This window comes from Aricia agestis, chromosome 3, assembly GCF_905147365.1.
Source record: "Aricia agestis chromosome 3, ilAriAges1.1, whole genome shotgun sequence".
NCBI lineage: Eukaryota > Metazoa > Arthropoda > Insecta > Lepidoptera > Lycaenidae > Aricia > Aricia agestis.
Window position 1 is genome coordinate 8,496,095 of NC_056408.1, and position 239,556 is coordinate 8,735,650.

The 239,556-nt window shown below is 36.8% G+C and overlaps 10 protein-coding genes, 1 long non-coding RNA gene and 1 other non-coding gene across 15 annotated transcripts; 5 read left to right on the forward strand and 7 right to left on the reverse strand.

The window, feature by feature from the left end:
• Positions 1 to 23,723: 23,723 nt before the first annotated feature.
• On the reverse strand, positions 23,724 to 23,795 carry Trnae-uuc. The gene has a single exon. It is a non-coding gene; the product is annotated as a tRNA-Glu (tRNA).
• Positions 23,796 to 32,369: 8,574 nt separating this feature from the next.
• LOC121725702 (myosin light chain alkali) lies at positions 32,370 to 37,901 on the reverse strand. Of its 2 annotated transcripts, XM_042112763.1 has the most exons (7): positions 37,747 to 37,900; positions 37,449 to 37,476; positions 36,111 to 36,268; positions 35,595 to 35,745; positions 34,284 to 34,370; positions 33,459 to 33,519; positions 32,370 to 32,678 (listed from the first exon to the last, which is right to left on the reverse strand). In XM_042112763.1, exons 1-6 carry the CDS (start codon positions 37,747 to 37,749, stop codon positions 33,494 to 33,496), a joined length of 453 nt encoding a protein of 150 aa, XP_041968697.1. In that variant the 5' UTR covers positions 37,750 to 37,900; the 3' UTR covers positions 32,370 to 32,678; positions 33,459 to 33,493. The 2 variants fall into 2 exon arrangements, with proteins under 2 accessions (XP_041968697.1, XP_041968696.1); XM_042112762.1 differs by lacking the exon at positions 33,459 to 33,519 and having other exon boundaries at positions 37,747 to 37,901.
• A 1,147-nt stretch (positions 37,902 to 39,048) lies between these two features.
• LOC121725701 lies at positions 39,049 to 43,346 on the reverse strand. Of its 2 annotated transcripts, none has more exons than XM_042112761.1 (8): positions 43,280 to 43,346; positions 42,854 to 42,958; positions 42,377 to 42,523; positions 41,896 to 42,299; positions 41,723 to 41,777; positions 41,323 to 41,435; positions 40,289 to 40,441; positions 39,049 to 39,295 (listed from the first exon to the last, which is right to left on the reverse strand). In XM_042112761.1, the coding sequence occupies exons 1-8, from the start codon at positions 43,293 to 43,295 to the stop codon at positions 39,089 to 39,091; spliced, it is 1,200 nt and encodes a 399-aa protein (XP_041968695.1). In that variant the 5' UTR covers positions 43,296 to 43,346; the 3' UTR covers positions 39,049 to 39,088. The 2 variants fall into 2 exon arrangements, with proteins under 2 accessions (XP_041968695.1, XP_041968694.1); XM_042112760.1 differs by having other exon boundaries at positions 41,314 to 41,435.
• Positions 43,347 to 45,245: 1,899 nt separating this feature from the next.
• LOC121725700 (protein unc-80 homolog) lies at positions 45,246 to 118,375 on the forward strand. Its single transcript, XM_042112759.1, has 68 exons — positions 45,246 to 45,362; positions 45,429 to 45,589; positions 48,451 to 48,477; positions 55,002 to 55,022; positions 55,195 to 55,340; positions 55,454 to 55,619; positions 55,857 to 56,073; positions 56,172 to 56,359; positions 56,608 to 56,765; positions 57,044 to 57,146; positions 57,706 to 57,809; positions 58,028 to 58,385; positions 58,513 to 58,652; positions 58,980 to 59,009; positions 59,660 to 59,804; positions 60,057 to 60,254; positions 61,592 to 61,777; positions 62,127 to 62,257; positions 62,738 to 62,976; positions 63,457 to 63,650; positions 64,110 to 64,264; positions 64,559 to 64,688; positions 65,088 to 65,268; positions 69,669 to 69,843; positions 70,042 to 70,136; positions 75,734 to 75,924; positions 76,074 to 76,191; positions 76,270 to 76,337; positions 76,407 to 76,542; positions 76,844 to 77,018; positions 77,111 to 77,149; positions 77,225 to 77,260; positions 78,090 to 78,246; positions 78,655 to 78,808; positions 79,024 to 79,116; positions 80,656 to 80,804; positions 81,084 to 81,203; positions 81,326 to 81,438; positions 81,915 to 82,071; positions 82,284 to 82,513; positions 82,641 to 82,866; positions 82,949 to 83,135; positions 87,036 to 87,205; positions 87,567 to 87,815; positions 88,539 to 88,668; positions 88,967 to 89,107; positions 91,906 to 92,099; positions 92,348 to 92,493; positions 92,772 to 92,966; positions 93,515 to 93,710; positions 94,512 to 94,730; positions 95,683 to 95,828; positions 96,188 to 96,362; positions 96,852 to 97,013; positions 97,237 to 97,440; positions 97,897 to 98,013; positions 99,661 to 99,795; positions 100,024 to 100,147; positions 102,017 to 102,199; positions 104,327 to 104,511; positions 107,163 to 107,328; positions 107,800 to 107,955; positions 108,468 to 108,569; positions 112,727 to 112,837; positions 114,393 to 114,541; positions 115,747 to 115,901; positions 117,721 to 117,800; positions 118,107 to 118,375. Exons 2-68 carry the CDS (start codon positions 45,452 to 45,454, stop codon positions 118,223 to 118,225), a joined length of 10,083 nt encoding a protein of 3,360 aa, XP_041968693.1. The 5' UTR covers positions 45,246 to 45,362; positions 45,429 to 45,451; the 3' UTR covers positions 118,226 to 118,375.
• A 752-nt stretch (positions 118,376 to 119,127) lies between these two features.
• LOC121725433 (nucleoporin NDC1) lies at positions 119,128 to 121,306 on the reverse strand. Its single transcript, XM_042112412.1, has one exon. The coding sequence runs from the start codon at positions 121,091 to 121,093 to the stop codon at positions 119,402 to 119,404; it is 1,692 nt and encodes a 563-aa protein (XP_041968346.1). The 5' UTR covers positions 121,094 to 121,306; the 3' UTR covers positions 119,128 to 119,401.
• Positions 121,307 to 130,453: 9,147 nt separating this feature from the next.
• On the forward strand, positions 130,454 to 148,409 carry LOC121725644 (ran-binding proteins 9/10 homolog). 2 transcript variants are annotated; one of them, XM_042112673.1, is made up of 11 exons: positions 130,454 to 130,869; positions 131,144 to 131,236; positions 132,041 to 132,153; positions 136,037 to 136,118; positions 138,561 to 138,640; positions 143,784 to 143,921; positions 144,220 to 144,321; positions 144,941 to 145,082; positions 145,469 to 145,527; positions 145,648 to 145,956; positions 146,349 to 148,409. In XM_042112673.1, the coding sequence occupies exons 1-11, from the start codon at positions 130,769 to 130,771 to the stop codon at positions 147,590 to 147,592; spliced, it is 2,463 nt and encodes an 820-aa protein (XP_041968607.1). In that variant the 5' UTR covers positions 130,454 to 130,768; the 3' UTR covers positions 147,593 to 148,409. The 2 variants fall into 2 exon arrangements, with proteins under 2 accessions (XP_041968607.1, XP_041968608.1); XM_042112674.1 differs by lacking the exon at positions 131,144 to 131,236.
• A 4,290-nt stretch (positions 148,410 to 152,699) lies between these two features.
• Positions 152,700 to 153,989, forward strand: LOC121725648 (protein YIPF5). Its single transcript, XM_042112677.1, has 2 exons — positions 152,700 to 152,961; positions 153,100 to 153,989. The coding sequence occupies exons 1-2, from the start codon at positions 152,853 to 152,855 to the stop codon at positions 153,786 to 153,788; spliced, it is 798 nt and encodes a 265-aa protein (XP_041968611.1). The 5' UTR covers positions 152,700 to 152,852; the 3' UTR covers positions 153,789 to 153,989.
• A 2,144-nt stretch (positions 153,990 to 156,133) lies between these two features.
• LOC121725649 (transmembrane emp24 domain-containing protein 3) lies at positions 156,134 to 157,362 on the reverse strand. The gene is made up of 4 exons (XM_042112678.1): positions 157,106 to 157,362; positions 156,827 to 156,944; positions 156,519 to 156,646; positions 156,134 to 156,407 (listed from the first exon to the last, which is right to left on the reverse strand). The coding sequence occupies exons 1-4, from the start codon at positions 157,259 to 157,261 to the stop codon at positions 156,177 to 156,179; spliced, it is 633 nt and encodes a 210-aa protein (XP_041968612.1). The 5' UTR covers positions 157,262 to 157,362; the 3' UTR covers positions 156,134 to 156,176.
• Positions 157,363 to 163,074: 5,712 nt separating this feature from the next.
• On the reverse strand, positions 163,075 to 195,985 carry LOC121725645 (glutamate dehydrogenase, mitochondrial). The gene is made up of 9 exons (XM_042112675.1): positions 195,390 to 195,985; positions 186,657 to 186,857; positions 183,040 to 183,179; positions 182,717 to 182,810; positions 179,401 to 179,558; positions 170,478 to 170,639; positions 169,297 to 169,501; positions 168,897 to 169,051; positions 163,075 to 163,415 (listed from the first exon to the last, which is right to left on the reverse strand). The coding sequence occupies exons 1-9, from the start codon at positions 195,820 to 195,822 to the stop codon at positions 163,299 to 163,301; spliced, it is 1,665 nt and encodes a 554-aa protein (XP_041968609.1). The 5' UTR covers positions 195,823 to 195,985; the 3' UTR covers positions 163,075 to 163,298.
• Positions 195,986 to 199,004: 3,019 nt separating this feature from the next.
• On the forward strand, positions 199,005 to 200,867 carry LOC121725647 (F-box/LRR-repeat protein 7-like). Its single transcript, XM_042112676.1, has one exon. The coding sequence runs from the start codon at positions 199,255 to 199,257 to the stop codon at positions 200,302 to 200,304; it is 1,050 nt and encodes a 349-aa protein (XP_041968610.1). The 5' UTR covers positions 199,005 to 199,254; the 3' UTR covers positions 200,305 to 200,867.
• A 2,269-nt stretch (positions 200,868 to 203,136) lies between these two features.
• On the reverse strand, positions 203,137 to 209,132 carry LOC121725297 (transcription elongation factor B polypeptide 3-like). Its single transcript, XM_042112187.1, has 10 exons — positions 208,965 to 209,132; positions 208,630 to 208,822; positions 207,381 to 207,556; positions 205,998 to 207,234; positions 205,433 to 205,536; positions 205,167 to 205,342; positions 204,986 to 205,074; positions 204,636 to 204,835; positions 203,955 to 204,104; positions 203,137 to 203,467 (listed from the first exon to the last, which is right to left on the reverse strand). Exons 1-10 carry the CDS (start codon positions 209,034 to 209,036, stop codon positions 203,276 to 203,278), a joined length of 2,589 nt encoding a protein of 862 aa, XP_041968121.1. The 5' UTR covers positions 209,037 to 209,132; the 3' UTR covers positions 203,137 to 203,275.
• Positions 209,133 to 210,638: 1,506 nt separating this feature from the next.
• On the forward strand, positions 210,639 to 211,017 carry LOC121725703. Its single transcript, XR_006035427.1, has 2 exons — positions 210,639 to 210,730; positions 210,984 to 211,017. It is a non-coding gene; the product is annotated as an uncharacterized LOC121725703 (long non-coding RNA).
• Positions 211,018 to 239,556: the final 28,539 nt, after the last annotated feature.

Genomic DNA, 239,556 nt, shown 5'->3' on the forward strand with positions numbered 1-239,556 from the left:
TAAATAATTTTGAAATTCAGTGACTAGTTTTTTCTCAATAATTTTTTAAAGTTTTGCTCGGACGTCATCATCGGCCGCCAATTGACCTCTGCATATGTTTTAAATTTCCTTTCAATCTTATTTATAATGGATGGTTCGTCAAATACAAGTTCTCATTATGTGAAAGCTGATACGAGAAGCTTACCAAAAGTTCGAAACGTAATGTTGGTCGAATTTATTGCTAATTTAACGCCATTGAAGGTCAAACAAAGGTTAAACGTATTTGTTCAAAAATATAAGTAACTAATGGGTATTTTTTTCGTTTATATACAGAAAAACGATCACTGACCTTATTCCTCGAAATGTTTTTGTAATGAGCAAAATAAAAAAAAATTGACAATCCCCAGAGACGGTGCAGTTGCTTAGTAAAGTTAGTAAAAGTAAAAATATTTTTAAATTATGATTTATTATAATTATATACTATACCAGAGGATAGTACGGTACCCTAAAAAAAGAGAAAGATAAATGTGAGAAACGTTCGTTTCATATTCTATTTGATGCATCGTCGGTACCAATCGAGCCATTGTAAACAGATTTACGTGTTTAAAAATCGACACAAGCATCGAACTTCGCCAAGCATAAACGAAATATTCATTCGAACATAAATTCAATATTATTTGACGATTCGTTTATATTACATAGCATGTTTCTTTCGTCGACCTTTAGCTGGCGGATAGCCAAATTCAGAAGTCAATATTCTAATGGAGCAACTACATGCAAAAACTATATATTTGTTTTGTTAGGGAAAATTTTGAGACTGACAAGGAAATTGTTAGAAAACAAAAATATTTTAACTCCCACTTACTTGTCGATAGGCTCTAATGGTCGTACCAATAAACCTATAATGTAAAAATTATTTATTACATACCGACGATATAATTTAAATGAAAAACATTATCTAAATACTTTTTCATAGTTATATACCGCTTTAAAATAGGTATCCTCAGTTGTAAGGACTAAGGGCAAATATTTTATACCTTTGTTATGTTCCAAAAACTTTTTACAATACAAAAACGTACCTAAGGTGGCTACAATAATAATTTATTTTTAACAAATTAATTGTATGTTCTTACTTTTTAGCAACACGCTACAAAATAATTAAATCAACTTTTCATAGCGCTCAATAATGTGAAACAGCTACCCACTTAAAAACTAATTTGTAACATGATATTAGTTTTACACTGTTACTATTATCTAGGCCCAAGTATTATTATTAACTAGCTGTTGCCCGCGACTTTGTCCGCGTTAGTATAGTAGATCACGTGCCAAGTATTATTTATTGTACAAAAATATTCAATGTACAGCATTGACTTTCCTACGATTTTATTATATACAAGCTGTTACCCGCGACTTCGTCCGCGTCAACAAAATGTAAAATACATAGGTAAAAAATAAAAAAGTAAAAATATGGTCTCCTCCTTTTCGGAAGTCGGTTAAAAAGTAGCCTAGGTTACTCCTTATTACATCAGCTATCTGCCAATAAAAGTCCCGTCAAAATCGGTCCAGCCATTTCGGAGATTAGCCGGAAGAAACAGACAGACATACAGACAGACAAAAATTCTAAAAATTTATATTTTGGTGTAGTACCGTCTTAATATTAATATGCATGTAGTTAAAAACGGTTATTTTAATATTACAAACAGACACTCCAATTTTATTTATATGTATAGATGTATAGATTAATTATTTAATAATTTATAAGTTTACTCTAGACTTATATTTTGAACGAGCTTTTGCCCGCGGCTTCGCTCGCGTTAAGAAGTATTATTATATACAAACTTTCATCCCCTATTTGAACCCCTTGGGGTTGGAATTTATCAAAATTTCTTTCTTAGCGGCCGCTACGTCATAACATCTACCTGCATGCCAAATTTCAGCCCAATCCGTCCAGTGGTTTGGGCTGTGCGTTGATAGATAACTATGTCAATCAGTCAGTCACCTTTGAGTTTTATATATATAGATATAATAGGTTGGGGAAAAAGACTTTTCGCATTTTCAAAAAATCGCAAAATTTGTACTAATTTGACATTCACAGACAAATTAAACAGTTTTGACAATTCATTTTCTGAATTGATTTGAAGGGAATTGCAAAATGTGACCATTTTAGGTCCGCAGGTTTAAATCTTTATGTTGTCAAATATGATATAAATGTAATTTAAGTAAAAATCAATTTTACTTAACCCCAAATTTCAGTCTAGCGCTTCTACAGTCTATGAAATGTTAAAAAGAATTCTTGTTATGAAAAGTTTGAGAGCAATATTTTATACGGAGCAGTAAAAGTACCAACATGGCGTGACTCCACGACGACTAGACGACAAATTCATGATTTTCCGACGAATGCCGTGATAGAAAAAGTATTAAAACAAATAAAATAAATACAATATTTATAATAAAAGTATTTTAAAACACGCTCGATTCGACCTTTGACTAGTAGTTTTTCGGGAGCGATATAATAACAAGTAACAAAGAAAGTACGAACTAGGTAAGAAAGCATTCTTTGTATCTACGTACGGGTGTGAATGTGAATAATAATTCTAAAAAGGTACACTAAATAATCAGCCAAGTGCGAGTCGCACTCGCGCACGAAGGTTCCCGTTAGTTCCGTACCGATATAGAGCGAAAGTTGGCAAAAAATTGAATTTTTGTGCGGCAGCCTCCCCCTCTAATGTTAATTTTATTTTGTTTTTAGTATTTGTTGTTATAGCGGCAACAGAAATACACAATCTGTGAAAATTTCAGAAGTCTAGCTATAGCGATTCTTGAGATACATCCTGGAGACAGACGAAAAGACATCGAAGTCTCAGTAATAGGATCCCGTTTTTACCCTTTGGGTACGGAACCTTAAAAAGGAGCAAATCCTACTTAGTGTACTAGTTATAGAATGAAATATTCCTGAGGGCTGAAGGCTTGTAACTCGTTTTATGTTTTTTTTAAATAAGTCGTTATGTTCTTAAAAAAACAATTTTTACTCTACAGTAAGAGCAGAGTAATGTTATTGTTCGAGGCTTCGAGTTCTATTCTTATTTGTATGAAATAAATATTTGTACATAAGGTATTTCCTGAACGTATGTGTTCTACGTCATGCGTGTCACTTTTTCAACATTTCTTTTGGTAAATGTTTAACGACTGCCAACATAAACAGACGCTGACTTTCATCCTCTCAACAAAATTCTTTACACGTGTTGATTAGATATCGTCAGCTCGAAATGTACGTAGTCTTCTTTATTATTAAAAATAGATAATAACTATTATTTTCAAATTAATAAAGAAGCCGAAAAGCGTCGATAAAATAGCCTTTTTTTATGAAATAAGGGGGCAAACGAGCAAACGGGTCACCTGATAGAAAGCAACTTTCGTCGCCCATGGACACTTGCAGCATCAGAAGAGCTGCAAGTGCGTTGCCGGCCTTTTAAGAGGAAATAGAACAGGAAATAGGGGAGGGTAGGGAAGGGAAGGGAATAGGATAGGGTATTGGGCCTCCGGTAAACTCACTTACTCGGCGAAACACAGCGCAAGCGCTGTTTCACGCCGGTTTTCTGTGAGAACGTGGTATTTCTCCGGTCGAGCCGGCCCATTCGTGCCGAAGCTTGGCTCTCCCACGTATAAATTTTCGTGTTTCGAAAGTTCGCATAAATTGTCTATAGACTCTATTATATATCTCTCTAGACTCTAGCCTATAGGCTCTACTAAAGCAGAGACCACGTAAAAGCAAGCGCGATTTTCATTAGCTCTTTACCCACTATAAATGAAAAGCCTGTGAGTGTGAGTGTTTCACTGCTTAAATTCTACTTTTTCTCGGATTTGTAAGAAACTGGGCATGGTTCTTCGGTTCTCGAAATCGAGTCAAATTATTTTTTAATGCGAACCACGCGATCCCATCTGCTTAACATAAACCACGCATAACCGAGTTCAATAAGCTTTACCTAGCTATATTCGTTATACGTCAGTAAACGGTTGCTATTTACTTTGGCTAGTACGCCATACGTCATAGCAAATCAATGACTTTGAAACTTTAATGAAAGATGTGCCATCGGCTAATACAGAGTCAATTAATTGGTCAAACCGAGACAACATTATTTGACCTTAATCATGCCTTGGGGTATACAATTATACATCTATAATTAACATTATAAAGATGGTTTATTTGAACACCTTAATCTCACGAACCACCAATTTTTGTATAATTTATCCTTCCCTACGTCAAACACAGTTGACCGTAGGGAAGGATAAAAGGTAAGGACATACTTCTTTGCGGAAAAAGGTTCCTGAGAAATTCCTTATTCATGCGGGCGGAGCCGTGGAAGGTCTAGTCGCGTATATAATATAGCCTTTTGGTTACGTGGTATGCCAATGTCCTTTTAGGGTCAAGGTTACAAAACCCATTATGTTATTTTGTGAGTTATAATGCTTAGTAAAAGTAAGTGTTAGTGAAAAAGTAATTAATTAGTCGCTCTACCATGCTCTACAACATTTATGCAAGTGACATCATCGTATTTTTTAAAAACCACGCCACTGAGATTGTCCTAACAAACAGTAAAGAAAAATATCGTGATGAAATCTGCGACTCTGATGTGCAAGAACTTTACCACTTTTGATCGAGAAAAAACCCAAGCCCTGGCAAGACGGCAAGACGTGCTATGCGTTACAGCTTGCGTAATTTTTCCTCATCTTTCCAAGTACCAATACACACATATTATTAAAACAGTGAAAAGACCGGCAATGCACTTGCAACTCGTCTGTTATTGCGAGTTTCCATGTGCGACGATTGGTGCTTTCCATCTGCAGGCTTAGCATGGTCACCATAGAAACGGTTTCTTTCTACGGAATAATTGACAAAGTGACAGATTAACAAAGGCAATCCGCCATTTTGTCGCTAAAATCTGTCAGTATGTCCATTCTTTAGATTCTCGTTTCTAATGTTATACTAAGCCTGCAAGTGACCCCTTTGCTCGTTTGCCCCCTAACTTTTAACAAACGTCGTTTTCAAAGTTAATTTGTCATTTTCGACAAAAACTAATTACCTATTATAGAAAACTATTAGGAGGATGGTCTTGAATCTTGCTGTACATTACTGTTGCCTAATGATAATGATGATTAGGCTCACACATAGCCATAAGTATATTGCGTGTTGCGGCAAGTTTCCGCGATGCAAACTGGAAAGTCCTTGAACGTTATGAGGTTTCGTCAGGTTCAGTTCCGGGACGGGGACATTCGCGTGTCATGTATAGGATGGGGCTGCGTGAGGCCTAGGGCTGACACTGTAAGGAGTTGCCCTAATTGTAGCCCATCCCTGTTGGCTAGAATTGATAAGTAAGAAGTACTGAGTAAAACAGTGTACTCAGGAGTATAGTGTAATACGGTCAGTATTACACTATACTCCTGAGTACAAAACATATTTTTTTCTTTATATTTAGAAGTTGACGAAAAATTCATTATTTTCTTCAGCAGATTCACGATGTAAATTATGCTTATAAACAGAGATGTAGACTTGCAATTAATTTATATGCACTTTATTAATGACACGACGTTTGCCGAAAAGCTCTCTATAATTACTCGAAGTTTGTGTTAAATTTATAAATACAAATATTTTAAGATTTTACAGAGCTTTGTCGGTACAATAGTCGTGTTGCATATTAAAATATACAAGACGTTATATAAATAAATATGGTTTGACAACCCTATTTTATTACAGTGCGTGTCGTTACCGAGGGGATTATTTCCAAATATTTTAATAATGCCCAAGAAAATTATATATTATTATCATAGTGACATAAAATTAGTCATTATTTACAAATATATTTCCTACTACTTCTACCGCTGATAACTATAAAAATACATATTACCTATATATTACTTTATAGTATATTATATAGTACTTAATATACTACTTTATATTAAGTACTATATCTACGAATAAATACTAGTTATTATTATTATTTGTAGGACGCGTCGTGTTGTAACTTTTGTCATTCTAATAATCTTATTAAAAAGATTATGGATCACCTTAAATCAGGTTTCCTTGGGATTGTCCTCAGGAGTTTTACGTCTATAAAACATTGTACGGGGAAAAACGCGCTTATCTTTTGCCATCATAGAAAGCAGTGTCGCATTCTGATAGCGCGTAGCCTGTAGCACATACTAATCCCGGTTCACTTTTGATTTTTAAGTTAACAGCCGAAGTAACAAGCTCTTCAATTTTATTTCCAGTGTTGGCAATACAAATTGTAAGTACATAGTAAAATCGTTCTTAGTAAGCATAAAAATATCGGCCAAGTGCGAGTCGAACTCGCCCATGAAGGGTTCCGTACCTTTATAGAGAATGAAAAAATGTGTTTTTGTATGGGAATTAAATATATATTTTATTTTAATTTTAGTATTAATATTCTTAAAGTACAAACATAATTAAGGATATTCTCCAAATTTCAAGTGCCTTGCTATTGCCATTATTGATTACGAGGAAAATCCAATAAGGAACATAATTGTTGTATAGGAGCTCTCCTAAATATTTATTTTATTTTATTTTTAGTATTTGTTGTAATAACGGCAACAGAAATACATAATTTGTGAAAATTTCAGAAGTCTAGCTATAGTGGTTCCGCAGATACAGCCTGGAGACTGACAGACATCGAAGTCTCAGTAATAGGGTCCCGTTTTCACCCTTTGGGTAAGGAAATCTAAAAATTATGCACTCTAGAGACTCTCAGGAGAATTATAAAATTTTGTGTAAGTTGCTGTTAGTCGCTGACCGTAATAGAGGTTGGAACTAGGGGTCCCCAAAGCTGTTCTAAGTTAATCCGGCCCTGATTGGAGACCTTGCATGATGTGCATGTCATTCGCAGATATGGGTGTATGGCGTTATTGCCTATTTACACGTACAATCATAGCGAACAGTTACCATGATTACTTCATTTGAAACGACATTTTCACGTCAATTGTAAACTTATTATTTTGGTAGTTTGGTGGGATATTCATGGCAATTTGAGACTACGAGAATTATTGTTCAAATAAATTCAAGCTTTCGTCATAACACAATAAAATAAGTATTTTTTTTAATATTATATAAGTAATAAAACTATATGTAAATTAAATAAGGGTTCCGTTTTTTTGCCATTAGGCTACGGAGCCCTAAAGAGCAAGCTTCAAAAAATTATACAGCCGAATCTAGGTTATATAATTTATATACTAAATTTAAAACAATTAGAATTATTAGTTTAATAAGTACAAAAGAATGTTATGATTTTTGAATTTCACCCCGACGTAGCACGGAGCTACGTGGGCTCTACGCGCGTAGCGGATGCTACAGCGCCTACGAACACGGGTGCGTAGAAAGTTTTTCGAATTTTTTTTGCAAAATAGTTCAGCTGCGATATTGACTTTTTAAGCTTCAATAATTAATTTATTTTAATTATAAAAGTAATGTCTATGTAGGCTCAAAAATAGTTATTGTATAAACGAAACAAATTGTGTATGTAATTCTAGAAAGATAGATCTCCAAAGTTAGCTCTATTATTGTTATAGTCAAAGACAGTAAATAAAGAACTTTCGGCGAAACCAAACATTATGAAATATTATAGTCACTAGCGCCATCTGTGACCAGTTGCTTACATCGCAAGACTTGTGATTTGTAAAACAAGATCAGGCGGCGGCGCCCTCTACTGGTTACGTTCGAAAACAGTTGTCGAATGCTGCCATCTATAACAGAGACTGGTAGTTGTGTTGCTGCACTGCTAAACACAAACTTCAAGTGGTCGCCGACAGGTGGCGCGTATAATTTTTGTATTTCTTTTAATATTTGAAAGTCTAATCGAAAAGGTCTGGACAAGAGTCTAGAAAATATTTCTGAAAACAAATATTTAAAAATCGTATTTTTTTAAGATTAATCATTATTGCCTGTTAATAGTTTTAGAATTATGATCAACATACTTAATAATAAAGTGTTTCATTAAACATTCTGAAAAAATTAGGTATGTTTGGAAGTAGAATACCTACTACTTTTGGGAGTTGAAAAATTGGTAACCAAAATACTTTAACTTGGAGAGACATAAAGGCGAGACCCATAAAAACTGCTTTGTTCTTTAGCATGTAACGTTAAGCCGAGGGGTGGTAATGTAAGGGGGTGCGAACTGGTTTTAACTGTCCCCCTACCACCCACTTTTGTTCTACGTTTTAAGCTTACAGTAATCTTTGGAGCGAATTCACAATCTGGAATAATTAAAATACAGTATTTTCGCTTCACTTTTAAAACAAGGTCAACAAATACTTAAAGTTACATTCCAAATAACTTGTACCACTTTATATAATATTTAGAAGACATCCTTTTGCCTTGTTTTGACCTTCAATGTTGCAACAACTAGTGTGACCTGCGGTTGCGTCACCAATAGAATTACCTAAACGAAGCTGACTTGATACACAACCAAAACACACCATGACACACCTTATCCATTTACAAATCATTAGAACTCACTGCTATGGTCAAAATCGTGAGAAGTGGCATCAAACTTCATTTGTAGTTTATAGGTATCTGGTATACCTTAAACGTAATGAAAAGTTTAAAAAATATATATTATGTACTTATAATAATCGATTTAATTTGGAGCGTATCTGTCTGTCTGTCTTTTACCTCTTCATGCCCGAACCGTTGAACCAATTTTGCTGGGTATGAAGATACTTGGAGGCCCGGGAAAGGACAAAGGAAAATTTCATCGCGGATGTACGGTTCCCGCAAGACTAACGAATAATTTTGGCACAACGGAGTAACGGGCGTCATCTAGTAGTTATTATACAAACAAAGTAATAAAAATATGAATATAAATAAATACTCGGATATCGCTATGGAGTAAGAAACTAAAGAAGATACAACATACAACTTTAACGTGTCACCCAGCTCTTCTTGAACGTGAAGAAGATATTATATTATCATAAAGTATCATTTTGACAGTCTTAAAACTTTAACAACTTCCTACAAGTGATAATATTACAAAACTTTGTTATTTTTACCTCCAATATCTCTGGATATTCATTTTAGTGAGTGAATTTTAACGAGTTAAAAAGAAAACTAATAAAAGCTTTTTGAAATGAGATTCACACTGTGTGAATCTCATTTCTGTCTTTAATGTAACTATACTGTACTCGGCGAAGCATGGCGGTAGCGGTCATTGACTCCCTGTCAAAACTTGGCATTTTCTATATAAACCGCGATTGACAGTGAAGTGTCAGATGTTGTCAATCGCGGCTTTGTATAGAAAATGACAAGTTTTTGACAGGAAGTCAATGACCGCTACCGCCATGTTTCGCTTAGTACAGCTGTATAGTTCACCAACTAGTTCCCCGGCGGCAACTCCGTTGCGCCAAATTTGTTTATCGCGCGGGAACCGCACATTTTTCCGGGATAAAAAGTATCCTATGTCCTTCCCCGAGAGCGGGATTATCAAAGTATGTCCATACCGAGTTTCAGCTAAATCGGTTCAGCGGTTTGGGCGTAAAGGGGTAACTGGCAGACAGACACACACCTTTGCATTTAATATATTAGCATGGATGTAAAATACAATACTGAATGTAAAAGACAAAACATTATATAGTTATATAATGTTTTGTCTTAGTCTGATACTTAGGAGAAGTGGCTTAAAAGACGAAGACAGGCGGTAGTATAGCAAGTAGCAACAACGTTAGAGGGAAAAGTTAATTATTAGTACCTTATTATGAGTTTTAAATCTCAGTCACGATTTATGTATTCAAAATAATCTCGAGCTTGATACTCTTTGTGTTGTGAGAGGAGCTGGGCGCTTAAATAAATAATTTCGGTTAGCATTAGCGGGTGAGATGATATTCACTGACCCTTTTATGTACTTTAGGATCGATGAGAAGGGTGAACACCCTTTGCGCTGAAAATTTTCTAACGCAAATATTCCAGAATGACCTAGAATTGGAAAATGAAAAGAAAGTGATATATATATATAACGATGATCTAATGAATATGATATGATAATGTTAATAATGATTTGATATCTTTTATGCAATAATAATGATGTATAACTTAGATACGACAAAATATGTTAATATTGAGCAGGGTATACAATTCTGATTATGTCATGGTATCCAAGTAATAATGTTATTTGTATGTTTATACCAAATAGATAATAATTGGAACAAGTTTTTCCACATAGCGAACGAGATTTTTTACAAATAAGTAACTATGAATAGTTATTGCAGCTCATCATTTAAAATTCAGAATACTTTGTCCTTTGACACCCAAAAATAATTTGCACCAAGAAATCCATGTAGATCTTCGTACAACATACTGTATTTTCTATACATATTATAAAACAAAGTCGCTTTTTTTCCCTCATGTCCCTTTGTTCCCTTTAATCTTTAAAACTACGCAACGGATTTTGATGATTCTTTCAGTGTTAGAAAGCTCATTTATCGAGGAAGGCTATAGGCTATATTTTATCACGCTAAACCTAATAGGAGCAAAGAAATAGAGGAAAATGTGGAAAAAAAAACGGGGGAAATTATTTGAAAGGGCTAACTTGAACGCGCTAATCTCAGTAACTACTGGTCCGATTTGAAAAATTCTTTCAGTGTTAGATAGCCCATTTATTGAGGAAGGCTATAGGCTATATTTTATCAAGCTAAGACTAATATGGGAAGGAGAATGTGGGAAAAAACGGAAGAAATTATTTGAAATATCTTATCTCGCGAACTACTTGAGCAATTTTAATGTTATTTGGCACAGATAAGAAGTAGACCACGTGAAGGATCATAGGCTATAGATTTTAATCATTATTTCAGTGGCTATATATTTTATACCCGTGCGATGCCGGGGCGGGTCGCTAGTAAAAAGATAAACCCGACTTCAAAATTGTACGTAATTTTTTTTTTTTTTAAATAAGGGGGCAAACGGGTCACCTAATGGAAAGCAACTTCCGTCGCCCATGGACACTCGCAGCATCAGAAGAGCTGCAAGTGCGTTGCCGGCCTTTTAAGAGGGAATAGGGTAATAGGAGAGGGTAGGGAAGGGAATAGGGTAGGCGATTGGGCCTCCGGTAAACTCACTAACTCGGCGAAACACAGCGCAAGCGCTGTTTCACGCCGGTCTTCTGTGAGAACGTGGTTTTTCTCTGGTCGAGCCGGCCCATTCGTGCCGAAGCATGCTCTCCCACGTATATAATATAAATGAGATTTAAAACTACCTGTCTCCAAAACTACTGAACCGATTTTGATGAAACTTGCACTATTCCACAAGTTGAATAATACCTAGTACAACAAAAAAATAATTACTGAAATCGGAATGGTTGTTCCAGAGATATGCGAACACAAACATAAAAACTTACATACACCCATACACACATACTTACATATCTATTATCTACACTTTTGAAATTTGGCACATTTGTTCAGACGCTGATATAGATTAACAAATACGTAAAGACAGTTCTGGAAATATTACATACATACGCGTCGAATTGATAACCTTCTTTTTTTGAGTCGGTTAAAAATACAAGTGCAGTAGGTGCAAGCAACAGTTAGCATAGACATAGTAATATCTAACAGTACCTATACTATGTTATAGGTACGTAGAACTCTCACAGAGCGTCTATCAATGTTAAAACAATTTGTATGCGCCCTCACACGCTTTGATTGTGTAACGCCGTATGTTGTGTGCATGTATACATGTGCTTATGCATGTGCTAAAACATAGACTGTGTCACCGGCTTTGAGATTCAAATTAATGTTCTGAATCTGTAACTCTAATACGGCCTTTTCACGTTAACCGCTGATTGCGATTACGACTGTAGAGCAGCCTTTCCCAAAGTGGGCGATAACTCTCCCTTGTGGGCGCTGAAGGCCCTTTAGGCCTAGCCCTAGAGGCTTTGGGGGTAATTTGTAATTTTATTTAATCTGGATGCATTTTAAATTAAATGCATCTATCCCCTTAGCTTTTATTTTTGGCTAGCAAGTTTTGGATGCGAATTCTATATAATTGGAGAAATATCGAGAATGCAAAATAAGTGGAAGGTAATGGAAAAAAATATAGGTTGAAAACGACTAATTTAGCATTTTGTTATTATTTTTCGGCGAAAAGCCCCTTAATTTAAATGAAGATAACCGCGACCCCCGGCTTGAGCTACCAACACGCTCACCACTGAGCCACAGAGGTCACACACGCTTAAAATTGAAAGAAATAATATCTATAATAAATTTAATATCTATGGATGCTTCACACCACGCCAGTCTGGCCCCGTGCTAACTACCTGAAGGACTTGTGTAATGTGTTACGGGTACCAGACAGTGCAAATATATTTAATACTTTCATACTATACATATATTTAAGATTTTATTATGTGATACATATATTTAATACACATCCATGACCGAGGAACTTTGAAAACTTTTTCTTCCGTCGGTGGGATTAGAAACCCGCAACCCCCGGCTTAAGCTACCAACAGCCCACCAACTGAGCCACAGAGATCGTCTTACATTATTTTATTCAATAATAATTCAATAATATAATTAATTTTATCCAGCATTGATGTAAATGAACTATTTCTGCTTAAAAAGATTATTAATGTTATTTCGATAAACCTAGCTATAATTGTTATAATTATGCTGTTAAGAGGATTCCACACCGCCATTTTTCCCATACAAACGCTGTCCCCTGTTTCCTCCCTGGATAATGCTAGTAGAGTTATAATTTTTTTCCTGAATATCTACGGCCACTAATACAATGTCCCTATGTTTTCCTTTTTTTCATAATTTAATTATTAAATAAGATATGAACGTTCAAAAACCCAAAAAAATGGCCAGATTTTCCACTGTGTTCAAACGTCCAGAAAACAGATTTGGATAGATTATACAAAAAAAGCAAAACATAGGAACACAGCTCAAGCCTTTTTTTAATCTTTAATGAAAAAAGTACTTAAATCGGTTAAGTTTTGGAGAAGGAATCAGGGGACAACGAATCGTTGATTTTCTGGATTTTCTGCAGTTGTCTCTATCGCGTTCTGCGGTATAGGCTTGAGGTAAGGGAGACAGCTATAGATATTACACGTACTTTTTTTTCATTTCTCTAGCTGCTGTGGTATCCTCTTAAACTGACAAGCTGACATAAATATAAAAAAATGAAATAGTTATCTAAAATAACATATCACATTTAACATAATTAAGTAATGGGCTGGGTAGGTATAATGAGTCTAGGTCTATTAATATATGGCCAGCAGCACCACAAAACATGACCAGCTATCATTATATATTATTATTACAATTTACAGTCTAGCTAAATGATTTGCTACAGTTTAGTAAGCGATGACAAACTTTAATGAAAACAGTTTAAAAATACACAGCTAATTGAGAAAGTCACGCTATAATAGCAATAAATTTATTTGTTTTTTTTTTTATTATGAGACAAACACGAAGGCGTCCCCAGAAACATACAAAGAAATCACAGTTAAAATAATATTAACTTGTGTATCTAGAAAAAACGTATTTAGACCATTTCATCAGCATTTTACCTTTTCTGGTAAAAATGCTGCTGTATTCGTGCGGAAGCCGAGTATACCGTTAAGAGGATTCCACACCGCCCTTTTTTCCATACAAACGTTGTCCCCTGTTTCCTCCCTGGATAATGCTAGTAGAGTTATAATTTTTTTCCTGAATATCTACGGCCACTAATACAATGTCCCTATGTTTTCTTTTTTTTCATAATTTAATTATTAAATAAGATATGAACGTTCAAAAACCCAAAAAAATGGCCAGATTTTCCGCTGTGTTCAAACGTCCAGAAAACAGATTTGGCTAGATTATACAAAAAAAGCAAAACATAGGAACACAGCTCAAGCCTTTTTTTAATCTTTAATGAAAAAAGTACTTAAATCGGTTAAGTTTTGGAGAAGGAATCAGGGGACAACGAATCGTTGATTTTCTGGATTTTCTGCAGTTGTCTCTATCGCGTTCTGCGGTATAGGCTTGAGGTAAGGGAGACAGCTATAGATATTACACGTACGTTTTTTTTCATTTCTCTAGCCCCTGTTGTATCCTCTTAACCTTACAAATATGAGTAAATATCTACAATAGATTTAGTTATTCTAGTTAAGAAATCGTAAAAAAAACTATTGTAAGAAAGTTGCGTTTACAAAACCGCTGTGTCCGATTTTTATGGTGAAACCCGTGTTAAAATTCTAAACATGGTCTAATGATATCTAATTATGTTAATGTTTGACTCGTAATAGTAAACTACAACCTAATGAAGAGAATAAAATAACAATAAACTTTACGTTTGAAACATACTCTACTGTAGACTGTAGAGCCCTATATGGAAATAGGTTTCGAGGGTTGAAGTGAAATTTAGTTTATAGGTCAAAGTTTTACATAATATAAAAAACTTGGTAGGTAACAAGTAACCCTCATAAATCATATTATTAATTCATAACCACTGAAAAGTGTTATAAAATATTATAACTCTACTTCTTCTATTTTAATAAGATCTTCGGATAGTTAAATATTATTTATACAAATAGAGTTTATTGCAATAAAATAAGTATGATATATAAAGAGAAGTCAGATAACAATAATAAACACAATAGCCACCATTATTGCAACCTTCAACTTATATCTGGTGTAGCAAAATGAAACAATTTGATTACTAGTATCAATCACGGCTTGATCACTTTATGTACAAAAGCCAATAAATTCTAATAAACAGATAGACAGACAGACATGTCTGTCTTTTAACAATTCCATTGACCAAACGACCGACGTTTAATAAGGCCATTTTATTGGACTATTAATAGCTACAGTTTGTATGACTTAATCAAGGTTTTCATTAACAAGGCTAGGCTAAAAGGATTTTATGTTTTAATTATAGTAATTAAAATTTAAATTAAGTACTTACGTATCATAACTACGATGTTTCATAAAACATTAGACGCACCCAAAATAATATAATTTAAAAAATCCATACCATAAATGACTACTTAGTCAGTAGATCAAAGCTCTACATATAAATAGTACCTACTAAAGTAGGTACTATTTATTTTAGGTAACGCAATAGAAGAAAAAAAACTATGTTTTAAAAAATATTATTTTGCAATTTTGTGTCTTCTTTCTCAAATCCTTAAGAGGATACCACAGCAGCTAGAGAAATGAAAAAAAAGTACGTGTAATATCTATAGCTGTCTCCCTTACCTCAAGCCTATACCGCAGAACGCGATAGAGACAACTGCAGAAAATCCAGAAAATCAACGATTCGTTGTCCCCTGATTCCTTCTCCAAAACTTAACCGATTTAAGTACTTTTTTCATTAAAGATTAAAAAAGGCTTGAGCTGTGTTCCTATGTTTTGCTTTTTTTGTATAATCTATCCAAATCTGTTTTCTGGACGTTTGAACACAGTGGAAAATCTGGCCATTTTTTTGGGTTTTTGAACGTTCATATCTTATTTAATAATTAAATTATGAAAAAAAGGAAAACATAGGGACATTGTATTAGTGGCCGTAGATATTCAGGAAAAAAATTATAACTCTACTAGCATTATCCAGGGAGGAAACAGGGGACAGCGTTTGTATGGGAAAAATGGCGGTGTGGAATCCTCTTAATGGGCCTCCGACCGAAATCCACGACGTGGGTGGGGTCCAAGATCTTAACAATACCTGATTAATGATCTGTGTAACAATGGTCCTATATTTAGTAATAAGTCAGAAGTTGTGATGACTGAAATGAGTTCAAAATGTTTTTGCAATTATTTTTTTTGCTTTCTAACATAAAATATTATTGTGATTTGTGTGTAAACTTTTTTGTACCCTAATTAATTAAATGATGCATAATAAAAGCCGTGAAAAATAGATTGCAGATAGCATACGCTTACAATTTTGTATCAAAAAATATTATGAAATCGAAAGCTAAATTACTTTTAACCGAAGACCTAGTCTTTGAAATTAGCCTCTATAATCTAGTTGTTAAGAATCTAGATTTAAAACATGGGTCATTTTTTATTTCGAAATAGTGGCGGTAGTAATTTAGGTGGGCGAAATCGGGTGCAAATGTATTATGTAATAAGTTAACAAATAGAGGTGCTTAATTATTTAAGGTTAAATTGAAAGTTAAAACTTTTAACTTATTTTTCTCTTAAGTGTTTGATGAAAGGTGCCTTATGTGCTATTACATATTGCAATACAGCGTATGTAAATAGTGTTAAACCAATGAGGCATATAATTACACTAATTATTTCGCTACGCTTGGATTGACGCCATTTTTTGCCACACATATAAAACTATCTCTCAATGAGTTTAAATATAAAAGTAATAAGACTGTTCAAGCATGCTATGTTACCTTAAGCAGTGAAGAACTAATCATAGAATGTATTACCCCTTACCGGGCCTACGCTCTACATGGTAGAGTTCTACACCAATTATTATTGCATCTGACTTTTGGCCTCGTGATAAAAATTGGCTTTAACCGCCAGTAATGTCTGGAATCAACTAGGTTGTAGAGTCTTGCTAGTATGTAGGTAGTATGCATTACTTTTCTAGACGGTTTCTTTAAGCTCAGAAAGAGCGTGACATCAGCGATCATTCTATTGCGAGATCTGATTAACACAGGCCTTCAGCAATTTCGTCGAATTACGAAATCATTTAGACTATAGAGTATATGATACTTAGTCAAGTTTTCTATACTTTGGTCAACGAACTTAGAAATAAAACATGCATACGTCACTTCGCGTTCTGTCAAAAAAACCTCCCTGTCGAAATAATCGAATGTAACTTGACAAATACCCTGATCATGCAGTTGGGTCTCCTGATATCTTCCTAAGCGTGGCATCAGCAATTATTCTTCGTTGATTCTAGCTACTATCAGCAATTCGACAATCTGTCGCGATTGTAAAATTGGCGGACGAGAGCCACCTACGAGTGTCACTCAACTTCGTTAATGGGCCTGGATAGAGCTGCTCTTAAAATTTTAATAGCACAGGATGCCAGCGCGGTAGCAAACGAGGAAATATTGTTCTAGCTGACATTTTATGGCATCGTTTCATAGTACTTTTAATAGAGGATGATGAAAGGACAAAATGCTTTTAAAGTTGCTCATTTTTTTAAATATGATGCGCAAAACTTAACCTGAGTTTCTTATAATTTCTTTGGAATTAGATGCTTAGATAACTTCTGTGTGCTATAATATAGGTTGGGTGGATTGGTTTTATTAGGAGACTTTTGTTGTCGTCAGAGGAATGACCTTCAATTCGTTGTTGCTTAAGCTCATTTTGATATTTAATGTAGGTTCGTAATTTTTTCTTATTGGAAGATTGTTGTTTTCGTGCAAAATCCTCAGTTTTGTATATTTCTATTTATCAGTACCGTTACCGCAGCTCTTGCATAATATTTTTTTAATATAACGACTAAATCCATTCATCACAATTTTCATAAACATTTTTTAAATAAGATTGATGTGTGACGTGCTCTTGTGCAGGTCACCGGCAGGAGATGTGTTCGTCCCTACTAGGTCAAACATTAACGACCGTGGGCTGCCTTTATTCTAACACGCTTTCAACTATATGATAACTTCCTAATTTCAACTATATGCGGTCGTTAGTTAATAATAACAGCGAATACCTGAAACATTTATTGAAGTCAAAGAAACAGATTAAGATTTTGATCAGAAGCACGTGTATCGAATTTTAGAGCTCTATACCCAGGTAACATCTAATACACTATCTCTAATTCGATCTTAGACAAACCTAGATAGCCTACATAGGTTACCTATGACATAATCCACATTCCTGATCTCGCTACTCGTTTCGACCTACATATTTATCACTACATCCTTGTTTGCTATTTCGTAGTACACTTTTGTTGGGAAATTGACTGCCATAAAAAGCAACCGCGGCCCTTTTTACCAGATGTTGTGAAATCATTCTCTACTTAAGGCTTATAAAAGTTGCTCTTGGTGATTAAGGTAGTTATGGTTTCTTCTATTAAATTTTTACTGGCTAGTATTTGTTACGTGTGATTACTTAAATATTATTTTTATCCCACAGATAATTTTCAATATTTCTGGTGTCCATAATTTCGAAAGATTACGGCTTCGATTATTCTTAAAATTATATTCACAGATTGATGTAGGTAGTCTCATTCATTTACAAAATAATTTTTCTCAAATATACTTTGAAGGCTTTGAATTTGAATGTTGACAATAAATCAAAGTGCTCAATAAATATTTAATTGTGAGAATTAGTGTTCACTTTTCTCAGTCAGCACAAGTGGAGACAATGGGACATCAACTCCAGGAACATGAGGGCAAAGACACCGTATATTATCACTTAACGAGAACAAGTGACTTTAATTAATACTGTTATCTGCACTGTATATGACCAAAGATACAGCCGCATTCAATGAGGTTTAACGATTAGTTAACTTTTATTTAATGAAGATTATAACACAAATTCGATAATTTTCTGTCAAAATCTTCATTTAAGTAAACTTATAACATAAGTCTTTGAGTTTGGCCTTTCAGCGTGTTTATTTGAAACTACTTAGTTGTAAATAGTTAGACTTTTAGATACTTCCCAAAGTACGACTATTTGGCAATTGAATGCGGAAAAATATCGACATTAATATTATATTATGTACATTGTGAAGTTGCATTCTATAATCATTTAAACTAGTTTAAGGTATAGCAAGCCCCATAACACTTGGCAATGCGGATCAAATCCCATTTTTGATTCGTTTTCCCTTAGCTATCGGAATTATTTACGCAACCTCACTAGAGAGCCTCCTATTCATTCTGTAGAAGTCAATATCGTTAATTACATATTTTTTTCATAATGACGAGTCATTGTCCGCTATTCACGATCAATTATGTTTTTACTATAATAGAATGCTTCAGCGCATTCATGCATAGCAAAACTTTGCTACAATTTTTTGCACAGCTATCTTAATGGGTGAGCATAAGTCTTTGCACATGTATTTATTGTGTAATGCAATGTTATTGTAAGAGTAACAGAGGATGTCGTGAGAAACGGTTAATTCGCAAATGCTTACGCATTTTATCCACTTTGAATAGGTTTCATATTCGAGATAATTAAATTGATTTATAACGCTATTTTATTTTGTTGTTTTTGTATGTTTATCTCCAAGGCCAAATAGGCTTAGTACTTCGATCACAGTTTCCAGGAAATGCTATTGTATTCTATTGTTGTCGCGATCACCGGTGTTCCTATGGAGCTTGAAGAATTAAGCAGACTCTATAACAACAGATATTATGTGTTCTGCATTCAAAGACATAGAGTGTTTAATTATCTACTCTATCATGCCAAATTTTATCAAAATTTTGACTACCAATCGAACCATATCCTCACAACATGCACTTTTATAACGATAGCAGAATAATATTAAGAGGTATGTAGAGAGTAGACTTGTGTAGGTACTAAAAAGGCAATAGTCAATATTATGCTCTTTCAACAATAAAAATAAACAAAAAAAATCATAGCTACCTTTCAACCGACGATACTCTTCAACCATTTTCAAAAAGACCAACGTTCTTTGTTTAACAATAGACAGAATGTACACCACGAGGGTATTTACATCCATATCGATACAGCAATGAATACTAATGAAGATAGTATAATTAGTACGCGCTGGTCGGCGGCTGGTACCGGCTCTGAGAAAGTGGTTGTCGTCACCTCACCACCACTATACCACCACTATACCACCCTACCACTACCACTTTGTCGCGGCTGATACCTTTTGTTACCAATTAGGTATGCTAATTACTTGGTTTATCCTTGCTAGTAAATTGTTAGTCTGTTTTAATACACAGTTATTTATGTTTTATTTATTGTCTAAATAATATGTGTTTCATCTTATAGTTCTATGCAGTGATTATTCGGGAATTACTTTAACTTTTTGTTATTCGAGGAAATAGCTAACTAAAAGTCTAGTTGTTACCTATAACTATATAACTAGTCTATACATTTACTTCGGTATTTACTGTCGCAGTTATTTAATGATTAAAACATTTAATGATAATTTAACTTCAATTTAATGAAGAGTTTGACTGATAATCTATGGAGCTATGTCATTATCTTCATTAAATAACAGTTAAATATTAAGATTCATCTCTGAGTGCTGCAGTTACAGCTGATCTAAGAACATAATGAAAATAAATAAAGAAAAGTCAATAATTCCGATATAACATGAAGGAGAAGAATCTTATCTAATCTACCAGTGTCATGAAAGTGTGTATCTGAAATGCATTTACAAATTCTTTATCAGGTTGTAAAGATATCGTTGTTTAAATATTTCTAGAATGGTTTTAGACTAACCTAGTTTTGTATTAATTAGGTAAGAACCTAAACGCAATGAATTACCAGTAATTAACTTTTCCTGGCATAAATATTCTGAAAACACTTGCCAAGTCCCTATTTTTTGAGTAAAAGTGTTACTGAACTCTTACGAAAAAATATTTAAGAATGTTAAAATAGATCATGAACTCTACTACACAGCATTATTAATTATTTTTTAGAACCACAAGCGTCCGTTTCAAAACCATTTTTTTTTCTCGTGCCAACACATGTGTTTATTTTTAAAATCTACTCAACATAAAAATAAACATTGATTAAGAATGTCATTGCCGCTTTGGCTCTTTGGATTTCTAAAAGTTTACTCGCAATGCGCTAACTTTACTGAAATTTATAAAAATTTTGAAGTGTTTTTTTCCAACCATAACTTTCGTGTACCGTTAGATTCCTTCCGAACTCCAAGGCTATAAGTTACACATCTCATAGTACGTTGCGCGGTATTGCTAAACTTTTCCTTTTTTCCGAAAAACAACATTTGCCGGGTCAGGTACTAGCTAGATAGCTTTTCAAAATAACTCTCGTTTGTCGTTCGACATAAACTGATGTTATTGTCCTTAATTATCACCAACTCTTTTAAAATTAATCATCTTGTTTGTTTGGTTGTTGACTATTATTTTTCGGTGTTTTTTTTTTTGTGAAACCTATTAAATATTTGGGACACTTTGTTCCCATTAGATTTAGCAATAGCACCGTTGATCGTGCTCGAGCGCAAATAGATCTCTTGTAGGTGGCAATCTAATTATATCCCACCTAGATCTACTTGACAAAATACTAGGTATTGATGAGTTGAGTGTTTTTTTAACCCTCAGGGGAGAGAAAGTACCTAATTAAATAAATAGGGCTGTAGGTGAAAAAATAATTTAATCAACCGTAATACTTTTACCCAATATAACTAACTAACTAACTAACTCCGCTGGCTCAGCAACCCAAAGTGGATCTTGGCCTCCGAAATGAGCTTCCGCCATTGAGCCCTGTCCTGCGCTACCTCCTGCCAGTTACTGACTTGAAGGTCACGCAGGTCAGCCTCAACAGCATCTCTCCAGCGATACCTGGGGCGTCCAACAGGACGACGGCCTGTTGGACGGCCCTTATACGCTCTTTTTACCCCGCGATCCTTTCCCATTCTTCCTACGTGGCCCAGCCAACGGAGTCGGTGAGCCTTTGTTTCTCCGATTATATTGGGTTGGGTTCTTCAATTTCGGCATTCTTCCGCATTTGCCAACAGCCGTCATTTGTTTTGCCTGGGCCCAGGATTTTTCTGAGGACTTTCCTTTCAGCGACTAGAAGTTTGTTCTCCTCCTTTTGTGTCAGCGTCCAAGCCTCACAGCCATACATTAGTATAGGCCGAATAATCGTATTATAGATTCGGATTTTTGTATTTTTGCTGAGAAGCTTGGACACGAGCACCTTGTGAAGAGCTGCGCTGCATCTCAGGGCATTTTTAACGCGAATGTCAATTTCGTCCTCTCCACTGTTGGTATCAGTCACAGACCACAGTACACCCGAGGTACTTAAATTTGTGTACACCTTTATACGTTGTATCTCCAACATGTAGGTCTTCGCAAGGTGTACGCGTGTTTTTGTAGCGTCTCATGTGGAGATATTTCGTTTTATCGTGGCTGATCCTGAGCCCTACCTTTTTCGCTTCAGTCTCCAAAGTTGTGATGGCCTCTATGACTTCTCCACGAGTTTCACCTAACAGGGCTAAGTCGTCTGCATACCCTATCACTTTATGCCTTCCATCCAGCTCCACGCCAAGTTCTAGGTTTAAAACCTTTCTCAGAACATATTCTAGCACCAGATTAAAGAGCATAGGTGACAAGGCATCCCCCTGTTTTAGATCAGTTGCGACTGCGAAGTCGTCCGTCAGCTCACCTCCAACCTTTACGCGCAGGCTACACTCCGATGTCGCAACTCTAATCATCGTGACTATTTTGTCCGGGATATTGAAATATCTCAAAATGGAATACAGGGCATTTCTGTCAATACTATCATAGGCTTTGGTGAAGTCCACAAACAATGAGTGGGCCCCTTGGGCGTACTCCCATCTCTTTTCCATCACCTGCTTCAGTAAGAAGATTTGGTCAATTGTACTTCCGTTTCGGCGGAATCCACACTGATAATCACTAAGGATTTTTTCCGCGTAAGGTTCCAGCCTTTTAAGAAGCACATAAGACAAGATCTTGTAAGCGGTTGGAACCAGAGTAATCCCCCGGTAGTTCGTGCACTTCTTTTTGCAGCCTTTCTTATGGATTGGACAAATGATGCCTGTATTCCATTCCAAGGGCTGACGTTCTTTCTCCCATATCTTAACAAGCAGTTCATATAACTTCGACTGTACCACCCCTCCACTATATTTCCATATCTCTCCAGGTATGCCATCGATTCCAGGAGATTTGTTGTTTTTTAGTCTCATGATGGCCTCCTGCACTTGCTTAAAAGACAGGGCCTCTGTTGTGTCAGGACTCTCTTCTGAGGTATGACAAATGATAGATTCTTGTGAAGGGTCAATATTACTTACACATTTTTAAAACAACTTCAACTTTAACATAATGTTTAATCCAGGATTAACTTTTTTTTATGAAATAAGGGGGCAAGCGAGCAAACGGGTCACCTGATGGAAAGCAACTTCCGTCGCCCATGGACACTCGCAGCATCAGAAGAGCTGCAAGTGCGTTGCCGGCCTTTTAAGTGGGAATAGGGTAATAGCGGAGGGTAGGGATGGGAAGGGAAGGGAATAGGGGAGGGTAGGGAAGGGAATAGGGTTGGGGATTGGGCCTCCGGTAAACTCACTCACTCGGCGAAACTCAGCGTAAGCGCTGTTTCACGCCGGTTTTCTGTGAGAACGTGGTATTTCTCCGGTCGAGCCGGCCCATTCGTGCCGAAGCATGGCTCTCCCACGTATAAACTTCCTCACAAACTGGCACAAGGGCTAAAAAGTGCATTCACCTATATATTTTAAATATATATTTTAAGTAGTGCATTAAGACTGAATGCCTGTAAATTACCTAGTAGGGAAAACTGCGTCTATTATTCTACACGCTCTCAATCCCTTTCGAGAGGGAACTGAGGGCCCTTGGTTCAGCGAAACTCGGTCACAGAGAAGCTATATTATGTAAATTCTTGTTACTTTTTTATGAAAAATTTGATATATTGAATTTTGTACAGTAGGTAAATATTGCAGATATTGCAAACAATATCTGAAAGCTGTATTTCGTCTGTGACGACATTTTGCTAGAAATCACGTTTCCCAAATTTTAGGTGTCGACGTTTAGGTGTCTGAAAAATCTTCATAATAACTGTTTTGTTTTTAAACCGTATAGCAAGTCAAAAAATTCCCGTACCGGGAATCGAACCCGAGCCTCCTGGGTGAAAGCCAGGTATCCTAGCCACTAGACCATACGGGATACAATCTGTAGTGATCAAATTAATCTTAACTTAAAATTCCTTCAAATATTTTCATAAACAGACACAAATAAAACTTTGATAAAAAATTGCAAACGGAGTTGCAAACACTAAAAAACTTAATAACGATCATATAAAATACTAGTTGACTCCCGCAACTTCGTTGCGCCAATATCCGTTTACCGCGGCGGAACCGTACATTTTTCCGGGATAAAAAGTATCCTATGTCCTTTCACGGGTCTCAAAGTATCCCTATACCTAATTTCATCAAAATCGGTTCAGCTGTTTGGGCGAAAAGAAGTAACAGACAGACACAGACGGACAGATAGACAGACAGACACACTTTTGCATTTATAATAATATATGTATGAATACACTAGTAAATAAAACGTATCGCGGCTGCAAAACATGTTCTAGAATCTAGTCTAGACCTCAAAAACCGGATTTAGACGCACTTACGAGTACATAATAATGATCTCAGTGTGGCATTGCACTTTATGATAATAATTGATAACCTTACCTGGAAACCTTTTTTGTCTCTATTAATACTTCTTATAAACGCAAAAATGGTATATTTATTCAGTGCATACATTTTTGTTTAAAAAAATCCACTATTAATTGCCTCTTATAAGTTAAATATAAAAATAGCCATTTAAGTATAAAACAAGCTAACTAAAATCTTAACCTGTGTGGGACTCAATTGATTGCAATCGGCGCGCCTAAAAAGGGAAAATTGAGATAAACAATTGCTTGCATACGTGCAATTATTTGCCATTTGTTGATCGCCGATATAATTACGTAATCGTCTTAGAGCAAGCTGTGAGTCAATAATCAAGGTAATTTTTGTTGTTAGCGAATATGACGTCAGATTTTAAGAAACATCCAATTATTTTTGGAAGACTTAATTAATTGCTGCTTTGGCGGTAAAGCTACTTGTTAGATATAATATGAGATCATCGAAATATAATCTATTATAGAACCGTTGTAATTCTCATACATTTGATCGCTGAAATATGTCTCCAGTAACTACGAGTAGTAAAAAACGTAACGAAACTAACCTAACCTAACCTTGGTTTACATTTCGTGAAACCATTCTTGAGTCAGATACGAGTACTCTTTTATAGTTTCATAGGTTTACATTTCGAGAACCTTTTTAGGGTTCCGTTCCGTACCTAAAGGATAAAAACGGGACCCTATTACTAAGATTTCATTGTCTGTCCGTCTGTCTGTCTTCAGGCTGTATCTCAAGAATCGCTATTGACTAGACTTCTGAAATTTTCACAGTTTGTATACCTATATCTGTTTCCGCTATAACAACAAATAAGTACTAAAAACAAAATTAATTAAATATTTAAAGGGGGCTCCCATACAACAAACGTGATTTGTTTGTTATTTTTTGCTCAATAATATCAATAATGACAACAGATAGGCACTTGAAATGTTAACAAAATACTCAGTTGTAGGTATTTGTTCTTTAATAATTGATAGGTAAAATTAAAATAAACTTAATCAAAAAGGGGGGCTCCCATACAAAAAACATAATTTTTTTGGTTATTTTTCTCTATAATAGTAAAGATAACAGAAACCTTCGTGCGCGAGTCCAACTCGCACTTGGCCGATTTTTTTACTAAGTTAGGGTAACTTAGTTTTAAGGGTAACTTCAGTCTTCAGTGTTTATTATTCGTAGCATGAAATAATGTCATTGAGGATTTGTGTTGTTTGGCCATAAAGCCAAATTTGACTAGAGATAATTGAACGATTTTAATGGTGTTTTAGCATAATATAATATGATTTTGCTACGTGACAATCAAAATGACCTTATAGAATTAAATTTTTCGTAGCTATCTTTAACTCGGCTCTTGTTTGCCACACTCTGAAATAATAGAGCTAACCTTGAATAATAAACATTGGTAATAAATGTACGACTGTAAAAATGTTGCCTACCACAATCTGGTGATAAGTTTTTTTACTAAATGTTGTCTAAAATCAGCAAAATGTTTGATATGATACGTATAAAATACAGAGCCTAGCAATTGTCGAAAAACCTGACTATATAATAGTTTCGTGGTTTGCTGCCAAACTACGACCGTTATGGAGACAAAATGACTGGATCGTTTTTGTTGAAAATTTTTGTGCTGATCCAGTTATTGTTTACTATCTAAAATGATCAATACAATCATAAGTACCAATATGATCTATTTTTATATCTGAAACAACGTTGTATTGGACTAAATAGCGCACAATATCCTACCTAATTCCTCAATCGCGCTATAGAAGTTCGTAAAAGTTGGAAATTCTGAAAGAAGTTTTAATTACGTCAACTCAACTCCACGCTCGGAGGATTTTACATTAATTTCAAGTATTTTCAAGTATATTCCCACAACGTTTATGGCAAAACAACGTCTGCCGGATATCTATACCGTATATAAAACTTCCTTAGCTGGTGGCAGGTCTTTATACCCATGAGAATGTCCACAATCTCCTGGCGGTGAAACTCATAAGAAGTCACGTACGAGAACACTTAAACAGACGTAACAGGCCCTCGCTGCTTCGAAGGGTATTGAAGGAACCCTAATGACGTGTGCATCGACTTAGAAATAAAACAAAAAGATGTAGCACTTTTACCTGGGTTTACATTGTGTATTATTTATAAGGTGTTTTCCGCGACCGCACATGCAAAATAGAATCCTTTTAGTAATTTTTCCCGCGATAATATATATTTCTCTAGTCTATTCTATTATCTGAGGCCTGAGCCTAAAGGCATCGTACCTATAACCTAAGCCATCAACCGTTTTAGTCTAGAAGCCAGTTGTCCAGTTTCAAAGCATAATATTATTCTTTGCAAACAACCAACGTACATCACTTTTTTTTCAGATATTAGCGTATAGAATATTATGTCCGATGTGGTGATATTGCTATTAAAATCTGTTATAACGTCTGTTCTATGCTCGAAGGACCATGTTTTGTATTCGGGTCTTAGGGGTTGAATACTTTTTTACACCTTAAAGTCGAAAATAAAACTCAAATTATTATCTATGTTAAAGTTTACGGTTTAAAAACTCGATATGCCAAAAAAAACTCAGCTACCCAATGATTTGATTGATTACATTTTGAGGGTAAGAACCGGTTTATTATATTATTTCAATTTGAATGAATAAGTATCCATAGTTTCCTCGTGCAGACTGGTTCTCCTGGTTAGTATAAAGGTAAGTTGATTTACAACTTACACGAGTAGGAGTACCAAGTACCGAAAAATCTAGACAGACTGCTCCTAAAACTGCAGCCTTAATAAACTAAAATTATTTTTGAAGGCTATAGTTTCTGAAATCCTAGCTAATGTAGATATGGGTCCTTTTAGAAAATGCAAGAAGCTTCAATACTAGAATATGCTAGAATCTTCTACACATAATCCTCTGATAGCACAGGATACTTCCATAATATGATCATAATAATTATTATTATCAACAAGCGTTCGCCCTCCCTCTACTAGTCCATGTACTAGGAAAGTTTTTACATACGCATACGAATTAAAATTAACCAAACTAACCTGTGTTATGTTTATCCTCTTTGTTTTGGAGGTTTGCCGGCGAATCCTTTATTTCTGCCATTTTTGTTCACAAACACACACCTGTAAATAAATAACATGGATTATTTCACCTTTATCTTTCGCTTATCAGTCTTTCGCTTTTAATTTAAACACATTTCTCGACGATTCCCTGTGTCACCAGGATCGACAGCTGTATCCAAATACGAAATCCCTTTGACATCAATTAGTAGCCCGAGGGACATACTTCTCTTGGGACCCGCACAAAATCAGATGAAAATCGCACCTAATTTAGCGAATCTAATGTTTTCTCTTTATTAAGTCCGTCTAATACATTTTATACCTCTAATAATATGTTACCTGCTTGTAATGCAACACACCGGTACACTTTATCACTATAATCACAAGGTAAACACAGAGCGCGATAACACAGCGGATTTGAACTGCGCCGCCAGTCGCTGGTAGCACAACCGCGTACAAACACGGAGTAAACTCGACTGGTGATACCAGCGCGACATTTTTATCTCCCCACATGTAACATGACATAATGTCCTTATTGTAACCGGATTTATACAGCTCTTAATGGCTATAATAGTATCTTGCTTGTTTAGGTTTTTGATTCGTAAGCTGATTATGGCTACTGTCTTACGAGTTTATGTTATTTTATGAGTAGGATATTTCCTTTTCAATAGAGAAAAACATGACTCACTTTAAAATAAAATTAAGAAAAGTATTGTGTGGTTACGAAACCTTTTTATTAATTACTAGGTGACAGCCGCAACTCCGATGCGCCAAAATTCATTTATCGCGTGAAACCGTACATTTTTTCGGAATAAAAGGTATCCTATGTCCTTTCCCGGGACTCAAAGTATCTCCATACCAGATTTCATGCAACCGCTTAGGCGTAAAGAGGTAACAGACAGACAGACACACTTTCGCATTTATAATATTAGTATTGAAGTATGGATTTAATTACCTTCCTACTCCAGGCGCGTTTTGAATGTGGAAGACCCAGGATCCTTACAGGGGACGCCAAAGTAATTGTTATTATGTACCATCGAGGAAGTTGCTTCCTATGCAATTGACAGATCAACGTTATTTGGTCGAATATGTCAATTCAATGTTAATTGTGATCTGTCAGCTGGGTTTGACGTAACGCAACCAAACTACTTAGGTCCCCGATTTGCATAGGAATCGACTTCTCTGATAGTACAATAGGTACAGCTATGGTATTTATTTATTCATAATAATTAATTCTGATCCCCGAAAACTCATGACTACTATAACTATAAACTATAATATAGTATATAGTCATGGCTATCCTGAAAGTACGGCTTTGACCACGCTTGTAAGTAACATGTAAAAATATCATATTTCATTAATTATCAAATCATCAGAATATGCTTAATCAGGGCGAGCGAAGCGAGTCCTAGTATATCCCATAACCTGAACATTTTGTGACGGAAAAACTATCATGCCTATTGATTTGTGCTTTAACATAGTAATAATTAAATGTAGATGTGTTATCATCAGTCAGTAAATATGTGTGACGACGCGAGCCCTCATAAATCTCGGCTATTAGCTAGTACTTATGCGCTTTAAAGTATGAAACATTTTTGACAGCAAATTAATTGATTCTGATGATATTACGGGAAGTCCCATAAACATGGCAACACTAAATTACAGCATCACAAGCGAGGACCCGACAGGAGCCGAGTTGAGCCGAAACTCTGTTATTGATGCCGTGCGCCGGCAAGTTTTCCGCGCCATTTTCTTTGGCGTTCAAGCCAAGTACTATTTGGCAGTCCCTTTTCCAATTCATATCATACAAACTTCTTTGTTTCATGCTTCTTAATTAAAAGGTCGTAGAATTCGGTAGTTGCGCATGTTATGTTTTAATTTATCATTATTATACAAGGCGTTACAAAACTAAGTGGTATAATAATAATTAACCCTGAGTGTAAAGCATTACATGTATCCATCGTATGTGTAACAAAACAATGATAATACTGTAGGGTTCGTATTTTTGTCCCTTGTGTAGAAAAACTCTAAATTCATAAATTTGCCAATAACATAATTAAACACTGTGTAACAAAATAAAGATTAGTGATAGTACTTTAGATTTTGTATGTAGATTTTATATAATTACTAGCTGTCCCGGCAAACGTTGTTTTGCCATAATAAACTATTTCACCCATATAATTTTATTGAAGTGACTAAATAAGTATGTCACCATGACAACGTCCATCGCTATCCCGTCGTCGCTCAAACAATGGTCGCCGTCGGTCTCGAGTAGAAATAATTTGCTATTATTTATTCAACAAATGCACTTATATACCGTAGCCAGTAGCCGATTCTCAGACCTACTGAATATGCATATAAAATTTGGGGAAAATCAGTAATTCGGTTTCGGAGGAGTACGATAACTAACATTGTGACACGACAATTTTATATTATAATATGTATTTTAGAGTTAATTGATGTGGTAGTTGCAGTGCTGAAGGACTTACTTTTTCAACTTTTGTATGGGCAAATTTATGACTCTGGAGCGCTTGTCCATACAAATAAAAAAAATCTCCATTTCATCGCTGCTTCTTTCACATCAATTAAGTCTATACAAGGGACACATACAAAATCTAAAGTATTATCACTTTGTTTTGTTACACTGTGTTTAATTATTTTATTGGAAAATTAATAAAGTTAGAGTTTTTCTCATAATTATAATAAACATAGTAGTCAGGGTTCCCTAGAACTATTTTTTTGATTACTAAAGCAAATTTTTTGTGAGTAGCTTCATTTTGATAAGACGAACAACATTTTTATCTGCGAAAAATCTTGAAAGTGGTAGCTAACACAGAGATAGAAAAGATTTCATACTTTGATTTGATGGTCCTAAAATATGGATTGTTCCATGGGCGTACCGAGGGAAGGGCAGGGGGGGGGGGGGCAGCTGCCCCGCCCTGGATCATGTTGACGTTCCTACTAAGTATATTATCTAGTACTTTTATCTATAAAAATTAAAAATTAAGAACGAATTTTTGCCATTTGTTTGCAATACAATATTTTTACAACTAAAAATTATAATTTTTTAATTCTTTATAAACACCTAGCTTATGAAAAATCTGATTTGCCCCCCCCCTGGCCCAGAACCTGGGTGATTTGCCCCCCCCCCCCCCCCCCCCCCCCCCCCACCCCGGCACCAGAACCTGGGTAATTTGCCCCCCCCCCCCCCCCCCCCCCTGGCCAAGAACCTAGGTACGCCCATGGATTGTTCTATGTAGGACAATGTTACTCTTAAAATAACTATTATCCTATCAATAAACAAACAATCAGCTGGTTAAGGTTCCGTTTTAGCGTTCCGTAGTCAACCAAGTTTTTTTGATTTTGTTTTAGGGAACCCTGACTATAGAACTTTCAGACTTTTACAGTGAACTCTATAATATATGGATGGATCTGTAGAGTAAATCAACTTGTAGCTTACTACGAGCGTCGAGTGTGTCCTTAAATACTTTTTGTAGTAAGCAAAAAATAATCACCCAAGCTCGGGATTGGACCAAGTTGATGAAAAGCCGATATTGCTAATTAGTATTTTATCTGCCTTTTTATTATGAGCCTTTTGTATCATTTTCTCTGTATATAAACTTGGAGATCGTTATTTGTATAATGATTCGTGTATAATTAATTCGACGTCTTAAAATAAATTACAGATATTTTGATATTACCTATTTTTCATGTAAAGAATTTTGGAGAGAAAACAACTATTTAATATACCCTGCGCTTTAAAGGGCTGAGATCATTAACCTCGAGTATTGTTTTAAAAGCTAATTCAATTACTTTTCACCTTAAAAATATTATCCTATCAGCTTACCTTAAGAGGATACACCAGGGGCTAGAGAAATGAAAAAAAAGTACGTGTAATATCTATAGCTGTCTCCCTTACCTCAAGCCTATACCGCAGAACGCGATAGAGACAACTGCAGAAAATCCAGAAAATCAACGATTCGTTGTCCCCGGATTCCTTCTCCAAAACTTAACCGATTTAAGTACTTTTTTCATTAAAGATTAAAAAAAGGCTTGAGCTGTGTTCCTATGTTTTGCTTTTTTTTGTATAATCTAACCAAATCTGTTTTCTGGACGTTTGAACACAGCGGAAAATCTGGCCATTTTTTTAGGTTTTTGAACGTTCATATCTTATTTAATAATTAAATTATGAAAAAAAAGAAAACATAGGGACATTGTATTAGTGGCCGTAGATATTCAGGAAAAAAATTATAACTCTACTAGCATTATCCAGGGAGGAAACAGGGGACAACGTTTGTATGGAAAAAATGGCGGTGTGGAATCCTCTTAAAAGTCTACGACGGACTTTAAAAGTATTTATTTTAGATCCTTTAAAAGCGTAAAGTAATTTTATTTATTTATCCTAAATATGTGTATTTATTATAAGGTACTTTAAGGTACTTTTGTTTCGTATAAAGAAATTAAAATTACTTTAGGCTCCACTCAAAAATATAAGTACCTATAATAAGGTATCTACTTATATTTCGGATAAAGAAATTAAAATTTCTTTACACTTTTAAAGGATCTAAAATAAAGACTTTTAAAGTCCTTCTTAGTCCTTCGTAAACTTTTAAGGTAAGCTGATAAGATTAATGTTTTTAAGGTATCAGAAATTAATTGACTGCCTAAACGTCTATCATAAGCGATAATCATATTAAACAGAGCAGTAATATCCGTATTCGTATCGTTATTCAAACTCATAAGTCTATAACCCTACATACTACTCTAGCCAAAACTAAAGTAAGATATGGGTATTTTTCATTAATCATCAATCAATCAATTAAAATTGAGATTTGTTAGCCAATGTTTGATAGCTAAAGAACCTATACTTTTCACAAAATAATATCGATTGATAAACATAATAACAAGGTTCGGGAACGTTTTAATAGTTTATTAAAAATAATTACGGCTTTGTGGTTTTTCTCAATATAAATGTACTTAATAAATAATAATAAATTTAAACGACACGTACAACGTGCATTACAGTTCTTTTAATATTAGTTATGTACAGTCAGCAGTAGAAAATTGTACAAAAATTTAAAAAGTTGTTTCGTATAAAAAGGGGTAATCCGCAGATGGTATACAACTCTCGATGTTGCTGGGGTTGGCTCAGCGATGTTGTTGCTGGGGTTGGCTCAGCGGTGTTGCTGGGGTTGGCTCAGCCGTTGCTGCGCAGCGGGCAACGCTTATTCCGCGGCGGGCGCCGCCTCCTCCGCCGCTGGCGCTTCGCCCTCTGCCGTTTGTTTAGGAGGCCAACCATCGCACATTTTTCGCAGGAAAGCTGTGGAGCATAGAGAATATTATAGCGTCTCATAATAAATAAATTGGTAAGTTATTACAAGAAACTGACGTTACATTATGATGCGATTGGGTAGTTGATGATTTGTAAGCAGAATATTGTGATTTGAATAAAGACATCATTATTTGAAACTTAATTTTAGTAAACGGTGCTTATTCCACCGTCATATATTCAAAAACAGATAAAATTTAAATTGTTAACAATATAATAGTGACGTTATGAGATTGTTTATGCTATCTCTATAATTTAATCATTAACAACATAATTGTAAAAAAATATTTTGAATTATGAAATAGAAGCCAATGTTAAATACAAAGAAGCATTTTATTAATTTAGAAAAATCAAGAACCCAATTGACGAATTAATATCAATAATAAATTTAATGAATAAAGTTAACACAGTAAAGTATAAAAATGTAGAGTCACATGTTTTCAAATATCATAATGTAACGAATTTAGTAAAAAGACTGAAATATATTGCAAATCGAAGCATTAGACACATAAATTGAGAATTTATCCTCGATAGAAATGCGAGTAGAGTTTTTAAAAGCTTTTCAATTTCACCAACACTTGTAAATGTTACTTTTCCGTCTACACATCTTTCTCTTTCATTAAAACGAATAACGAGAGAGATAGAATGATATAAATATTATTTAACAGGTGTTGACAAAATTGTAACGAATCCTAGAACATAGAATCGCTAGGCGTTTTGAAGACAAAGCGAAAACGGACGTCGACAGACGACACCACTACTTTCACTTACGATCTTATAACTAATTTTGAAGACATTGTATTGCTCTACGCCATGACCTTCTTCAGGAATGCTGAAAATGGATAAAAGGGAAACACACACACAATCAGCAAGTTTTGTATTGGTTTACTTAGCGGTGTATGTCTCAGCGACACCGCTGCAGGTGCAGTCAAATTAATAATATATTTAAAAGTATATTTATAATATGTAAAGAAAAACTTCATGGTTTATTTAAAGTGCACACACAAAGTGGGTGTGATTTGAAAATATTTAAAGCTTTTGTGCAAAATGTATGAAAGAATGCTTTTTTGACGAACTTGGCATGGCTTATGAATAGATTTTTTGACGTTCGTCAAAAATTATTTCTCATCATTGTTTAAATTGTTTCTGTCACAAATTTATTTTTTCGAATAGTTATTGATGTGGAAATATTACAACTTTGTTTCAGGGGGAATAATGGTAGAGCTTATAACTATCAGTATCAGAAAGTAAGTTTGTGAGAGAAACAAAGATTTTAATTTTAAAATTTCCATTTTATGATGGGGATTGGTGAAGTTTAATATTGAAAAAATAAATAAAATTTATATAATTTTTAAAGGGATTATGCAAAGTTCAAAAGGAAGTTTATATATTTGAAAAGTCAAAACATTATAGTCTCAGTGCTGCCAGATTATAGACGCCAGATACCAGATGTGGCAGTCTGAGTGTTAGGAAACAACATGATTTACGAATTTAAGATTATTTTTTACGGATCTTTCTTAGTCTTAAGAGAATATTATAATTCAATGATCTGGCAACACTGCTAAAACCGGGAAGTATAAGTAGTATAATACTCACAAGCATATGGAATCATGCCGTCATCGTCTTCGGGGTCCATGCAGTCCTTGCATACTTCCGCGACCTCTGCGTCATCAAGTTTCTCACCTGAAGATAACAAAATAAATAAGTTTAAATTTCGAAAAAACTTTACATCATAATTTCAACATTCAGAATGTAATACTACCCGTTATGGCCAATATAAGACGCAGGCTTAAGATCCTTAAAGTTTACGCTTTTAATGAAAACTGTTTACGGTTTGCTCTACTGTCTTTTTTATTTTTTTTAAGACATGAGGTTAAATTGAATGTAGTATTTCCAAAGTAAGCACACGCACATAACAATGTTTAAATTTAGAGAAAAAAAAAGAATCAATAATCAATAATCTATTTTGTAATCTCTATGTCGCTGGTTCTAAATCAGTGTTGGCAGATGATCGGAGTCTAAATAAAAGTTTTCTACCTAGCGCTGAATCAGATGTGTCTTCAGATCTACCTGCGATCGAAATAACATGGCTGCTAGCCAAATGCTCAAACAAGTAAAAGTTAATCTTTATTTATTAGCTATCGTTGTTTTCGTTGGAACAGATAGCTTACGAGTGAACCTAGGAAAACCGTTTATTCGATTAGAACAAAAACAAGCTAAAGTTGTTTACGAATCTAATAACAACATTAAATTTCTCCAGAACTTGTTTCAGGTCCTACTATTGCTAGGCAAAAAAATGTATGGCTGAACTTTAAAAAATGTAAGTTCACTAACAAGAGCCATGGTTGGCCTTGACTGATAGGGAAGGAGGCTGACAAGTGCATACAGCATAGCACACTCTTTGATATGGTGAAGCCTTTGGTCGAATCAAGATCTAGAAGACGAATGCCAATAGAGTCCCTTGACTGACCCAACCTTATCCGTAATCGCATTAATATTTACTAGGTAAAAGCCGAGCTTTGTGAGGGCTCGCGTCGTCAGTCGTCACACCTTGACTGACTTATGATAACACATCTACCTATAAATAAAAATTACTATGTTAAAGCACAATATCCGATATAGGCGAGATAGTTTTTCCGTAAAGTGTATCACAAAATGTTTAGGTTGTGGGATATTACTAGGGCTCGCTTCGCTCGCCCTGATTATGTATCATTACTTAGTATTGATATGTTACTCTTACATTAAAAGGATCGTAATGCGTTGATACCTTGTAAATAAACGGTTAAACACTTATTTTTTTATTTCGTATTGCCCCATAAACCTTATTTAATCCATTCAGTTTCAAGTTCAAAATTGTTTTGAGGCTCACGTGTGGTAAAATAATTATTGTAAGTAAAATATTCTTACCTAAAGCTAAGAGTGTGTGTGTAAGTTCAGCGCCAAGCATCAGACCATTTTCGTTCTTGTCATACAGTTTCAAACATTCCAAGAAATCTTCATAGACTCCCTGGTCCTTGTCTTTTTTGCATTGGCTGTAAATGGGAAGGAACTCCTCAAGCTAGAAAGAAACAATAACGATCAATAAAAATCATAGCGGAACACAAAAGTATTTTGAAATTATTCATCACAGGAATGTTATAACTTGTTATGAAGAATGTGTAAAGCAAAGTCAAATATAAAGTTTATAACTTTAATTGGTTGGTTAAATTCATTGATCAACCCATAGATCTGTCAAATAATTCAAATTAAAATTTTTTCGTCAATCGTTATAATTTGTGTTGTCCATGATTGCTATTATAACATAACTGCTACTAATAAGATGAGTGCTTTGCTAAATTAATACATCATCATCATCGTCTATTTCATCCATAGCATTCAAGGTTTCTTCACCTATGCTGCTGCTGGTTCAATGTTACTACTTACTGATAGCATCTTCTCGCCCTTCTTCTTTGTACCACCGAGCTTTTCGATGGTTGCCATTGTGGGGTTTGAGTTGAGTGCCCTCAGCACATCGCCTAGGTTGAAGGCGTCGATCTTGCCGCTGCCATCGAAGTCGTAGATAGAGAAGGCGAAGGATGCCCCTGAAGAAGAGATAGAAGTTAATTAACGTTTTGTTGTTCCGTTCCTTTTTAAATGCTATTTAGTATTTGTTTTGTTGGTAGGCTCAATCATTGTAGGTTAAGTTGAAAAAACTTGAACTGTTTATTTGCCATTGACTCACATTTTTCATCAACAGTCCTTGCTAGTGTTTCTACATACGAGTATTTATCTTCATCTATTAATTTTTAAATTTCAGTATTATTTGTAAAAAAAAAAGCCTATTCAATTTTCTTTTAACATTATTATGTTAAAAGGTACATTGTTAACATTATTATGTATCAGGTGTTTGTACGTGGGTAGGCGTAGGCGATTCCGTAATAGTATCTTTCCCTCTACTTCTCGATTTGTTCGTTTCGCATTCGTTGAGTCACAATCTAATTATATCTCGATTGTGACTGTCCCAATTTCAATACTTCCACCTATTTGTTGCTAAATAATCGTTAAACTGATGTCTAATTATATTTAATTTAGCGTCTGTTTATTATCGATGACCTCGATAAATATTTTGAATTAGCGAAATTAATATTCAATTAACGTCTCTATTAAAATTATTGTTCCTCCTTCCGAATGTTTCGGTCGCCTTGGATGCAAATGTCAAGAGCGAATTTGTGGTCTTGAATAAAACGAGGCCTGCATTTCCGTATTTATGAAATAATTTCTTCGGCCCCAGCACGCCGATAATTGGCAATGCGTCGTCGGTGAAATCCGAGCGGAGTTTCTCTGTTTGGGCGGGCGGGCTGGTCACGTGACGCAATGAGTTAATTTGGGAACGGCGCTCGCGCAACCACGGAGCCCCATTGCGACCGACATCTCATAGCAACCGGTGTGCTCGGACACATAAGATTCAACACGATGATTACTAAATAAGATTCCAACTATCGATAACGAAAGTATAAGAATCTTTAAAGAATTTGAACTGTTCAACCTTCAAACACACATTTTATCACAGGTTTTTTCTTCAATAGACATTTGCAAAGATATAAGAGAATAAGTAATGATTAACCTATACAATGTTAGAAATTCAAAATGTAAAACACTGGACATTTAAAGTTATTTAGTTTAGTTTAAGAAATCGTTTGTCTCATCTTCATCTTTATTAACCTAAATTCTTTGGACACTATGCAATCACTACTTAGTTTTGAATAACAGTTCAATACTCACTTTCAACGTCGTTCTTGCTGAGGTCGCTCTGAAAAATGACCAAAAATATTTCGTTACATTGTGTTACAACTTAGTGTGGAGTTATGTGGTGCACGGTGGGTCTGTGTTTCACGCACTGTATGTACTCGCTCTGGAGTCCGAGGGACATTTTATTTCACTTTCGCGAAATCACGGCACTTTGGACTATCAGCGAATCTCGCGAGCTCCGGTCTGCGGAATCTGTATCACGAGGTTTTATCACTGGTTAGATCCGAGTTTTCACTGATCCGTGGCACAATTTCACTGGTTAGTGACTCACCATTTTGTGTGGTGTCGGTTCCTTCCCGGTCTTCACTGGCAGACGTTCAGACAAGAAGTGGGGCTCGGGAACTTTTCGCCGGACTGTTTTAACCGATTGAGATGGCGCTCTCGCGTGGATATTCGAGATTTAGCCCAGGAATCCACGACTGTTCTATTTTCAGCGGAGTTGAACCGTGCCGACGCCGCCGCAGACTCGCAACTGGGACGTGTGCGCGAAAGAGACCAGGAGTATTTTCAATTTTCCCATAATAAACGCCGATTTATACATAGTACGTATGTACTATAAACTAAGTCTATCCGATACACGTATATATTCTTGGAATCCGAGGTGCGTGTAGGAAAATATATTGTTCGAGCGGAGCTATTGTCATTATGTCATATGTGGGAGAGCCATGCTTCGGCACGAATGGGCCGGCTCGACCGGAGAAATACCACGTTCTCACAGAAAACCGCCGTGAAACAGCGCTTGCACTGTGTTTCGCTGAGTGAGTGAGTTTACCGGAGGCCCAATTCCCTTCTTTATCCTCCCCTATTCCCTTCCCTTACCATCCCTACCCTCCCCTATTACCCTATTCCCTCTTAAAAGGCCGGCAACGCACCTGCAGCTCTTCTGATGCTGTGAGTGTCCATGGGCGACGGAAGTTGCTTTCCATCAGGTCACCCGTTTGCTCGTTTGCCCCCTTCTTTCATTAAAAAAAAAAATGTGCGCCGGAGTGACTGTACACTCAAAAATATTACGCACCTACTTATTTGTACAAAAATGCGTGGGAAGAGTATTTTGGGCAATCGATTAAGCCAAGACAATTAAGTAACGTAATAAAATGTGAACTACACTCGCATTTAAATATTTTGCGCAAAAACATAAAAAAGCTTCTAATATAGACATCTTAATATGTATTTAGTGATCTTTAATTACATAGATGCAGACCTTGATAATTTAAATTAATCAAAACTAAAAGACATATGAATGGTAAATTCATAGAACTGTGCATTTAAACAACCTACGTGATATAACTTATCGCTTTTATTGTATCTGATAAACTTAAATATCTAAGCTCTTTACTTGAATCAGGTCAAGCTGTAAGCTATCGACGACACTTGAACTCGCCGTGGCAGCTTTTTATTTTTATGCTCTGACTTTTTCAATAGCAAAAGGTTCAAGTAAGAAATAACTTTGTATTTAAAATAATTTAAATGCTTTAATAAATACTACATTGGCCAGGTTTAATACATAGTATTCCTGACCAGCCAACTTTAGGGAGTAAAACTATAAAACATAATTAACCAAAAAGCTCTGGAATAAAAATTTATTGTTTGTTCAGCAAAAACTAAAAAAAAAATTAAGAATTTCTGAATTGCACTTTAGAGCCAAGTTCCTTCCAAAGAGCTGAATTGACAAATGTTCCGCTAATGGTGTTGAACTTCCATGTACTACGTGAAAAGGTGGCACGAGATGGCCAGTGGTCAAATACACTGCTAGCCCGTCTCTTCACCCTTGGAGACAAAGGGCTCATGCCTCGCTCTGCACCAGTCCATCCACGACTTATCTAAAAGAATTAAAGCATGAGTCGAAATGCGATACATTTCAAAGTTTAGATTTAAAAAAACTTTGATGACATATATATATAAAACTCAAAGGTGACTGACTGACATGGTGATCTATCAACGCACAGCCCAAACCACTGGACCGATCAGGTAGACAGACAGGTAGATATTATGACGTAGGCATCCGCTAAGAAAGGATTTTGATCAATTCCACCTCCAAGGGGTTAACATAGGGAATAAAAGTTTGTATATAATAATACTTCTTATCGCGAGCGAAGCCGCGGGCAAAAGCTCGTCACAGATAAAATCGTAGGGTATTTAAACGTCTAACAACGTAAGTAGTAAGGCATTATTGTTATACTATACTATAGTACTATACTATATTATAGTATATCGGCATCTATACTATAGTATATCAGCATCAGTTATAGGTATAAGTCCATATTAAACAAATTCATTTGCAATAAAAGGATTTGTAAAGCAACTTTTATACAAACGTTAACGTTGCGATTGGCGAATAGTTTTTCGCTAAGGGCCAACGCACACCACAACCACACCACATCGCAACGACAAAATGTCGTCGAGCAGTGGTTACGTGTGAATGGTGTCGCTGCAGCTTTTTGTAGTTGCGTTGTGGTACCGACAAAATGCCGATGTGCTTGCGATGCGGTTACGTACGAATGTCAATGAAACGGAGGGGGGGAGAGCGCGGGCGGTGTGCGCGTCATTGCATCGACGCAACGTTGTGGTTGCGATGTGGTCGGCCACGGTTGTGATGTGGTCGGCCGTGGTTGCGATGTGGTCGGTATCCCTCAAGTAGTCGACAATGGCTGCAAAATGTGGTACGTGTGAATAGTCCAGTTCATATACAATACGAAATATACGCCCGACCACGTGGTGTGGTTGTGGTGTGGTTGTCGTGTGATTATGGTACGTGTGGGTTAGGGCCACCTAAGTGTATCTGCTTGGGCAACAGATACAAATACTACCTGTACCTTGTATTTTCTCATTGACTTCCTCCACAACCAACTGCGCAAACGAGCCAGGATTTTTCTACTCTGCAGCCGACATCGGTAAATCAATGTGCGTTTACGAGAATCTGTCAATAGATCTGCATTTTTGGATGATGTGGGCATTCCAAAATTTTCCTGAAAATGTTTGCACACCGATATAGGCACTCCAGTAAAATGGTGTTTGGAATCAATCCAAAAAACTATTTGTCATTAGGTGCTTTCTTAGTTTCGGATTATCAAAAATAAACATATATAATTCCCGTGGTGACACCCGTCCAGGCTTTTTTATAGATTAGTTAATAACATTCAGGTTTTGAAAATTTCTCAACTGCACTGCAATGTATTCTGCGTCCTATCATGTATTTACCTACTTTACAGGATGGAACAAAACTAAGTTACTTTAGGGTGTGTCTTTGTCCTTATAGAGAGTTCACTATGAAAGTAGCAGCGCTGAAAGTCCAATTTTTTTCACTTTTGTATAGGCAAGCGCCCCATCGTCACGAGTTTCCCCATACAAAAGTGAAAAGAAAAATGATATTTCAGCACTGCTACTTTCACAGTGAACTCTCTACGAGTAACACGTACCCACCCCGAAGTTTTGATACACCCTGTATACAGTGTGAAACAAAAATAAGTGATAATATTTTACGGTGTGTACGTGCTCCTTGTAAAGAGTTCACTGTGAAAGTAGCAGCTCTGAACAGCGATTTTTTTTTCAATTTTGTATGGGGAAAGGCCCGAGCGTCACGAGTTCCCCATACAAAAGTGAAAAAAAATGTTGGTCTTTCAGCGCTGCTACTTTCACAGTGAACTCTTTACAAGGAGCACGTACACACCGTAAAATATTATCACTTATTTTTCTTACACCCTGTATACATTAAAATGTTTAGTACTTTTCAACCGCTCGAATTTTCGTATTGAACGTACCGTGTATTTTAACGTACCAAAACTTTATAATAACGTATAATGGCATACTTGAATTCTGCAAACAAGAATATCGTTATAACCTGTCCTACTTTTTTAACGACGTCTTGTTCCGGTGTCAGGTCGACTTCTTGCAATCTGATCTTTCTTGGATCTTTTGATTGGAGCTTAAGTTCCGATGTATCAAAATCTTGCTCATCGTCACCTGCCAAATCAATTTCTTATTTGAATATCTATATATATAAAAATGGATTTTCAATTGTGTTAGTAACGCTAAAACTCGAAAACGGCCAACCGGATTGGGCTAATTTTAGTCTTAAAATTTCCGTAGAAGTCCAGGGAAGGTTTTGAAGTGACACAAAGTTCACCGGGACAGCTAGTTACCTATATTTTGAAGCAGAATGGTATGTATGCTAACTCTTCACTGATAATGTCGTGGTACTTTAGCCCCCTTCAGCAGAAAATGTAGGAAAATCGTTATATTTTACTTACGGTTTAATGACAGATATGCATTTTCATATGAGCATAAATCTTCCAAGCAGATTTTCTGTAAGCAAACATGTTTTTCCCACATTATTTGAATTAAAAAAAATTCAAGGGACGTCAATATCGTACATAATAAATATTCGCTTAAATTGGACGCTACAATAAATGAACAGCCAAACCTCATTCATCTTCTTGTCTTCTGCTGCAGAAGCTTCATTGCAGGTTTTTGTTACATTTATTTTTATATTAACATCAATATAATCATTGTTCTGAATGTCTTCACTAACATCTTCAAGAACAAATTGGCTTAATTGATTAGAATTTTCTTTCACAAAATCTTCACAGTCACTTGCGTTTCTTTCGGTAGTTAAAAGTTTAGAAACCGATATATCTAGACAATGATCAATAAATTTAACAATGTCTTTATGGATCGATCCGTCAGATTCTTTTATTTCTTCAATATCTTTTTCTTCTTCAGCTGCCTCTAGATCAGCAATATCAAACAATTGGCTAATGTAAATGGAAGTAGAATTACTCGTATTATTATTATCATTTACTAACTTGATTTCTTCATCGCCTTGACCTTAAAACGGTGGTTTTTAAATTAAAGTTTTTTGCATACTTTTCATTTAATAATTAAGTTGTTGAAGATTGAGATACCTTTTTGTGGCGTGGAGGTGATAATGGAATGATCCAGTTCAAGATTCTTTATACAATCTTTGTTAATTACAAACGTTAAATTATGATCGTAAGCGTCATCCTGGTTTTTGTAATTTTTCAAACATGAAATGTATTTCCAAGGATCATCTAAAATTGTAACATGACACTATTATTTAAAATATACAGTGTGTGACAAAAATAAGTGATAATACATTAGGGTGTGTACGTGTTCCTTGTAAAGAGCTGTGAAAGTAGCAGCTCTGAAAGACGAATTTTTTTTCACGTTTGTATGGGCAAGGGCCCGAGCGTCACGAGTGTCCCCAACAAAAGTGAAAAACATTTTTGGTTTTTCAGCGCTGCTACTTTCACAGTGAACTCTTTACAAGGAACACATACACATCCTAAAGTATTATCACTTATTTTTGTTACACCCTGTATAGTTTACGTTGAACAAAGGTTAGTTAGTATAACTCTTACTAGATTCATTTGCTGTATTTACAATAATACATGCTTCTTCTAAAACTTCATTTACCAGATGCATAGCTTCCACGGAAACATGATCATAACCACTTTCTTGGTTATCTATAAGCATAATAAAAGTCACTTGTAGAAAACTTTCATGGGGAATAGAGTCGAAAAACAGTTTTTTCGAATACCTACATATTGATAAACCCGGGTGAAAAATCGTAAACAATCTTTTCATAACGATATTATATCAACGGCCAAAATATAAATATTTAACGATCGTAAAAATATGATGCAAGTATGATAATAATATTTGATAATGTATACTAGCTATTTGTCATATATATATATATATATATATATATATATATATATATATATATATATATATATACAAGAATTGCTCGTTTAAAGAAATAAGATTTTATATTTAGGTACCTGTTTTCTTCGTCATAATTACTGTTGACTTTATTATTTTGGCCTTTTCTGAGGTCCTTACTTTTCTGCTGCGCTTATGAAGTTCCTCATTGAATTTGTCAAGAATCGATCAAATTATGACATTGTTAACATTTTTAAACAACCAGTTTAATTATTGTTGAAAAATAAGGTTTTATTTATTTCATTGCGAAAATTTTAAATTTAATCTACAAGACGTCTTTTATATAACTAATCTTTAGTCTGTCAAGAAAGTGAAGAAATTAAAAAGTGGCAACATCGTAGTGTCATCCCTTTCAAATCAATCTAAGAAAAAAGGGATGACACCAAGACGTCTTTGAGTCTTTTTCATCTTCCATTGTTTCTATTAAACTAAATTACTGAGAGTTTACTTAAAAATTAAAATAAGACGTATAAAAATACTCGTAGCTTTTTATATGCCTTATTTTGTATGTTATCATACAAGCACTACTAGATGTACACAGATTGTGGAATACGTTCAAGGAGATCGTTATTCATACAAAAATTTGTGTCTATTTCTGTAACGCCCCGCCAATCGCTTCAGTATTGTTTAACCTCGAACTATTTTAGCTGATTTCTAGATCTTACTGGAAGATATTTCACTCAATAAAACATGGTATTAAAACATAGTTACAAGGTATTGTTAAGATTTAAGAATAGTGCGCGTACATAATTAATTTCGAATTTACTTCGGCATACAAATCATGGGATAATTATTTCAAAATAATGTTAAACTGGAGCATAATACTTTAGATTTCAAAGTGGTTATCACCTTCTCTCTGTCCCTCAAGAAAGTTTCGTTGAAGCTACATCCGAATGTGATAACTTAATCGCTTTAAATAATAAATTCAATTTGCTCGTCAATGTTATAAAATAAAAAGTCAGTAACCGACCAAGATTGGGCCAAACTCTCGCACGAAAGGTTCCGTTAAAGAAAAATACGTTTCTGTATTGAATACTTAAATACTTAAAATATTTTCATTTTACTAACTTACAATAAATAAAAATAATTATTCAGAGAATAGGCCTGGATAATAATATGATGGTTATCAATTATTTTAAGTATTAGCTTATAAGCTTAAGCTAGAGAGTCCTCCCAGTTCGCGAGATGAAACCTGCTGTAAGACAGACAGACAAGCAGACAGGGAGTCTCATTTTTAATTTTTTACCCTTTAGGAAAAAACCAATTATACTTTTAACCCTATATTTCTGAGTTCCGCGGGTAGAAATGACAACAGTGTATACCGGTAAAACAATCTGTAAAGTGGGAAATGTTATTGCAGCCGCTCCCTCCTACTCTATTTATAAAGTAAATTGCCTGCCTTTATGTGACTATTGATAACCATAAACGACGCTCGTTAGAGCTTTATAAATATCGTTATTTCCGTAACGATGTTTTCTGCTAAATAAATATAAGTAGTGGAAGGTTTGACACACTTGTGTCAGCTGATCTGGTTACTATAGCAACGGGAGGCTGCTCCGAAGACTCGTTCCGAACCTCTGCGCACAGATCAATGGATCTCCCATAGGGTTGTCGATTTTTTTTTGTAATATCACTTGATTGTAATTAAATGACTCGGGGTATTAATTACGTGGCTATGATGGTACGTCAGCTAATGAGTTGGTATTCTCGGAAAATGAAAAAGCGTCAAGGGTAATAGGGCTTGTTTGTTATCATATTTGCTTTCCATACCACAATATAGTATATTATAGCCTATATAGAGACACTGATAATACGAGTATTATTATATTAATACCTTATTTCATACTATCATTTTTGTATTACAATTAAAAATCTTTAAATCGATATAAAATATATTCTTGCCATCATGGAAAATATGGCAATTTTAGATAAAGATAGCTTAATATAAAAATAACTTGAGTAACTAAAACATGCCCATAAGTTTTTGTCAACCCTAGCACTTGCTCTCGTAGCGAATGCGCAAAACCTCACTTTCAGTTGTCCCTCTACGGAGCTACGCGCTTTCGTAGCACTTCGTAGAGCTCGCGTAGCTAAGAAATTAATGCGCACAATTTTTAGTATTCTTTTCTAATCACTGCTCAGGTTTTTTTATTATTTGTTGAACAAAATAATTAAATTATTATAATAATTTAACTCGTTTTTATAAAGTACGGATGGAATAAAAAAATACGATGAAAAATAAAGACTCTTCGGAGGATGAGTCCTATAATGAAGACATCATACCGATTGCGGTGCAGCTGTTCTTGTGGAAACAAACGACCCCCTTCGTTCGACCGAAGTTTGGAAAAGTCCACGATTCTGCTTGCACGGTCAGTGTATGATTAGTATTTGATTTACTGTTAATTATTGTGAATATTGTTATGTTTTTATACGGTTGGGTGAAATGCGTACAAATTATTAATATTGAAATCATAAAAAAAAATGCAACACTACAAAATATTACGGAATACTTTTAGTGCAAAAATTCATGAGAAAAACTGCATTTTGCTTTTGTTCACATAACAGAAATAATTTGCGTCATTACCGATGAACACAATATGGGTATATGCGCTATATCAAAAGATCGAATCTAACAAACTCATCTAAAAAGTTATTTAAAGTAAAATATGATTAAATAAAACAGTTCCACCTATCTAAAGTGCTTTGCAATGTTCATATTTTATGATCTAAATTAGCCCAAATACCCTTGTGCCTGTTCCCAGCTTTACACTATCACAAGCCAAAAAAATCGGCCAAGTGCGAGTTGGACTCGAGGACGAAGGGTTCCGTACCATTATAGAACAAAAATAGGAAAAAGTTGTTTTTTTTTTGTGTGGGAGCCCCCCTTAATTATTTATTTTATTTAAATTTTATTATTAAATATTAAAGTATAAGCACAATTAAGTATTTCGTGAATATTTCAGGTGCCTATCTATGCATATCGAGCAAAAAATGACAATAAAAATCACATGTGTTGTCTATTAAATTAAATTTGTTTTTAGTAAGTATTTGTTGTTATAGCGGCAACAGAAATAAATAATCTGTGCAAATTTCATCTCTCTAGCTATTACAGTTCTACAGTTACAGCCTGGAGACAGACAGACGGACAGACAGACAGGCGGACAGACAGACATCGAAATCTTAGTAATAGGGTCCCGTTTGTACCCTTTGGATACGGAACCCTAAAAAAGGTGTAAAGTGTAAAAAATAAATACTATGTTTTAAATGGGTTAAGAAGCGAGCATATTGATCACCATTTCACATGATGATTTCGACACAGCACGTCCAAGCGGTATCTAATTTATAGTATCAACTTGTCGTGGAATTCATGGTGATAGTCAGTGATGGATTAGCCCTTAATCAAATTAAGCAATTACCTAGGGCATCACGTCTGAGGGGGCACCAAAAGAGTAAAGGTTCAAAGACCGATTCTAGTTGAGATAAGGATAGGGGGGCCCACAGGCATGGATTGCTTAGGGCATCAAGTAGTCTTAATCCGTCACTGGTGATAGTGTAAAGTTGTCATTAGTTGTGGCTGCAAAGAGGAGCACGATACCAATTGCTGTAAATATGACTTGTTTCCTGCGTTGTACTATGTACCTACTGGCTACTACCTACTGCCCAAGCAGCAAAACAGTCGAATAAGGATTTTTTTACTCAGCCTTTAATCGTATAAGAGCCGGGTAACCGTTCATAAAACACCCATTTATCGTATAATAGCGGTTATCTCGACTATTTGGCAATATTTGCTAATGTGTGCTTTAAGGACGTCGAATAAACGTTTACAGCACTATGTTTTAGCCCTTTTACTCCACTTTTTAGCAGATGCTGAATTAATATGGCTAAAATACTCGTTATTCGATTGTTTGATCTATAACAGTCGTATAATAGCTGTAGAATTGATGATTCGCTGAATTGGGTGCTTTTATACAGCCGTTACTCAGCTATCTTTTATGTTTCTATAAATGCTCTATAAACGCAATCGTATTGCTTATGGCAATATTGCTGCTGTTACTGCGCGCTTATAGACTAACTCTTATAGTAGAATTAAAAACGTTCGTATAGGTGTTGTAGTGTAATTAAGAGCTGTCATACGATATTTACGAAGCGAACCCTAAATTCTGTTATCATGGCGACACCTTGTGCTATAAATGTGGTGACCAGCACTCTTACTCGACTTTTAATGGAATAAGTTAGCTGTAACTGCAACTAGATTATCAATATGGACAATGGCAGTAAAAAAATATATTTTAAGTATGTTTAATTATATAAATTAGTCTTCAAATTTAAGAAAATAGGCAGCGCCTATAAATTTAAGAAAACATTCATGTTTATGTAAAAATGCCTTTGGGTTTATCAATAAAGCTTGTTGCGCATGATGTTTTGGAGTAACTACATGAACAGTAAAAATAATCACATATTGATTTCTCAAAAACTTGATAATATAGATAAGGATTGAGATGTAGTTTAATAACTTAAATTGTTTTACATTAAATTTATGTAGCACACAAGCTCGCACTCTTTACAGCACTAATTTGTCGAGTAAAATCATTCTATTCGCTGTTATAGAACTAAAAAGGAGAATAAAAGCAATTCGTCTGCTATAATAGCACACTTTATCTGTCTAATAGCAAATCAATTGCGTTTATTGAACTAAATATCCTATATACGCATTTTGGTTGTTCTTAAAACACACTTAGTGTTTTCTACCACTTTTACTCAAATCTTACAGCATCTTTTTGTTGCTTACTCAGCGCTTATTCCACTTCAATAGGACTTTAGTCTGAATAAAATGCGCCTTTTTCGCGTTGAGTAAACGTTTACAGCACTTTTACTCGACTGTTTTAAGAACTTTTATAGAACTTAAAGCGAAAACAAAAACGTGCTCTCGACCATTATAGCACGTCCATTTGCTGCTTGGGTGTATACTCTACGTGTTAGCTCCAAGGAATTTAAGACTAGTGAATCGTTACCTACTTAAGCGTCTCCCAGACAGACGCGGCCTGCGATGGCGCGGGCGGTGGCGATGGCGGTCAGTTGGATGACTTGAGAGTTCTAGGAACGACACAGACACACGCAGGCCGCGTCTGTCTGTGAGACGCTTTATTCTGTTATGTGCGTGTACACTGTGAGTAAGTATATAATATTATGTGTTGATTGTTGTATTGTAATAAATATTTATTGTGAACAGTTCTGTCAACGAGCACCTGGACATCACGTAAGTTGGTAAATATAGTGCCTGCTTTAAGATTTGTTATTTTTATAATTATCATGGTTGTATTTTAAACTTATTTTACCATTACACTATTATTATCATAGCATTTTACTCAGTACCATTGTGTTGATCATTGTACTAAATACTAATAGTAACGCCGTATATAATAATACTTAGGTAAAGATAACAATATAAATTATAATATTAACAATTAAATATGTGGTACTTCTGGGTTATCAGCTACTATGTAGAATGTATAGGTATTGGCACTGAATTCTTTTTCACTAAAATAATATAATCAACGAAACGAAACCGATGCTAAATAAGTTTTAACGGAAAATTACGTAAAGGTGCTCTCTCAAGTCTCACCGGGTCGGTTTTAGCACTACCAGCGCCCTAGGCGAGATTCCTTCGGCGCCCGGGGTAGCCGGTAGGTAGGGTAGGGGGCTGATAGTGCTGAAAAAAATTGGCGCCCTTTTGTTTGCCCTCAGCGCCCCTTTTCATCCGGCGCCCTAGGCCCCTGCCCGTAACTCGCTACGCTCGTCACTCATGTTACTCGGGCATACATCAGTGAAGAACCGAGAACCGAGCATTAAAATACGCACCTTGTAATGATACAATGTGTATTGTGTACCTATAATCTAATACGTGATAGAAAAACTTTGTAACCCTTTTTACGAAAAATGGGGAAACGTAGGTGCATGAAATTTCGCACAGTTATAGTTTATACTGTGAAGGAGTGCATCGAGCTAATATTATTTTAAACTTATGTTTTTATCATAGACATAATATATACTGTCGTAAAGACCACCTGACAACTCGAAAATGCGTGACCATTTTTGATCTGTCAATGTGTGCGTGTGCTAGTGATGTATATTTTACTATCGATAGTATAGTATTTTGCTATCGATAGTTTAGTCCGTTCGAGTTATTTTACCTGAGTTTCTATAAGAAATAAATAATATGCAACTTTGATAGATTTGTATTTCAAATTAGGTATCATAAATTTTAATTGGCAAAAAAAGGTGACGATTGAAAAGTAGATACACATATTCTTTTGGAATGATTTTTCAATCGTCGGATATGTTATGACATGAGGTTCTTATAGGGGTAAATAATTTACACTTAACACATTATAAAGTTACTTATTTATTACTCAGGTAAAATCTATCTGGTAAATCAGTCCTTACATTGAAAGTAAACGTTGAAAGTAAACAACACACATAGTATATTATATTTTATTATTAAATTAAATACATATTATAAAATATCATAATATTTTATTACAATTATTTTGAACCGACTTCCAAACAGGAGGAGTCTAGACGTTCGCCTGTGGATATATTTTTATGTATGTTCAACGATTACTCCGCCGTTTATGAACCGATTTTCAAATTTTTTCTTTTGCTGTACATTGTATTGTTCCGAGTAGGTATCATGTTCACAAAAGTGGTGGTCTGGTAATGGAAACAATGAGAAATCGAAGTGACTCCTTGATATTCAAATGGGAACACATGGTCCCAGAAAACGTTCAAAATCTTTCGATTAATAAATTTAAAAAAGTAGTCAAAGAACGTTTTGTGCCAAAGCCAAAATGATTTCATAATTGATGGCACATCTTGGGAGTAGAATGCTGAATGACTGCTTGCAAGGCTACTTCTACATGACTTACAATTATTATGTATCTATCTATGTTTACATTGTTTAATTTTTAGTTACAGCATTGTAAATTTTGTTTTAAAAGATATATTTTTTTCTCACTTTTTTTGGTAAAAAGTGGGCGTGCGAGTTTCTTACGCCGGTTCTTCTCGTCGGCTTAGTTACCGAACCGGTGGTAGGCACCATGTATTCTGAAAATATATTTTATTTTAGATTTGTTCAGAAATAAAGCAATTTTGATTTTGATTTTTTAAAACACCAACTGTAAGTATAGAAAACGTTAAGGACAGCTAAAATGAGTAAAATTATTATTTTTAAACAAAAAATTAAAACCGACTTCCAAGGCAATGACAATAGTAATATTATACTTAAATGAACTAAAAAGTATTAAATAATTCTTATTCTGTACTCAGTATAATTCTGTTCTCAATCTTCATTATTTTGCAATCGGTACCAGCTAACCTAATCGCCAGTTCTCTGACAGAATAGGTATAACAGCAACTTATATACTTAGGACTGGTACCGACTTCAAAATTATGAAGATTGAGTACAGAATAAGGATTATTTAATACTTTTTAGTTCATATAAGTATAATCTTAAATGAACTAAAAAGCATTATTTGCTTATAATTGCTTATTTTTAATAATTGCTTCAGTAACAAGTGCAACAGTATGTCAAACTTACTGGCACAAATAAAGTTGGCATAGCTCCTTTAACCAAAATAGTATTTATTCTAATTTTTCTTTAAAAATTTTTAATGAAATGTTTGCTACATATTGTTGAATTTTTCTTGGGATTCCAACCAACACGCCCAATTAATTTCAGCCATTTTCCTCTTATTAGAGGATCTTGAGGGAATCTGTAAAACAAATGATTATGATATATAAATATAAACCTTCATATTCATATTTTCATATTCATATCCTTTATTTCCAAGAAATTGTCATTTACAATGATGTTCTTAGGTCTATAACGCGTTTACAATTTCTACCTCAATGAGGTGTGGAAATGTTAGATTTATGTCCCTTCTGGTAACGTAAACTTAAGAAAATAAAATAATTATTTACTACATATTTAGGACTTACTACTAAAATTTAAAGTTTAAATTTAATCATTTTAACCAATCAATAATACAATTACTTAAAATAAACACTCAACATCCTTAAAATTATTATAGTCATTTAGTCAATTTACTTAATTAAATATCAATTACTAATGTCCAATTTTAATACAATATAATATGTCACTTAATTATTCATTCCATTGTTATGATTAATAAAATTATCACTCGGCTTATTGCAGATAAATTCTGTCAATTATTAGTCAATTACATTTGAAATAACAATTACAATTTTACGATAATTAATACACAAATGTCAGTAAGTATGATTAAATTTAATTCAGGTATAATTATTGACTATTTATTAGTTATTACAAAATTATTACATATTAAATTATCTAATACATTTATCTAATTATTTTAAGTTAAATTTTCTTACATTATTAAAATGTTCAAAATATTCCTTATTGCTATAGAAGCATTTGTCCAGCAACCAATCAAATAATATTTTTTTGAATTTATTTGTTACGGAGATATTTTTTATGTCTTTAGGCAATCGATTAAAAATTGTTACCGACATACAGTAGCTATTCTCACTATACAATTGTTTTTTGTGTCGAGGTATATAGTATTTATTGCAATCCCTACTTACATACTTATTTACTTTTAGATTTTTGTTTGTCTCAAATAGATGGCTGTGTTTTTTAACGAATATGCATGTATCAAGTATATATTGACAAGCTAGTGGCAGTATCTTATATTCCTTAAAAAGCGGCCTACAGGGAGCCAGGTATTCCGCTTTTGCCATCGCCCGAATACATTTTTTTTGTGCTAGGAATGCATTATTTATATCTGGTGAGTTCCCCCATAAAACAAGACCGTACTTAAGAACAGACGCTACATATCCGTGATATGCTGTAAGTGCAGCCTCTTGTGATACAGTATGACTTATTCTCCTTAAAGCAAAGACATAGCTATTTAATTTATCACACACCTTTTTTATATGGTCTTTCCATTTTAACTTTTTATCAAGTGTGATCCCTAAGAATGACGCCGAGGGCACGCATTTGATTGAATTATAAGAATTATTATTATTTATATTATGTATGTCATCAGTATCAATTGAATTGTGAAATTTAATTATAGTAGTTTTATCAATATTAATATGTAAATAATTTTGATTGAGCCATTTAGTAATTTTGTCCAGTTCACGTTTAATTTCAAATTTGATTTTATCTTTGGTAGACTTAATTAATAAGGTTGTGTCGTCTGCAAACATATAACAACTGTGATCAGTGACATCTTCCTCTAGTTTTAGAGTCACTCTATATTATAGTAGTTATATTATATTAGCTATATTATAATATACTATTAGTTAAAATAAGATAATATGTCCTTTTAGTCCGGCCGCACATTATCCGAATTTGTGATCACTAAAATTCAGACGCCCCGCCCCGCTCATACATTTTGACACGTCAGAAATTCTTTTAGTATGATGGGTCTACAACAAAATGTATGAACAGAGTGCGTTCCGAAATTTCGGATAATGTGCGGCCGGGCTTAAGGTGATAAAATGTATAAAGGTAAATGATTTTTATTTTAGATTTATGTTATTGTAAAATATCGATAAGCATATCGATAAATTTGATTCAAGCACTAGCGTATACCTATGTAAGAAATTTTGATGAAAAATTTTTCTTCAAAATTTGTGTAATATAGGAACAATAGTACCTTTAGTTACGCAAAATATGAAAGTAAAAGGGAGGATTCACAATATTTTATTTGAAATAGAGAACTAAAGACCAGAATATAGCAAAAATAAACACATCGTAGCAATTAGGACATGAAGATTAATTACGGGTGAAATGTATATTTTTCAGGATTATTCCTATGATTTACACTGCAATCACTCACAGCACAAGTTATTATTGTTATATATAATAGTATTTGTTGAAAATAACATACGATTTAAATAATAAATTGCAAATACCGAAAGGGCATAAAAACGATTGACGACTTTTGACGACCTGTCAAATAAAAGTTGTTACAATTTTCATTAGACTGCCTCTCTCTTTTCATCTTGTTATAATTCCATAAAGGATTTTCTTCTCTCTCGCACTCTTTGTTGGTCTTTAGGTATATATTATGTCTATGGTTTTTATCATAGACATAATATATGGTTTTTATCATATGTCTATGGTTTTTATCATATTTTTAACAAATAAAACGTTACACACACTACGACACTACTACTAGGAAAAATGACAGATTTTTGAGTGACAAGCCTATACATACGAATTACTCTTATTTAAGGTTGAAGTCTGTTGACAACAAGTTGACAAATTGAAAATGGATTATTGTTTTTTTTTTTAGATACTATTAGGCAATGCTTAAACGGCCAGTCTGAGATCAGCTGAATCCCAGAGACAAGAATTGAAAAAACTATGAAGAAGTCAATATTTTTTACAAAATATAGGTTGTAGTCCTAATGTCGTTGCCAGTAAGGTCGAATTTCGACCATTGGGCGATCTCTAGTTATCTTGAATCTTGTTATAACTGCTGAACCGATGATGAAGTCAACTTGCTATGGAATGCTCAAAGTCAAATCTTTATTATAAATCTATAATATTAGGTACATTACACGCGAAAGATCGTCAGTCAGGGATACGAATCTATATAATTACAGTTTACAATTGAATGCTGCCGGTGAGCAAGCACCCCAATAATATATAAAATTCTCGTGTCACAATGTTAGGCCGCGTACTCCTCCGAAACAGCTTTACTAATTTTAACCAAATTTTATATGCATATTCAGTGGGTCTGAGAATTAGCTACTGGGTACTTATTATACTGATAAGTGCATTTGTTGAATAAATAATAGTACTTAAATTATTACAACTCGAGACTGACGGCGACCATTGTTTGTGCGACGGGATAGCGATGGACGTTGCCATGGTGACATACTTATTAATTAGTCACTTCAATAAAAAATTAAAAATATTTTATATAAATATATTGTAATTTTTGAAGTTTTGGATACGGTCAGAGGGCATGCGTCGCGGGCATGCCTCACGTTCGCTGTTGACTGCGCTATAACGCATGCCCTTGACGAACAGAAAAAGGCACAGTGTGGACAAAGTTGACTAGACTTTGAACCTGACGATCGCGATATAGAAAAACGATGCTGAAAATTATGAAAAGTACTGACTACCCTTGTATAGTGCGTCAAGAAAATCATGGAAAATTTTCTAAACGTAATCACGCACTGAGGTGTATTTTTTTTTTTTTGTATTTTCACAGAGAACGCTTATTACATTGTCACCTTGCACATTTTTATCTCTATGAATGATATGAAATAAAAGCGAATGAATAAAGTTTTCTTATTTTTTATTTTATTTTAAAAAATTCCCGCCTGTCATCAGTCATGAACTCATGACCTTCTTGACAGACTTGTGGCAAAGTACACCCCCGGTGTCAGTGTGAAAAACCAACAAAAAAAAGTTGTAATAAATTGACATTGACATGTTTATGTTTTGCTTTTGTATGAGTTTTGTTTTCAATGTTTTGCTAAAAAGAGAAGTTTTGCTGGTTTTGCATTGCATCTGTGTTTTGTTACCTACTTTGTCGATTTATAGTAGATTTGAAATAAAAAGTACATTCCCTTCTTAAAACATATTTAGTACCTACCTTGTGTAATGTGTTTCTGCATTTTATAGTAATATCTTTCTCAATTTCTTCGGTGCATGCTAATTTCATAGACAGAAAAAATTCAATAATTTTATATTTGGTTTTATCCCTACGCTTCAAGGAATTAAAAGAAGCTTGCAAGGTAAGCAGCTAATTCTACAATCTAAAATTATAAAATATTTTATCTTTGAAAAATCCTAAATCTTTATTTCTCAAAAAGTACATTTTAGTGAAAAAGTATATTTTTGTATAAATTTTATATGTATTATTTGGACGAGTTTGTGATACTTAATCACTTTAAATATAATCTGCAGTTATTTGAAAAAGTACTTGTACAAAATCTCCGGTTTGGTTTGGCCTCAAACCTTTCTGATGCTATTGAAGCTATACCGAGATGGAGGCTCATACAAGCTGCGTTACCCCATGTCATGCATTCCCTGGCGGGTCTATTACACAACAGGTAAATAATTCTATTCTATGTCAAAAGTTAAAATGTTAACTTACATTTACACTACATTTACATATAATAAGAGATATATTTTCTTTATTGTAATGTCAATTTATACATTTTAGGGTAAAAGACAACATGCAAAATTTAGGAAATGTGGAGACCAAGCTTCTGTACACCTTGCATTGGCTGTTACTTGATGCCAGTGATGAGTGCGCTGATAGCGACTATGAAAATGGGAAGTTCTATACAAATCCATTCCACTATTTGTTCTCTATACCTACTATGACTGTAAGTATACAAATGTCATTAATTTTCAGCAGTATATTTCCAAGTATGTTTTTGTTTTTTGTTAAAAATAAATTAAACAAAATATAATTGTATCATAATATTTGTTTTTGCAAATTCAAATTCTTTACTAAGCATACAATAATATACTTACGGCCCTCTTTCGCACCCCTCGCCTTTGCCCGCGGGGGCGGTGCGGAATCAATCAATCAATATACTAATTAATGTTATTATTTTCAGCTCTTTGTGTATCTCTTTGCTCCTATATCACAACATTTGAAAGAGTCAGATTTCACCAACAACTATCGCCTGGAAAACGGCCTTAAATTGTGGCATGCCATGTGGGAGTTCAGACATCCAGATGCACCATGTTTTACCACTCTGGTCAAGCCTATCCGAAGACCGCTAGGTGGAAAATTTTCTAAGAAACACCAGAATAGTGATGTGTTTTTGGGACGTTAGTAGTTCAGACAACACAATAATATTATTATGATTAAAATTATGATTTTTAATTACATATGTAATAATAAATAATATATAATATTTGTATTTCAGGCAAATTCTCTAAAGAAGATAATGCAGTGAATGGAAGTCCTCCGAGTCAAAATGTTTCAATTTCCCAGTCTGAAGCACCCTCCAAGCAGGCCAGCACTGAGGAAGAGCCCTGGCTTTCGTCACCCAAAGACACAATATTCCCTGAAACTATACCTGAAGAAAGTTCCAGCACTGAGGAAGAGCATGTGGTAAGCAATCACAAACATTGCTTCAAACTTTCGAGTCTTTTTAATTCCGGTATAATATTCCCCACACTGATTTCGGTGACGGTGGCCAGTTTCATTGGAACCAGGCCAGGTACGCAGGAGTAATTTTATAGTGCTCAAGTGTGTGCACAGAACACCCTCTATTCCTTCACTCTCATAACCCAGTGGGACGAAAGACCGACACGACTGGCGAGAGATCAGTTACTGATTAATTTTAAAAAATATTTCAGTTTATCTACCGCCTGCCTACCGAGCAAAGTTACGGCGGCGGCAATAGAGGCGCGTACACAATATACGCAGCCGACCCGAGCCTGTTCCAGACACGAAAATCCGACCCCAAGCCGAGCCTACCTGGCATCAAACCCCTGCCTCAGATCACCAAAATGAGGTAACAACTTTCTTAAAAATGATATGAACTCTAGGCACAGCACATTAACAACGACACAGATGACGATACAACACTACAACAACCCTAGCTATGTTGCTTTCTAATGTCTGATATGTTGGAAAATCCATTTTACAGAGAATGACAGCCACATTGATTAGCGTAAGCATAGAGTAAATATTTTGATTAACCCTATTTACCTCTTCCTTTCATACACGACAACGATGCTATCATGCTTCTGTACCGTTCCTGTGGAAAATATGTAATAAGTTTTTTTTTAGTTCCTCTGATAAGGAGTCGTTGACAGACAGCGGCGGCGGCCCAGGACTGAAGAGTACGCCAACGGCTACAGAAAAAGCACCACCTGCTAAACATTGCCACCATGTAAGTTTAACAACTATGTAATAGACAACACTTTTATAAAAGTATTACACTATTAACATGATCTATATAATATTATGTAACAGAAAGTCAACCAGTGTCACGCTGTTTCATAATAGTAATATGAAATAGCGTGACACTGGTTGACTTTCAATTTTGAACTGCCCAGGGATCCTTTTCGCAATGTTTCGGTGTAAAGTGGCCTTATACCATGAAACTGTTTTGAGACTCAAATAATCGGACGAGAATGCTGCGTCCTACTCTAACAAACGTGAAATGACGTTTTTAGAGCAGAACGTGAACGAAAAACAGTTTCTTAGTAGGCCTACTGACTCTTATTCCAATAACAAGAATCATATAGTCTGTCAAGAAAGTGAAGAAATTAAAAAGTGGCAACATCGTAGTGTCATCCCTTTCAAATCCATCTATGAAAAAAGGAATGACACTACGATGTTGCCACTTTTTAATTTCTTCACTTTCTTGACGGACTATACATCAAGAAACTGCTATTAAAAACAACCTAAAATAACTATGGTTGATGCATCATTTTAACATTTCTCAGGCGGCTGCGGCAACGTTTTTGGACGTGGCTACGATGCGGTGTCTGTTCTCAGTGCAGTGGCAGGAGGAGGGTGTGTACTGGGCCTTGCATTATCTTTACAACAGGTAAGAACTTCTCACTTGAATGTGTGAACTACGCTGGCCGTTAATTACATCATGCAACTTTTAAAACTTCAGATAATATAATATTCTTTAAAACCCTTTTTGTGTTATTTGATGATCATTTTTCGGAGCAGCACAAAGGAGTAGGTCCTTTTAGCCTGACGTGATTAATAGATGGCATCATAAAATTATAACAAAACAATTTCACACATTTATTTTAGACTTCGCGACATAAGTGACGATATGTCAAAACAAGTCCAGCCGAGGAAACGCAGCAACTCCCTGCCTATACCGAAAATCGAAGTCTCCATATACGATAGCACAGACAACAAAGATATGCGAAATTATATGGAGGTACCAGACTCCAAAGACTTTCCCGTCGCTGCTGAAATGCCCTGCACTTCCATACCCAAAGCCGACGAGGAAGGAGGCATGACAAGGAGGGCGAGCGAAAAAGTGAAACGCAAGATGAAAATGGCCGACCTCAAGGCGTTCGTTGAGACAAAACTACTCTCGAAATCCGAGAAAGCTCTGGAAAAGATCGGGCAAGACGAGCACAAATTTAGTTTTCATACCGCAGTAAGAATGATATCTGTACGTTTTCTTTTTTAAATTTTACAGAAACCACGATTGGCTGTAATGGACAGACTATGAGTTTATTCAAATGTCGAACATTAAGGATTATTTTTAATTAATTTTCTTTTAGGAGTACCATAGGAGCTTAGATCATACTGAGGACCGGCCTAATTCGGCGTTAGGAGCAAACTATTCTTCGTACGGACCGAAACTAACTGGAGATTTTTTACAATGCAACCTTGTCAAAGGCAAAAGTATGCCTAGTCTAAGGTAAGGTTTAATATTTTATCAACTAAATTGTAAAAATACGTAAATAGGATCTAGATTTTATAAATTTTCGGACAGTTTCTTATTAAGTAGGTCCGTAGGCTTTTTACAAGGGAGGTTCATTTACTCCAAATTTTTCAAAATTTTAATGATTTCCAGCTTCTTTCAATTTTTCGATTCATTTTTATTTTATCTTAGACTTTTTCTGATTACCGGATAGCATGTCGAATATTTTTTCTATAAATTCTTACTTAACTGGTTTTTGTCTTTCTCACGTGTTTCTACGCTTAATCTACTTTCATCACTTTGTAATGGATGAACGATGCATAGCTGTCTGATTGACGAGCTAGCATCCAATGGGTAAGTTGTATTAGAACGTGTGGACTTAGGCGCTTCGTTAGATAGTTCAAGTTGAGGTAGCTATCGATAGAGAGTACAAGTTCGCTTGGTATCGCCTAGCTAGCTTATTTAAAACACCATTTTACAAAAATCAAGTATGTATTGCTAAGTTTTGTATCCAATGTATTTAAGGAGTTGATTTTCAGCGATGGCGGAATTACATTTTTTTAATTCTATTATCTCTTTATTTTTGGTTTGAACCTAATTCATAACAAAGCAATAAGGTTATTGGGTATATTATTTATTTGCATTCAAATAGTGTCATGCAAGTACTTGCGCCATAGCTGACTGTTTTTAATTATTGTATATCATAGTTTTATATTTTAATAAGGTGTGGATTTTACCAGTTATCGAGCAATATCTAAATAAAAATGTTAAACAAGTTATGAATAGTACTATGCCATAATATATCCTAAAGCGAAACAATATAATCATTGAAAAGCACAATACCAAATCATGAAATGCTGATCCTGCATGAGTCACTATAGCTGAATCGTTATGCTTCAACAGTCATTCAAACAATAAAAAGTGTACAATATCACCATAACATAGCATTGCTTAGTTCAGTCGAGTAGAAAAGGCTCTATGAGTAACAAAGAGGATAATTTTAGGTATATCGGTGAGATGAAAACGGAGCGCGCGCAGGGCTCTACAACAGCCAAGCCGTCATATTTACAGAAGAAGAAGAACCCGATTATAACTGTCACTGAGCACACGCCAACGCCATCTCCCGACTACTTGTCGAAAACTCGCCAGGTACACTCAAGTTCAAATTGTGTAAAAATTTGTTCCTTTTCGAGTTTACAGAATAAACTCTTGAATATAAGCAAATTTTTGCACTTGATCAACTTTCCCACTTGAAAAAAAAAACATTCTGCAAAGTCGCAAAACAAATCAACTAGCTTTTAAAACTTAAAAGAAATTTACTAATCTAATTCATATTGTAGGTTATTCTAAGAAATTAAATTAAACGTTACCCAATTTCTTTCTCTATGAAACTTTTTTCAGGGTTCCATAGAATCTCAAATGGATTCCGTCAGTATACAAGGCTCACAGCACATACCCAGCCCAGAACGTAAGCCGAGTCTGACTCGTTCTCAGACGGATTCCAACATCACATACATAGTAGAGGATATACAGGAGGCGCCGGGCTCTGTACATTATATTACTAAGGACGGCGATATTAATTTCCAAGTCGTTTTGAAGGTAAGCTTACTTGCCGTCATTTTTGGGCTAGGTTCCGAAATAAAACCCAGTGCTGGCCAGTGCTCAAGACGTCATGTACCCGACGCCATATTGGACTGATGTTCCACTGATGAGACAAGTGTGACGTACTTAAATGACATCCCAATAAAGTCATATTATACGTCTATCTATAGCACTGACCTACTGGGCTATATTAGTTCGGAGCAAACCCATGGTAAAGAGTAAATAGATGTAATAATAATTAATTAAGATTTCTGTTAACAATAATCACATGAAATTAGTTAACACTGTTTGCCACTAGGGGCGCTGTATGCCATTTAAATTGTAGTCTACTTCTTTTCTGCGAGTAGTAACAAAACTGATACTAAAACTTACTAAAAGAATTATATTAGAAATCATGATTTTGATGTATTTATTAAATTTGTGGCGAGTCGTCGTGCAAGTTGCAAGGCAAGTTGCAACTTGCATGTAAACGAAGCATAATAATCACGCCACCTGACGTCACGATCACCTGACTTCAGGGGATGTCAATACGCAACGTGTTAGCTCCGCCCACTTCAATATGGTCGCATGCGTATCGATTGCCTATTTGTCTACGCGTAGGGCCGCCATGTCTTTGCACCCCCGCTCCGACACAGGAACGGCCAAGTGGGAGTCGAAATTATTTTATTTTTTACTATAAATAGCTGAATTTTGTAATGTATTTCGACATTCGCTATTTTAGGGTTTACTAATTAACTTTGTGTCCGTACCGTGATTATTTAATAGCGAATAAATCGAGTGTTTGTTTTTTGGCATCTTTTATTTATTTTCTTTTTTATCTAAATTAGTAATTTTGAGTTTTGGCAGATTTTCTAAAAGTTAATTAATTTAAAGTCAATTGTAAATTTCTAGTAAGTAAATCTTATCTTATATCTTTAAACGAGCAATTCTTGTATATATATAATTGGAATCTCGGAATCGGCTCCAACGATTTTCATGAAATTTAGTATATATACGTATAGGGGGTTTCGGGGGCGATAAATCGATCTAGCTAGATATAATTTTTAGAAAATGTATTTTTATTCGTGTTTTATCGATAATCGATAATTTGAAAAATATGACTCTTCCTGACATCTTTTAGCGAATAATAATACTATTTTGTGAGCAACTAATTGCTTTAACGACACAACAACAGCTAAAGCTATTCCAGCAGATGGCGTTGTCAAGTAACACGAAGTCAATGAGTGTAACTTGCTATAATACCGAGCAAGGCTCGGTGATCCAGGTACTTAATATAATTGCAAGTAGCTAGGCAGCTCCTAGCTGCTTCAAATTTATTTCCTTCTCTTTACCAGGCGGTATACAAAGTGTCAACGATGGACAGCGTGTACATAACTCTACGTGTGATGGAGGTGGTACTCAACTTGGTGGACGCTCTCATGGAGATCGGCGTCCACAAGAACTGGCTGCCGGACCACAAGGACTCGCGACCCGAAACCGTTGATCCGCTGTGCGAGTTCCAAAAAGATAAGGATAGTAAGGTAAGATACACTTACCCCACTCATAACTTTGGTTGGAATATATCGTGGTATCTCTGTCGGCTTGAGACATTAATTAATGGACATTCCTAATTATAAGCAACTCTTTCTGTGGCAGTAACTCTCCTAGTATAAAAACCGCCGCTTAATTTAAAAAAGGTTAGCATTTTTGTATGTGAAACAATCTATGTATGTAACTATTTTGTCTCTAAGTATTGAAATGAAGTTTATGTTTTTATTTATTTACTTACTCAGATTGGCGCAAGTGGGGCTTTCCGCTTTACCTTTCGTCCGTCATTTTACGTCAAAATAAATGAAAAATGAATGGTACAATATTGGATTTTGTTTGTAGGAGAGAGATTCTGGTATCCCTTGTGCGCCAAGTCAGGAGTCAACCAATGTCGACTGCGGTGATAAAGACAAATCAGCTGACGATGAAAATATCGATTGTCCATATTACATGATTATGCACATTACACTCAGGTAAAAAATATATTTTAAATATTTCATAATTTTAAAATATTTTCATTTATTTTTGTAAATATGTAGGTTCTGAATGTTTACGACATCCTTTACAAAAATATCCGCTGATTTCATTTTTACTTCTCTTTACTTCCGCTGCAAAAATACATAATGACGAAAACGTTGGCAAAATTTGGTACTTAAATCAAGATCCTTATAATAAACTTAAAAATATTGTACCTCGAGTATTCAATGTTAGCTGTGATCGGTCTGATGGGTTTGACCACAGAAATATCTTGATATATATCTGTGGGTTTGACGTAACGCAACAAAATTACTTAGGTCCGCCGTCCGTCGTCAAACCCAGCCGTCAGATCACAATAATTAACATTGAATTGACATGATTCGACCAAATGACGTTGGTCTGTCAACTGCCTAGGAATCAATTTCCTCGATGGTTCATACATACCTACAAAAATCGACTCAGCACAATATTTCCAGGCTACTCCGTCAGTTAGGCTGCTCTCACGGCTGCTCGACAGCGCTGCGCGGGCCGCAAGCGGAGAGTCTGCGTATACAGGCCCGCTCGGCGCTCCGCTGTCTGCGCGCGACGGATACGACACGATTCACGACACGACTCATCGAGATAACTAAATTCGCGCCGATCAGGGAGGTGCTCGATAATCTGCATTCGACCGTCGGGTTCTGTGCGGAACCGCCGACTACTGTGTCGCCAATGAGTAAGTCTTTTTACTTTTTTTTTCAATGAAAATTTTGGTACGATCTGTCTTTGAATAAAACCGACAACAATCGATTAACAACATAAAGGCAAGTGTTTGATCCCTCTTTGAACTTATTTTTTCAAATGATCGTTGCTAAGGGTCGAAGTCGAAGCGCATCGAAGCGAATTATTAAAACTGAACATAATAAATTCAACCTTAACTCTAAAGCATTAACGCACTTTATTACATCTGAGAATTTAAAAAGGCGCGCGCATCCGCGTGAATTCGCGTGAATGCGCCCGACCAACGCTGGTTGGCCTCACAGAAGTAATGTATGCGTTACGCTCTGAAGTTAAGGTTGAATTTTCTGTGTTCAGTTTTTGGAAATTCGCTTCGACTCTGCGCTATTATAAATTGACCCTAAGAAGAAAAAATTCTTAATAATAAAAGTTTACATTTATAGGCCCTTTCTTTTAACCAGAGGTATATTCATTTCAGATCAGCAAAAACGTAACAACGGCAAGTCACCAGATATGAGTAACTTACAAGCGGGGTACGCGACCAACTTCGGCGCTGGACAGGGCCCCAACGGCAACAAGACCATAGAGACTTACATCATAGAGTCAACCTTCAGAGTTCTTGTTACGAGATTCGCTATGATGCATAAGGAGTTGAAATTACTCGACAATGCTGTAAGTTTTGGTGCTAGTTCAATTTTTAACAAATTCATTAAGTTGAGTCCACAGACAGAAATATTGCTTAGTAGACGCATAAATTGCATCGCACAATAAGAGTAAAATCTGTGCGAAATTTGAAGCTTCTAGCTCTAAGAGTTTGCCAGTGTGTTGAGTTATCAGCTAATAAAATTATTTATAGGCGGATACCGGAAGTGTGTAATTTTACGGGTTACAATTATTTACATAAAGCTACAACGAAGGCCTATTAATCAATAGCCGCGTACTGATTGAGCGAACAGCCTCGTGAGGCAAATCCTCGGTCGGTCAAGACGTGCCTCGCTCGAGGCCAACGTACGCGCTGCCTCGCCCGAGCGTGCCGCGGCCCGAGCTTCGCCAGGCTGCTCGTTTGGTCAGTACGCGGAAAATTTCTTCAATGATACATATAAGATAAAATTACCAAAATTTCCCCCAAAGACGCTATACGCTGAAATTCGTCTGCTTCTGAGCTATGTCCGCGAGGCTCACGGCGGCCAGTTCCGTGTGGTGGCGTTCAGCGCGCTACTTGACACCGCCGAGAGGCCGGGCACGCAGCAGAGAGAGTCTAACATGCAGACTACTAGAGTTATTAGGTTAGTTTTTTTTTATCAAAACCTTAATATTTTAAATTTTCGGCAGGGGGCAACCCCGCAGTGTAATTATGTATCTTACAAGTTTCGATAGCAATGCAACAGGCGTTTGACAGCAGATATCGTGCAATATCTGCCGCCACGCCCTATTCATCGATGTCGATTGTCGTAAGATAGGATATATTGAAATAATAATAATAACTCAATCACAGTTACTTGCGTTTTTATTGTTACTCATTTTAAAAAATACCGATACTAGACAGACACGCCAATGTATTATACCTAATTTAATTTCAGGCACATACCTCGGGGTGCCGATGATGAGCGCGGCTCAGACACCGGGGCGGATTCAGGATGTGCTGTAGACGACAAAATTCACAAGAAGTTCACTTTCAAGAAGAGAAGCACGTCATCCACTGGAGCTCATGTAAATATGAATTTCATTCAAACTGTCATGCCAATCAAAACATCGTCATTACTCCTCAAAACGGAAGGCTTATCTTTAAAACGATTGCTTAATGTGAACCAATTGGTAATACCATTAGCATAGACTAAGGAAAACATAGTATCACATTTAATTAATTTATTTTTGTAAAAAGTTTCGTTTCAAAGCTTAGCACATATTATATAAAAAACAGCTGGAAACAGCAGATTACTTCTTATTTCGGAAAAACGTAGTTTCGTTGGGATTCTATTTCGCGCTTACTAACTTTTATCACTATATTATATTACAGCATGTGAATAATTAATAATAATATTGTTTATAAGCTTTATAATAACTATAATTTTATAGCTTTTAAACTATTATTTCTAAATCATCTGACAGAGCCTCCTGGAGACAGAAACGGGCGGCGCGGGGGCGGAGTCAGCGAGCCAGTCGCCGCTGTCGGTGCGTGCGCGCCGCCACCCGCTCACGCCGCGACACTCCGAGCGCGCGCTGCCGCTTGAACACCACGCCATAGTGCACTCTAACTCCATGCCAAATAAGTTCCATATTAGTGGGATAGGTTAGTGATAATTTCCTAGAGCCTACTAGAGACAGAAATTGGTGGCGCGGAGGTGGTGTCAGCGGGCCAGTCGTCGCTGTCAGTGCGTGCGCGCCGCCACCCGCTCACGCCGCGACAGTCCAAGCGCGCTGCCGCTTGAACACCACGCCATAGTGCACTCCAACTCCATGCCAAACAAATTTCATATTAATGGGATAGGTCTATTGTATGTATAACCAGTCAATTGAAGCTCTGTAAAAGTAAAACTACACAGGGTTAGGTACGAATTGAAGGCCCTATCAAACTGGATAGAATTATAAGGAAAATTATCTGTCAAACATGTAAAAAGGTTTGTCTAGTGCCTGATTTCTCGAAATTTCTTCTCCCACTTAAGGGACCTATGACAGAAAAAAATCGGTTTTCACCCGCGCACTTCATACCCCCCGCACTCGACCAACGCATTCAAAATGTCACCGCGGCTATTTTGTGTAATTATTCTCGTAATCACGTTTTGTACGAACGTAGTATAACTAAATATATCAGATAAAATTTTGAGAAGTTCGAGTCACATTTTCTATTTGTACTTTGAGAATCAAATTAATACTTTTTGCCATAAACACTAGTAATACTTTATGATATGTTTATTTATCGAAATCGAAGAGGCTCTGACACTACTAGATCGATTCTGCTGTAGTTGTTACAAAAATATTATAACTTTATTTAATATAATCTTCTAGCCACGTCTTCGTCCACGTCCGAATTCGGTTAGTTTTTGTGTGAATTTGCGTAAAATATATTAACATTTGTCAGATTAAAATATACAAAATTCTCTGTTACAATGTTTGTAAGCGAACTGCTCAACCGATTCAATGAAATTTTGCATACATACATTCGTTAGGCTTGAGGATAATTTGTTATCTGCTTTTTGTGAAATATATATTATTGATACCATAGTTTGTGCGTTTTAAGATGATATGGGTGACACTTCTCATATTCCTTGCTACGGGTTTTTTTTACAAAAAAACAAAAGAAACAAAATGTAATAAATTATATTCCATCTACAAAAACAAATGTGTGGCGGTACCCACAATTCGCCTAACATTTCTGCATCGCGCTATCGAAGTTTTCTGAGCGCGTCAGTATATATACGACAGCTGAGATGTATCACCTGGGCTTCGGCCTGACCGAGCATAACATCTAGCTCGGTCGGAAGATCTTCCTTTGTGGTGGCCACGCATATTCCCATATTGGTGACCCTCGACAGAACACGCCTCCTTCATCATCATCACTCCCCGCCCCTCCGCACCGCGCCAGCCAGCATCGCCTCATCGGGTACATCGTCCACTAGCCGCAATGTACCGCGGCCTGGTCGACTCCGCATCGGCATCATCGGGCTTTCTCACTACACCGACCGGTCAGCAAGCAGAGCACATTCTCCTGGTCAGCACGTAGCATCGGCCCCGCACGGCAGCTATCCGACTTACTGGATCCCGTGCAGCAGCTTACAGTTCCGACTCACTGGGACTCACTGCAACAGTTCTGACTCACTGGAACTCACTGGCATTGGCGACTCAAGCGACAAGACTTCAAGATTCGACCTCCGGTCTTCGGGGGGGAGTGATGTGGCGGTACCCACAATTCGCCTAACATTTCTGCATCGCGCTATCGAAGTTTTCTGAGCGCGTCAGTATATATACGACAGCTGAGATGTATCACCTGGGCTTCGGCCTGACCGAGCATAACATCTCGCTCGGTCGGAAGATCTTCCTTTGTGGTGGCCACGCATATTCCCACAAATGTTTCCTATAATTGTAAATGAATAAAAATGAAAAGTTGCTAAATGCTAACTTATTAAAATTATAAATTTTAACTGTGAAAATTATTGTTACAAAAATAATTGAAAAATGTCAGTTGCATGAAATGGAACTTATGCCAATAGAGATTGACACTGTTGAATAGAAATCAAATCGATAAAAAGGGCGGCCATTTAAATCGCCGGCGCCACTCTGAAACGTACTGACGTTTCAGAGTTTTCGCACTGACGAAATCGATAATTTCGATTGCAATTCCTTTACGAAGTGATTCGATATTTTTAAATTATCGATTAATTTTCTTAGGTAACTTCCCCTTCTATTGTCAATACACCCATATCATCTTAAAACGCACAAACTATAGAAATAATTTATGTGGCAAACTGACGTTTGCCGGATCATCTAGTCAAATATGTACCTATAGAAAATTCTCGGGTCACAGTGTTTGTGCGCGAACTCATCCAAAACGGTTCAGCCGATTATAATGCTATGTACATTCGTTAGGCCTGAAAATAGGTTTTTATTTACTTTTTATATTGATACTATAAAAAATAATAATTGGCAAAACAATGTTTTCCGGGTCAGCTAGTTTCCTCCTTTTAGCTCCCCTCGATTTCTCATGAATTGCACCATCAGAACACCACTTTTGTTAACATGTTACGAAATTCGGACTACATCTTATACAATAACAAAAGAATTTTGCAAATCCGTCAACTAACGGCGGAGTTACCCGCCATGGTATCACTAAAATCGTCTCTGATGCTGGTAAAATCACGTGTTCGGGAATGTCAAAGATTTTGTGTAGTCTGCCGTCCAGCTGATATTTTCAAGAATGGCATCTATACACTGCCACTGCGTTGGCAAAGGTGCATTGATTGCACGAGTGATTACTTTGAATAACAGAAATAAGTAAGTTCGAAATAATCAGCCAAGTGTGAGTCAGACTCGCGTACGAAGGGTTCCGTACCGTTATAGAGCTAAAAATAGCCCAAAAATTTTAATTTTTGTATGGGAGCCCCCCTTAATATTAATTTTACTATCCATTATTAAAGTACAAATAAAATTAAGGATTTTGTAAAAAATTCAAGTGCCTATAGCTATAGCAATTATTGATATCAAGCAAAAAATCAGATTTGTTAAATTGTTAAATATTTATTTTATTTTGTTTTTAGTATTTTTTGTGGCAACAGATGTTTACATTCTGTGAAAATTTCAGAAGTCTAGCTATAGCCGTTCTTGAGATACAGCCTGGAGACAGACAGACGGACAGACAGACATTGAAGTCTTAGTAATAGGGTCCCGTTTTTACCTTTTTGGGTACGGAACCCTCAAAAGAAGAAAAGAACATTTTTCAAACAAAACGGCAATATCATAGGTATAAAAGACCTTATAATATATTATGTAGTAAGTATATTATGTTCTCTTCTAAATCCTTACATAAATGTACCGTCAACTTTGTTTATACTCTTATTATTATTTATTATCAAGCGAATGGTCGTATAATATTATAATGTTATCAATGTTTGACAATTTAATATTATCATTTCAAGACCGTAGCGTTGTTCCGAAGAAATTTATTCGATATTTCCATAGTATCGAGTACGACATTCATTGAAACCAAATCGATTTTCAAATCGCTGTCATACACTAGTTTTTGTCAAAACAATATCGATTTAAAGCCGATTTATTTTTTCAATCTCTATTGCCGCGGCTGCTGATTCGTCTATCGTCACGAAGCTTCGTGCTATGAGACGATACCATTAGACGATACACGCAGATCGTCCAATGGTATCATCTCAAGCACGAAGCACCACGCATGCGCGGCCGCTACATATGGGTTTGACAAATTATTTTTCATGATAATATTATCATATTCGTAAACAAATAAACATATTTTATATTAAATTAAAAAGCTTTCTACAATTGTTCATCGGCTCCCGTTTTCTCCTGTAATGATTGCTTTTAGTGTGTTTATTTCATTTTTGTTTGTTTCCCATGGTTTCGATTTAATATTTCTCAATCCGGAGTAAAGGAAAAAGAAGTACATCCTCTCCTCAGGCGCGCGCGAACGCGACTGTTGGCGACTGAGAGGTGAGACAAATTTAGCGGTGAAGCTCCAATGTGGTTTTTCTTAAATATCTTTAAAAATATAAAGAATATTAAAAATCCGCTAGGTCGAACCCTCGGCGATAGACTTATTAGATGTGTAAAAATATTAACTCAGTTTAATGCATGGTTTTGGCAATATATGAAAAAAATCGTCAAAGTTAGATGCATTTTTGTGATTTTTTTCTATCGAGAAAATTTTACGATATCGTGTTTTCGCTCAGATCGAATTCTTGTAAATATAATGTAGTATCTATGTTTAGAAAATTAAACAATTCGGGGCTTATTATCAAGTACAAAAATGATTTATAAAATCGTCAATTTTGGATTAGTGGCCACCTTAATTACGTGACGAACAAACTTAGGAGTTATAAAAAATAACTCTCATGGATTCACTGCAAGCAGGAATCTAGCCTCACTAGCTCACTTCTATTTGATTTACAAATTTTAAACTAACTTCTAATCTCTGTGGATTTAACCTTTACATATTATATCTATTCACAGTGAAGTGGTTCCGCGCGAAACCGTCGTCGTCTCTAGCGCGGGAGGGGCGAGAGGGACGATCTATGGGTTCAGGCGAGTCGTTACGTGCTGCGGGCTCGCTGGCGTCTCTCCGCACGCCCGCACCGCGCGCACGCCCCGCCCACGTGCGAAGACGCGTTGGACATACGCTGCATAGGTAATAATAATAAATTTAATTTACCTTATTAAAATATAACTCATTCTTGATAATGTCCAGCTAAGTAAATTGAACTGTGGGGTACATTTTGTAATTAAAAAAAATAATGTTGGTACAAAAATCTGGAAAACAATTTATAGTGTGACAAAAGTGCATTGAATTAGTATTTTTAATTCATATAATTTTTTACATTTCTAGAGCCAGGAAAAGGGTTGAGGACAGACTCAACCGTTTCGGCCTGCGTAAGATGGGAAAGAAACGAGATGGAAGCATTGAAGAAACAACAGGTGGATGTAAGTAACGTTGTTTACAGTCTTATTACCTTAATTTATATATTTGGATGTAGTGAAATTACAAATCATTCCCACTTGTGTAGATCTGTGTTTATCTTTATCGTTCTTAGGGTTCCGTATATAAAGGGTAATAAAAAACCGACCAAGTGCGTGTCGGGCCACGCGCAATATAGGGTTCCGTAGTACCGCTAGTTTTTGATAATTTTTGTATAGTCAATGATACATTCATTGACTATACAAAAATTATAACGTGTTTTACACTACTAACAACATCATCTCAGTTACGTCAGGCCTATCTCACTCGTGCGTGTAGGTATCTAACTGTAAGTACCACCCGCGGGTGGCAAATCATTAAGGACTCAAAAGCGAGCAGTGAAGCACGCGCATTATTTTTCGTCGCGTATTTACTGTTTACTGATTATAGAGGAATTTAATGCATGATAAATCTATACTATAATATTATACAAAATCTATACTATAATATTATAATTGGGAAGAGTTTGTTTGTTTGTTTGAACGCGCTAATCTCAGGAACTACTGGTCCGATTTGAAAAATTATTTCAGTGTTAGATAGCCCATTTATCGAGGAAGGCTATAGGCTATATTTTATCACGCTAATACTAATAGGAGCGAAGAATTTTTTTTTTTAATGAAATAAGGGGGCAAACGAGCAAACGGGTCACCTGATGGAAAGCAACTTCCGTCGCCCATGGACACTCGTAGCATCAGAAGAGCTGCAGGTGCGTTGCCGGCCTTTTAAGAGGGAATAGGGAAGGGTAGGGATGGGAAGGGAAGGGAATAGGGTAGGGTAGGGAATAGGGGATTGGGCCTCCGGTAAACTCACTCACTCGGCGAAACACAGCACAAGCACTCTTTCACGCCGGTTTTCTGTGAGGACGTGGTATTTCTCCGGTCGAGAAATAGAGGAAAGTGTGGAAAAAACGGGTGCAAATTATTTAAAAGGGCTTATTTGAACGCGCTAATCTCAGGAACTACTGGTCCGATTTGAAAAATTATTTCAGTGTTAGATAGCCTATTTATTGAGAAAGGCTATAGGCTATATTTTAGCGCGCTAAGTCTAATAGGAGCGAAGAAATAGAGGAAAGTGTTGAAAAAACGGGAGAAATTATTTTAAAGGGCTTATTTGAACGCGCTAATCTCAGGAACTACTGGTCCGATTAAAAAAAAAATCAGTGTTAGATAGCCCATTTATCGAGGAAGGCTATAGGTTATATTTTATAACGCTAAGACTAATAGGAGCCAAGAAATAGAGGAAAATGTGGAAAAAAATAGGGAAAATTATTTGAAAGGGCTTATCTCACGAACTACTGGAGCAAATTTTCTGTTATTTGGCACAGATAAGAAGTAGACCACGTGAAGGATCATAGGCTACTTTTTTGTGGACTAATTTGTCTGTGAAATATCTTATTTACGCGGGCGAAGCTGCGCGGAACGTTATATTACGCGTGTTCACGACATCACGCGTAAACAGCTGGACCCGTTTTGCTGAAATTCGGTATAAAGATACTTTGAGTCCCGAAAAAGAACATAGAATACATTTTGCCCCTAAAAATGTACGGCTAATGCACAATATACTTTTATGATTTGCGCGTAAACTATTCAATCTATTTTGATGGAATTTGGTATGGATATACTTTGAGTCTCGGGAGAGAACAAGGAATACTAATTTTGTTTCCGGAAAATGTACGGTTCCCGCAGAATAAACTTTTATGATTGTCGCCTAAACTATTCAATCTATTTTGATGAAATTCGGTATGGCAATACTTTCAGTCTCTGGAAAGGACAAGGGATACTTTTTATCCTGGAAAATATACGGTTCCCGCACAATAAACTTTTATGATTATCTATTTTGATGAGGCATGGAGACACTTAATTTGAATCTGGGACAAGGAATGTTTTTTGTCCCGGAAAAATGTGCGGCTCCCACACAATATACTTTTCTGATTTGCGCGTAAACGACTCAATCGATGTACGGGAACAACTATAAACTAAAGTCCACGCGGATGAAGTCGCGGGCAACAGCTATAGTTTGTGCGTTTTATGAAGATATGCGTGACACATTATAATTGACAATAGTAGGAAAGTTACCTGACAAAAATTAATAGCAGCGTTTTACCCAGAAATAAAACGCTTATTAAATACTTACCTTATTTGAAGCATAATAGTTGAGATAGGCACTTCCGTTTTCGCAGATTTTACCTCCTTTTCTTTCCTGAATGTTGGTAGTTCTGTCAACCTTGGCGCCATCATCGAGCATGTAGAGGGAGAATTCCCGCTCGACTATGATCATTGAGTCGAAATTACACCAGGCAGAAATAAAAAGTTATGCTTCAAATAAGGTAAGTATTTAATAAGCGTTTTATTTCAGGGTAAAATGCTGCTATTAAACACTTGACCGTTATTTGAAGCATAATAATTGAGACGTGTTTGTTATCGCCTGGTGATGATGTACGCCAATGTGACAAAATAAAAGTAAGACGCCAATGTGAAAAGAAAATATAAAAATATAAAATAAAAATAGTAATTCCTTGTGGGAATACTTCAAAAACTTTATAAATGAATATATAGGTGATATAATAGAAAATCCAGTGTTCACACACTTTTTTACACAATTATTACACCAAAAAAATAATTCCTTAAATCGTTAGAATTAAATGAAAGTACTAGTTTTTTGTACCGATTTTCAATAACGGCCCCAAAAGTATTTCATGAATGGATACATTGTCTAACCAACTTTCAGCCATAGCTGAGCGGACGTTACCGGGTGGTGCAGTTGTCTCAGACATGTTAGTTTTGATACCGCCAGCTAAAGGCGGCAGATGGTATTGCACATTTAGCTTCGCTAATCGCTACGTCTGCGATGAAAAAAGTGATTACAGCATTTAAGCCAGTAAACAGCAAGGTTGCTTATTACTGGGATTGCTTAAAATCTTCCAGCTAGATTGCCTAGAATCAGAACTGTTCGTTTTAGTTGACTAAATAAATTAATCACATTAAAGAATTTTAAATCACTGTATTCTTACAGTGTGTAAGATCATGTACACGTCTGCCCGACGAAAACAAAAGCAAAATATCTGTATGCCTAGAAATTACAAATAAGTTACTTGCGTCAACTGGCGTCAACAGTATAAGACTTCAATAAGTTTTTAATTTATGTTGTACAAGCTTTTTCAATGCAATAGATTTTAACATGTTTTACCAAACCGTAAGAACTTAAAGGGCCCGAAATCTCTGTCTCAGACATGGAAGATACCTTATATCTTTAAACGAGCAATTCTTATATATATATATATATATATATATATATATATATATATATATATATATATATATATATATATATATATATATATATATATATATATATATATATATATATATATATATATACATATATATAATTGGAATCTCGGAATCGGCTCCAACGATTTTCATGAAATTTAATATATAGGGGGTTTCGGGGGCGATAAATCGATCTAGCTAGAAATCATTTTCAGAAAATGTCTTTTTATTCGTGTTTTATCGATAATCGATAAACTGAAAAATATGACTCTTCCTGACATCTATTGGCAGATAATAATACTATTTTACGAGCAACTAATTGTTTTAACGACCAGCAGATGGCGGTATTAAGTAACACGAAGTCAATGAGTGTATGCTATACCGAGCAAAGCTCGGTCATCCAGGTACTTATCTACTTATGTAAGAAAATAGTGTTATAAGAGAGCTTAATCTATTAAAAATAGATAAGCTAAGAATTTTGCAAGGACTGTGGCTGTCGGCTTGTGAGTATCATAGCATCACATCTGTGAAACTTAAACAAGGATAACCATGTGTACTAGGCAACTTTATAAGTTTTGAGAGTAGAAGGTCGCCATGATAATAACAATAATTTTATATGGTTATCATCTCAGCCTCAGAAATTTTACAATTTTACGACCACATTTATATACTTCCTTTGGAAGAGGGACCCCCGTTGAAATGTCGATTGTGCATTTCTTTAGATCGCGAATCGTATACGGTGCTGCTATTGCACTCGACTTGAGATCTGCCCGCCAAAATACTCGTTCCCAGCGTGGAACCCCTAGGAGATAAATTCTTTGAGCCTGATTTAGGTGAGCCAGGACTTTGGGTATTAATTAAACACCTAGGCTAGGGGGTACTCCTGAGAAAAGGCATCATGATATAAACCTGCTTGATCGGTCAAGTCGAGAGTTACATAATTAGTCACTACATGAGCTTCGGCGGAAGCAAATAGATCGGTCACACAAGTAAGCCGCATTTTCTGATCTTCTCCGTGCAAGAAGTTAACAGATTTGGGAATGATCCAATACCTCGAAAAATCTGAATGGTTATGTCCATCAGGGCATCTGACCTGGTGCGACAAATATAGGTTATAGCTGTTCGATTGTCGCTCTGCCAAAGAACTGTCGTGCGAGCGAGAGTCTGGTGCTGACCTCGGAGAAGCAAAGCGCTAGAAGCTCTTTCTGATTGTAATGCATGAAATTTTCTTATGCTGACCATGTCTCCGTTAAGGAAAGGTGGTCGAGTTGAGCACCCCAAGCTAGGTCCGACGCATCTGTTGCCAAGCAGTGCGATGGTGGAAGTTGATAGATGATGACTTTGCAACCACCACCGAAGATCGTCGCTAAACGTAACGCTTGTCTCGGTAGAGGGCAGCGATTCGGAAATTCGGACTTATCCAAGTCTATGAGAAGAGGCAAGAGAGCTCGGTAATGTAGCCTTCGGTACTATGAAACTGGCGAAGTTCAGGAGACCGAGGATGCTCTGCAAGGTCTTTAGATCTACCAGACTCAGGACTGGTAAAATCTTTTGATGAATTTCAGACATTTTCTCGCCTTGAAGTAGCTTTTCGTTTTGAAACGTGTTCCAACGAACACCTAAAAATACCAGGTCTTGTTGAGGCGTAAGTAAAGTCTTTGAAGCAAAATCTGGACATGCTTCTGTAGGATGATTTTGTTTTAATAAGCAATAAGATAATCGTCCTAATAAACGATGATACGCAGAACTTGCTCTCTGAGGGTTTGTTTAACCCAATTGGTCAGGGAAGCAGGTGACCGGACAATAAGCAAGTAATTTGCAGCAACTGTCCCTTGAATACAGACGTAGGAGCCGTCAGTGCGATGGAGCGACTGCCAGGTAAAATAAACTCGGGACAGGTATATTTTGCAAAGCCAATCGTTCGGTTGCAAAACAAAACTGTCATTAGTTGAACATGTATGAGCCCGAATGGCTGAGTCAAAACAATCGAATAGAGTGGAAAGATTGAAAATAGGACGGCAGGACCCGTCGACCTTAGGGACCAGAAACATTGTCGAAATAAAACTTAGCAAGGGGCTGGCAACTTCTAATACACCCTGGAATATCACTTGTCGAATTTGGAGATACATACCCTCCGACTCTGTGGTAGAAAAATGATTTTGGTAAAATGTCATAAAAAATAATTAAGTAAAACGGTGTCGATAATCCTCATTTGTTTAGCGCTTTAAAATCAACTAATCTGTGACGGTACACAATTTCTTAAACACTATTTCTACACACGTTTTTACTTATAGACATGTCGCGTCGCGGCTCGGCCGAGGGCGGGTCCGGAGGGGCGGAGTCTGAGGTGGTCGTGTTGAAGCGTCGCCGGCTCGTCGCCGCCGCGCCGCTGTACGCAGGACTGGCGCGCTTCAGCTTCATACTCGAAGCCACACAGCCCGGTGCGACGCCTGATGCGCTGTTCATGGCAGCTCTGCTTGATCTGGTAAATAATCATCATGAAAGTAAATATAAGAAAATAAAGAGAAAAATGTTGATTGCCGACTTTGACGTCATTGTCTTTGATGATAATAAAGAAGAGAGTATAGTAATACGTTCAAAGCATATGATTTTTTTTTAATTGTTGCATTTTAGCCCCATACAGTGGTGGTGGGCCGTGCTGCAATGCTCCTAGAGTGCGCGCATCTGGTACACAACTGTAACAAAGGACAATGGCCGTATTGGCTTAAATCCAACCTATCGAAGAATCTAAGTAAGTAATAAATTTAATATAGCCGTGAATACATTGTCTTGCTAATATGCAAGTAATTAAGCCAACAAATGTTTTTAGTGCCGTCGGGACCCCTGCAGCTAAGAAGACAACGCCTGGCTGGTAAACTTTTCTATCAATGGGCTGAAGTAAGTATCAAAGTTATTGTCTAATTATGATGCACATTATTCCTGCTTATTCCTATAAACGACTTTTAGGCAATCGGTAACCGTCTTGAGGAAATGCTAAACGAGGACAAGAAACACATAGATACCGTCGTCAGCCTCGTGAGTGATCCGGACGGACAACGCGAGCTGTTGCAACAAGACGAGGAAGAAGACTTTCTAGATGAAGGTATGTAACTGTAATACGTATGGCCTAAATTTTTTTCAAGGAAAAATAGTACAGTAACTTTTTTTTTTGTTTAAATTGGCGGTCTTCGTTTCTTATATCATTGACTTGCAGTTAGCAGATAAAGTGTTTCATATTCAGCGGGCAACGTCAATGCTTGTGGAGACCGGAAATATAAGAACTTTAAGAATCAACATTTATGCACCAGTATTTTTTATAATAAACTACTTTCATATTTTTTAGTGGTACACCTCTCTACAGATAGTGAGGTAGAATTATCTAAGATGAATATTCGTTGTTTTAGCGAGCATCCGTCTTCCCGGCAAAACCATAGGGCACGACTGCCCGCGAGCGCTCCGCATCATCGCGTGCGTACTGCTGTTCGAGATCACCGCCTTTCTGCGCGAGACCTACCATCAACTCCCCAAGTCCTGCCGCTCCTCGCTAAAGGAGAGAGGACCCTGGGACCGCGTCTATAGGTACGATAATCGCATTCCTTTCTCTCCGGTAAGTAGTGCTATATTATATCCCATCGTACCAATGATTATTTTTGTTATTATGTTTTGCGAAGGTGGATGCAAAAGCGGAGACGTTTGTTGTGTAATAATAAGTGAGTTTATTATGTTACATTACGCTAGAATAACGTAACGAGTGCATATTATGATCGAAATTTTCGTTTTAACAGGGCTCTTAGCAGTCAACACACATTAATGCCAGTCGAGTATGTGATCTAACAACGTACTGCATGCTTACTCGCACAATACGTGCATGCATAGAACGTACTATACGACACGTACTGTAAGACACCATAGGACGATGAGAATTTAGTCGCGTTCTCACTTTTATGAGCACCGATGGTCCGAAGGAGTAGGCAGATTCTATCATCCATATTATTTTGTTTCGAGTGTGCTTGGATCTGCCCCTTGCTGGATCTGAAACTAAATTTGAACTTAATACAAACAAATAACACGTTTAATGCATGGTATGCATATGTATAATACAAAACTAAAGTAGGCCCACTGAAAACACTGACTATAATTATTATTGAATTAGTAAAATTTAGTTTAGATTGGTTTAGTGATTTTTCGCTTTGCTACATTGGCATGCCACGTATTAAGAATATTTGATACGAATATAGATCAAATAGAAACTATTTTCATACTCAGCAGTGATTCTGAACTACTTATCTTTATGGCTAACTATTCTAGAAAAGGAAATCCATAATATAACTTCTATCAAGTTTTTTTAGGGTTTCCATTTCTACTAGAAACAATGTCAAAAGGATGAGTAGTAAGGAATCGCTGTAGGCGCAAGTCTTCAAGTTCATCGTCTATAATTCCACTTAATTCTGCATTTTTACTAACTGTTACATCTGTAAAGTTGTAGTCGCTTGCGTGTGCTGAAGTGTGGTAAGACTAAACTACTACAGAGGTACCGTTTAATACAAATGCAGTAATAAAAAGGAACTATAAGCGGTATCCTTGGAGCCTTGCGCCTCTACGGGTGATTTTTATGTAGGATAGATTTAAAGACGTATATTTTTGATACAGAGAAGCGAATCGCCGCTGGAGTATGGCCCTATCTAGTATGGGGCACTCGCAGGCGTCCGCACAGAGCTTGCAGTCGATAGCCGGCGCTGAGACAGAGAGGAAGATATCTTTTGTCCTTCACGAACCCGAGAACGTGTCTGGTGGGAGCAATGTCACTGTAAGATATTGTTTCTTTAGCCTACTTTGTATCCTTCATACCGTTCCATACTAATAAAAATGTTTATAATTTTCTTTTAATTGATCAAATCAAATAAAAAAAAATATTTAGCTTATTTATTGTGTAAGTTAGGAAATAAATAATATTATGTTGACAATCGGAGTAGACACGGTAGAAACCACACATAGGTCTGATTTCAGATAACTTTTATAGTAAAATAATGCAGATACATTTTCAAAAACTGGCATCACTTTTATTTGACAAAATATATTTGCTTTTTGACTGATTTCATCCAGATTTTAGATAATAAGCTGATTCTCATATATTATAGAAATACTTAATATGATACAACTAATTTACTACCTATATTTTTTATTTCCAAATCAAATACATATAACAATTCAATAGCTACCCGAAGTGATACCCCCGACGGAGGACAAGAAGGGTCGTCTGGGCGCGCGCGGCAAGGCGGTGGCGCGGCGCAGTGCGACGTCCGCCTACGGCTCCTTCAAGCGGCGCTCCATCAAACTGAGACAGAAGGACGCCAGAGACCCTGAGGATTGTATGTTACTATGGACTTTTTATTCATCTTTTTGACCATGGTTATATTTAATGTTTCATGTTCTAATAAATAGTTAGATTATTAATTTAATTTGTTCTGATCATGTACACTTGAAAATTTCATAAAATTATAACGTTTTTTAATTTGCTTTATATTAGTTTTTTGTTCTCTGTAAAGAGTAGGCGTTGATTAAACGTCATAATATTATGTTTTAGTCGTCAACAGAAGATCGGATTCCATCCAGAGCAGAAGAAAGGTGTCATCGTTGTCAGATAGAAGCGACACGTCTGAAGTGTACCCTGGTACAGGTATGAAACTTCCCTACATATCCAACAGATGTCGAAAGTACTATTTCCATGAATTGAATTTTACATTTAAATAACTTCGTCAGTGTCAATTAATAATGGTTGTGTCAAATTCTATATGGCCCCTCTTCAAGATGGGCCAGCGCTGGGCGATGGCGCATGCGATGGCTATGCAATGGTCGCAATGCCTCTACATGATAGCCGTATTCAGTTGTGATCTAAACGTCGTTCAAGATGGAAGTGTAAGCATTAGTCATTGCGGCAATGCAAAACGTGCATTTTTAATAATTTATGACTTCACCAGACGACCCGGTGAACTTCGTATCACCTCCCTCCTAATATGAACCTTCTCTTGAATTCTCCGAATAATTATTTCGAGACTAAAATTAAAATAATGGTTTATGGTAGGTAGTGATGATGATGACAATGATGAATGTAATAATAGCATAATATGCTTTCCGTTCTTAAAACAACGCCGAATCTCCCAAAAATGTATATTTAAAGAGTCAGGAGTTATTTACATATATCATTATATAAAAGCTATAATAATTATTGTAAAGTTTCATTAAAATCCGTTCAATAGTTTTGAGTAAAAGAGTAACAAAAGTAACAAACATCCATACAAACTTTCGGCTTTATCATATTAATGTAGTTTCATTCATTATGAGACCACGTACTCGTAATTTTGAATGGAATTCGTAAATTGTAATATTAATGTAGTTTCATTCATTATGAGACCACGCCGCAAATACTCGTCATATTGAATGGAATTCGTAAATTGTAATACGAATTACGACGTCCTCGCTCGACCGCGGCCGGGCGTCGACTGTCGTATCGCCAACGTGAAAAGGCGTACCGCCATCGCTGGGCCATCATACTTGGATGTGCAGCCGAAAAACTGACACCGCCGCCATTCCACGGCCAGCGCTGGTGCCATCGGCCATCCTACGCAACTACGTCCTCCACACGCTGAGTCATCGTGATGGCCCACTACGCTGGCCCATCGTGAAGAGCCGCAAATACATTTGTGCTATTGAACTTTGTTGACTTAATTATAGTCAGGACAGTTTAAGTTGGCACCAGCGGTCATTGACATTTCTAGTCTAGGAGTTATATGAAAAATACTCGCACTGCATTCTGTTAACTTTAGAATAAAATTGAATTCTTGTAAAAAAAAATAGACTATTATAGTTTCATCGGAAAAGTCTTGGTTAAATAATCTATTTATGAGTTTGAAGTGATATACTTCATACTATGTTCACATCGTGTATGCAAAATACGATATCACCCTTAGACTAGAAACATCTGTCAATGCATTGTCAATCACGGTTTTTATAGAAAATGACAAGTTTTTTTACAGGGAGTCAATGACCGCTACAGACTGTATTCCGTGATTCGAGAATAGAAATTGAATCCTAACCTAACCACCAAAAATAAACCAACCATAGTCTTAAAGTGATGCGCATGATTTGTAATTATTGTTTTCATATCTCCCTTCTCTCAATTCTAATCTTTTATAACCTTACATTCATATTTGTGTAGGTGGCACGGTGATAATGTCAAACGAGGTGGACAGCGGCGGGGAGGAGAGTCCGGGGGTGCTGTCGGATGACCACGACCCCCCGCCCGACAGCCCCGACAGCAACTCCACTGACCCCCCGGATACCAGCAAGGGGTACCCGTGGCTCAAGGTATGTGATGATGATGATGAGATAAGGCACGGTGATAATGTCAAACGACAGCCTCGACAGCAACTCCACAGACCCCCGCGATCTGGATCCGTGGGGGTCTGTGGTTATCCGTGTCTGAAGGTATGATGAGATGATGATGATGAGACAAGGGGACTTTTGAGGTGAGGGGAGGGGTGCTTGCATCTTCGTTTCGCCAAGCTGAACATAGAACTTCCTCCTTTTCGGAAGTCGATTAAAAATAAGCACAACTGTATTAGCTTAAAAATGTATTTTTTGTAGGTGATAGTGAAATTTCTGAATTCGTTCAACTACGTTTGCTGTCACCAAAACTTCTGCCATCCATATTGCTTCAGACGGAATATGCGAGCGACGAGCAGACTTATGAAGTCCGTAAGAAAGGTATAAAAATACAATATAGTACTTTAAACGTCTTAATAAACATTGATACCTAGTAAGCATTAGGTTGTTAACAAATATTATGATTTATATGAAAGTTTAAAAGGTTAATGTTTTTTCTTAAGATATACGGCGAAAAATTTGGTCCAGAAGCGAATGCAACAAACCAAGAAGAAGGTTCTTCGGAAACAAGACGTGGTAGGCGTGCTCGAAAATCTTCGGAACATGGCACTGACAGGTATATAACCCTTTTCTACGTTTCAATTTCAATTGTGACTAAAATTCTAATAGATATCACGATAATATATAGAACACGATTTTTGACGTGTTCTCCTTGATTATTTCTTCCTATTAATTTCTAAAGAACTTGCTTCATTTGCGTAAAATTAGCTGAAGCGTACCTCGATTCTAATATTTAATGCAACATTAAATTGGATTCGTCCCTTGTTCAATCAATACCTATCAAACAGCAAAAAATCTCGTATATATTCATTTACATAAAGGTGTCATGTCCTTTGCTGAGCTTTTTATACAGTTTATGCTTTTGATTGGCTAACATAAAGAATTGAATCAATCACCACTACTATCGAAAAAGTAAGCTCATGTAAAAAAACAGAAACTGGGCATACATCTGCAGCCCATTGGATTTTTTTTACCATGACGCTAAATATAAGAAGCCTATATCCCTTAGCTCATACCTTCATAACATTATAGGATCGACCGCTCCGTACTAGAGAGCGTGGGTATTGCGTTCCGCGCCGCCGGCGGTGACCACGCCCTGCCTAACGAGACCCCGCCCGTGATGCGACCTGGCGCCATACCCTACCCGCCCGGTGAACAACCGCCTATACTCAAGTATTTGAAGACGCAGGTACTTGGAATATTGTTGTTTTAACTTCTGTTTTAAAAATGTGACCTTTATGTGTATACAGACGATGTAGTTATAGAAAGTGTTGTCCTTTTCTCTCAAGTCACTCAGTTCAAACATTGTTTGTCATGGGTAAAATAATCTCAAAATTACGGTGCTTCCAAATACACCGGTCAAGGCGAGTAGCAAAACAGTACATATATTAATGATTTTAGGTGCGATCTGCGTACCATACACCGCTCGCGGCGTTAGCTAAGGGTGCGGCCACACTAGGCGAGGAGGCGTGGGCGGGCAGTGCGGGTGCGGCGTGGGCGCTGCTATTAGAGCCCGAGCGTGAACTAAGCGCGTGCGCGGCGGCGTTATTCGTGCTAGCTGCGGTCCGCGCGCCGCACGCCGCAGCGGCGCTCATGCATAACCATCTGCGACATCAAGACCCTGCGCTCAGGTATTGACGTGGTCATATGAGGTATCGACGTGGGCGCTAGGATCACGTTGAAAGTAAAGTTTATTAATTACCTATATTTAGGTGGTCGGGTTACAGTACGTTGAAAATAAATAATATTTTATTGCAGGATCAATGCCATTCTACGATTCCAAGTAATGTGGAAGCTTCGCTACCAAGTTTGGCCACGAATGGAGGAAGGCGCTTCTATGACATTCAAAGTGCCGCCTCCAGGAATAGAGTTTACGTTGCCATCACCTAAAATTGGCATCGAGTCCTTGGCTGTAGTGGATCCACCGTGGAGTCCACAGGTCAAAGATAAAGACATGGAGATGACGCTGAACCAAGAAAGACATGTAAGTTTTTTCTTGTATATGTAGAAGATTAAAGATTACTTACATTACGATATACAATTTCTGCAATTTGTACCATTTTCAGAGATCTCTAGTCACAGCGACCAAAACCCGTAAGAAGCAACAAACTGAAGCGATAAAGAAGGCACTCCAACAACGCGACGATAAAAAGAAAGCGGAACGTGAAAGCTTTCTCATCACGACGATTCCTATTACGAGACAGGCTGCAAGGGAACCAGCATTGGACCATACAGTCGATGATCATATAGAAGGTAAGCTTCAATCATACGTTCAATTTTAAATTGATAAGTTTTATTTCATAAACCGTCAAAGAGCCCAGCATTAAGACGGGATTAAAAAACATATTATTGTTGTAAGTTGCAAACGAGTGTATCACAACGAGCGTGCGGCACGCAGTGCGTACTATACATTACGTACCATTGCGTACTAGCATAGAGGAATAAATATATAAAGAGTATCAAAGCCCATACAAACTAGCGTGATTGCAATTTTAGTTCTCATCTGAATGATGGATGGCGTTGGGTGTATCAAATTGGCCTTAACATGCCTTTAACGAATAAAAATACATGTGCCATCTAGTAGATTCTTTTATTTAAAACTCCTTGCAAGCTACGAAATAACCCAGATATGTCGCTGATCGAGAAAGGCATTTATTTAAATAATTGAAATTTTGTTGACCAAAGGTTTTGTAAAGCTATTAATATATAAAAGTTCTGTTACTTCGAAAATATTCTGTGCATTAGGTGCGGCAAGCTAACTAGGCCTTTGCATAATATATTGTGGATGATTTATAAAGCATTTTCGGAGCGAAGTAACCTTCTTCAAATATTGTAGTGCCTGGGATCAGAAAATGTCTCATTGGTACACGCCTCCACCCGGGGTCGTACCTGCAACCTCTGCGAGTGCGAACCAAAGTGTCTAAACACACTAGGCTGAATTACGCCGGCGTAAATTCCGCCGGGTTTACGCCGTGTTTCAAACGCATACAAAATACGGACAGAACGCGATGGATGACACACTGTGCCGAAATTCAACATTAACTCCAAAGCGTTAACGCACACATTACATCTGAGAATTTTAAAATTCCGCCGCGTAATTTCGGCTCTTCGCGTAATTTATAGTGTGTCGTATCAGACGGATGCGGCTGAACGTAATTTCGGCCACGGAAATTATGCCGGCGTAATTCAGCCTAGTGTGTTTAGACATAAAGAGAGAAGCTAGCTGCTATAGCAGTGGTTCACAACCTTTTTTTCACACGGGCCACAAACATGTTTTGATCTTGGTGTCGCGGGCCGCAACAAACAAATTTTAGGATAAACCTTAACGACGACTTTACATTATTTTGCGCGAATTTCAAAATGATTTAACATCACGCGGGCCACTGTTAAATTTGAATAGTTTGAGCTGTATAATTTGTTATAATTCTGCTTATTTTTTAAGTTTAACATTCAATACAATATTGAACAATTATGTGGAGTAAGAACCTTAACCCGACCATACTCGAGCACTTAAGAATACCGATAAGTTACCGTACCTCAGTGCCTACATAGAGTATGTAAGAAATATACAGATATTTCCATGAATTTATTGATATTTGATATTTTAAAATAAAGTTGAAACGATTAAAATAATTGTGTATTTTTTTGTTTGCATTTACGGTTATTATAGTAAAAAACTGTTTTACTATGATAACCGTAACGGAAGTTAAATAATCAGATTAATAATGTTTTTAGCTATCTTAAAAATTAACCGATTTAATTAAAGCAAGATTGTAAATAATTCTGTTTTATTCATTATTATATATTATTTATTATTATAAAGCTTATTATGGAATTTATATTATTGTATTTGCAATTAAACACTTCTACCATCTTCCACAGAAGTAAATTCCGTAGAAGTTTCTAGAATCACCAAGAATAAATTATAATAGGTATATTTTATATATTTTATTCTCGGAGTTTCTTTTTTCTTCAATAATTGAAATCAATAGCATATTATGCTATTGATTTCAATTGAACATCTTTTATTTATGGATATTATTGGATTTAGACTTTGTTCAGTAGCATAATTCATTAGATACAGTTTAACGAATAATATAAGAAATTGTAATAGTTTTTAATACCTACTTCCACATTTTAATTATTATTAAAAATAGTTGTTAAATTAATTAAATGGTTCAATTACTGTCCAGCCATATTTATTTTTTGATTGGCACGTCTGTTACGCCATTTACGAAAAATTTTCAACTTCTAATTACTCTCATTAAACTGAATATCACATGTATGTATCTAAAGAAATTACCATGAATGATGAAAGCTATTTATATAATTAGAATTTTTAATAAATATGCTATTAGATGACGCAAATATATGATATGCCTACTTACTTAAGTAGTTTTATATTTGAAACAAAACACTAAATCGGTGGTCAAAGTAGGAATATGTAGTTACTTTTGCCTCAATTTATTGTAATTAAAGGTAATAATTATAAATAAAACCGTGTAAATGGTTTTATTTATATTGATTTTGGTATTTTATAAACCCTTTAACAAAACACACTGAGAAAATAACACTCCTTCATACATTTTTACGCAGTAGCATAGAATATAATATATTAGTTGGCAGTAGGTTAGAAATGCGCGCCAAGTGGATCACTCTTCAAATCATCACAAAAAATGGTTTGTTACACTTGAAAGTTTCTTGCCAAGGCGCTTGTGATTATGCCGGCAATCCACATAGGTACTTGTACTATTCTATTTATGTGACATAGGCAAGCGTGTTGGCGAGCGCGCTGGCCCAGCCACTGGCCCAATGTGTAGAACGGGCATTGGCGCATTGGCGATAGGTATTCGGACGCTAGCCAGCGCGCTTGCGAGCTTGCCACGCGGTGTTGGAAACATCAAAGGACACTGATCGCGCGGCCAATGTGTGGATGGAGCGCAAGGCTTGTCCAAAACCGCGCGGCGAAGCTCACAAGCGCGCCGGCCAGCATCCAAATACCAATGCGCCAACGCCCGTTCTACACATTAGGCCAGTGGCCAAGCTGCGGGCTAAAATGGTCGCTTTGGAGAATCACATAATTAATCATTATATGATTAATTTTTAAACTCCACTTTGCGTGCAATTCATATAGTGATTCGCTTACATCAATGATTGGTCTCTCGCGCGGCGCTCGCGTGGCGACCAATAATTAATCGAAGCGAATTGCACACAAAGTGGAGTTTAAAAATGAATCATATTATGATTCAATATAATTATGATTCTCCAAAGCGACCATTTTAGCCCCGCAGCGCGCTCGCCAACGCGCTTGCCTATGTGAAGAGCCTGTATTATATTATTATTGTTTATTTATATTAGGTAGAATTACGACGCCCATTTTGGGCGTCTTGACTCTTGAGTCTTGACAAACGTGACCAGTGGCGTAGCTAGGTAACCAAGGGCCCTGGGGCAAATTTTCTCGGTTTGGAAATTGATGAACAGCAGCTGCTAATTCATCAAAATGTTTTTTATTTTTTATTTTCTTTGCATTTTTTCTTGAAAATGAGTATCAATACCATAATATTTTCTTATAGTTTCACTGGCTTTGCATTTGAATAATTCGAAAATGAAACTCAACTCAAACTCATTTTTTTTTATTCAGAATAATTTTTTGCAAATATTTTCTGAAAGTAACAGAACGTATATTTTATGATATACGTTTTATATATTCGATTATAGTGTAGGAGCTGGTCAGGAATTTTTTACAACTTAAACATAGTAACTTGTGTTTATTTATGTGTAGTATGCGGTTTGTTTGTAACAAATTGGTTTATTTGTTATGTTTGTGTTTTTTTTTTAATCATTTTTTTGTATTATAAAGTCTTAAATTACTTTATTGAAATATTTCTTTGACTTTTTTCAATTGTTCATATTTATCAGATTAATAATGATTTTTTTTTATGAAATAAGGGGGCAAACGAGCAAACGGGTCACCTGATGGAAAGCAACTTCCGTTGCCCATGGACACTCGCAGCATCAGAAGAGCTGCAGGTGCGTTGCCGGCCTTCTAAGAGGGAATAGGGTAATAGGGAGGGTAGGGATGGGAAGGGAATTGGAGAGGGTAGGGAAGGGAATAGGGTAGGGGATTGAATTGAAAATATGACGTCATGACAGGCGGTGCGGACGAGGAGATGGCGGAAGGCGTGCGCGGGTCGCACCACACGCAGCTCGCGGCCGCGCTGTTCCCGTCTGTTCTGTGCTCGGCTGTCAACGAGATTGTTGCTCTACTCGACGACGCTGCCGTATCACGTGATGGGTGTTCCGTATATGAGGTCGCTTATCAGGTATTACCATTACAGCTTATCATACAGTACCATCAGGGAAATTAATTCATAGGGAAATGGCGGACACCATGTTATTAGTGATCTGTCTGCTGGACTTGACATAGCTCGATTAAATAACGTAGATCCATAAGACCCATTAAATGTGCTAAAAGATACTACGTTGATAAAAAATCCAAGCAAAGGAATGACTTTAATATCAAACGTTTTATTGACTAACTATACTAATTTTCAACTACCTTAACAGAAGAAGAAGCGAAAAGTAACCTTTTTATGTATGCATGTCAAATATATTACCTATATAAATTTTGATACAAGATTTAAAAAAAAATACTGAAATTAAAATAATTTTATATTCCACCAGGTTATATGGGGCTGTCTAGTCGAAGATTCAGCGTTATTCCTTCGTCACGTCCTCGAAAGATTAACCAGGGATCATCAAGATGAAATGTTTAAACTACTACGTCATTTGATAAGGTTCATACCACGTCTACCGCAGCAGGCCGCGTTCGCTTTATACAACTATATCATTGGCTACGTCATGTTCTATGTAAGGACGCCCCATGAAGACGGGCAAAGACTTATCGGAGCCGCGCTGTCTATACTTTGGATGGTGAGTTACGTCAACTTTCTTGCAAATTAATGATACTTTGTTTGTTGGCAATGATAAAAAGATCGGCCAAGTGCGAGTCGGACTCGCGCCCGAATACCGATACAGCAAAAATAGGCTACAAATTTTAATATTATTATTAAATATAAAAGTACACATATATTATAACAAAAGAATGTGTGAAAAATTCAAGTGCCTACCTCTTGCCATTATTGATATAGAGCGAAAAAGTCCGAAAAAATCACGTTTGTTATATAGGAGCCCCCCTTAAATATTAATTGTATTTTGTTTTAAGTGTTTGTTGTTATAGAAAGAAAGAAAGAAAGAAAGAAAGAAAGATTATAGCGGCAACATATTTACACAATCTGTGAAAATTTCAGAAGTCTAGCTATAGCGGTTCTTAAGATACAGCCTGGAGACATACAGACGGATAGACAACGAAGTCTTAGTTAAATAGGCGGGACCCTACTTTTTACCCTTTGGGTACGGAATCCTAAGAAAAGATTTTATTAAGTATATTTGATTAAAAAATATAGAGAAATAAATTTATAAATGAAAAACTTTTTTGTAGAAAATTGTTATTTTACCAATACTTTTTTTTTCTAGAACTGGCGTCAGAAACTAGTTGGGTTCGATAATATTATTAATGCTTAGGAACCTAGGAATGTTACTTCATGGTAAAATGGTTCCTGCTTGTAAATATTTTACCAAAATTTTATATTTCAGGTAGTACACAGCGTTCATGGGATCATGTTCAAGGATCTAAAACAGATATTACGTAAGGAGCAATGTGACGCGTCGATACTGCTCACCGCTAACGTGCCTGCTGCTAAGAAAATTATTGTTCATGGCCCACGTTAGTATATAGCCTTATGTATATTTCGGTTGTGGAATTAGTAGAAACTAGAAAGTTATTATTACGTGCTACTTTTTCACTAAACCATGAATCTAATAGTGATGTGCTCGATAGAAAAAATTCTAGCCGCTAGGCGCTGACCGACCTATAGTGTCCGTAGTCCTAATAATTTGATGCTAGTATCGCAAGATCAATATTGCGATAAATTAATGTAAAGATCGTGGTGGTAATAAAAAACATATAAATTATTTTCATAAAATTGTAATATAAACTCACAAAAATATGTTCCTATTTATAGCTGAAAACGAAGGCAGCATTCCCTCGCAATTCCCAGTACAAGAGGATACGCAGTTCTGTCAAATTCTACGAGAGTCGTTAGACTACTTTGGTATCCCCGAACGGTTGCATGATGAATATTTCCTTGTTGACTTCAAAACACGTAAGTAAATATACATCAAGACAATGAGAGAGATATACAAATTCTTTGTTATCTTAAATGACAAGGTATTGGAAAAACGACCAGCCCTAAAGCCGCCAACCCACCGCGGCGCGCACGAATTGTGTCAAGTCAAAGAAATAAATCCGCGCACGCGTGGACGTGCATGGATTTATTTCTTTGACTTGACACAATTCGTGCTTACAAAGCGAAGCTTGACGCACGTGCGTAGCCCACGGAGCTAATACTAAGAGGAGGTGTTGTAATCAAGTTTCCTTATGAAACGACGCGTGACAATTTGCGGGGTGAGGGGGTGTCAAGCTCCGCCCACTTCTCAATATTTCATCTATCGGCTAAAAGCCAAACTACTAGCTTAGGTCGATGTTGATGTTACTACGTAGTTCAACTATCTTACACTAGATGTCATTTTGTCTTGAATATGACATCTAGTTGGACGTACTACGGCCCTGGATATTTTTTACGTTTCAAATAGTTATCATAGGTGACGACAGATGGTGGTTTATAAGTAATATCATAATAAAAGCTATATAATCACGGTTTTAGCTATTAAACGTGTTTAAGACTAAGTGTATAACGGTTTTCAGTATTCAAGTATGATTATTGTAATAAACTTATGCAAAATTATACGCATTTACGTCTGTATTATCTTTCAAAGGTTTGGCCACCTAGTGTCAAGTAGTATAATTAACGCTGAAAGCTGAAATGTTCTAGAACTTTTATATTTAAATTACATTTTAAATTATTTCCAAATAAAGTCTCCAGAGTTGGCTCCGGTCTTGACGCGACTTTTTCGGCTCTCCTATTCCACTGGCATCGTCCCGGCTTCCTGGAAGACAGCCTTGGTGCACCCGATCCCCAAAAAAGGTGATCGCTCAAATCCTTCCAACTACAGACCAATCGCTATAACCTCTCTCTTCTCGAAGATAATGGAATCCATTATCAATAGCCAGCTTCTTCGATACTTGGACGGCCAGGGATTGCTAAGCGACAAACAATACGGGTTCCGTAAGGGTCGCTCGGCTGGTGATCTCTTGGCATACCTGACTCATCGTTGGGCTCAGGCAATTGAGTCGAAGGGAGAGGCATTGGCTGTTAGTTTGGACATTGCGAAGGCCTTCGATCGGGTTTGGCATAAAGCGCTGCTATCAAAGCTTCCATCATACGGGCTGCCCGAGAAATTATGTAAGTGGGTCACTAGTTTCTTAGCAGACAGAAGCATAAAGGTCGTAGTTGACGGCGAATGCTCGGAAACTCAGTCTGTTAATGCTGGTGTCCCTCAGGGCTGTGTGCTATCGCCTACTCTATTCATACTGCATATCAATGACATGTTACAAACCAAAGGCATTCATTGCTATGCGGATGATAGTACAGGTGATGCTGTATATACCGGCTCCCCTAATATTTCTCGGCAAAATGTCACTGAGAGTCGAAACGAACTTGTGTCTAAGGTGGAGAATTCATTGGAGAAGGTCTCTGAATGGGGTAGACGTAACTTAGTCCAATTCAACCCCGCCAAGACACAAGTCTGCGCGTTCACCACTAAAAAGTCACCAATGGTCGTTTATCCTCGTTTCGAGGGCACATCTTTAACCATCTCCCCTAGCATTGAGATACTTGGCGTCAACATATCGAGCGAAGTCCAGTTTCGATATCATCTTGAGGGTAAGGCCAAATTAGCCTCGAAGAAGCTTGGCGTTCTTAATAGAGCGAGACAGTACTTCAGTCCGGACCAACGCCTACAACTCTACAAGGCGCAGGTTCGGCCTCATATGGAATATTGTTCTCATCTCTGGGCAGGGGCGCCAAAATACCAACTGCTCCCTCTGGATCGTATCCAACGAAGGGCTGCTCGAATTGTTGACTGCCATAGTGTTTCAAACAGCTTGGACCCCCTGGAATTACGCCGAGATGTTGCTTCACTCTGCATCCTCTATCGGTTGTATCACGGGGAGTGCTCTGAGGAATTGTTCGGAATCATACCACCTGCAACTTTTCGCTATCGTCCCACGCGAAAAACATACCATCCTCATCACCTTGATGAGTGGCAGTCTTCCACAGTGCGTTTTTCGCGTAACTTTCTGCCGCGCACTGTAAAACTCTGGAATGGGCTGTCACCAGCAGTATTTCCGGACCGATACGACCTGCAAACCTTCAAGAAAAGAGCGTATACCCTCTTAAAAGGCCGGCAACGCACCTGCAGCTCTTCTGATGTTGCGAGTGTCCATGGGCGACGGTAGTTGCTTACCATCAGGTGACCCGTTTGCTCGTTTGCCCCCTTATTTAATAAAAAAAAAAAAAAAAAAATGTGATGGTATTTATATTATCAGAACGTCTGTCTGAATTTTTTTTTGACATTGTAAAACACAATACTTCATCCTTTCCTTGTTGATACAATGAAATACGCAGAAAACACCATTTTATTGGGAGTCTCGTTACGTGTGCACCTGACAAACGCTGAAAGTGTACTGACTTAAGCCCCGCCCACAATGATGATGTCAGGACCTAGTTGAAAATCACAGTGCACAGTTGCTTAGGCCAGCTCCTCTTTGTATGAGCTCCGTGGCGTAGCCTCTCCGTGCGCCGCGGTGGGTTGGCGCCTTTACTCTAATACCGTAAGAGGGCATGTATTATCATTCTGCCACGCCTTAAAGCTTGAACTTCCAACATATCAAGACGTAGTTTTGACGCTTGACATCCGTTTCATGCTACAATAGATAAAAAAACAATTATGGTTCTTTTAATGTAATACTTGCGTTTATATATCATATTTCTTTTTTCAGGGCAAATCCACAACCCTCAGAACTACGTCCGCGACCACTACTTCTTCAAACGCTCTCAGTACCCGCAACTGGGTTTAGTTCACATGCAACCTGACGAGGCGTTCGCTAAACTACAGCATAGAGAGCTACTGCACAAGTTCGTTGAGATAGGCAAGGTGCTGCTCACTTGGGCCATATTGAAGAATGTTGATATGGTATGTGATTTTGAAGCATTTTTAATATTATGACGTCTTAAATTAGTTACTAATATTTTAGGCGCATGATATGCTGCATAATATGTAATAGTTGAACTGAAAAAAATAATTTTAAAATAGTTACATTTTTTTCGCGCTAAGTAGTAAGTCAGTGACCTAAAAATTATGGCGTAATTTAAAAAAAAACTAACTGTAACTAATAAGCTGTTCTATTAAACATTCAAAACTATACTAATTATGGTCTATAGGTGGTCCAACGAGTGGTGTTCTTACACGACGAACTGATGAAGCTACCGTCGTTCCCGCGTAAAGCGCTCGAGGCGGACTTGGACTTGTACAGCCGGGGTCCGCTCGGCCCTACCCTACTGGGGCTAGATGTATTGCACAAGTTTATGTGAGCTTTCAATTGAAAATTATATTTACTCACCGCATATTTAAATGTCACTGAGTTTGTCTTGTCAATTTACCTTTTTAATATTTTAAGAAAAAGACAACAACCTTTTGTAAGCTATCCGACTTTTAACATTTTTATCGATACGAAAAGTCTTGTCTTGAATACAAAATAGAATACGTTTGCATCTGACATCAGTGTGACGCAAGCAACGTGAGGCACAAATTTAACTTAGTTAAGTTATAATTTTTAGGATAAAATAAAAGGGTTATTTATTACAGGTGGGTTCGACTTATCGCTCGGATGTTTGAGGCCATGGCTGGTAATTTCACGTCCTCTAGAGACATACATCTGTTTCTGAACGTTCTTAACGGAGCTCTAATGCTTCACAGTGAAGACTCGTTGATACTAAGATATGTCATAGCCACTTATGTAAACGCGGCATTTAATTTCAAGAACATTTTCTCTACTAATGGGTAAGTTTCAGTATACATGTCGCAGTCCACTGGTTAATACAACCACAAAACACCGGTTAGTTGACGCCATACTGTAAACAAAACGCACCTAGCGCCGCGGTGGTGAGCGCTGAACTAATTCAATCAAACGGCGGCTTTTGAATCAGCTGTAGTGTTGAACGTTTCGAGCGACTTAAATATTCAATTAAAAAGCTAGACGTGTGATTGAATGGCGTTGTTCAGTCAAAGGGCTGTTTGATTGAACGGCTATTTTAACCAGTTGGCTGCGACATACATACTTAGAGTGCAGATATAATATGTTTAATGACAATATTAAGCATCCAACCACGAAGCAAATAAAAATTCAAATACTGACCTATCTCGAGTTGTCTCTGTTACTCGCACATGAAAATGTTGCTATTGCATCTCGTATTGATAATAACCTGTGGAAACAAGAAAGCAACATAATATTCGTATGCAAGTGAAAGGGGCAAGTAGCGATGGGTATAATATGACTATGTGAAGTGCGTCAAGTATTGCAAAATTAAATAAAACCTTGAATATTGCAGATATCTTTTAATAATGCCAACTCTACTACAAATCTACTCCAATTTTCAAACAAACAAGTTGGTGACTACGACGATCGAATACGCAGTCAAGCAGTTCTACTTACTTAATAGAAAACCTTTCATCTTACAAATGTTCGGGTCCGTTTCTGCTATACTCGATACTAACGAAGAAGCTACTTATGGAGACGCTAGTAAGGTAAGAAATGCTATTTCTTTTCTACTTTTATAATTTAAAATAAACGTTCAGAACTATAGTTTTCATTTTTAAACAACCAAAAATTAAGTCAAATAAAATCTATAAATAAATAACAGTCCTTAAACTACAACTAAATAATATTGAGACCCGCCATCTTTGAAAGTGTCATCAGAAATATTATACTCGTTTCTCACCTAACATTCCCATGTCAATATAATCTAAGGGCGTTCGCTGCGTTGAGCGTGTGCAACGTGCGCTCGCCATAGTAATCGTGCGACGGCTGACCCGCCTCAACGTAGCGCTGCTCTATAGGATGACATGAAACAAGCACGCCTCGCGGGTGGCCGCGCCGGGCGCACGCTTAACGCAGCGAACGCCCTAAGGTATACTCGGGGAATCGAGTCAGTAGCGGTCATTGACTCCGTGTCAAAAAACTTGTCATTTTCTATATAAACCACGATTGACAAGGCAAGAGGTTTTCCAATTAATCTGTAATAATCTGTGTCTTTATAAGAGGTCAATTTTATTCTTAAATATTCTAAATACAGTGCGAGCATTTTTCATTTAGCGCCTAGACTAAAAAGGTTAATGACCGCTACCGCCTCGTTTCGCCGAGTACAGTATAGTTTGCATGCTGTGGCGGTCCGCATCGAATTGACGCTGGTGTTATTTCGAGTGACTGCTTTTTCGTGAATCGTGACTATGCCTCCATGTCTAATTCATCATTTCTCATATTTAAACACCAAAAGATCCTGGCAGGATTGTCGCTGTTAGTCAAATGGTCATCAAATCATCTTACAGGTGCAATCAAGCTGTCTCTTCAACTTGCTGCTGAGTCTTGAAACTCCTTCCCCCGACCCGCTCCACATAGCCGAGTTGATCAAAGAGGAAAAACCGCTCAAACCCATAGACTTCTGCTATCGAGACGAAGATGAAATGGTCAACGTGCTGGACTGTATCAGTCTTTGTGTGATGGTTGTGTCATACTCCGCTGAGAGTATAAGAGGATATCAGATGCTGGTGAGCTCTACACTCAATTATATAAGTACCTACGAATAATAAAAACTAAGGAATCGTAACTCCCATACTATTAGCGTTTTAAATTTAGTTCCTTTTTATCTGTCATGTAACGTCAGCCTAGTACCGCTCAAGGTCACCTAAATATTGCAAATGTATTGAAATGTGTACCTAAGGTACACTTTTTTGACAAGTATTGTGGAGCATGTTTTTTGACGGAGTTACTTTTCCTTAGTTTTTAGTATTCGTAGGTACTAACTACTATCGGGGAAATTGATTCATAGATAGCAGACCTACTTAATTCGTAGCGTTATGTCAATCCCATTCGACAAATCGCAAGTCGCAACTAACATAAAACGATCAAATGACGTAGGTCCGTCAATTGCCTATGAATCAATTTTTTCGATGGTACTACACTCATTAGAACTCATAAAGTTAATATACCTAGCGGAATAGAGCAACAATCTTGAGCTGTCAAACGAAACCGAAATTTAATTACGTCTGTGTGTAAAAATTTGTTTACGTATATACTTACACAAGCATCTTTCTAAGAGATTAAATTGTCAACGTGCTGATAAGTGCCGACTGGACGTCAAACAGATGAAAAAAATTGGTTCTGTTGTCATGTATCACGTATCTCTTTTTACCACGCAGTGTTACTGATAGTGACATCTCGCTTGCTCAGGCCTTTGTTTCTCTATTCCGCTAGGTATATAAACTTTATGTTAGAACTACAAATTATTCCAAAATGCCATAACCAATAATTCGTGCTTTCATGTGTCTATCTCTCAGTGTTTTAGCTTGTGTGATATCCTTAAACTTATCTTAAATTAAGGATACCTCTTGAATTTAAAGGCAACAAGCGGTTTAAAGTTCAGTGTTGGGTTTATCTGATACGATGAAATAGAAACTCTCTAATCTCTATGACTGATACAGTATTAAATTAATATTGCAGATAATTCTAGAAGCAATTCTTCCCTGCTATGTTAAACAAATTCAACTGCCAACATACAACAAAGATGGGCGGACGGAGAAGGAAATAATATTACAACTGGCTATCGCCATCAAAACATTGGTGAACAACTGCGAGGGACTCTCTAAGTAAGTAATGAACAAATCGTACCTTACTTCTACTACTACTTAACAATCTTATCTTTCATAATTACGAAGGTGGGAAGAGAGGTAATATGACCCTCAATTAACTTTAACTCTGAATGGTGCAAGGGGCTCTTATAGTCTATTATTTTAATCAGGATCAAGAGACAAAAAGTTTGATGAAGCCTAACACTACGTGAAGTATTATTTAATTTCAAAAATCTAGGCTAAATAATAAGTAGAAAATCGATTCGTAGATTTTTCAAATTGTGTAAGTAAGTACCTAAGTACTTTACTAATTAATGGTAATACCAAAACATAAATTGCGTCAATGAGCTAATTCATATCAATTTTATTCTAAACAGATCATATAACGGTCCGTATCGCACGTCACCCGAGCACAAGGGCTCGTCGCAGCGGGGTTGCGCGCGCGCCGCCGCCCCCTTCCTGCCTCTAGAGTTGCTGGAAGATGAGTCGCACTCGCGGTACGTCAGCGACCGCCCACCGCCCACTGACCTCGCTGCGGCTGAGGACTCTGAGGTGAGCTGGAACATATTTTATTCTTAACAGATCATACAACGGTCCGTACCGCACGTCACCCGAGCACATAAGGGCTCATCACAAAGAGGCTGCTTGCGTTATATTTTATGCAGGATAAAAGTATATCTTCCGGCCGAGCTAGGTGGATCAGGCTGAGGCCCACTATTTCTCTTTTCCCTCTTCTCTTTTGGGGGCACTGATTCCGCTTCAAATAGGCACAAAAAACAGCTGGGTATCTTATGTCCAGCGTACTTGTATAATTGAGGTCAGTGTAGCCACAATACTTATCACCATGGAAATGACATTTAGTATGAAGTTTTGACATGCCTCGTGGTTTGAACAGGGGTAAAAATATAAATATCACAGCGGATGATACTAAAGTATTCAGTTAATATCTTCTTCAATTAAAATACTTTTCCATCAGTGTATCGTCCTCTAATCACTAGGTCCCCACCAATAATTAGTAATAAAACCAATTTTCTTTTGAAGCTGGTCCGCGCGGAATATCGTCGTCCGCGCGACGTGCTGCTGTCACTAGTTGGCGACTTCGTCGGCAGCGCGACGCCGCGGCTGCTCGACGTCAACGGGTCTAAGGGCAGCGCTGCCAGCGACACTAAACCTTTCGATCTGCTAGACTCTAAGTCGCATGCTGTGAGTTTATCTTGTACTAACAGATTATTGATTGATATATAGATGGCATAATATACTATTAATCGACTTAATAAGTCAAGTCTGTGTTTGTCGTGATCTGTCGAATTCTTATGTCATGGCCAAACGCGAATGCAACCGAAAGTTATCACTAAACAAAAATATTCCAAAAATTTATTTCAAATTCCATAAAAAATGCATAATTAAACCAAGATCTACCCAACAGAGGCTGGCAGAAATCGCTCACTCGCTGCTCAAAGTGTCGCCATACGACCCCGAGTCGATGGGGTGTCGCGGGCTGGAGCGGTACATGACGCAGGTGCTGCCGGCGGCGGACTGGGCCGACGACGCGCTGCGGCCCGCGCTCACATTGATCCTGCGTCGCCTGGACAAGGTCTTCCTGAAGATCTCCAAGAAGCCCAGCATCAGGGTGAGAACGGGACGGAGCACGAACAGTTGACGCTCTCTCTCTTTCACACAAAAAATCATTCTTCTTTTTTAAACTTCAAGACTGATCTTTTTCGCAGCTGTAGTTTTCAGGGACCAATAATATTACTGTATAACATCGTTATATAATACGCAGTAGAGGTCGCCAGATGCAGCTACTAAATTCCTAACAGGGCCCGTACCACGAAACGGTTTTAAGACTCAAACAATCGGACGACAATGCCACGTTCTGCTCTAACAACGTCATTTCACGTTTGTTAGAGTAGGACGCAACATTCTCGTACGATTGTTTGAGTCTCAAAACCGTTTCGTTTCCGTTTCTTAAGATAATACAGTATTGATTCGGTGCTGGATTTCAGTGAGACTAGCGTCAAATATTCAAGTTTAAATCTCAGTGTAGTATAATTATAATGATGAAACTATTGTCTATATGTTATAGCGAAACACAGACTGGGACTCAGCAGCGGTGTTACTGAAGGGAGTGTACGAGACAATGATACGGTGTCCGTACATCATGCAGTGGCAGCAAGTTAAAGCGCTGCTTAACACTATTCAGGTATTGCTCTTTTAACATTCTTTTTAATTAAAATAAATATCAAACCGACCAAGTGCGTGTCGGGCCACGCGCAATATAGGGTTCCGTAGTACCGCTAGTTTTTATTTTTATTTGGTCAATTAATGTACCATCGAGGAAGTTGATTCCTATGCAATTGACAGACCAACGTTATTTGGTCGAATATGTCAATTCAATGTTAATTGTGATCTGTCAGCTGGGTTTGACGTAACGCAAACAAACTACTTAGGTCCCCGATTTGCATAGGAATCAACTTCTCTGATTGTACATATAAAGTGTTTTACACTACTAACAACATCATCTCAGTTACTTTCAAAAGAATTTGAACGAAAAGTTCCTTTATACTTCGCCGAATACATTTTTTTAGTTGATCGACTATTACTCAATAACTTATGAAGTCTTCTTAGCCGTGATAGTTTTCCTTTTAAATCCAGAAGCAACCGTTTAGCTCGTAGAAGGGGGAGATACTGGACTCTTAACGATTTTTTTCACTTTAAAACTTAATATTTCACAAACGGATCCCTAAATCGGAAAATGATTTATGAATACTCATAATATTTTAAAAAAACCTATCCCACGACACCCCACACCATGGGGTAGACGCGAAAAAAAAATCCCAGCTTGATGTGTAGGGAAGGTACCATAAAAAAAAAAGATTTCATGTACCATTTTGTCGGCATCATTAATATGTGCATTCATGCCAAATTACAGCTTTTTGTAGGTGCTATAGTCTCTGAGCAAAACCGCGGACAGACAGACAGATAGACGGACAGACGGATGGACAGACCGAAGCTATAAGGGTTCCTTGTTGACTACGGAACCCTAAAAAGGGTGGGAGTAAATATAAATAATTTATTACGTGGGGGAGCCATACTTCGGCACGAATTTGCCGGCTTGACCGGAGAAACACCACGTTCTCACAGAAAACCGGCGTGAAACAGCGCTTGCGCTGTGTTTCGCCGAGTGAGTGAGTTTACCGGAGGCCCAATCCCCTACCCTATTCCCTTCCCTACCCTCCCCTATTACCCTATTCCCTCTTAAAAGTACACATATATTTAAGGCCTTTGTCAAAATTGCAAGTGCCTACCTGTTGCCATTATTGGTATCGAGCAAAAAAGGCCAAAAATGTCACGTTTGTTGTATGGAACCCCCCCTTAAATATTAATACATACATATTATTTTGTTTTTAGTATTTGTTGTTATAGCGGCAACAGATATACACAATCTGTGAAAATTTCAGAAGTCTAGCTATAGCGCTTCCTGAGATACAGCCTGGCGACATACGGACAGACATCGAAGTCTTAGTAATAGGGTCCAGTTTTTACCCTTTGGTATTTTGGTATTTGGTAATCCTAAAAACGAATTACGTTAAGTGATGCCTACGACTTCCAATTCCATTTACTTGCGACACAAGAAGTCACAGTTTTGTATTTTCTTTTATATCATAATACCAACAGTTTGACTACGATGATGTGGCACTTGGATAACATTTGAATGGGCGCCTAAGTGTCGCAACATCTACAATTTAATTGATACAAGATGAAGGCTTCGATACCGATATTGGACATCTTTGTCATTGTGGGATTGTAACAACACCCGAGTTTTACTAATCTTTTTTTTTTTGTACAGGCGCTAGTAGTGTCAGAGAGTAACAGCGGCGAGAATCTGTCGTCGGCGACCGCGGCGTTGATGTCGCAGCCACCGCCGCCGCACTTCTGCAGCACCGTCGTGCGACTCATCTCCATACAAGTCGTCAACGCGGGGGTGAGGTTTAAACTAGTTTATACAAATTATAGAACAGGTACACGAATTACATTAGAAAAATAATTTATCCAAATCAACAAAAACATTTATTTTTGAGTTTTTGAACTTTGAAAAGGTCGTTTGAAAAGTTTTCAAAAAACACTGATGATATCTCAGATGTATCTCAAGATCTATATATATCATCACTGTTTTAAAAATATAATATTAACCATTGTCTTTACATTTTAGGACAGCTACTCTCTGGAACAAATGTGCGGGGGCAGTGCCACATTTCCGTCCACAGAAAAGACTGAGAACATGCTAATGAATTTGTTGATGCCGCTCTGCTTCCGTGTCGGTAGCGGTCGAAAAGGTAATTTTATATGTATTACACCAGTACCCTTGAGACTTTGTATGTACTTTCACGACCATTTCCGGAGTTGTGACGCTTTTTGGACGTCCAGGGCGGCTTCATCTTTGACATATACGACCGCGTTTAAACTCAGCTATCCAATTTTTTACTGTGGCATAAGAAGAAGCAGATTCACCCAAAACATTTTTTAATTCATCATAGATATCTCTCCTCCCCTATATCCCCTTCATATGAGGAAACTTTATCACCGCTCTTTGTTCAATTTTATCCATATTCAAAACAGTTGACGAAATTTATTTTCAAATGATAAAAAAATTTTCACGCCACCAAATTAAAATTTAAAACACAGGTGGCCAGAGACACGAATTTAAAAATGACATACAATTTATTTTTAATTTTAACACAACATAAATAGCAGAGGCGCTAGTTACTTCTCATTCCGCCCTCGTAGGTTAAACTGCGCTCTAAAACAGGTATCAAGGATGTAGGTATCAAGGCTGCCAAGCTGAAGTGGGATTGGGCGGGTCACATTGGCCGTATGCATTCTAGTGATGCAACGGATCTCTGTTTCTGTTTCCGCAAGTGCGGAAGTTCCGCGCTTTTTTCAACATCCGTTTCTGCTTCTGTTTCCGCAACTTTCATAACGGAGATTTAAACGGAAGTTTACAACCGACGGCGGCCAAATCACTTTTTATAAAATATAACTTGCCACTACTAAATTTTGAATATTAATAAAAATATTATGTTCAGTTGCAAAGTTGTAATATTGTTTTCTATAATAGATTTTTAATATATCTATTTTAATCTAGATTTGGTGTATTTGATACTTAATCTATACTAATATTATAATTGGGAAGAGTTTGTTTGTTTGTTTGTTTGAACGCGCTAATCTCAGGAACTACGGGTCCGATTTGAAAAATTCTTTTACTGTTGGATAGCCCATTTATCGAGGAAGGCTTATAGGCTATATTTTATCACGCTAAGTATAATAAGAGTGAATAAATAGAGGAAAATGTGAAAAAACGGGGGAAATTATATGAACGCGGTAATCTCAGGAACTGCTTATCCGATTTAAAAATTCTTTGAATGTTAGATAGCCCATTCATCGAGGTAGGCTTATAAGCTATATTTTATCACGCTAAAACTAATAAGAGCGAAGAAATAGAAGAAAATGTGGAAAAAACGGGGGAAATTATATGGAATTGCTTATTATATTATGAACTACTGGAGCAATTTTTATGTTATTTGGCAAACATGAAGAATAGACCACGTGAAGGGAAATAGGCAATTTTTTGCTGCAAAATGTACGGTTGCGTGAAATTCCTAAATTACGCAAGCGAAGCCGCCCGAAACATCTATATATAATAAAATCGTAGGAAAGTCAATTCTGTATATTGAATATTTTTGTACAATAAATAATACTTGGGGTGTGATCTACTATGCTAACGCGGACGAAGTCGCGGGCAACAGCTATTAAAGAATATATATTTTGTAAATTTTTTTCATATTATTTACACTCCCGTTTCTGCATCCGTTTCCGTTTCTGCAAAAATTTACTTTGGACATCTGTTTCCGTTTCTGGTTCCGCTAAGGCACTTCCGTTGCATCACTAATGCATTCCAACCGCTGGGCAAGGATCTCAATAGAGTGGGTACCCGAAGACGGACGCCGCCGCCGAGGCCAACCTAGAAAAAGATGGCGTGATGAGCTGGAGGCATACCAGCTAAGCTGGCCAGTGGTAGCGCAGGAGAGAGACAGATGAAAGTCTTTGGGGGAGGCCTTTGCTCAGCAGTGGGACAGTTTAGGCTTATAATAATAAAGAAAAATAACTATTAAATTAGTAAGAGGATATAATATTTCTAAACACAGATGTGCCGGCCCTTCGTCAATCCGACGTGTCGTACATGGTGTCGGTGGTCCTTAGCGCGCTGTGCCCGCCCGCGAGCAAGCCGGCGACGGACGCGCGCGCAAACTCGCTCACCTTCACTGGTAGCCGCGACACACGCAACACGCAGCGCCTCTCCGACCACTTGTACCGCATCGCCTTCCTCGGTACGTGTGCGTGTGTGCGTGCGTGCGTGCATGCGTGCGTACGTGAGTGCGTGCGTGTGTGTGTGTGTCAGCTAGAAATCAGCTATTATACAGACATTAAGCCAAGTAAGGACTTCAACGCATCGTGGACGGTTAAGATAATGTTGCTGCAATGTAACCTTATTGGATAACTTATTAAATGATTATAATATGGAATGTCACATGATTTCATCAGAATTTCAAACACAGGATGTTAGTTTGGACTACATATTTCATATTTTATGTGTGTCAGCTAAAAATCAGCTATTATACAGACATTAAGCCAAGTAAGGACTTCAACGCATCGTGGACGGTTAAGATAATGTTGCTGCAATGTAACCTTATTGGATAACTTATTAAATGATTATAATATGGAATGTCACATGATTTCATCAGAATTTCAAACACAGGATGTTAGTTTGGACTACATATTTCATATTTTATGTATGTTCAACGATAATGCTGATGTTTGTAAACCCATTTCCAAGATATTTAATTTGTCGTAAAGGGCTTACTTTGACGTTGGTCCCTTTTAGATAAAACTGAGCAACAATGCGTAAAACGTCGTACGTCATTGTAACACAAAATCTATAAAGCGTTACCACAGTATAGCAATATGACATATCCCTACAGTAGTGAAACGAATGTACTTGCGCAGAGCAACCCGGGGGTACCCGCGGGGAAGCGGGCGGCGCGGGCCCGCGTACACAAACTCGCGGCGTTTGTATACCTGCGCCCACAGGGGTGACGTTGGCGCGTTGTCTACGAATTTTGTATTGTAAAACGATAACTTATCTTATAAACAATGGGATATTATAATAAATGTTCAGTGTACGGATGTAAATCTGATTCAAAAAACAAAAAGGATTTAAATTTTCATAAATATCGGCTCACACTTTACACTAATATTGTGTTGGCCTTGACGGCATTTTTTTGCATCTCTGTTTTATTGTTTACGTTGTAAGAAGTGTAATAAATTAAAAATCTGTCAAATACCCTGTCATATACTAATTAGTACCTACCTAGCTAGGTACACACACCAAGTGTAACATTTTGTCCTTTGGACCGCCCTTACCGAGCACGTAATAAGAGTTTTAACCAGGGATGTTAGACGGCCACTTGGAAGCTGGCTGAAAACTGGTATCGGAGACAGAAAACTGGTACGCCTGTGCTCCGCTCCGGCGCTGCGAACACTGATGACAAACTGTGTCGGAAGTCGCATCCCAGTGGAAAAAATTAATATTTTAATTTCGTATACTGTTAATAGAGGGCAGTAATCATCGAACGCACAGAAGAAATATCATTTTGAACTGCATTATCTTTTTGATATTAAACTGCATAATTCGGGTTTAATATATATTGAAAAAAATAGATAAATGATTCATAACGAAGATTTTTATAAGAAACGAGGGTTCGTTTGCTTAAAACCAAACAATGGAAAAGAAGTCAGAAGTAAACAAATTGACATTTCGAAAAAACATTTTTACACACAACACAACTGTTTATCGAGACTGCTTGCTATAAAAAAGTTTTATATTATAAAGGAAAAATGATTGGAATGTTTTTTACATGCATCTTTGAAATTTGCCGGTTATTCTATATGGTCAGTGTATTTTGGTCTGTCAAGGGCCAATCTTAGTATTTTTGCGTACAAGAACCAAGTAGTCTTGGTACATGCTACGTGGAACCAAAACCTGGTATGTGTACCAAGAAATTGATACGTCTGACGTCCCTGGTTTTGAAGTGCTTCTCTTACACCTGACGTGTGATTAATTATTGGATATTTTATATATTCGAAATTTCGAATGCGTCTTCATTGTTAATCCTTCGATCGTGATTCATGGATCCTTGGAAATCTATTGTTATTCTATTGTGTCTCCCTCACCGGTGAGCTTATGGGGCTTGATGGGTTAAATAAAGTTTCACCTAAATATCTGGCAGTACGACATAATATGTAAATAATCTGCTCGGTAGCTGTCATCGGTGGCGGCATCGTGCGACATCAAAGGCGTTTCGTTACTGTAGGGAGTAGGGACTAATATTGCTATACTGTGGCGTTACTATACGTCTCTTGTATTTTACTATAGCCTTTTAATGTCACACACACAGCGTTGAAAGTTCTCTGCGCGTGTTTCACGAGCGAGTTGTGCAGCGAGTGGGGCCGCATAGCGCGCACGGTTCGTGAGCTTGGCCGACGTAACGAAGCTGCGCATCACCTGTGGGACTTCCTCGAGCACGTAGTTACGTACCGCACGCCGCTGTATCTGTTGCTGCAGCCATTCATCGTACATAAGGTAGCAATAGATATTGTCTTCCATAGTCTGTATTTTGCCTTAGTATTTCAACGATATTAAGTAGGTACACAAAGATGGCCGACGAGCTTTAACCGCCGAGCTTAAAATCAATTGTCATGCCTCTAGCGCCGGCACCATAAATCGAAAAATTTATACCTACAACAAATAGTGATGCGCAATACTTATCTTTTTCGATATCGATAATTTATTTCTTAATTTATAATTTATATAAAGTATAAACTGATATCTAGTATTTGAATCCATAATGTTGTTATTATATATACAACGCTGGCAAAAACATTAGATAAAAACAGCTTGAATAGTGAAGTGACATAATTCCCGATATTTGTTATTACATTTCAAATAATATTAATTTCATAGTTTCCACAGATTAAATAATTGAGTTGTTTAAATATATAACCTACAACAAATATATAACCTACTACAAATATAGATTTTTAATAGTAGATCGATATCCCATCCCCTTTACACGCATACAATTTCATCTAAATGTCGTAGCAGACAGACAGATAGGAAAGCGTTACTTTGTAATTTTATACCTAACTTAAGTATCCACTACAATCACATTTATCGATAGCATCATCATAAGCACAACACTAGTGGAAAATTCTAGAAGGCGGCACTCGCTTATGACGTCAGAAGCGGTCGTCTTTTTCCGACCGTGGCGCAGGGTGTGCTGACAAAATTCGTTTCTAAACATGCAGGCTAGGGATGGGAATCGTCAATTCAATCACTGAAATTTTTATACTATATTTATCATAAATTAAGTAAAACAAACACGTTTATTTGTTCAGTAACCATTGCCTTATTTGTTTTATAATAAACTAGATGTCCCGCGCGGCTTCGCCCGCGTAAATTAGAAATTTTACAGAATCCGTAGGTACATTTTCCCATAAAAAAAAATTCCCTCGTTTTTCCCACATTTTCCTGAGTTTCTTCTGTCGTATTAGTCTTAGAGTAATAATATAATATAACCTTCTCGATAAATGATGAGTCTTACTCGATAAATGATCTATCTAACACTGAGATAAGTTTTTAAATCGGACCTGTAGTTTCTGAGATTGACGCGTTCAAGCAAACATACTCTTCAGGTTTATAATATTAGGTAGATATAGATTTTTTTTAATTATCGCTTGACAAACTCGAGTCTCGATCTAAAAGACTATGAAATGGTATAATATGGTAGTGATGATGATGATGATGATGATGATGATGAAGAATGTAATTTGCATAGTAGCATATGCTTTCTGTTCTTAAAACAACGCCGAAACTCCCAAACTTGTATCTATAAAGAATCAGGAATTCTCTCAGCACCTTCCGAACCACGGTATACCAGGTATATCTCGGTGCAAAATCTTACTTGTTGGTAGCATATGCTTAGAATACTTCTCACGAAACCGAAGTCACCATATGTTTCCCTATAAGTTTTGAGGAGTTCCCTCGATTACTTATGGATCCTTCATCAGATCACCACTTTTCTGAATATAATACCAAATTGGGATGATACCCTATATACCAAAAGAAAAATTTTGAAAATCGGTTAACAAACGGCGGAGTAATCGTTGAATATAAGAAAACGAACATAACACCTCCCCCATTTTGAAAGTCGGTTAAAATTGTAGCCTATGTGTTATTTATTTAATATTTTAATCAGCACATGAATTGAATAACAAATTTTTTTTCAAATTAATCGTAGCACCATCTGTCAGGACAAACTAAAATTGAAATAGAATAATATTGAATGCGATGATAGCGCCGTCCGCCGGATCTAATGTAAAACATTTCAAAATCAACAACTCCTTATAAATAAGAAATTAATTGAAAAAACATTTTCCAGTAGACCAAACTGTAAATCTAAACCATTCTCGAATCTCCACGAACACACACAAAAAATTTCATCAAAATTGGTCCAGTCGTTTAGGAGGAGTTCAGTCACATACACACGCACACAAGAAATATATATATTAAGATTAGTTGGTAAAAACAGACATTTTTTAATTTATGTGGATTTTTGTATCAGATATGTCCCGTCCCTACTGTCGGATTTTTCCGACTCGGGCGTTGGACATCAATACACTTTTCTAAGAATATTTTCGGTAATTTATTTAACTTTAGACATTATTTTTAGGTCTTCTAATTTAGAAACTAAAGTGTAATCAATTGTAAATGATTACTTCGTTAACTATTTACCAAGTATAAACATTATTACAGTGCTATCAAACAAAAAAGGCAGATTAACCGAGTAGTGGTACTGGTCGTAAATATCCGACCTTGGCGAAATGGGCACGAAAATATTTGTCGGATTATTCCGACCTTGGCGGCTAAAGGGTTAAATGTGTCTGTAAGCGGCACTATTATGTGACTCGTAGTGGCGCGCAAACTACGACTAGGCAACATTCCGCTAGTTTAGTGTTACTTTCACGACCAAAACAAATTAAATGATATTTCTCAAACGCGACAAGACCTTTCGGCTCTAAAGCGCGCCAAGGAAATTTAAATACATTCGCGTACAAATTCGAAATTCGAAAAATAAATAAATACAATAAACGATGTAATCTTTCAATTAATTTTTATGGTTACAATCAGTTTGTCCATTAAGAATGTTTTAAATCATGTTCATTTGTTTCCAGTTAGCACAACAGCCGATAGGTGATCACGAGAGGCACATGCAGTGGTTAGTGCGTGAACGCGTGCGCGGGCTCAAGATCCCCGGCGGGCGCGGGCGCGGCACGCTGCTGAGCGAGCTGGCCCGCGAGCTGCGCGCCGTACGGGACGACCACGATCACTACAAGTTTGGTACGTGATCACGTGATCACCACAGCCTGTTGGCCCACAAATGATCACGCTTTTATTTTAAAACTACTTACTTCATTCTTCCTGGCTATTGTGCAATTTAAGAGTTTGCGAAGGGCTTTAAAAATAATAGGATGTACGTATGCACTTAAGCTATACCGTATACGTCATGGTAACCGCAATAACACCACATCCATAACCTAAGTACCTATATCCGATTCAATATAATATAACTATAAAATAGATATAAGTATAATAATATTATAACTATGGAGTTCATCTTCGACCATATTCTTACTGCGCGGTTTTATTAAATAATGACTTTGATAGCCAATTTTAATTTTAAAATTTAACGGCGCAGTAAAAATTACGAGGGCACACTATTATCGTTATGTTTAATTTACTTTTTTAGTTTTAAACCAATATGGACTCAATTAAATTCATAGATATCATCAATTTTAAATCGTGTTCTAGAACAAATAGCGGAGAGTATCGGCGGCAAGCGTGTGGAGGCGCGCGGGCCGCCGGCGGACAAGCAGCAGCAGCACCGGCCGTCCCTCATCTCCATGTTGGTGGGCCGCGCCCCGCCCCGCACGCCGGACCACCCCGCGCCGCTCACAGCGCAGAGAGGTACTAATCGTAAAGTCGAGACCGCACTACGCGGCACTAAGCAGCAGAGCGTCACGAAACTTCGCATTCCATATAACTAGACGTTTTGTATCGCGCAGTGCGTCTTACCTCATATGATTACATACAAATAATATTTGCCTATGACGAGTCGCGTCGCTTCGCTGCTGCGTAGTGTCGCCGAATATGATTTCACCTCAACTGTTAAGTGTGATGAAACACTATCTTCCTTTACTCTTATAACCGCCTGTATACATGGCGACCCAACACATTTTAGGCTGCAGGAAAATGAGGACAGTAAAATAGGACTCTTCAATACACAAACATTTTAAAATTAAACACTGGAGAATCGTATTTTTCGACATTGTAATTTGCTTGAAATTAGTTTTCAAGTTAATAGTTTTCTTCTACATTTTCCCTCAACTTCGAAATACCCGTCATACAGTCCCAGATTGCGTGGTATAGTAGTCCGTAAAATCGCATATTCCCTTCTAGTAATTAGTGCGTGATTACAGAGTCACTATCGAGCAGTTCTACGACGAGTCAGGCGGTGCCGCTGTACGAGCCGCCCGTCAACAGCCGCCGACTCAGCGACAACGGCAATAACGCACACACTGGTAAAAAACAGCACCTTAGTAATGAAAATAATTGTTTTTCTTTGCATATACTCGCCTCCACCAGGGTATTCCATTGCGCTCGCTTCTGCGCCATCTATTGTTAATGAATGATTAAAATAGTGTTACGTGCGAGGGTTCGAAGGATTTGGAGAGAAAGACCTGCTGACTCTTATGAAGACTAATCACTAGCACTAGGTCTATCACAATGCACTGGGTCCAAAATACTAAGCACTATCACTGTCCTAGGTCGTAGTCAAGTCGTAGGTTTCACTGGTTCACTCACTATTGATCACTTGTTTACACTCTGAAGTCGCCTTGACAATCACTCGAACTGAACTGATTGACTGGCTCGCCTTCCTGCGGCTACTCGTATTTATATGGGCCGAGGCGAGTCCTACACTGTACCAGAACATTCCTTTCTAGAATGAACCCTATTCGTGTTCGTGTAAACTTTAAGTGTGGAATATTTCTGGAAGCCTAACGCCATCTAGTATCGAGTAGGGATTTTATGTTGTTTTAATTCCCCGGGTGGTTTCACAAGTTTTTTATTTTTTTATTTTTTTTATTAAATAAGGGGGCAAACGAGCAAACGGGTCACCTGATGGTAAGCAACTACCGTCGCCCATGGACACTCGCAACATCAGAAGAGCTGCAGGTGCGTTGCCGGCCTTTTAAGAGGGTATACGCTCTTTTCTTGAAGGTTTGCAGGTCGTATCGGTCCGGAAATACTGCTGGTGACAGCCCATTCCAGAGTTTTACAGTGCGCGGCAGAAAGTTATGCGAAAAACGCACTGTGGAAGACTGCCACTCATCAAGGTGATGAGGATGGTATGTTTTTCGCGTGGGACGATAGCGAAAAGTTGCAGGTGGTATGATTCCGAACAATTCCTCAGAGCACTCCCCGTGATACAACCGATAGAGGATGCAGAGTGAAGCAACATCTCGGCGTAATTCCAGGGGGTCCAAGCTGTTTGAAACACTATGGCAGTCAACAATTCGAGCAGCCCTTCGTTGGATACGATCCAGAGGGAGCAGTTGGTATTTTGGCGCCCCTGCCCAGAGATGAGAACAATATTCCATATGAGGCCGAACCTGCGCCTTGTAGAGTTGTAGGCGTTGGTCCGGACTGAAGTACTGTCTCGCTCTGTTAAGAACGCCAAGCTTCTTTGAGGCTAATTTGGCCTTACCCTCAAGATGATATCGGAACTGGACTTCGCTCGATATGTTGACGCCAAGTATCTCAATGCTAGGGGAGATGGTTAAAGATGTGCCCTCGAAACGAGGATAAACGACCATTGGTGACTTTTTAGTGGTGAACGCGCAGACTTGTGTCTTGGCGGGGTTGAATTGGACTAAGTTACGTCTACCCCATTCAGAGACCTTCTCCAATGAATTCTCCACCTTAGACACAAGTTCGTTTCGACTCTCAGTGACATTTTGCCGAGAAATATTAGGGGAGCCGGTATATACAGCATCACCTGTACTATCATCCGCATAGCAATGAATGCCTTTGGTTTGTAACATGTCATTGATATGCAGTATGAATAGAGTAGGCGATAGCACACAGCCCTGAGGGACACCAGCATTAACAGACTGAGTTTCCGAGCATTCGCCGTCAACTACGACCTTTATGCTTCTGTCTGCTAAGAAACTAGTGACCCACTTACATAATTTCTCGGGTAGCCCGTATGATGGAAGCTTTGATAGCAGCGCTTTATGCCAAACCCGATCGAAGGCCTTCGCAATGTCCAAACTAACAGCCAATGCCTCTCCCTTCGACTCAATTGCCTGAGCCCAACGATGAGTCAGGTATGCCAAGAGATCACCAGCCGAGCGACCCTTACGGAACCCGTATTGTTTGTCACTTAGCAATCCCTGGCCGTCCAAGTATCGAAGAAGCTGGCTATTGATAATGGATTCCATTATCTTCGAGAAGAGAGAGGTTATAGCGATTGGTCTGTAGTTGGAAGGATTTGAGCGATCACCTTTTTTGGGGATCGGGTGCACCAAGGCTGTCTTCCAGGAAGCCGGGACGATGCCAGTGGAATAGGAGAGCCGAAAAAGACGCGTCAAGACCGGAGCCAACTCTGGAGCACACTTTTTCAACACAATAGGCGGGATCCCGTCAGGCCCACTCGACTTTTGGATATCAAGGAAACAGAGGGCTTTTCGCACTGAGCGCTGATGAAACCGTATATCCGACATGATGCTCGTGCATCGCGGTATGGTCGGCGGTTTCTGCCCCCCGTCACCCAGGGTCGAGTTTGACGCAAAGAGCTTGCCCAGAAGATCGGCTTTGTCTTTTGCGTCCTGGGCCAACGATCCATTTCCTACGTGTAGGGATGGTAGGGTTGGCTTGCAGAAATTTCCTTCAATAGCTTTGGCCAGAGACCAGAATGCACGGGTTCCCGAGGGGAGGCGCTCAAGTCTCTTGCCAATTCTATTGACGTGCTGTTGCTTTGCCCGAGTAATCTCTTTCTTGAGGGACCTAGAGGCAAGGTTGTACTCCTTTTTATATGTGCTGGTATTTAAATCTCGAGCAGACACTGCGTTGGCCCAGGATTGGTAAGCCTCCTGCTTCCGGCAAGAAGCTTTTTTGGGGGATGAACCAAACCAGGAACGAAATCTGCCGCCAGCTGGTGCCGCCAGGTGGCAGCAGCACTACAGAGGTCGGAATGAAAAGTTCCATCCCCTGCATCACCACATCGGCAACAGAGTTGGCAGTGTTGTCGAGATCATCCGGCGAGAAGCACACGTGCCCCCAAGGATAGGATGCAAAAAACGACCGCATCCCATCCCAGTCTGCTGACTTGTAGTGCCACACACGACGGTATTTAACAGCGCGCTGTCTTAACACCGTCGTAAGTGGCACAGAACTCCTAACAAGGCAATGATCCGATGAACCAAGTGGTGCGGTTACGGATATTTGGTAGCCGTCAGGATTTGAAGTCAGCAGGAGGTCCAACAAGGAAGGATTCTGACCATCCACATCTGGGATTCGCGTAGGCGTAGTAACCAGTTGTGTCAAGTCGTTCGCAAGGGCAAAGTTGCAGACAGATCTCCCCGCGTGATCAGTTTTACTGGAATTGAGCCAGTCGGCGTGGTGGGCATTAAAGTCGCCAAGTATTATGATCTCTGCGGATGGGATCTGCCGCTGCACAAAATCTGAAGCAGCTTGTAGGTGCTCCAAGAGTCGGTCCGTCTCGGGGTCACCACTATGGGACCTATATAGGCACGCATAGACGCGAGGGTGGTCGTCGCAATCTATGCGGAGCCATAAGTTTGATAGGTCCATGACCTCAAGATTGCTGAGGCGGCGAGAGCTGATATCATCTCTGATATACACACACACTCCAGCTTTGGGTAGAAAGGAGTGCTCGAGGTAATACCCTGGGTGGGAAAGGTATGATGTGTCACTCGGAGATGATATCTGCGTCTCGGTTAAAAAGAGCAAAGCCGGCCTTGCCGTCTCAAGGTGGTAATGGACGGCATTAAGGTTGGAGTGTAATCCCCTGATATTACAAAAGTCCATGTTTAATATCGAGGGGGGTGCCTTTGTGTGTTTGCTCTTGCCCCGAGCAGATTGGAGCGCAGTTTTGCCCTCCCCAGAATACGAGGGGCAGCCTGGACGTCCACGTTCAGTTCCAGGGGTTCCTGAGCATGGACGTCCAGAGAGGGATTCTCCAACGCAGTTGGTACCCTCCTGGGGTAGCAAATTGTTTTTCAACTGCGGCATTTCTAGGGGGGGTAGGGGATTGGGCCTCCGGTAAACTCACTCACTCGGCGAAACACAGCGCAAGCGCTGTTTCACGCCGGTTTTCTGTGAGAACGTGGTATTTATCCGGTCGAGCCGGCCCATTCGTGCCGAAGCATGGCTCTCCCACGTATAAAAAGTTGACGCTAGATGGCACTACGTGTCCGTATCTGTAACAATAGTTATACAACTATAGATCTACCAGAATCTGATGGCTGGAAGTGAGAAAATAAATTGACTCTAGCAATACCGGGTAATAGGAATAAAACATTTTGATTGAGCCGCCGATGATATGAGCGCTCATATCATCGACATTATATAGTAATTTTAGCAGAACGATTACATGTGACGATATTATTCCCTTGAACGAAATATTTTTCTTACAAATTGTAATGTTCAACAGCAAGTAGCGTATACAGCGGTGACCAGAAAGCCTCAGCTAGTTCCTCATCTTTCGCGAGTACGCAGACGAAGCTACGTTTCATGTCTTCTGTGGAGTTCAAATTGAATTCAGGTAAATATAAATACAGGGTGCAATTAAACCTTCCTGCCAAATTTTGATATATTGATCCTTGTTAAAAATAAAAATACACATATTTTTTCTTTTATAATCACTCAGTACTAAAATGTTGAGAAATAGCTTCCGAAAGTTATCCTAAAAAACACTACAATTAATAGACACGATACGTCGGCCGCACGTGCCCCCGCGCGCGCGACTTCCCCCGCGTCACCCCCGCTCATTCCCCCGCACCGCGAGTGACCGTTCTGCAACGATTTTAAATGGGATAAAATATGTCATTGGAAGAAAAATAACACCCAATTTTTTTGGTTATATGGAATTAGGGAATGCAATCTTGGACCAAGATTGACTACTCAAGATCTTGGCGTCTTTTTTCTGAACCAAGATTGGTCAGTTCGAGATCTTGTTGAGATTCGGGTCGAGATCTTGGTCGCGAATCAAGATTTTCGGGATTTTCGAGATTGAGCAGAATAATTGAAAAAATGCGTTTTTTTTGCTGCAAATTGATAGTAACCAGTATTTTAATAGGTATTAAGTAATATGTAATGTAATGTTTCAAAGAATTTGTTTCTGAGAAAATTGGGTATTTTTATAATTACCTATATAAACTAAACAAAACAAAGTCATTTTTTACAAATTCAAGTTTTTGATACTTTTTATTATTCGTAGTTTTTGAAACATAAAAATCGGCGCAGTGCAGACGACAGACTATCCGTGACGCACTTTTTAGTCCGTGGAAATAGAACCTATGCAATTGCCAAATTATATGCAGTAACGCTGCGTCTGCGCTGCGCGTCGTGTGCGTTACTGCATATAATTTGGCAATTGCATAGGTTCTATTTCCACGGACTAAAAAGTGCGTCACGGATAGTCTGTCGTCTGCGCTTATCTGTCTACTATATTATATACTTACCCTTAAATCTGTGGTGGAAAATTTCGGAATTCAGGATTGATGGCTTTCAAGATTGAATCTTGGAAAATCACTCAAGATCTTGGTGGAATCTTGATCTTGCAAGATCAAGATTGCATTCCCTATATGGAATCTCCTAATGATACCTAAGCCTTGGAAAAAATTGGCAGGAAGGTTTAATTGCACCCTGTATGTTGATATAATCTTACAAATAGATACTTAAGTCGATGACACTCGATGGGGGCGTCGCGTCGATCCAAAGAAGGCAGCAGTTGTCAATGAAAATGACATCAAATCAAATATGGACTTTAAGAGCGCTTACAGACGAACGGCACTACTGCCGTCGATGCATGCCGTTGACAAGCCTGCGCTCTTACAGACGGCAGACACTTGTCGACGGCAGTCGGCGGCACGCGTCGACGGCAGTCAACGGCACGCGTCGACGGCAGTCAGCGGCACACGTCGACGGCAGTCAAAGGCACGCGTCGACGGCAGTCGTGCCTTCGTCTGTAAGCGCTCTTAAAGTCCATGTTTGATTATGTAAACAATCACTACGAAAAACAAAAACATCCCTAGATCTCAAAGATTTAACATCTGATTTTAATATTCCTGGTCATGCTTTAACATTCCTCTTCCTAGGCGAAACGTCCCAGACCCCGCTCTCGCCGCTGTCCCCGGGCGAGTCGCAGGGCGAGGAGGCGGCGGACGACCGGCCGCGACTGCAGCGCGCGCACGGACCCTCCAAGAAGACCTTCAAGTTCCGACGCAGCCGTAATACGAGACCCGAGGTATAGAAAGAAACAGCATGAGGGTGTTTGAAATTCTATTTGCCACCAGGTGCCGCTAATCGCTATGTAGCCTAGTGGCTAGTGCCTAACGGCCGTTCCCAATATTTGATATATCTCTGGTTTTGCCCTACTAGAGATAGGAATAGCTCACAATTGACATAAAATATATGTCTCTAATGTCTAATGTGAGCTATTCCTATCTCTAGTAGGGCAAAACCAGAGATAGATCAAATATTGGGAACGGCCCGTAGGGAATAGGGACTATCGTGTCCAACTGCTGTCATATGTCACGATTTACATAGCTGTCATGTATCACGATAATATGCCTATTTGACACGATAGATCCTAAGGTTACTTATCGGCACGGCGCGGTGGCAAAATGCAAATAGAATTTCAAGCACCCTCATTACTTTTACTATGCGTCGAAGTAATTGAGAAAAGACACTGTATTTAATCTGGGTTTTTGATAATTATTATTGAAAAATATATGTTTTAATTTCATGTAGGGACCGTAGCAGAAACTATAGGTGGAAGACATTGTCAAGTAATAATGATCTGACGTGGGAGAGCCATGCTTCGGCACGAATGGGCCGGCTCGACCGGAGAAATACCACGTCCTCACAGAAAACCGGCGTGAAACAGCGCTTCCGCTGTGTTTCGCCGAGTAAGTGAGTTAACCGGAGGCCCAATCCCCTACCCTTTTCCTTTCCCTACCCTCCCCTATTTCCTTCCGTACCCTCCCTTATTCCCTTCCCTACCCTCCCCTATTACCCCTTAGAAGGCCGGCAACGCACCTGCAGCTCTTCTGATGCTGCGAGTGTCCATGGGCGACGGAAGTTGCTTTCCTGCAGGTGACCCGTTTGCTCGCTTGCCCCCTTATTTCATAAAAAAAAAAATGATAACTCCCACACCGGTTTCGGTAACAGTGGCCAGTTTCATTGAAACCTAGCCAGTTATGCAGGAGTAATTTTATAGTGCCCAAGTGTGAGCACTCTCTCATCCTTTACTCTCAAAACCCAGTGGGCCGGAAGACCAACACGACTTTTTACATGCCCATCCGATGCTCGACGCATGGATCATCATACTTGTAAAAATAATGAAATTGTAAAATGAACATGAAAAATCTTATAGTTCTAAATCTTGAATCTAATTAACACTTTTAGAACGTCTACATGAGGCCCTACACTTTATTATACTACCTCTAGATGCGTGCTGAGGTGGAAGAGTGGTCGTCGCCTCGCGAGGGCAGCGCTAGCGAGCGCGAAGACGGACGCTGGGGCTGCCTGCTGCCGCCCGCGGTACTCACTGACACGTCATATGACAGCGAGATCTCACAGACCTCCTCCACTTCCGGATATAGGTATGTATCATACAGGGTGTACAGGGCCGTAGCTAGGGGGGGGCATAGTGGGGCAATGCCCTACCTTAAAATCACAATGCCCTACCTTAAAAATACCAATAATCGGCCAAGTGCGAGTCGGACCCGCGCACGAAGGGTTATACCGCGCACGTATCGTTATAGAGCAAAAATAGTATGGGACCTACCTACCTACCTAACCCTTAATTTTTTTTTTTTACTTTTATTATTATTTATTAAATTACATATATTATTAAGGCCTTTGTGAAAATTTCAAGTGCCTACCTGTTGTCATCATTGATAGTTAAGCAAAAAATGTTAGAAAAATCACGTTTGTTGTATGGGAGCCCTCCTTAAATATTTAATTTATTTTGTTTTTAGTATTTGCTGTTATAGCAGCAACAGAAATACATAATCTGTGAAAATTTCATTTCTCTAGCTATTACCGTTCTTGAGTTACAGCCTGGAAACAGACGGACAGACGGACAGACATCGAAGTCTCAGTAATAGGGTCCCGTTTTTACCCTTTGGGTACGGAACCCTAAAAAGGAAGACCTAAAGGACTTGCATTACAGGTATTAGACAACAGAAATATACTTTATTCTTATATAAACTATACATTATATAGTTAAGATTTTTATTATACCTTTAAAAACTTTTTGTTCCGTTGGCAGGATTCGAACCCGCGACCCCCGGATTAAGCTGCCACACGCCCAACCATTGGGCCACAGAAGTCGTCGATAATAATTCTTTGTTCTGTGTATAGATGGCATTTGAATCACGATTACATGGTGTGATGCGTCCATTTAATTATAATCTTAATGAAAAAAAAAGATGTAGTGCTGCAGTGTACGAGTCCACGTTTTCAACTTTAACTGCAATTAATAGGCCTCAAAGACTGTCAATGGGTCACGAAAGAATGGCTGGTATGGTATTTCTGGCCTTTGAAAAAAAAAGAACAAAACAAGTTGATCTGAACGAAGTTCTTCGCATTTTTAATAATATGGCGAATCGTAGAATTCAGCTGTTTTAAATATTTTATGTTATTTTATTATTAATTATTATTTTAATAAGTTTGCAGAAACAATAATAATCTAAATATATTTTTAGTCGTATCTGTTGACTCGTATCACCCAACCCAACAATTAATTATTATTTCCTCACTCTCACTCACACGTGGATCGCTACATCCAGAAGTTTAACCATATTGTTCGCTTGTTCTTCGTAATTGAGGATTTAATAATATGTAGTTTCAGAATTTGTTTTAAGTATCTAAGAATAACTATTGAATGAATTGAATACATCATTGACCTAGAGATAAATCAAAACAACAAATACTAAAAACAAAATAAAATCAATATTTAAGGATTCGTGTTTTTTGGCCTTTTTTGCTGCATATTGATATTAATGGCAACAGTAGGCAATGGACATTTTTGCGAAATCACTTGATTAATTAATAATACAATTAAAATAATATTTATATTTAAAGGGGGCTCAATTACAAAAAACACAATTTTGGCCTATTTTTCACCCTTCGTGCACGAATCCGACTCGCACTTGACCGATTTTTTTTGCTTCCGCCCTACCTGTAACCGACGCTGCCCTACCTCAAATTTGACTCTAGCTACAGCCCTGAAGGTGTAACAAAACAAACTCATATTTAGGGTTTTATAGAGATTGTAAAAGTTTACTGGTTTTATCAATATAAAAATCTGCAATTGATTTTTCAAATTAATGGTACGAAAACTACACGCTTTTAAACTCCTGGGTTTAAGGCGTGAGGAAGCGTAGAATCTTGTCACATTAAAAATTAACTTTGCAGGGAGAGCCTCAGCCTCCAAGCGTCGATGTCAGAGTCACCACGACGCACAAACAGCGCTACACCCCGCGCTAGCCCAGATGGTAAAATTTATAAGACATTTTTAAATATGTGACTTACGAGGTAAAACAAATCAAGAACATATAAATTACTTCCACCGGTCTTAACAAAGTTTAAGCCGCAGATTCTATTTAATAATTTAAAGACAAAATAAATTACAAAATAATTTTATTGTCCATTTAACTAACAAGTCTTATCATTTTACAAAAAAAAATATTAATTTACAGAAACTTAAGATACTTTTAATTACAACTAGAAATTAAGATTAATTACAAGAATCTGTTCTATCTTAATATTTTTGTGGTATTTACTTATTTAAAATGTTACAGTATCGCTCAGCTGTGAGTCGGGCACATCATCGGCAGAGCGCACAGCTTTACTCGGTGCTCCAAGTCAGAGATCCCTACTCTTAAGTGGAGATTTAAGGGATGAAGACACCCTTTTATAAACTAGAAAAATAATTACGTCTTAAACAAAATATCTCAGAAACTATGTAACATGTAAATGCATAATATATTGATGTCATTCAAAGTTTCAATAGCATATTAAATGTTAGAAGATTTTTTGTTAGAAAGTCAATAAAAATGTTTTAAAATGATTGTTTTATTTTAACTTCTGAACTGTTAGTCACACAAAGAGAAATTTAACCGATTCAATGCGGCGCACCTTTTTGAAGACTTTCAGTCATGGCGGCGTACAATTTTCTCGTGAAGTTTATTGTTTTTCTTGATTTTTACGTGTTTATTAACTTAATTTATTTAATTGAACCCAAACCATTGATGTTAACGGAAGGCTACGTTGTTTTGAGTTGATTTCGAGTAGTTTTACTAAGTTTTAACCTGAAAATGGCAGGTAAGCTATTTTATATTCAGGTGTTGCAAACCTTTTCTGGGTTTCAAAGTTAGAAAAATGAGTATATAAAATGACGTATGAACAGAGTGCGTTCCGGCGGGGGTCCGGCGGGCGTACGGCCAGGCTAAGAAACCCCTACTTTTTTCAATTCCCAGAATATTCAGAAACGAAGCATAATAGGCTTGTTTTACGTGGAAAATTAAGACGTTTTGTTCGGAGTAGAACCTTCTAAAAGTGTAGTTTGAGGGAGATACAATCGCTTTCTAAATGAAACGGCTCACGTGTCATACGCCACACGTTAAAAACCCATAAGATGCGGCCGTCGTGTAATCCGCAATGAATGCACCTTTTAAAAAAGGTTGACGGCCTCTACTTTTTTTGAATTCACAGAATATTCTGAGGCGAAGCCTATAGGCTTGTTCTACGTGGAAAATTAAGATGATTTTGTTCAGGGTAGAACCTTCTAAAGTGTAATTTGAGGGAGATACAAGCGTTTTTAAATGACACGGCTCACGTGTCATACGCCACACATTAAAAACATGTATGACCCGGCTCCCGTGTCATCCACACTGAATCGGTTAACTATGGCCAGCCACAATGTGATGCTACATGAGTAACTACTTACAAATTATTTTATAGCTAACAAAAAGCTAAAAAATTCGATAACACGGCAGCACATACTTAAAAGGAATTTTCTAACAAAAAATACAGGCCAAGTCTTATTGCAAGCAGTGTTGGCCCTTATCAAAACATATTTTAAGTAATTTCCTAATTATGACTCTTTGCACAGTAAAAATGTTTGTGTAACTGCCAATATGTCAGGTTCGAGAGATATTTCATTGATGTACTTGGAAAAAGTGAGAATAATTTTATACAAACTTCTTTTTACGGATGAAAGCATTGCAGCTTTAGTTTTGAGTGTAAAGGAATCATTTAAAATATGCTTCCTAGGGACCAAACCAGGCTTCGTTAATTTGTCTAAGCTCTGCTTTAGATTGATGAGAGAGGTTATAATGACTGGTAAATCATTCTGGACCAGACCATAATTGTCTTCCTTTAATGAGGCTGCTGTTAAATGGGCCAGTCCCTCGCAAGTCCACATTACTGGTTGAGCTTCTATGAGGATGCATCTCAGTTTAGTATCGGTCAGTTCACCAAACAAGTAATTGATTCCTGGTTTTTGGCAGAGTTTCTTTAGAAATATATTAAACTCCTCTTTCATTTTTACCACTACAACATTTTCTTGCTTACTTTTGCTTTCATCCTGTAACTTGTATAAGTACGGTGACTGGGCCATATTCCTAATAGTTCCCGAGTATGGTGATAAAGGTGTACTAGGGATTGTGTTATTCAGTAATGTTTTATTTTGCAAGTAATTACCATCCTTTGGCTCAGCACTTAAACTGTCCAGGTCACTGGTGAACTTGTTGATCATGTGAAGGCAGTTATCTAAAATATTCTTCCAATTCCTTGGATGGCCCCCTGGCTGAGAGAGGGTGAATATTTCAGCTCTTCTTGCTGGGTCTGTCATTGACAGAATTTTCAAATCTTGCGCGGCCAGGTGTCCAGAAAAGTGGGCTCCTCCTGATAGTACACTAGCCAAGTTTTGTGCACTATTAGACTGAACGGGAAACTTCATAGGTTCTGTAAGAACTATGTTGAACACAGTTTTCATTGTGTACACAGATATGAAAAACAGACTTGTATAAAACCATAGTCCAATCCAAATGCCAGAAGATAATAAATTAATTATATTGTCCAGTGGTGGGTCTTCCAAGTATAGACCATAGACTTCAGAAACTACCGATCTTGGTTTACTTCCCCACAAGTAATAGAAGATACAGTAATAAATTACGGGCATTATTGAATGCTGAAATCCTGTAGCCAGTATATTAGATATGACCAGTTTTATTTGTTGAAATTTCTCTTGATAAATATGCGGAAAAACTAGCACTGATTTACTAAGTATGTGGTTATTTAAAAAATAAAATAATCCCATCCACATTCCACCAAATTGCAGGAAGAGACTTTGCTCTGTGAGACATTGACCATCATACTTTTCACAATTCTTTTTCAGAACATTATAATTGCCCTTTGCCAGAGACGAATATAAACTCAGCGCAAAATATCCATTGAGTGAATATAATATCATGAAAATAATGTTTTGCAATGAGAACATGTGGATAAAAATTGCAAATCTGGTAAAATATTTAGGAATTTGCATGGTGTAATAAGTTCCGTAGATATAAGCTTGAAAAAACGATATCAACAGCAGAAGTATAACGTTCAGACTCATCTTCCAGCTAAATATATCATTTAATGTGGATGTTATCCAAGAAATAGGATGAAGAAATTCGACTTGGATAAGCAACACCAGAATTACGGCTAGCACACATTGTAAAACTATATTAAGAATTACAGCCTTTAGTAGTCTTTTGGAAAATATTTCGCTTTTGTCTTCCATGAGGGATGTAAATTATTGTAAGGTTACAAAATACTAGCAGAGCACCAAAAATTTTGTTGGAGTAGTTACCTCGTTATTGGTTTTACTTTTCGCACTTTCTTAACTCGAATGCTTTTAACACATCTTGTTTTAAAATGAAAATTAATCCCGTAAGAAATATAATATTCCGTTTATAAATAAAAATTGTAATCAGCCGGCATCAAGATTTTAACCATTTCAACGGTTTTCATTGACAATTTGACATTGACATTGACAAATGATCAATTGACAAACTTTTTTTTTTATTCCCACATCATAACGACACAAATGACAAAAGTGGCCCATTCTACTATCCTGCATTGCAGTCCGCCATGTAGGACTGCGAAATGGACATAGCACACACATTATTCTGCTTTGCCCAAAAACTTCTATTTAAACCATAGACATAATATATACCTCAGTATATATTATGTCTATGATTTAAACTGCTTTGCCGTCCATCTAGGGATGTGATATACTTACAAAATTCAATATCAGGGCTTCTAAGTAAGAGTACGTAACGAAATAGCTAGCATACGGGCTGGTTTTGTTCAGAGTAGAACCTTCTAAAGTGTAATTTGAGGGAGAAACAATTATCGTTTTTTAAATGACACGGCTCACGTGTCATACGCCACACGTTAAAAACATATATGGCACCGCTGCCGAGTCATACACACTAAATCAGTTTAAGTATTTTTTATTTACACGATTTTGCTCCTTATTTCTAAACATATACAGATTGAAGTCCTATGCAAGTATTTTCAGGGAGCCTTACGGGCTTACAGCCGCACTCAGAGACGTCAATTAAGACTTATAAGAAATGTCCCTCTCAGAGATGACAATTAAAAAACGTCAAATTCGCTAATATGCAGAGTAGATGTTCAAGTTTGAGGTTATTCTTGAAAAATTTTCAGTTTTAATTTTTTAAATTGTTACAAGGGTTCTTTTTAGGTTTTTATTTGAAGTGTTAATAATATTAGATAACGCCACAGTTAACATAGAACTTCATAAAGTACTAACTGTCCCGGCAAACGTTTCTTTGCCATAATATTATATAAAGTACTAGATGTCCCGCGCGGCTTCGCCCGCGTAAATTAGAAATTTTACAGAATCCGTAGGTACATTTTCCCATAAAAAATATTTCCCCCGTTTTTCCCACATTTTCCTGAGTTTCTTCTGTCGTATTAGTCTTAGAGTAATAATATAATATAACCTTCTCGATAAATGATGAGTCTTACTCGATAAATGATCTATCTAACACTGAGATAAGTTTTTAAATCGGACCTGTAGTTTCTGAGATTGACGCGTTCAAGCAAACATACTCTTCAGGTTTATAATATTAGGTAGATATAGATTTTTTTTAATTATCGCTTGACAAACTCGAGTCTCGATCTAAAAGACTATGATATGGTAGTGATGATGATGATGATGATGATGAAGAATGTAATTTGCATAGTAGCATATGCTTTCTGTTCTTAAAACAACGCCGAAACTCCCAAACTTGTATCTATAAAGAATCAGGAATTCTCTCAGCACCTTCCGAACCACGGTATACCAGGTATATCTCGGTGCAAAATCTTACTTGTTGGTAGCATATGCTTAGAATACTTCTCACGAAACCGAAGTCACCATATGTTTCCCTATAAGTTTTGAGGAGTTCCCTCGATTACTTATGGATCCTTCATCAGATCATCACTTTTCTGAATATAATACCAAATTGGGATGATACCCTATATACCAAAAGAAAAATTTTGAAAATCGGTTAACCAACGGCGGAGTAATCGTTGAATATAAGAAAACGAACATAACACCTCCCCCATTTTGAAAGTCGGTTAAAATTGTAGCCTATGTGTTATTTATTTAATATTTTAATCAGCACATGAATTGAATAACAAAATTTTTTTCAAATTAATCGTAGCACCATCTGTCAGGACAAACTAAAATTGAAATAGAATAATATTGAATGCGATGATAGCGCCGTCTGCCGGATCTAATGTAAAACATTCCAAAATCAACAACTCCTTATAAATAAGAAATTAATTGAAAAAACATTTTCCAGTAGACCAAACTGTAAATCTAAACCATTCTCGAATCTCCACGAACACACACAAAAAATTTCATCAAAATTGGCCAAGATAAGATAAATCCGTTCAGCCGTTCTCGAGTTTTAGCGAGACTAACGAACAGCAATTGATTTTTATATATATAGATTTATCTTTCGATTTCTATATAGTCTTATTAAAAAAATAATCGGACAGAGTAACAACTTAAGTTAGCTAAAATAAAAAAATAATCGGACAGAGTAACAACTGAAGTTAGCTAAAATTGTGTTTATTTATGTACTATGTATTTTGAGACTATGCAATTTTGTCGCGTTCGCGATTCACTTTCACTTTTGTTGAGTTTCAGAACGCGATATTAGGTCCTCCAACGCGCACGCGAATTTGAACTTTATGCAGCGGTAATAAATTACAAATTGACTCTCCATTTTATTTAGAAAACGTTTGTATGGGAAATAGAAAAATGCTGTTTTGAGGATTTTCCCGGCAATTATTCGAATTTTTCTCACCTTTTAAACCTTCCCTAGACCTCCACGAATAATTCAAGACCAAGATAAGATAAATCCGTTCAGCCGTTCTCGAGTTTTAGCGAGACTAACGAACAGCAATTGATTTTTATATATATAGATTTTGCCCGTATTATTTTATTGAAGTCACTAAATAAGTATGTCACCATGGCAACGTCCGTAGCATGTAAACAATGGTCGCCGTCAGTCCCGAGTTGTAATAATTTACTATTATTTATTCAACAAATGCACTTAACAATATAAAAAGTATCCAGTAGCCGATTCTCAGACCCACTGAAGATGCATATAAAATTTGGTTAAAATCGGTAAAGCCGTTTCGGAGGAGTACGCTATCTAATAGGAATGATTAATAGTCACTGACCTCCATTATTTTATAATGGAGATCAATGTTAACAGTTAATATGAGAGTTACACTGAGATAGCAAAATAATAATTGTCAACGTTACTAGTAATCAAATCAGTTGTGACGACACTGCGATTTTGGCCAGACCATGGCCAGACGTCTTCTTAATGGCTCCAGTTCTGTCAAAGCAACAAAAAATTGGTCTTCTAGGCTTAGCTGTTGGCTCAATGAAAATCAAAATAAATAAAAGGCAAAAAAGATGGTTGAAAAAATGTTTGCTCCACGAAAAATTATGAATTATGCACTTTCTTAACTACTTGGAACCAACAGACTTTAGAAATTACCTACGAATGGATTCAAATTTCCAGATCGTATAACATAATATTATTATATAATATATTGAATTTATTAACACAATAAAAGGTTGAAACCATCTGGCAACCAGAGATGTACAAAATACCCTGTACAATGTATCTGAAATACAAAATGCAAGATACTTTTAAATTAAGTATTTCAGATACCAGATACAAAATACTTTCTAGAATAGTATCTGAATTAATACTAAATACAAAATAGGTATCTTCTAAATACTTCTTAAGATAAAAATACTGTTGTAAAAAAAAACATTTTTATTAATGAATGTTTATTTTTTTACATGTAAATCATGTTGATTGCGCAAAAGTTAGGCCCCATCCCCACTCGCGCGCGAACCGCGCGCGACGCCGCGGAATTTCCGCGAAACGAGAGTGTGGATCCGGTTCGCATATTTCTCGCACTTCGTGGCTGGTTCCCCGACCGCATCCCCACTCGCGCGCGAACCGTGCGCGATGCCGCGGCGCCGCGAAATTCCAGCGAAGCATGAGTGAGAGATCCGATTCGCATATGTTTCGCACTTCGCGGCCCGTTCCCCGATTGTTGTCGGTTTTCTGTCCCGCGTGGTCGCTGCCCGCGACAAAGAGATTTTTTTTTAATCTTAATTTTAATAAGGGCTTTTGCCATACAAGACATGCCAGCATTGTTTAGCGAACAGAATATAATTAATCCTACTTTATACTTTACATACTTTATTTACTTTATAATATTACTAGCTGTTGCCCGCGACTTCGTCCGCGTGGACTTCAGTTTATAGCGCGCGATGTCAACAAAATTGGTGTCAAAAGCTTTTATAAAAAAACCCTGGAACCCCTTAAATCAATACAGCTGTGCAGTGTGCACACAATAAGTACTTCATTTTTTTATATTAAACTTTATTAAACTTTATATATACGAGAGTAAGGAAAATTATATTAGGTTTAAGCTGAACAGCCTACTATGTAGTGCAACAAATCAAAATTGTTTGGTATTAAGTAATACCTTACCACAAATAGATGTGGTGGACATTAATAATATTTTCAATTCTAGATTAGGTAATTTGACATATGATAAGTATTTCTTATCTAATTTTTTAACTCGACATTTAGCTAAATGGCTATACAATTTTATAGTTTTAAGACAAGCCAAAAAATTGGCTAAGCCGACCACTGCTTTTATTGAGCAGTGTTCTTATTCTAATCAATATATAACTGAGAGCTTGGAATATGTTCCAAATAATTTAAATTAGATTCTAGGACAACAGAGGCACACTCTAGCAGTATATTATTAAACAAAAATAATAATACTAATGCCTACCACCAACAACCTAGTAAGATTTCTACACAAAATTGTAATTTTAATATAAACTTGGTGCATCAGAACTTACAGGGAAAAATAGGAAAAGAATTAGAAATTGAGTTATTTTTAAATGAATGTAACATTGACATTTTGTGTGTATCAGAACATTGGTTAAAAAATTATGAATTGTCATTTAATTATTCTGATCATCAGCTAGCAAGTTCGTTCAGTCGAGAGAATGCTATTAGGGGTGGCTCCTTAATATTGATTAAGAAAAAACTTAAATTTAAAGAACGTAAGGATATTGTTAGACTGTCAACTGAACGAATTGCTGAGTTAGCCTGTATCGAGCTGAGCCACCTTATTATTGTAAGCGTATACAGACCTCCATCCGGCTTATATGATTCTTTTGAACAAATAATGGAGCAAGTGTTAACAAAAGTGTGTGCATCTAACAAAAAGATTATAGTATGTGGTGATTTCAATATTAATTTACTAGACTTAAACTCCACCACTGTTAGATTCACATCATTGTTCAAATCGTATAACCTTATTAATTTATTCAACGAGCCGACAAGAATTTGTGATACAACTGCGACTTGCATAGATAATATTTTCACCAACATAACTCCCTATAGGAAGGAAATAATTAATGTATTAAGCTCTGATCACTGTGGACAGCTAGCTTCATTTAATATAAATTGTGATACTAATTTAAAAGAAAAAATTGAATATATACCTATAAATACAAAACGTATTGAGAAATTTAGAAGTAAATTATCATCAAGTTTTGAGAAGTTGAATGTATCAAATGATCCAGATAAAGCGTTTAACAATTTATTCAATAGAGTAAATCAGCAATATAACGCTGTATTTACTTCTAAAACGGTCAGTTTGAATAATAAAAGAAATAATTTTAAAAAATGGGCAACTGCAGGTATTATTGTAAGTAGACAAAAATTATATGATTTGTATAACGAGAAAACTATAAACCGGAGTGAAGCTTTTAAATTGTACGTCAAGAAATACTCAAAAACTTTTAAAAAGGCCTGTCAAGCAGCAAAGGCACTTCAAATTAAAGAGAAAATTAGAGACTCTAAAAATAAAGTGAAAACCACCTGGAAAATAATTGCGGATGAGACTGGAAAAGTCGCCTGTCGTAACTCTAAATTTGAACTTTTAATTAATAATAAAAAAATCAATTCTGATCTTGAGGTTGCGACAGTCTTTGAGAAGTTTTTTGCAGACATTCCAATCTCAACTACAAAGAACTTAAATTCATCACCTACAGTTGCAGAAAAAATACTTAGAGAACATGTCAAGGAATGTGATGTCAATTTTATTTTTAGAGATATTGACTCCAGAGATATTATCAAGACTTTCAAATCAATCAATATTAAAAGTACCACTGATCTCTGGGGTATGTCCACAAAAATTATAAAATCAGTAATTGACATCATTGCCCCTTACCTAGCTTTAGTTTTTAATAATTGTATCGAAAGTGGTGTGTTCCCAGACTTAATGAAGCACAGCAAGGTGATGCCTCTATTTAAAGCTGGGAAGAAATCAGACCCAGCCAACTATAGACCAATATCCATATTGCCGACTTTAAGTAAAATCTTTGAAAAAATAATTCTAAATCAATTACTTGCTCATTTTAACTCAAATAATTTATTACATAATAATCAATTTGGTTTTACTAAAGGTCGGTCTACAACAGATGCAGGCATTAGTCTTCTGTGTAGTATTTTTGAAGCTTGGGAGGAGTCGCAGGATGCACTTGGTATTTTCTGCGATCTCTCTAAAGCATTTGACTGTGTGGAGTATGATACTCTAATAAGAAAACTACACCATTATGGTGTAAGGGGCCCGGCACTTAAACTTCTTAAATCTTACCTTACAAATAGAACGCAGAGGGTGGAAGTTAACTCCATAAGGTCTAATGGAACCAAAATAAAACTAGGTGTGCCACAAGGGTCCATTTTAGGGCCTTTTCTTTTTCTCATCTATATAAATGATTTACCTTATCTTGTTAAAGATAAGCATGAGATAGTACTTTTTGCTGATGACACTTCACTAATTTTTAATGTGAAGAGGCGACAATTTAATTATGACGAGGTAAATAGTGCTCTCTCAAAAATAGTACATTGGTTTAATGCTAATAATTTACTTTTGAACTCTAATAAAACAAAATGTTTAAAATTTATCTTGCCAAATGTTAGGCAAGTACAAACCAATGTACTATTAAATGATGAGAAAATGAATTTAGTAGACACCACCGTATTCCTAGGCATAACGCTGGATTGTAAGTTACAATGGGGTCCACATATTGCGAAACTGGCAGATAAGCTTAGTTCTGCAGCATATGCTGTTAAAAAAATTCGTGAAATCACTGATGTAGAGACCGCGCGATTAGTTTACTTTAGCTACTTTCATAGCATAATGTCTTACGGCATCCTCTTGTGGGGAAACGCGGCGGACATTAATACAATATTTGTGCTGCAGAAGCGAGCTATTCGTTCTATTTATAAGATGTCGTCTTTGGAATCTCTAAGAGAAAAATTTAAAGAAATAAGAATTCTGACCGTCACATCTCAATACATTTTGGAAAATCTCTTATATGTTAGAAAGAACATAAATATTTTCAAAAAGAAAAGTGATAATCATAATGTAAATACTAGAAATAAGAACAAGTTAGCAATACCAATGTTCAGACTAGCCAAAATAAGCAAATCCTTTAAAGGCCAATGTATACGCCTATACAATAAAATCCCAGAAAATGTTCAAAATCTACCTTTAAACAAATTTAAAAAAGCAGTTAAAGAACGTTTGTGTGCTAAAGCGTATTATAAAGTCAATGATTTCTTCGAGGACAGCACACCTTGGGAATAGGGTGGCTCCATGCAGGTTACTTTTCTTTTAATTTTGTTACATAGCTGTAAGCCATAACATTGTAAATTTCCATTTTTTTTTTGCAAAAGATGGCCCCGTGCGAGTTTCTTACGCCGGTTCTTCTCGGCGGGGTAGTTCCCGAACCGGTGGTAGGCAACGTAGTTTCTTCGTTCGACTTTCAAAAAGTGTATCATGATACCCATTTTGAATAAAAAGATATTTTATTTTAAAAAGATATTTTATTTTATTATTTTTATTTTATATTTTATGCCAAATTTTAAAGCTTATTTAGCCCCCCAATTACACAACTTTACCCATAAACTATTGATCATTGATAGGTTTAGCCCCAATTTCACCAACGTCTGTTAGTGTTAACAGCTTGTTAAAATGTCCTGTCTTCTCTTTCATTCATATGAAAAACGAAATAGCTAACGTGATACTAATTCGAGCATTAACTTTAACAGTCGTTGGTGAAATTTGGTCTTAAGGTTACGTCACTGCCTGCACAGATAAAGTACTGAGTTATTTAATACCGTAGAATAGATATAACAATCGAAAAAAATCGAGACTTAAATGTAAGATGATACCACCTCTTATAGAAAGACTTTTGAGCAAGCGTCAGCGCGATGTAGAAGACGCACGGTGCCATCTATTATGAATTTTTTGAACAAATTTACGACCCTTACAACCCTTTTTTCCAGTAAAAAAGTAGCCTATGTCCTTTCTCAGGCTTTAGACTATCTGTATACAAAATTTCATTACAATCGGTTCGGTAGTTTTGGCGTTTGGCGTGAAAGCGAGACTGACAGACAGACAGACAGACAGACAGAGATACTTTCGCATTTATAATATTAGTATAGATTATGTGCACACTGCACAGCTGTTTTTGGGTATTTTGATTAATTAAGGGCCGCGCTACACCGGAATGGCAGCGGCGAGGCGAGCACTTTCAGCGCTGCCATTCCGGTGTAGCGCGGCCCTAAGAATGGTACCACTTACCAGGGTTTTAAAAAGTTTTTAAATTTGACACAAATTTTGTTGACACCGCGCGCTATAAACTAAAGTCCACGCGGACGAAGTCGCGGGCAACAGCTAGTTATGAATAAAAACAATAATATATAATAAAGTAAGTATGATTAGTTCTGTTACAATAATGAAGTAAAAAATAAAACGCCATCTGTTTTCATATATTAGAATTAAAATGTTGATTCCATTGATATATTTTCTGGATGGAATATAGGCCAACACGGTACACTCGAACTCCTTAGAAATGCAGTAGGAGTTCTATAAGATAAGATAGATTGATTATTATTATACCAAGTGATAATATTATTAAACATAATATTCTAACGTATTAAAAACTATAAACAAAAACATACTAACTAATAAGTATGATTAGTTCTATGTTACAATGAAGTAAAAAATAAAACGCCATCTGTTGAATCGTATTAGAACTAAAATGTTCATTGCATCGATATATTTCTGGATTTTTTATAATATTATACATAAAATATATTTAAGATTTTTGAAATATTATTTTAATACACATCCAAGACCCAGGAACATTGAAAACGTTTTATTCCGCCTGCGGGACTCGAACCCAGGACCCCCGGGATGAGCGCTGGCCACGCGCAATGCGAATTAATTTTCATCGATATTTTCATGGAAATAAGATATTTTCCCACATCAAAATGTAGCCTATGTCCTTTCTCATTGAAAATAAGCACAAAATGGCCACCCGATGAAGGACGGGCTAAGACTTTAGACTACATCTATACTATAATACTTAATCTATGATGCGTTCTCTAACCGTTTGACATTTAACATTTTACTTGACATTTGACATTAGTCAATCAATCAAAACTACTACGGCAGCTTGTGTGTTGATTCTTGTCGAGAAATTTTAACATTAAAATTAGGCTGTTCTAGTTAGTTCGTAGATGTTACAATTATCCTTTATAATAGAATGAAAAATAGTCAATAAAATCTGTTTCATAATATAGTTAATACCGAAAATCTCCAGCTTAAACAGTGTTTGTGTGTGGCCTACATTTCTTTACCTTTTAATCAAATGGAAGAAAGTAACAGTGTATTGGTAAAATATCTCTTTAGAGGAGTTACTTAAATTTATATTTTGTGGATAAATCAATGTTTTTAATTCAATGGATATAAACTAAATCACATTATGTATACCTTTATACAGATTGCTCTAAGCCTTATAGTGCTTGTAGTTCTTATAACAGCACTATCAGTTTGTGTGTGTGGCTGCAAGAACTCTAATCAAAAGTAAGTAACTTCTCTTTACTTAATTATCAAAAAGTATTCAGTAGAAATAATTGTTCAGTATAATTTCATATTATATTGAAAGTTTTTAGCAATCAATTTAATATTTTACACCTACGTATTATATGTAACAAGTAGTTTTTAAGTAACAAACATTGTTCCAAGAATTTGGAATATTTATTTTAGAAATTAAACTAGCATGGCAACATGTTTGTATGTTTGATATATTTTCAAGTCAATTATAGGTATAATTAATGAATTTATTTGTACTTAACAGAAGTGAGTTGGTTGGTACGGCAGGTGTGGTGAAAATCCGTTTGGATGAGGAGGTTCCATCTCCAACACCTACCACTCCCGCCTCTATTAAGCGGTTTGTTGCTGTAGCATGCCCATTTTATTGTACAACTGGGCTAGAAAAACTAATTTTTGTATAGAAAAAAAAATACTAATGACTAAAACTTCATTCTTTTAAATCTAACTTAGTTGGGTAGGCAAATAACATAGTAATGAAAAAAAAATTGTTGTAGAACTTTATTAATATATTGTGGATAGCTTTATATGTTTGCATGTAGTTTAGATACTTAGCAGTATGGCATAGCTATAAAGAAATACATGTGTTGAAAAATATAATATTAAGCTACTAACCATAAAGTCAGAATCTAGGTGGAGAAGCTAATTTTGTAGGTTATTCGGCGTTAACCACTAGTTTTGGCAGTACTAATAATAATGATAAGATTTTTATCAGTGTTTAATTTTAGGTACTCGTTATTCTAATAATATTATCTGCTTTATGAAATCTAAGAAAGCATGTGCATAATGTTTACTTATTGTTCAAGTCATTTTACTGCTATTGAGTATAGTTGAGTACTCAACAAGAGGGTTACATTCTTGTGTACTACACATTTTGGAATTATATAAACATATTATAATAAAGTTACTTGTTTAAAAAAACATGACCACCACCATGCAAAATATTTTACTCAATGTTGTTTTATTTAAATTTTATTTAAATTTTATTTATAATCTATGTTTTAATAACACTAAATGTTTTTTTTACTTAAACAGCTCATGTAGCTTTATTGTGTACTGGCCGGTTGTAAAATGTGCTTTTTATATTTCTTTTTTTATTTTCTTAGAATTTTGCAGCACAATAACATCTAACACAATCCCACAGAGCATCAACACAGAACAGTCAGAGAAGTCTACCAGAAATACCGCACCCTGTTGGAAGACATGACAGTGGGGATACGGCTTCTGAAATCTATGCTACCGTTAACTTGGATGAAGGTAGAAATACTTCAAACTTTCCTATTATGTATACTCAGACTGAGTTGCAACAACTAACTTTGACTTTAACCTTAACTATAACCGGAAAAATTGACATTAACTATAACCACGCCTCTGGTGCAACCCAACCTTAGTAATTAGTATAGAGCTCCCACACATAACTGCGAATTCGCATAGCATCGCAAATATCTACGATAAATTTCATAATAAAATTTACATTACGATACGATGCAAGTTTTGGGAAAAAGTTTTGTGTGGGAGCCCTTACTTAGTTAATATTAACTAACAGATAGAGCTATTATTATTCTAACCAACGTCTAAACCGATGATGATATTCTCTATGCTCACAATATAAAAAGAATGATTGAGGAAAAGAGGAAACTAGGACTTATGTCAATTTCGCAGCTACTATTTCAATATAATATATTCAACGAAAGTCTATCTATCTATCTATGGCACTAATAAATAATTCCCATAATACCATTACACAATGTATTTTTTGTCCAAAAAATTGGCCATGCCGTTTTTATTACTTAATTTTATATGATTTATGATTATAAATGCAGGACGAAAACACCCGACTGTGCATTTCATATAGAAGAATGCAAATTAGTACTTGAAAAAAATTCTATGGTTTCTAGAAAAAATATAGAAACAGTTACTTATAGCTCAAAAGTTTCATATTCTTTTAAGATTTTATTAATTGATCTAAATAATGTCTTAAAAGCCCTATGATAACGAAAAACATCCAAGCTTTATTTGTTCAAGATATCGTATTTATGACTGATTTTGTAAATTTATGTTTTAATTTTTTTAACGCCATGTCTTTTCATATTTGGATTTGAAACAAAGACTGAAATATTCTTTTTATTGTTACTTATAACCCAAAAAAAATGGGATCTAAATGAGGCGGGGCACTGGAGTTATTCAATTTTATATTATTTTGGATAGGGTTGTTACCGTATAAGTATTTAGTTGAATAATATTTGAGGTAGGTACTTAGTTTTTTATATTATGCTCATATTGCTAATGAAGTTCATAACTTCAACAAAACAAATGTAAGTCATTTTTATTACTTACCTACTAGCTACTGCCCGCGACTCCGCCCGCGTGGAAATTCATTATGTTATCCACAGTTTTCAATTTCTTCGCGTTATACTTTACTACTCTGTTCCCCTTTGCTTCACTGCTGTTCCACTCTTTAATATTGAGTTTTGAAGTCAGTCAAAAAATCTAACATAGTAACATGCCATGAATGTACTTAAATAATATAACCCTCGGTTGGTCGCGTGGGGTCTTTAAAAGCCCGGAGTTTTGGAAATCGAGAAAAAACTATATTTAAATTAATCTTAGCAACTACGCTCTTTAGGTAGCTTCCTAAAAGGAAATATATTTCGATATAATTGCCACTAATCTGAGTTCACGTGCATGTATTATGTGTTACAGATGTGTTTATTCACGCTGGGGTCTTTAAAGACCCCAGGTGACCAACCGCGTAACTAAATTCGATTTGATATTTTCATACAGTTTTCACACCGAAATCGGTTTCTTTTATGATTTTCCTTGTATTTTAATAATAAATCAATTAAAATGTTCGTGTGTTAATTCTTATTGTTTTATATTGCATATAAGAAGTTTTAGACGCACTTTTCCAAAAATGCATATTTTGTTATGTAGACCAAAATGATGATGATTATTTTTTGGTGATGATTAGAAACTAATTGTCGGTATATTTACCATACGTCTAAAGTATTAGAACAGGAAAATGTGTAAAATACATAAGGTTTTGTTGCTGAAAATTTGTCAATGTTTAACATTCAATAGTTTGTATGCTATTTGGACTTAGCTTTTTAAATTTCAATCTAAGTTGTAGGAAATTTAACTGGTATTTTAGTTACCTACACGTTTAACCACAATTTTAAAATAATGTTGATTTTTTTTTAATTTTCCCAACTCACGGTTCCACTTGAAATTTTTTGACTTCTATTTTTAATTTGTAAGTTTTGGTTATAAGTATTCAAAATATAATTAATCTTTTGATTAAATCTGATTAAAATTAAATTAAATAACAATAATTTACAGAAAAAAATTAAGAAATATATAAATTTATGCCATTTTTATGTCATTTAATTTTCGGGCTTTCAAAGACCCCAGGTGACCAACGGCGTTATTTTAAAAGCGCGACCAACCGAGGTATAATAATACTTAAATAATAAAGTATACATATATTGTCTTGTTTGCATGTACTAGTCGAAAAGCGGTGTGTTTGGTAGAGCATTATTTCAGGAATTTCAAGTGAAAACATAGTTTTAATACAATTACCTAGCTGTTGCGCGCGGCTTCGCTCGCGTGACATTCAATTTCTCTGGACCTTAATTTGATCGTTTTGGTATCACAAACAGACACTTATTTTTTTAATACCAAAGATTTATTTTAAGTCCAATGAAAGTCTGATAATTTTTATTATCAGGCGTCGTTGTAAATACCTAATATTTTACTTGTTATAATACGTTACCCAATAAAATTATTTAAAATGTTCATGTTTTTAATTGGAACCCGGTGACACCCGGTTCACGTGACGTTTTAGGACCAGAATAAAATCCGAAACCGGACCCTGTCTACACCGGCTACCTATTAAACAATAAATTTCCGGTTATAGTTAAATCTATATAAGACCATTTTATACCGGAAATATAATTACTTATAAAAGATTTTAAATGTCTCACCATGTGTACATTAGAAAAGTTTTAATTTGTTAAAAAATCCAAGTTAGTATATATTGTAGGATTCAAATTAATATGGAAACTGCAAAGCTTTTGTAGCATATTGCTTTACTGAAGTATTTTATATTTAAAAACTAAAATAAAAGTAACCTTTTTAAGCTTTCGCGTTGCATTATAATTAAAACTTACTAATCAGGACTTACTACTAGAATACGTCGCGTTAAGTCCCGATTAATAAGTTTTGAAAAGTAGCCGTTTTGGTTTGTTTCTGCTCAAAAATATTTCACGGCATTAATAAAATATTTTCTCGATTTATCCAGTTACTTTAGTGACTCAATGTAGTTTATCTAACCTTCTGTTTAAGTATTAGACATTAGTCAGAAAAAAAAAAAAACAAAGTTCAAATAAAAAAAAAATTGGTATAGAAATATTGATAACCCTAAAACCATAGTTACCATAGAAAACTTTGGAAGCCTCTAACTTCGGTGCCCTTTATTATTTGGATCTAATTTTTTTACACGAATTCTAGTACATTTAAGTAACAATTCTGTATAAAAATAAAATCCAAATAATTATAAATACGTTCATAAAAATTAAAGAAAAAAAAACATAAATCGTAAATAAATCTTTAAAAACTTGTTTAAGAAATATGTAAATTGTGTTAAATTATGTGTTTTTTTATTATTGTCGATCAGAATAATCAAGAAGACAATTAAGTAAATGTTTAAAAAGTTACGGCAATTTTTAACTTTTTTGAAAAAAATAATTAAAGTGAATTTTTATTGTTCATAATAAGAAATTAACGCATGTAAATACTAATAAATTATTTACATAACATTTCTGTATGAGATTTCCAAAAAAAAGCATGGCCAATTTTTTTGGACAAAAATACACTGTGCATTAGTATGTCCAATCACTGATTAATCATTAGTCATTACATATCTAAAAACTTCCGTCTTTAGGTCGAAATAGTTTAAAAAAACATTATTTCGGCTACCGAAAAATCACGACTTTAATCATCTGTAATCTTATCTGCCATTGCCATATTAAACATTATCACTGTTAATTGTAGCATCAAAGGCCCGCTACTCGGAATTAATTATGTGCTAATCAATTACTTAACATAGAGATAATTGTGGTATGTCTTGACATATTTCCAGGGAACAAGGTTGCGGCTACGACGTCGGTCGCTCGGCCCTACGAGCATGAATACGCGAAGCTGCAGAATGATAGCCACAATGTGTAAGTATGAATCGCAACACTACGGCTCACCGCAGACAGAACCTCCGTTCTGCGCTCCCGCAGCGAAGAGAATTTCATTAACGCACTTGAAAATAAACTTTAAATTATTAAACTAAAGTGCATAAATGCTTGAATCCCTTATCCTATCCCGGATCCTAAGACCGCTCAGTAGAAATAGAGCGAAGAATTCGATTATTAGGCTACGAACCATGATAGATACTGATTAGAAAGGTCGCTATTGATATATCGTGAACAATTAATTCAGTAACACTTAATTCAGTTGCTAACAAACGTTGTTTGCTAGAATTCCACACATGTGCCGTTTACCCCGTCTAGTTTCATTCCCTCTAGTTTCACCACATCTAGTTTTACCCCCTCTAGTTTCACTCCCTCTAGTTTAACCACCTCTGTTTTCACACCCTCTAGTTGCATTTGCGATCTCAAGTTGTGCACTAACCAATATTGAAAATAACTGAAAATAATGCATAAATAAAATACGTGAACAAAAAAAATACCTACGTAAATAGTAACAGGGGTGTCGCATCACCCCACACATACCTGCAGAACGAAATTGACGTGTGCTGCTCTCACCACGCAACGGCTACTGATGAATTACAGTAAAAGAAAAGAATACACAAAATGCTAGACCAAGATAGCCAATAATTTTCAAGAAATCGGCGCGTGATTGCTTGCGTGGGCTGTTGGGGCACCCCTGTTACCATCCTAGGGTTAAGCATGAAGCCAATAAATGTTGAAGTTATTAGATGATCCATCATCCCTTATATCTATTGAGCTAAACTAACTGGGTTCTTTAGGTCAATATTAATCAGATCTATTAATCTTACTAAACTAGCTCGCATCGCCATCGCCATCGCCGGTGTGTTAGGGCCTTAACAACTTTCGGTCATGTCGGGTCATTCGAGAATTGAGACAATAATATTGTTCTCGACTGCTAAAGAGAAGAATATACAGAGTAACATATACAATATAATAGTACACAGCATACTCTAGCTCTACTAGACGTGCAATGACTGATATCATACGCAGCAGCGACCACTATGCGTCATACTGCATACAAATTGTTATATTCACAAGGTATTGATACTCTATCAATTAATCTTAAGTGTGGCTTAAGCGAAACTTCAATAAATAACTGATATTATTCATAAATATGGCTGTCTCTGTAATCGTTACCTCGGTACGCTTAATCCGCTAAACCGATTTGGATGAAGATAGAAAGGAGGTAAACAATTTACTTAATATATCCCCGAAAAATGTACGGTTCCGCGCGATAAACTTTATCAGTATCTACTATCTAGGCAAGTTGCAACGTCTATGTCTTACCTTTTTACCAATCAACCAATTATTATTATACTTAATACTAAATCGTTTATAATAGAGATTAATATGAAAAACCCCCTTTATAATTGTTTAGAAACCTTGTCAAATTCAAATTGCGTCTAATCTTTTTATATTCACGATACATTACTCATTGTAAATTATTATCAATGATATTCTATGTTACTAACGTAACTAGATTGGAAGTTTACGGTAGCAACGCGTTGCCACTTCGAAGATGCCTGCAGGCATATCTCACATACATAATGACATAACGAATATATGACTTGACATTGTCTTTTGAACAAAAAAGTGGTTACGCATTTCTGAGAATCTTTTGTAAGACATTGCTACTCTAGTATTTTAGAAACTCATTGATTATTATTATTAATCTGCATGATTTTACTGCGGTCAAAAATACGCATTGCGTAGACTTTGTGACTAGTGATAGAATATTTACAAACACTTTATATCAGCTAACCCGCAGCTTAACTGTGGCCCGCGTGATGTTAAAGCATTTTGAAATTCACGTAATTTTTTTCCACTTTGAAATCATTAATGTTGAAGATAGTTATTTTTTATCCCTAAAAAAATTTGTTGCGGCTCGCAACACCAAGTCCAAGACGTCATGTTTGTGGCCCGTATGAAAAAAAGGTTGGGGACAACAGCTATATACAATGTGTAACAAAAACTAGTGATAATACTTTAGGGTGGTTGTACATGTTCCTTGTAGAGAATTCACTGTGAAAGTAGCTGCTCTGAAAGACGAATTTTTTTTCCACTTTTGTATGGGCAAGGGCCCGAGCGTCACGAGTTTCCCCATACAAAAGTGAAAAAAAATGTTGGTCTTTCAGCGCTGCTACTTTCACAAGGAACACGTACACACCCTAAAGTATTATCACTTGTTTTTGTTACACCCTGTATATGGTAGTATTTTTCTGGTGTCTGCCATAATTTCAAGCGTATGCTATATAAATAATATGTTGTATAATCTAGGTAAATGCTGTCAACTACTAACTACTTACGCATATATACACAGCATTTGCAGTTAACTACTAACTACTTACGCATATATACAGTAAATATACTTTAAATTCATTTCAGGACGGTGGAAATAACTCCGGACGAGAGCTCAGAAGTTGGAAACCAGATCGACGAGCGAGAGGCTGTGCCGTCAGCCGCTGGTTAGTAAAAATAATCGGCCAAGTGCGAGTCGGACTCGCGCACGAAGGGTTCCATACCGTTATAGAGCAAAATAGGTCAAAAATCTTTTTTTTGTATGAGATAATCTCTAAATAGTATAAAACAAAGTCGCTTTCCGCTGTCTGTATGTATGTGTGTATGTATGCTTAGATCTTTAAAACTACTCAACGGATTTTGATGCAGTTTTTTTTAATAGATTGAGTGTTTCAATAGGAAGGTTTATATGTATAACATATGCATAATATGGTAGAGAAACACTGATAATTTTAGAGGTTTCTAATGTTATGTCGTAAATAAATTAATTTTTTTGCGTTTATATTGCAAACGCTGGCTAAACCCTACGAGATAGATCAAAATAATGTACTACAGTATTGTACACCTTAATAAGGTAAACAAAAAAGTCCGCGATGGTATATGTCTATTTCTTAGGGATAACTCACAATAGCCATTTTTGTTCTTTACTTTTTACGAAAAATAATGGCTTATTTACGAAGCGATTTTAACAATTTACAACATTAACCCTTATCCAAATAAACATGTTTGGAAGCTAAGACATTAAATGTAGATTATAATTGTCTTTTACACTATACAATTTCGATCAATACTTTAGAAGTTTTCAAACGTATAAACTTACGCGGAATCAAAAAATATGTCGCGCGGCGGCGGCCGAGGGACATAGCGGTTACGGCGGAACCGGCCGGGGGCTCTCATAAGCTTCGGGCTTATGTTATTGTAGTAGATAGTGTATTTCGTCATTGTGTGGTTGTGCAGACGGTAACGCAGAGGAGCAACCACAGCGCTTTCTTTCAGATATTCATTGTTTCTGGTTCTTTGGTTTCTGAATTGTCGATAAAAATATATTTGACTTGGTTAGAAAAACGGACTTTTGTTTTTGCTTTGCCATTGGGTTATTTGTTGCTTTGTGGGTATTACTATACGATCATGCCTGGAAGACGTCGTCGTTCGAACATAGGTCGTAGTACAGTGAATGCCAAAAGAGCACGTTCAGCAAGAGATGAAGAATCGTCAACGGAACGTGAGACTCGCCTCAGCCAGAATAGTGATAGAAATCGGATACAGAGAGAAAGAAAATCGTCTGTAGAGCGTGAGGCTCGCCTCAGTCGGAAAAATGATAGAATTCGGATACAGAGAGAAAGAGAATCGTCTGTAGAGCGTGAGGCTCGCCTCAGCCAGAATAGTGATAGAAATCGAATACAGAGAGAAAGAGAATCGTCTGTAGAGCGTGAGGCTCGCCTCAGCCAGAATAGTGATAGAAATCGAATACAGAGAGAAAGAGAATCATCTGTAGAGCATGAGGCTTGCCTCAGCCAGGATAGGGATAGGCATCGAATACAGAGAGCAAGAAAATCATCCGCACAGACACATAGCAACACCGAACAAAACGAACAACCAAACAGCCACAGACCCGAGAGAGTAACTAATTCATGGGTAAATTAAGAAAATTCTGCCAATTTTTGCGAAACTTTTATCGTTTACGCAGCACAATAGGAAAAATCACCCGATTTTGAAACATTCTTCATTGGTGCTCCGCTTCTATTGGTCTTAGCGTGATAATATATTATAGGCTACATCCTACTAATATTATAAAGGCGAAAGTTTGTTTGGATGTATGGATGTGTGGATGTATGGATGTTTGTTACTCTTTCACGCAAAAACTACTGAACGGATTTTAATGAAACTTTACAATAATATAGCTTATACATCAGAATAACACATAGGCTACAATTTTAACCGACTTTCAAAATGGGGGAGGTGTTATGTTCGTTTTCTTATATTCAACGATTACTCCGCCGTATGTTACCCGATTTTTATATCCACAAAAGTGGTGATCTGATGAAGGATCCATAAGTAATCGAGGGAACTCCTCAAAACTTATAGGGAAACGTGTGGTGACTTCGGTTTCGTGAGAAGTATTCTAAACATATGCTACCAACAAGTAAGATTTTGCACCGAGATATACCTGGTATACCGTGGTTCGGAAGGTGCTGAGAGAACTCCTGATTCTTTATAGATACAAGTTTGGGAGTTTCGGTGTTGTTTTAAGAACAGGAACCATATGCTACTATGCAAATTACATTCATCATCATCATCATCATCATCACTACCATATTATACCATTTCATAGTCTTTTAGATCGAGACTCGAGTTTGTCAAGCGATAATTTAAAAAAAAACTTTATTTTATTTCTAAAAATAGTTTGACTATAGGCTATATTATATAATATATTATCACGCTAAGACTAATACGACCAAAGAAACTCAGGAAAATGCGGGAAAAACGGGGAAAATATTTTTTATGGGAAAATGTAAAACGGTTTCTGTAAAATTCCTAATTTACGCGGGCGAAGCCGCGCGGGACATCTAGTTATTATATATAATTATAATAATCCCTTACAAAAAAAATCCCTTAAATATTTAGTGAAAATTTCATGGGCCTTATTGTTGCCATTATTAATATCGAGCAAAAAAGGAAGAAAAAATCCCGTCTGTTGTATGGAAGCCCCCCTTAAATATTGAAATTATTTTGTTTTTAGTATTTGTTGTTATAGCGGCAACAGAAAACACAATCTGTGAAAATTCCAGGAGTCCAGCTGTAGCTGTTCTTGAGATACAGCCTGGAGACAGACGGACAGACATCGAAGTCTCAGTAATAGCCCTTTTTTAACCTTTGGGTTCGGAAACCTAAAAATATTTTTTTTTATAATCTGTACGGAGATATTTTACTTGTGATAAAAACATCTCTATTTTATGACAGAAAATATACATTTCCCACAAAATAGTTCTTGTCTGCTCGAATTAAACTTTAGATACATTTTAGTGACAGTGGTTAACTTATAAGTTAAGGTTGGGTTGCACCAGAGGCGTGGTTAAAGTTAAAGTTATTTTTATAGTTAAATATGGCGTCCTTTAGCTTTAACTTTAACCGGAGAAATTCACGTATGAGCGGAGGTAAGGACGCCATATTTAACTTTAACCAAAGATTTGACATTTTGCACTGTACAACCCAGTCTTAGCATTACAAATATTATAATAGCTTCAATTCACGTATGAGCGGAGGTAAGGACGCCATATTTAACTTTAACCAAAGATTTGACATTTTGCACTGTACAACCCAGTCTTAGCATTACAAATATTATAATAGCTTCAATAATCGCATTGGTGCATGACTCATTCAAGTAGATTGCACTCAAAGTGATGTCATCATCACTTAATCCTTAGATTAAACGGCTATTATATTGTAGTAATAGTGGTTAAATAGTAGTACTAGATATAAAAATATTGTAGTAGTCTAGACTCTAGTGGACTACAGTACAAGCAATTTGCAAAATAGACTCATTGAATGATGAATATGGTATGAAAATCATGACGTATGGTACGTCGTTCTAGGGACTAAGTAATGACATCATTTTGGGTGCAACCTCATTAAATAAATCACGCTAATTATACAGTCAGTCCTATCACAGTAAGTACCTCTGGCACCCTGTTATGCCGACATCGTAAGGAGTACACAGAAACGCAGAGCCACGCAAAATTTATTTAAGCTTATAATACAAGGTGTAACAAAAATAAGTGATAATACTTTAGGGTGTGTATGTGTTCCTTGTAGAGAGTTCACAGTGAACTCTCTATAAGGAACACATACACACCCTAAAATATTATCACTTATTTTTGTCAGGGATGTTGCGGATCCCGATTTTTTCACATCCGCTGATGCGAATGCGGATGCAGATTTTAGACGTTCACATCCGCGGATGCAGATGTTTTGGATCCTACATAAATATAGTTTATAAAATGAACAAGTATTATTTTAATTTTTATTGTGTTAAAAAATAATAGTACAGGTTCCCTAGAATAATTTTTTTTATTAATATCAAGCAAATTATTCGTGAATAGCTTCATTTAACAACGCATTTTGAATAGAACAATCCATATTTTACGACCATCAAATCGAAATATTAAACATATTTATCTATGTTAGCTAACACTTTCGCAGAGGAAACTGTTGTTCGTTTTATCAAAATGAAACTGCTTACGAAAAATTACCTTGATAGTAATAAAAAAAAAATGTTCTAGGGAACCTGTACTACAATAATACTTTTGTATTAGAGAGATGATAATTTGTAAATGAAAATTACATTAATTCTCCTGTACCTATTAACCTTTACCACATTTTTCTTAGTAAGTACACGAAGTTATAAATAGGAGCATAAAGCATTATACTTACTTAAATTATTAAATAGTAATAATGCCGCTTTTTATTAAGTATGAAGTACAAACAAACACGTAGTGGTTAATTTACATAAGACAATTAATGCACCACAATAAACCGCGTCGGATCCTGAGACCGTTTTTAGGGTTCCGTAATGAACTTATATTTTCGGTCTTCTGTCCGTCTGTATGTCTGGTTCTCCGCGGTTTCGCTCAGAGAATAGCCTACAAAGCCGAAATTTGGCATAAATTCACATACATATAAACGATGTTGACAAAATGGTATATAAAACCTTAAAAAAAATATGGGACATCCCTTACACATCAAGCGGGGATAATTCTTTTTATTTCGCGTCCACTCCACCGTGTGTGGTGTCCTTGGATAGGGTTTTTAAAAATATTACAAGTATTCCAAGATCATTTTCCGATTTAGGGGTCCATTTGTGAAATATGCAAAGTTTTAAAGTGGAAGAAATCGTTAAGTGTTCCGCGCTAACTGCTCGCTGACGGTCGGCGCCGACACCGAAATGTATGAAATATCAGCGCAGACTGCTACGCGTTATTCAAAAACGCTTTCCGAAATTTCATACATATCGGGCCATCAGCGCCGATGGTGCGCGTGCGGTGCTGCGTGTAACAACAATCAGCCTTACTGTCGAAAAACACAAAATTACCCTCAGGCATTGATTTATTCATGCTCTCATCACCCATCAATGCATCCTTAATCTCTCTTGTCAATATTTGGCTTTAATATCACTTAAAAATAATAGTAAAACAAAAAAACAGGTTTTATTTTTTTATTTTAACAAATTATTGCATTGTTATACAAAGTAAAGAATTAATTAGACTGCTGGAGATGGGTAAAAATCGTGCTTAAAGTTTGTATACCCAACAGAGTCGGTGCTGATCCCGGCGTCGGTGGCGATCAGCGGTCAGCTGGCATCGAGCGCGGAGCTGCCATACATCACCCCGCCCTCCCCGCGCCCCGCCCCCGACCCCGTGCACTTCAGCGGCGACTCCACGGACTCCGCGAGTGAGTACATGTGACATCGGAGACTCCGACAGTGCGTACATGTGACGTCAGACTCCGCCAGAGAGTGCATGTGACGTCTCACGTCAGACTTCGCCAGTGAGAACATATTGTGACGTCACAGCGTAGAGCAAATTATCAAGAATAGCAAGACATTGAAGAAGGCCCAAGAAACATTTCTTCTTTATTTGTTTTGGACAGTAGCGTACTATTTGTAGTCCGCTCAAAAATGTAAAAAATTCTGCTAGGAAATTTACCTATATTTAAATCAACAACTTATTTTAAAATTATTGGTTTACAGAGGGCTACACCAGTATTTCTGTACGCGAGCCGCTAAGCAATATCCGCGCGCAGAGCGGTCGCGCTCGCACGACGCACTATGCCACAGTGTCCGATGACTCCGGTAAGTTACATAATAAGTAACAAGTTTTAACTCTTCTAGACCCAGTTGCTAATTTCTATTTTTATTTTATTTTATTAGGAAAACAAACAAGTATACTAAGAAATCACAATAGAAATTACATATTAAACTTAAAATATACCGTAGTATACTCCACTAAGATTCTAAATTATAGTTAAGACCTAAGGGTGGCTTAATATCAAGCTATCGCAAATTATTTTGTCAAATGATAATAGTCCAGACAGACTCAAGTGTGCCTTATATTTAACCAGATTTTGCCCGCGGCTTCGCTCGCGTTAAGAAGTATTATTATTAATTAGGTATCAAAGTCTCAGCCCAATGGGTTTATAATTGACAAGTTTCATACAAACTTTCATCCCCTATTTTATCCCCTTGGGGGTAGATTTAAAAAAAAATCTTAGCGGATGCCTACGTCATAACATCTACACGCATGCCGAATTTTAGCCCGATCCCTCCAGTGGTTTGGGCTGTGCGTTGATAGATCACTATGTCAGTCAATCAGTCAGTCACCTTTGAGTTTTTTTAATATAATATTTAGACCAGCTTATTATGTCTGTTAGGGCCTATTTTTATTTAAAAATAAACGTTAATTTTCTTGTAGATGAGATGTATGCGGCGATAGAGGAGGCGAGCGTGGGCGAGGGTTCGGACACGTACGCGCAGATCGCGCCCGAGCCGCGCCGCCGCGACGCGCCCGCACACTCGCCGCACGTGCTCCATGCTGAAGTTACACACCACGCCAGGTGACACACACACACACACATACTAACTACATGCAGCGTAGATCGCCGACTAATTAAGGAAAAACGCACTGCAAAATTGACACCACAATTTCTCTCTCCAAACTCTTCAAACTCTGTATTTAAACTTCAATAAGTTTAACTTATAAGCTGAACCCACATTAGGCGTGCGTGACCCTCGTATGAGTGACGAGGGCCGCGTGCGTGCTGCAGTACTAGTAACTTTGCAGTGCGTTTGTCTCGCTTAGACGCCCGGGGAATATGGCGTCCCCAACATTATGCATGCGCATGCATAATGTTGGGGACGCCATAGCCTTTTGTATCAAAGAAACCTTTTAATGTTCGGTAATTTTTCTGTGTTTTCATAACAATAATAAAACATTTTCTAGGAGAAGCGCACCACCCGAGATCGGGGCATCGACTTCAAATTCGAATCACTCGCGACAAGGTAACTTCAAATTTCATCTACAACTGAAACAGTTTATCTAAGCGTAACCAATATTTCACTTACAATTTAAAATGTGTAGTTAATCATTACTAGAATAAATTAAGTTATTTTTATTTACAGCGTCAATGTCCTCATGTTCTAATTCGACCGGCGCGCTGGGCTCACCGAAACCTGAGAAACGACAAGCAAATTCGCCGCTGCCGCCACCGCCGCAAGCGACAACTCATGCACACGCATCTCACGCATCCCACACGTCCCACGCCTCCCACACGTCCCATGCATCCCACACGTCCCACTCATCCCACGCTCCGCATTCTTCTCATACTACACATGCGACGCACACTACCTCAAACTCCGGAACCCACACGTCTTATGCTGCGTCACATGCGACGCAAAATACTCAAAGACACCATCGGATGTCGAGCACAGGTTAGTTATTTTTTACTTACAATTAAAATGTAAATAATTTAATTGCTAAAGTTTTGATATCTTTTTGATGTAAGCGAAATGGATAATATGATTCTGTTTAGCTAAGCCTAAAGATCCCGACCAACTTAACTTGACGAAATTGTGTTGACACGCCAGCTGCCTACGAATCAATTTCCTTGATGGTCCTATTTTGAGATATGTACCATCGAGGAAATTGTTTCCTAGGCAGTTGACAGTCCAACATCATTTGGTCGGATCATGCCAATTCAATGTTAATTGTGTTTGACATAACTCGACCAAATTACTTAGGTCCGCCATCTGCCTAGGAATTAACTTCTCTGATAGTACTTTCGTGATGTGGAAGGTCCTTATTTCTCTACGATTTTTTCCAGGTGATCTCCATTTCAACCACGACAAGTTGCGTCGCAGTCTCAACGAGAAACACCAGCGGAACAACAGCTGCGTCAGCTCGTCCGATTTCTACGGGTGCAACTACCCCGTCGAGAAGCACAGGTTCAGCTCGGGCGATCTCATCAGACCACTAGTCGCCAAGGAGCTGAACTTCGACATCGACCAGAAGGACGCGGCCGATAATCTGTACAACTCTATCGACGGCCCCCAAAGCTATAGCGACTACTCCTCCGCGGAACCCCCCACCAGCCTCACCTCCGAGCACAGATCTTCGGAGAGCCCCTCCCGAAACGTCGAGGAGATGTACGCCAAGGTCATGAAGAAGGTCCGCGCGAAGGAGGAGGCAAGGAAGTCCAGGGACGTCAGTGACGCCCCCGCGACCTTGAAGCTGCGAGGCGACGACCCCGGCTACGAGACCATCGACCGCAAACAGATCTCCAACCACGGGTATGAGACCATCGCGCGCAAGGACAGAAAACCCTCCGACCGGGACCCCGGCTACGAAACCGTCAAGGAAGTCAATAAAACGCAAAACCTGACGAACAATAACCTGCTGAAGTTGAACAATTTGGCGGACAGCGGACCCAACAGTATTATAAGCAGCGACGCCGGCTACGAGAAGATTGCGAAGGCCGACAACAACGCCTCGGACTCGGACCCCAACTACGAGGTGCTGAGGAACGAGCCCCCGACCCCACCGTACGCGACCATCGCCCCGGACTACAAGGTCCAGCCGACCTACTCCGTGGTCAACAAGAGGTTCGGCAAGCCGAGCTGGCCCGCCAACAACAACGACGAGTCCACGGATCCCAACTACGAGTCCATGTCTAACGATCCCTTGTATACCACCGGCAGCGAGTCCGACCCCAACTACGAGTCCGTGCGACCCAAGGACCCGAACTACGAGAGCGTCAACAACCAGGACCCGAACTACGAGTCCCTGCGCTGCAAGGATCCCAATTACGAGTCCGTGCGGTCGAAAGATTCGAAGTACGACTCGGTTAGATCGAAAAAAGATCCGAACTACGAGAGCGTCAAATATTTTGAGTTGTCGAGAAAGGAGCCGCCCTACGAGAAAGTCAATAACGATATCGGAGGTTCCGGGGTCGACAGATCGGATTCCTCAGCCGGCTACGAGAAGATTAACGTTCCCAGTAGTGCAGACGCCAGGAGCAGTATTAACAACGGTGCGGATGCCACCGTCAGTGACTATTTTCAAGTTTAACTCTGTACTATCTCAACTTTATCGCTGCCTGCGAGCGAGATTTTTTGAGTGCTTTTATTTATTAATAATTTTATACTAAACAATATATTCAGTGTATAGTACCTCAAACATAGATGTAATCTAATTACTTCCTTAGGTATCTGTGATATATATTACGATTGTGTATTTTTTACTCGTAATAATTGTTTTAAGTTCGTAGCTGAAAAGTAAAATTTAAAGGTTTTTAAAATTGTAATCTCCTTTTGTAAGTGACATTTTATGTATTTATTGTGCGTATTCGAACTGTACAAATGTAGATTGTACATAATATACTATGAAATAATATGTACTTATAAGTCTGACGAATCCAAACATATAGCCTCCGATGGCCAAAAAGTAGTGACAGTTATATATTTCGTTTATAAATCAACCAAAAACAGTCCTAAAATTGAACACCAATTAAAAATATCGACATATACAGGGTAATGAGGCTAGCAAACTCCACTGTGTTTCTTCGTTTTCTATATTTTTGATGTGACTTTTAGAATTTGAAATGAACTCTAATTTAAGTGCTTCAAGTATGGCCATACTAAGTACCCATTGAACATAATAATGTAACATGTCCATTAGCATAAATTAGCGAGTAGCTTTAAATTACCATCTACTTAAAGTTTTAAGAACTAGTAAGATTGTAGCTATTAGAGATTGTATTTAAACACATATTGACTACTATACTCATATCACCTGTATAACCCATGTACTCAACATCACAATAATAACTGTCGCGTTACATGCTATAAATTTTGCTATCGAGTTGCAACTTGCAGCACAAAACTCAAAGGACGAAATAATATGCTTACATTTTAGAATCATCTGGTGAAAATTTTGAAATCTTATGAAAAAGTGTACTAAAAACTCTGTATTAGTTATGTTTTGCAAACTTTAGCTTGTCAAATCATAATATTTATATTCTATTCAACGACAAAACAAATGTTAAAAAACTTTTTGTAAATTGCAGATTTTCAAAAAAAATTTATCATATTTTGTTGATGCCAATCAAAAACTTATACGCAACTCGCATGTGTGTTTTAAAAATAGGTATTGCGTTGATTTAAAAACATCGAATAATTTTAAGTTTTACGGTGTTTAATATTAGTAATTATAATTTGTTTTTTGTAAATGTTATATTTTGTTAATTTAAAATGAAGAGTATGTTATAATTTTATTTTTAAGTGTAAACATGATATTGAAAGGGTGAAGTAGTACCTGATACCTGATTTGTTTTTAAAACTTTTTATGATAATTTCATTGCATGTATTAAGTGTTATAATTACAAACGTATATAATTTATTTTTGCATGATATTCTTACGCTTAATTCATTGTACGTGCAACTTTATATTGCGATATGAACTGACAACATTATTGTTAATATTTAATATTATAATATATTCTTCTAGCCTTTCAATGAATATATTAGGGTAAATTACTAGTACATTGGACAGTACTAGTCATTGGACAGAGCATAAAAACACAATATTTATTAAGGTTGCTTTAAGAACGCCTGATTTATAAGAAAAACAGGTGGTTTTTAAAGCAATAAATATAGTGTTTTTGTGCTCTGTCCAATGACGAGTACTGTCCAATCACTAGTCATTTTCACCCTATATTGCGCTTGGGATAATATTGTACAGTCTGTCAAAAAAGTCATGAAATTAAAAAGTGGCAACATCTACGATGATCATCCCTTTCAAATCAATCTAAGAAAAAAGGGATGACACTATGATGTTGCCACTTTTTAATTTCATGACTTTTTTGACAGACTGTACTACTAATTAGATAAAAATTATTGATAAAAAAATAAAAGGAAAGGATATATAAATAAAAATTAATATTTTTTGTCTAATAAGTATCACCTCACACACCTTTCGTTTGTATCTGTATGTCTTTAGTCATCAGACATTACCCTGTTTATTAGACGAATATCTGATAAGGTCGTCATTTTATCAAATTATCTACATGAGATCAATATTATTGGTAATTGTAATACCACCCTAGGAATCATGTATTGTAATCCCTTGCTGCATTTAGTACTTTGTATAAGATTGCCTATTTAAATATAAATTAAATCCCGATTTATAATACGTTATATTATATATTCTCGTTTCGTTTGCAACATCGCTCAGAATATTTTATGCAAATTTTACTATCAGCTTGAATAATATTTATTTTAGTGAGGTTAAACCTTAATATTCGCTTTAATAAATACCTCCTTGAGAATTCTAAACCCTGAGAAAAGGTAAAGTAAGCTTATAGTTTATCGATACCATAACATTTTAGAGATCTACCTAACTAGCAATAAAGCTAAGCCATAGCTTATCCAAAACATACAATATTATTCGTTTATTCTTAGCATTTTCTATACATTTTATTTTGTAGAATGTAATATTATATTCAAAGCATGAATAGGCTGTCAAAAAAGTGAAGAAATTAAAAAGTGGCAACATCGTAGTATCATCCCTTTCAAATAGTTTCAAATCAATGAAAAAAGGGATGCCACTACGATGTTGCTACTTTTTAATTTCTTCACTTGTTTGACAGACTATATTATGTTATATGTTGTATCTAATAGGTACATATTTTTATCAAAAATAAAAAATGTTTACAATCGCTCTTACTAATAAATATTTATGAAGCAAAGAAATATGCAAGGTTCTCTGTCATATGATTTTTCCAATATGTGCCAGACAAAGGCAAGCCGACAGCACTATGCTGACGGCTTGCCTTTGTCGTATTTTTGTTGTGTAAATAATTTTATTAGCAAGAGGAAATTAACTAAGCCAATAAAATACAGTTAGAAGTGACAAAGTATTGTAGCAGCAGAAAGTAGCCAACGCTATCGTGCAATAATTTGTATCAGTTTTTAACCACATATCTATAAAGACTATAAAGTTTACCCTCATATTAAAAATATTATAATTATACTTTGTATAACATTATATTATTATAGCTACTTTTAAAAAGCTGACGTGCTGACTATCATTCCAATATTGTAACGAAAATAAAATATGCCACAATAGTTTTTTCGTTTAACTTTAATTTTTTTACTATAAACTAAACACCCACTGATTTAAGGCTGCGTTTCCACTGAAGCGGAGCGGAGCTTAGCGGTGCCGAATTGACCAATCACCATACTCGAAATCTTCGCTCCGCTTCGCTGTCATTCCGCTGGAATAGCACGATTAGTCAATTCGGGCACCGCTAAGCTCCGCTCCGCTTCAGTGGAAACGGAGCCTTAAGGGGTGGTGTGGTGTGTGAGTCGTCGTCACACTCATGTGCTACTATATATTATAAGTTACTCTATGCTCATTTGTGACCACTGACCGCACTGAGTCCCTACGCGGCAGCGACGAGACGCGACGCTTCTCAAACGTTTGTAACACAGACTACATTCTTATATAAATGTTTGTAAAACGTCAGTTTCAATGAATGTGAAGAGTCGCGTTTTAGGCCGCGTTTCCAGTGGAAACTTTCCACTGATGCGGAGCGGAGCGGACAGGCCGAATTGACCAATCACCATGCTCGAAATCTTCGCTCCGCACCTGCACAAATTTAGCACCCCATCGAAGGATTTTATGTCGCCTATAGCTACATTTTGATAAGACGAAAAATATTTTTATTTCCGAAAAATCTCGAAAGTGGTAGATAACAGAGATAGAAAGGATTTTATACTTTGACTTGATGTTCCTAAAATATGGATTGTTTTATTTGTAGGACAAGTACTGTACTGTACTGTACCCTAAAACGGAACCCTAATCAGCAGATTTTTTAGGGTTCCGTAGCCAAATGGCAAAAAACGGAACCCTTATAGATTCGTCATGTCCGTCTGTCATCCGTCCGTATGTCACAGCCACTTTTCTCCGAAACTAAGAGCTATACTATTGAAACTTGATAAGTAGATGTAGTCTGTGAACCGCATTAAGATTTTGATACAAAAATGGAATAATAATTAAAAATTTAGGGGTCCCCATAGGTACTATCAGAGAAGTTGATTCCTATGCAAATCGGGGACCCAAGTAGTTTGGTCACGTTACGTCAAATCCAGCTGACAGCGGGGCTAAAATGGTAACTTTTAGCAATTCCTCAATCAATTCAGCGACGATATTACGAGCAATATCGTCGGTGATTCATCTAATTTTGTAAAATAACGTCCTACGCCAATGGCAATTCAATTCATTAGCAGATTCATAATTGAAACTGTATTGCCAATCTGAAAAACATAAAAACGAACATGATCGGTTTTTTTTCTACATTTATTTATGATTTTATGAATGATCCACGAAATATTTGATATAATTGTTATATTTTATATATTAAACTGTACATTTAGTGTATATTTGTTCATTAAAATCATCTTATAACTAAAAACAAAATGTTGTTTAATAATTGCACCATAATCTTTAAATATCGTTATATTTTCATAACGTTACTGCCGCAAGGGCATCTATGCCCATATAACAATATGAAAATTTAACCGATACTGTAAATTATTAATTATACAACAAAAGGAAACATAATATGGTGATTTTGATTTAAAGAGAAGTATCCTAAGCATATGCTACCAAAAAGTAAGATTTTGCACCAAGGTATGCTATGGTTCCGAAGATACTAAGAGAACTCCGGATTCCTTATAGATAAAAGTTTGGGGGTTCCGGCGTTGTTTTACGAAGAAAGCATATTATTATGCTAAGTTATGTAAATTACATTCATCATCATCATCATCACTACCATCACTAATTATACATAAGACTCTTGAATCCCATAAAAAACAGCGTGTCTGCAGTTTTCAAACTCCATCGAAAGTTTCAATAAAGCGTCTACCACTTTTACTGAATCGATTGACTTGACTTCTTGACTGTATGTTTTGACTTTTAATTAGACTTTGACTAGACTTTAGACCTGACAGTATAGAAAAACGATGCCGAAAATTTATATTATTTTCCCGCCATATATATTATACTCGACACTGGCCATGGTTATATAGCCGAAGTGCCATAAGAAAGAAAAAAAAGTGTTATGTTGTCAAAAGTCAAATGTCAATGTCATGTTTTTAAATCGAAATTACCTACGTCAAAATTCCAAAGGATTTTAGGACAATAATTTAGTTATTACTTAATGATATTATATTATATGGTCATAATTAAAAGGTCATATAATTAAAGGCTGTACAATCCATTACAGAGGAAGCATCAATTATTAGTGTGCAATCGACTATAAACGAAAATGACCTCTTATCCCAATCAAAACGATTATCAGTGGCAAACTCAAAACAGTGCTCCTAATTATTCGTTTAATACCTCCAATGCTTTTGGAGATTCCGCACAAACACTAGGTACTTTTCGTTTTATAACTGTGCACGCCTTATATTTTAAATGTAACCTTTAGATATACTTACGCTTGCCTATTACTTCTACTAAATAGAATCAATGTCACGATTAATGTCTAATGAGTACCTTAATTTACCTTGCAGACTTTCAAAACTTTACTACGGAGCAACAAGACTTTTCCTTTGATCAAGGCGGCCAGACAGGAATCCCCCCAAACAACAATCAGTACTACAATCCGACGATATTTACTCCGGCGCCAATACCTGGAGATGCACCAACAGAGCCATCAGAGTTTGAAGAGCCACCTCTGCTAGATGAATTAGAAATTTACCCAGACAGAATATTAGAAAAAACTCTCGCTGTACTTAATCCATTCCACGGGCAATCAAAAGCCGATGATGCCAATTTTTTGCTAAGAGACACAGATATAGCTGGACCTATTGCATTTTGCCTAGCTCTAGCAGTTTGTTTATTTTTGTCTGGTAACAAAGCCCATTTTGGCTATGTGTATGGTTTATCTGTAATGTCTGTCATTCTAATGTACTTTCTTCTGTCACTGATGAGTCGCACTGAAGGTGTGTTTACTGTGCTGAGTGTAGCAAGTGTTCTGGGGTACTGTTTGTTACCTATGGTAGTATTGGCTGGGTTAGGGATATTCATTTCACTAGAAGGAACTATTGGCATGAGTTTGTCAGCAGTAGCTGTTATATGGTCTGCACTTTCAGCGAGTAGGCTTTTTGTGACCATGTCAGGGGATTCAGAGCAGAGGCCACTTATTGCCTATCCTTGTGCCTTAGTTAATGGCGTCTTTGCACTGCTAGTCCTATTTTAAAATTAATACTTACTTTATTTCCATTCATTTTCATAAAGACAAGTAGTTTCAAATAGTAAAAAGGAAAAATATAAAATTTCATCTTTGTTACATTAGTAAGCAACCAATAACTTAAAAGACATGAACACAATGTTTTGATTGTGTTAACATCAGGGGCGGATCTTGAATTTGTGGGGCCCTGGGCTAATATTGCTTAGGGGCCCTACCTAATTACTCAACTAATTGCCATTTTGACAAGAAAATATTTTCTGTAGTGATGTAGGTATAATATCTATACTTAATATTATAAAGCGAAAGAGTTTGTTAGTTTGTTTGCTTGTAAAGAAACGCGCTAATCTTAGGAACTACTTGTCTGATTTAAAAAATTCTTGCAGTGCTAGATAGCCCATTTATCGAGGAAGGCTATAGGCTATATTTTACCACGCCGAGACTAATAGGAGCGAAGAAATAGAGGAAAATGTGGAAAAAAATGGGAGGAAATATATTTGAAAGGATGACCCTGAACTTAGCAGACAGCAGACAAAATAAAATTTCAGATAAGGATATGTACGAGCTAAATTATTTTTTCAAATTTAACAAAATGGGAATTGTTTGTCGCTGAATTGTCTACAGGTGAATGGTGATACTAAACAATTTTTTTTTAAGTTCTGATTTTTTTTTATTTTAAAAATAAAATTTTGGGAAGCTCTCAAGCAATTTCTTATTGTTGAAATTTTATAAAAATTTACAAAATATATGCTCAATTTTCGATTGTCTAAAGATGATATCAATGATATTATTTACGGATTCCATGACAAAATTCAAAATAAAAAAAAATATCATGTTTTGACGAACGTGTTTGTATTTTCGGCAAATACAAACACGTTCATTGTTATTTAGGTTTTTTATTGATTATTTATGATCCGATTTGAAAAATTCCTTCAGTGTTAGATAGTCCATTTATCGAGAAAAGCTACAAGCTATATTTTATCACGCTACGACTAAAGAAGCGAAGAAAGAGAGGAAAATGTTGAAAAAAATTATTTGAAAGGACTTATTTGAACGCTCTAATCTCAGAAACTACTGGTCCGATTTGAAAAATTCTTTCAGTGTTAGATAGTCCATTTATTGACAAAGGCTATACGCTATATTTTATCACGCTACGACTAATAAGAGCGAAGAAATAGAGAAGAAATCTTCCTGTACTTAACATAATATATTACACTAGACGTTCCGCGCGGCTTTGCCCGCGTAAATAAGATATTTCCCAGACAAATTTGTCCACAAAAAATAGCCTATGATCCTTTACGTGGTCTATTTCTTATCTGTGCCAAATAACAGAAAAAATCCTCCAGTAGTTCGCTCTTTAAAATAATTTCTCCCCGATTTTTCCACATTTTCCTCTATTTCTTCGCTTCTATTAGTCTTAGCGTGATAAAGTATAACCTATAGCCTTCCTAGATAAATGGGCTATCTAACACTGAAAGAATTTTTCAAATCGGACCAGTAGTTCCTGAGATTAGCGTGTTTAAACTAACAAACAAACTGCAAATTCTTTTATTTGGTCATCGCACTGTAGATCCTTTGTTAAATAGAAATTTATCGAAAGAACTGATAATGATGACATTGTTGTCCTGTATTGTTTTCTAATACGACATCCTGGAGAAAGAACGCTCTGCTCCCCGTGTATGTATTATATTTCTCTATGGCTCTGCTTCACAGCTAGTGATCAGCATCACAAGTTTCTTTTTATAAATTAGCTAAAAAATTTCACTGCAAGAGGTGTAAGACTCTGTCTTTGACTGCAGTAAGTAAGAATTTAACTGAATGCACTCATTCACTAAATGTTCGTCTACGGCATTTGGATAATGCGCCAACCTTATGACCGGATTTTTTTAAATTCTAGATAATTTTTATTATTGACAATATTGTCTATTAGTTTCAATTCGGTTGGGGGCCCTCTGTATTCGCGGGGCCCTGGGCTGCAGCCCAAAAAGCCTTATAGTAGATCCGCCCCTGGTTAACATGCTATTATACTTAACAAAATTCTATTTTAATATATTTTATACAAATTGTTACTCTTGAGTTCAAAGATCTTGTAACCTTAATAAAATCTATAAGATTCTATTTTTGTTTCTGTTAAACTACCAGTAAACAGTATTTTTTTTTGCATACTTAAACTTATATTTACAGATTTTTTGAATTTAGATGAACAAGGAATGTAAGAAGTTAATCATATTTTGAAGTAAGTTATGAAATAAATGGCAGCATCAGACAAACCTTTATTATTTTATAAGGTCTGAATAATATTTGATAGAGGGAATTTTATGGACAATTTAGTTTGTTGGAAAAAATAATGACTCAAATTATTTCATGACAATATATTATTATACTATAAAATATTTACTATTACATTCTATTGTATAAAGTTGGTCGGTCACTGAAAAAGTTTTTTAAGATCATAACCTGGGCAAATGCCACACACACTATAGCTAAAGTTTCGCCAGTAGACCACCAGAAAACTCTCTCATTGAGATCTTCTGCCCTCTTCCTGCCCTGAGCCTCTCTTAGCCTATGGTGGGTTTGATGGTCGATGATTCTATTTAGCGCCGAGTGGATTTCTTCAGCTGAAGTCTCCAACTGCAATAAAAATAGTTAGTCACATTTATACAGCAACAATTAACATCATAATATTTTTATAGATATGACTATAAAAGGAAATCAATAAATATTTTTAAAATAATTATGAACCTGTGTTAGGACAGTTGCATGATCTCCAACTCCCGGTAGCTTCTTCTCTGGTCCAACATTAAACTCCATATACACCAGTTTATGGGAAAATGTACTGAATTCATTGCTAAAACACACTTTGTAGACACCTACAACAAACATGATAAGAATAATTATTGTTTGTCATAAAATGTTACAAATTTTAATGTCTGTAATACTTTATGGTCTCTGTACAATTTTATTTGTTAATACAATTTCAAGGTTTAAGCACTCCATAAAAGGTACCTACTAGTAATGATCTAGTATTTATTAAATGTAAATTAAAGCACCTGTATGTTCAGCAGTGAACTGGTGGGAATCATACTGCATTTTCTGCTGTTGGTAGAGAATCTGTTTATTTGGAGCCTCAATTTTTACGTCAACATCGTACTGACCGCCTGTAATAACCTGAAATGAGAACGTCAATGAATTTATTGCTTAAACTTGCCACATAACAAGTGCCTTTTGAGGGACTCAAGGAAAACCACAAATATTGATTTCAGATACGGTTATCGATAAAGAAATTCACGTTATCTCTAATTTAAATATAAAAAGATTTATAATAATACCTGGTATTCTAAAGAGGCTGATGTATTTTTCTCAATTTCTTGATAAAAACATTCCACTGCGCTATCGGGTAACTCAAACGTGAGCTCTACGCTCTTGGAAAATATACCATTTAGTAAGCCGACTAGTATTGTTACTACAAATAGTAAATTTAACATTTTGTTTTCGATTATAATCTTAATTCTATTTTTACGTTTACACCAATTATTTGATATTTATTTCACGAAATTTCCCCAATTCCTATAGCATTGTTTGACATTGACTTTGACAGTAGGTCACCTTTTTTTTGACATGACATGACACGTAAGTAAAAATATTTTTGTCGCGTTCAATTTAAAATCGTTGTGATGTCTGGCATAAAAGTGAAGAAATTAAAAAGTGGCAACATCGTAGTATCATCCCTTTTTTCTTACATTAATTTGAAAGGGATGACACTACGATGTTGCCACTTTTTAATTTCTTCACTTTTATTCCAGCCTAGGTTTTAAATTATTATTATACCGTAAACTATTAACATAGTCACAAATCACAATAGACATAACTGTAGTTCGACTGCAAAGAAACGGACAGGTTTCAATATTTGTCAAATTCGTCGGGTTTCCCTAGGATTGTGAACGGAATGTGCCTAGAGCTGGCTGATATAATTTATTTTTAAATATTTAAAATAAAAATTTCATAATCGGATTCTGACAATTTTAATCGCATGTGCCAAAACACAAACAACAATACGACCAAAGAGGAACACGTCCAGCGAATATGTCATAGTTTTCAATTCGTAGGTAACAATTTAGAGGCCCATATTCACTTTCATTAGTAGTAAGTGCAAGTTATTAGGGCAGGTAATTAGTTATTAGGAAAAAGTAAGAATAAGAATAAGAATGGATTTATTTTTAGCATCACACAATACATCATACTATAAGTATACAGTTCGACTATAATATTATAAAATTAACTATTACAATGCTGTGTGACACCAAAAATTGGCCCCAGCTCAGCAAACGCAGCAAGCAAGCCCGCTGCACTGATTTTCTGCAGAGGCCAATGAGTGGCTTAAAGTAAGTGTGGACAGCGACTGACTAGTGCAAGTGATTAGCCGGCAGCGTAGTAACGTGATTAGAACTGTATTCACTTTGATTAGTGATTAAGTGCAGGTAACTAGTGCGGGTCATTATGATTTGGAGAAAGTAAGTGTGGACAGCGACTGATCAGTGCAAATGATTAGTCGGCTGTGGCGGTAACGTGATTAAAAGCATGTTCTATCTTTTGCAAGTGCAAGTGCGACTACCCACGTCTCGCGCGCCCTTCCTCCCTTCACTCGCAGCGTGCCTGCCAGCTATGAAATTGAATTTCCGTTGTCTGGTACCCGTAACAAAAGTCCTTCAGGTACTTAGCACGGGGCCAGACTGACGTGGTGTGAAGCGTCCATAGATATGATATTATTATATTATATTAAAAGTACAAAAGCTTCCAAAAAGTTCCCGTTTCAGACAGCACCGCATTTAATACTTCTTTGAGTACTTCTTGCAATTGCAAGCTCGCTTCTCGATGTTCGGCCGTACTCGCATGGTTGACAAAAAAAAACAATCGCTGGTTGACAGCTACTACTGAATTTACTAAACAGAGCCCCTAAATTATCACTAAATAAGAATTGGACACTACTTGCACTACATACCTACACTCCACTGTCTCAATTACTAGTCACTTGCACTTGTACTAATGAAAGTGAATACAGGCCAAGCGACGATTTTCGTCATAATACGTCAAATTTAAATAGTCATTGGACAGCTAAGGATTTTTTTACAGAAATAGCTGTAAAAATAATATATTTATGTTCATAAATTATCTATAATTTGCGAATAAGGCGATGGCTCTTAAGTTTATATTGATTTTATGAGACAGAAGGACACCCAAACCCAAAACCAGTAATTGGACACGCAAAGTTTATACACTATAGTTTATAACAGTGTTTCCCAAACTTGTGGGGACCACGACCCATCTACAAGAAAATTTAAAGGTCGTGGCCCACCTTGTGTCATGAAGACAATAAAGCAGCGGTATGTTGCTGCCGCAGCATTTACGCGTTAATTATTTATTACTAGCTGTTGCCCGCGACTTCGTCCGCGTGGACTTCAGTTTATAGCGCGCGATGTCAACAAAATTGGTGTCAAAAGCTTTTATAAAAAAACCCTGGTACCCCATAAATCAATACAGCTGTGCAGTGTGCACACAATAAATTTTTAATTTTTTATATTAAACTTTATATTTTATGCCTAATTTTAAAGCTTATTTAGCCCCCCAATTACACAACTTTACCCATAAACTATTTATCATTGATAGGTTTAGCCCCAATTTCACCAACGTCTGTTAGTGTTAACAGCTTGTTAAAATGTCCTGTCTTCTCTAATTCGAGCATTAACTTTAATAGTCGTTGGTGAAATTTGGTCTTAAGGTTACGTCACTGCCTGCACAGATAAAGTACTGAGTTATTTAATACCGTAGAATAGATATAACAATCGAAAAAAAGCGAGACTTAAATGTAAGATGATACCACCCCTTATAGAAAGACTTTTCTCTTATAGAAAGACACGTCAGCGCGATGTAGAAGACGCACGGCGCCATCTATTATGAATTTTTTGAACAAATTTACGACCCTTACAGGGTTGTAAGGGTCGTAAATTTGTTCAAAAAATTCATAATAGATGGCGCCGTGCGTCTTCTACATCGCGCTGACGCTACTTTTTTACTGGAAAAAAAGGGTTTTTTTTCCAGTAAAAAAGTAGCATATGTCCTTTCTCAGGCTTTAGACTATCTGTATACAAAATTTCATTACAATCGGTTCGGTAGTTTTGGCGTGAAAGCGAGACTGACAGACAGACAGAGATACTTTCGCATTTATAATATTAGTATAGATTATGTGCACACTGCACAGCTGTTTTTGGGTATTTTGATTAATTAAGGGCCGCGCTACACCGGAATGGCAGCGGCGAGGCGAGCACTTTCAGCGCTGCCATTCCGGTGTAGCGCGGCCCTAAGAGGGGTACCACTTACCAGGGTCTTAAAAAGTTTTTAAATTTGACACAAATTTTGTTGACACCGCGCGCTATAAACTAAAGTCCACGCGGACGAAGTCGCGGGCAACAGCTAGTAACTAATAAGTATGATTAGTTCTATGTTACAATGAAGTAAAAAATAAAACGCCATCTGTTGAATCGTATTAGAACTAAAATGTTCATTGCATCGATATATTTCTGGATTTTTATAATCATATTTTGTATAATAATACATAAAATATATTTAAGTAAAAAATAAAACGCCATCTGTTTTCATACATTAGAATTTAAATGTTGATTGCATTGATATATTTTTTGGATGGAATATAGGCCAACACTGTACACTTGAACTCCTTTATTTTAGAGCGCCTTCTGTTGTCACATATATTAGAAATGCAGTAGGAGTTCTATAAGATAAGATAGATTGATTATTATTATACCAAGTGATAATATTATTAAACATAATATTCTACCGTATTAAAAACTATAAACAAAAACATAATAATTAATAACTAATAAGTATGATTAGTTCTATGTTACAATGAAGTAAAAATAAAACGCCATCTGTTGAATCGTATTAGAACTAAAATGTTCATTGCATCGATATATTTCTGGATTTTTTGTAATATTATACATAAAATATGCTATAGATTTTTGAAATATTATTTTAATACACATCCAAGACCCAGGAACATTGAAAACTTTTTGTTCCGCCTGCGGGACTCGAACCCAGGACCCCCGGGATGAGCGCTGGCCACGCGCAATGCGAATTAATTTTCATCGATATTTTCATGGAAATAAGATATTTTCCCACATCAAAATGTAGCCTATGTCCTTTATCAGACTCTAACTGTGTACAAAATTTCATTGCAATCGGTTCAGTAGTTTTGGCGTGAAAGCGAGACAGACAGACAGACAGACAGACAGACAGACAGACAGACAGACAGACAGACAGACAGACAGAGATACTTTCGCATTTATAATATTAGTACAGATCATATACGACAACGAGCTTTTGCCCGCGGCTTCGCTCGCGTTAAGAAGTATTATTACATACAAACTTTCGTCCCCTATTTGAACCCCTCGGGGTTGGAATTTATCAAAATCCTTTCTTAGCGGACGTCATAACATCTACCTGCATGCCAAATTTCAGCCCGATCCGTCTCGTGGTTTGGGCTGTGTGTTGATAGATCACTATGTCAATCAGTCACCTTTGAGTTTTATATATATACTAGATGTCCCGCGCGGCTTCGCCCGCGTAAATTAGAAATTTTACAGAATCCGTAGGTACATTTTCCCATAAAAAATATTTCCCCCGTTTTTCCCACATTTTCCTGAGTTTCTTCTGTCGTATTAGTCTTAGAGTAATAATATAATATAACCTTCTCGATAAATGATGAGTCTTACTCGATAAATGATCTATCTAACACTGAGATAAGTTTTTAAATCGGACCTGTAGTTTCTGAGATTGACGCGTTCAAGCAAACATACTCTTCAGGTTTATAATATTAGGTAGATATAGATTTTTTTAAATTATCGCTTGACAAACTCGAGTCTCGATCTAAAAGACTATGAAATGGTATAATATGGTAGTGATGATGATGATGATGATGATGAAGAATGTAATTTGCATAGTAGCATATGCTTTCTGTTCTTAAAACAACGCCGAAACTCCCAAACTTGTATCTATAAAGAATCAGGAATTCTCTCAGCACCTTCCGAACCACGGTATACCAGGTATATCTCGGTGCAAAATCTTACTTGTTGGTAGCATATGCTTAGAATACTTCTCACGAAACCGAAGTCACCATATGTTTCCCTATAAGTTTTGAGGAGTTCCCTCGATTACTTATGGATCCTTCATCAGATCACCACTTTTCTGAATATAATACCAAATTGGGATGATACCCTATATACCAAAACAAAAATTTTGAAAATCGGTTAACAAACGGCGGAGTAATCGTTGAATATAAGAAAACGAACATAACACCTCCCCCATTTTGAAAGTCGGTTAAAATTGTAGCCTATGTGTTATTTATTTAATATTTTAATCAGCACATGAATTGAATAACAAAATTTTTTTCAAATTAATCGTAGCACCATCTGTCAGGACAAACTAAAATTGAAATAGAATAATATTGAATGCGATAATAGCGCCGTCCGCCGGATCTAATGTAAAACATTCCAAAATCAACAACTCCTTATAAATAAGAAATTAATTAAAAAAACATTTTCCAGTAGACCAAACTGTAAATCTAAACCATTCTCGAATCTCCACGAACACACACAAAAAATTTCATCAAAATTGGTCCAGTCGTTTAGGAGGAGTTCAGTCACATACACACGCACACAAGAAATATATATATTAAGATAGATTTTCGTATATGAGTCTATAAGTATCAGCGTCTGAAGCGGGTGTTCGGGAAATATTACATGCAAACGCGTCGACTTTCACGATGACTTACATTATTTTGCCGGTGGGCGTGAATTTCAAAATGGTTTAACATGACGCGGGCCACAAATGAAGTCCCGGCGGGCCGCGGGTTGGGGATAGCTGGTTTACAGGATATCGCCGTAAAACTAGATGTTTTACCATCTATGTTTATGAACTGTTTCAAGAAGTGATGAAACATTGCGAAACATTGTACCTATATGAACAGTTAATGAACAGTGTTTATCAACAAAATATGTTTACTAATGAATATGTGGCTTTAAACGGAACCCTAACTAGCAAATGTTAGCTATCACTTTCGAGATTTTGCGAAGAGGAAATTGTTGTTCGTCTTATCATAATACTCAATAACTCACGAAAAATATGCTTGATAGTAATAAGAAAAAATTGGTACTAGGGAACCTGTACTAACAGTTTTGCTCATTATAATTCTATTCTGGTATAAGGGCAAAGAAAAAATACACGTTTAAACAGTAAAACAATTTATTTCGAAAATCAAGACAATACACTTGAAAAATTCACTTTTACTTAGTTCAACAATGCTTCACTTATAAATAAATTCTATAAGCCATGATCGATTTCAACAAAAAGAGAAGAAAAAATACTGTGAATATAATGTCTTAAAAGTTATACTTACGAGTTAAAGGGACTATAAGTGTTTAAAATGCATACAATACTTAAATTCGTGTGAGTTTAGAACGCGAGGCCGGCGTCGGCGTACGTGGTGAATATCTTCTCGATGGAGTTAGCGTATGCGGCCGTTCTCAGATCTAGACCCAGGTTGAACTTCAATGCTGTCTTCATTATAGCCTGCAAATAACATTCATTATTATAAAAAATTAAAATTGACCTGTGAAAAGTAAATCTGGTTTACCAAGTTTACAACTTATTGCTGGATCATTTTTAAAAACGAATAATAGTGACAACATTGTATTTAAAATTTCGCCAGCATAATTAAGCGTATGTTGTTTCATCGTATCGCATCTACAAACGCATTTTATTAATCAAATATACAGCGTCGAAAAATTGACAAAAATGTTCAGGGGGGTGAACCAAAATCTTTTCGTTTTCGCTTCGTTATAGAATCGCCGATGAAAATGTATGGAATTGACATAAGCGTTCGTTAACCCTTTAGCCACCAAGGTCGGAAAAATCCGACAAATATTTTCGTGCCAATTTCGCCAAGGTCGGATATTTACGACCAGTACCACTAGTCACTACTCGGTTAATCTGCCTTTTTTGTTTGATAGCACTGTTATATTAAAATAATGTTTATACTTAGTAAATAGTTAACGAAGTAATCATTTACAATTGATTACACTTTAGTTTCTTAATAAGAAGACTTAAAAATAATGTCTTAAGGTAAATAAATTACCGAAAATATTCTTAGAAAAGTGTATTGATGTCCAACGCCCGAGTCGGAAAAATCCGACAGTAGGGACGGGACATAAGCAATGATTTACTGATACAAAAATCCACATAAATTAAAACATTTCTGTTTTTACTAACTATTTTATTATAAAACAAATAAAGCAATGGTTACTGAACAAATAAACGTGTTTGTTTTACTTAATTTATAATAAATATAATATAAAAATTTCAGTGATTGAATTGACGATTCCCATCCCTAGCCTACATGTTTAGAAACGAATGTTGTCAGCACACCCTGCACCACGGTCGGAAAAAGACGACCGCTTCTGACGTCATAAGCGAGTGCCGCCTTCTAGAATTTTCCACTAGTGTTGTGCTTATGATGATGCTATCGATAAATGTGATTGTAGTGGATACTTAAATTAGAAATAAAATTACAATAAATTACAAAGTAACGCTTACCTATCTGTCTGTCTGCTACGACATTTAGATGAAATTGTATGCGTGTAAAGGGGATGGGATATCGATCTACTATTGAAAATCTATATTTGTAGTAGGTTATATATTTAAACAACTCAATTATTTAATCCGTGGAAACTATGAAATTAATATTATTTGAAATGTAATAACAAATATCGGGAATTATGTCACTTTACTATTCAAGCTGTTTTTATCTAATGTTTCTGCCAGCGTTGTATATTTACTAACAACATTATGGATTCAAATACTAGATATCAGTTTATACTTTATATAAATTATAAATTAAGAAATAATGAATGAATGAATGAATGAATATACTTTATTGCATTTACACATAGGTACATAATATATAGAAATTCAAACTTATTAAGTACTAATAACTAAATAAACACAAAAGGCGGCTTTATTGCTATGCAGCAATTTCTTCCAAGCAACCGAAAAGCAGGAAATTATTATTTTATATAAAAAGCAAATAGGCAATGTGCAAAAACAAACTACAACTAATTACATCTATAAAATTAGAAAATTACAAAACATAACTATAATAAGTAATACTAATAACAATCATAACTAAGTATTTCTAAACCTACCTAAACAAGTAAATATGAAGCTAATAATATATATACACACATACACATATATATACATATATACACACACATATACACACACATACATACATACATATACTCATATATATATATATATATATATATATATATATATATATATATATATATATATATATATATATATATATATATATATATATATATATATATATATATTAATATATAATTACTTATTATTATTAAGATAGTAGTCTTTGACTAGTTTTTTAAATACGTGTACACTTTTAGCTTGCCTGATATTAACAGGCAAAGAATTCCATAGCAGAATCGATTTTATTGTGAAAGAGGACCCAAAAAAGTTTGTTTTGAATAATGGTATATCCAACAATAATTTAGAAGACGAGCGTAATTCTTTGTCATTAGATGTACGAAATACGAAATTCTCCTTTAGGTAAGAAGGTGTTCTGGGATCATGCAGCAGGGAGTACAGAAAAGAGAGCACTCGATAATTACGCCTTAAGCGTATAGGTAGCCAAGAGAGCTTAGAACGATATTCCGACACGTGATCATATTTCCTTAAACCGAACACAAAACGAATAGCCAAGTTTTGCAGACGCTCAAGCTTATTAAGTTTGTCCTCGGTAAGATCTACGAAGCACGTGTCGGCATAATCCAGCATCGGCAAAAACAGGGACTCAGCAAGTAAGACCTTGGTCTTAATCGGTAGCAAATTCTTCCACCTTCCCAGGGAATGCCATACCGCGTGTACTTTCTTACTGACCGCTGCTACATGATCTGACCAAGATAAGTGCTGATCCATATGAACACCCAAGTTTCGGACACTTTTTGAATAAGGCATAAGGCACGACATCGAAAAAGATAAGTATTGCACATCACTATTTGTTGTAGGTATAAATTTTTCGATTTATGGTGCCGGCGCTAGAGGCACGACAATTGATTTTAAGCTCGGCGGCTAAAGGGTTAAATATAACGTTGACGTTCGACTCGTCTTATGTCAATTCCATACATTTTGATCGGCGATTTTATAACGAAGCGAAAACGAAAAGTATTTGGCTAAATGGCCTGGTATAATAATAATAATAATAATCTTTATTGTACACCACGAATATATACAGTTATAACATACACATCAGTTACATATAAGTACAATTTTGGCGGCCTTATCGCTAAAAGCGATGTCTTCCAGGCAACCATCAAAACGTTTCAGAGAGCATCACATCTAGAAAATAACAATTAGGGTGGACAAACAAGTAAACAAAGCTTAAAATAATAATTTACACAGATTGTTGACTGATATTGTCGGTCAGGTAGAATTCTTTGAGTAGTCTTTTGAAAATGCTAAGAGATGGCGCTTTTCTTACAGTATTGGGTAATGAGTTCCATAGTCGTACGGCAACGGACGCAAAAGAATTACCATAGTATTTGGTCTTTTGAGTGGGTACATCTAGTTTGTAAGCTAGACGAGTATTCTCGTCCTCAGATGAGAATGTAAATATCTCCTTTAGGTAGGGTGGAGCCATAGGGTCAAAAAGTACATTGTACAATAAGTGCAGCACATGAGTATTCCTACGGTAACGGATCGGGAGCCACTTCAATTTAGTTCTGAACTCCGAGACATGGTCATATTTTCGTAGTCCAAAAATGAAACGTATGCAAAAGTTTTGAATACGTTCCAGCCTATTTAGCTGGTCTTCGGTCAAATTTAAGTAACTTACGTCAGCATAATCCAAAATTGAAAGCAATAAAGTCTGAGCAAGCATAACCTTAGTTGGTATAGGTAGGAGATTCTTAAGACGTTTTAGGGACGCAGAAGCCGCAAAAACTTTTTTACAAACGGAATCAATTTGACATGACCAAGACAAAGTTTTGTCGAAAAAGACACCCAGATTCTTAACCGTGTTAGAGTAACTTATCTTTGTGTTATTCATCACGACATTAGGGACATCAGATTGATCAAGTCTACGTAACATGCCCTGGCTACCAATCATAATGGCTTGGGTTTTATTAAGATTCAGCTGTAGACCGTGATTACTTGCCCAATCCCAAATGTGTGACAGGTCTTCATTTAATTGCGCAATTGCGGTTGCCAAATTTTCAATGCAAGAGTGTACATAAATTTGAAAATCATCAGCGTACATGTGATAAAATGATGATATGTTTTTGCTAATCGTATTTATGAATAAACAGAAAAGTAGAGGGGACAGCACACCGCCTTGGGGGACGCCAGCAGAAGTGTAAGCCCAGTCAGAAAGTAGTTCATCAACTTTGATTCTTTGCCGACGTCCTTTAAGGTAACTGGATAACCAGTTTAAAACAGATGGGGATAAATTTAGAAAAACGGCCAGTAGCTGAAGTAGGACATCAAAATCTACACAGTTAAAGGCATTTGAAAAATCTAATAAAACTAAAATAGTAATTTTCTTGTTGTCCATCGCCAGTCTTATGTCATCAGTTATTTTAGTTAGTGCCGTTACCGTGCTATGACTTCTCCGAAACCCAGATTGATATTTATTAAGTAGGCAATTATCATTAATATATGCATTAAGTTGGCGGTAAACTAATTTTTCAAAAACTTTAGAGAGGAAAGGTAAAATAGATATTGGTCGATAATCTGAATAGTTGCTAGGATTAGATTTTTTGGGGATAGGTATTATTAACGCGTCCTTCCATTTGGAGGGAAATACTTCGCTATAAATAGAATGATTGAAAATATGTGTGATAATAGGAAGAATAATTTCAAGGATGGGAAGAATCATATTCCGGCTAACAGAATCATCACCGACAGCATTTGAGGCAATGGACAACACAGCGGTCTTTACATCATGGACTTTAAATTCGCTGAAAACAAACTGTTCGTTTATGAGAGTAGGTAGGTTTAGAGATAGGCTCTGTAGAGTTTTAAGCTTCACGGTATTATCATAGTAGCAAGAATTGGTGGTAAAGTGAGTGATCAGATTATTAACATCGTTAGCTTTTAATGGACAATTCTCTCGTTTTTTACCAACTCCCATCGAATTCAAAAATTTCCAGACCTTACTGGCGTCCCCATTCTCGACAGATGAATGAATATGTCGTCTTTGTGCGTCTCTACATAATCTGTTACACTGGTTACGTAAATTCTTGTATCTTTCAATGTTTGCAGCGGAGGGATTGAACTTTAGCCTAAGTTTTGCACGAGTCTTCTTTTTTATCATAGCCTTTATGTCATCGGTTAGCCAAGGATTAGGAAGGTGTTTTAGTTTAATGGGTCTAACAGGTGCATGCTTGTCATAGAGAGAAATTAGATTTCGCGTCAGTATTTCAACTTTAGCATCCACAGAAGACGCCATGCACAAATCGGACCAGTCAATGTCTTTCGCGTCAGCCTTTAAAGCTTCTGTGTCCATACTTTTAAAATTACGCTGCATAACAACCTTAGGTTTCAATTTTGGTGGCTTTAAGTTATACGACAAGTATAAGAGATCATGGTAAGAAAAAGAATGAGATGAAAGTTGACCATATTTCGTAACCAGATTTTCAGAGGAAACAATAATTAAATCTAGTAAAGAAGGGCTGCATTGAGGCATATTATGTGTTGCATTAAGAGGTAACAGGTTAAGATCACACGATTCAACGACTGCCTAGTAATTAACCTGGTATGTTAATTACTAGGCTTTAAAATTTGCAAATTTAGATCTTAGGGCTCCCATTGCGAATTCGCATCGCATCGCAAATATATCTGCGACAAAATTCAATATAAACTGACATGACGATGCCATGCAATGCGCATTCGATGTTTTGGGCGGTAGCGCTTAGTGTTTAAAGATTTATTGTGAAGCTTATTGTCAACAAAATGCGATGAACTCACCCTAGCGGACCTCTCCATGGTGTAGTCCAGGCCGGAGTGCACGATGTCCTTCTCGGAGGCACCGGCGATCCTTTTCTGGAAGGACTCTGAGGGTGTGACCGGGATACGCCCGCCGACGCGACCGAAACGCCTCTCCAGGGACTCTTGCACGGATTCTGGGTAGTAAATATTATATGTATATTAGTGTATGTCAGTTCATTATATCAGTGAGTTGTTTTACATTTATGTATTCGGTAAAATGCTTTATCAATTACCCCGGTATTGCTAGAGACAATTTCTTTTGAAGACAAGACAAGTTTTTTGCCATCAGATTCTGGTGGACCTATACATATTATTATAACAAAAGTATTGACATTTCAGGCTCTTAAGAGTATGATCATACAAGAGAAAAAAGACTCACCAAGCAGCTGATAGTTGGACTCGCGCTCGTACTTGAAGGTGAGACGGCCGTACGACACGTGGTTGAGGTTCTTCAGCCACTCGAAGAAGGAGACGGTGACACCACCGGCGTTGATGTACAAGTCCGGTATGACGAGGATGTTGCGGTCGATCAGGATCTTGTCAGCGGCGGGCGTGGTGGGACCGTTGGCCGCTTCCGCGATTATCTGGAACGTCAAACACGTGGATGAGTAAGACAGTCTTTGTTACTTTATTTTGTATTAATTTTAGAGTAATTCTTTTGTCGTTGGGTATTCTTCCTGTATAATTATGTGTGATGGGCAATATAGCAAATATATTGATGGCAAGTAATATATTGTTTATAATAAATAGTTAATAATGACAAATGTACAATGTATACTGCAATGCCAATTCATTTTGCAGTGATGCTGACCATGGTCGCTGTTATCATGTGTAATTACGCAGATACATTATCACTTATCAGTTTATGCGTCGGCGGAAGATCTTAATTAATAAAATAGTTGTGCATTACTTTTGTATACGAACCATGAAGATTTAAACTAGTGTTTTTATAAAAACACCTACAAACCATAATATATGCTGCCGACGACCGCATATAAACCTTGGATTTGCCAAGCACAGGGTAATTTTGCGACTATCGCGTTCTACGAAATTATTTTCGACCCATCTTACTTTAACCCTACCGTCCCCGATTTAAAAAATATGAGCTTTCATTGTCATTTTTCAAAGAGCATCTATCTATCTCTAAAAGCAACATAAGCTATCCCTGTCAAAAACCTAACCTCAAAATTCAGTACCAAACCCGGTATTAGATGGCGCTTTCACCTTAGCGTTGATCTTGTGCGCGTTCTCCTTATCATTACCTGGTTTCAAAGAGTATCTATCCATTTCCAAAATCAACATACGCTATCCCTATCAAAAAACTAACCTCAAAATTCAGTACCCAAACCCGGTACTAGATAGCGCTCTCACCCTAGCATTGATACTTGATCTTGTGCGCGTTATCCTTGTGTATGACCTGCTCGATGGCGGCCGGCACGAGGAGTCATTGCCAGGTTTCAAAGAGTATCAATCTATCTCTATATAAGCAACATAAGCTATCCCTGTCAAAAATCTAACCTCAAAATTCAGTACCCTAGCCCGTTACTAGATGGCGCTCACCTTAGCGTTGATCTTGTGCGCGTTCTCCTTGTGAATGACCTGCTCGATGGCGGCCGGCACGAGGATGTCGCACTTCTCGTACAGCATGTCCTCGCCTTCGTACGGCTTAGCGCCGGGGAAGCCCACGATCGTGCCGTTCTCGATGCGGTAGTCCTCCAGGGCCTGGAAAATAAAAAAAAAGTTATAGTATAAGATTAATCAGGGTAAGATCGGGTTCAGAGTAAGTTCGGATACAGGGTAATTCCAGATGTTTCGGTCCGGGTGGTTAAAACACGACCGAACAGAACACCGAGGTGCGGTGCGAGGTGTATCTTGGTACCAGACAGACATGAGGCAGCATACTTGCTAATTTCTTATCTTGAAACTTCCGGACTTACCCTGATTTATTATAATAATTTTGCGTTGAAAAGGCTATAAATTTACCGACCGGGATGACTTTATTAGCCAATAGCCATAAAGTTGACCACACGAGAAGATAAAGCCCGATTTTTATTTTATTATTGCATGGATTCTCTATTACAATAATAATATTATATTTCTTTGAATTATTTCTTGCTTATCTTGGCACATATTTTACGCTTATTTAAAATATACCGTAATGTTTGCAGTTGCAAATCATTGTTGTGAGTGGTTGTGTTGTGTGTCATTTTTGACTGAACCTCGTCGACAATGGTTGGAACTTGGAAAATTAAACCTAACTTTTTATTAAAATTTTATCTTATAGAAGTTATAGAGTATAGAGCATAAGACAGTCAATGTATGGAAAACGAAGTAGGTTATAATTTATCTATACTAATATTATAAAGAGGTAAACTTTGTTTGTTTGTTTAATTGTAATGAATAGGCTCAAAAACTACTGGACCGATTTTAATAATTCTTTCACCATTCGAAAGCTACATTATCTACGAGTAACATAGGCTACTTTTTATGTTGGAAAATATAGGGTTCCGTAAGATTTTTCGGAAACAACCAGAAAATTTACTTATTTTGCGTACGCTGCCTAAACTATAAAAGATAGAACTATACAATGTTCTAAGTAAATGTAGATCTTATAAATATCTACAAAAATGTCCGCGACACACTAAACCTATCTATGTCAAGTGAGGCACAACAACCATTTTTTTATTTAAAAACTAGCTGTCCCGGTGAACTTCGTGTCACTTTAAAACCTTCCCTGTACTTCTACGAATATTTTAAGACTAAAATCAGCCCAATCTGTTCAGCCGTTTTCGAGTTTTAGCGCGACTAACACATTTGAAAGTCCATTTTTATATATAAGACTAGATGTCCCGCGCGGCTTCGCCCGCGTAAATTAGGAATTTTACGGAAACCGTACATTTTCCCATAAAAATAGCCTTATGTCCCTACTCCCTTCACTTGGTCTACTCTATATCTGTGCCAAATATTGCCATAAAAATTGCTCCAGTAGTTCGTAATTTCTAATATTTCCCCCGTTTTTCCCACATTTTCCTGAGTTTCTTCGGTCGTATTAGTCTTAGCCTATAGTCTTAGTTCTTACTCGATAAATGAGCTATCTAACACTGAAATAAGTTTTTAAATCGGATCTGTAGTTCCTCCGATTCCGTTCAAGCAAACATACTCTTCAGGTTTATAATATTAGGTAGGTATAGATTTTTTTAAATTATCGCTTGACAAACTCGAGTCTCGATCTAAAAGACTATGAAAAGTACTTACCAATAACATGGTATAATATGGTAGTGATGATGATGACGATGTTGATGATGAATGTAATTTGCATAGAAGCATATGCTTTCCGTTCTTAAAACAACGCCGAAACTCCCAAACTTGTATCTATAAAGAATCAGGAGTTCTCTCAGCACCTTCCGAACCACGGTATACCAGGTATACCTCGGTTCAAAATCTTACTTGTTGGTAGCATATGCTTAGAATACTTCTCACGAAACCGAAGTCACCACATATTTCCCTATAATTTTTGAGGAGTTCCCTCGTTTACTTATGGATAATACCGAATTGGGATGATACCCTATATTTATGATGATACCCAAAAGAAAAATTTTGAAAATCGGTTAACAAACGACGGAGTAATCGTTGAACATAAGAAAACGAACATAACACCTCCCCCATTTTGAAAGTTTGTTAAAATTGTAGCCTATGTGTTATTATGATGTTTAAGCTATATTATTGTAAAGTTTCATTAAAATCCGTTCAGTAGTTTTTGCGTGAAAGAGTAACAAACATCCATACATCTACATATACATCCATGCATCTATACATCTGTGGGATAATGCGTGGCGACGCTAAAGGAAGATCTTCCGACCGAGCGAGGTGTTATGCTCGGTCAGGCCGAAGCCCACGTGATACATTTCAGCTGTCGTATATATACCGACGCGCTCAGAAAACTTCGATAGCGCGATGCAGGAATATTAGGCGATTTGTGGGTTCCGCCACACATCCAAAAATTTTCTCACCTTTTAAACCTTCCCTAGACCTCCACGAATAATTCAAGACCAAGATAAGATAAATCCGTTCAGTCGTTCTCGAGTTTTAGCGAGACTAACGAACAGCAATTGATTTTTATATATATAGATTTAATTTTTTTTTGGACTACATTTAATCGCATTTATTTTACTTATACTAATAATCCTTCATCAAAATAAATCATTTCATCACTAAGTACAGTTTATGTTAATTATATTTGGTCTTTGAATGATTAAAATTGGACGTTTAGCTTAGAAGTTATGGCGAAATTAAAATATTGCGATTTACGCCCGTTTCGAAGTGGGCGCTGGCGCTACCAATGCTGGGGTGCGCTCGCGGGAGGGGTATCACTAATGGCGGCTCTCGACATATGCCGGCTCTTGATATAGGCGAACGCGTTGGCCAACGCGTCTGCAGACGCGTTGGCAGTGCGCTTGCAACGGCGTTTGTGAGTAATCCACACATAGGAAGGTCGTTCAGTATGCTTTGGATCGCGCCAATGTGCGGACGGATTCAAAATGGATGTTTAGTCGCTAACAGCTGCAGCTGTTTATTTATTCACAGCTTATAATTACTTTGTAAATGTGGACAAGAAAAAGTTTTTAAAGAGTATTCTGGAAATAAATAAATAAAAGGCGAGAAAACGTAACAAACAAAGAAATAAACTCACTTTTACATAATATTTTATAATATTAAAATAATATAAGTAATTATTTTATTACCTACTTATTATTTATTAAATTATTACATACAAAAATTATTACATATTATAATAATTATCATAATTATAACTCCGGGCAAACTGATCGCGCGGCCTATGTGTGGATGGAGCGCGAAGCTTGCGACAAATGTCCTTTGATCTTTTGCCGACATTTCCGACCCGCGCGGCAAGCTCGCAGATGCGTCGGCCAACGTCTAAATACCTACGGCCAACGCGCGAACGCCCGTTCTACACATTGGGCCAACGCGTCTGCAGACGCGTTGGCCAACGCGTTCGCCTATATCAAGAGCCGGCAATAGGCGAACGCGTTGGCCAACGCGTCTGCAGACGCGTTGGCCAACGCGTTCGCCTATGTCGAGAGCCGCCATAATACCTATTGTACACATTGAAAAGATCTACAGAAAACTCCGCGATGGTATTAGTAAATATATCTCTTATGAATGTCCCACAATAACATTTTTTTGTCATTTAATTTTAACTTCAAATAATGGCTAATTTTCGAAGCGATTTTAACCAATACGGCAATAATCCTTATTTACTTTAAATACATTATTGATTATGGCCCTCTACAACATAATATTATGATTTAAATTTTAAATTAATATTTTCGAAGATATTACAGATTTAAAAATTGCGGGACGTAGCTTTTGCGGCAGTACCGACCAATGCGGGCCACGGGTAGTAATAATAATAAATAATAATAATAAAGCCTTTTATTTCCTCGATACAAACCATTTTAACAAACATGGATTGGCCACGGGTAGTAGTGAATATAATTTTTTTAAATCAATACTACTGAATCGATTTTAATCATTTTTAGGGTTTCGTACCCAAAGGGTAAAAACGGGACCCTATTACTAAGACTTCGTTGTCTGTCCATCTATCCGTCTGTCTGTCTGTCGCCAGGCTTTATCTCAAGAACCGCTATAGCCAGAAATTTTCACATATTATTATTGTGTATATCTGTTGCCGCTTAGATAACAAATACTAAAAACAAAATAATATTAATTCGTACGCGAGTCCGACTCGCACTTGGCTGATTTTTAACCCCCGACAAAAAAGAGGGCTGTTATTATTTCAGTGACATAGGCTATAATATATTTTATACCCGTGCGAAGCCGGGGCGGGTCGCTAGCAAATGATAAATGAAGTCGAGAACATTTATCTTCTACTATACATATTTTTATTCTTTAAATTTTTGGTCTTAACTCTTGCTAGTCAAATACTCGTATAATGTTATGTACCTACTCTGCAATGCAAAATAGCTGATATCATCTAGTTGACGACGGCATGTTACGTAAACCAGGATTAATATCCAAACTGTAGTCAAATTGAATAGGTACCTCTAATTAACCAGAGTAACCACACGTTCAATACGAGTCTAGTCTCTAGACCGTCAGTTAAACAGCCAATGTCATATTTTATTACCTAACACACCGTCCAGTTATTTATAAACGGCATTCATATAGAACACTCGTAATAGCATTACGGTGCACGCTAGCGAAACTTTATTTGTGTGCGTTTAAGTGTTTTTTCAATAATCTCAGTTATTTATTGAGAAAACTGTGACATAATGGCATCAATTCAATTCAAAGGTCACGATTGTTTTCTAAATTTAGAACGTAATCCAATCGTTTCGCCCGGAAACCGAAGGTTCAGAATCCATAAAAATATTATCTACTTTCTCTTGGAGGCTGACCATTTGTAACATTTAAAATAGCTCAGTTTATACGTCTTGCTACGTATTTGATTGAACTTTGGAATATTTTATGATTAAGTATACTGATTTATTTTTCAATTTTTTCAATTGTCAATAACTTGATTTAATTTCAAATTTCGCAAGCGAATATCTTTTTATCAATCAATGCTTATCTTTCGATTGCTTTTATCGTGTCCGCAGATTAAAGTTTCATAATAGAATCTGTCGGCAACAATAGCAATACAGACTACAGAGTTAAGAATATTTTCATACTACTATTTGTCCTAGAAGTAGGATGATGTTATTTCACATTATCGGTTATCAATGATTTTTAGGGTTCCGTAGTCAACAAGGAATCCTTATAGTTTCGGTCTGTCTGTCCATCTGTCCGTCTGTCTGTCTGTCTGTCCGCGGTTTTATTCAGTGACTATAGGACCTACAAAGCTGTAATTTGGCATGAATGCATAAGAAAAACTACGAACTTTCACCTAGTTTTCGCATACTACATAATTATTATCTACTTTTTGCAAATTCAAAAGAGCTCAAACAATAATAATTATTGTGACTGCAATATGCAATTTCGAGAGCAAAGAAAATGACAAAACTAAATTTGGTTATAAAAAAGTACATTAAGACACGTAAAAATGCAGATTTCTGATGATGTCATTTAAGACGCCCCCGACGGAGATGCCGTAATTTACCGGTTTTGAAGACTCATAATTTGAAAGCTAGAAAATTGTAATAAAAATACAGCAATCATCTTCAGTATGTGAACGTTCCTTTCATAGTTATTAATTATTTATTTAAATTCAAGCATACCATTCAGTATCTCCCTAGTATCTACAAATAACGGTCATTTGAAATAACGCCATGATTTTTTTAGGTCAATTTTGAACTAAGATAAGTAAAAAAATACGATTTTGGCGCAATCTCGGTAACGCGACAAATGTATGGTCAAGGTCGTTTGCTCAGGGGATGGCCTTAAACGATAAGATTATATAAAATGAAAACAGAAATTCATCAATATACAATTTAAACAAGAAAAATGTGTATTTGTTTTCATAAATGTTTTGCAGGATTTTTAATACTTTATAATAACTAAAAATAATACTTATTAATAATACTGTCATTCCCATAGAATTAGAACGTATTTTGTTATCGTTGGTCATTCCGATTTCCGAATGCTATAAATTTACGACTTTTTATTTTTTTATTAATATCCTTGCTTCTCTCTTTCTCTCTTATTGTTGTCAATATTCTACTGTCAATTAAGTTATACCTACAATAGACTACGATTAACATAAAATAAGACTCATAGGCCACAACACAATAATATTGTTAGATGAGGTACTCATAAGAAAAGTGAGTCATCTCACCACTGAAAACATATACCGCTCTATAATATATTAATATTATGTTAATGAAATTACTATTTTAATTAAATTACGCTTATCGTAAAAGGAAACGTAATAAAGATAATATAAGATAAAACAATGAATTTTAATTCTGGGTAAAGTTACTTTCAATATAGCTTGTTATTTTTTTTTTTTTTTTATTATTATTATTATTATTATTATTTTATCTAAACCAGATTACTCTATGCCTAAACCATAAACCTATAATAAGTCTATGGCCTAAACATACTATCTGGGAAATTGTTTCATAGGAAATAGTGAAGCGACGTAATTTGGCTACTTGAGTTATGTCAAACCCAGTTGATTTATATTGACTTGACATAGCCCGACTAAGGCTGCGTTTCCACTGAAGCGGAGCGGAGCTTAGCGGTGCCCGAATTGACCAATCGTGCTATTCCAGCGGAATGACAGCGAAGCGGAGCGAAGATTTCGAGCATGGTGATTGGTCAATTCGGCACCGCTCCGCTTCAGTGGAAACGCAGCCTAAATGACGTGGCTCAACTGCCTAAGAATAAATTTCTCTGATACTACATGACTATTTTCTCTAGCCTAAAATAATAGAGTAATTCTGTTCGCGAGAGTAATCGTGTCGCACACATTATTCAAATCTAATTTGTATGGCCTTGATGGCGTACGCCTGAACTCGTGATCGCACTGTGGAACTTAGCAATACACACTTTAATGTATAACAGCTGTATCAATGCGAATAATATGTCTGGCCAATAGGTTAATATTTGTATCACGTCTTATACGAATAACGTACGGTTAACCTTTTGAGAATGCCAAAGTTCAGAATGTTGAATAAAAATGTTCGTGACGTAGTAAATAGTCATGACTCACGACAGAAGTGCCGAATAATCGGCCAAGTGCGAGTGGAACTCGCGCAGGTAGGGTTCCGTACCATTATCTTATAGCAAAATTAGGTCAAAAATTGTGTTTTTTGTATGGGAGCCCCCTTAATTTTTTATTTTATTTTAATATTATCATTAAATATTCAATTACACATATAATTAAGGACTTTGAGAAAAATTCAAGTACCTATCTGTTGCCATTATTGATATAGAGCAAAGAAGGCCAAAAATATCACGTTTGTTGTATGGGAGCCCTCCTTAAATATTATTTTTATTTGGTTTTTAGTATTTTTTGTTATATTGGCAACAGATATACACAATCTGTGAAAATTTCAGAATTATAGCTATTAGCAGTTCTTGAGTTACAGCCTGGAGACAAACGGACAGACATCGAAGTCTCAGTAATAGGGTCCCGTTTTTACCCTTTGGGTACGGAACCCTAAAATGTAAATAACCTAATACTATTTTACTCGAGCGTAGCTATAGTATGATATAGTAAATTTAAATTGTTTCATCAGCAAGATAACATTTACGCGTGATAACAAGTAATACTTTCGATTTTGAAAAAAAAAAACATCCGGTTGCCAGGCTATTCAATAAAACCTTACATAGATTATGTAATAAGGCAGACACTCACGTGCTACTTTTATCCGCATTGGCCTCTATCGATTTTACCTTCATCCTTGGCATCTGAATTTTGCAGCGGCGAGAGCAACATTTTTAATTGGCAACCCCTCTTGAAAGCGCTTGTCATTGCATCTCTCGCTAGTAGTTTATATATTATTATTCGTGGAACAATAGGGTTTTTGCCTACAGTTTCAAGTTAAACCGTTATTCGATTATGTAGTTGATGGACACTTAAATAAGTACTAACAGGTATATCAGTCGAGTTTCATAAAAGGTAATAATAATATGTAATAGGATTGAATATTGTTGTCAGTTGACGGCAATAATATTATGTTCGAGTTATGTGATAACCCGTAGCAGTTTATAGATAATACTATTGATGTTTCCAGATTTAACATCCGAATAGTGGTCCGATCTTCAGTCGAATCGGAATAATCAAACTTAACAGCGGCATCCAGAGATAAGATTTTGACATAATATAAGCTCAATACTTAATATATTTTTGTCAAAAAACCATTAACTTAAAGTTATGTTATAATTAAACTTCTCTGAGTACAGCCGTTAGTGTCCGTCTTTGGACTATACAAACGCATAATTAGGCTTGGCCTTCATAGTTCGTAGATTTTTTTACCAGAGTAATATGAGATACGAAATATAATTTGATAGCAAATTACAGACCACAATAGCACAATAGCTGTTGGCTATTCTGTTTTGTCAAAATTATGTTCAATTCAAGGACAATTAACCCGCTTCGTGTAAATGAGCAAATGAATAACGTCAACGCGCATGACGATTAAGGGGGAGGTGGCTGGAGGTTATGCAGTATGCACCTCACACTTTATGATGTCGGCAGGCTTATACAATAATATTTAATCATTATTGTCGATGCTCCTATGGGGAAAGAGGACAAGGATGCCTCATACCTTGGGCTCTATGATGTGCGTTCGACGAGTACGCGCCGTACGCGTCGAACGCACAGCATAAGTACACGAAATGCGGCGCGTGCGGTGCGGACAGATGTGCGAGGTTTCACATCATTTCATACAACAAACTCTAAAATGCGGCGCGTTCTGCAGCGCGCTTGGTGATAAATGTGCGATCACCTTCAAGGAGTTTTAGTTCTTACAAACCAAGTAGAAATATTTCATACCTTAGGGTCGATGCCGTCGGGGTTGTATATGGAGCCATCGTGCTCGATGATGCCGATGCAGGTGGCGCCGGCGCGCACGAGGTACCGGCACGTGTGCAAGCCGACGTTACCGAAGCCCTGCACGATGAACGTCTTGCCGCCCCAGCCGGGGGTCGTGCCTGCAGGAACACCACATTAAAAAATCAAACATCGTCCTTCTCTCTTCACACTCACGCCCGTCTTTCATATGCCAGGTGAAAAAGGACGATGCGGATTCATCGCCAAGTTAGTTTTACTTGAATAAAAGACGAACTATAATGAATAATGATTATGAAAAAAGTATTTTGGGCAAATTTAGGTTTTATCAATGCCTTTTTAGATATTATTTGTGTTGGGTAGCAGGTGGGATTCCATGTTGTTGAAGCATTGGGTGCAGCTCCATGCTCCAATAGCCCGGTTCCCATATATTTAATTTTTAACAATATTAGGTAATGTAATTCCAATTTATTTTATATTTTACTAACACTAGAATAAAGACATATTGTTGTAACTAACACTATGGATGAAAATCTGAAATAAATGAATTGAATTAAAAAATATTAAAGCAAACTTCGAAGATCCAAGCAAAAATGTGTCTAAAACAAGGTTTTTTGCAAAAAAGAAACTATCGAGCATTTTTTCAGTAATCGTGTTGTGTCTTGAGCATTAATCTGCATGAACTGAAGTTACTTGTGTAAAAAAATCAGCGTTCTAGACCTTACAGATTTTGAGATCTAGGTTTAAGTATGTAGTCAAGTTAGGGTCAGGTGCATTCTTAACAGCCAGTCCACACGGCACGTTACATCAGCGTTGCGTCGACGCAGCGCTGCCGTTTGACGCATAGCCGGCCACACGGGCGCTGCGTCATCGCAGCGTTATTACGAAGCAGTCTTAACGTCAACACCCCCTCCCGCTTCCTCTCGGGGGCTGCTGTCCGTCATGTGTGCGTTGCGACGACGCAGCGCGCCGTGTGTTCACCTTGGTTATTAATTGTATGTAAAACAACGCAACGGCAGCGCTGCGTCGATGCAACGCTGACGATGCGTTATGTCAAATCCCATACATATTAACATACTGACACCTACTTTTGCTATCAAATGTATTTTGACTAAGGCTCCTACCTACATAGGTGACAACTGACACCTATACATATATAGGTAGGAGGCAGGAGCACGTCTTTTTTGTGCTCGGCTTATACATTTACTACGACTGCAGGCGTCAGATTGCACCGACACCTCACCTAACTTCAGAAGTCAGAATCTTATGTAATGCAATGCGACACAGCATTTTTAAAATAACTATTCAAATAAATTTTAAAGAAGGATCGATGCGTTACTTTATTATTAAATCCAAAGAAAACAATAACCGAAATAATTATTTAATATAAAATAATTATAATAAGACGTACCAAAAGTACGGTATTTCATGAAATATGAAACAAAAGCTCCACGAAAATATCTCGTAGGCATTATCTTAATATATATATTTCTTGTGTGCGTGTGTATGTGACTGAACTCCTCCTAAACGACTGGACCAATTTTGATGAAGTTTTTTGTGTGTGTTCGTGGAGATTCGAGAATGGTTTAGATTTACAGTTTGGTCTACTGGAAAATGTTTTTTCAATTAATTTCTTATTTATAAGGAGTTGTTGATTTTGGAATGTTTTACATTAGATCCGGCGGACGGCGCTATCATCGCATTCAATATTATTCTATTTCAATTTTAGTTTGTCCTGACCGATGGTGCTACGATTAATTTGAAAAAAAAAATTGTTATTCAATTCATGTGCTGATTAAAATATTAAATAAATAACACATAGGCTACAATTTTAACCGACTTTCAAAATGGGGGAGGTGTTATGTTCGTTTTCTTATATTCAACGATTACTCCGCCGTTTGTTAACCGATTTTCAAAATTTTTCTTTTGGTATATAGGCTATCATCCCAATTTGGTATTATATTCAGAAAAGTGGTCTTCTGATCTGATGAAGGATCCATAAGTAATCGAGGGAACTCCTCAAAACTTATAGGGAAACATATGGTGACTTCGATTTCGTGAGAAGTATTCTAAGCATATGCTACCAACAAGTAACATTTTGCACCGAGATATACCTGGTATACCGTGGTTCGGAAGGTGCTGAGAGAATTCCTGATTCTTTATAGATACAAGTTTGGGAGTTTCGGCGTTGTTTTAAGAACAGAAAGCATATGCTACTATGCAAATTACATTCTTCATCATCATCATCATCACTACCATATTATACCATTTCATAGTCTTTTAGATCGAGACTCGAGTTTGTCAAGCGATAATTAAAAAAAATCTATATCTACCTAATATTATAAACCTGAAGAGTATGTTTGCTTGAACGCGTCAATCTCAGAAACTACAGGTCCGATTTAAAAACTTATCTCAGTGTTAGATAGATCATTTATCGAGTAAGACTCATCATTTATCGAGAAGGTTATATTATATTATTACTCTAAGACTAATACGACAGAAGAAACTCAGGAAAATGTGGGAAAAACGGGGGAAATATTTTTTATGGGAAAATGTAGCTACGGATTCTGTAAAATTTCTAATTTACGCGGGCGAAGCCGCGCGGGACATCTAGTAAGCGTATAAAGGCCTGAGTCAAGAGCGGTGTTGGCCAACTTGTACAAACTAACGATTGACCTCAAAACACAGGTGGGAGTTAAGATCGCGATTCTAACAATATACACACTCTCTCCGCATTATGAAGCATTCATGGAAGTGCATTCGTTTGAACAGCATAATATTATTATGCTAGTCTATTCGCGTTAAGTCTAGTGAGTCATTGGCCCTAATGTCAAAATGGTTCTCCTCAATTGGAGTATGAAAATAATTAATTGGTAAATTTTGTGTTGTGCGCTGATGAATTATGATGAATTATGTTGTGTTGTGCGCTGCAATAGCGAAACAGACTTTATATTTAAATATGAACAGAGAAGTAGACGGTAGACACTTCAAATGATAAAACCTGTATTTTCTAAAGAGGTTATTGCAGGGGTTCCCAATCTATTTTAGCCTGCAGTGCACTTACAGGTCAATATTTTGTGACGGCGCCCTTCTCTACCTAGCTATTCCAAAATTTTACAGTTTTATTTTATAATATTTGTGTGGTTATGGCTAATGATGGAGGATCGACTCACGAGTCACGGCGCCCCTCTTGCCTTTCCACGGCGCACCACGGCGCCGCGGCGCACAGTTTGGAAACCCCTGGGTTATTGTATAATTACTACCTACTTCACAATATCACGATTCACGAGATGTGACTTACCGATCATGCTCATGTAATTGGCCTCGTTGATGAAGTTCTCAAGACCGTGGAAAACACCTCTGCCGGTAGCCGAGACACGGCCGTGAATTCCACCCTAAAGAAAAAAAATCATTTCAATTCGTATGTTATTAAAATATAACATTAGTATGCTTAAAAATTTGTATGTTATGAAGTACCTAGTCGTCAAACGTATAAATTTCGAGATCTCTTCTGAGTCGGTCTACTCGGTGGTTTTGTTTACTCTGGCACAGTCGTCCATTGAAAACAATTAAAATAAAAACAACGGAAGATTTCAGAAATTTGAATTTAGAACATGTATTTACCTGGTTGATGGGTTTTCCGGTGACACAGGCGTGGGCGTTGATGTCCTGGTAGCCGATGGTCTTAGCATACGTGTCAGCGATCCACGACATCTCGCGCTCGCCGGTACCCATGTCCGGGGCTGGCACATCAACGCCGGGCCCTGATAAAAAAAGTTAGATTTAAAAAGGTGTTAATCTTTGACAGTTACTTTTTTCTAGAGTGCCAGAAGTTGATCGAAATATTCAGCTGTAGGTAAGAAGACATTAATTACGGTACCTATAAATAGAAACCTGGGACCAATGTACAAGTGCGACGAACTGCAATAAAAATAGATTCGGACAATAGAATGAATGTTAGCAAAAACAGCATTGAACACATTTCATGTCGAAACTATACACCTACACAGAATAATATTATATTTTTTTATGTACTAGAGATCGCCCAATGGTCGAAATTCGACCTTAGTTTCAACGACATTAGGACTACAACTTACCTATATTTTGTAAAAAATATTAACTATCATATTTTTTTCAACTCTTGTCTCTGGGACTCAGCTGATCTTAGACTGGCCGTGTAAGCATTGTCTAATAGTATATTCTAAGATTCAATAAAAAAAATCTATAATCCATTTTCAATTTGTCACCTTGGTGTCAACAAACTTCAACCATAAATAAAAGAGTATAATTCGTATGTATAGGCTTGTCAATCAAAAATCTGTCAATTTTTTAGTGTGTGTGTTGTAGTGTGTGTAATGTTTTATTTGTTAAAAAAATGAATGTTAAAAGCATACTTTCAAAATAATATTAGCTCGATGCACTCCTTCACCATATAAACTATAACTATGCAAAATTTCATTCACCTACGTTTCTCCATTTTTCGTCAAAACGGATACAAAGATTTTGGCTTACGTATTAATATATAGATTCTGTAGATTGCAAATACTATGGCTATATTAATGCATGTTTTAATCATTATATGATTAAAACATGCATTAATATAGCCATAGTATAACAAATTAAAAGAAATTATTAATATATTATTTACTTACATTTAATTTTTACATTATATTAACCATTATTTAGTTCATTAGTCATTACGAAATAACGGGAAAATTTTAGTAATTAAAAAAAATGTTCCAATGCCATCCGTTTGCAGTTAACTGTAACCATGTTATCTCATGAAAACATACAACTTACAAGGGAGCAAATATTAGTATTGTTAAGGCTAAGGTCTACACTTATTTGCTTTGCCCTTTAGACTATTCTTAAGGCTAACGAATATAAATAGAACATATTACATAACTTCTAGTACCCTATTTTAGAAAGAATTAACTGAAGTCCTAGTTCTAGAAATAGGTACTGCGGATCATACAATGTATGATCACTTTCCTCGCAGACAGTAGGACAGCAGACGTTGTCTTTGATGGGTTGTAAATAGCGTGTTGGAACTTGGCAAAATGACAATTGGGTTTACTCACGCCAGGCAAGAAAAAATCTATAGGCGCGGCAAAGAATTTGTGTCTACGGCCAAAAGAACAAAATCTCTAGAATCTAGTACATTGTACTTTTTAATTGAACTCCTAATCAAAAAATTAATTGACCAAGTTTGTGCATATCACACATTTGATAAGTATTGATTTATTATCGTGTCAAATATCGTAAACACCTGTTTCCTTCTACAAGTTTGATACGAATTATGACGTAATAGTCAGGGAGCTCTAGAACATTTTTTTTTTATTACTATCAAGCAAATTTTTTGTGAGTAGCTTAATTTTGATAAGACAAACAACATTTTTATCTGCGAAAAATCTTGAAATTGGTAGCTAACAGAGATAGAAAGGATTTCATACTTTGATTTGATAGTCCTAAAATATGGATTGTTCTATTTGTAGGACAATGTTACTCTTAAATTATACTATTATATATCATATTTTATTAATCTATCAATATTAAATAATAAATATACAAATAAAATCGGGCAAGTTCGAGTCGGACTCGCGCACGAAGGGTTCCGTATTGTTATATAGCAAACAGACCAAAAATTGTGTTTTTGTATGGGAGCCCCCCTTAATTTTTTATTTTATTTTAATATTATTCTTAAATATATTTGAAGTAGACATAATTATGGCCTGTGTGAAAATATCAAGTGCCTACCTGTTGCCATTATTGGTATCGAGCAAAAAAGGCTAAAAAATCACGTTTGTTGTATAAGAGCCCCCATTAAATATTAATTTTATTTTGTTTTTAGTATATGTTGTTATAGCGGCAACAGAACTGATATATACACAATCTGTGAAAATGTCAGAACTCTAGCTATAGCGGTTCTTGAGATACAGTCTGTAGGCCTACTACGAAACCGTTTTGAGACTCAATCTGCTGAGAATGCCGCGACCTGCTCTGACAACGTAATTTCTCGTTTATTTTAGAGTAGAACGCTTTACGCTGCATTCTCGTACGATTGTTTTAGTCTCAAAACGATTTCGTGGTATGGCCCCTGGAGAAAGACAGACAGACAGACATCGAAGTCTCATGAATAGGGTCGTGTTTTCACCCTTTGATAATTTTTTATGTAATAAAAAAAATGGTCTAGGGCTTCCTGACTATAACGTAAAAAGACCTGGACACACAAAACATTAATTCCAGTCTACAAACAACACAAGAAGTCGGTGAAAAACAACGCCGACTTTACATTTAAAGAAAATCTTTCGTGTTTCTTTGTTATGTTTCAGTTCTAACTAGTATTATTAACATAATACGTAGTGACGACCTCTGTGGCTCAGTGGTGAGCGCGTCGGTAGCTCAAGCCGGGGGTCGCGGGTTCGAATCCCGCCGACGGAACAAATATTGTTCAAAGTTCCCGGGTCTGGATGTGTATTATATATGTGTATGATATAATAAAAATCTTAAATATATGTATAGTATAAAATTATTAAATATATTTCCGTTGTCTGGTGCCTGTAACACAAGTCCTTTAGGTACTTAGCACGGGGCCAGACTGACGTGGTGTGAAGCGTCCATAGAATAAAAAAAAAAAAAAAAAAAAAAAAAATATTATCTACTTTAGAGGAATGTTAATCTAGAATCTAGAGTTATTACATACGTGGTATCCAGTATTTTTATCATAAGATGTAGAGCAGACGGTAGCGGTTATCAGTGACAGGCAATGACAGCGTACAAGGTCAGAAAATCACGATCCGATAGAGCTATTTCCATCGAGGCATATCTGCACTAGGCAGTAATTTTCAACATGCAACATAAGTCAGGTTATTGACATGGACGACAATGACCTTTTGCGATATCTACTTTGTAACATGCTGAAGTAGTAAAATCGCTTAGGTTCTAATCAGGTTTAAGATGGGAAGTTTTTCCTTTCTAAGCTTGTTTCACCTCTAGTACCACCTGGACATTGAAGGAACCGGTTTGTTTCATTTCGAAATTGTTCCGAGGCAAGCACCAATACTTTTTGTGCTTTGTTTTGCGACACTCCTACGGCGTGCGTCAAAACTCAAAACACATGGGCGAAAGATGATCTTTTCGTCAAGAGTATTCGATTTAAAGAATCTCTGGTAATCGAAAGGTGAGCTTTAGGACTTACATCTTATCGAGCCAAGAACCTTTCTAAAAATTAAAATTCTCACCAATGAATCCCTTCTTGGCCAGCTCGAGGGTGAATCGTCGTGTGATCTTCTCCAGTTCATGTTCGGAGTACTCCTTGGGGTTGATCTTGATACCGGCCTTAGCACCGCCAAACGGCACGTCGACGCAGGCGCACTTGAATGTCATCAGAGCAGACAGAGCCTTGACTTCATCCCTGGTGACATCAGTTGAGAATCGAATACCTGAAATAGGATTATGTATTAGAGTGAGGAATTTTACAGAATCGCGAAATACTAACATTGAAGTTCTATATTCTAGATTCTAGAAGCTTTCTAGTTTCTAACAATTTCGTCCAGAGACGTTGCAACTTGCAAGGCGAATTAGAGAAACCAGATTATAGTGGACCTGTTTTTCCACCGTTTAACACTTTTAAGCTAAGTATCGCCACTCTTAAAAACGTCTCGACTCTCAATTGTAATACGTTTTTTATTCCATTTAATATCCCCCGGTCCGTGGCAAACGCGACATAAGAACATAATTAGGCTATATTGAAATGACGCACTGGCACATAAAACTGAGGAAATTACTTTCAATACAGGCTTTTGGTATATGCATTAACAATTTATATCAACTAAAGGCTTCTCTATCTATAGATTCAAAGGTATCAATCGTGGAATAATAATTATAGAGCTTATTGATAAATAAACTAGCTGTTGCCCGCGACTTCGTCCGTGTGGACTTTAGTTTATAAGTAGTTGTTCCAGTACATCGATCAATTGAGTCGTTTACGCGCAAATAAGAAAAGTATATTGTGTGGGAACCGCACATTTTTCCGGGACAGAAAATATTCCTTGTCCTAGATTCAAATTAGTATCTCCAATCTCCATGCCAAATTTTCTCTAAATAGATTAAATAGTTTAGGTGAGAATCACAAAAGTTTATTGTGCGGGAACTGTACATTTTCCGGGACAAAATTAGTATTCTTTGTCCTTTCCCGAGACTCAAAGTATCTCCATTTTTTTTTTTTTTATGAAATAAGGGTGCAAACGAGCAAACGGGTCACCTGATGGAAAGCAACTTCCGTCGCCCATGGACACTCGCAGCATCAGAAGAGCTGCAGGTGCGTTGCCGGCCTTTTAAGAGGGAATAGGGTAATAGGGGAGGGTAGGGAAGGGAAGGGAATAGGGGAGAGTAGGAAAGGGAATAGGGTAGAGGATTGGGCCTCCGGTAAACTCACTCACTCGGCGAAACACAGCGCAAGCGCTGTTTCACGCCGGTTTTCTGTGAGAACGTGGTATTTCTCCGGTCGAGCCGGCCCATTCGTGCCGAAGCATGGCTCTACCACGTAGAGCTCTCCATACCAAATACCATCAAAATAGATTGAATAGTTAATGCGCAAATCATAAAAGTATATTGTGCAGTAACCGTACATTTTTCCGAGACAAAATGTATCCTATGTTCTTTTCGGGACTCAAAGTATCTTTATAAGATTATACCAAATTTCAGAAAAATGCGTCCAGCCGTTTACGCGTGATGTCGTGACTCGTGAGTCGTGACTACGCGAAATATAACGTTCCGCGCAGCTTCACCCGCGTTAATTAGATATTTCACAGACAAATTAGTCCATAAAAAATAGCCTTTGATCCTTCACGTGGTCTACTTCTTATCTGTGCCAAATAACAGAAAAATTGCTTCAGTAGTTCGTGAGATAAGCCTTTTCAAATAATTTCCCCCGTTTTTTTCACATTTTTCTCTATTTCTGCGCTCCTATTAGTCTTGACGTAATAAAATATAACCTATAGCCTTCCTCAATAAATGGGCTATATAACACTGAAAGAAGTTTTCAAATCGGACCAGTAGTTCCTGTGATTAGCGCGTTCAAGTAAGCCATTTCAAAAAATTTATCCCGTTTTTTCCACTCTTTCCTCAATTTCTTCGCTCTTATTAGTCTTAGCGCAATAAAATATAGCTTACAGCCATCCTTAATAAATAGGCTATCTAACACTGAAAATTTTTTTCAAATCGGACCAGTAGTTCCTGAGATTAGCGCGTTCAAATAAACCCCTTTCAAATAATTTCCCCCCGTTTTTTTTCCACACTTTCCTCTATTTCTTCGCTCCTTTTAGTATTAGCATGATAAAATATAGCCTATAGCCTTTCTTGATAAATGGGCTATCTAACACTGAAAGAATTTCTCAAATCAGACCAGTAGTTCCTGAGATTAGCGCGTTCAAACAAACAAACTAACAAACAAACAAACTCTTCCCAATTATAATATTAGTATAGATAATTATTTTTAACAAAAAATTAAAACCGACTTCCAAGGTAAAAACAATAATAACAACCTTATAATATGAACTAAAAAGTATTAAATAATTTTTCCTATCTAATAGTGCCTTTTTCCGAATTCGGCTAAACCTCAACTATTTCTGTACTCAATCTTCATCATTACAGAATATTTGAAACTTTTGGAACTGGTACCGACTTCAAAATTATGAAGATTGAGTACAGAAGTAGTTGAGGTTTAGCCGAATTCAGAAAAAGGCACTATTAGATATGAAAAATTATTTAATACTTTTTAGTTCATATTATAAGGATGTTATTATTGTTTTTACCTTGGTTTTTTTTTTGTTAAAAATAATAATTTCACTCTTTTTAGTTACCTACTAACCATCGCGTAAGAAAATTCAACTTGTACCCCTTAATATTATCTTAATCTTGGTAAATGTTTACAAACCTACCCAATTTATTTGACAAACTACTACAAAAGAAAGTCGACGGAGCCCCGCTACGCGGAGCTCTTATATCTGGGTGTTGTGGTCTAAGTTCCAACCTAACCTAACCTACTTTTGGACTTTCTAGATTGTGTTTGTTTTTGTTTTGGCGGGGGGCTGCGCCCCCCGAGCCTGCCCTTCGGTATCCGTAGCTGAGTAGTGAAGTAAGACCCACTCATCACAGCCTTGAGATGCCTTAAAAATACTTCGTAAACATCAGAAAACAGATGATCATATCTGAAGATTACGAAAATCTCAAATGTGAATTTCTTCTAAACGGAGAGTTTACTGGCGGTGGAAACGGTAAGTAGGAGTTTTTCTCACCCAAAACAATCCTCCTTAACCCATGTCACCAACATTTAATTGACGTAGGTTCCTAAACCTTAGCCATATTTTTCTAAGTATTTTCGCCATACTAACAAGGTTCACATTTCGGCCTGTCATTCGACAGGGGTTGGTTTTTGAGAAAAGTTTATCTGAGCTTTTTTGCTTCCCTTGGTGCCCCCTATCGACTGGTATATTAAAAAGGGGTGGTCATAGGGAGTTGTATTTTTGTCGTCAAATTTTTTTAAGTATTTTCGCCATACGAACGAGGTTCGTATATCGGCCTGTATCTGGCCAGGGGTTGATTTTTGAGAAAAGTTTATCTGAGATATATTCAAAAAGGGTGGTTATAAGAGGTTAAAATTTTGACGAAAAATTTTTCTAAGTCTTTTTTCCATAGTGACCTGTTTCCTTCATTCCAACCCAAATGTGTGCCTTACGCTCTGGACTAAAGGTTGAATTTGTTACTTATGTTCAATTTTGTGGTACTTGAAATATTATGTATTTTGAAACAACATTAAGTATATTTTTTTGTATTAAAATTGCTTTCAAATGTACCAAATAAATAAGGACATAACGTGTTACGTGATGACTGATGATATTATATTGTATCCATATACAACCATGTGAGTTGTGACATTGGTGACCCTGACATGGTAGTGATGATGATGATGAATGTAATTTGCATAGTAGCATATGCTTTCAGTTCTTAAAACATGGTAGTGATGATAATGATGAATGTAATTTGCATAGTAGCATATGCTTTCAGTTCTTAAAACAACGCCTAAGCCCCCAAACTTGTATCCATAAGGAATCCGGAGTTCTCTTAGTATCTTCGGAACCATAGTATACCTTGATGCAAAATCTTGCGTTTTGGTAGCATATGCTTGGGATGCTTCTCATAAAACCAAAATCACCATATGTTTCCATATAAATTTTGAGGAGTTCCCTCGATTACTCATGGATCCCATCATCAGATCACCACTTTTGTGAAAATGGGACCAAATTGGAGTGAAACCTAATATAACAAAATAAAAATTTTGAAAATCGGTTCACAAACGGCGGAGTAGTGGTCGAACATACAAAAAAAAATATCCACAGCCGAATATATAACCTCCTCGTTTTTTGGAAGTCGGTTAAAAATGGAACCTGCTATAGGTATTGTTTTCTGGTGTCTTATATTTCACGAGTCCGGATCCTAAGCTATTTTTTGGCCATTCTTTGTCAAATACCATAATACGTCTTGACTCTTGATATTGATGAGATAAATGTTTACAAAAATAAAAGATTACATTTTCGTCATGTTCACATGAGATCTCGTCACTGAACAAAAGTGGGTGTGATCTGGACATCACGCTTCGTCAACTAAAAATATCGTTCTAATGGATGACGATTCTAGTCAACATGGATACAAGATTATCACTTTTACCAAAAAATTATCGTGTGCTGTTCATTATCTTGTTTTCGTGTTATATAAATATTTGATAAGACGCTGCACACAGCACAACATGATGTCAGAGATACGCAAATGTTTTTGTAGGTGTGCGAATACGTGACTTTCGGAGGCGAGATAGATTATCAGTACAGGTTATTTGAAGGGTAAGTTTTGGTATCCATGACCAGACTTTTCTATAGCCAGATGATATTTAGAGCGTTACCACTGCAACGTGCGGCGCGATATCACAAACACCTTTTTGCCTTGGACTTAAGAGAGCTTTATAAAATCATGCGCAGTCACCGACCACTCTATTCACTCTATACCACTTTTGAATCTTATTTCCAAGGTCAAATAGTAGTACACCATATCTGTATTTTACTGAACATTGGTCTAAGGTCTTTGCGAAGCGTATTACCATTTACCATCCTTATGCAATGTTTTAAATTGAATTACTTATCGGATTATATATTCCTATGACGTCAAACGCGTCAGAGCCCCGCCCACTGTTGCTAACGACATTAGCGAACCAATGTGTGGTGACTGGTGTGTGTGGTATCGCGACTGCTGTATGGAACTAATTTATCTCAGCCGTAGCCAGCAATGCTATTTTAATCAGATGTCACGTGTGGTAATGATTGATGGACTTTTCTTTGGAATCTTGAATGATCACCCACTCGAAGTATTGGTTATGGAGGTGAATAACAATATGACCAGTACACTGTACTAAGCTTTATACTTTGTTAGTATGTATATAGAATCGAGATCGTAGTTTTGATTCTTTAGGATCTCAGTTTTGGGGGTCCTTGCCTTCTAGAACTCTATTTACAGAAGCGTCACCAGCATTATTAATAATATTTGCCGGTTCCAATTTTGTAATGACACCATTTTATCCTCCCTGGACCGTGGTAAAGCCGCAACTATTATCCTAGAAGCCATGAACATTCTGTTTAGGCCATTATATGATTTTGTGAGAAATACAAAAAAGCAGCAAATAATAAATACTTAACAATAACAAAGTAATCAAAATATAATCTACAATATTTGGTAGGAAATAATAACATGGAACAAATAAGAAATTTAAAAAAACCCCCACCAAATAACTTTAAAAAGTAATGAAATAATATATTTTACTGACTTTAAGTTTAAATAATTCTAAGTGTAAAGTGATATTTTAGTCCATAATTGTTGTCCACCCGTTTGGATGCTACGATGCCACAGACAGACAGACAGACAGACAGACAGACAGACAGACAGACAGACAGACAGACAGACAGACAGACAGACAGACAGACAGACAGACAGACAGACAGACCGACAGACAGACCGACAGACAGACACGTCAAACTTATAACACCCCTCTTTTTTGTCGGGGGTTAAAAATCAGTAAGAGCGAAAAAAGACAGATTGATAATCTTGAGACAACAAAATGTTTACTTAATATATTTAACTAGCTATTAATAGTTTTGACCGAGCTAATTAATATATTTAATTAGCTCGGTCAAAACACATATAAAATGACATTTTCTAAAAATGATTCCTAGCTAGATCGATTTATCGCCCCCGAAACCCCCTATATACTAAATTTCATGAAAATCGTTGGAGCCGTTACCGAGATTCCAATATATATATACAAGAATTGCTCGTTTAAAGATATAAGATATAAACCAACCGTAGAACTGATATAATCAGTGATGGTAGTTGATACCCATGGTGGCCAGTTTAATTAAACCCAGGCAAACCACTCCAGTTATTTTTATAGTGCTTAAGTGTGTGCCCAATAAGCACTAGCACTGTATTAAAGGTTCAGTACCCAAAGGGTAAAAACGGGACCTTATTTCTGAGATTTCAATGTCTGTCTGTCTCCAGACTGTATCTCAAGAACTCCTATTGTTGATATCTGAAATTTTCATCTTTCTTGTCTGAAAATTATGTGATTGTGCTGCATTATCCAGTTTTTTTTTTAATGAAATAACGGGGCACACGAGCAAACGGGTGACCTAATGGAAAGCAACTTCCGTCGCCCATGGACACTCGCAGCATCAGAAGAGCTGCATGTGCCTTGCCGGCCTTTTAAGAGGGAATAGGGTAATAGGGGAGGGTAGGAAAGGGAATAGGGTAGGGGATTGGGCCTCCGGTAAACTCACTCACTCGGCGAAACACAGCGCAAGCGCTGTTTCACGCCGGTTTTCTGTGAGAACGTGGTATTTATCCGGTCGAGCCGGCCCATTCGTGCCGAAGCATTGCTCTCCCACGTATATGCAGATGATATAATTGTTGCTGCTTTACTGATAAAAGTACAAAGTAATTATTTTAATTTGTCCGGTACCTATTCTTTTCATGGGAAGTGACAATTATTTCATTTATCCTTTTATTTTACCATTAAAGTTAATTACTATTAATTAAATAGACACACTGTTATGACACGTCATGTTATTATAATTATTATTAATATCATCTTTTTTACTGTTTTTACAGTAATCTTTGAAAAACCATTCAAACCTGTCCGATAGATAAATTTCTTCATTTTGGCTCGACAAGTAGACCCAGCTATTCTTAAGTTTTAGTATTTTTATAAAAGAATAGTTGATACCCGTAATTAAGTGGGAACCATAAAATTTTATGCAACAAAAACTATCCAATGTCCTTTATTGTTTCACAAAGATTTCAATATCAAATATCATCTAAATCAGTTCAGCCATTTAAATATAAAGAGGTGACAGACATACATATACTTTCTCATTTATTATAATATTATTTATTTATTAAAATATTGTTTCATGTTTGGTATTGTGAACATTTTACCACATTGTCTTGGACTAAAGTTTGACTATGCCAATGGGACTTGGCAATCATAATTTTGAGCATCATGAGTCATTTCCACACAGAAAAACAAAGATTGAAGGTTCCATTAAAAGAAGGATCAAATTGTAGAATGTAAATCTATGTCGGGCCAAGAGACAATTCTGTTTAGATCAGCCTTTCCCAAAGTTAGTGATAATGCCCTGTTGTGGGCGCTGAAGGCCTAAAAGGGTGGTGTGGAAATCACATGAGACAAAGGTGACTGACTGACATGAAAACTCAAAGGTGACTGACTGACATGGTGATCAACGCACAGCCTAAACCACTGGACCGATCGGGCTGAAATTTGGCATACAGGTAGATGTTATGACGTAGGCATCCGCTAAGAAAGGATTTTGATCAATTCCACCCCCAACGGGTTAAAATAGGGGATGAAATTTTGTATATAATATTACTTCTTAGCGCGAGCGAAGCCACGGGCAAAAGCTCGTTATAAAATAAAGTTGCTTTTATTCCCTCATGTCCCTTTGTTCCCTTTAATCTTTAAAACTACGCAACAGATTTTGATGATTCTTTCAGTGTTAGATAGCCCATTTATCAAGGAAGGCTATAGGCTATATTTTATCACGCTAAGACTAATAGGAGCGAAGAAATAGAGGAAAATGTGGAAATAATGGGTAACATTATTGGAAAGGGCGCTAATCTCAGGAACTTATGGTCTGATTTGAAAAATTATTTCGGTGTTAGCCCATTTATTGAGGAAGGCTATAGGCTATATTTTATCACGCTAAGACTAATAGGAGAATGTGGAAAAAACAGGGAATATTACTTGAAAGGGCTTATCTGACTGGAGCAATTTTTATGTTATTTGGCACAGATAAGAAGTAGACCACGGTCCCTGTGAGTGATCATAGACTATCAATTTTAATCATTTTTTTCAGTGGATATATATATATATATATATCCACTGAAAAAACCGTGCAACGCCAGGGCGGGTTGCTAGTATTCTTTAAATAAGGAATGCATTTTTTTACATTATGAATTTCAACATAAGGTTTTGTGTATGTATGAGTGTTGACTGATGACTGATAGACGAAAATGACCAAAATGTACTTTCGAATGAAAAACTGTAAATTTACACTAAGCCCAAAAAAGTTCGGGCGGTATTCCAACCCAACGACATATTCTGTAAAATTAACATTTTGCCAAGTACTTGTTACCTCAGAGCATTTTGCTGTAAGTACAACTTACAAGTACTTGCAGTAAAAACAACAAGTCGTTATGAAACCGAGTAAAGGTTATTTCTATGGATTTTTCCATCTTTTTGGTTAGTAATACGTAACATTGCAGAATCACGTGTTTTCAATTTTCACGTCTAAAAATAAGTTAATACTTGCAAGTGGGTGAAATGAAGAAAATAACGTGGATTTGCGACTTACCTCCTTTGGTTGGTGTTCTGTGGGACGAATGCTGAGCCCGGTATCCTAGGATCATTTCATAATCACCAGAGTCACGTCTGAGCGGAAACTGGATCTCGATGATGTGGTCACAGGGCTGCATAAGCTTCAAAATTCCGGCTACCTTTTTCTTCTTCTCTTCGATGGTAACCCTCGATTTCATATCTTCTACCAACTTATCTTCGATTACTTGACAGGCTCGGTGGAAAAAGTATTCCACCATGTCGAAAAATCTTGGATTTGCACTAGTGGGAATATCTTTAAGTCTGTCTGGAATTTCATGGCTTGCATAGTTGCGGCAGCTCACGTTTGCAATTGCGGGCACGAGCTTTATCGAAGTATTTACAGCTTCATTTTGAACAGCATTTTTCAGTGGCGGTACGACAGTTTTGGCGATACTCTTTAAGTGTAACATGATTTGAAATTTAATTTAATAAGTACTTATAAATGCCGGGATTGGAATCGGGCCGCTCCACAAGATAATATAAGTGCAAATTATTTATGTAATTTATTTGGTACAGCAAAGTAGAGACGACCCGTCCCGACGGATAGCGAGACACTAACAAAGTATTTTTATTCTGTGGTTTCAATATTTATATATTTGGTCGGATAAAAGCATGTGCCTTTGCAGATTTCATATAACTCAATATTTAATAAAATATTTATGTACTTTTATACTTTAATTATAATAGTAAATACTTATATTTTCCAAAACTAGAAACTTCGGTTTTTTTATTTCCGTAAATCGTCATGCGGTATGCGAAACTGTGATGGAATGGATACCTATATGATACCGCATTTATACATTCGCACGAATAGCGAGGCGAATCACGAGGCGAATGGCGAACACGAATGTGTAAACAGTGCGCTCGCTATTCGCCTCGCACTTCGCCTCGCGATTCGCGTCGAATGAAACTAAAGGGCTCCATTCACGGCAGGCCGCCTTGCCGTCGCGTCGCGCATCCGCCGGCGTGTTAAGCCCTTATTCCACCTTACTAAATTTAGACGTCTAAGGGCCGATTTTTCAATCCTGAGATAAAATGTCGGATAGTTAACTGAAGAATAGGTTATTCGGTGGTTCAACCGTCAAATAAGTCATGGTCAATTTTTCAAATGTCATTTATTCCATAGATCTGACCGAAATTTTGAACTCTGGCAACTCGCACTTTACACAGTTGAAACCTGTTGAAACAAATATCAAGATTAGAGTTCGACAAGGCTGTTTATGAACGTGGCGAGAAAAGGAACTAACGCTTCTATCATACAAAAACGTCATTTTTGACAGTTCTCCTTTACCAGCAGCCATAGCAGCGCACATTGACTGACATTGACACATTCAATTAAAGCCTTGTCGAACTGTACAACATACTATTTCCTGCACAGATTTCCTGTCTGTCAACGAAGTGTCTCAGTTTTTACCTCCACACATCTACCCTCCATAGTTATTTGTCTGTTTCGTTCGAATTGACGCCTGTGCACATTTATTGCTTATTGTGATTGAAAATAAAAAGACAGATGCTGTGAAAAAGACTTTTTGAACTGCACCAACCATTGCACCAACTATAGCTGTAGTCGTGTTCGTTTCGTTTTTCAAATGCACATTACGTATGCGCAAAGTTAAAAATTAGTGTCACTGTGAGTGTCATGTTCTAAAATCTTTATTGGTATTTTAGAACATGACACTCAATTAAATGAAGTTGACAGTCAGCTGCCAAACTGCGAAAAAATGAAACGAACACGGCTAGATAGCCGTGTTCGTTTCGTTTTTAAAAAAATAGTGTCAGTGTGAGCGTCATGTTCTAAAATCTGACAGAAATTGTTGGACTTGGTTGCACCAACTAACTTTAACTTTAACCTTAACTATAACCGGAAAAATTGACAGATGTCGTATGAGAATATGGGGTGTTTGGACGCCATATTTAACTTTAACTTTACCCACGCCTCTGGTGCAACCCAGTCTTAGTATTTTATTGGTATTTTAGAACATGACACTCAATTATAAAGTTGACAGTCAGCTGCCAGGCTGCGAAAAAATGAAACGAACACGGCTCATATTATTTAAGTAGATAGGATAGATCCAATGATAGATCTTTTGTTTCGTCTTGACTACCAATAATACAATACCGGGGTAAAAGGGTTGTTTTCTTTTTTAAATGTCCACCAGACAGCGCGACGGTAGACACTTCTAGATTTTCTATTGCCAGTTCTCCACCGATCTGAAATTAGCTGCAGGTTGGCATCACTGACTACATATTGGTTGTGTTTCTAAAAAATATCAGTGTACTGTCAAGTGTGACAAAAATCAAAAATATATCATAAACCTAAGCGTTCATTGGCCTAAGCGATTAGACCAGTATTTCGATCTAAGCAAGCAGGTGGGTAAAACTTTCAAACAAAAAAAAATTGGGTTCCAAATTTAAACGTAGCACCTAAAGTAAGTTGGATGATCTGTTCAATTTTTAAGCAAGATCGACTGTGATTGGTTGATAAAAAAGACGAAGAAGAAGTTTAAAACTCAAAGTTCGATTTTCAGTTAGTGAAAATTATTTTGTAGCAACTCTTTCAAAAATTGTAAATTAGTGGATTAATTATTGAAAAACTTGGTAAGCCATTGTAAAATGTAAATATAACCGTAAATTGATAAATTGAAGCAAAACATAACTATGTCATACCGTGTTCTAATACAAAGTATGTCATAGTGAATTTTTGCATAATATTTGTATAATAATTTACAACTTAAACTATAATAATATGAAAAAGATACATTATTATTTCATGGAAAATATTATAATGTATCAGTATGTATGCAGTTAATTTCGAAAATGTTGAAATGTGTCTATTGATTTATTGTAGTAATTAATTGCACGTTAAGGTTATTAACTATAATAATTTATATATGGAAATGTAGTACTTAAATGAAAAACTTTTCATTAATTTCAGATTTTTAGATCCCTGTACTAGTTTGCAACATTTTGGTCTGCAGGAAATGGTTGTTAAGGAGATTTAAGGAGGAGAAGAAGGAAGGTATGGGATTATGAGAGGTGCGGCCACTAAGGGAAAATCCTCTGATCAAGTGAGGTGGTGTACAGCTGGCCTGAGTCCTGAGCGATAGATTTCAGCTGTCGTATGTACAGAGTGTAACAAAAAAAGTAATAATACTTATGTGTGTATGTATAAAGATGCGCGTCCACTGGATCGGAATCGGAGCTGCGTACGCTCCGATTCCGATCCAGTGGACGGATTTGTTGCCATAACCTTGTGGATTAAATCTGTATTATTGTTTTATGTTTATTTAGCTATGGACAATAATTTTTATTGAAATAAAACATTTATTTGAGCTTATTTTTTTTAATTTTTGGTAAACATGCCAAACATAGAGTGGAAGGTTTTTCACTTAAAAAATTTAACTTTAGTTTCAATTTAAAAAAATAATAAATGTTTTTTTTTTCTTCTAAATCCCACCTCTTGTACGTAGTACCTATATGACATTCTCATATACTAGTAATCTGTGACATTCTCTTTGTGTTAGATGACGTCTGACGAAGAAGAATTTTTGAAAGATGTCTTGCACCATCTTGCACTATTGCAACTTTTTGTTTACGTTTTGTAAATAAAATAAAACGCAAAATGCATTTAGGATACATTCTATCAAAATAATGCGTAGTAACTATGACCACACTTTCTCACAATAATGTTTAAGCGTGAAAGCTAGAATAATACATTTTCTGATAAGCAAAGTAGGTATGCGTGGGATTCTTTGGACAACGTAGCATCACCTACATAGAATTTTATCAGTTTTTTATATACAAATTAATCTGTGGTCTTTTCACAAGAAATAAATTGTCCAATGTCCAAAGAGATGACTATTTGTGCAGAAGGTCCAGAAATGGGAATCAACATCTTACCTGATGAACTAATGATACATCTTTTTAAGTTTTTACCGCTAACATCTTTAATAACTTGTGAGAGCGTCTGTCTACGATGGAAAAAAATAGCAGGTGACCCTGTGTTGTGGCGTAAAATTACCATCGTCTACTCGGGAAAACCGGGGCAGAGTGAAGTAAGTGAAAAAAACTTAGAAATTATATTAACTCATCGCAACCTCATTCGCAATTTAAGAGTACAGTATGTTTATAGTTACTCCGTAATTAAAGACGTCATTGAAGAATGTTGTAACTTAATAAGCTTGGAGCTTGTCATGTGTAGAATAAGTAAAGAGTTCGAGGAACATATTCTCAAATGGCCGAAGCTAAGGAAGATAAGTTTGAAAAACTCTATTGTACTCGACACTGGGACTGAAATATCAATTGACTTCAGTAAATTTCAAGATCTGTCTTACTTAGCTTTATCAGACTTCGGGTTGTCACCAGTGAATTGCTATGGTTTATTACAGTGCAACAATCTCTGCCATATATACATTGAAAAAATCAAAACTTTAGAGCTAAGTTACATCAAGGATCTGATTATTTCCAAACAACATATAGTAGTAACATTGCATATATATGGAGGCAGCTCAGTTGATGACAGCTGCCTACAACTGTTAGCTAAATGTACAAACTTAAAAGATTTAGCTATAATCCGCAGTGAGAATTTGACAGATGATGGGTTGGTAGCTTTAGAATCCTTAAAAAATGTCGAGCACTTACAAATTTGGAACAATAATAACTTTACAGAAAAAAAATTACTGCGGACTCTAAGTAACCCAAATATTGTGACACTGAAAAGTTTAAGTCTCTCCAGAATACAAAACATAACCCCTGTTATAGTTGATGTCATATCAGAGTACTATAAAAGGCTAAAGTTTTTAGCTCTGTATCAATGTGTGAGAATTATAAATACAGATTATGAGAAACAACTCAAATCAAAATTTAGAAACATTGAAGTTGTGTTATACTAAAGTAATGCATCATATTATACTTTATTAACTACAAAGCTAGGTACTTAAAAATGTAGATATTAAGTTACCAGTCATCACAGACTAAACATTATAAATGATAATATAATGTTGTTACATACACAATTATTGTAAGGTGTCAGGAGAGGTGAAAAAACTAATTACATTTATGTATGTAGATCTATCATTTTATATTTTTGTTTAATTTGATCTAAAATAAGTATAGCAATCTCAATACGGGTTGGCTTTAATGTTAATAGTTTTAGTGCCTATAGTCAATAGTGGGTCTAGAGAAGGTACTATTTGACAAGATGATTTATTCATACTTGCATACTTACATACATATAAAAACATTTTAATAAAACAAATATTGTTGGACAATGTGATGTATTTCAGCTAAGTTCACAGTAAAAAATTATGGCATTGACATTATTGGTATGTTGTACAAATAAAAATTGTTTCAATTATTATTAGTGAGAGAAACACATTCCTGATATTTTATGTATGAATTTATGGAATATAATAATTATTATGATATGAAAAAAATGTACCTACAAAGTGTAGTTCATAAATTATAAAAAAATATAACTAGATCACATAATTAATCCACAAACCATATCACAGCAACCTCTTATTAAAGATGATTTCCATCACAAAACTTCATACAAGCCATTAATAAAAATAAACAACACATCTAATCATAAGAGAATTGTAGAAAAAATTCATTGCAAACAATATTCATAAATAAATGAAATACATATTACTAAGTATGAAGAAATGGAACCTCCGCTGGAACTTTGTCTTAATTTGTTTTGAGTTTCATGTCTGGACTTGACTTTGAAATCAAGTCAATCAAGTGATTATAAATTACTATTATTCCATACTTTGCAGCTTTGGAATAATAATAAGATCAGCGCGAATAATGATAAATGGGCAAAATACTTAAGTAAGAGGAATATTTTAAGCTTAATTTGTGTTATTTTAAACATGTGTTTAAATTATTGTTAAAATAATATATATTTTTTAAATATTTGTTCTATGGGCGTCAACGTCAGTAAAACTTTAGCAACTGATAACTATCTTACCCAAAGTTAAACGAAAAAAGCTTTGGCAACTAGTTGCAACTCAAGTAAAAGTTTTCAATGAAAATTAAGACTTTGTTTCTTCCAGTGCAGTACTTAAAATTATTATAATTGTCTCCGAAATTAAATTTAAGTTAGAATTAGTTTAGTCAGTTGGCTATTATATAAGATTTATAATTGATATGTTTAAATTTTGTATACATACAATACATGTATACCTGAGGAAATTGATTCCTAGGCAGTTGACAGACCTACATTGTTTGGTTGGCCTATGTCAATTCAATGTTAGTTGTGATCGGTCAGATGAGTTTGACTTAATGCAACCAAATTACTTACGTCCACCATCTGCCTAGGTATCAACTTCTCTGATAGTACATTTTTAATGTTATACGAAAAAACAAAGAAATTAAAAAAAATATGACACTAATTTCATCATAAATTAAAACATGTAAAACCAATCCAACCCACAGTAAAATCCATGTCAAAGTGAATAGGAATCGAAAGTAACACTTGTAATGCTCTCATTATTCAATGTTATGAAATTAGGTATTGTTCCTAAACAAAATATTTCTGTATTGTACTTTTTGGTATCTTCAAGGACAAAAATTTATATTATTTTTATTTACAAGATTTTACTGGTTGATATTTTAAATGAATTTATCTAATTATGACAATTTTATTTTTAAAGCAATTAAGCAATGCATGTTAAAAAATATAAAGTATTTAAAACAGACAAATTATGTTAAAACTATTGTTTATAGTTTATTAAAATACCAACAGACTTTATATACTGTACACTGTACTCCTGATCTAGTTTACCAGTTTTTATTACTTAGTAATAAAATTCAAAATATGGTACGGTGACTGTAAGGCTGCGTTTCCACTGAAGCGAAGTGGAGCTAAGCAGTGCCTGAATTGACCAATCGTGCTATTCCAGCGGAATGACAGCGAAGATTTCGAGCATGGTGATTGGTCAATTCGGCACCGCTAAGCTCCGCTCCGCTTCAGTGGAAACGCAGCCTTTTTATACCTTCAAATTGACAGAGTGGCAGTTTATAAAAAGTGATTTATATCATCACTTTTTATAATATAAATAATAAGTGTAATATAGATCATTGTATGATATTCCATTATAACTTTTGTTATTTTTATGGAGTTGCTGAATAACATTTCACAAAATATAAATTACGCTATTTAGGACCAAGGGTGTGTCATAACTCATAACAATAATAATTTTAATCATTAGTTGTATGGGAAATAAATATTCTATGGTATGATGTGATGTCTTTCGAGTCCTAGAGCTAATATACAGTTATAGCCTATAAATTTGTTTATATTTACACCAATACATGCAGACCACAATAAATTATTAGTTTTCACAATAAATTGTAGTCTCCAATAATCTAATTACTAAGTGACGTAACTAATATTAAAATGAAATCAAGGAAAACTTACTCTTAAAATATATAAATGTAAAAAGCATTCATGTGGCAGATTTCGATAATATGACAAGAAATAATAAATAAAATTTTTAAGTGCAATAGTATTTAATGTCAGCTATAAATATGGCATAATAAATCCTGAGACCTACCTGAACCCCATGTTCTTGTAATTTAAACTGTCATTAAATTAGTACCCTAAATACCTCAGTACTACCTCTAAATAGACATAATATAGTTTAAAAAAATAAATGGCAATAATATTGTTTGATAATATTTAGTCTAGAATTATATTTAACTAGTTATTTTAATAATTAATTCATCACATTAAAAATAATTGTAAGAATGTATTTTTGTAATGAATAAATATTTTTATTATGATGGTTGTTTTACTGTCCACATGTATGCCTCTTCGTTTAAAGATAGTCAACATTAAAAATATTTTTAATTTTATCATCGCTTACGGCCTCTCATAAACTGCAGGGCTTTTTGCATGAGCGGCGCTTTCTTGGGTTTGAATGATGACGAAGTTAATGTCGGAACTGGGGTGGGGCGGCCAGTTCTGAGGACATTGGGAGCGGTGGCCAGCGACGCCACTCTGGCGGCAGGACTAGCCGTCGCCGCGAAAGCAGTGCCATGTTGAGCCTGTTAACAATTTATGCCTGTGATATTTGATCTCTTTGGTCTGTTAATTATTTGCCAATACAAGGACTACTTTTTAGACGGCGATGCAATCGACCTAATGAACAGCTTATTATCTAATCCTTTTTTTTTATGAAAAAAGGGGGCAAACGAGCAAACGGGTCACCTGATGGAAAGCAACTTCCGTCGCCCATGGACACTCGCAGCATAAGAAGAGTTGCAGGTGCGTTGTCGGCCTTTTAAGAGTGAATAGGATAATAGGGGAGGGTAGGGATGGGAAGGGAATAGGGGAGGGTAGGGAAGGGAATAGGGTAGGGGATTGGGCCTCCGGTAAACTCACTCACTCGGCGAAACACAGCGCAAGCGCTGTTTCACGCCGGTTTTCTGTGAGAACGTGGTATTTCTCCGGGCGAGCCGGCCCATTCGTGCCGAAGCATGGCTCTCCCACGTATCTCCTTAGATAATAATAAAACATTAAGATGAAATATACCTGTTTCTTTGCAATATTACGCGGAGGCTTTACAACAGTGTCGACGTACGCCATTTTGGTTTGCTTGATTGGAGCTTTCTTTGCTTCCTGAGTCATCTTAATATTCGCAGTTAAAGATTTGAGCCTTATTTCTTGTTCCTCTTGACATCTCTGAAAATTTTTTGAAAAATACTTATGAGTTAAAATATATGTGTCTTCAAAATAATCCAAACGAATATTATAAATGTTAAAGTGCGTCTATCTGGGACTTGTACACGCCATTTTGTTTTTTTTTTTAATCGCGTTCACGAATAATTCTTACAAAAATGGATAGCTAACATCAATATAAACAAAAAATAATCTTGGACAAAACACACACACATTTAAAAGATATTATGAGCTGCAACTCCGTTGCGGCCGTCATCTAGTACAACATAAATACTAAAATGAGGCACTTAATTAGCTATCAGTGTGCTTACTGACGTCACCAATTTGACAATCGTTTATTATTTCTCGAAGGAGCCTACTAAAAATTATTGTCTCATTATAATACCTCTTATTTAGAACACTTTTCCTCAATGATCAGTAGCAGGCTGTGATGCATTTTTTTAAATGCAGATACATTGGAGAAAAACTGGATTTAAGAATTATTAGACTTTTTTTATTAATAAGGACTTTAATACTATGCTTTGTGATACTCACAATATACATTTCTCTCCATGTTTCCATTTCCTCTCGTTTCTTATTACGGAAACTTTTCTCACAAAATTTCTTCCACAAGTGGTCTGTGTCCTCCATTAGATAAGGATTATAATGCTCTAACATAAACAGTTGTTGTGGTGTCGCTTTATCTATTACCGGTTTGAGAATTTCATACGGTACTCCACCGGTATACTCAAGAGCTAAGACAGACATAAATAAAGATTAGGAAACTAAATAATTTTTACATAGGATGGTGTTCATGTAAACAATATTATTATAGGTACCTATATATTTAAAATACAGACATACCTATATATTTAAAATATATACATATAGATAAAAAATCTTACCATCAATATGCTCCTGTAGAATTTGCACACACATTTCATACAGTGTTGGTATTTTTCCATATGTTTTATTTCCAGAGTATACTTTAGTTCTAAAATAGATTTTATACGTTTAAATAATGATAAATGATAATTTAACATGCTTCGTGATTTTTAAAACAACTTTATATTATTATGAACTTGCCTTTGGTTTTTGGTAGATATAACAACATTCATGGCATCTTCATCAGAGAAATGTGGTAGGAACTTTGGTGGTGGTCGTGGTCTGTAGTTGGGTGATATCTCTGGTAAGGCAGATATCTCTATTGCCGGCAACGGCGCTAGCTTTGCACTAGGTGATAATAGTGCTGCCGGGCTCAACTAAAATTAAACAAAATTTTATACATGTAGGTAGGCAAGGGTTATCAGTTATCCACGACCATACTATGTTTTCTTAAATATGTGACTTACATCATTGGAAATTCCCTTAGTTGGAGAACTTTCCTTCACGCCGCTAGTTTTTTTCTTGGATTTTGATGGCATGCCCATGCCCAGAGCCTCTGCAAAACTCGCTCCTGAAATGTAACGCAATCGTATGAATAAATTATAATTAATGGGCGCCAACAAATACTAAAGGAATATGAGCTCCAACAGAATATCCTCAACCAAGTAAGATGGTATGCTTATTCAGGCAGAAATCCTCAGTTGTCAGCTGGGGTATATGATGCCTGCAACTCCGTTGCGCTAAAATTTGTTTATCGCGCGGGAACCGTACGTTTTTCGCGACAAAAAATATCATATGTCCTTTCCCGGGACTCAAAGTATCTCCATACTAAATTTCAGCAAAATCGATTTAGCGGTTTGGGCGTGAAGAAGTAACAGACAGACAAGACACACTTTCGCATATATAATATTAGTATGGAATTAGTATGGAATATGGAATGGAATATAATCACGCGTCTGAAAACTTAACTGGCGCGAATTAGTTACGGAAATTTGTTTATATTAGGTACAAAATTCAACTCTAATGACTTACCTGAACCACAGTCGATGCCATCATCACTGTCCCCACCATTCACTTCTGGTTTTTTCTTTGGTATGTCTTCCTTACTTTTGTTACTACTTTTACTAGAACTATGCTTATTAATTTTACTATCTTTTTCTTCACACTTTTCACTCTTATTTTTAGAATGACTTTTCGCATCTTGCGTTGAGTGTTTTTTGTCACTTCTGTGTTCTTTTTCTTTAGACGAATTCGCCAAGTCTTTAGATTTATCAGAACTTGGTGTAGTATGTTTATCTTTACTACTTGATTTATGCTTATGGCTGGAGGTTTCTTTAACTGATGAGCTTTTACTTTTCTCGTCTTTCGAAGAATCATGTTTTTCTGATTTGCTCGAAGTTTTTTCCGAGCCTTTATGTCCATTTGAGTCTTTGGACTTGTGTTTATTGGAACTAGACGATGATTTATGTTTATCAGAGCTCATTGATTTGTGTTTTTCAGAACTACTCGATTTATGCTTATCAGAACTACTATTATGCTTGTTTGATGATTCTTTAACTTTTTCTCCAGATTTTTCTTTTGAAGATTTATTTTCTTTTTCTGCTGACCTATATTCTTTTTCAGATGACTTGCTTCCCTTATCAGATGTATGATGTTCTTTTTCTGAAGATCTGTGCACTTTTTCTGAAGACCGATGTTCTTTATGTTCCCTATCTGATGACCTGTGTTCTTTTTCTGATGATCTTTGCTCCTTTTCTGAAGATCTGTGGTGTTTCTCTGATGAGCGATGTTCTTTTTGTGTTGACTTGTATTCCTTTGCTGTTGATTGGATTTCTTTGTCTAATATTCTGTTTTGTCTTTCCTTTTTTTCAGATTTGTAATCACTTGAAGAAGAACTATTGTGTTTACTCGAACTGTGAGATTTTTCTGGTGTTGTTTTTTCATAGGCAGTTTTGCTACTATTATGTTTAGCATATTTATCTTCACTTCGTTTTTCCTGTTTGTATTTTTCATTTTCATCATGCGAAGAATATTCGGTTTTACTTGAAGGTTCTTGCTTAATGTCTCTTTCACTTTTGATTTTAATATTATCTTTTCTGTCATCATCTGATGATTGTGACTCGCTGCTTTCACTTTCACTACCCGAGGAATAATCATCATTACTGTTATCCTCACTGTCAGAAGGTTCTTTCTTAATTTGTATTTCTTTTTTTACTACATATCCATTTTCTCTGCTATGCTTTGACTTTTTATTTTCAGGTTCCTCCTCCTTTAAAATTGACATGAGCACTATTAAGGACAAAATATTTTACACAAAAAACAGTTCTTACATCTGACTATGAACTTGTATTACAGGAAATACAGTAGTTAAATTTTCTAAAATTATTGTCTATTGAGCATATTATATCTACTTACCTCACTGCTGGCACATTTTCTTTTGTGGCTGCTGCTATAGCTACCATTGTACTTCTCATGAGAAGTGTTATCGCGTTTATTCCTACTTTGATATTTATCTTCATGTTTTACTGGCTTTTTTTCAGTGTTATTATCAGAGTCATGTCCATGGTTGTAATCATTATATTTTGCTGCACCTTGTCAAAAACAACAAAGTTTAAACATGTAGATATTCTACTTACTTATATTGTTTTGATTATTAAATATAAATATTTGAACACTTTAAAAATTAAAATACAATTTCAAAATAGATCCAATCTTAAGTTCGATAAAAAATTATCAAATTATGTCTTAGATCTAATATTATATTATGTATTATTATATTTTTTTATTAACATATTGCTTACATACCTAATTTTTTCGGATAAAAATTTAACCTGGTGATAATAGAAGAAAATAATATTCAAATGATGTTTTTAATAGTAGTAATTTTAATTAAATAACTTTTATTTATTACAATTAAGCGGTTGACAAACTTTACAAGAAAAAACCACAATGATCAAAACCACACAGGAAACTAAACAAATGTATTATGTGTAAGTATACAATTGTTTTTTGGATTGTATACACAGCTGTTAAAAGTTTTAAATAGTCTTACAATATTGATAAAACATTTTTGGGTCAATACTAAATTTCCAGAGTTGAGTGATATTATTTAACACATCCTAATGACGTGTTACCGTGTAAATAGGACAGGATAATTATTAGCTTTTGAACTATGAAAATTAGGAATTGCATTTTGTAAAAAAATTGTGACTAAAATATTAAATTTAAATAATCCATTGGCTTATAATTATAGTAACTTCTTAGTGTTCAAATTAAAACTAAATAATGAGTTGTAATATAACTGTTCTCTAGCAAATTGGGCTTATGTTAAGACGAACTTAATACTATCTACAATTTCTTCATTTCTTTTAAAAAATGTACCTTGTTATCTAACAAAAATCGTGCAATAACAATTATTAGATACACTAACTTACTAAGTCTTGTTGTGAAATAAAAAGGTTGCCTTTAAAGCAATTTAAAAGTTAATATATAAATTAATTAAGTACTCACAAATGAAAATATCAGTTATCAGTTGTTATTACCTTATTTTGTTTCTGTAAAAGCTCATCAGTTGAAAAGCAAATTCTTACAACACAAAGACATTTACATTTGATATCCAATTGTATCAATTTGAAAAATATCAACTAATAAGGAAGATGCTCACTATCATTGTGATCTTCCTGATCACTCTCTTCTGCCGCTACCATCAACTTCCATTTGTAAACGAGGGCTCTAGCAGCTTGACCAATATCTCCGGGCTCCTTGCGTAAAGCGTTCACAGTTCTGCCGACTCCAGTTTCTTGCAAGTGCTGGACTGTCACATCCAAATTAAACAATTTGTCGATACATTTTAAAACCTGAAATATAACAGCTATGATAATTTAAAGATAATACCGACTACTTGGACTCGTTTGTTCTTAGGTCACAAAGACGATTGCGAAATCCCGACTCAATTTTATTAAAAATCTGGAACCTGAAAACATCAAGGAAAATACTTACTTTTTGTTCATCATTCGCATATTTTTCAATAGAGTGTTGGTAATGTTTTACTAGATCTAAAACAGACGCCATATCACTACACTTATATTTAAAGTTGATAACAAAAGCTTTTCACTTTTTATTAAAGTATTGCCAGCTGGTAAACGGGCACCATTTTTGTCACACACATTTCAATGACGTATTGACTGACAATAGGTACTGACATTTTTTTTTTATAATTCGTCCCGGTCGGGACAGGCAAAGGGGGCGTTGCCCATACAGCCATAGGTACTGACAGCTGTGTGAGCCAACTGCCAAGTCAGACCAAGTCCAAGCCAAGTCTGATTGCCCCTCTACATGAGTGGCCAGCGCTAGCCAATCGAATGGCACATGCGATAACTATGCAGTGGTCGCAACGCCTCTACATGATGGCCGTGTTCAGTTGTGATCTAAACGTCGTTCAAGATGGACGTGTAAGCATTAGCCATTGCGGCAATGCAATACGTGCATTTTTAATATAATAATTTATGACTTCACCAGATGACCCGGTGAACTTCGTATGACCTTCCCTCCTAATATGAACCTTCTCTTGAATTCTACGAATAATCATTTCGAGCCTAAAATTAAAATAATGGTTTATGGTAGTGATGATGATGATAATGATGAATGTAATAATAGCATAATATACTTTCCGTTCTTAAAACAACAGTGAAACTCCCAAACTTGGATCTTTAGAAAGTCAGGAGTTATGTATTGTATAAGCTATTATTATTGTAAAGTTTCATTAAAATTCGTTCAGTATTTTTTGAGTAAAAGAGTAACAAACATCCATACATCCATACAAACTTTCGCCTTTATCATATTAATATAGCTTCATTCATTATGATACCACGTACTCGTCATTTTGAATTAAATTCGTAAATTGTAATACGAATTACGTCGTCCTCGCTCGACCGCGGCCGGATATATAATAAAGTACTCTGTGGCGGCCGGGCATCGACTCAGGCGCAGTCCGAAGGGGGGGGGGGGGGGGGGGGGGGGGTCACAGGGGACATGAAAATCTAAGATAAAATTGAAATTTCTAGCTATCCTCTAACCACCACTTCGTCCGACCTTAGACAGCTGCTGTGAACCCAGAACCGTCCTAGGGCGCAGATAAAAAAAATAGTGTAGTGACTACTGAGTGACACCCCCCCCCAAAGTTTCAGGCTGCGACCGCGCCTGCATCGACTGTCGTATCGCCAACGTGTAGAGGCGTACCGCCATCGCTGGGCCATCATCCTTTGATGTGCGGCCGAAAAACCAACACCGCCGCCATTCCACGGCCAGCGCTGGCGCCATCGACCATTCTACGCCACTACGTCCTCCCCACGCTGGGCCATCGTGATGGCCCACTACGCTGAAGAGCCGCAATGAGCTGTAATTTTTTTTTTCTGGTGCGCTTGCCGCTTACTTACGGACTTAAACATTAACGTATTCAGCCTTGCTATATGCTCATATTTTTATCTCATAGCCTAAATTGGGCTAATCCAGCAGCTATGGCCTATTGCTGCTGGATTTTTATATTGGAATTTGGAACATATAGTCCATCAAGAAAGTGAAGAAATTAAAAAGTGGCAACATCGTAGTGTCATCCCTTTTTTCTTTGATTAATTTGGAAGAAATGGCATTACGATGCTGCCACTTTTTAATGGGTTGTTTTCTTTTTTTAAATCTCCACCAGACAGCGCAACGATAGACACTTCTAGATTTCTATTGGTTCCCCACCCTTCTCAAATTATCTGCAGGTTGGCATCATACTACACAATGAGGATTGAGGCATTTTCTTTTTTTTTATTTGATTGTCAAACAGTTTCCATTTTAGTAGCTAGATGGCGTATGGGAAGAAAACTATCGGTAATACCAGGGAATACCATCAATAATGAGGGATTTTCAATTTATATTTTTTAATTTTAATTTTAACAATCTTAACTAGATGGCGTAAGGATAGACACTTCTAGATTTTCTATTGGTTCCTCACCGATCTGAAATTATCTGCAGGTTGGCATCACTGACTACATATGGGTTGTGTTTCCAAAAAATATCAGTGTACTGTCAAGTGTGACATAAATCAAAACATCTTAAACCTAAGCGATCATTGGCCTAAGCGATTAGGCCAGTACACTAGTAATAGTTTAGGAACACGCTGACATAATAAAAACTTGTCAAACTGAGACTTGACAACTGAAAGAGTTTTGGCGGGCATGTCACTTTCAAACTTCTTCCACTTTTTATTGTTGGTGTGGTTTATTTATTTAAGAATTTACCTTTGTCTCCACGTCCAAAGCATCCGAGCGCAAGGTTGGCGGCATGTGGGGTGCGGGTGCTACTTCTTGGATTAAATTTTTTGTCAGAGCCTTTGAAAGTCGGTACCTTTTAATAAACATTCGATCCGACAACCTAAAGGCATTTCTTTTATAGCGGTCACTGAAATTCTCCCGGCGGGATATACTTCGAGCCATTGCTGTATCACATTCGTCAGAAAGTTGAAGTAAATCTAAATACGAATACATTTTTCATCCGATATATTTAGATTTAGAAAATTAATTAATCACCACACAATCACGCACTTAGTTCAAAACCTTTAAAACGTTGGAGTTTCGTGCGAGTTAAACTAGCTCCTTATTAACTTTTTTTGAGTTACAACTACGGTACAGCTGCGTCTCACCTAGCTGTCAAAAGGATAGCGCGATACCGAATACGTCAAAAACTCGAGTAACGTTCACGTTTCGGTTGCGTTTCAGCTGAAATTATTTAGCGCGATTGGGCAGCTGCAGGCTCATTATAGAAGTACGGCTGCTGCAGGAATGTAAAAGGAGGGGTAGTAGGTTAACTCCGGCCCAATCCGCGATATAATTACCTCTGTGCGCTCGCCTCGTCTCGACTCTCGCCTGTCTCGGACCCTCTCGGTCCGGTGTCGGTATTTTGCGCCCGAGACAAAGGGTCTCGCGAGGAAAGCGAGCGCATTACTGTACACTCTCGCGTTTTTCACTACTAGTCGCGCCGCTAGACAGTGCAGAACAGAAAAATAACAATAATAAACGTCATTATCAGTCATTATCTGTGAGAAATAAAATAAATATGATTATAGATCTTTGGATTACAATGATATCTTTCGATGCATGGTGAATGGTTCATAACCGCGATTGAACTAAGCGAGAATGTACATGATCGCACTCGGGCAAGACTCGTGTGAGGCAATTCACACGAGACTCTCGCCCGAGAGCTCTCGGCGAGAATGTACAGCCGACATATTATTTAGGGTTGTCAACTGGCGGCGGCGCGCGGCGGGGTGGTGTGGGAGCGGCTGTCCGCGCTTCGTTCGCAACCGCATGAACAGCGGCAATGTCGCGGTCGACTTTTAAGATTCTATATATTATATTATATAAGACGTGACTCTTGATTGTACATATTTTGTGCATATTTCGGCACTTTGATCGTGTATGTAATCCGATGTCTAAATAAAATAATTATAAAAATACCCTGTAAAACAACATTAATAAATAATCGGCCAAGTGCGAGTCGCACTCGCGCACGTAGGGTTCCGTACCATTATAGAGCAAAATTAGGCCAAAAATTGTGTTTTTTGTATGGGAGCCCCCCTTAATGTTTTATTTTATTTTAATATTATTATTATACTATTACATATTAAATACTCATAATATAATTAAGGACTTTGAGAAAAATTCAAGTACCGTTCCACGTTCACGACGTCGTGACGTGGATATGTGGACAGACCGTAAAGCGCTGAAAAAAATGTTGTTACTTAGCCAATAGTTAGGATCTAGGACAGACTAGACATTTAAATAGAATTATGTAAAAAAATAAAAAAAGATGGAAACAAAACGTTCAACACGGACCCTCTGCTCGGGTAGCTACTCACTCATCAGTAGGTCAGCGGGCCACGCGCCTCGGAGAATAGGTAACGTCTCATGACCCCTGTTAACGACTACTCCGAAGCTATGCGCTTTATTTATCAACGACCGCTGCACCCTCTGCAATTTAGTCATTTCTCCCACTTACTCTTTGAACTCCGACACCGTTTTTACCAAATCGGTAACTTCGTGAATTATGATATCATATACTGTTCTGATGGCCTATTCATCGCAAGGTGAGGTCACGTCAATCATCAGCATCAACTTGTCTGTTTGTTGACACAATCTATACTAATACTAATATAGTAGTAATATTATAAATGCGAAAGTATCTCTGTCTGTCTGTCTCGCTTTCACGCCAAAACTACCGAACCGATTGTAATGAAATTTTGTATACAGATAGTCTAAAGCCTGAGAAAGGACATAGGCTACTTTTTTTTGGAAAAAAGAGTTGTAAGGGGGTGAAAATGTGTAAATTTGTTCAAATTAAGTTAGTTCCAAAAATTCATAAAAGATGGCGCCGTGCGTGCGTTGACGCTTGCCCAATGCCCAGACCTCTTTCTATAAGAGGTGGTATCATCTTAAATTCAAGTTTCGATCTTTTTGAAATGTTCTTTTTACATTATTAAATAACTCAGTACTTTATCTACTTATGCAGTGACGTAACCTTAAACCTATCAATGATAAATAGTTTGTGGGTAAAGCTGTGTAATTATGGGCCTAAATAAGCTTTAAAATTTGGCATAAAATATAAAGTTTAATTAAAAAAAAATGAAATATTATGTACACACTGCACAGTTTTTTTTGATTTAAGGGGGTACCCCTTAAATAAAAAAAAAGGGTTTTTTTATAAAAGCTTTTGAACCAATTTTGTTGACATCTCGCGCTATAAACTGAAGTCCACGCCGAAGTCGCGGCAACAGCTAGTATTATGTATAAATGAACTAAAGTCAAACGCTGATTTTTAAGTTGATAAGTGATAATAACTTGTATTTGCATAATCGCATGAAATCTTCACTCGTGCCTGGTCTTTGCTCGGCATTCGGCAATTAGTATACTGTTAATTGAACATTTGCACCTCCTCCACTCTGACGCTGGCCACTCATACGCCAAAAGAAGATATCATAAATGATAACGATATTTACTTACGTAGTTAACTCTTTAAGGAGAATATTATTAATTAGGAATGTTTTTTTAAAGGTAAGTATGGTGAATATGACTAGGAATAGGGCAGTACTAGTCATTAGACAGAGCAGAAAAACACTATGTTCATTACGGTTGCTTTAAAAACTACCTGTTTTTCTTTTAAATCAGGCGTTCTACGAGTATTACTAAACCTTTTTGTTTTTGTGTTTTGTCCAATGAGTGGTAGGTACTGTCCAATCACTAGTCGTGTTACCCTTTATGTATTTGACATCTTCAAACTGTAGTTAAGTTTCTTGAAAATGTGAATAGCAATCTTCATTTCATACAAAAAAAAATTTGACCGCGCCAAACTTTAACATTGATTTGGCTAAAATACATCAAGTTAACTAATCATTGAGTTCTATAAAAAGGCCCCAGCCCCTTCATAAAACAACATTATATCTAATAATTATTTCTGATGCCAAAATATACAGAGTCTATATCTAATGATGTTTTAGTAACAATCGATTATCTCAAGAAATTTAGAAATGAATGGGGAATGCAAATAAATAAATTACGAAAAAAAAGTAATAAATATTTTAAGTATTTTATGATTAACATTCATTTTCACGAGTTTTTTCAATAAAATTTTATGCATAAAACATTATTTGACGTATCTGTCTATAATTTTTAAGTAGTAAACTTTGACATACGTAACTACTATCTATAAATTATAATTTATAACAAAATTTGAAAGAAACAACCTCTTTCTTTTCTAATGTGCACTTTTATAATTTTGGACGTGGCGGTAATATCGTGGACGTCCGCGGTAAAACGATGACATAGGAAAGTAAAATGCATGGAAATATATGGAGACGCTTTCAAATTTCCGTCGACGATAACTTTTTAGCGCGAACGTTAGAGGATTATCACGACGTCTACACTTCTGAGTTCTGAACCGCACAAAACATCCGCGGTGTGTAAAATCCAAAGGGCATTTAACGTACCCAACGTTTTATCGTGGAAGCCGGCGTCCACGATAACGTGACGCCCAGAATTATAAAAGCGCACATTATCAAACACAAATCTTTTAGTATTAAAACAGTTCTTTTACAACGAGAAGTCAAAATTCAGGACCTAGTTAAAAATCACAGTGCACAGCTGTTGCTTAGGCCAGCTCCTCTTTGTTTTTACTCCGTGATCGCAACTCCGTCCGTGTCAGTCCGCGCTTCGAATAAGACGTTTTTAAGCTCAAGTGCAATCTCGTCAAACTCGCGAGATCTCGCCTTTTTTACGTCCGAGATTAATCTCGCTAAAAAAGGCCGAGATCTCGCGAGATCTAGTTCTCGCGAGATCTCGGCCTTTTTTAGCGAGATTGCATTCCCTAGAAATGAACTAAATTAGTGTCCGACCGAAACTGATTTTTCAGCCGAAACCGAAACCGAAACCGAACTTTCGGCCATACTCTTAGTTTCGGCCGAAACCGAAACCGAAACTTGGTAAAACATTCAAAATTACGATTATTTACTGAAATTTATTGATTTTTAACATAAATTACAATTTTTTAAACAAATAAAAAAGTACCACATTGAATTTTTTACTTTTTGCGACATTTCTTACCATAAATATTATTATTCTTAGACTCGAATAATTTTTTGTACTATATCCCGTTTTTTTATACGATTCCAAGTAGATGTATTTCGTCTCATTCACAGCAAATCCGATTTTTATCTTCTGAACGCCCAATATTCGAGTTTTAACTTCATAAAACACATGTCTTGTCGGTGTAGTGTATGACAGATCGAAAAACATAGGCGAAAAAATTGTTAAGTTGACAGTTTTCACAGATATGCGTTTGGTTAGCTTATTTATCGTTTCTTGCTATTTGTTACTAAAACAACGTGACAAGGCTCAAAGATGATAAAAATGTATAAAATTCATCAATCAAACGTATAACGTAAACTTAGATTCATTAATCGCGATCAAATGAAGTATGTAAAATCTATTTGAAACCAAAAGAGGTTCGCGTCGCCATATACACGCATTCATTGTTCAATGAGAACTTAGTTTAACAAAACGTTTTAAAGTGTGATTGGTGAAATTCCCCTTAATGTATTATAACGAAGGATTACCCTAAGAAACAAGAGCAGAAGTTATTTGAAGTCATTTTATTTAGGTGCAATTCACCTAAGAAATAGAACGCGCTTAGTGTACACTAAATTGGTTCTACACGTATAAACGCGTTTATAGCACCAAATTGCATTTCACTAACATAAAGTTCACAACAAATCCGAGTTTTATCTTCAGAACGTCCAAAGTTGCACGGTTAAACTTCATTAAAGCCGTTAAAGTCCTGCCAGTGTAGTGTCATGGCGAATCGAAAATCAGACGAAAAAAATTATGCGTTTGGGTAGTTTATATATCGTTTCTTGCTTTTTTATTGATCCCCGTAGGAACGCGTTTAATGAGAACTAAGTTTTATAAAACGAAGTTGTGCGATTGGTGAAATCCTCCCTTAGACATACTACTGAACGACGTACTTCTGAAAACAAAATGAATAATTGCAGTATAATATTATTTTTATGGGAGACATGGACACGACCGCGGTCGAAGTTCAAAACGAAATGACTAAGCAAACTTGCAGTTGACGTCACATTTTTTTTCTCCAGAAGGCGTTTTGCCACTAAACCTGAAAAATATACTGAGGGCCGCAAGACTGAAGCTTACGGGGAAGTGGGCTAGATAAGATTCTAGCAGGGTAGAAACGGTCTAAGTCCTAAGAGAGTCCAAAAAAAAAAAGAGTGAGGCGAGATGATTTGCTAGATAAATCTCACAAGATATATCCTTATAATCTCACAGTCAAACAAAATTCTTAAGTAAATAAAGTTCAAACACAATATAATCAATTTATCATAGCATTTACTAAATCGTTTGTTTGGGAAACATTGTTAAAATAGCACGTAATTTGCCAACAGTTATATATTTATATATATATATATATATATATATATATATATATATATATATATATATATATATATATATATATATATATATATATATATATATATATATATATATATATATATATATATATATATATATATATATATATATATATATATATATATATATTAAATAAGCCTGCTTTTATCGTAGAAATATTTTATTTGGGACTAATCTGGAATACATAATCTCAAAACATGATTAAATAGATGGTGGCGAACCGAACCAGGCCCTCGCTGGCAAGCAAGCTCGAGTTAACTGCGAAGTTTACCGAACGATGCATGAGTTTCGGTTTCGGTTTCGGCTATATTTTGGCCGAAACCGAAACTAAGGCCGAAACTGGCCGAAACCGAAACCGAAAGTTCGGTCGGTCACTAAACTAAATCATAAATAGAAAACTGACACACAGTCAGAGAAAAACCACCACCCTGTACCTACAGGGTACCTACTTACTACGGGAGTCGGGACTACACAAACGAATCATCACATAGTTTAACAAGTCATCTCAAACAAACGAAGATCGTGTTGGTATTTAATAATGAGCGACGTGTTCACTCTGACCCTGCGTGTCGCACCGGTACCCGGTCCTGTCGGTCCTATCGCGGTCCTGTGTCGGTCCTATCGCGGTCCTGTGTCGGTCCTATCGCGACATGGTCCTGCAGGACCGCGTCGTGTGGGAGCTGCCCTTTACCGCGCCCATTTGTAATTATTCGCCATTATGTGTTCAAATTATGCATGATTAGTACACGGTAGTACAATAAAGTTCAAAGTTTATTCTATGAGGTCCTGTCCTGTTTGCATTAATAAGCTCTCAGAATTAGCTGGTAAGTATTTGGTAGCTTAGTACTGTATTATTTTATTTCGGTATGATGTATAATGTATATCGTCATTCCTGGATTAGGTACCTGGTATAAATTTTATATTGAACTTTTAAAAACAATCACGGTATTTTAAAATCTGACGCAATAAAAAATTATGGAAAATAAATAAAAGTAATATTACCTACATGGGTGCGCGTTTAAGTCTTTTCTTTATCAGAAAATTGTATTGAGCTTTTAGTGAATTGTAGTTTGTATACTTTTTAGGGTTCCGTACCGAAAGGGTAAAAACGGGACCCTATTACTGAGATTTCAATACCTGTCCGTCTGACCGTCTGTCTCCCGGCTGTAACTCAAGAACGGTAATAGCTAGACTCTAGAGAGTTGAAATTTTCACAGCTTATATATTTCTGTTGCCGCTGTTACAAAAAATACTAAAAACAAAATAAATAATGAAATATTTAATTTAATTCAATATAACAAACGTAATTTTTCAAACATTTTTTGCTCTGTATCATATCAATAATGACAACAGGTAGGCACCTGAAATGTTAAAATATTCACGTGATCATAATGAATATGTTAAAATGTTGAATACTCAGCTTATTTATACTTTAATAATTAACAATACAATTTTAATAAAATAATTATTAATTAAGGCGGGTCCATACAAAAACACTTTTTTTTTACTATTTTTGATTTATTATAGTACGGAACCCTTCGTGCGCGAGTCCAACTCGCACTTGTCATCATAATTGAAAATATCGGTTTTGATTATGATGACTGGTGTAACATATTTTAAAACCAAAGACCGCAGACTTATCAAGGTTTCGTTGTACCTACACTACCTACTATTTTGTATCTATTATGTATTAAATCTATATATATAAAACTCAAAGGTGACTGACAAATTGACATAGTGATCTATCAACGCCCAAACCACTGGACGAATCAGGCTGAAATTTGGCATGCAGGTAGATGTTATAACATAGGCATCCGCTAAGAAAGGATATTGATAAATTCCAACCCCAAGGGGTTCAAATAGGGGATGAAAGTTAGTATATAATAATACTTCTTAACGCAAGCGAAGCCTCGGGCAAAAGCTCGTTATAATATATAACTATGGAACTAAAAACTAATTAGAGAAAAATGGGAGACTATCGGCTTAGGTTTTTGTTTGTAATTATATATTATTATAATTTAAAGCCGTTATATAAAATCACCTTAACTGAACTAGAACTTAATAGTGCCTTAGTTTCACTAAGAGGCAGTTGCTAAATATATTTTGAAGGCGTTAACGGTTACCGTAACAAGTAAATGTAACGACTAACTTTTTTTTTTTTTTTTTTTTCGAAAGGGTCTAAGCTACTGGTCTGGTTAAGACCATGGTAGTTTAATCGTGGCTATAACTAGTCTGTTGCTAGTTGGTTTGGAAATAAACAATGAGGGGGGCCTGGCCCCCTCCCCTTAAAGTCACACGTGTGACATTCTAGACGGGCAATATTGGGGAGAGCTACGAAAATAAGCTATTTTTATCTGACGTGGGGACACGGGTCCCCCCTGCTCTTAAGGGGTCCGACCCCTTACTCACTCTCAGACGAGTGAGGCTGGTCGCGCGCGGTAGCACAAACTAGCTGCGTACGAGTTATCGCGGTAGATGAGCTCAAGTTATTAATGTTATTGCTTAAAACAGGGCCGTCCCTCTCTCCCCTTCCGAGTCCGGTTGGGGTGACATACGCGTGTATGTTCTAATGTCAAAGTAATTGGTAGAGCTCTCTACGACAATGTCGCGGTCGCGGTCATGATTTAGGTGTGTTCCTATGCTATCCGCATGCGAACTCGAACCCGGGATCGAGCTCGGCATCGGATTTCGGTCGGTCTGTCTGTTTGTCGTTCGGGTCGTGTTAAGTCCTCGGGGAAGGCGCCGGCGTCGTCCCCGGTGCAGTACTAACCACGCGGGTGAGTGTGATTTGTGTTTACGTAACTGTACACAGTACGTTACGTATTCTGTGATGGGGTCTACAGGGTAGGCTAAGATATGCTTAGGCCGTCTGAAGGGGTATCGGAATGATGCGTCATGTTCGTAGTCCACAGCCTTACGAATGAGCGGATTGGGATAACGACTAACAACTGAGTAGTAAGCTGCCCACACTAGTATCTCGGAATCTGCTCCAACGATTTTCATGAAATTTAGTATATAGGGGGTTTCGGGGGCGATAAATCGATCTAGCTAGGAATCATTTTCAGAAAATGTCTTTTTATTCGTGTTTTATCGATAATCGATAAATTGAAAAATATGACTCTTCCTGACATCTATTGGCGGATAATAATACTATTTTGCGAGCAACTAATTGTTTTAACGACCATCAGATGGCGTTATTAAGTAACACGAAGTCAATGATTGTTTGCTATACCGAGCGAAGCTCGGTTATCCAGGTACTCATTATTAATGACTAGATTAATTTAATTAAAGATATTTTTATTGTTAAATACCAACGGCCGCAGTCAGCGACATATTTTAATGATGATAAACTTCAATTTAATGAACAGTTTGACATAATATAATGAATTATGTAAAAATCTTCATTTAATTATTGTTAAATAATTAATATTGGTCTCTGAGTGCGGCATTAAGATCTCTCTTCCAATGCGATAAGGGTTACTCCTTAGTTCACTCAGCCAATTTACGTAGTGCGAATGCTATATAGCAGTGTTCTTAAACCTTTTTTATGATGCGACCCCCTGATATGAAACAAATATTTGGTGACCCCCATTTGCTTTTTCGTGTATTTGTAAATATAACCTTGCTAAATTGTATTTTCAATCTTTTATATTTTGTACTGAAATAGTTCTCTCAACTTCTGGCGACCTCCCTGCACAAGCTTCGTGACCAAGGGGTCGCGACCTACATGTTGAAGAAAACTGCTTGACGTGCTTCATATAGCCTATACCCTATACCTTTCTTTTTTTTGTTGGGGGAATGCATTTACGCATCCCCGGGGCCTGGGGAGGACCACCGAGGTATGTGGACTCCCCGGGGCCGACCGCGGACGTAATATCCGCACCCGGGACTACCCACTAAAACCTCAACGGTGTTCCTGCTCCTGAAGGTTGGATTACGCGTCATACACAACCGCTGCCCTACCAGTATATAGCCTATACCTGCCTACACCTTCACAGTTGACATTACATTAAAAACGAAAATGTGGCACACAGCTTTCATCGACACACGGACGAAAGTTATTTGCCCTCACTATCCTATTAAATGTAGATTTACTGTGCTGGGTCCAAATTACCTAGTTTAGAACAGTCAGTGTCAGCGGGTGAAATATGGCCGGTAATGCGCTAAGGGCCGCCGCACGCACAATGCACGTGATACCATCGCGGTGTTGCTGCGACAATTGTTTGCTACTCCTGAAAATATTTTGAGAAGTGTCGTTTCTAGGTCTTAGTAATATAAAATATATAAATATAATATAAAATATTTTTCATCCATTAACCAGCTCGGTGATGCCAATAGGAATTGTTTTATACGAGTTCAAAATAAAAGTCCTCTTGTAGCATGCCATCTTTTTATTCTATGTCTGTCAATGCCAATACAATGTTGCTAGCACCATCACCTTATTGAACCCTAATAATTAATAGAGATGTTGCCATACACAACAGGAATATTGTAAACCCGCTATAAAGATATTCCATCCGCTGTCTTTGCCTTTGTCTATCGTATGCCTTATTAGCCCACTTTCTAACATCCCTTATTATAATATATATATGGACAGGCAGACCTTATCTATGCTGTATTAATATTTTTATTTGTAATGATATAAAATAACATTTATAAACATCAAAAACTCATCTAGTGTGATCGCAAGGCCATGGAGTCTCTCACACTTCCCTTCTTTCTCCCCCGAGTCCCGGAAAAACCCTTTCACCTAGCAACCCTGGTTATCGTTTGGGAATCACGGTAACAAGTAAACGAACAGTCGGACCGGCCACCGAATTGAACAGTGCGGAAGCGGCCGCAATCTGGCGCCGCATCGCGCTGCTTGTATGCTAATGGTAAGTCCTTACCGTGAGGCGGTAACCCCCATATAGAGTGACGATACACCCTGATAAGCGATTGTGGATCTAATAGAGACAAAGTGACAACGCGCTATTGTAACTAATATGCCTCCTTGTACAGTTAGCTTGAGGTAATAATTTTGCTATCGATTGCGGAGTTGTTTGTTTGTTACATCCTTAGTCAAAGCTGCTATAAAAGGCGATTACATGATAAGACGATTGTATCATATTAGATTTATAAATAAAAAAGTATCAAATAGTCTCTAACTCTCTATTCTTATTGTTACGGTACATGGTATACGGACACGTGGTGCGCAAGTACATACTCGAACCTTCTAAAAAGGTCCAATGTTTGTTTACGTGTTTACCCTTTATTTGTTAGCGTGTTTGAATTTAGACCTTATGACTGAGTCCATAAGGTCTAAATTAAATTCAACTTACTGCACTTATCGCAAGGACGGCAGTTTTATTGTGGTACATGCCCGAGCTTCCTAGAAATTTCCCACGGTTGTTTACTTGTTTACGTGAATCGGGAAATTTCTGGAATTCGTCTCGCCATATAAAAAGAGCCGCAGGCAGGTCCGGCAAGTCAGTTCAATCCGAGCGATCTTCAAGGCGACATCAAGTGATCAATAGTGAGTGAACCAGTGAAACCTGCGACTTGGCTACGACCTAGGACAGTGATAGTGCTTAGTGATTGGACCTAGTGATTAGTGTTTGGACTTAGTGCTAAGTGTTGTGACCTAGTGTTTAGTGCAGTGTTAATAAAGTCTTCAAGAGAGTCACCAGGTCTTTCTCTCCAAATCCTCGAACCCTAGCACGTAACAACTGGTGTCAGAAGTACGATTTGGAGATGCCATTGACTCCGAGAGAGGACTTCAAGGGGAGTGTCAGGACAAGGGCGCAGCGAGCCGCTGCCATTGACTCCGAGAGAGGAGTTGCGGAGACCACACCCACTGGGGGCCAAGCTCCGCCCACTGAGGGACAGGCCCCACCCACTGGCCCCACCCACCAGGCTCCGCCCACTGACCACGCCCACCAGGCTCCGCCCACTTTGGGTGACGCCCCGCCCACTGGCTCCGCCCACCGGGACCCGCCCACAGGCCACGCCCCCCGGGCTCCGCCCACTTTGGGCGTGGCCACGCCCACTGGCTCCGCCCACCAGGCCACGCCCACTCTGGCCCCGCCCACTCAGGCCACGCCCACTGGCCCAGCCCACCGAGACACGACCACTGGCTCTACCCACCTTGACTTGCCCGTAGCTTCTGCAGCCCCTCAAATGGCTCTTCAATTGGAAAGCATAATTGAGTTGATTCAGGCTTTGCAAGAGGCACAAGACCGCAAGCTCGGTGCTTTGCAAGAGGCACAAGACCGTAAGCTCAGCGCGTTGCAAGAGTCACAAGAGTCACATGATCGCAAGCTCGGCGCTTTGCAAGAGTTACAAGAACGTAAGCTCGGCGCTTTGCAGGAGTCACAAGAGCAACAAAAGGACCTCCAAGAAAAAGCGCTTTTGGCTATAAAGGATGTTAGTGACACGGTGACTAAGCTTCGTAAAGACGTCGACGTAATGGACGAACGCGTTACCGGGTTGGGAGTGGATGTGGAAAATGTGAAAACCGGCCTCACTGAACTACAGAAAAAAGTAGTGCGCCTGGAAACCACAGGAGTCGCGACGTGTAGTGGAAATTCTGGAGTGGCACATGGGCCAAGAGTAAAAGTGCCACCATACGACGGCACTACTTCTTGGAATGCTTATCGTCAGCAATTCCAGACTGTTGCTTCTGCCAATGGATGGAATGATGAACAACGCCTGACCGCTCTCACTGTTGCGCTCAGAGGGCAAGCTTTGTCGGTCCTAGAAGCGCATACAGGAAATGGCTTTCAAGACCTTATGGAGGCACTTGAATCCAGATACGGGGAGCGACACCTGGAGCACGTGTTCCGTGCCCAACTGCGTGACAGAGTCCAACGCCCAGGAGAAGGACTACAACAATGGGCGTTGGAAATTGAAAAACTCGTCAAGAAGGCACACCCAGGAGCTGACGCCAAGATGGTCGACACGAATATTGTGCAAGCATTTGTCGACGGAATCAGGGACCTGGAGGTCAGAGCTGCAGTGAGGCTACGTCACCACACCTCGCTTAAGGAAGCATTGGCGCATGCTTTAGAGGTCGAGGCTGTTCGGCGTGACATACGGCAGACATATAAGATCCGCGAGGTCTCTGAGGAAGTCAAGGAGGTTAAGGCTCCTACGAAGAGAAGTTCTGGAGCCATGTGCTACAAGTGCGGCGAGAGGGGCCATCTTCAGCTTAACTGCCCGCAGAAAGAGACCCAAATGGCAAGGATGAAAATGCTCGAGGAACGTCTGGAACAAATGGAGGAGCTGCAAAAGCAAGGGGCCTCGTTCCCTGCCCGGGATCAGGGAAACGAATAAAAGCCAGGACTAAGGGGCGAGTGCTGGCTGACACGGAGGAAGCCCCGATAACTGTTATCTCTCAAGCATGCAGCGGGAACAGTCTTGTGATTCAGGGGACTATTAACAGGACGGATTGCAAAATGACTCTAGATACAGGAGCCTCTAGAACGATAGTGAACCCAAATCTGGTAAAAGCCGCAAGAAGACACAAGAGGAGAATTAACTGTCGGCTCCTTACTGCCTCCGGTCAGCCAATACCCGTCCTGGGAGAAATGTCAGTTACGATTAATGTAGGGGGATCCTCATACCCTCATGACGTTATCGTGGCTGAGATTATGGATGATTGCATCTTGGGTTTGGATTTCATGAAGAAGCACAACTGCAGAATTAATGTCGCCGACGGAGTGTTCAAGTGTGGCAAAGAAGAAATTTTCATCCTTGGAGGCGCCTGCGGGAAAGTTGAATGTGTAAAGAAAGTCATAATACCTGGACGTGCGGAAGCTCGGGTGCTGGTGAAACTACCGCCAGCTGGAAAGAAGAAGTTGAATAGATGCGTGTTGATCGAAGACACACCTACCAAGACATCAGCGCAAAAACTGATGACGGCGAGAACCCTTGTTAGTGGAAGCAGTAACGCTGTGGTCAGGGTTCTGAATCTTGCTGATCGCGAGATCTGCTTGAACAAAGGTGATGTCATTGGAAAGTGCGAGGAAGTTGTCTGGATGAGAAAGTGTAGTTCGATCACAGGCTCAGACTCAGCAAACACCAGCAACTATGGAATAGTGACTGAGCTACTCGATGACTGCAAGAGTAATCTGACTTATTCGCAGAGCATGAAAGCTAAGAAGTTTTTACAACGCCACGCGAATATCTTCTCCAGTCAGGAAGGCGACCTTGGAAGAACGTCGATGGTTCAGCACAGGATAGATACTGGAAGCGAGAACCCAATTCGTCAACGAGCAAGACGGATACCCATTGCAAAGGAAAAAGAAGTTGAAGGCCTTCTGGAGGACATGAGAAGGAATAAGATAATTGAACCGTCTGCAAGTCCGTGGTGCTCACCGGTTGTATTAGTGAAGAAGAAAGATGGCAGCACAAGATTTTGTGTGGACTACAGACGTCTCAATGATGTCACTAAGAAGGACAGCTATCCATTACCTCGAATCGACGACACTCTGGATACCTTGAGTGGCATGAAATGGTTCTCGACCCTGGACCTGAAATCTGGATACTGGCAGGTGGAAATTCATCCAAAAGACAAGGAGAAGACAGCGTTCTCCACCGGTAAAGGTCTATGGCAGTTTAACGTCATGCCCTTTGGATTGTGCAACGCACCTGCCACATTTGAGCGACTCATGGAGTGTGTACTGGCAGGCTTAGTTGGAGAGGCTTGCTTAGTCTATTTGGATGACGTCATCATTGTTGGCCGCGACTTCGAGGACCATTTGCGAAACTTAGAACGAGTTTTCGCCAAAATAGAGGGGGCCAAGTTAAAGTTGAATCCGAAAAAGTGTCATTTATTCAGGAGTAAGGTGAACTATCTCGGCCATGTTATCTCCAGTGATGGAATTCAGACGGACCCGGAGAAACTAGAAGCAGTCCAAAATTGGCCAACCCCTAAGAACAAAACCGAAGTGCGGGCATTTCTCGGCCTATGCTCCTACTACAGGCGTTTTGTTAAGGGATTCTCAGAGATAGCCAAGCCATTACATCGGCTGACAGAAGATAAACGACAGTTTATTTGGGACGAGACTTCCGAAGATTCTTTTCAGAAACTAAAGAAACATCTGTGTGAAACACCAATCCTGGGGTATCCACAACCTGAAGGTCAGTTTATAGTCGACACGGACGCAAGCAACACGGCCATTGGAGGGGTGTTATCTCAAAAACAGGGTGAAAGAGAAGTTGTAATTGCATATTTCAGCAAATCTTTATCTAAGCCAGAGAGAAACTACTGTGTGACAAGAAGAGAACTCTTGGCTGTCGTAAAGACGCTACAACATTTCAGCAAGTATCTCATCGGCAGACAGTTTCTACTGCGAACTGATCACGCAGCCTTGAAGTGGCTACTACAATTCAAGAACCCAGAAGGCCAAGTAGCTCGATGGATAGAACAACTCCAGGAGTATGACTTCAAGACGGAACACCGCAGCGGAAAGTCGCATGGGAATGCCGACGCACTCTCACGAAGGCCGTGTTCAGAAGACTGCAAACATTGTGTTAAGCAGGAATCTAATGAAGTAACATTAAAGTTAACGAAAACAAGTCCTTTAGGTCCATGGGAGAATGATGGTATGAGAGAGGCTCAAGAAAGAGATGACGACCTTCGACACATCATCACATGGAAGAAACGGGATGACGTAAAGCCAATCTGGAGTGAGGTTGCACCCACTGGCGCTGTCACTAAGGCGTACTGGGCGCAATGGGACAGTCTGATTCTTCAAAACGGAATACTTTACCGGAAATGGGAGAAGACTAACGGTAGAGAGTTCCATCTTCAGATAGTGGTCCCAAGAACGAGAGTACCGGATGTTCTCCGTGAAATGCATGATGGCGTATCAGGAGGTCATCTAGGAGTAAAGAGGACGTTAACAAAAGTGCGAGAACGATTCTACTGGTTGCATTGTCGAGACGATGTACAGGATTGGTGCCGCAAATGTACTACTTGCGCTGCAGTGAAGGGACCACAGACAAGGAGCCGTGGGAGCCTGCGCTTGTATAACGTTGGCGCACCGTGGGAACGAATCGCAGTTGACGTAGCTGGGCCATTTCCTGTAACGGAATCAGGAAACAAGTATTTCATGGTTGTCATGGATTACTTCACCAAATGGCCCGAAGTGTTCGCCATACCAAACCAGGAAGCTACAACAGTTGCTTCTAAGCTAGTCGAAGAAGTAATATCTCGCTTTGGTGTGCCTCTAGAAATCCATTCCGATCAGGGCAGGAATTTCGAATCGCAGGTCTTCCAGGAAGTGTGCAGAATTTTGGGAATGCATAAAACGAGGACCACCGCGTACCATCCACAGTCTGATGGAATGGTTGAGAGATTTAACCAGACCCTTGAGAGGCATTTGGCGAAATTGGTAGATGACAAACAAAAGGACTGGGACAAGTATATACCGCTCTTCCTTCTGTCGTACCGTACCGCCGAGCATGAGAGCATAAAATGCCCCGGCGTATGTCAATTACGGTAGAGAACTACGAGTACCAGTAGACCTTTTGACAGGAGGATCACCGGAAGAACCAAAGACCGTACCAGATTATGTCTGCGATTTAAGGGAAAAGATGCGTTATATACACGCCATGGTTCGGGAAAATGGGTTACAGTCAAGTGAGAACATGAAGACCAGATACGACCGGAAATCGAATACAAGCGGCTTCGAAGAAGGGTCACTGGTGTGGCTGCATAACCCAACTCGCCGAAAAGGCAAATCTCCAAAGTTGCAGACCAAGTGGGACGGCCCATACAAAGTGGTTACCCGATTGAATGATGTGACTTACAGGATTCAAAAGCAACCAAGAGGGACATTCAAAGTGGTACACATAGACCGTTTGGCGCGATACCATGGCAGTAACAATGATGCTCGGGACGAGCATCTCTAAGAGGGGAGTAGTGTTACGGTACATGGTATACGGACACGTGGTGCGCAAGTACATACTCGAACCTTCTAAAAAGGTCCAATGTTTGTTTACGTGTTTACCCTTTATTTGTTAGCGTGTTTGAATTTAGACCTTATGACTGAGTCCATAAGGTCTAAATTAAATTCAACTTACTGCACTTATCGCAAGGACGGCAGTTTTATTGTGGTACATGCCCGAGCTTCCTAGAAATTTCCCACGGTTGTTTACTTGTTTACGTGAATCGGGAAATTTCTGGAATTCGTCTCGCCATATAAAAAGAGCCGCAGGCAGGTCCGGCAAGTCAGTTCAATCCGAGCGATCTTCAAGGCGACATCAAGTGATCAATAGTGAGTGAACCAGTGAAACCTGCGACTTGGCTACGACCTAGGACAGTGATAGTGCTTAGTGATTGGACCTAGTGATTAGTGTTTGGACTTAGTGCTAAGTGTTGTGACCTAGTGTTTAGTGCAGTGTTAATAAAGTCTTCAAGAGAGTCACCAGGTCTTTCTCTCCAAATCCTCGAACCCTAGCACGTAACATTATTAACCAACAAACAACTCCGCACACTTTTCTATGATTAATAATCCTATGTCCTTAAACGGAACTCAAAATGTCTTCATACTTAACGTGGAGAGCCATGCTTCGGCACGAATGGGCTGGCTCGACCGGAGAAATACCACGTAATCACAGAAAACCGGCGTGAAACAGCGCTTGCGCTGTGTTTCGCCGAGTGAGTGAGTTTACCGGAGGCTCAATCCCCTACATTCCCTTCCCTTGTTACCCTACCCTCCCCTATTACTCTATTCCCTCTTAAAAGGCCGGCAACGCACCTGCAGCTCTTCTGATGCTGCGAGTGTCTATGGGCGACGGAAGTTGCCTTCTATCAGGTGACCCGTTTTACTCGTTTGCCCCCTTATTTCATAAAAAAAAAAACTAAATGTCATTAAAATCGGTTAGGTGGTTTGGGCGTAAAGGGGTAACAGATAAACAGACAGACACACTTAGGCATTTATGATATTAGTATGGATTGTGTGTTAATGTTAAAAAAAAATCAGTTGAAAAGTTAAATTGTGAAATTGATATTGGAGGATTGATGTCTTATAAGTTATACTCTTGAACTTTGAACTCGTCCCGTCGGTCTTGTTCTAAAATATTATGATCTAAAGAAAAACTGCGTTCATAATTTAATAAGTATTTTTTTGTGGGATAATAGATTTATTTATTTATTTTATTTTTACAGAAAAACTTACAGCTACACAAATAATATGTTATCTTATATCTTTAAACGAGCAATTCTTATCGATCTAGCTAGGAATCATTTCTAGAAAATGTCATCGTCATTCGTGTTTTATCGAATACCGAACAAAGCTCGGTCAAATAGCTAGTAATAATAATAATAGCTCCTACACCGGTTTCGGGGACGGTGGCCGGTTTCATTGAAACCAGGCCAGCTACGCAGGAGTAATTTTATAGTGCCCAAGTGTGTGCGCAGTACACAAGAGCACTCTCTATTCCTTTACTCTCATAACCCAGTGGGACGAAAGACCGACACGACCAGCGAGAGATCAGGCGCAGGGCCGACTTTTTACATGCCCATCTTGGATCATCACGCATGGATCATCTTACTTGTCAGACAATCAGGTGATCAGCCTGCACTGCTGTCCTAACCAAACTCGGAGATAACATGTTTCCAACGCGGGAATCGAACCCACGACCTCTGAGTCAAGAGCCGCGCTCTATACCACTAGACCACCGAGGCGTAATAATATGTATATAGATACACAAATGTTTAATAGCGTCTAATCTATTTTAAGGAATTATTTGAATAATCTATTGTGTTTAATCTAATGTTAACTATGATAGTTGATAGACCGATCATCGTAACAACATGTAAATTAGATCACGCATATTAAGTCACTGGTCCCGTTGGACCACTTCGGTTTCCTGGACTGAACGAGTTTATTAAATCTCAGTTTTCCGATACTAGTCCCGCTGTAACTAACGTGAGGCCCGACGTTCATATTTACGAAGACATTGTCTTAGTTCTGTCGTTAAATCTATTTACTAGATGATATCCGCTCGCTCCGTTAAGCATTTCTGAAATTCTCTCATCTAATTTATCTAATCATGAGTACAGTTAAACCTTGCGGAAATGTGTTCTATGATAATGAAAACTGAATTTTCAAATAACTTTCTAGTTATTGATTTTAAATAACTTTAAAATAGGGTTACAATTAGGGTACAAGGTAATTTTTAGTACTCAAGTAATATGTATCTAAGCTATGACGATTGACGAACTACTATTATAATAACGTCAATTTGATTGCTAACCCTATGTTAAATTGTAAAATATTGGTTGGTTTTATATTGTTAAATATAAAATGAAGATTTACTTTAACCTAGACAAGCGAAACTTAGGGTTTTCCCCTTTTAATGTATTTTGTTCATGTTAAGACAAAATATAATATTGAAATCAAATTTTAATTTTTGTTAAAACTGATTCAAAAAACTAACTTTATCACAAAATAATTATAATATAACATATGTCCATTCCAATTCCATAAGCTACCACATTTCAGACAGTTACAACAACGTTACAAATAACAAAAAAACACTAAAATGTCTATACGCCAATGTACGAAGCATAGTAAATCCAGGAAAACTAGATGAATTACGATGTTGTCTGCGATCTTTTCAGGGAATTTATACACTTGGTAATTCTCACAGAAACATGGATAAAAACTGACCTTGAAGCTCAATCACTTAGTATAACAAACTACTTTCATTACTACAATTATCGTAAGAATAAGCGGGGAGGCGGTGTATCCATCTATGTACACAACAGCATAAAGCACACGCTTGTTGAAGATCTAAATGAAGACGACAATCATTTTTTATGGATCCACTTGGATAAGCTGTCTTTAGATCTAGGCGTTATCTATAAACCTGAAAGGACTAACAATAATGACTTTCTGGAAACATACTCCACCCAGCTGCAAAAAAGAAAGCGATGTATAACATTTGGAGATGTTAATTATAATTTATTAAAAAGGGACCAACGCACTAAAAATTATAAGACAATGCTTAAGGAAAACGGGTATGCAATCTTAAATAAAATCGATTCTGCACATTGTACGAGGGAAATGAATGACAATAAGTCTATACTTGATCACATTGTAACCAACTTAAATAATGAAAAATTTAATCTAACAATAGTTAATTCATGCTTATCAGATCACAAACATCTGTTTCTAGAAATACATAAACACATTAAAGAAAAGAATATTAAAATCAAGTACACTGCAATTCAATATGATAAACTATACAAAACATTACAAGATAAATCACTTTACAACACAAATACTATATTTGAAAATCTAGAAACAAAGTTAATTGAATGTATAAAGCTATGCACTGTAAACAAATACAAGATACAAAATGCGCCCAAAGCTGACTGGATTAATAAAAACATAATTAATTTAATTACTAAAAAGAATAAATTATACAAGGATTATAATTCTTCTAAAAATAGTGCTAAGCGTGATGAACTAAGGATGAAATATGCAGATGCTAAAAAAGAGGTTAAACAAATAATCAAAGAAGCAAAACGGAATTACTACTGTAAAGCTTTTAAAAAATGTAGTAAAAAACCTACAAAAATGTGGCAACTAATAAACTCACTAAGTCTGAACAAAACTAAAAACAGGACTGCACCAGCAAAACTTGAAACTCCAACGGAATCTTACACTGAAACTTCAGAAATATGTAATTGTTTTAATCATTTTTTTAGTAACATTGGATCAACTTTGGCCGAAAAAATTCCGCCAAATTACCACGACGTGAATGTATACAACCAGCTGTATGAAAAAACTGGTAATGCAGAGAATCAAGAACTGACTATTTTCGAGGCTGCGTCAACTCAAGAAATTAGTAAAATAATAGACAGCTTACAAACAAATACTGCTACAGGACTTGATGGGATCTCATGTAAGGCTCTTAAGTGTGTGAAAGAGGTGATCATAACTGAATTTACAAATTGCATAAATGACTGTCTCGAAAGGGGCCAATTTCCAGATTCACTAAAGGTGGCAAAAGTGTCCCCAATCTTCAAGGCAGGCGAAAAGTCTGAACCTGGAAGCTATCGCCCCATCTCAGTCCTTCCAGTATTATCAAAGGTATTAGAGAAAGTAATATACGTTAGGCTAGTGAGATACTTAAATTTTCACAATATCCTTTACTCAAAACAATATGGTTTCAGGAATAAATCTAATACTTTGTCAGCCTGTATCGACCTTATAACAAAACTTAAATGTTCTATTGATAAAAAACAAGTGGCTCTTGGAATATTCATAGATCTACAAAAGGCTTTCGACACAATCAGCCATAAACTCCTTCTAAATAAATTAAAAAAGATTGGTATAAAAGGCACGGCTTACAAAATAATAGAATCATATTTAAAAAATAGAAAGCAGGCAGTCAAAATAGACGAAACATTGAGTAGTACTAATCCAGTATCTTGCGGAGTCCCACAAGGATCAATTCTCGGACCCCTACTTTTCTTAATATATATTAATAACATAAAAGACTTAAATCTAATGGCTGATACAACTCTATACGCAGATGACACCTGTCTCTTTTACTTTGGACGAAAACTGGACTCTCTAGTTTCACAAGCCCAGAAAGATTTAAATAAGCTTAATGAATGGTTCAAGTATAATTTGCTAACTATTAATGTCAAAAAAACTAATTATATTATTTTTTCGTCAAAAAATAAAAAACTAGGTAGTTTTACACCGTTAACAATTGACAAGGAAATGATAACAAAAGTAGAATCAGAGAAATATCTTGGCTTAACTCTCGATAATCATCTCACTTGGAAACCGCACATAAATAAAATATGTAACAAACTGTCGTCGCTGATGGGTGTTCTTAAGAATAATACACACTGTTTCCCAATTAACATAAAATATCTAATATACAATTCACTCATCAAAACACACCTTACCTACTTGATTGAAGTATGGGGATCCACTACACTTGAAAATATTAAAAAACTACAAATAAAGCAAAATAAAATTATAAAAACTCTTTTTAATTATGAATACATGACACCTACTAAAACTATTTACAAAAGACTTAAACTAATGACTGTAAAACAAATACATAAATTCCACACCTGCCTACTAATAAGAAAAATATTAACCAAAGACATCCACTCACAAATCATCTTTACTAAAAAATCGCAAATCCACACTCGCCACTTGAGAAATGCAAATAATATAAATCTATATACACCACGCTCAAACTATGGGATTAAAAATATTATGTATGAAGGTGCCAAAATGTATAATAGCTTGCCTAAAGATATAAAAGAAATTAAATCACTGCCATTATTCAAAAAGAAACTTAAATTTTATGTACTAACTGATATTAATTAAATGAATGTAAAATAGTAATAAACTACCAATTATAATATTCTATGATCCTATATATAAAAAAAATAAAAAATTATAATAAAATGTTTTTCCAGAGAATGTATGATGTATAATTCTAAAATAGTGATGAATGATAAATGTAATGTTTGTTTTTCAGAAAATGTATGATGTATAATTTTGAAATAATGATGAATGATAAAATTTGTAATGTTTATTTTCCAGAGAATGTATGATGTATAATTTTGAAATAGTGATGATAAATGTAATGTTTTGTGAGAACATGTAAAAGACAAAAAATGTAATTGTCTATACTTAGGAAGTGTTTGCCAAATGTATCACTCAATTTATTTTTGTAACACGTGTTTCTCGCCGTGTATAATAATTTGTAAATTATTTTGTGAGAAATAAAGTCTTAAACCGTAAACCGTAAACCGTAAACCGTATTTAGTTATCTTTAAGCTTAGCATTAAAAAATAAACTTTATGGATAGTCTAACAGTTCTTATGTAGTATTCTTCTGGGAAGTTAATCAAAATCAAATCAAATTGTTTTATTTCTGCATAAATTTAAAATAAATGTATAATCCCTAGAAGTGGGAGAGCCATGCTTCGGCACGAATAGGCCGGCTCGACCGGAGAAATACCACGTCCTCACAGAAAACCGGCGTGAAACAGCGCTTGCGCTGTGTTTCGCCGAGTGAGTGAGTTTACCGGAGGCCCAATCCCCTACCCTATTCCCTTCCCTTCCCTCCCTTATTCCGTTCCCTTTCCATCCCTACCTTCCCCTATTACCCTATTCCCTCTTAATAGGCCGGCAACGCACCTGCAGCTCTTCTGATGCTGCGAGTGTCCATGGGCGACGGAAGTTGCTTTCCATCAGGTGAGGTGGGGGCTCGTTTGCCCCCTTATTGCATAAAAAAAAAATGTTTTCAGAATGTCCTACATGATGCCTACCACCGGTTCGGGTTAGAAGTATAACTTTTATTACATTACCATTCTCCCTATAACAATATCCTTATTGTTATTTTATGTTTCATTAGCCCGGCTACAGCATGATTTCCTTTAACAGCTTTGATGTTCCTAATGGCTAGACTGTAATAAAATTAAATTTGTAAAACGGATACACTTTATAGTAAGTTAATTTTACTTTGCTTAATCATGATTTCTAAGTAATAGCCATGTTTGAGCTATTAATCACATGATAATTAACGATTCTCAAATGAGCAGTCACGAGTGTGAGCTGTAAGGGCCAACCCACACGTACCACAAACACACCACGTCGCAACGATAAAATGCCATCAAGCAGTGGTTACGTGTGAATGGCGTCGCTGCAGCTTTTTGTAGTTGTGTTGTGACTTGTGGTACCGACAAAATGTCGACGTGGTTGCGTTGTCGCCAGTAGTTGCGATGTGGTTGCGTACGAAAGTCAATGAAACGAAGAGCGCGAGCGGTGTGCGCGCACTGTCATTGCATACAAGCACACCACGTCGCAACGACAAAATGCCATCAAGCAGTGGTTACGTGTGAATGGCGTCGCTGCAGCTTTTTGTAGTTGCGTTGTGGTACCAACAAAATGTCGCCAGTAGTTGCGATGTGATTACGTCGTGTGCAGACATAGTTCGACTCCGGCTTTTATAGCGGAAACACGTGTTGACCAAACTCATGAAATTCGAAGAGAAAACTTTATTACTGCTATCCTTGCGAGAGCGCGGAGGGGGGGGGGGGGGGGGGGGGGCGCATTGTCGTTGCATCGAATCACACACGCGGTCGACAACGACTGCAAAATGTGGTACGTGTCAACACACTATTTTCCTAGAAGTTTTTTTTATTGTACTGTTTGTTTTCCTAAATAAATAAAATAAAATTATTCATTTACAATACGAAATATACGGCCGACCACGTGGTGTGGTTGTAGTGTGCTTGTGGCTGTGGTGTGGTTGCGGTACGTGTGGGTTGGCCTTAAGGGTCAATTCACATTGCAACATCGCGAAGTGTTGCGATGCAATTTTAAATGCATGTAATATAGGCGATTCCATACCATAAGCGGCAATTTTGCCATTTTGTGTGCATTATTGTGTACTAAATAAAGTTCATTTCTCAATGGGTCATTTTAATATACCTATGCAACTTCAGACTTTGTTATCAATGTCTGGCGCAGTTGTAATGTAAGCTAACCCATGTACTAGTATCTGTTTTACTCAAACATAAACTAAGGGAATAAAATATTGTTTTTTCTACTTCAGAAGCCTTTGCAGTCGTAACCGACTAACATAATATACAAATATGTTTTTAAGTTTATCTGCAGGCATAGCATAACAACACGAGAAACGGGAATGAATGGACATACTGACAGATTTTAGTGACAAAATGGTGGATTACCTTTGTCAATTTTTGTCTAGTCTTCCGTAGAAAGAAACCATTTCTGTGTGACCATGCTATGCCTGCTGGTTGGTATGAGATAAAGATTCCCACGTTTTCTCTGTAAAACTGATACTGTAAAAATACTGTAAAACACAATTTACAAGATGTCAATTTATTAAATTACAGAGATCGTAAACAGCTTCCACGGGGAATTAATATAGGCCGACCCGTCTGACCCGCGACAATATTGTCCCTATAACTAAATAATAACAAGGAACAATTTGCTCTTGTACCTAGTTGGGTACGGCTGTGTACCTCGTTGTACGTATTCGCGCGGTTCGTATTTTGTAAAAGTTGCCAGGGTTAAATAAATTTTTGCTCGTGTTAGAGGGTGGAACTTGAACTATTAAAGAATTTCTTTGGTGATTGGGTCGTAAAATACGAAATGATTATTCTTAGGTATATCTAACTAAGAACAAAACAAAAGTATACTCCCATCGCAGGTAAAAAGATAAAACAGACTTCAAAATTGTATTTAATTGAGAATCAAAACTCCCTATCTCTAAAACTGCTGAACCGATTTTGATGAAACTTGCACTATTCCGTAAGTTGAACAATATCTAATACAAAAAAGAAATACTAAAATCGGAATGGTATTTCCAGAGATATGCGAACACAAACATAAAAACATACATACATACATACATACATACTTTTGAAATTTAGAACATTTGTTCAGACGCTAATATAGATACACGAAAATTGGTCAGTTATGAAAATATTACATACATACGCGTCGAATTGATAACCTCCTTTTTTTGAAGTCAGTTAAAAAAAAACTCACGAGCTCCCGAGCCCGCGTGGATCTAAGTCCTATTAGCTGAAGCATTAGAAGTGCACACACAAGCTAAATCAACTGCCACAAAAAACTGAAAATCTCCCCACACCAGCGGGAGTTTTTGCATCTGACCACACCGCACGTATTGGTTTCGAAGTAAGTACAGCATTCCCTCCGCCCCCCCATCATCTCGTCGTATTACATCGCCATCAAATTGATCGATGTCCTGCCGAGATTGAGTTGTAACAAGCCTAATGCCCGGTTGTGTTTCCTGTGCTAATAAACAACCCGTAGTCATCGCTATTACAAAAACCTTTTGTTAAACGTGAATTTTCACACAAAATTATATATTATATGAGGCGAAGGATGGGAAAATATATATTTTTATCTCCTCGCCTTTCCTAGGGTGTCCCAGTTTTGGACAGCAAAATTACTATTGTTACTAACATAAAAGAAACCATAATATCTCTAATATATAAAATTCTCGTGTCACAATGTTAGATAACGTACTCCTCCGAAGCGGTTTTACTGATTTTAGATAAATTTTATATTATGCATATTCAGTGGGTCTGATAATCGGCTACTGGGTACTTTTTATATTGATAAGTGCATTTGTTGAATAAATAATAGTAAACTATTACAACTCGCGACTGACGGCGACCATTGTTTGTGAGACGGGATAGCGATGGACGTTGCCATCGTGACATACTTATTTAGTCACTTTAATAAAATAATATGGGCGAAATACTTTATATGGCAAAGAAACGTTTGCCGGGACAGCTAGTTATATATAAAATGTGGTAAATTCTCAATTCGAACGTCGTTACATCGGACTCTACGGTCATCCTTCAGGACATGACGGCGCTTTAGCGCTCTATGATTCATGTTCTGGGCTTCGAGCCTTTGTAGGACATTGTATCACAAATTACTAAATAGTTCCTATGAAAACTGTTTATATTCAATATTATTGGTTCCTGAGTTTTCCCAGGCGTATTTTTATGGACAGAGTAATTTTGTTGAACCAGGTTCAATAGTAATTTCATTACGGCGGGGTACGACCTAGTCTAATTAGCTGATGCTTATGATTAAACGGCGCGGTCACGACTCGGCGATTTACCTCAAATCAGCTGCGGTTTTTGTCTTGATAAGTTGAGCATCACTCATCTCGAGTTAACTAATTTGACTCATTCCGTTCCCGTTCAATGTTCCTGTTTGAATCTGGACGTAATCGCTCATTCACCGTTCCTAATATCGCTGAGCTGAACTTCACAATTTACATTACCTGAATTGATAATGTCTACAGATTAGTATTAGCTGTATCTGATAGCCTAATTTTGTATAAAAATTATAAATTTGATTGTTTTGCTGTATCCACTCACCAAAATATATACGTTTAGTGTATTTATTTCGAATAACTAATGATTAATGTAGTTTTCGTTGTTGAAGAAGTAACTAATTTTGTATTTATTGCTAAATTCTAAATTCTATAATTTTGGATTTTACTTTCCTTTCCTCTTTTGAAAAATTGAATCTTTACATATTATACTAAATATTAAACTCATACAATAATAAAACATTACCACCGTTTTATCATAGGAAAACAATACCTAAACACACGGCTTGCACTTACACAAAATGAGCTATTTATACAATGAGCCTGCTAAGATATAGTAGGATTTTCCGTTGAACAAAAGACTTAAACGCGCGCGCGTCTAATGTTTCTTATTATGTATAATACAAAAAATTTCAATGTTGCATCTGTGTTAATCCATACTAATATTATAGATGCGAAAGTGTGTCTGTCTTTCTGTCTGTCCGTCTGTCTGTCAGTCTGTCTGTCTGTCTGTTACCTCTTCACGCGCGAACCGCTGAACCGATTTTGCTGAAATTTTGCATGGAGATACTTTGAGTCCCGAGAAAGGACATAGATAGTTTTTATCCCGAAAAAATGTACGGTTCCCGCGCGATAAACGAATTTTGACGCAACAGAGTTGCAAGCGTCATCTAGTACGAAATAAATGTACCTAAATACATACCTGTATGAACTTATAAAACCATCATATTCCTAGGCTGCAGTCGCGTAAAAAGCCCAATAATTATATTGTTTATTTTAAGTTTATGCTTAACATGTTTGTAAGGTATAGTTGACATTGAATTCTTCAGCAGTAAGCGATGTCCTAGTTACCCTCTATGCAATCACAAAGAGGCTAACTTGTTTTCAGAAAGCCCAATAAAGTAGGGGATAAAATGCCTTCGCCCATACAAAGAACGTTACAATTAAAAACTAGTGCTCTATTTATAAAGCCATCTACAACGTAGGGTTGCTATAAAAAGTGACTTACCTAATGAAAAGGGGCCGTGCTCTAAAATGACTATAACGGCGACAAACTTGACCGAGCCCATTAATCCATGTCAGACTCAAATCGGTTATTTTTTGTATCACCTTATTAGTCCTATAAAAAGTCCCGTTTTTTCCCGCACTCACTCCGCGTAACCGCATCTTTCGACACACGATACGCATCTATATTCGAAGAATTTTATTGTACCGTTAGGGGTTTTGTAGTGTATTCTAATTAGATATATCGCCTCGAGTTATTACAGTTGTACAGTTAATAAGTTCATTAAAAAGCGCGTACTAATTGACGGGCGCAGCTCGGGGCCGTCATCGCACATCCTTGTCTGGTACAGAATGCGGATCGTAAATAACGGCCAGCGCTCGGCCTAGGAACTAAAACTCCACTTTATTATGTTCTGTAATTAAACAATGGACGTACGGTTTAAATATTACAGTTACAGATTTATCGAGCTGGCAAACTGTTTGTGAATTTCGTCTTTGAATAGGCACCCTCAAATGCTTGCATGCGCTATCAGCATAGTTAAATGTTTAGTGCTATACTGTTGTAACTGTGAAAATATAAATATGTATATCAAAATTACATTCTATAAACAATGCTAATAACAATATACACGTTCATTTAAACACGATAATTTTAACAGGTACAGTGCAGTACACTTAAAG

Excerpts from the sequence above, each read along its gene's own strand:
- LOC121725702 (XM_042112762.1), bottom strand. Across the intron at positions 34,371-35,594 it reads ACACACACTCTTAGCTTTAG|GTGAGAAACTTGATGACGCA; the intron begins GTAAGAATATTT and ends TGTTATCTTCAG. Across the intron at positions 32,679-34,283 it reads CGGCATGATTCCATATGCTT|CTTTCCTGCGAAAAATGTGC; the intron begins GTGAGTATTATA and ends TATGCTCCACAG.
- LOC121725701 (XM_042112760.1), bottom strand. Across the intron at positions 40,442-41,313 it reads TCGTTAAAAAAGTAGGACAG|GAAAATTTTGGAATGCCCAC; the intron begins GTTATAACGATA and ends AAACATTTTCAG. Across the intron at positions 39,296-40,288 it reads AGTCAATGAGAAAATACAAG|ATAAGTCGTGGATGGACTGG; the intron begins GTACAGGTAGTA and ends TAATTCTTTTAG.
- LOC121725700 (XM_042112759.1), top strand. The coding sequence starts at position 45,452 with ATGAAAAATAAAGACTCTTCGGAGGATGAGTCCTATAATGAAGACATC. Across the intron at positions 76,543-76,843 it reads AGAAGACTTTCTAGATGAAG|CGAGCATCCGTCTTCCCGGC; the intron begins GTATGTAACTGT and ends TCGTTGTTTTAG. Across the intron at positions 97,441-97,896 it reads CCAAGAAGCCCAGCATCAGG|CGAAACACAGACTGGGACTC; the intron begins GTGAGAACGGGA and ends TATATGTTATAG.
- LOC121725433 (XM_042112412.1), bottom strand. The coding sequence starts at position 121,093 with ATGGAAGACAAAAGCGAAATATTTTCCAAAAGACTACTAAAGGCTGTA.
- LOC121725644 (XM_042112673.1), top strand. The coding sequence starts at position 130,769 with ATGTATACCTTTATACAGATTGCTCTAAGCCTTATAGTGCTTGTAGTT. Across the intron at positions 144,322-144,940 it reads CACAGTGTCCGATGACTCCG|ATGAGATGTATGCGGCGATA; the intron begins GTAAGTTACATA and ends ATTTTCTTGTAG. Across the intron at positions 145,528-145,647 it reads TTCGAATCACTCGCGACAAG|CGTCAATGTCCTCATGTTCT; the intron begins GTAACTTCAAAT and ends TTTTATTTACAG.
- LOC121725648 (XM_042112677.1), top strand. The coding sequence starts at position 152,853 with ATGACCTCTTATCCCAATCAAAACGATTATCAGTGGCAAACTCAAAAC. Across the intron at positions 152,962-153,099 it reads AGATTCCGCACAAACACTAG|ACTTTCAAAACTTTACTACG; the intron begins GTACTTTTCGTT and ends TTTACCTTGCAG.
- LOC121725649 (XM_042112678.1), bottom strand. The coding sequence starts at position 157,261 with ATGTTAAATTTACTATTTGTAGTAACAATACTAGTCGGCTTACTAAAT. Across the intron at positions 156,945-157,105 it reads CAGCCTCTTTAGAATACCAG|GTTATTACAGGCGGTCAGTA; the intron begins GTATTATTATAA and ends TTCTCATTTCAG. Across the intron at positions 156,647-156,826 it reads GTTCACTGCTGAACATACAG|GTGTCTACAAAGTGTGTTTT; the intron begins GTGCTTTAATTT and ends TGTTTGTTGTAG.
- LOC121725645 (XM_042112675.1), bottom strand. The coding sequence starts at position 195,822 with ATGTTACACTTAAAGAGTATCGCCAAAACTGTCGTACCGCCACTGAAA. Across the intron at positions 186,858-195,389 it reads CAGAACACCAACCAAAGGAG|GTATTCGATTCTCAACTGAT; the intron begins GTAAGTCGCAAA and ends ATCCTATTTCAG. Across the intron at positions 170,640-179,400 it reads CCGACGGCATCGACCCTAAG|GCCCTGGAGGACTACCGCAT; the intron begins GTATGAAATATT and ends TTTATTTTCCAG.
- LOC121725647 (XM_042112676.1), top strand. The coding sequence starts at position 199,255 with ATGTCCAAAGAGATGACTATTTGTGCAGAAGGTCCAGAAATGGGAATC.
- LOC121725297 (XM_042112187.1), bottom strand. The coding sequence starts at position 209,036 with ATGGCGTCTGTTTTAGATCTAGTAAAACATTACCAACACTCTATTGAA. Across the intron at positions 205,537-205,997 it reads TGGCATCGACTGTGGTTCAG|GAGCGAGTTTTGCAGAGGCT; the intron begins GTAAGTCATTAG and ends GTTACATTTCAG. Across the intron at positions 205,075-205,166 it reads ATATCTACCAAAAACCAAAG|AACTAAAGTATACTCTGGAA; the intron begins GCAAGTTCATAA and ends AATCTATTTTAG.